At 42.9% G+C, this 288,358-nt stretch overlaps 14 protein-coding genes, 1 long non-coding RNA gene, 1 other non-coding gene and 1 pseudogene across 25 annotated transcripts; 5 read left to right on the top strand and 12 right to left on the bottom strand.

The window, feature by feature from the left end:
• Positions 1 to 15,647: 15,647 nt before the first annotated feature.
• LOC106580764 (delta-like protein C) lies at positions 15,648 to 24,842 on the bottom strand. 2 transcript variants are annotated; one of them, XM_014162151.3, is made up of 10 exons: positions 24,530 to 24,842; positions 24,194 to 24,433; positions 23,561 to 23,621; positions 23,073 to 23,330; positions 22,184 to 22,545; positions 21,796 to 22,012; positions 20,581 to 20,625; positions 17,472 to 18,174; positions 17,055 to 17,175; positions 15,648 to 16,943 (listed from the first exon to the last, which is right to left on the bottom strand). In XM_014162151.3, exons 1-10 carry the CDS (start codon positions 24,578 to 24,580, stop codon positions 16,938 to 16,940), a joined length of 2,064 nt encoding a protein of 687 aa, XP_014017626.2. In that variant the 5' UTR covers positions 24,581 to 24,842; the 3' UTR covers positions 15,648 to 16,937. The 2 variants fall into 2 exon arrangements, with proteins under 2 accessions (XP_014017626.2, XP_045559540.2); XM_045703584.2 differs by lacking the exon at positions 20,581 to 20,625.
• Positions 24,843 to 32,777: 7,935 nt separating this feature from the next.
• Positions 32,778 to 60,680, bottom strand: LOC106580763 (mitochondrial import inner membrane translocase subunit TIM50). The gene is made up of 11 exons (XM_014162148.3): positions 60,401 to 60,680; positions 59,076 to 59,235; positions 58,366 to 58,397; positions 49,762 to 49,783; positions 42,490 to 42,548; positions 41,485 to 41,604; positions 40,408 to 40,512; positions 39,200 to 39,298; positions 33,483 to 33,639; positions 33,294 to 33,400; positions 32,778 to 33,058 (listed from the first exon to the last, which is right to left on the bottom strand). Exons 1-11 carry the CDS (start codon positions 60,638 to 60,640, stop codon positions 32,960 to 32,962), a joined length of 1,200 nt encoding a protein of 399 aa, XP_014017623.2. The 5' UTR covers positions 60,641 to 60,680; the 3' UTR covers positions 32,778 to 32,959.
• A 681-nt stretch (positions 60,681 to 61,361) lies between these two features.
• LOC106580762 (ras-related protein Rab-1A) lies at positions 61,362 to 63,539 on the bottom strand. The gene is made up of 6 exons (XM_014162147.3): positions 63,379 to 63,539; positions 63,005 to 63,077; positions 62,699 to 62,794; positions 62,491 to 62,586; positions 62,249 to 62,380; positions 61,362 to 62,068 (listed from the first exon to the last, which is right to left on the bottom strand). Exons 1-6 carry the CDS (start codon positions 63,390 to 63,392, stop codon positions 61,844 to 61,846), a joined length of 636 nt encoding a protein of 211 aa, XP_014017622.1. The 5' UTR covers positions 63,393 to 63,539; the 3' UTR covers positions 61,362 to 61,843.
• A 139-nt stretch (positions 63,540 to 63,678) lies between these two features.
• On the bottom strand, positions 63,679 to 67,508 carry LOC106580761 (uncharacterized). Its single transcript, XM_014162146.3, has 5 exons — positions 67,375 to 67,508; positions 66,117 to 66,348; positions 65,439 to 65,903; positions 65,248 to 65,301; positions 63,679 to 65,131 (listed from the first exon to the last, which is right to left on the bottom strand). Exons 2-5 carry the CDS (start codon positions 66,253 to 66,255, stop codon positions 64,653 to 64,655), a joined length of 1,137 nt encoding a protein of 378 aa, XP_014017621.1. The 5' UTR covers positions 66,256 to 66,348; positions 67,375 to 67,508; the 3' UTR covers positions 63,679 to 64,652.
• On the top strand, positions 66,956 to 70,639 carry LOC123729269 (uncharacterized). Its single transcript, XR_006760964.2, has 2 exons — positions 66,956 to 67,044; positions 67,413 to 70,639. It is a non-coding gene; the product is annotated as an uncharacterized LOC123729269 (long non-coding RNA).
• On the bottom strand, positions 67,874 to 67,946 carry trnar-ucg (transfer RNA arginine (anticodon UCG)). The gene has a single exon. It is a non-coding gene; the product is annotated as a tRNA-Arg (tRNA).
• Positions 70,640 to 74,862: 4,223 nt separating the features above from the next.
• Positions 74,863 to 84,719, bottom strand: LOC106580895 (synaptosomal-associated protein 25). The gene is made up of 8 exons (XM_014162427.3): positions 84,516 to 84,719; positions 79,853 to 80,036; positions 79,333 to 79,374; positions 79,047 to 79,095; positions 78,069 to 78,180; positions 77,621 to 77,758; positions 76,568 to 76,712; positions 74,863 to 76,472 (listed from the first exon to the last, which is right to left on the bottom strand). The coding sequence occupies exons 2-8, from the start codon at positions 79,934 to 79,936 to the stop codon at positions 76,407 to 76,409; spliced, it is 636 nt and encodes a 211-aa protein (XP_014017902.1). The 5' UTR covers positions 79,937 to 80,036; positions 84,516 to 84,719; the 3' UTR covers positions 74,863 to 76,406.
• A 340-nt stretch (positions 84,720 to 85,059) lies between these two features.
• LOC106580760 (calpain small subunit 1) lies at positions 85,060 to 90,370 on the bottom strand. 2 transcript variants are annotated; one of them, XM_045703581.2, is made up of 11 exons: positions 90,214 to 90,370; positions 89,779 to 89,863; positions 89,536 to 89,572; positions 89,238 to 89,330; positions 88,044 to 88,101; positions 87,827 to 87,891; positions 87,652 to 87,720; positions 87,300 to 87,378; positions 85,828 to 85,944; positions 85,662 to 85,720; positions 85,060 to 85,517 (listed from the first exon to the last, which is right to left on the bottom strand). In XM_045703581.2, exons 2-11 carry the CDS (start codon positions 89,823 to 89,825, stop codon positions 85,491 to 85,493), a joined length of 651 nt encoding a protein of 216 aa, XP_045559537.1. In that variant the 5' UTR covers positions 89,826 to 89,863; positions 90,214 to 90,370; the 3' UTR covers positions 85,060 to 85,490. The 2 variants fall into 2 exon arrangements, with proteins under 2 accessions (XP_045559537.1, XP_045559538.1); XM_045703582.2 differs by lacking the exon at positions 90,214 to 90,370 and adding an exon at positions 90,045 to 90,172.
• Positions 90,371 to 104,417: 14,047 nt separating this feature from the next.
• Positions 104,418 to 109,860, bottom strand: LOC106580759 (calpain small subunit 1-like). The gene is given in 11 exon segments (NM_001314315.1): positions 104,418 to 104,779; positions 104,924 to 104,982; positions 105,090 to 105,206; positions 105,384 to 105,462; positions 106,166 to 106,234; positions 106,341 to 106,405; positions 106,558 to 106,615; positions 108,014 to 108,106; positions 109,243 to 109,279; positions 109,417 to 109,488; positions 109,802 to 109,860. Coding segments are annotated over 10 exon segments (651 nt in total). The 5' UTR covers positions 109,464 to 109,488; positions 109,802 to 109,860; the 3' UTR covers positions 104,418 to 104,752.
• Positions 109,861 to 111,230: 1,370 nt separating this feature from the next.
• LOC100195029 (transmembrane protein 87B) lies at positions 111,231 to 124,747 on the top strand. The gene is given in 19 exon segments (XM_082966496.1): positions 111,231 to 111,646; positions 111,880 to 111,999; positions 112,528 to 112,570; positions 116,916 to 116,972; positions 117,137 to 117,166; positions 118,320 to 118,382; positions 118,568 to 118,747; positions 119,110 to 119,209; positions 119,343 to 119,412; positions 119,414 to 119,458; positions 119,704 to 119,777; positions 121,288 to 121,394; positions 121,537 to 121,595; positions 122,034 to 122,125; positions 122,538 to 122,608; positions 122,879 to 122,951; positions 123,066 to 123,118; positions 123,387 to 123,452; positions 123,858 to 124,747. Coding segments are annotated over 11 exon segments (834 nt in total). The 5' UTR covers positions 111,231 to 111,646; positions 111,880 to 111,999; positions 112,528 to 112,570; positions 116,916 to 116,972; positions 117,137 to 117,166; positions 118,320 to 118,366; the 3' UTR covers positions 122,899 to 122,951; positions 123,066 to 123,118; positions 123,387 to 123,452; positions 123,858 to 124,747.
• Positions 124,748 to 125,560: 813 nt separating this feature from the next.
• On the bottom strand, positions 125,561 to 137,339 carry LOC106580758 (uncharacterized). Its single transcript, XM_014162140.3, has 3 exons — positions 136,882 to 137,339; positions 127,140 to 128,979; positions 125,561 to 126,088 (listed from the first exon to the last, which is right to left on the bottom strand). The coding sequence occupies exons 2-3, from the start codon at positions 128,785 to 128,787 to the stop codon at positions 126,066 to 126,068; spliced, it is 1,671 nt and encodes a 556-aa protein (XP_014017615.2). The 5' UTR covers positions 128,788 to 128,979; positions 136,882 to 137,339; the 3' UTR covers positions 125,561 to 126,065.
• Positions 137,340 to 143,183: 5,844 nt separating this feature from the next.
• Positions 143,184 to 159,641, bottom strand: LOC106580757 (uncharacterized). Of its 3 annotated transcripts, none has more exons than XM_014162137.3 (12): positions 159,355 to 159,641; positions 150,351 to 150,661; positions 149,964 to 150,114; positions 149,642 to 149,824; positions 149,350 to 149,487; positions 148,913 to 149,107; positions 148,412 to 148,631; positions 148,121 to 148,221; positions 147,221 to 147,487; positions 145,708 to 145,854; positions 145,377 to 145,435; positions 143,184 to 144,903 (listed from the first exon to the last, which is right to left on the bottom strand). In XM_014162137.3, the coding sequence occupies exons 2-12, from the start codon at positions 150,626 to 150,628 to the stop codon at positions 144,669 to 144,671; spliced, it is 1,974 nt and encodes a 657-aa protein (XP_014017612.1). In that variant the 5' UTR covers positions 150,629 to 150,661; positions 159,355 to 159,641; the 3' UTR covers positions 143,184 to 144,668. The 3 variants fall into 3 exon arrangements, with proteins under 3 accessions (XP_014017612.1, XP_014017613.1, XP_014017614.1); XM_014162138.3 differs by having other exon boundaries at positions 150,351 to 150,697; positions 159,355 to 159,636; XM_014162139.3 differs by having other exon boundaries at positions 150,351 to 150,684; positions 159,355 to 159,636.
• A 6,760-nt stretch (positions 159,642 to 166,401) lies between these two features.
• LOC106580752 (CAP-Gly domain-containing linker protein 3) lies at positions 166,402 to 193,956 on the bottom strand. 3 transcript variants are annotated; one of them, XM_014162127.3, is made up of 16 exons: positions 193,614 to 193,956; positions 189,718 to 189,908; positions 187,084 to 187,236; positions 186,026 to 186,165; positions 182,375 to 182,468; positions 182,063 to 182,224; positions 181,459 to 181,577; positions 172,261 to 172,497; positions 171,934 to 171,993; positions 171,058 to 171,193; positions 170,696 to 170,845; positions 170,357 to 170,491; positions 170,125 to 170,248; positions 169,820 to 169,887; positions 169,624 to 169,696; positions 166,402 to 169,490 (listed from the first exon to the last, which is right to left on the bottom strand). In XM_014162127.3, exons 3-16 carry the CDS (start codon positions 187,214 to 187,216, stop codon positions 169,436 to 169,438), a joined length of 1,686 nt encoding a protein of 561 aa, XP_014017602.2. In that variant the 5' UTR covers positions 187,217 to 187,236; positions 189,718 to 189,908; positions 193,614 to 193,956; the 3' UTR covers positions 166,402 to 169,435. The 3 variants fall into 3 exon arrangements, with proteins under 3 accessions (XP_014017602.2, XP_082822620.1, XP_082822619.1); XM_082966494.1 differs by lacking the exon at positions 171,934 to 171,993; XM_082966493.1 differs by lacking the exon at positions 193,614 to 193,956 and having other exon boundaries at positions 189,718 to 190,057.
• A 152-nt stretch (positions 193,957 to 194,108) lies between these two features.
• On the top strand, positions 194,109 to 221,209 carry LOC145850480 (cytochrome P450 2M1). Its single transcript, XM_082966495.1, has 9 exons — positions 194,109 to 194,476; positions 213,200 to 213,362; positions 213,514 to 213,663; positions 218,621 to 218,781; positions 218,937 to 219,113; positions 219,373 to 219,514; positions 219,720 to 219,904; positions 220,055 to 220,196; positions 220,599 to 221,209. Exons 1-9 carry the CDS (start codon positions 194,288 to 194,290, stop codon positions 220,787 to 220,789), a joined length of 1,500 nt encoding a protein of 499 aa, XP_082822621.1. The 5' UTR covers positions 194,109 to 194,287; the 3' UTR covers positions 220,790 to 221,209.
• A 20,162-nt stretch (positions 221,210 to 241,371) lies between these two features.
• On the top strand, positions 241,372 to 252,414 carry LOC106580887 (cytochrome P450 2M1-like; annotated as a pseudogene). Its single transcript, XR_014381879.1, has 5 exons — positions 241,372 to 241,531; positions 241,679 to 245,395; positions 245,560 to 245,756; positions 246,016 to 246,157; positions 246,536 to 252,414. The product of XR_014381879.1 is annotated as a cytochrome P450 2M1-like (transcript).
• A 529-nt stretch (positions 252,415 to 252,943) lies between these two features.
• LOC106580755 (cytochrome P450 2M1) lies at positions 252,944 to 258,390 on the top strand. 2 transcript variants are annotated; one of them, XM_014162134.3, is made up of 9 exons: positions 252,944 to 253,278; positions 253,973 to 254,135; positions 254,281 to 254,430; positions 255,192 to 255,352; positions 256,611 to 256,787; positions 256,981 to 257,116; positions 257,456 to 257,643; positions 257,742 to 257,883; positions 258,118 to 258,390. In XM_014162134.3, exons 1-9 carry the CDS (start codon positions 253,087 to 253,089, stop codon positions 258,315 to 258,317), a joined length of 1,509 nt encoding a protein of 502 aa, XP_014017609.1. In that variant the 5' UTR covers positions 252,944 to 253,086; the 3' UTR covers positions 258,318 to 258,390. The 2 variants fall into 2 exon arrangements, with proteins under 2 accessions (XP_014017609.1, XP_014017608.1); XM_014162133.3 differs by having other exon boundaries at positions 256,978 to 257,116.
• A 64-nt stretch (positions 258,391 to 258,454) lies between these two features.
• On the bottom strand, positions 258,455 to 287,671 carry LOC106580753 (glucagon receptor). 2 transcript variants are annotated; one of them, XM_014162129.3, is made up of 14 exons: positions 287,429 to 287,671; positions 273,169 to 273,339; positions 272,593 to 272,689; positions 272,063 to 272,170; positions 267,342 to 267,463; positions 266,028 to 266,134; positions 265,447 to 265,600; positions 265,147 to 265,306; positions 264,979 to 265,039; positions 264,816 to 264,885; positions 263,697 to 263,785; positions 262,678 to 262,816; positions 262,436 to 262,477; positions 258,455 to 261,964 (listed from the first exon to the last, which is right to left on the bottom strand). In XM_014162129.3, exons 2-14 carry the CDS (start codon positions 273,220 to 273,222, stop codon positions 261,608 to 261,610), a joined length of 1,560 nt encoding a protein of 519 aa, XP_014017604.1. In that variant the 5' UTR covers positions 273,223 to 273,339; positions 287,429 to 287,671; the 3' UTR covers positions 258,455 to 261,607. The 2 variants fall into 2 exon arrangements, with proteins under 2 accessions (XP_014017604.1, XP_014017607.1); XM_014162132.3 differs by lacking the exon at positions 287,429 to 287,671 and having other exon boundaries at positions 272,063 to 272,399; positions 273,169 to 273,211.
• Between the last annotated feature and the right edge of the window lie 687 nt (positions 287,672 to 288,358).

Below are 288,358 nucleotides of genomic sequence, written 5' to 3'. Positions count from 1 at the left end.
TATTTTAGCCCTTGGCAACGCAGACGCTCGTTGGCGGGCGTGAGCAGTGTGGGTGCAATAATCTAAATGTATTTTGCAACACGAGCGGTGTAGTCAGCCTGTAAGATCACCATGCGCAATGCCAAGCGTAGGCTGGAGTGGTGTAAAGCTCCCCGCCAATGGATTCTGGAGCAGTGAAAACGTGTTCTCTGGAGTGATGAATCACGCTTCAAAATCTGGCAGTCCGATGGACAAATCCGGGTTTGGCGGTTGTCAGGAGAACGCTACCTGACCCAATGCATAGTGCCAACTGTAAAGTTTGGTGGAGGAGGAAGAATGGTCTAGGGCTGTTTTTTTATAGTTTGGGCTTGGCCCCTTAGATCCAGCGAAGGAAAATCTTAAAGCTACAGCATACAATGACATTCTAGACGATTCTGTGCTTCCGACTTTGTGGCAACAGCTTGGGGAACGCCCTTTTCCTGTTTCAACATGACATTGCCCCCATGCACAAAGCGAGGTCCATACAGAAATGGTTTGTTGAGATCAGTGTGGAAGAACTTGAATAGCCTGCACAGAGTCCTGACCTCAATCCCATTGAACACATTTGGGATGAATTGGAAAGCCGACTGCGAGCCAGGCCTAATCGCCCAACATCAGTGCACGACCTCAATAATGCTCGTGGCTGAATGGAAGCAAGTCCCCGTGGCAATGTTCCAACATCTAGGGGAAAGCCTTCCCAGAAGAGTGGAGGCTGTTGTAACAGCAAAGGGGGGGACCAACTCCATATTAATGCTCCTGATTTTGTTATGAGATGTTTGACGAGCAGGTGTCCACATACTTTTGGTCATGTTGTGAATTCTATGTATTGGTTGCGTTTTGATTTCTGTTTGGATCCCAGGAAGAGTAGTCGCTGCCTCTGCAGCAGCTAATTGGGGATGCTAATAAATGTTACTACTAAAAATCACATTTGAATGTATGTTTTGGGGGATTTTGTTTTAGTCGCACTGGTTCTCCCAAAATAAAACTCCAGGTCGCATAGCAAAATATTTTGCATATGCCGCTAAACTGGTCGCACGGCAGAGCCCTGGTCATGTGTCTCACATTTAGAAGATGTGTCATGGCTTAACTTAATAAGGAACATCGAAACCTAGCCCTATCTGTTGAAACACCATGGGCCAGTTCCCCAAACACAGACTAAGATTAATCCAGGAATAAAATGAGGATTCTCCAGTGAAAGGAAGGCCAGAAAAATCGCTAAAGACTCCAACCACCCAAGCCATAGACTGTTCTCTCTACTTCTGCACGGCAAGCGATACAGGTTAATAAAGTCTGACCCCAACAGGCTTCTGAACAGCTTCTATCCCCATGCCATAAGACTGCTAAATAACTAATAACTAGCTAACAAAATGGCTATATGGACTATCTGAGTTGACCTTTGTATTTATTCTTATTGTCTCTATGCACAGGGCTCTACACACTATGCACAATAATACCCCAACACACACACAAACACATAGTATGCACATACATTTATAGTGACTCTACACACATCCACATAGAAACATTATATACGCTGCTGCTACTCTATTTATCATATCCTGATGCCTAGTCACCTTACCCCTATACATATCTACCTCCATCACTCCAGTATCCATGCACATTGTAAATATGGTACTGGAACTGACCCTTTATAATAAACTCAGCAAAAAAAGAAACGTCCTCTCACTGTCAACTGTGTTTATTTTCAGCAAACTTAACATGTGTAAATATTTGTATGAACATAACAAGATTCAACAACTGAGACATAAACTGAACAAGTTCCACAGACAGGATGAACAGAAATTGAATAATGTGTCCCTGAACAAAGGGGGGGTCAAAATCAAAAGTAACAGTCAGTATCTGGTGTGGCAACCAGCTGCATTAAGTACTGTGGCGCATCTCCTCCTCATGGACTGCACCAGATTTGCCAGTTCTTGCTGTGAGATGTTACCCCACTCTTCCTCCAAGGCACCTGCAAGTTCCCGGACATTTCTGGGGGGAATGGCCGTAGCCCACACCCTCCGATCCAACAGGTCCCAGACATGCTCAATGGGATTGAGATCCGGGCTCTTCGCTGACCATGACAGCTGACATTCCTGTCTTGCAGGAAATCATGCACAGAACGAGCAGTATGGCTGGTGGCATTGTCATGCTGGAGAGTCATGGCAGGATGAGCCTGCAGGAAGGGTACCACATGAGGGAGGAGGATGTCTTCCCTGTAACGCACAGCGTTGAGATTGCCTGCAATGACAACTAGCTCAGTCCGATGATGCTGCGACACACTGCCCCAGACCATGATGGACCCTCCACCTCGATCCCGCTCCAGAGTACAGGCCTCGGTGTAACGCTCATTCCTTCGACGATAAACGCGAATCCGACCATCACCCCTGGTGAGACAAAACCGCGACTCGTCAGTGAAGAGCACTTTTTGCCAGTACTGTCTGGTCCAGCGACGGTGGGTTTTGTGCCCATAGGTGACATTGTTGCCGGTGATGTCTGGTGAGGACCTGCCTTACAACAGACCTACAAGCCCTCAGTCCAGCCTCTCTCAGCCTATTGCGGACAGTCTGAGCACTGATGGAGGGATTGTGCGTTCCTGGTGTAACTCTGGCAGTTGTTGTTCAGATGTTCCGATTCTGTGCAGGTGTTGTTACACGTGGTCTGCCACTGCGAGGACGATCAGCTATCCGTCCTGTCTCCCTGTAGTGCTGTCTTAGGTGTCTCACAGTACAGACATTGCAATTTATTGCCCTGGCCACATCTGCAGTCCTCATGCCATAAACAGTCTTTAACCTGTTATGACTAGGGGGCAGTATTTTCACGGCCGGATAAAAAAACGTACCCAATTTAATCTGATTATTACTCCTGCCCAGAAACTAGAATATGCATATAATTATTAGCTTTGGATAGAAAACACTCCAAAGTTTATAAAACTGTTTGAATGGTGTCTGTGAGTATAACAGAACTCATTTGGCAGGCCAAAACCTGAGAAGATTCTGAACAGGAAGTACCCTGTCTGACCATTTCTTGGCCTTCTTGATTATCTCTATCCAATACAGGGGATCTCTGCTGTTCCGTGACACTTCCTACGGCTCCCATGGGCTCTCAGAAGGCGGCAAAAAGCTGAATGATATCGAGGCAGCCCCTGGTTGAAAAACATTAGCGCGTTTGGATAGTTGCCAGTCACAGTACTATGAAACTCAGGCTCGTGCACGAGGGGATCCCATGCTTTTATTTTCTCTCTCTTTTGTACGTAAACACGCTTTCCCGGTTGGAATATTATCGCTTTTTTACGAGAAAAATGGCATAAAAATTGATTTTAAACAGCGGTTGACATGCTTCGAAGTACGGTAATGGAATATTTAGAATTTTTTTGTCACGAAATGCGTCGGGCGCGTGACCCTTATTTACACTTCGGATAATGTCTTGAACGCAAGAACAAAACGCCGCTATATGGATATAACTATGGATTATTTTGAACCAAACCAACATTTGTTATTGAAGTAGCAGTACTGGGAGTGCATTCTGACGAAGAACACCAAAGGTAATCAAACTTTTCTAATAGTAAATCGGAGTTTGGTCAGGGCTAAACTTGGTGGGTGTCTAAATAGCTAGCCGTGATGGCTGGGCTATCTACTCAGAATATTGCAAAATGTGCTTTCACCGAAAAGCTATTTTAAAATCGGACACCTCGATTGCACAAAGGAGTTCTGTATCTATAATTCTTAAAATAATTGTTATGTTTTTTGTGAACGTTTATCGTGAGTAATTTAGTAAATTCACCGGAGGTTTGCGGGGGGTATGCTAGTTCTGAACGTCACATGCTAATGTAAAAAGCTGGTTTTTGATATAAATATGAACTTTATTGAACAAAACATGCATGTATTGTATAACATAATGTCATAGGTGTGTCATCTGATGAAGATCATCAAAGGTTAGTGCTGCATTTAGCTGTGGTTTTGTTTTTTGTGACATTATATGCTAGCTTGAAAAATGGGTGTCTGATTATTTCTGGCTGGGTACTCTGCTGACATAATCTAATGTTTTGCTTTCGCTGTAAAGCCTTTTTGAAATCGGACAGTGTGGTTAGATAAAGGAGAGTCTTGTCTTTAAAATGCTGTAAAATAGTCATATGTTTGAAAAATGGAAGTTTTTGTATTTTTGAGGAATTTGTAATTCGCGCCACGCCTATCATTGGATATTGGAGCAGGTGTTCCGCTAGCGGAACGTCTAGATGTAAGAGGTTAAACCCTTTACAATGAAGATCTCTGAAGTTCTCGTGTGTTTTTGTTCTACCTTGATATTTTTAGTTTTACATTGTTATTGATTATTGCATTGTTGGGGTTAGAGCTTGCAGGAAAGGCATTTCACTGTAATTGTGCATGTGACATTAAAACTTGAAACTTAAAACGTGATCATGATTTTTAGTCCATGATTTGGCTTAGTCTGTGTCCGGGAAACTGTCCCTAAAACTTTTAGGGAGAGATACCTGTTAACTGTATGCTGCAAACATGTCTTAGTGTAGAAGGTGAGATGAGAGTCCCTGAGCACCTCAGAACCATCCCATATAATGGTGTCAGTCTGGAACGGAGCATATCATGTCAATGCATGATGGAAATCTCATTTGGAGCTGAGAAGGTAAGTGTGTATACAACATGGAGGTCTTGATTCATGTCTTTTAGCCTTCCTGTTCCGCTTCCCTTTCTCTGTCACACAGGACTGTAGCCAGACGGGGTGTAGCCAAAATAGGTGGCGAGAGGAAGAGGAGTCAGGCAAGTAATGATGTAGTGATGGCAGGTGTCTTTCATCTGTGTGTGTTCTTCACTCTCCCTCTCTCCTTGTTCCTCCTCCCCTCTCAATGCACGGTCCCATGTTTCTCGTTTCCTTCTCTCTCCCTCCTGTTCTGCCTCTGCTCTCTACCAACCAAAATGTCAAATGTTCTGATATCATCCACTCAAACAAGACATTGCACAAAACATTGTATTTCGAAAAACATGTTCAAGCTGGCGAGATAGGATACTATTACTTTGTGGTAAAATGTGTATACTCTATAACAAGTACTGTATATTACAGTGTATGCTCTATTACAATGTAACCGTCTGGATATGAGGGTGCGATGACGATCCAGAGTGCTGAACTCCTGGCCCTTGTCATAGTATGCACAACCGTTTTACGGCATGTTGCAAAGCAGTATGTAAGGCAGTACGGGAGTTATCTTCGGGTATTCTTGTGAGACGTTCGTACGTTAAAACAACATACCTAGAAAGTTACTCCTCTGACTAGACATTCACTTTATATTACGTGGTGTCAGTAGCGGGAGAGAGGCTCCCGTCCTACAAAAAAAAGTGGACAATGGCAAAGTTTGACACACAAAACTTTAGCTTTGAGAAACTGACTGAATTGACGGATTGGAAACAACCGCGACCAAATTGGGTCAGGAAGATGGCGATGTTGCAAGTCAGTCCCCATGGGCAGCGAGGCGGTTCACCTTTGCATCAGAGGATGAACAAGTGGACTTTGATATTGTCATGTACAAATATAATTATAATTTTTTCCCCCCCAAACGGAATGTTGTTCACGTACGTGCCTGTTTTTTATTAAAGTGCAGCACCTGGGGAAAGGCAGAGGCATTTGTCCGAGGCCTTGACGAGCTTGCAGAGCATTTTGACTTTGGTGCAAATAGAGATGAGCATATACGGGGACCGAATTGTCGTTTGCATACTGGATAAAGGGATGTCTCTCAAACTGCAGTTGAGTCTCTCACGTTAGCAACTAACATTCAGACAGTCCGTCAGTCAGAGGAAGCTAGCTTCCAAGTAGGCCAAACAGGGAGAAGCTGCGTACGCTGTGCAGGAGATTGCACGGGGGCACAAGAAGAATGCAAAATGGCGCACAAAACGCAATGAGAACAGAGATTCAAGGGACACGGAGCGTGAAGAAGGAAAATGCAACCGTTGTGGATAAATGCTACATTTAAAAAAAAGAACTGGAAAGATGTCCAGCTTTCAAGTCGACATGCAACAAATGTCAGAGAACAGGACATTAGGGGAAAAATGTGTCACACAAAAACAGTTAGGGAAGGTACAGAAAATGTTGACCAGACGTCATATTTCTTGGGATCCGTTACCAATGCTGATCAGAGTGATGACCAATGGACAGTGCTATTTCTCATTGGCGCAACACCAGTGAAATTCAAAATGGACACTGGAGCAGACGCTAGTGTAATGTGTGAAGAGACATTTGATAGCCTCATTCCAGAGAGAACATTACAGCCGTCTACCATTACTCTGTGCCGTCCTTGGGGCCAGTGGAATTGTTCACAGCAATTTAAAGCGAGCACCACATACAAAGTAAAGCACCACTTCTTCCCAGTATATGTCGTTTAGGGACAGAGTGTGAACAACTTACTCAGCCGGTCAACTCCTGCTGAGATGGGCCTGGTGAAACGCATCGAAAAGGTTCATGAAGCATTTGGGGTGCAGGGCTTGCTTAACACAGAACTAGTGAAAATACAACTGAAAGAGAACACAGCCATATGCAGAGCACACAGCGAGTAGAATCCCAATACCACTGATGCAGAAGGTGAAAGAGGATGGAGGAGAATGACATTGTGGAGAAGGTGATGCAGCCAAAAGATTGGTGTGCACCCATGGTGCCTGTCCTGAAGAAAAATAGGAAAGTGTGTATGTGTGGGTTTGAAAAAGTTTAATGAAGCGGTGAAAAGAGAACGATTAATCCTACCCACCTTGGAAGAGATACTTGCAAAGCTGAGCAGAGCCAAAGTATTCTTGTCATTGGATGCGGCAGGTAAGTTCTGGCAAATACCCTACATGGTGACAGCAGAAAGTTGACAACCTTCATTACACTTTTTGGCAGGTACTGTTTCCACCGCCTGCCATTTGGGATCTCGAGTGCTCCCGAAATCTCCAAGAGGAAAATGATGGCGACATTGCAAGGCCTAGAGGGAGTCGCCATTTTTATGGATGACATTTTGGTATATGCAAATACCATGGAGGAGCACGACGAGGGACTAAAGAGTGTCCTGCAGAAGATAGTCAACCGGACTAAAGTTGAACAGAGAAAGTGTGTCCTCAGGCATACACAGCTACGCTTCCTGAGACACCTCATCGACCCATCAGGAGTCAGCCTAATCCAGAGGAAGTGGAGGCCATCTATCCCCACCAGAGAACATGCAGGAGCTGAAGAGAGTTCTTGGGATGGTTAAATACCTAGGGAAGTATATTCCCAACCTTTCCACACTGGGCCAACCACTACAAGAGCTCATGAAGTCAAAGACGGCGTGGACATGGGATCACACACAGCAGGCGGCGTTCCAGTGCCTCTGAGAGCTTCTGATGACTTCCCCAGTCCTGACGTCCTACGACAGCAACAGAACCACCACAGTCTCCGCAGACGCAAGCAGCTATGGGCTTGGCGGGTACTACTACAGCTCCATGGAGAAGAAAGGAAGTCAATGGCGTACTGTTCTAGGTGGCTCACAGAGGCAGAAACCAGATATGTTCAGATCGAAAAGTAGTGTCTGGTGAGTGTTTGGGCCTGTGAGAAGTTCGAGAAATACCTGTACGGCCTGGGGGACTTGAAGTTAGTGACAGACCACAAGACCTTGGTCCCACTAATGAACAGCAAAGTCTTGGATAATGTGGCTTTATGGTGCCAGAGACTACTCACGCGGCTTATGACGTTCAAACCCACAGTGGAGTACGCACCAGGAAAAACCTTGGTCGTGGGGGACACTGTCAAGGAGTCCATTGACACGCGGAGAAAAGGAGACAGAGACACACACACACACACACACACACACACGTGGAGTGTAACATCGCAGCCGTCATCAACAACATACCTGCTACACAGACAGAAATGGAGAGCATCAGAGTTGCCCCCGCAGCAGATGATCAGTCACATCATGTCAGGTTGTCCTGAACACGTGGATAAAACCCCAGTCACAGTAGAGTTTTTTTTCCAGTGAAAAGGGAAGTGTCAGAGTACAATGTTAAAGTCACAAAGGGGAACCGCCACAGGAGGCTGCTCATAATAATTGTCGGAGCGGAGCAAATGGAATGGCATCAAACAAAATGGAAACCATGTGTTTGATGTATTTGATAGCATTTCACAAATTCCGCTCCAGCTATTACCATCACCCCGTTCTGCCCAGTGAAGGTGCCACCAACCTCTTGTGGGAACTAGTAGTACCACAGACACAGAGGCCAAACATTTTTGATAGAATACACAATGAACATAAAGGTTTGACCAGTGGTGGAAAAAGTACCCAACACTCATACTTGAGTAAAAGTAAAGATACCTTAATAGGAAATGACTCAAGTAAAAGTGAAAGTCATCCAGTAAAATACTACTTGAGAAAGTTTTAAATAATTTTGTTTTCAATATACTTAAGTATCAAAAGTAAATGTAATTTCTAAAATATACTTAAGTATCAAAAGTAAAAATCATTTCTAATTCCTTATTTATGCTTTTTTTTAATTTACAGATAGCCAGGGGCACACTCCAACACTCAGACATCATTTACAAATGAAGCATTTAGCGAGTCCGCCAGATCAGAGGCATTGGGGATGACATGGGATGTTCTCTTGATAAGTGCGTAAATTGGGCCATTTACCTGTTCTGCTAAGCATTCAAAATATAACGAGTACTTTTGGGTGTCCGGGAAAATGCATGGCGTAAAAAGTACATTATTTTCTTTAGGAATGTAGTGAAGTAAAAGTTGTCAAGCATATAAGTAGTAAAGTACAGATACCCCCAAAAACGACTTAATTAAAATACTTTAAAGAGCTACTTAAGTACTTTACACCACTGGGTCTGACTAAATGCAGAGAGTGGGCCAACGCCTCTGGATGGTGGCCGGGGATCTCATCAGTGGTAAAAAAAAGGTCCTGTCATGTCAGCCTTGTTGTGAGCTTAGAAAGGTACAGCAAAATGAGCCACTAATCTCTATGCCACTCCCCAACAGGCCATGGAAAGGAATTGCTCGGGATCTATGTGAGTATGACAAACAAAACTATCTGATCATGTCAGACTACAACTCAAGGTTAATTGAGATAACACATACAGTGAGGGAAAAAAGTATTTGATCCCCTGCTGATTTTGTACATTTGCCCTGCTGACAAAGAAATGATCAGTCTATCATTTTAATGGTAGGTTTATTTGAACAGTGAGAGACAGAATAACAACAACAAAATTCCAGAAAAACACATGTCAAAAATGTTATAAATTGATTTGTATTTTAATGAGGAAAATAAGTATTTGACCCCCTCGCAATCAGAAAGATTTCTGCCTCCCACGTGTCTTTTATACAGGTAACACACTCTTAAAGGGAGTGCTCCTAACCACAGCTTGTTACCTATAAAAAAGACACCTGTCCACAGAAGCAATCAATCAATCAGATTCCAAACTCTCCACCATGGCCAAGACCAAAGAGCTCTCCAAGGATGTCAGGGACAAGATTCTAGACCTACACAAGGCTGGAATGGGCTACAAGACGACGCCAAGCAGCTTGGTGAGAAGGTGACAACATTTGGTGCGATTATTTGCAAATGGAAGAAACACAAAAGAACTGTCAATGTCCCTCGGCCTGGGGCTCCATGCAAGATCTCACCTCGTGGGGTTGCAATGATCATGAGAACGGTGAGGAATCAGCCCAGAACTACACGGGAGGATCTTGGCAATGATCTCAAGGCAGCTGGGACCATAGTCACCAAGAAAACAATTGGTAACACACTACGCCGTGAAGGACTGAAATCCTGCAGCGCCCGCAAGGTCCCCCTGTTCAAGAAAGCACATATACATGCCCGTCTGAAGTTTGCCAATGAATATCTGAATGATTCAGAGGACAACTGGTGAAAGTGTTGTGGTCAGATGAGACCAAAATGGAGCTCTTTGGCATCAACTCAACTCGCCGTGTTTAGAGGAGGAGGAATGCTCCAAGAACACCATCTCCACCGTCAAACATGGAGGTGGAAACATTATGCTTTGGGGGTGTTTTTCTGCTAAGGGGACAGGACAACTTCACCGCATCAAAGGGACGATGGACGGGGCCATGTACCGTCAAATCTTGGGTGAGAACATCCTTCCCTCAGCCAGGGCATTGAAAATGGGTCATGGATGGGTATTCCAGCATGACAATGACCCAAAACACACGGCCAAGGCAACAAAGGAGTGGCTCAAGAAGAAGCACATTAAGGTCCTGGAGTGGCCTAGCCAGTCTCCAGACCTTAATCCCATAGAAAATCTGTGGAGGGAGCTGAAGGTTCGAGTTGCCAAACGTCAGCCTCGAAACCTTAATGACTTGGAGAAGATCTGCAAAGAGGAGTGGGACAAAATCCCTCTTGAGATGTGTGCAAACCTGGTGGCCAACTACAAGGAACGTCTGACCTCTGTGATTGCCAACAAGGGTTTTGCCACCAAGTACTAAGTCATGTTTTGCAGAGGGGTCAAATACTTATTTCCCACATTAAAATGCAAATCATTTTATAACATTTTTGACATGCATTTTTTCAGGATTTTTTGTTGTTGTTATTCTGTCTCTTACTATTCAAATAAACCTACCACTAAAATTATAGGCTGATCATTTCTTTGTAAGTGGGCAAACGTACAAAATCAGCAGGGGATCAAATACTTTTTTCCCCCACTGTACCTACAACCACAAGCACACAGGCCACCATGAAGCTGAAACGAACCTTCACAAGGTATGACATTGCAGATGAGTCATTACGGACAATTGGCCCAAATTCTCGAGTTCCGAGTTCCAAGAAATGGCAAAGCAGCTTGATTTTAAGCACATTACTTCCAGCCCGCACAACCCTCAGGGTAACGGCCGTGCAGAAAGGGCAGTGCAGACCATGAAGAGAATTCTAAAGACCTGCTGGTTGCTCTCCTGTGCTACAGGTCAATCCCATGCACAACAACAGAACGACACTCGCAACCTCAGAGAGAAACCTGCAACCTAAGAGGCCCAACAAAAAAAACACATCAAGCTGAAGGATGCGTCAGAAAAGAGGAAACAAGCCTTCTACTACAACTAACATCCCAAGGCGAAACCTTTACAGTTGCTACTGCCGGGAGAAACCGTGGTAAAAAGAAAATGTACATGTGAAAACTTGCATTACGTTATTGGTCTTTTTGTCCCCAATAACCTCTACAGTAGCATTGTTTCTGAAAGATCGCTATTGTGAAGTACGGTTGTTTTCGTTATGGTCACACTCATTTGTAGAAAGTGTTCAAAGGAAATGTGTTCAAGTTAAAATAGGAGATGTCATAGTATGCACGACAGTGTCACGGCATGCTGTAAAGCAGTATGGGAGTTATCTTCGGGTATTCTTGTGAGACATTAAACAACATACCTAGAAAGGTATTCCTCTGACTGGACAATCATTTTATATTGCAGCCCTGACCACTCCACGCCTTAGCCTGCTGAGCTAAAGGCCACTCCACACCACGGCAGTAATACAACAGGAACCAATGAGGATGGGGTGTAACTCCCTCTTCCTCCTCCTTTGACGTGGAAGAGGATACAGGGAAAAGACAACAGTGGCAACAATAGAGTTCCTGCCCTGGTGCCTGGTGTCACTCAAAGACAGGAGCACAGAGAGATGGCTGGAGTTTTCACCAATGTTTAGCTGACTCACCCCCCGCTATTGACCAAGTGGAAAGGGGAAGTCGAAAATAAACTCACTCATTCATGAGTTTTATTTATCATTTGTATTGAACCGAGACCTCCCTGAATACCATTTCCCCAACCAGATTTCGACCGCCTTCTGAGGAAATGACTAGCGAGCGGTCTTTCTTTCGAAACCAAGCTATTATGTTGCGAGTGACTAACCCTTTGAAATAAAATTGAACAAAGACGGCTAAAGACCACAGAGTGAAAGTGAAAGAGCTTTTAGTATGTTGATAAGAATCACTGATTAACTTAGTACCTGCATGGACAACTTCTGAATTTTATTTATGTCCCAAGCTGAACAGTAGGGAATCACACGCAATGGGCTCTGTTTTCTGAGGGGATGGCTTTTGACAAGTAGCACCACAATCAGTTGGCACAGGGCGCAATCAGCCACAGGAAACTAGGGAAGGCCACTTTTGAGGGGCGCAGGCATGCCCCATCTCTGCAGCCTCTGCTCGGCGGCGTAAACAGGACGCAGAGTTACTCTGTGACTCTAGCTAAGCGTCTCAGCCACTCCCAGACCTGTGTATATAACCACATCCTGTTTTGACCCAGAACTCTGGCCAATCCAGAGCAGCCATCTTCCGACGGCCACCACTCATTCAAACCCTCGCCTGCCCCTGGAATGGAAGAGCAACAAACATTCAAACTGGACAGTTTTATCTCAATCTCTTAATTCAAAGACTCAATCATGGATACTCTTACTGACAGTTGTGGCTGCTTTGCGTGATGTATTGTTGTCTCTACCTTCTTGCTCTTTGTGCTGTTGTCTGTGGCCAAAAATGTTTGTACCATGTTATGTGCTGCTGCCATGTTGTATTGCTACCATGTTGTTGTCATGTTGTGTTGCTACCATGATGTGTTGTCATGTGTTGCTGCCATGCTATGTTGTTGTCTTAGGTCTGTCTTTATGTAGTGTTGTGTTGTCTCTCTTGTCATGTGTGTTTTGTCCTATATTTTTAATCCCAGCCCCCGCAGGAGGCCTTTTGCCTTTTGGTAGGCCGTCATTGGAAATAGGAATTTGTTCTTAACTGACTTGCCTAGTTAAATAAAAGGTTAAATAAAATAAAAAATAAAATAAATGGGAAAGAGTAGGTTGGTCCTCCTCGCTCTACAGATGACACCAGGTGACATGAGAAATGTCCAAAGTTCCATCTTTTGCGCAATTGTGTTTTCAAAGAGTACATAGTGTGTTGCATAGTGGCGGGAAGTTTTTTTAGATAAAGCCAGGTGAACAGCAGGTAGGCCTGAGGTCTGAAGTCTCTCCACTCCCCTGCTGTCTTCTAACAAGGTCTGAACACGTGGCACTTGGAACTGATTAACTATAACGATGGTTCGGTTGCCCTTGTTTGATATGCGGGAAAACAAACACTCAGTTGGACAGGGAACAAGAGGAGGGTAACTCAAAGCCACTTGACAGTTAGCTCTGTGCACGCTCACAGCCTAACTGCTCTGTGCATGCCCCCTTTCACTATAAACAAAAGTCATATACAGTACTATGACATCTTGGCAGTGGTTTCATCTTTACACAAGCAGTTTAGTGGCATGACAGACTCCCTATCTTTTTGATACACAGTCAGCTTGCTTCTGTTTTGGTTCCATGTGCAGAGTGCGATGAAAGGAGCCACAGGGCCCTCTGCAATGCCCCTTCTCTCACAACACACACTTACAGTTCCTATTGTGGCCGACACCATGTAAAGCTTGCTCATCTTAACCCCCCCTCTTTTAGCACCAATGGACAAGAGGATTTGTTAAGATTTTACTCAGTCTGGACAGCTGAATCAGTTACATCAGCTCTGTCAGGAGGAATGGGCCAAAATTCACCCAACTTACTGTGGGAAGCTTGTGGAAGGCTACCTGAAATATTTGACCCAAGTTAAACAATTTAAAGGCAATGCTACCAAATACTAATTGAGTATATGTAAACTTCTGACCCACTGGGAATGTGAGGAAAATAATTAAAGCTGAAATAATTCATTCTCTCTACTATTATTCTGACACTTCACATTCTTAAAACAAAGTGGTGATCCTAACTGACCTAAGACAGGGAATTTTTACTAGGATTAAATGTCAGGAATTGTGAAAACCTGAGTTTAAATATACTTGGCTAAGGTGTATGAAAACTACCGACTTCAACTGTAGACGGGGAAAAAACATATTTAATCAATTTTAGAATAAGGCTGTAACGTAAAAATGTTTAGAAAAAGTCAAGGGGTCTGAATACTTTCCGAAGGCTATGCTTAATCAAAATAGTTCATGCAAAAAGGGGTTAATGCAGATAGTGAAATAGTTATCCAATAGCTACCTGGATTAACTATTTAGCAGTCTTTTGACTTGAAGGTAGAAGCTGTTCAGGGTTCTGTTGTTTCCAGACTTGGTGCATCGGTACTGCTTGCCATGCATTAGCAAAGAGAACAGTCTATGACTTGGGTGGCTGGAATCTCTGCAATTTTTAGGGCCTTCCTCTGACTCTGCCTGGTATAAAGGTTCTGGATGGCAGGGAGCTCGGCCCCAGTGATGTAATGGGCAGTACGCACTACCCTCTGTAGCCCCTTGCGGTCGGATGCAAAGCAGATGTCATACCAAGCGGTGATGCAGCCAGTCAAGATGCTCTCAATGGTGCAGCTTTAGATCCTTTTGAGGATCTAAGGGCCCATGCCGAATCTTTTCAGCCTCCTGAGGGGGAAGAGGCGTTGTCGTGTCTTTTTCACAACTGTGTTGGGGTGTGTGGACCATGATAATTCCTTAGTGATGGGGACACCGAAGGATCTTGAAGCTCTTGACCTGCTCCAATACAGCCCTGTTGATGGGAATGAAGCGTGCTCGGCCCTTCGTTTCCTGTAGCCCACGATCTGCTCTTTTGTCTTGTTGAGGGAGAGGGTGTTCTGGAACACTGCTAGGTCTCTGACCTCTCATCGTCAGTGATCAGGCCTACCACCATCTCGTCGTCTGCAAATTTAATGATGGGGTTGGAGTTGTGCATGGCCAAGCAGTCTTGAGTGAACAGGGAGTACAGGAGGGGACTAAGCACGCACCCCTGAGCGGTCCCCGTGTTGATGGTCAGCGTAGCAAATGTGTTGTTGCCTACCCTCAACTCATAGGGGTGGCCTGTCAGGAAATCCAGGATACAGTTGCAGAGGGAGGTGTTTAATTCAAGGGTCTTTAGCTAATCAAACTTTAAATGCACTTGAAAGTCTCATTTGATTTAGTCCCTCCCAGCTCTCAGCATAAGTGCTCCCCTCCCCCCATTATACAGTTTAGGGGGAGGGGGTCTTTGAGAGGCAGGTTATTCTCAACGGATCTTCCTCCAACTCTGGAACACTCAATTTCAGCTTCTCATGATGCTTATTGCTTGAGTAAAGTACAGAAAATAAAACCGATTTCAGAATTGATGTTAGAAATTTGATCCCATGAGCGGTCAGCAGATGTGTGCACACGACGCTAGGAGCAGTGGTGCAGAGGATGCTGACTTGTTAACATACGCTTCTACCTTTAATCTATTTTGCACAATACAGGGTCTCATCCAAAAGGGGGGGGAGTGATAGATAATTAGCATATGTATACAGGCATCAGGGAGATGGATTAGAGCTGGTCTTTAGAGCCAGATAATGTATGCTGTGGGAACTATGCCAAAGGCTTTAGAGAAATCGCTCCTGTAAGATCTCTCTCCCTTTTCTAGATGGCACATTAATCCCTGGATGATGCATCTCCAAACAGCACCGCAGCCGCCTCCTAGGCAACAATCTGCTAGCTAGTGCCATCCACGTGATTCCCTTTCTATGGGAGGCCAACATCCTTGCTATCTAGGCGGGTTCAGCGGGCCCAGCAACAAAAGTAAATGGGCCCCATCGACTTGAGCCTCATGTCCCATCGACTTACCATAAACATCAAGCTAGCAGCCCAAAGCCCTCAACCCCCAGTGGAAGACAACACATGAATGTTTTTTCTGATTTATTATTAAAAAATATATTTTTTAGATTTTGTGACAATAAGCACATAACATAGACATATATACAATTCTCTTCATAAATACAAATGATGTACAAACAAATTAAATACAAATAATATTTCATGGTTATGTACACATTGCATTGTTAAATTAAAGAGGACAATAATACAAATATTAAAAAATATAACTATTTGGTTTCAAATGAAAAAGAACAACCCCTCTTTGGAGTCCTTCATTCTGCAAAAAAGATCCAGCACTGTCGGTTAAAACGATATGATATTTTGTCATCGGGGAAGCAGTCTTTATGCACAATACACTTCATTCAGGTCAAGGGAATGTCATAAAGCACTGGGTGTTTGACAACATGGAAATTGTATATTGAAAGGCATTGAGAAAATAAAACTGTTCAATTTACATGTACTACGACTTTCAACCAGTTCAAATAAGACTTTCTAGCGTGTTTGTAAAAAAAGAGAGTATCAAACAAAAAACGCCAGTGTGTAAGATCAGTACCATTTTTCCTTAAGTCAAAGCATTATTTAAAGATCAGGCACTTGATAAGATTGAGTTCCCTAAGTATATATGTAATGCTCTGAAAGATTGGGCACATTGGTGATTCATTTCCAAACGGAAAGGGAGTCCAGTTTAGGGACCAGAAGGCCTAGATATGACACCCGGCCACTCCAGACTCCAATATCTATAGCCAACTGTCCATCTAAGCTTTCAGTAAACATTCATCTTCAGTTCTTTGACAGCTAGAACATTGTTTCCCGCTTTGACAGAAAAAAAAATGAAGAGGCCACGGAAATGTCCTTGCTGTTACTTTCGATTCTCAAGTGGATTGTAGTGGCATCTTATTCATGGATTGTAAAAAGGTCCCTCTAGATTATTTGAGATGTCGTTTTCTTTTCGATAAGGCATCAGGAGAGTAAAAAGTCCTGCTTCTCTGTAATTGGTGAATCCTTGGCCCTCTTCCGAGGAAAGTTTTATTTTTGTTCATTTTTAATGGAAAGCAAATTATATTTAAAAATGTAGTGCAAATGATGCCGGAACATACATTCTACTCTCCAGCCCCCACTTTTCACGTATTGTATCCAAACATTGTCAATGTTGTGAAAAAGTTCATTTTTAATGAGCAGCATGAATAAATATTAAATAATACATGTTGATTTAATATATCCTCTTCAATTCTTTTGAATTGTCTTTGAAAGACTGTAAACATGTTCAGGCAAAGCCCTTGTTGGTCAAGGTACTCCTGGTGTCAGAATACTGTTGTTAAACCTAAGGTGGGAAAATGATGGAGAGAGTTACCAATCAAATCTTAGTGATTTGACAATAACTTCCTTCATAAACTCTTAATGATAACCAGTTTGAATGGGTGGAGCTGCTTACCTCAGTAGCAAAGACACACTGTTCAGCTTGCTGTTCAGTCTGGATGATGAAGACTGGGTGGTACAAGCCTTCTTTAGGGAAGCTCATTGGTGGAACCATTATGCTGCCTTCTGATTTTTTCCTGTTGAAAGAGATAGAGGGAGGGAACATAGGTCATGTTTGGTTCCACAGGCGCAATGGAATCATACAACAGAAACTGTGATCTCCAATACAAAGTTGAGGGTTAAAGAAAATCTGATAAAGCCTGAGCACTGCATAGTGAGAGATCAAGTTGTAACATGCCTTCTAGTAGAAAGCCCTGGTGCTAGGGTCCACTAGGAAATACAAGCATTCCATCCAACTCGAGGGCACTGGTGATCACACACACACACTGCTTCATTGGCACAATACCATTTGAGTTTGGCGAGGCATACCTACCGGTCAAATTTGTTCTTCGCATGACAGTCTTCCTCCTTGGCCATGTTGTAGTCAACCATCTTCTGCTTGTAAGCCGCCTTGTCTCCATGTTTGTCTGCGGGGGCCGAGGTCAGCGCTTTATCCTTATTGGACACCTTGTAATGGCCGCCAGGAATGAGGAAGGCTTCCTTCTCTCGGAGGCTGGACGGGGGGTTGGGACCACCTATGGGCTGGTTGTTGAAAGTCTCCAGGTCGTTACGAACAGAAGACGCCGTGGCCTTCCGCCCTTGCCTCATCTGGCTTAGGACCACGATGACAGCACACACCACCAGGGTGAGGGTGACCAGGCCCAGGGCGAAGGAGACAACCAAGGCTGCAGGCAAACCATCTGCCTTGGGCTTGGCAGTGGGTTTGAGGCTGAACTCGCAACGGGATCCCATGAAGCCGGCCGGGCACTGGCACACGGGTCCGGTGAAGTGGGTGTAGCAGGTGCCTCCATTCTGGCAGGGGAAGACGGAGCATGCATCGGCACGGATGCTGCAGTCCTTGCTGGTGAAGCCCAGGGTGCAGGTGCAGGTAAAGTCGTTGATGCCATCCACGCAGGTACCGGCGTTGCGGCATGGGTTGTGGGCACAGTCATCGTTGTTGATCTTGCAGCGCGGCCCAGTGAAGCCAGGACGACAACGGCACATCAGACTGTGGCCCAGATCCAGGCACTGGCCACCTGTTAGAAAGATGGACAGACGAGGGGTTCAAATCACTGCACACTCAACATGTTTATCAAAACTTGAAGTGCAGGTATGAGTGTCAAAGCTTCTTGTGGAAGGCAAACATACAATAACAGTCAAAAGTTTAGACACACTTACTCATTCAAGGATTTCTTTATTTTTACTATATTGTAGAATAATAGTGAAGACATCAAAACTACAAAATAACACATATGGAATCAAGTAGTAACCAAAAAAAAGTGTTAAACTAATCAAAATATATTTTAGATTCTTGAAAGTAGCCACCCTTTGCCTTGACAGCTTTGCACACTCTTGGCATTCTCTCAACCAGCTTCATGAGGTAGTCACCTGGAATGCATTTCAATTAACAGGTGTGCCTTCATTTGTGGAATTTATTTCCTTCTTAATGCGTTTGAGCCAATCAGTTGTGCTGAAACAAGGTATGGGTAGTATACAGAAGATATCCCTATTTGGTTAAAGACCAAGTCCATATTATGGCAAGAACAGCTCAAATACAAAGAACAGTCCATCATTACTTTAAGACATTAAGGTCAGTCAATCTGGAACATTTCAAGAACTTAGAAAGTTTCTTCAAGTGCAATCGCAAAAGCCATCATGGAGGAGGAGGAGGTATGATGATGCTTCGCTGGTGACACTGATTTATTTAGAATTCAAGGCACACTTAACCAGCATGGCTACCACAGAATTCTGCAGTGATACGCCATCCCATCTGGTTTGCACTTAGTGGGACTATTATTTGTTATCAACAGGACAATGACCCAACACACCTCCAGGCTGTGTAAGGGCTATTTTACCAAGAAGTAGAGTGATGAGTGCTGCAACAGATTACCTGGCCTCCACAAATCACCCGACCTCAACCCAATTGAGATGGTTTGGTATGAGTTGGACCGCAGAGTGAAGGAAAAGCAGCCAACAAGTGCTCAGCATATGTGGGAACTCCTTCAAGACTGTTGGAAAAGCATTCCAGGTGAAGCTGGTTGAGAGAATGCCAAGAGTGTGCAAAGCTGTCATCAAGGCAAAGGGTAACTATTTGAATAATCTCAAATATATTTTGATTTGTTTAAACACTTTTTTGGTGACTAATTCCATATGTCATTTCATAGTTTTAATGTCTTCACTATTATTCAACAATGTAGAAAATTGTAAAAATAAATAAAAATCCTAGAATGAGTAGCTGTGTCCAAACTTTTGACTGGAATAGAACTGTGAATATTTGTTTCCCATACCAACAGGAATTTAGCCGATTACAGATAAGCTTGTGCTCATTCGCACATTAAGTACAGCTACAGTGTAGCTAATGAGGACCCAGGGGGGGGACATAATACCCCACAACATTCTAAGACTAGTTTTTCTCCACCTCATAATGACAGCTTTATCTCACCCCTTATATCAGTCTGAGCCAATCGTCTTTTGTACCATGACTGTCCTGCATTTTTTATATTTTAGGCGTGGACCGGATGCATGTCAAAACAAAACTGAGTTTATGGGCAAAGAGGAAAACATCATTGTTTTTTGTAAAGGTTCACTGCCAAAGAATGTGTCTGCAACACGGTCGGTAGAGTTTTGTTGTTAGACGGACAGATGAGAGTTTGTGAGCGGCTCCATCACAGTGCCGATTTTAGCATGTAAATCTTGGTTGAGGAAAAAATAAAAATAAAAACTTGTGGGATGCATGCCAGCAAAGCCAACACAACACTAAACAATACATTAATTGCACTATAACAGTGACAAACGGTTTTCACAAACTGTTAGAGCCTACATAAATCTGTCCCCAACACCTTACCACTGCTACATCTGGCTATCAGCGGAGCCTTGTCCGGCAGCAAAACAATTCATTCAGCCTAATTTACTGCCTTTTAAAAAACATAGCTGATAGGTCAGACTTGCTTAAACAAAATGGGGTTTCTACTGACAACTGAGATCTACAAACTATGGCATAAGGGGTCCACGAGCGATTTAGAGGCAATCTTATCGATTAAGACATTAACTGACCCAGCAAGGATGGACGTAGTCAATATAACTATTTGTTCAGTACTTTTGAAATGTACAGCGACAGAATTCAGAACATGGGCAATTCTTACAGTGTTCTCCCTGTACACCAAGTCAGAACCGTAGGATAAATAAAGGGGGCATAATAAACAGAATGAAAGCTCTTACAATATTCGATGATTACGTTTCTCAAAAACAGGTTATAGGCTAGATGTGCACCACCAAGTCAGAACAGTTGGTGAAATTAAGCTGAATATAGACCAAATTATTAGGGTGAGGCACGTGGGATACTGACATCTTACTACACAACATACTCTAAATATTACTTTCTTAGCTACAGTATACATATCACATAATTTATGCAGCAGCATACAAGACATTTTTTGACTCACCTTGTTGTGCTGTGCTCTCTTGAACAGGAAGATGGCGCGGCGGTCCTTTGTGGGCAAATTTTGTAATCAAAGTCTGGCATTCTCTGAATTTATGGTGCTTTCAAGACAACTGGGAACTCGGGGGGGTGGGGGGGGGGGGGTTGAATCATGATGATGTCAGTGATCCAAATTTACAATTCCGAGTTGGATGAAAGTTAAAAACTGATTTTCCCAGTCGTAGCTTCCTCCCCCCTCCCCCCGAGTTCGCAGTTGTCTTGAACTCACTAAAGTCAGATTTTGCCGTTCTGAGTTAACAGTTATTTTGAGCGTGGCAGAAATCATGCTTCATTGACAGCATGGCCAATGTTGAATGTTTATCATTTTAAACTACAAAAAGAGACCCTTAATCTTAGACTTGGGACCACACAGCCACTCCACTAAATAGCAGGCTAATGATTGCTTTGCAATGCTTGCGGTTAGCCACTGACTCCTTCCAAACCACTCATTGTTGAAGGTGCGATTTCCAACTTGTTGTGTAATATTTATGTCCAATGGTCAATTCTCTTAATTATTTATCTTCATATGACAAGGACTAAAAAGGATTTGCCAGTAGATTGTCAACTTCATTCATGATGCTGAGTGCTAGCTAAAATTTTGAAAGTATGATGTTGACATGATCAGTCCAATCAAAGCTACTGTAGATATGTGATTTGAGGTCATTTTATATTTGGAAAATTACCATGAGCCTTCTTGGATGGTCACTTCTAATATAACTCTATAACAGCACCCAAGGGGCTTGAATTTTCTAGCTCACTCAGAGTTGGCGGTGACATAGTGTCCCAAATGAGTGACAGAAAACTGAGCCAATCACGGCGCAACGCTCCGTATTTTCTGCTGGCTTGCCCCACCACAGAAAGCACTGAGCTAGGCTGAAACACCAGCATTATGTAGCTGCCTTATTCAAGAAAACAAAAAAAGAGACCATGTTTGAAATGCGGCTTTATTAACGCTATGATATATATATTTCTTACATTGTTTGCAAACTGGTATGTGACACGTATTAATGCCAAAATAACATGCAAAATAGGAAAGCTATTTTTTTTGCTAAAAATGTGGGGCTCAAAAGAGCACCACCTGCCCTGAATGACGGGTCGCCAGTGCTCCATCATAACAATCAGAAGTCCTGGTAGGTTTCCCTCACCCAGTCAGTGGTTGTGCTGTTGGGGGAATTCTTACCGTTAGCACAGGGGCCATTGCTGCAGCGGTCAATCTTCTTCTCGCAGTTGGAGCCCATGTAGCCGGCAGGACAGCGGCAGGAGTAACCACCGGTCACCTGCTGCATGCAGGTGCCACCGTTGAAGCAGGGCCCATCGGCACAGGTCATCGCACTGATCTCACAGTTCTTCCCGTAGAAGCCTTGGGGGCAGGTGCAGGTGTAGTCATTCTCAAGATCCTGGAAATATAAATAAAATTATATATATATATATATATATATATATATATATATATATATATATATATTTTTTTTTTTTTAGCGTTTCATAGAGGACAATTAAAGACTGACTGAGGAGTAGCTTTTAATCCTGAGAGATAAATTGAATGCAGCAGTTATGGCAGAACTTACATCGCAGCTGCCTCCATTCTTGCAGGGGTTGCTGTCACACTCGTTGGTTTCGATCTCACAATTGTTGCCACTGAAGCCCGGCCTGCAGGTACAGGTGTAGCTGCCCTGGCCTGTGTTGGTGCAGGGAGCATCGTTCGTGCAGGGCTTGTGGTTGGTGCAGTAGTTGAGGTCCTGGTTACAGAACAGTCCTCCCCAGCCCTCTTTACAGTCGCACTGCCACGGCTGGCCGCAGGTGCCATGCAAGCAGCCAGGATAGCGGACGCACTCGTCACAGAGGGGTCCCTGCCACCCGAGGCGGCACTTGCACTCGCCTGGGGCCTCACAATAACCGTGCTTCTCATTGCAGCCAGACGAGCAGATGGCTTTAGAGATAGAGAGAAAATTAGAATGAGTGTGCCCCTTTCGGATCACAAAACAATCCCCCTTCACTGGGCTCAGACACATCAAGTATTTGTTAAGTACTAAACTACGCAGCTGGTACACACACAAAAGGAACACATGCCATATTTTTTCATGCAAGGGAGCGCACATTAATTCCGACGCGTGTCCCTAAACCATAAACTCAGCTTCATTGTTGGCCCGAACAAAAGACACAGACAAACTCTATATTTGAGTTTATTCGACAGAAGCTTTTTTTTCTCTCACCAGAAGATGTCGTTGAAATGTCGGAATTAACTATTTCAAGAATTGAAATTACACGCGCTGTGCACATCCAGCACAAATCAGTGGCGCAAAACAGTCATTTCTGAGATGAAAAATACAAGCATTTTATGGCTATATATATATATATATACACACGTATATTAATCTGAATAACAGCCGGTAAAAAAAATACAATAAGAATTGCCCTCATCATTTAAAAAACGTTGTAGTCCTTCTGTACACTTACATTCTGAGCAATATTCTCCTTTCCAACCCGACAGGCACATTCTGGCGCCCGCGGCATCACAAGTGTAGTGTCCGAATGGGTCGTCACGGGGACGGCAGTAGTCTGAGCAGCTGTCACCGTGGTAGTGTTCATCGCAGACAACGTGGTAAGAATAACGAAGTTCACTTTGCTCTTCAAAATGCACATCCTGTGACCAATCCTCGCCAATGTCTAGTCTTCTACGGGTGGCCAAGCGGCTGATCAAGTTATTCTGGTTTTCTATTAAAGAGAGAGAGACACTAAGCAGATTAAAAATAAAATGCATTCCTAAAATCCAATCTTGTGAGGTAATAGCTTTAAAAATATATATCTAATTAAATGTTACCGCATTTTTATAAATATGTAAAACGTGTTTTATAACTCAAACGCTTGTGCTGGGAATCACTATTAGAGGAATATTAAAGTCACTTTCCACGGCCTCGAGGGAGTGGGCACTGAAGGCTACCTACCTGTGGACTGGCCGTCCGAGGACTCTGCGTTCCAGGCTTCAACAATAAGCGAGAATGTACCCTTCAATCCACACAGGAAAAATATATACTTTGTCAAAAAGCTGTAAGAGGCGAGATTATATAAAGTGAAAACTCTTCATGAAAAGCTTCATGACATTACCCAATCTATGAAATGTACCACCTGGCATTAACCATTAAAGGCCCAGAGCAGTGATTTCCTGTGTTTTAAATATATTTCCATACCATGTTGGAATAATACAGTGAAATTATGAAAATTACGATAATGCCCTTTTAGGGTAAGAGGTAAAGACTGCCTGAAATATCAGCCTGTTTTGGTGAGATTGAGTTTTGGCCTGCCTGGTGACATCACCAGGTGGTCAATTAGTTAATAGACAAATAAGAGAGTGTTCCCTACTCCCAGTCAGTCCTAGCACAATTATCACTTGCGAAATTGCTCTTTATACTAAGAAGCTAGTTTTATTTCTTTTTGACAATTTATTTGAAAACAATCACAGTAAGGTACTTAATTGTTACCAGGAAATAGTTTGATAGTGAGAAAAACGGCTGCATTGGACCTTTAATTTCCCATCAGCTCTATGGTATATTGAGTATGTGTACTAGTAGGCTACTCACCGGCCACTTGAAATGGAAAGGCACTCTGATGGGTGCGCTACTGGAGATGGCGCTCTGGTCAGCACTGAAGATTTCGGTCAGTCCCATGCCATATGTGCAGGGGGGCTCAGAAGAGATGACATCTTGGGAATGTTTAAGACAGACTCGGAAGAATATCTGGCAGTCCCTAGACCGTTTGCAGACATTTCGGGTACTACTGAAGGAGTGTACTTTCAACTCAAACACACCGGACGACTCGACCTACAAGAAAGATTAAGTACATATTAGTGGGTAAAAAGCGCAATTGCACAGGTTACCAACACGTAACATAACTATGAATACTGCATGTGTACTCACCAGTTGCGTTGATATCAACGCCAAAAAACACGTGAATAACAAATGAGCCATTGCGGGAAGTGTTTCTTCTTCTGCTATGAAAGTATAGCAGACAGCGCCAGATATCCAATAGAGGAAAAATGTCTTGTATCCCAAAACATGAAGAAAAAAAAAATCACGTGCGAAATAGAGCGCACTTCTTGTGAGATGTTTGGTATTCAGACAATACTTAATAGAAATTGAGCTCACAACGAAAATAAAATCATTTTGCTCCGCGGAGCAGTTGCACTCTGGACTTCTTTCTACCTTTAGTTGCGTGTAGGAGCGTGTGCCAGGGATTTTATACCTCCTTCCAGTATCAGAGTGGGGAGGGTGCGGGCGCGCAGGAGGGGGAGTGTGTCAAAGGCTGTGCAGACTTGGCTGCAATTTGGGGACTGTTTACGATGTGCTTTGTCACCAAATTGGATAGGGTAATATAACGCACTGCAAACCCATTTAAATGTAAGGCTCTATGGATGCTTGAACCACAAAGCTGAATGAAAATGTGAAGAAATAGGCTATAGGCCTATCCCCGGTGAAAGAACTGCGCACCTTGATTGCGAAGACAGCGAACCTAAACTCGTGTGATTGAAAAAAAAAAAACAGACCGTTTGATCAGACATTGATTTCAATATGTAGTAAATTTAAAGGACTGGATACATGCAATGTTGAATACACTTTACCGATGGGGAAATGTCGCGTGTCCTCATGCCGACAAACTTTGGAGGGAGATATTTTATTGTGCAATCGAAAGATTCGGAGGTGTAGCACTGGAGGGGGGGTCATGACTACAGCTGGCTATGCAACCCACCTTCTCCTTCCATAGGCTGGCTACACTACGTCTTCGATGCATAATAATCAGGTAATGAGCACCCAATGTCAGAAGGACAAAGTTAATCATTTCCATAGGTAGGCACTTTCACTGTGTAAATAGCAATGTTTTTGACTGGACATATGAGGTAGCCTATCCTACACAACAGCACAGCTAATGAAAGGACCCATGCAAATCAGCCATATCATGCTGCTCGGGTCCAGGCAGAGTAAGTAGCTTACAATCATGAAAGGTGGACCAATCCATTCCACTTTTGTTTAATTACAATGTACATTCGGATACATTCGGATACAATTAGGCCTACGCGCATGCATGCAGGCGATGAGCATGATATCAACTAATATGAATGAACCCTGTCCCTCATTAGGTCAGTACAGGTGCAGCAAAGCTGGGACCGACAGAAGCTGTTTTTCAGTCTATCTCAAGGCCATCAGACAGTTACATAGTCAACAATAGCCGGCCCCTGCGCAGTACCCCGTCCTGAAATGTAGTCAGTGTCACTAGACGGCTATCCCCCGGTTACTCGACCTTGCACCTTAGAGGCTACTACCCTATGTACATAGACATGGAACACTGGTCCCTTTAAATAATGTTTACATACTGTTTTTCCCACTTCATATGTATATACTGTATTCTAGTCAAGGCCTATCATATTGAACTATTGCTGTGCTTACGCTATTCCTGTATATGTACTACATATTCTATCCATATACTGTCCATACACCCCCCACATATATACACATACAGTGCATTCGGAAATATTCAGACCCCTTGACTTATCCCCCCCAAAATTACATTACAGCCCTATTCTAAAATAGATTTTTAAAATTGCTCCCTCAATCTACACACAACACCCCATAGTGGAAGTTGCTCCCATTCTTATCTGCAGATTGTTGTCTTGCTGGAAGATTCTCCCATCTCCAGAGGAACTCTGGAGCTCTGTTAGAGTGACCATCGGATTCTTGGTCACCTCCCTGACCAAGGCTCTTCTCCCCCGATTGCTCAGTTTGGCTAGGCGGCCAGCTCTAGGAAGAGTCTTGGTGGTTCTAAACTTCTTCCATTTAAGAATGATGGAGGCTACTGTTTTCCCGGTGACCTTCAATGCTGCAGAAATGTTTTGGTACCCTTCCCCAGATCTGTGACGACACAATCCTGTCTCGGAGCTCTACGGAGAATTCCTTCAACCTCATGGCTTGGTTTTTGTTCTGACATGCACTGTCAACTGTGGGACCTCATATAGACAGGTTTGTGTCTTTCCAAATCATTTCCAATCAATTGAATGTACCACAGGTGGACTCCAATCGAGTTGTAGAAACATCAAGGATGATCAATGGAAACAGGATGCATCTAAGCTCAATTTCAATTCTCATAGCAAAGGGTCTGAAAATAAGGTATTTCTGTTTTAATTTATGTGCCACATTTTCTAAAAAAAAGTTTTTGCTTTGTTATTATGGGCTATTGTGTGTAGATTGATGAGGGATAAAATGTACTCAATCAATTTTAGAATAAGGCTGTAACTTAAATGTGGAAAAAGTCAAAGGGTCTGAATACTTTCCTAATGCACTGTACATATATATTGCATGTGTATGCGACCAATAAAATGTGGTTTGCTTTCAACTCCACATAGCAGGTAGGCCTATAGAATCTGTGTTATACCGTTTTTGGTAGGTATATTCTTTTAAACTATGAAAGTCAGTTAAGAACAAATTATTGTTTTCAATGACGTCCTAGGAACACTGCCTTGTGCAGGGGCAGAACGAGAGATTTTTACCTTTTACAACTCGGGGATTCGATCTTGCAACGCTGTAGTCCAACGCTCTAACCACTAGGCTACCCCCCGCCCCTATATGTTTATGTATCTGTAATGGTGCCGATGGCCCTGGAGTGGCTTCCAGTCAAGTGGAGTGTGTCCGCCGTATGCTCTCTGTGATAACATGAACAGTTCCCCAGTAGGTCGTTCTATCCAAACCTCTGAATGCAGGCTAATGCAATGGAATAACTAAATAAATCAGACGAGGGGAGTGTAGTTTAATAACATTAGCGTAGAACATTTCCTTATTCATGCAGTATTACAATGATCATTTAAATGCGCAAATAAAAACGTAAAGGAAGAACAACAACCATAAATTCCATACAACAGCGACATTATCTGTAGCCCACAATCTAATGTTTTAATGGGGCGCGTGTGTCAGTAGACTGGGTGTGCTTGCTGTTGCGGTGATCTACAGGGACAGTGGGCAGATTTGCAAACTGTTGCTCATCTATTGTAATTCTAATGAGGGCAGCGCGTGCCTCCGCTGGCCCTGACTACCCCTGGCACGCTTCGGCTGAAGTGCGTCACAAAAAAAACAGGGTACAGATGAACCGCTACCATTATTTTGTTGGATAATTATCCGGACCGGGTGCTTTCGCGGTTTGAGTTCCAACTCGGGACAAAAGACTGGATAAATAAATATGAACTGTTCTCTGTAACCAATAAAAGTTGCCATCATGCGTATCCACAACCGGACGGAACGCATCCTTTGTATGGGATTGATTTAACCAAAACAACAACGCAAGTTGTGTGGTTTTAATACGACAGCATGTTGTGGTATGACACTTTTGATAGGATATGAATGGCAACAATTACCTTTTTAATTAGGTCCACGGTACTAAGCCTTCTATCCAATACCACATTGAAGTCAGTGAAAGCAGATAATTGCCTGAAACAATGACAAAATATGTAACATCCTATGAACATTTTGTTTTGCGTATTTAAAGTCGGAAACATTTCTAAACATTCTTGACTCTCATTGATTTTGTTGCAGAGCATGCGGTGTGTGTGCGTGGAAGCATGGTATTATGTCGTGCTTGATTTGGGCCGGAGCTGTCCGGAACGCCGTAAAGGCACTTCTAATTTTAGGAGTTATTGAGTACTGGCTCTTCTATAAAAACAAAGTAGCCTATCGGTGACCTAGATTCACACACAGAGGCAAAAAGAGGTTGATCAAATCGGAATGAAGGCGGGATCTTCATTGAATAGCAATGGAGGGGGTGGACATTCATATCCTGATTCAGCTTTGTTCAAGTTTATTTGCCGCTAGTCTTTGAATCTGTGACTGACTGACTATAGGCTGTTCGACATATTGAAAATGTGTCAGTCTGAACGGCATGATGCGCTGTTCCAAGTTGTCAAATTATTTTACTTATTCATTTTACCTTTATTTAACTAGGTAAGTCAGTTAAGAACAAACTCTTATTTACAATGATGGCCTAGGAACAGTGGGTTAACTGCCTTGTTCAGGTGCAGAACGACAGGCTACCTGCCCTCAAATGAGGGTTTGTAAGGTCATGAATAGTCATGGAAATAAGTTTCATAATTGTTGTTAGTAATTCATGAAATTCATAATTGATTGGTCATATTTCAATTAAAAACCGACATAATCCGCCATTATCAAAATGACCCTTCAAAATCAAATAAAACCTTATTCAGTGCATGTCTGTGATGCTACGTGTGCGAGTGGGCGGTTGCCCGAAGAGAGATAGCACATTTCAGCAGCAGGTATAAAATAATGACGGCCAGACGAACTAGATCACCAATTCAAAACATAACTGCTACAAGTTCTCGCTAGTTAACGATAGCTAATTAAACATTGCTTTCGTTGTGGCCTTTCCACCGGCACTGTAGAGCCTAAATACATCTGCATCGTTGGAAAGCTGGGAATCCCCATATTAAAACAGTAGCTATGTAACTGCGACAACGTTAAACGTATTCTAATAGCCTAATTGACAAATAACTTGCTGTGCATAGATCTTCCACGAAACATGAGTATTTGAGCCTTAAACATGTCAAGTGAGACCTTCCTCTGAAGTAGCCTACCTTACCCATTTTATCCGAGTTATTGAATGATTTTATAAAGACAAAAGTATTTGGTTGTAATGTTGAAAATGCCAAGCCTGCACATCCAGAAGCTCTGCAGATGGAGGGTTGGCCACATGTGACTATAACAGTGCATTTCTATGTGGGGGGCTAAGTGCCTTGATCAAGGGCACAACGGCAGGTGGTAGGTCTACATGGGATCAGAGACAGCAGCTTTCCAGTGTCAATAATGCTTACTTTTTCCATGTACGCTATAATAAGTCATGGAAATTTGTTTAAAAAGCCATGGAGAAGTCCTGGAAAATGTGTATAAATCGTTAACAAAAGAATAAATCAGGAGGTCTCTATAGCGTAACGTAATTTGTGAATTTCGGTGAACAAAATGGACCGACTTAGAAAAGGATAGACCCTGCACTTCTTCCATCCCAAGTCAAGCACTAGTATTATGCAAATTAACATCAGAGACAATTGTTAGGCCTTAGGGAAAAGAATGCTAAAACAAGTCGATGACACGATCGAATACGTGCAAAATTGTAATATGCCTGTGTTTGCAGAGGCAGATATTCGACAGGACATGACACAGCAGGCGTTTAACAAGTATTTAGCATGCGTAATGTCCATGGAAATAGCTCGTCAGAATTGTGATATGTTTTTAAATGAAAAATATTTGGTCGATTTGCATCTAAAAGGTCGTGCCATTTCTTCAACCCTTACGCAACAGCTTTGGGCAAATGTTCTAGGACTTGCCACTGAAATCTCCACACGTGCCCAATGTCCAAATGGTGTAGGAATCATCGCTTTTGCCGTGGTGTGGCGTGTGTCTCACCAGTGGTGCTTAAACTGGGAGGAGAAAGAGAGGGAACAACCAGGAGGAGCGGAAAGACGCACTGCTAGAACATTTGGAGAGGTGTTACTCGGTGGCAGAAGGCATAGGGCGCCTATAAATGTGAATTTGCTCATTCTGTAGAGGTGTCAAGTGCAACACCATGAGTCTGAGACAGGGTGATGCCCAGGCTTTCTGTCGCGTGCATGTTCATTTATAGCAGTTTAAGGTGACATAATGTCGGTTGAGTTAGGTCGCACCTTTCCACGAGCAGATTGTGCTTGGTTCAAATGAAATGGCACATTGCAGGCCACATGGGTAGGCCTACTCATTTCTGACCCCAACTTGTCCTAGCCTACTCAAACTATGCTGGTAATGAAAATTACCTCATTAAAGCAGACAGAAAAAAAAGAACCTAACTCTGGTCCAGATCTCTGTAAATTACCTGGACCAGTGCATCATTGTCACTTCAAATAAAATAGTATTTGTCACGTGCTCCGTAAACAGAAACATATGCCACTATAGTCACTTGAGTAGTAGTACAACTTTAACTATAACCAATAGGAAAAGGTCATTCAATTAAAAAATATGACAATCGATTTTCGCTTTCTTCCAACCCAGTAGGCCTACTGCTGATAATTGCACTAATTATTAAGATATGCAGATCAAATCAATAATTCGTTAAAATAAACTAAATAACCATGGTATTAAAAGAAAGATTAACTCACACTCATTTCCCCAAGAAAGCCTGTGGCCATTTGTATTTTGGCACGTGTACATCTGGCTAGGTAAACCAAAAAGCCTCGACACCCCACAACTTGCATGCATTTGTGAATTGAGCCATCACATGCTCCCTTCACACCTTACTCTCAAACAGTGGAATTATCTAGTTGTATTCCAATTGGCGTTACACAAAGTCACGCGTTTCTGTAAAGAAAGTCTATTCAAAGTAATTATTGCGACCGCTGAGGGATTTCCTCTCGATGAATTTGCAATTAATGGCCCACTCCATGTGCAATACTATTTTACAATAATAGACTAAAGATGCATTGATAATACAATACACTTGGTCAAATGAACCCATTTTCTCCTAGTTTGTGCAAAATCAAAAACAGGGACTTCAGGCTTAGTGACTTCACAAATTATGTCCAATCCCTAAAACAAATATAATTGTTAAAGCAAGGATTTAAAATATAATCATTATCTAATTGAGAATTAAAGGATTTTAGACACCTTAAAACTTAACAAATATCCCTCCGGGGGTGAGGCATTGATCTACCCTAATCTGGTATTGCTAATATTTGTGCTGGAGATAAACTACAAATTCCCTAGTGCCAAATACTGAAGAGGCTCAGTGTTTGTCAGGTATTAAATCGTCACAATACTTCATTACAATCTTATTTGTCATTTACTAAAGTCCTACTTGATGCTCTGGCACATGGCCATTGACTACCTCCAGCCCATTGTCTAAACCAAAACTGTAAATAGGAGTTGGTGGAGGCACACAGTCAGGCCTATGGCTGTAAAACAGTTATGTTGTGGAGGAGTATCCTACCAATTTACCAGAGCCATATAGCTGTATTGAAATGTGCTGCAAACATTTCCATGATGACCTCTTCCACAAAAAAAAGTCAGATTGGAAATGTCTTCTACCAGTTGTTAATGTATTAAATCTCAGATTTAGATTATATCTGCCAATGTAACAGGCTGCTAACAGTTGAGCTTCCTCCACTGTCCAACTGCCCCAAACAGTGATCCTCTGGTTCGAAACACACGTGACGTCCCTCCTTGATAACATGTAAACCGATTGCGCCATACAAAAAGTTAGCTCTTGGATGGCTGACAACATTTCACCAATCTTTTATTTCAGCTCATGAAACCAACACTTTACATGTTGCATTTATAGTTTTGTTCAGTGTAGATGCCTGGGTATTTAGAGATTCAACATGTTGCCATGAAAACACCTGATTGATGCTAGTTCACATTACATGTTTGGTTGTGCCAAATCACACAAGATGCTAGATTTAAGAGTTTTTTATTTTATTTATTTGGGACTTTGTGAATGGTTCACAAACTGAATCTCACAGAACATTCAACAAGCACATGTTAAGACATCAGGATCCACTTTTCACTTGGTATGCGTGCCACCAGCCCAATTTCACATGGCTTGGCTTGATTTGCTGAAAATGTCTCTCCCACTCATTCCTACAGCGCAAGCTCCAGCCTCTGTTGCACACAGTCTCGTTGGCGTCAACAGCACCGGTCCAAGCAAGGACTTCTTGATGGTGGAGATAAGCTTAGAGTCTCAGAGTGCAACAGGTTTAATAATATTCATATCCTAAACCCTGACCAGCTTAGTCTTAGATATACATTAAAAAAAAACAAGGAAACTGTTTCACAAAGCTGATCAAACTTCATTCCGGAGCACCAGATCCCAGTGCATGGAGTTGCAGATAAGAGCACTGTTCTCTGGTCAGTTCCCCGTATGACCGGCCGGTGGGCAGTAGACGAACTAATGTGGACTGAAACGGTTTAATCAATAATGTCTGTAACCACACAGCACCATTTTGTATAAGTCAGTGCCAACAGAGGACCAACGGAAGCAGATGGGGGGGGGCATCCGCCGCCTACATCCGAGATCCAGGAAGTGACTTTGCTGATGACAGAGGTACCAGAATCTTCTTTTGGACCCTTGCTTCTTTCCAGCTCGCCCCCCCCCCAATACATGCTTGTGACAGTCAAAAGTTCAGCTGATTGGATGGTTTCTCCTTGTCTCCTCCCCCACGCGTCGAGAGACGCCCGCCACCCACCCCGCCAAGTGACTGCAGCCCGCCATCCTTTTGGCCAGACACTGTGGAGGGGTGGGCTGCGATTGGTGGGTGCGAAAGAGAGGGCCACTCACTGTTGTTTGGAGCGCCAGAACCGTCCGGCGATGGAGCCCAAGGAGATGCCCTGCTTCTTCGGCTGGGCCAGCTCAGCCAACCTCTGCTCCTCCTCCTGTCCCCCCCACACACACACACACCAGTATCTACAGTTACATCAATATCTAATGAACTATAGCTCTAAAGCTCTCACAAAACAGATGGATAAAGGGCATCAAGCGTGAAAATGTTGTTCCTACAGAAAATGTAATGTTTCTTGAGAATGGGGACACTTCTCTTGGTTGGTAATGTTAGTGTATTTGTTAGTTGACATCCATTGCTCCTGAACATTGGGTTTGTTTGGACTGTACCTGTGCTAGCTGTGCTTGTCTGCGTTTGAAGGCCTCTATGGGGTCATCTTCCAGTGCGTAGTTCTCCAGCACAGAACGCACGTCATCCACTCCACTGAGCGCAATGGCTGCCGGAGAAAAACATGAGTGAATAGCGTGTCTGGGAAGGAACAGGCTTGTCGACACTCACGCCATTGCACACACACTTACTCTTGAGGAAATGAGCTAGGTCGTAGAGTGTTCGGTCTTCTGAGTTGCCGTCCCACTTTGTCAGAGCCATACCGTTGAAAGGCTGCAGGCTGAAGGCTTCCCTCTTACAGTCCACCACTATCACCTTGGAGGTATCCCGGTTCAGACACGACACGTCCTAAAGGGGAGGGTGGAAAAGAGTTGAGTTACAAGACTCTCTGAAGAGGAATTCATCTAAAGAAAGTTGAGTTAAATTAAATCTATCCCTTTCATTGTTTAAAAGGTACTTGTGACAAATCCAAGAAATACACAAAATGCCTTACAATCATCTTAGATCATCAATAAATGTAATGTTTGCATATATATATATACACACACACACACACACACACACGTAGAGGGGAGAACACACACTTTCCCCTGGCCTGCCCTGTGTATTGCGTCTCAGTGGTGGGCCTGGGGAGCAGATGGAGGGACTCCGAGTTCTCCTTATCACTGTCATCTGGACAAATGCCTCAAATGAAATACAGAAATCTAATTTACAGAAGTGTTCACACCCCTTTGCTACGATACTCCAAATTGAGCAACAACAACAAAAATGCTAATGTTTGTACATGATTTAGAATGAAACACACCGGTCTATATAAAGTCCCACAGTTGACAGTGCATGTCAGAGCAGAAACTATACCATGAAGTCCAAGGAAATGTCTGTAGATCTCAGAGAGAGAATTGTGATGAGGCATACATCTGGGGAAGGGTATAAAACAAGTTCTAGAGTGTCGACAGTTTCCAAGAGCACAGTGGTCTCCATCATTGGGAAATAAAAAAAATGGATCTACCCAGACCTCTGCCTAGAGCTGGCCGTCTGACCAAACTGAGCAACCGGGCAAGAAGGACCTTCGTCAGGGAGGTGACCAAGAACCCAATGACTACTCTGACAGAACTAGAGTCCATTGGCTAAGATGTGAGAACCTGTCAGATGGACAAGTCTCTTCACCAATCTGGGAGAGTGACTAGACGGAAGTCACCCTTGAGAAAAAAGGCACACAACACATCTGGAGTTTGCAAAAAGGAATGTGAAAGAAAAGATCATAAGGCAAAAGACTATGGTCTGATGAGACAAAAATGCACAGCTCATCACCCAACTAACACCATCCCTACTGTGAAGCATGGTGGTGGCAGCATCCTGCTATGGGGATTCTTTTCAGCAGCAGGTACTGGGAGACTGGTAAGGATAGCGGAAACAATGAACAGCGACAAATACAGGCAAATTCTTGATGAGGACCTGGTTCAGAGTGCAACCTTAGACAGGGGTGAAGATTTGTTCCAACAGGACAATGACTCCAGGCACACAGCCAAAGTAACGCTGGAATGGCTTTAAAACGAGAACGTGGGAGTCCTCAAGTGGCCCAGACTTGAATCCCATTGAAAATCTGTGGAAAGAATTGAAGATTGATGTTCACAGCCATTCCCCATCTACCTTAAAACCTGTTAGGGCTAGGGGGCAGTATTGACACGGCTGGATAAAAAACATACCCGATTTAATCTGGTTACCACTCCTACCCAGTAACTAGAATATGCATATACTTATTACATATGGATAGAAAACACCCTAAATTTTCTAAAACTGTTTGAATGGTGTCTGTGTATAACAGAACTCAAATGGCAGGTCAAAACCTGAGAGATTCCTTTACAGGAAGTGGCCTGTCTGACCATTTCTTGAACTTCTTTTCCATCTCTATCATTTACTAAGGATCTCTGCTCTAACGTGACACTTCCCACGTCGTCCATAGGCGCTCAGAGCCCGGGAAAAAAAACAGAATGTCGTCATCCCAGCCCCAGGCTGAAACACATTATCGCCTTTCTCAAGTGGCCGATCAAGGGACATTGGGCTTATGCGCGTGACCCCGACCGCCCCCGCCTTTGGGATTTTTTCCTCTGTTTGCCGAAAAGGAGACTCCCTGTCGGAATATTATCGCTTTTCTACGAGAAAAATGTCGTAAAAATTGATTTTAAACAGCGGTTGACATGCTTCGAAGTACGGTAATGGAATATTTAGAATTTTATTGTCACGAATTGCGCCATGCGCGCGACACTTCTTTACTATTTCGGATAGTGTCTGGAACGCACGAACAAAACGCCGCTATTCGGATATAACGATGGATTATTTTGGACCAAACCAACATTTGTTATTGAAGTAGCAGTCCTGGGTGTGCATTCTGACGAAGACAACAAAAGGTAATCAAACTTTTATAATAGTAAATATGATTATGGTGAGTGCTAAACTTGCCGGGTGTCTAAATAGCGAGCCCGTGATGCCTGGGCTATGTACTTAGAATATTGCAAAATGTGCTTTCACCAAAAAGCTATTTTAAAATCGGACATATCGAGTGCATAGAGGAGGTCTGTATCTATAATTCTTAAAATAATTGTTATGCTTTTTGTGAACGTTTATCGTGAGTAATTTAGTAAAATGTTAGCGAATTCCCCGGAAGTTTGCGGGGGGTATGCTAGTTCTGAACGTCACATGCTAATGTAAAAAGCTGGTTTTTGATATAAATATGAACTTGATTGAACAAAACATGCATGTATTGTATAACATAATGTCCTAGGGTTGTCATCTGATGAAGATCAAAGGTGAGTGCTGCATTTAGCTGTCTTCTGGGTTTTGGTGACATATGCTGGCTTGAAAAATGGGTGTCTGATTATTTCTGGCTTGGTACTCTGCTGACATAATCTAATGTTTTGCTTTCGTTGTAAAGCCTTTTTGAAATCGGACAGTGTGGTTAGATTAACGAGAGTCTTGTCTTTAAATGGCTGTAAAATAGTCATATGTTTGAGAAATTGAAGTAATAGGATTTTTAAGGTTTTGAAAATCGCGCCACAGGCTGGCAGTGGCTGTTACGTAGGCGTCCCACCTAGCAAGCGTCCCACCTAGCCCATAGAGGTTAACAGAGCTTGAGAAAATCCCCAAATCCAGATGTACAAAGCTGATAGACATACCCAAGACGACTGAAAGCTGTGATCACTGTCGATAAGTGCTTCTTCAAATTATTGACTCAGGGTTGTGAATATTTGGTAACACTTAAAACCTAAAATGTCATAACATGTTATGACACGGTCATAGCCATGTCATAATTAAGCAATAAGGCTAGAGGGGGTGTGGTATATGGTCAATATACCACAGCTAAGAGCTGTTCTTATGCACGACGCAACGTGCCTGGATACAGCCCTTAGCTGTGGTATATTGGCCATATACCACCAACCCCCAAGGTGCCTTATTGCTATTATAAACTGTTTACCAACGTAATTAAAGCAGTACAAATAAAATGTGTCATACACGTGGTATACGGTCTGATATACCACGGCTGTCAGCCAATCAGCATTCTGGGCTCAAACCCCCCAGTTTATAATAGGTCATAATAGCTGACATAACACGGTCATCACACATATTTAGACCTGTTGTGACATATTGCATTATTTTATAGCTGGAAACTTATGTAGGTGTTATAAATCAGCCATTAATTAACTGATGTCAGACATGCACCTACCCAAATGCTCTGTTGCTGATGACTGGGAAGAATGCCGGAGCAGATTTCAGGAGCAGGACAAGACACCATCTTTTTGACTAATAAGGGCATGTACGTGATAGGCCTATCTGGCTTAAATGATTATGATGGCGATGATGCTTCTTCACAGTGTCAGTGTATTTACTAAGTTATTTAAAATGTCATTACTACAACAAAAGGATTTAACAAATGAAAGGAAACTTCGTGCCAGGCGTCACTAATGAATACTTATGTAAATTAGATATCTGTATTCCATTTTCAATAAATATCTAAAAACATGTTTTCACTTTGTCATTATGGGGTATTGTGGTGTAGAACTCATTTTGAATTCAGGCTGTAAAACAACATTTGGAATAAGGGGTATGAACACTTTGTAAAGGCACTGTAGGGCTCTGGTTTCACAGGCAGCAGTGCTCCTAAAAAAGCAACAGGCTGTGAGCCGGAGTAGGAATGTGTCCAACCCACACACACCCTCTCATAGGGTTACACACAAGTTTGGTGAGCAGGTAAACAAACAGTGTACTAGTATGACTACTTAAATCTGACACTCCCATGGAGAATGAAACAACTTCAACTGAAAAGAAACAAAAATAAAACTGATCTCTGAAACGCAAATTTGGTGGGGCAGTCGAGCACTCAACAGTCTTGTTCAACTCCATCCAGTCGGTCCACCTGTGGCAGAAGGTCGTGCACTCCACTAACTGCCCTATGTCTCTGGGGGGGGGGGGGGGGGGGTCTAAGCTAGGCCACATCTCACCCCTCAAAAGTTGGACTTGTCATCAACATCAATGGCTGATTCTACCACAGCCTGGTTCTAATCACAGTTAATTAGACGGACCAGACGATAACGTGTCGTCGTCAGACAGGCCCGCTGATTTTATTGACACCTCGCATCTGTGGCTCCACATTGTTTAAAAACTTTTTTGGGGGAAAGAACACCATCGAAATTCACCATTGGACAGACGCCTGAGGTCTCTGTGGACTCGGCTCTCTATTCAGACCTCTCTCTCTCTCTGCCTCCTGGTTGCTTTTCAGAGGGCCAGATGGAAGGCGAGGGAGACAGAGGGGAGGGGGGGTGAAGAGAGAGAGACAGAGATGGGCAGAAAGTCACCAACGGTAGGGGAGGAGGACAGGAGACACGTGAATTCAGGCGAGTACACAGAAGGAGAGGAAGATCCTGTATGTAACGTTAGACTGATCACCAAATAAACACATTCAAGTTCTGTATAGCAGGGGGTAGCAGGTTACCCTTATCAACTATTCATGTTTCCCGATGAATATGAGTTTTCGTAGTGAGTGATTAACATGGAAAGAACTGACCTCCATGAACAATACACGGCCATGCATCTTCACAGAGAAGGTATACCTATACACCGCTATGTAGGGACCAGAACCACACATTTACTACTAGGCCAATTTAGTTTCCCATGCATTACAAAAGCACCCCATTGAAACATGGTGATGTAGGCTAGGCATGTTAATTACAGTCAGCTCTGATACAGCTCGTAATACACAGCCATTTAAGATGCCAGGCGACATGATTAAAGCAACAGTAGCCACCTTATACAGTATTACCTTAGAGGTTCTCTCGGGTGACAAGTTAGTTTAGCAAAGTTAACACTATTGTACTTCAGCCATGCATGGAGACGGACTCCGGCTGTTGGAGAGAGGGGGGCATAAGGTTAATGAGGCCCAGAAAGGGGGGGGGAGGAGAACCCCCCCCCTATTGTCAGGGGCAGAGGATGAAAGAAAGAGAGATGTAGTTGGAGCATAGGAAAATCAATGCGGAGCAGAAGGCGGCTATGGAGCGGAGACATGGGTGGGGGGGGGTTTGGGGTACGGCACAGTGGAGAGGGGTGCACCGGGGGGTTCTGGGCTAGGGGGCTTGGCCCAGGAGGAGCGGGGTTGAAAAAGAGCACACTAATATCTCAGAGTCTTAAACTCAACTCATGTCTTAGAAAACAACAGAGACAGAGAGAGCATACACACAGGTATATCCAAAATAAAGCAAACCAAATACAACATTAACAAACAGGGCATTTGTCTGAACAATTTGATGGCTTTTATACACCAACATGGGTGTAATACTGTGTTATTGGAGGCTTACGCAGTGTACATAAAACAACAGTACACACACGGTGGCGGAAGGTCAGCCTGACGACTTGTTACCTTGACGTGATGTCCTTCCATGTAACGCGTGGCGTCCCTGAAGAGGCGGTACATGACAAAGCCCTGGGGGTCGATGCTGTCAATCAGAGGGTACGCCGTCTGGTGAGAGAGAACCCGCATTACATCACAACGTTACACAGCATTGACATGCTAGATGCATATATGCATGACGGCCATCGGTTACATGGCTAGAGTTGGGCTGAGGATAGGGACAGACCTAGGATTGTGTCGTCAGGTTCTAGTTCCCTGGCTGCTGCTCATAATAAAAAAAATTAAAAAAAAACGCATTTCAAATCTAAAGTAACAGCTTCTCAGAATTACATGGCTTAGTCAGCACTACCGCAGTGGGCAGGTGTAATGTGAAGCCCAGGAAACCTTGATGGGTCAATGATCCATACTGCGTAGGGAAATCTGCAGCTAGCGGAGGTACAGACGAGGCTTCAGTTTGACTTGGCACAGTCACTGCTGCAGGTCACCACAACACTAAGGCTGACCTTCACCCAGAGAAAACAAAACAGTCCCTAAACAAGGAGCCAATTAGACCCTGAGCGGAGCATGGCTCATTTGCATATAAATGTTGGCATAAATAAAAGGGGTATTTGCAGCCCAAAAGGCATACCGTTCTGAGCCCGCCTGTTGGCCAAGACGTAGGTAATTAGGACAAACAGGGGTGAGGCATATTGGTACCAAAACAGTCAAACGCAACAACACTCGGGATGTTGTTTGAGATCAAGAATCATCAACAGTGCTAGTTTGGAGTGACAAAACAAAAATGTGTTTCGGGGGTGGGTCATTGTCCATTAGAACAAAAAGGTCTACAGGGGAATCAAGGAGGTGACAGGAGCAGAATGCGCTCACAAATGAGCTAAGCCACACCAGGCGGTAAGAGCAGCCCTGATTGGCTGTGGCAGAGGCAGGTGACTGTTAAGTAAGTGAGGCAGGCAGGTCTGTGCCTTAACCTATCCAAAATGCTTCAAGTGGCATGTGACTTATTTCAGCAGTTAATGTGTTATGTTGCAACACGAAGAGAATTGCAATGTTGATTGCCACAAGAGGGACAAAAAGATGGGTGTGGATTTATGGGAAATTCTATTCGTAAACATAGGACGGCAAAGTTGTACTTGAAACCATCACGGTACAATAATGGCGTGACAAGATCTTGTAAGTCATTGGCCCACGCCAGAACAGCATTCAGCCATGTCACTCACCATGCCTGTTTCAGCAGTGAAGATCACTATCTCGTAGAGAGGGGCTAGCTGCTGGAACAGGTAGTCGATGCCTGGCCTCTTCTTGAAGCGCCAGCCTGTAGCCAGCTGTGGGGAGGACCGGAGAACAAACCAGTTTACCTCACATGCTTAAAGACATACTAACTACTCCCAACAGCAATGGGATAGATTATGGATAGAACACTCACTGAACGCTATCCACAAAAAGTCAGTGAATAATCAATTTCAAATCATCAGTTATTTATGTTATAGAATGTTATATTTAGGGTAACATTTGTATTTTTTTCCGACAGCCACTATCCAATCCACATAAATGCACACAACCAGTGAATGATTCATTAGTCTGTCAGGTTATAAAGTGGTATATTTACAGGCATACATTTAGCTTTTTCGACAGCCTAAACGGAGCAGTTTATGGCAGATGAAGCCTTTGGACGACCTCCTGGGTGCAGGCCTGTGTTACCACAAAAAGTCACTTGTCTTTTCGTCAGAAATCAAAGGCTCTGCGTGCAGGGCCACGAAGTGGCTGTCTGCTGAGGGCAGGTGTCGGGTTACGGCCGCGCCCCACCTGTCTGGCACTCGTAGGCGGAGCGGGCATGGAGACCACTCAGGTAAGGGGGAGTAGGGAGGTTCTCAGGTAGAGGGCCAGGTGGAAGGTGGTGTTAGAGTAAGGGCTGGGACAGGCTCTGAGGGGGCCAGGTGAAAGCCACAGGTAATGAGTGAGAGGAAGGGGGGTCTTTACAGATAGTGGAGGATGACAGGTGGTGGGCCCCCAGCGACCCACAGGCCAGATGGCCACCCGCCACACACAGAGGATCGGGGGGGGGGGGGGGGGGGGGGGGGGCTTGAGGTAAAAGCTTAAGTAAACAAATAAAAACAAGTCTACTTATGAATTATCAATGTACCTTCCAACCCCAGCCATGGAACTATCAAATGTTTTTTCCTTGTTGCGTTCAAGGCTGTACTGAGAGAAGGCATCCAGGTCACCCAGCCAGGGCCTGGTGCCAGGAGGTAAGGTGGTGGGTGAGGTGTGTTGGGGAGGAAAGGGGTGGTACGTACCGACCACTCGGGGTGCAGGAGGACGTCTGTGAGCTCTAGGACCAGGGTGTAGGGAGGCTGGTAGTAGGGCTCCCTCAGGGGGTCAGGAAGCAGCTTGGGGCTCGTGGGCTCAATGATCATCTGGGGGGCACAGACATGACATCATACAACTATACAATAACAATGCTGCGGTGGGAAGAGCAAGTGAAACATCAGAACTATGTGGGTCAATTGACATCAGCCAAGCTTCATTTAAAAAAAAGTATGCAATTTGTATTTTGTGGTGAACGAGGCCTATCCCTTTAACACTTCAGATCATTCTTAAGATGTTTTTCCTCTCCCGGCTCGCCGTAGTAAAATTGGAGGAGATTGTATTTGGCTGCTTATGTGGGAATGCAGGAGCATTAGAGCTTCCTTAGTTTGTTTGCTGGCCTCATCACCGCAAACCCCATAAAGCCATAATCCTGTAAGAACCAGCTGCAAGAGGGAAATGGGACGCATGGAAGAGAGAACTGATATGTTCAGGAGACCCGAGGCCAGGGAGGACGAGAGGGGGAGGTGTGTTGTCGAGATGCAGGGAGGAAAGGGTGCGCGCATGTGCATACACACACACACGGAGACAGGGGGCTGTTCACGCTCCATTGAAGAGATCAAAGACCTACGAGGGAGATGGATTTGTGTGTATGTGTGTGTGTGGGGGGGGTCTAACGGAACAGCAGCTGCAGGCTAATGCAGAGGCGCCTTCCTGCTCGAAGCGGTGTGGCTGCACCTGCCTCTGCTTCAGTAAAGACAGACAGATAAGAGGCCTAACATGGCTCCCAGTGTCACCAAGTATAAATATCCCAAACCAGAGGTTATCCCAGGAGTTTAGTGGACAACGACCTATTCTACCTCCCTGAACCAAACACCCCAGGCCTCGGAGGAAAAGGCTGACTAGAGTGGAACAATCCATTGATCAGGCTACATTGAACAGTGGGAGTGTCAGAAACCGTTTCTTCTGTTTTGCGTTTATTTATCGTCACCCACCTGTCTGTAGTCTTGGAAATACTTGAACGTCCTTCTCAACTGCTGGATAACCGGGGCGTCTGTAAGAGAGAAAACGAGAGGAAATGTTAGCTATAAACATTGTGGAGTGCGCATCATTTCTCAACACACCATACTCAATACGGAACACTTAGCCCAAGGTCCATGTACACTATTATTTTGACTATTTTCTACATTGTAGAATAATAGTGAAGACATCTAAACTATGAAATAACATATGGAATCATGTAGTAACCCAAAACGTGTTAAAAACAAAATCAAAAGATATTTTATTTTTTAGATTCTTCAAAGCAGGCACCCATTGCCTTGACGACAGCTTGGCATTTCTCAACCAGCTTCATGAGGTATGCTTTTCCAACAGTCTTGAAGGAGTTCCCACATATGCTGAGCACTTGTGGCTGCTTTTCCTTCACTCTGCGGTCCAACTCATCCCAAGCCATCTCAATTGGGTTGAGGTCAGGTGATTGTGGAGGCCAGGTCATCTGATGCAGCGCTCCATCACTCTCCTTCTTGGTAAAATAGCCCTTACACAGCCTGGAGGTGTGTTGGGTCATTGTCCTGATAGGATGGCGTATTGGTGCAGAATGCTGTGGTAGCCATGCTGGTTAAGTGTACCTTGAATTCTAAATAAATCACTGACAGTGTCACAAGCAAAGCACCCCACACCATCTCCTCCATGCTTCACGGTGGGAACCACACAAGGAGATTATCCATTCACCTAATCTGCATCTCACAAAGACACAGCGGTTCAAACCAAAAATCTCAAATTTAGACTCATCAGACCAAAAGGACAGATTTCCACCAGTCTAATGTCCATTGCATGTGTTTCTTGGCCCAAGCAGGTCTCTTCTTATTGGGGCCCTTTAGTAGTGTTTTTTTTGCAGCAATTCAACCACGAAGGCCTGATTCATAGTTTCCTCTGAACAGTTGATGTTGAGATGTGTCTGTTACTTGAACAATGTAAAGCATTTACTTGGGCTGCAATTTCTGAGGCTGGTTACTCTAATGAACTTATCTGCTGCAGCAGAGCTAACCCTGGGTCTTCCTATCCTGTGGCAGATGTTTCATCATCGCACTTGGTCGTTGCGACTGCACTTGAAGAAACTTTCAAAGTTCTTGAAATTTCCCTTATTGACTGACCTTCATGTCTTAAAGTAATGGACTGTAATTTCTCTTGGTTATTTGAGCTGCTCTTGCCATAATATGGACTTGGTCTTTTACCAAATAAGGCTATCTTATGTATACCACTCCTACCTTGTAACAACACAACTGATTGGCTCAAACGCATTAAGAAAATTCCACAAATTAACTTAAGGCGGCACACCTGTTAATTGAAATGCATTCCAGGTGACTACCTCATGAAGCTGGTTGAGAGAATGCCAAGAGTGTGCAAAGCTGTCAAGGCAAAGAGTGGCTACTTTGAAAAATCTCAAATATATTTTGACTTGTTTAACACTTTTTGGGTTACTACATGATTCTGTGTTATTTCATAGTTTTGATGTCTTCACTATTATTTCTACAATGTAGAATATAGTAAAAAAAAAAAAAAAAAAAAAATGGAATCAGTAGGCGTGTCCAAACTCTTGACTGGTACTGTATGAGTATTAACCATGTTTTGAGGCCATGTAGTGTTTGACATTTTCTGATATGCCACAGCTGTCAGGTACATGGATTTACCTGACAGCTGTTTCTCTCTCTTGGCAGAAGAGAAATGCTGTTGACAGGGATGTAAACAAATTTGTGCACAACGTTTGAGAGAAATAAGATTTGAGCGTATGGAACATTTCTGGGATCTTTTAATATCAGCTCTTGAAACATGGAACCGACACTTTACATGTTGTGTTTTTATTTTTGTTCTGTGTATGTAGCAACTGCTGATTGCCCATTGCGTCCATATATATATATTGACCATAGGAGTTATTGAGCATCTCAAGCCAACTCTGGTGGTGGTAGAATGTACACAGCCGCGGTCCTAACAAATGACGCAATGGGCAATCAGCAGTTGCTACATACACAGAACAAAAATAAAAACACAACATGTAAAGTGTCGGTTCCATGTTTCAAGAGCTGATATTAAAAGATCCCAGAAATGTTCCATACGCTCAAATCTTATTTCTCTCAAACATGGTGCACAAATTTGTTTACATCCCTGTCAACAGCATTTCTCTTCTGCCAAGAGAGAGAAACAGCTGTCAGGTAAATCCATGTACCTGACAGCTGTGGCATATCAGAAAATGTCAAACACTACATGGCCTCAAAACATGGTTAATACTCATTTGAATAGCATGAATGGTTAGTCCTTGCATCCATAGCTGAATTTGAGTGTTTACATTTCTCCAGCCCCATCCCTTAGCAGTCTCCCTGGTTTGTTAAAAAGCTTTATTGTTTCTATGGCTGATTACCGCTTTAAGACCGCAGCATCGGGGACTGCAGCATTGGTCCCAACAAATAACATCTCAGTAAATTCATGGCAAATGCTACCACTCAGCTAAACCATGCAGCCAGGTGACTCTGGTATGTGAAGTCATTTGGGACCGAGGGGGAGTGAGAGAGACGGAGTAGGTCTCTATGGGCCTATAGTGTCCGGCCTGCTTGCAGCCACAGTGTGTTTAACCAGGCAGGCCCCTCTGGGTCCCCCAGCCCAGTAACAGCAGGCCTGGGAGTGGGTGACCTGGTTAAACACCCCCCTAACCCGTCTGCATATGCCTGTTTTATCTGGCCTGGGAGGTACATACTCTTCCAGAGAGCGTGGGACTGTGACCGACCACGTTGACAAACCTCTCCCATGGGAGCGCAGAGCCAAGCCAGGCTGGGGATCGTTATACCCCCCCGCAGAGGGACGGGGGTTGCAGAGGCATGTGTATGCATGCGAGTATGTGTGCGCAAATGTGGAATATGGGTAAGGGGGATAGTAGTGGAGGGATGAGATTGAAAGGAGGATGACAGGAAAAGGATGGTGAGGAGATTAATATTTGTCAGCCAGGCCACAGTGAGTCCTCCAATAATGAGTGAGGTGGGGAAGCTACCTCAATTTCTGGCCATATAGTCAGGGACATAGGCATTCCATTTCCTCCATTGGCTGTCATTATGACTGATCAAATTCTGTCTCATCAAAAGCAGAACCCCCATTATAGCAAAAACAAAGCAGTCTGTTCCCACAGTTGGGACCGACTGACAGGAAGGCCAGAAAAGTAGGCTTTAACAAGCAGCAGCACTCTGGTCAGGCAGCCTCGTCCTAAACTTGTTTGCCAGTGTAATAGAGGCAGGCCATAGTGGCCAGTGGAAAGGCTATGTTGCTCTCGGGAGAGATGTCAATTTAAACAGGGGAGAAGTAGGGAGGGAACAAGGGAGGAAGATTGATGGTCGGGCCTCCGGACACAACAAAGGCCTCCTTTAATCCTCGACCGGGGTGGCATATGCTCCGCTAGTTTGCTTAAGGCCATTATTACTCAATTGCCTTTCTTCTCCCCATTTTCTTTTTTTGGGCAGGGGGGGGGGGCTCTTGCTTTTCTTTTCTCTTTTGGCCCGCACTGTCAATCACTTCTTTCTTGGGCCATGACAAACGGTCGTCCGGCCTCGCTCTTTGCAGTGGGGGTAAGGGGGAGGGCAGGGGCCCCTTCTGTTAGAATACCCGGCTTAGGGACACAGGCTGTTGGTTGGGCCAGTAGGTACAGGAGGCAGGCTGGGTTGGTTAGTTAGGAGCCCTGGTGGTCTTTATCCTCCTAGGGGCTTTACGTCTCTGTCAGAGCGAGCAAACACGGAGGTCGTACAGAACGGCCCCTCAACTCACAGCCAAACACGCTCTGAGGATCATAGCTGTGGGATACTAACTGGGACACAGAGGGTGAATCCATCTGATAAAACGGACCGGAAGAGATGAGGTCTTCCAAGTCATGAAATAACTCTGAAAAGTCAGTGATTTAAGCCTAACAATAGTGCTTGAAGATTAAAGCAATACATTTTTTCCCCTCCCCCTAAACATCCGGTGTGGGTACCGATTGATTGCATACTGCATCCAGACTGTTTCTTAGAGCCACAGTACACATTAGGAGAAAGCAACACCTTCCAACCTCGGTGAGTATTTTGAAAGCAGTCCTGCATGTCACACACCAGTGTGGCCTCAACAGGGTGCTTTTTGGGGAGCTCAGTCACAGCCTCTAACGCTCCTCCTCAGCATAATGCCGGTGCTCTGAATACCATCACTTGGCATGGCGACACGGGTCTCGCAAGCACGCCTGTTTGCAGGCCAGACCTCAACGCCCCGGGTCCTCCCATCCAGTGGAGGCATCCAGGCTGCCCCCCCCCAATCCCCTTCACTTGCCTTCTACAACTTGGGTTGGAGGGGCGCATGGGCAGTGGGCTGGAATGGTCCCGCTACACTCCTCCGGGGGCGGCTCCTCAGGCCTTCATTAGGGGTATTGAACGCTGTGGGTGCATTTGGGCTGGCCAATAACAGCAGCCGTAGCAGCACTCTGGGCACTAAGGTAATAAAGAGACGCAGCAACGTTCCCAGATAGAGACAGACGTAGTGGACTTTGGGGAGCGTGACAGCGTGAGGAATTAATTATTTGTATAACATTGTTACGCGTTTAAAGAGGAGACTTCCCCATGTTCTGTCGGATAGAACATTTTTAGAAAGTGCCGCAGCTGTCCCCGGCATTAGCATAGTTTTGAAGCAGGGAGGGAGGCACCTCGCGACTCAGTCCCCCTGCTCTGCCCTCCTGTCATTTCAATAGCATAGCCAGTCCTAGGAGAACACTATACAGTCCCTCATATCCACACTGACCAAAAGTGCACTCAGAGGAGGGGGGGGGGACAATTAAAATACCAACGAAACAGACATCTAGGACTATTAATCTATTGGGGAAACCAATGGGTTGTAACTAGAGGTCGACCGATTAATCGGAATGGCCGATTAATTAGGGCCGATTTCAAGTTTTCATAACAATCGGAAATCGCTATTTTTGGACGCCGACTTGGCCGTTTTTTTTTTTTTTAGACCTTTATTTAACTAGGCAAGTCAGTTAAGAACACATTCTTATTTTCAATGACGGCCTAGGAACGGTGGGTTAACTGCCTTGTTCAGGGGCAGAACGACAGATTTTTACCTTGTCAGCTCAGGGATTCAATCTTGCAACCTTACGGTTAACTAGTCCAGCGCTCTAACCACCTGCTTTACATTGCACTCCACGAGGTTACGCGAATGCAGTAAGAAGCTAAGGTAAGTTGCTAGCTAGCATAACAATTATGATTAAAAAAAAAACAATCATAATCACTAGTTAAACTAGTAATATCAACCATGTGTAGTCATCTAGCCTGTCCCGCGTTGCATATAATCGCTTAGGTACACGTTGCTCCAACCATAAACATCAATGCCTTTCTTAAAATCAATACACAAGTATATATTTTTAAACCTGCATATTTAGCTAAAAGAAATCCAGGTTAGTAGGCAATATTAACCAGGTGAAATTGTGTCATTTTGCATTCATTGCACGCAGTCAGGGTATATGCAACAGTTTGGGCCGCCTGGCTCGTTGCGAACTAATTTGCCAGAATTTTACGTAATTATGACATAACACTGAAGGTTGTGCAATGTAACAGGAATAACGTTTTGTTTTCGAGATGATAGTTTCCGGATTCCACCATATTAATGACCTAAGGCTTGTATTTGTGTGTTATTATATTATAATTAAGTCTATGATTTGATAGAGCAGTCTGACTGAGCGATGGTAGGCAGCAGCAGGCTCGTAAGCATTCATTCAAAATAGCACTTTAGTGCGTTTTGCCAGCAGCTCTTCGCAATGCTTCATGCATTGCGCTGTTTATGACTTCAAGCCTGTCAACTCCCGAGATTAGGCTGGTGTAACCCATGTGAAATGGCTAGCTAGTTAGCGGGGTGCGCGCTAATAGCGTTTCAAACGTCACTCGCTCTGAGACTTGGAGTAGTTGTTTCCCTTGCTCTGCATGGGTAACGCTGCGTCGAGGGTGGCTGTTGTCGATGTGTTCCTGGTTCGAGCCCAGGTAGGAGCGAGGAGAGGGACGGAAGCTATACTGTTACAGTGGCAATACTAAAGTGCCTATAAGAACATCCAATAGTCAAAGGTATATGAAATACAAAATTGTATAGAGAGAAATGGTCCTATAATAACTACAACCTAAAACATCTTACCTGGGAATATTGAAGACTCATGTTAAAAGGAACCACCAGCTTTCATATGTTCTGAGCAAGGAACTTAAACGTTAGCTTTTTTACATGGCACATACTGCACTTTTACTTTCTTCTCCAACACTTTGTTTTCGCATTATTTAAACCAAATTGAACATGTTCATTATTTATTTGAGGCTAAATAGATGTTATTGATGTATTATATTAAGTTAAAATAAGTGTTCATTCAGTTTTGTATTTGTCATTATTACAAATAAAAAAATAAAAAAATAAAATAAACAATCGGCCAACTAATCGGTATCGGCTTTTTTGGGTCCTCCAATAAATCGGTATCGGCGTTAAAAATCTGAAATCGGTCGACCTCTAGTTGTAACACTTAAAAATGTAAAAATGGAAAGAAACAATGTAATTTCCACTTTCCAGTGTGTCAGTCTTATCATGAGGCCCTTTCCACCAGGTTGTCAGCCTGTTGGGGGGGGGGGGTAACATGGTGGTAGTCACACACAAAGGGGGATGGTTGGCATTGCCTGTGTGTTGGGTGTGGGACCCCTGCAAGGCATGGCATTTCTCACTGGGTTGATCGATCATACAACCCCCTTCCTGCCCACAATCCAAGGCTGACAGCAGAACATGCAAGTTGGGGGGGGGGGGGCTCATCTGAACCACTGTCAATGAATGGGTGGAGGGTGTTGTGAACATGGTATGGATAAGAATGGGGATTAGATTGGTGGAGGTCAAGCAAACACAGCCCACAAGCTCGCTCATTTTGTATTGACAAATCTAAGGGAACTGTAAACAGGGTTAAGACTTCAAGTTAACCACCAACAGCTGTCTGAACCTTGTTATTCCATGTTTATGTAGCCTTTACCTTTACTTCAGCTATAAAACACAACTGATGTAATGTGAGATCCTTTTACAGCCCAGGAGCAGATGTTGGGGAACGCAGGTGTGCCAAAAGCCTCAGACACCAAAATAAAAACACTGATCTCAAAGCTAACTCAACTTTGAGAAAAGAAAACCTCTTCAAAACACCTTGTGGATTAGACTGAATACCACAGGTAGCGTCAGTCATTGGGGAAACAACTCACCATTGTCAAACTGATCTGGAATCTGAAAGAGAAGACAGGAGGAAAGTGAGAAACGGTCCACTTCTCTCACACACACACACACACTTGCGTGATTGCCAGGTCAGTGTCAATCAGATGGTACTGTTGACAGAAAAACTCGACATGAATTACAATATATGGCAAATGCACAAGGTAAATAACATAACATTTTGTGGTTGTGTTGATGTTCAAATGTCAGTGTCAGCCAATTCAGCGGGGTCCAAACAGCCACAACACCTCAAATACTAGTGAATATTCCTTTATTGAAGTTGATAGCCATCCAGGCTAGTTAGCATTTAAATCTCTACTATGCATCTAAACCAGCAAAAATGGTCAGGGGGTCAGAAAATAATACATTTGTACACTGCAAGCCCAAAAAGAGAGATTTGTATTTGTAAATAACAATCATTTCATACCTTGATTACATTGAGACACGATCACCTCTTTTTTTTGTGGGGATACTTGGGAACAGTTTTCCTAAAATAAACTAGTTTTTAGTTGAATTCCTGCTGATTTGACAGACCCCAAATCACTGGTGGACCGGTTTTGGCCCAGGGGCAGACCCCTGATCTAAACTGAACAGAAAATCTGTACCAATGCTTCACAAAGTCTTCTTAACAGTTCTTAGGCAGGGACTAAGGTACCAAAATAAAAAATAAATAAAAGAGACAGCCATTTTCTCATTGAGAGCACAGACACCAAGACCGTCCAAACCACTCACGCTCTACTCTCCGCCTGGACAGACCAGCATCTGTGTGTAGCGTGAAATAATATCCAGTATATTGAACCGGGGTACTGCTGCATGTCTCTGTGCAGTCATGCCTATGTGTAGCCCTCCCCCTGGCCCCTCCCTCATGGTGACACTTTCAGCAGCGCTCCACTCAAGCCCACCAATTACCAGACAAATTAAATCTCCCAGCTGATGAATATTCAGCTGCATCTGCCACCTGGGGGTCTGCCTGCCTGCCCGGCGAGCGAGAACCAGCCGGGGGCCACCACATGCTGCACGCTGGGGCCACCACATGGGAACAGAGGTTGCGGGCTGGAGCTGTTTTATCCCCCTTCTCAACACCCCTTCCTCCCTAACAAGGCTGCTCTGAGGGGGTTGCAGTAGTTGAAGACACAACTACACCCCCTGCTGCCTGTGCCTGGTTATAAGGAGTTTCCCTTACATAAGACATCATTTGATCACTGACACGATTTAGATAAGCAGTTATCTATAGTGACTTATTCCCCAATTATATTCGATTCATTTTATAATGTCCCAGGTAAACCTGTATATTAGGGCCAAGGTACGGCGATGGGCCAATGGGGAAAAAAGGTAAACACAGCCATGATGACTCAGCCTAGTGTGCCCTCTTGTGGCTGTGTAAGGAGAATGAGATTGGGAAAACATCCTTTTCACTTGCCCTAAAGAGGTCAACACAGTCTACGCAAACGGTGTCGACAGAGGTCCATTTGTGTTGCATTCCAAAAATTCAGCTGCACAAAATGTACGTAGAACTATGTAGAGAGCCATGCAAACGAACCTCTGTTGGCTCTGTTTGTGTAGAGCCCAAGAGATTCTTTGCTGGCAGCCAACCTTGGAATTTAAAGCCCTCAGACGAGACATCTCAGTCAGAGATAAGCTTAGGAAAGACAGGCAAATGACTGAGTCGTATCAACTCCTATGTCGGTGATGTCTAGTAGATAGTGTCCAGCATCTCCACCTTCCTTTCCAAAACCAATAGTGTAACATACGCTAAAGCTAGTCAGGGTTGGAGTCAGTTCAGGACATAATTTGTTTATGAATTTCAACTAATCAATGAATCTCATTGCCATGCTTTGTCCCGATTTTATAATTAGCCTAATTAAATGGAACTAACCATGAATATTATGCACTCTCAAAAAGCTACCAGTTGAAGTCAGAAGTATACATAAACTGAGTTTAAATGTATTTGGCTAAGGTGTTTCACAATTCCTGACATTCAATCCCAGTAAAAATTCCCTGTTTTAGGTCAGTTAGGATCACCACTTTATTTTAAGAATGTGAGATGTCAGAATAATTGTAGAGAGAATTATTTATTTCAGCTTTTATTTCTTTCATCACATTCCCAATGGGTCAGAAGTTTACATACACTCAATTAGTATTTGGTAGCATTGCCTTTAAATTGTTTAATTTGGGTCAAACGTGTCGGGTAGCCTTCCACAGTAAGTTCGGTGATTTTTGGCCCATTCCTCCTGACAGAGCTGGTGTAACTGAGTCAGTTTGTAGGCCTCCTTGCTTGCACACACTTTTTCAGTTCTGCCCACAAACTTTCTATAGGATTGAGGTCAGGGCTTTGTGATGGCCACTCCAATACCTTGACTTTGTTGTCCTTAAGCCATTTTGCAACAACTTTGGAAGTATGCTTGGGGTCATTGTCCATTTGGAAGACCCATTTCGACCAAGCTTTATCTTCCTGACTGATGTCTTGAGATGTTGCTTCAATATATCCACATAATTTCCCTCCTCATGATGCCATCTATTTTTTGACATGCTGCAGGAGGGACTGGTGCAAAGCACCTCCACAACATGATGCTGCCACCCCCATGCTTCACGGTTGGAATGGTGTTCTTCAGCTTGCAAGCCTCCCGCTTTTTCCTCCAAACATAACGATGGTCATTATGTTTCATCAGACCAGAGGACATTTCTCCAAAAAGGACGATCTTTGTCCCCATGTGCAGTTGCAAACCGTAGTCTGGCTTTTTTAAATGGCGGTTTGGACCAGTGGTTTCTTGCTTGCTGAGCGGCCTTTCAGGCTATGTCGATTAAGGACTCGTTTTACTGTGGATATAGATCCTTTTGTACCGGTTTCCTCCAGCATCTTCACAAGGTCCTTTGCTGTTGTTCTGGGATTGATTTGCACTTTTCGCACCAAAGTACATTCATCTCTAGGAGAGAGAACGGGTCTCCTTCCTGAGTGGTACGACGGCTGCGTGGTCCCATGGTGTTTATACTTGGGTACTATTGTTTGTACAGATGAACACGGTACCTTCAGGCGTTTGGAAATTGGATGAACCAGACTTGGAGGTCTACGATTTTTTTCTCCTGAGGCCTTAGCGGATTTCTTTTGATTTTCTCATGATGTCAAGCAACGAGGCACTGAGTTTGAAGGTAGGCCTTGAAATACATCCACAGATACACCTCCAAATGACTCAAAGCTTCTAAAGCCATGACATTTTCTGGAATTTTCCAAGCTGTTTAAAAACGCAGTCAACTTAGTGTACGTAAACTTTTGACCCACTGGAATTGTGATACAGGGAATTAAGTGAAATAATCTGTCTAAACAATTGCTGGAAAATGTACTTGTGTCATGCACAAAGTAGATGTCCTAACCGACTTGCCAAAACTACAGCTTGTTCACAAGGAATTTGTAGAGTGGTTGGAAAACATGTTTTAATGACTCCAACCTAAGTATGTAAACTTCCAACTTCAACTGTAAATATGGAACTATAAAAACAAGCAGAATGTTGCTAGAACATAAATATTCCTTGCCTCTGCTCTGACTAGAGCATGTCTGGCCCATTAAAGCATCTCTCAAGAACCACTTCTAGCACAGAGCAGTGATTTAACTCAGAAAATACTTTTGTTTGCCAAATTAGACTTTCAGAGGAGGTTGACATTGTACGAGGTGTGCGAGTGCTCATTTAGGGGCAATTCACACCTCATTACAACACTGGGCCAGAGGCCCGGGAGACCAGGGGCAGGCCATGTTCCCGAAACAGCAACAGGATGGCCATGGGAACTCAAACATCAGGAAGTGGCCACTTATTACTCAGATATGAAAATAGTTCAAATCAAATGTTATTGGTCACATGCGCCGAATACAACAGGTGAAGACCTTACAAGCCCTTAAGCAACAATGCAGTTCAAGAAAAACTACTAGAGTGTACAATATGGATATATGAGAGCATCGATCCTCACAGCAACAAACTGGTAAGGAGCATTATACGAGATGGTGCTTGAGCTAGTGAAAGGAATGAGAATTGGTTGTCACCAATGTTCCCTCTAAGCTGCTTGCAGCTCCCCAGGACTGCCTGCGCAGAGAAGCACGAGATTGAACTTCACTCATTGTCATATATGGATCTGTGCCATTCTCTTTGTTTACAGCATGAGCGGTCGTGAGTAGATGCGCTTGTTTTGACATCAAAGCGAAAGCTGCATTTTGTCAAGTGCGCACATTTGTTCATATTGTTTGCTAGTTAGTGAGTTAATAGCCAAGTTATAGATAATTGGTAGTCAGCAATGGGGAAGTGATAGCTTCCTACAAGAGCGCAAAACCTGTGCATTTCTAGAGATCTTTGAAAAGGGAGTCAGGTAAAGAGATTGTATTTTGAGACAGGCTTGAATAAGGTAGCATCATTTCTGGGATTCTCTAATAAATGGTATAGGAATAATAATGCATTTTATTTTGTTGTGGTTTCGTGAATCAAACAACAACATGAAGGACAAGTGGATAAACGGGTTAATGTTAAGCCCTGCATGTTTTCCCCCCCCCAAAAGTCTCATGGAATATAGGCCTACATTGAACACCACTCATTTGCAGCTACTGTAGGCTGAATGACAGAACAGCCATTTCCATGTTAAAAAGTTATTGAATGCATTTTCCCCATAGTTTTCTTTTTTAATGGTAGGCCACTCCGGTAGTCCTACATTATGATCAAATAGGGGTGGCAGGTAGCCTAGTGGTTAGAGCGTTGGGCCAGTAACCGAAAGGTTGCTGGATAGAATCCCCAACCTGACAAGGTAAAAATCTGTCGTTCTGCCCCTGAACAAGGCAGTTAAACCCACTGTTCCCCGGTAGGCCGTCATTGCACACAGAATTTTCACAACATTCAAGTTTGCACTCAGCAGACCTGAAAATTGCTCAATGCAGGAAAAAAATGCATCCGTTTTGGAAATTCAGCAGAACCCCTAGAGCAGGGGTCACCAACCTTTCGAGTCAAGATCACTTTTGTAGTCAAAAAGCAAGCAGAGATCTATCACTCAGAATTTGTTTTAACTTAAAAAGAACATTAACCTACTAAAAACAGTTATTTAGGAATGGAGGTTTGTGCAGTAGGCGTAATATATTATTCACAGCATATTGGCTATATGCCTGGCCTACCAATATTGTTCTTCTCAGACCACATATTTCAAAACTCGAGCTTTGATAACAAAATAGATCAGTTGCGAGGCACTTGCGAGGCACAGCTGAGCATACATTGAAAAGTTGTTTTTTCATTTTACAGGACTGATGGTACCTGCATCTGATGATCAAGGTGCTTTCAAGACAACTGGGAACTCTGGAGAAAGACAAAAAAACGAGGTCAAATCATGATGTCAGTGACGTTCAGTCACAGTCCCTGCTCTCTTCTTCCATCTTTGAGACTGACCAGATGGAGGGGACAGTCGTCCACCTGATGGCCAAACTCCGAGTCGCACTGCATCTTCCTCATGCACAAATTAATGTTGTTCCTATGACCTGAGAAAGTGAAATATTCCTCGATATTAAAATAGACACGACGAGCTGCTAATAATAAAAACGCAGGGCTATCGATACACTTGGCTACTCACTCATTGTATCTGCAGAAGCAAATGGAAGTTGGGAGAAGCGCTTTTAAGCTTTGTAATAGTGTTTAACAAAAACAGTGTTGATACTTAAGACATTAACTCACTCTTTGCTGTTTTTGACAGTCTCTCTCTGGTCATGGTTTTAAAAGTTATGAAATCTCACTTAGCCAAGTATGCTGTGGCCGAGGAAGCTGTAGGAACGGTGATTTGAGCTATCCGATTTGTTGGTTCAAAATGGGAACACTTTGCCTACAGGGCTTCTGAATCAAGTGCACCTACCGCCAACAGCGCAATAGGAATAATACATTTTAAAAAATTAGCACAAGCCTTTCTCGTGAGCTTTTCTACAGAAATGTTTGGCGATCGACTAGGAATGCCTTGATGATCGACCAGTCGATCGCAATCAACCAGTTGGTGACCACTGCCCTAGAGCGACAAAATTCTCTCATATTACAAGATAATACTTTTAATCGATTGCAAAACAGGGGAAAATGGGAGCCAAACAGAACCCAATCCAAAGGCTACTTGACATATGATAAGGCTGTAGAATTACTGTTGTCACTCAGTACAAAATTGAGTGCCTCCTTATTTTATCCCCCCAGAGACTCAGTGTAGATGACTAGTCATGCTTTCACTAGCATGTTCAGCCTTAGAACCTTGAGGCAACTGCATTAATGCAAAGCCAAAAATATGCTGTCCAAGATTAACCTTGAAATGTTACTGCATTAATCTACCCTTGCACTCTTCCATCAGACAGGTGTACAAGACATTAGGCTCCTCTGCTTCCAGAGAAAGCCATAGAGATGAGAACGGGACCCAGCTCCTTTTCTGTGACACACAAAGACATCCAACACAGCTCCTCCAGTCTGAGGGGGACAAGGGTGGGATCCAGGACCCAGAAGCCTGGCACACTTCACTCACAGCAGCCTGACAAGTGTGCCCACAAGAGCCCTTTGACGTGGGTGATAGGTGAGAAAAGCGTACTCTTAAGTGCCCACCTACCCAAAGTTCCAAAGCCAGAGCTCTAACCCCTGGAAGTGGGACACAATTCACAGCAGCCTAACACGTGTGCCTTTTGAAGTGGGAACAAGCTTAAACTGTAAAGTGAACAACAGGGCATGAGAGGTGAAATAAGTGTGCTCTTTGAAGTGCCCCAAACCTTTTACCACTGACACAGGCCACAATCTCCTGAGAAGTGTACCCTTTGGTGGCTTGGTCTCACTTAAGGCAGGACATGATGGGCAACACGTCATGAGGAAGTGTGCCAGAGGTGTAGAACCGCAGACCAGGATTTCATCAGACCAAACATTTGTGCCAAACAGGACCAAATCGACCACTTAACCTAAGACTTGGTTTTAGAGCTACTGATGTCCCTCAGTACAAGAATGAACACCTAATTTCATCCCCACAGAAACTCATAAGTGTAGATGACTAGTCGTGTTTTCAGTAGCATGTTCAGCCTTAAAACCTCTGGCTACTGATGAATGCAAAGCCCAAATATGCTGCTGTACAAGACAGCCCTTGGATGTAACTGCATTAATCTACTTTAGTACTCTTCCATTGGACATGTGGGCCAGGCGTTCACGTTAGGCTCTTCTGGTTCCGGAGAGGAATCAAGAGATGACAACAGGATCCAACTCCTTCTCTCACTGACACAAAGGGTTCTAATTGACACAGCTCCTCCAGTCTAAGGGGACAAGTGTTGGATCCAGCACCAAGAGGTCTGGTACACTCCACTCACAGCCTGACAAGTGTGCCCTTTGAAGTAAGAGAAGTGTGCTCTTTCAAGTGCCCACCTTCCCAATCCCACACCTCGAACCCGTGGCAGAAGGCGACACATCACATAAGGCCCACATCCCTCAAATCACAGCAACCTGAGAAATGTGCCCTTTGAAGTGGCCACAGGTTAACTATAAAACACCAAATGAGGGTCTTTGGTGATGAAGTGAGCCCTAAGAAATGTCAAAGTTCAAACCCACAGCTCTAATCCCTGGCACATATCACAGTTACCTGAGACATGTGCCCTGTGGAGGACGTTGCCCACCATCCTGTTCTCATTCCACACATCCTGCCCAAGCTAATGCCTCTGAAAAAAAAATGAACATTAGTGATTACAAGAGTCATCTCCGCCAACTACAGCATGTTCATCTTGAGGCATGCTCCTTCAGTGGCTTTTGATTTATATTTTATCCTCTGATTGTGTGTACCTTACAGTAAAATGGTGATAAATTGCTGTTAGCACAAGGAACCTTAATATTAGGCAAGTAGCTGGTCACCTCATGTACTATGATAAGGTTTTCATTCAAAAAGTGTTGAGTAAATGGACATCAATTCAGTCAGGGATCGAGAATTCAAATCATAAAAGCAGAGCCTTGGAAAGGTGTTGCAGACTTTAGGCTCCTCTGGTTCCAGAGAGGAAGCAATAGAGGATGAGAACAGGATCCTTGGACTTCTCTCACAGTGACACCCAAAGACCTCAAATTAAAAACACAGCTCCTCCAGTCTGCAGGGACAAGTATGGGATCCGGGCACTAAGAGGCCCGGCACACTCCACTCACAGAAGCCTGACAAGTGTGCTTTTCAAAATGCCCACCTTCCTAACCCCACACCTTTAACACACTATTTACAGTAGACTGACAACAGTGCCCTTTGAAGTGGACAACAGGACCACACCTGAAAGGTGAAAGAAGTGTGCTCTTTGAAGTAGCCACCTTCCCAGACTCACACCGCTAGTCCCTGATGGTTTCCCACAAGGCACATACACACCGCAAGCGCTAGCTTGAACCAATTGACGAGCTACATGGGATCTACCTGAGAAGTGTGATAAGTCTGTCATTTTACGTCACCACCTTCCATTATGCACACTTTAAAACCCACTGGCACAAGCCAGTGTTTGCTTGAAGTTTGACAGAACTTCGTCTGGAAATCTTTTACCTCTGCTTTTCAACAATTGGTCCTATAAGGCAATAAACCATATGTTCTGCATCTAAAACATGTTAATGAAAACATACCGTGTTTCCTTGTTCATCCACTGAATTGCTACCTGTAGATAGGGAGGAAAAACACATTACTCATGATAGTATTATAGATCTATGTGTTTGAAACATGAGTATTTATTGCATTGCATGCATCAGATGCCATGTGTCACAAATCAAATTACTTCTGAAAAGCATATGGCACCACACAATGTGTCATGCGTTTCAGAAAAGAGACAGACATCGTGAAACATTCAACCATTGCTTTTGACAAGTATGGTCATGTCTTCTACAATTCCCCCATCCATTACTGTCAGCCCTGTTAGGCTGACAGTAATGACAGAAAGTACAATAACACTGGAATATGCCAAGGAATTTAAATCTTTGATTCATAAACAGCTATTGAACAGTAACTTGATCAGAAAAGTCAGACATGCTTTAAAAAAAAAAAATTTAAAACACATGAGAAAGACGAGTGCAAAGAAAATGCTGATCAAAATTCTACACCATTTAGATGAGATGAAAGGCGAGTAATATACAAAATGCCCATTCACCTAAAGCTCAAAACAAGTTATCAGGAATGCCCTCCTAAAAGGAAATATTCCACAAAGCAAGGAGAGGGTGTCCCAAATCACTCCACTATCTTCAGTATGACCTTCACTAGTGCTGCTGGTTACGGGTCAGCCCTTGACATGCTGCTGCTCTGACAGAGTGGAGGGGACCAAAGAGGGAAAAGGCGGACTCACCGAATACGTACACCATGCCGACGGCACCCCCTATCCCCATCAGGCCTGCTAAACGCATCACCATCTTCTTGGCATAGGCTGTGTTCTCCTTCTGTTTCTTGTCCTCTCCCTGGTCCTGCTTCTGCTCCGAGTCCCCATCCCCCTCTGGAGGGGGCTGTCCCTGTCAGTGCAAACAACCAGGTCAGATTCCTTTATATTTCCTAACACAAGCCAGCTAGACATTATATCGGGAATAGATAGCTACAATACAGAATAGCTTGGAAAATAAGGAACTTTTCTAATTTAAAGGGAAATGAGATTATGAATCAAACTAACTCAGTGACGTAAGACATTGGTCATAGGTTCGAAAGATTTAGAGATTCAATTTAAAGCAAAATAACCTGCACTGTTATTAAACTGTGACAATAAGATTAATCAGTGTGCGTGCAGGAAATGCATTGGGGGCGTGCGTGCAGGAAATGCATTGGGGGCGTGGAGGGTATACCTGACCTTCAAAAATCAAATCAAAAAGTCAAAAAACCTTGGCAGATACCATATATCTAATGTAATGTTAGACTTGTACAGAAGCCTTGATGTGAGAAAAATAAATAGATGGTGGCTGAACATGGGAGTATAACCGCATAGCTAGCTGGATATCTAGGTAAAGCTAGTTAGCTAACGTTACTTGGCTAGGTGATGAATCCACTTGGTAGCTAGCTGGCTAATATCATGCTATAAGGCTAGCTTATCTCCTGGAATATGCCTGGATGTGTGACATGTGAAAGTAAGCTGGTGATTAGCTAACGTTAACTAACTAGCTAGGTAACACTAACTCACTGGCAATTGAAAACAAAGATATGTAGCTAGCTAACTAGCTAGCTAATTATTACAGCTAGTAGCAAAGGCAATGTTGGTAGGCTAGCTAGCTGACTGGATACAGCCAGTTGGATGACAGGGTCCGTGTTATCTGGGATCCTTGGGACGTCACTACCTCATTGAAGGTGAAATGTAAATGGTTTCGCTAAGTGTTAGGGTATGGGTTAAGGTTAGGTTTTAGGCTCAAGGATCCCGAATTGGAATGACATGGATGGCAGGATAGCCTAGCTCAACATGTTAAATCGGCGAATGTATTGGTTCAGCAAATAATGGGGTGTAAATGGAAAATAATTATTGTGAGAGACCCGGAGGTTCAACAAACTGCAAATGACAACTCATGAAAACTAAACCAGCTAATTGATAAAGTGTCTCTTTGGCTTTTCTGTAGCATTGCTTGTTAAAATTATGTATATCTAGCTAACGTTACCGAACCAAGCATGGAGGAATGTCAGCTAGCTAGCTTGACTCACCTGACTCTTCTGTTGCTGCTGAAGCCTCTCTTGCAAGATTGCTTGAGCGAGTCCACCTGTAGCACTGCCATCTCCTGTTGGCGGCTTCTCCGTGGAAAGTGCCCGAATCAAGTCCACCCCCGTGGAGTTGGAACCCCCTCTCCCTCCGTTCCTGAGCCTGAGGAGGCCCCTGCTCGCCCGGACACACATGGGGAACATCGACGTTGCCGACATCTTGAATGGGACAGAGCCGGTGAACATAGCGCGAGTGAAAAGGACAAACGCGCCTGATTGGCTTATGTTACTCTGAGCGACAGCCATAAAGTGCAATAAAACTCGTTAAAGGTCATGTGGAACAAAATAGGGCGGTATTTACAGCCTTTTCTCCAATCGAAACAAAGATTTCGTTGACCTTCGAATACAACCCAAAATGTCCATCATTACTGATGGCAGTGCCCAAAGTCTGTTAAAAATACATCCCTGCCCTGTAGGCTTTTACAGAACGCTAGTTTATATACTGTAATACAACAGTGTATTTTATATGCCTGTACCACTCTTATTCCCTTCGACCAGTGTAAGTTATAAGACATGGCTTAGTTTGCACTGATTTGTCTTTCAAATGTTAAACTTTTAGGCCCCTGTTATAAATTGTGTTTTCGTAGAGCAACGATCATTGCCATAGTTCCTTATTTTCAAGTTGCTTCTATTTTGCTTTTCTATATCTAATATTCATGACCACTAGAGGGCAGCCATAACAACACAGTTGCATCTGCTTCAGGTTATGTGTGTTGCACCCACAGATATAGAACGCTTCTATTTCTATGGTTGCACCGACGGACCAGGGATGATTTGCAACTGTTGTACCTGTGCACCACTCTATTTGTGGACATTATTTTAAGGGATCAGTTGATCAAATTGTTCCTATACATCAACAAGTTTCAACTAACAGTGCATTATGCATAAAAACAATGAAGAAAACAAATTAAGCCACAAATATATAATTTATTGTCTTCATTAAACAACAAATGTTAATCAAAAAGTGTTTAACACAAGAAAAAATTACATGTTGACCAACCGTGGTAACCAAAACAATCAGTTCTTCACAAATGTTACAGATAAAATGACACCCTAAATTCACCTTGCAAGTTCAAAGCATCAAGCAAACATTCACCTACCCCACATGGGTAAATCAACTGTTGTTTTTGTCACATGTTCGATACCCAGGCCATTCAAAGGTAGCACGGTTGCTATCTGTGTTCAGCTATTACATTAGAATGGTACCCAGACTAATTCAAAGGGTGCCTTTCAGCGGGCCACATTCTATGCACTGTTGGAACAGGCTACCGCATAACTATTGCATAGCTGTTCTCACAAGGATCAATTACCATCTCTGAACAAAACAAAAGGAAATTAAGATAGTGTCCAAACTCATTGATTCTCTTATTCTGTATTTTGTGTATGGCTTTAGCAACAAGAATTCCCCTCCTCGGCGGCAGCCTCATCTTTCCCCCCGGGCCAAAGGGGTGCACTGTTTATCTTGTTGCCCACTTTAGCAGCCTCACTCTGAACACCATCACTTCCAACACGCTTCTGTATTTCAGAGGCCATGGTTAAAAATGATTTCTCTACATTATCAGCATTCTTCGCACTGGTCTCCAGGAATGGAATCTTTAGGGATGAAGCAAATTCCTGAAGCATTCGTACCAAGAAAAAGAGAGCGCAGAATTTTGACATTTATCACAACACACTGGAACAAAAGCACAATACCGTGTGATTAGCATGTCTATGATTGACAGTAATTTGTAGTTAATGAGGAATCTATTCTGCATTGGTGACACAAGCATTTTATGAATGAGAACAGACACTTACTTGACCAGTGGCAGAGTCCACTACCTTTTTAGAGACCAAGTCACACTTGTTTCCCACAAGCAACTTGGAGACATTTTCACACGCATAGCGGTCAATCTCCTCCAACCACTGCTTCACGTTGTTAAAGGACTCCTGGCAAAATGGTTGAAATCTTGTACATATAGTTTTATCTCTAACTCTGGTACATTGCGATGCAATAGATGGTCAATCTAGCGACAAAGTGTTCAAATACATTGTATTACCTGATCAGTGACATCATACACAATGATGATCCCATGTGCTCCTCTGTAGTAGCTGGATGTGATGGTCCGGAACCTCTCTTGTCCGGCTGTGTCCCACTAGGAGAGATAGATCAAACAGTTTGAATTTACAAACAATCCTTACCACATCCCCATCACCAAAATGTACAACTGGGGCTATGGAGAGTTTGTCTTGTAAATATGTACTTACAATTTGTAGTTTGACAGTCTTCTGTTCCATTTCAATGGTTCTGATCTTAAAGTCGACCCCGATTGTGCTGATGTAGCTCTCTGTGTAGGTGTCATCCTGAGTAGAGACCACCGAGCAGTTGTATTATTTACAATGGGAGAATGGGCTGAATAAACCTTCAAACAGTGGTTAATTACTGGGTTGGATGACATTTTGCAGTGTCCTTTCCACAAAGGAAATGGCCTTCGCTTTCTGTTTACACTAGACTCATTGCTATATGGAACAACACCAAAGATTGTGTGTATTCTATTTTAACACAATGCCTACCGCAAACCGCAAGAGCAGGCAAGACTTGCCGACACCAGAGTCTCCTATAAGAAGCAGCTTGAATAGGTAGTCACTGAGGAAGACATTACATTATTATTTAGGATTAAAAAAAATAAACACACCATTGATAAACCTAACATGCACTATGGTTATTGCATACAAAGCAACAAAAGAAAAACCATTGGCCTAAAACTGGGAAAATGTGTCCCAAGTTCAGAGCATTTTATTCTCCCACAAACGTAAAGGGGCCTTTAACTGTAGCTACAATGTTATCCAAGACAATAGCCTACCTAAACATGACACCACATCCTGCTTCGACAACCGTACAAATAATGCTAAAATACCATTGTCAGTCACAACTCATAACTACTTACTATTCAGGATTCATGGCCAGATATCTGGATCCAGAGGGCAGAACGTAAAAGAAAAGGAATACAACTGTGAACAGAACGTGTGTTATCTTTGGCTTTTCACAGATGCATTGTGTTTCCGTCCTTCAGAGGGCAAACAGCACCAGCACCTTGTATGATGAGCCGGGAGTCCTATCATTTATTAAAGCCTAAGATCATGTTTCAATGTGGTCAGTACCTGAGTCTTAAAGCTGTAGCCTGGTTAAGCTTCAGAAATGACTGCTAACAGATACCATACATTCATGTGCCACCTCCAGGAACAAATAAGTTAAAAACAGGTTGTTTTATTCTCAAGATTTGGTTGAAGGAGTCACACATTACATGTTACAGTACAGTAGTCGAGTATGTTTTAAAAATCATTCAGTCTGGAAAAACCAAAAGTTAATTGAAGTTCAGTGAAAAAGGTTACTTTTTCATAAAAACACATTTCTTCAGCATTGACAAAATATAACTCAAAACTTTTCTAAAAAGTTTGACACTCATAATTTAAACTCAATACAAAATGAAAATACATTAAATTGAAGTGCAAATGCTACAAATATGGCCAGTTTCTATTTAGTCGTCTTGTAGTAGTAGTGGGATTTATTGCCCGTTTGAAAACCAAACCACCTAACTTTTGGATTGTAATGACAGAGGTTGGCAGATCAAAACTCACTCATACTTTCCACATGTACGTGCTGCTTTTTTTATTAGTCATCTAATTAATTTGACCCAAATTAATCTATAAATGTGGCTGGTTATGCTTGGAATGTGTGTGGATGACCGGTCATTGCATACTTGTTAGAGGAAGCCTGCAAATGAGGCTATGTAAAACAAAATAGGAGCAGATCAACGGTTCGCGTACACTCGAAAAGCGTTTTTAGAGTATTGCACAAGTTTTTCTCTGACAAACATACTTGCAATGTCCAGTCTTGTTTCATTCAGTAAAAAAAAAAAAAAAAAAAAAAAAATAAAAAAGATTGACCATAATTCTGGAACCATGACACGTGGATGCATTGCTCTTTATCATCAAAAGTAACAATAAACCAGTCACTGGTTAGAAAGCTCATCTCCAGTATATAAAGATATTCATAATTTTATTTGGGCTTCCTGCTATTCAGTACTCTCTATACTAGTGGCAGCATACTCATTCTCAAGGTGAATCAGCAAATAGTATTAATGACATGATCTCAGTCCACGGGCAAGCACTTCACAGGTAGGGTCCGTGTGTGTGTTGTGTTCTGTAGGTGAACTGGGAGTTAAGGCGGTGGGTGGCCGTTGACCTTGTCCCGCAGGAGAGCCAGGGCATTGGTGGAGAAGTCTCGCAGGACGCTAACAGTCTCTCGCTGCATCTGCAGGGAATCGCGTACAAACTCCTGCTGCGACTCCACCAGCTGCTGCACGGACTGGGCCAGGGCCCCCAGAGACCCCGACACGGCCCCTAGCAGGGCAGTAGTGGCCTGCTGCTCCTTGAGACTGAGGGAGGCACTGTGGGCTAGCTGCTTCCGGATTGCCCCCTGCCCCATGACTGACCCTGTAGAGGTGGAAGAGGAGAGAGGAGCAGGGAGAAAGGAAGAGGAGGGAGCTGGGTGGGAGGACGAGGAGGTAGCCATGGAGGAAGACACAGCGGTGGAAGAGGCAGCGAATCTGGAGTAGGTGCGACGAGGCTCAGCAGGGGGGCGGAAGGAGCCCATGTGCCGCGGCTCCTCTTCTAGGTCCTCAAATCCCAGACTGTCGTCTATGGGCAATACACAAACACGATGTGAATACACACACAATTCATAGATGCACAAGTACACGGAAACCTAGGTGCAACAACTTTTACCAACAACAAAGTGAGAGAGAAAGAGTTACCTTCATCGACTGGTTTCATGAATGAAAAATCATGAGACGACAGAGAAGGATCCCCTAAAAGGACAATAAAAAAATTGGAGAAAGAAGATAATAATAATCAATACAACATGTGAATAGAGTGTGTTGAATGCATGAGTGTTGGGGAGAAAGAGCTCATGAGAAACATTGTTCTGAATACAGGAAAGACTCACGGCCAAATGGCATCTGAGAGAACATGCCAATATCTTTATCCGGAGTTGAGAAAGGAGACATAGACGAGCCCATCACGTGAGGGCTGGTGACAGGCATAGCCATGTGATGAAGACCAGCCATACCATTAGAGGTGCCAGAGGAGCGAGTCGACATCTCTGACATGTCACCAAAGTCATTCTCCTCAGGTTCATCATTCATACTGCCCATGGTGGCCTTGTTCGGAGGGGACATGGATAGTATCTCGTGCACCATTTTCTCCACCGGCGACAGGTTCTGGGAGATACGGACACCGTTAGGCCCTCGCATGGCCACCATCCTACGCTTGGCATCACACTTTAGGTCCGCCCACTTCTTGACGATCTCCATGACCTCCCGTTGGCACTCGCTAATTTTGTTGATGCGAATCGCGATGTCCGCCCATGTTCGCTTCCTCAGGTCTGACGAGGCGCCTTGGTTGAACTTGCCTGTGGTGGGTGACAAAGGCAGATAACAGCACACCAAGGAATAAAAGGCATGCAGAGAACAAGAGAAACAAATGCAAAGCAAACATATGTCTATTTTGAGTGCTTCATGCTGATCATGACCAAAGGCTTCACACATTACCATGCATAAACTTCGTAAATGTATCAAATTCATGTCATTTGTGCCCACAGTACAGACTGAGTGGAGGTACTTACTTACGAGGATGTGCCTGTTTCTTTTGACTTCAGTCAGCAGCAGATGGACTTCATCGAAGGTGAAGCGTGACTTCCTTTTCTTCATGGGCAAGTTGCCCCCAAGTTCCTCTATTTCGCTATAGGTGAATTTAAAATTCATGTTGCACTCCTAACAGCCCTTGGCCTGTCCTGTTTACACACCCAAGAGATAACCACCTATACCTGAGAGGGCACCACCCCTGGCACTGCCAGCCTGCAGGAGAGAACAAAATGTAAAACACACCACTGATAGGAATCCCTGTGTAAAACAAATATATTATTGTTATAAGAGACTATGTAGCTCAGTTCGTAGAGCATGGTGCTTGCAACGCCAGGGTAGTGGGTTTGATTACCGGGAAAATGCCTGCGTACAAATGTATGCACACGTCTAAGTTGCTATGGATAAAAGCGTCTGCTAAATGGCATATATTATTTATAATTATGCATATATTATAGAATAAAGAAAAGAGTGCATTGAATTTATAAAATGTTTGGGTAAGATTTTGTTCTGTGGGAAAATAATATGCCGTAATCAATGGGTAGACCAGGGATCCATCCATCCCTAAGTGTGCCTAAAACATGACTTCTGTAATGCATCAACTTCTTTATTAAAAAATTGTAGGCTAGGCATACATTCCAGTAGTCAGGACACCATTACTATTGCCAATAATACCTGACAATTGACATAATAGTTAGTTGTAAAAAATAAAACTCTGCATGGGAATTAAATGTGGGTACGTCTTTAAATTAACCATTCGTATAATTAGCAGCTTCAATCTTACACTCTCTTGCTAGGCCAATGAGCATTATGCTTCCTGGTTCTTTGTTGAGCCCCCCTTGTGTACTCTACGCTGAATGTAGCCAACTACACTATTTTGCGGTACTTCGAAGGCCAGTGTTTTCAACCACGGTAAACGCACATCCTGCCATGCAACGAAGGGGACAAAATACCAATTTGAAAACGAACAGAGTTCTTTACAAATTTGTTGTGGATAAATTGATAAGCCAATAGCGAGCTTTTCCTACGCATTCTGCCTAGCTAGCTACCATTTTGAAGGAACGTTAGCTAATGTCGGTCGCTAGCGAGCTAACGCTAGCTAGCTAACGTAGGTCGTCCGCGTTTTTTGCAGATTGTTTATAGATATAGAAACTTTAACTAGCTTAGTAATTAATCACATTGACAAAAGAGTTAGCAACAACAAATGTGAAGTTGTGATTCATTGGATATAGCAGGAATTACCAATAGAGTGACGAATGTTTTTTTTTCTCCTCTTGCAGTGCAGCTTCATAAACTTCGCACAGACGACGAGAAGAACGCTGAGTTGCGCAGACTCTGATCGCGCATTTTCCATGACCTACAGGCGGCCACGAGCGCAACATTACGAAATCTTACCAGAATAGGAATTTGGTATGATGCCAGGAATGGCCACATTACAGTTCAACGTGCATCAATCACTGCTACTATTGTTACATAATAACGTACAGTCATTGATTTAACGAGTACACACCCTGTGGTGACATTCCTCAACCAAATCATGTTGCTACTAAAACATATGACGGCCTTAAATACTAGGCTACCGAATTGTAAGAATATAGCTTACACGAGCAGAAATCGGTCGCTAATCAATCTAAAACAAAGTAGGCTCAATGTCAATAATCCTACCTTTTCTTGGCTACAAGAGACATGCCACGTTACTTTTGTAGTGACATTGACAACATATATAAATAAGTAAGTTAAACGACCACGAAGGGACTCGAACCCTCAATCTTCTGATTCGAAGTCAGACGCCTTATCCATTAGGCCACGCGGTCTACGAAAAAGACCACAATCACTTGCAATTTAAGGCTAGCTATGGAGCAGAACCTACCAATATTAGCATAAAGAATCATGCATATTTTAAATGTGACATTAATTTAATAATTTATATACAGAATTACAATATCTGTCCATATGTATCTTGTATACAAAATTATATTAATTATTCAGTTTGAAGTTTGCAAATTAACACCACAACATCAGAGGGATATAATAAGGGGAGGATGTGGGTCTAGCCTACTAGATGTTATGACAATTAGGAAATTGTGTAATGGAAACCAAGTTTGACAACAGCTATATTGAAATGCTAGTATAGTCTTAACGAAAACTCAAACATGTCAATTGCTAGATACATTTAGATGTAAGTCCAGTTCACAATATCAACACAACCTACATGGGAGAATGCAGTCTGCCATTATTAAGCAACTGTTGAGTTAAATAAATAAAAACTGAAAACTGAGCTATAAAGTGCATAAAAAAAAAACTATTGTCATCATTGACAGATAAACTTCATTAAAGTGTTAAAAGCAAAGCAGACAGAGAATGTTGATTTCTTCCCAATTTCTTAAATCTGCCTGGTGACCACAAATATGTAAACATTTCATGGTATGGTCTACACCTGTTGTATTCAGCGCATGTGAAGATAACATTTGATTTGATTTCAACAAGCATAGGAACCCAATTACACTGATGCTTCCTGCTGCATCGAAAGGGGACTATGGAGCCAGATTCCTGCCAAAAGGTTGAATGTACACTACCATTCGAAAGTTTGGGGTCACTTAGAAATGTCCTTGTTTTTGAAAGAAAAGCACATTTTTTGTCCATTTAAAATAACATCAAATTGATCAGAAATACAGTGTAGACATTGTTAATGTTGTAAATGACTATTGTAGCTGGAAACGGCTGATTTGAAAATATTTTTTGGTTTGTTGAATATCTACATAGGTGTACAGAGACCCATTATCAGCAACCATCACTCCTGTGTTCCAAAGGCACGTTGTGATAGCTAATCCAAGTTTATCATCTTAAAAGGCTAATTGATCATTAGAAAACTATTTTGCAATTATGTTAGCACAGCTGAAAACTGTTGTTCTGATTAAAGAAGCAATAAAACTGTCTGCCTTTAGACTAGTTGATTATCTGGAGCATCAGTATTTGTGGGTTGGATTACAGGCTCAAAATGTCCAGAAACAAAGACTTTCTTCTGAAACTCGTCAGTCTATTCTTGTTCTGTAGATTGCTTAGGGCTATCAAGATAAAGGTAAACTGTGTAGGCAAGGAGATTGAATCTAAAACAAGTGTACTTATCTTGGTGTGTCTCTAGATCAATCCCTTTCTGGAGACCCGATTGCTGCCAAAATTCTTTCTAAAATGGCAAACAAATGTATATTTTTTATATCGTAACACTAGATATTTTAACATCAAAGTGAAGAAAATGCTTGTCTCAACCTTGATTCCATGTCATTTTGATTATGTTTACTTTGCTTGGTATAGTGTGCTATCAAAAAAGCTGAAAAGGAGAATGCAGGTCATGCAAAATAATGTTATCAGGTATATGCTGAATGTCCCCCCAGGACCACATAGGGGTTTCTGGAGTTCCGGGAGGTGGGCTCGTTGCCTTTGGAGTCCAGAGTGGACCAACTTAAACTTAATCATATGTTTGACATCTTAAATGATCGTGCCCCAGGTTATATGAAAAACCACATTGATATGGTCTATAACCAACACAGTTACAATACTAGAGCTAATGTTATGTCTTGTAAAATCAGTACTGCGTAAGAGTAAACAGTACTGCGAGGAGCAAATTTTTCTATCCAGGCATTTGTCTATGGAATAGCTTCCCCCTGGAGATCAAGCAAAGAAAAAGTAGAAATTGCTTTAAAAAGCAGGCAAAGGTTTTAATTTGTTCAAGGTTGTCTTAAGTAAAAGAAACCACTCCACTTCCCCTTGTGACCCCTACTGCTGGTCAGGTGTATGGATTTGAAGGATCGGTATGATGTGCAATGGATAAATTGTTTTAATGCAAAATAAATATGGTTGATTTTTAAGGTAAGGGGAAAAGTGCAGTGAATAGGGCCATTTTTTAGGATGTCAAAATAAATGAATGTATTTATGGTTGTTTGTAATTTTGTCTTGCCTTTTAATCATTATATGTGCTATTGTTTTTACCATCGAGGACCACTTTGGAAACAAGTGTTTTAATTCATACTTTCAAGTGATATCCTTTGTGTCCACATCGTACATTTTGTTGTATATGTCTGTTACCCAAAGTAAATTAAATTCAATACCAGTAGATGACGTAGAATAGGCTTGGGCTTCCAGGAAATGACTTGTGTGAGAATGATAGACACAGAAGAGCCTTGTCTAGAATAACCACCTGAGCTGCAAAATAGAAAGTAAATGTGATTTAGGCCTATTCCGCTATCTAAATATGCCATGTTGTGTGTTATTTAATGGCCATATAATTGCATAATTTATTTTTATAGCTGTGTCGGGCTATTGTGGTGGTCATGTAACCTAATGAATCAAACTTTTTCCAGTATTTGGGAGCACTGACTGTAGGTCTTATATTAGGCTGTTGTATTAGTGAATTCACTCTGTATTTAGGCTTGTTATAGCCATTTGCATTGCACAACCCCATCACGCAGAGGCTATATCCATATCAATAAATGAGAAAACGAAATATTGATTAAGTCTTGGCTATAACCTGTCCTGATTGAAATAGCCAAGGGGTCCCAAATGGTCAAGACTATCTAAAGCCTATTCTTATTGACAGATCTGTTTTCCCTATCAGCCACTGCACGTGCTCCTTCAACTATTTTAAAATGTATTTAGAGGCCTGCGAGCTAGGGTTTCTTTTTATTAAGGGGAGCCCTATACTAAAAACAGTTATAAAATGCAAGTTTTTATTTTAATTGAATTTAATCTTTATTTAACTAGGCAAGTCAGTTAAGAACAAATTCTTATTTACAATGACGGCCTACCAAAAGGCCTCCTGCAGAGGCGGGGCTGAGATAAACAATTTTTTATTAAATAAACATTTTGGACAAAACACACATCATGACAAGAGAGACACAGCAACACTACATAAAGAGACCTACAGTAAGACAACATAGCATGGCAGCTACACATGACAACACAGCATAGTAGCAATACAACATGACAACAACATGGTAGCAACACAACATGGCAGCAGCACAAAACATGGTAGCAGCACAAAACATGGTATTAACACTATTGGACAAAAACAACAGCACAAAGGGCAAGAAGGTAGACAACAATACATCACGCGAAGCAGCCACGACTGTCAGTAAGAGTGTCCATGATTGAGTCTTTGAATGAAGAGATTGAGATAAAACTGTCCAGTTTGAATGATTTTTGCAGCTCGTTCCGGTCACTAGCTGCAGCGAACTGAAAATAGGAGCGACCCAGGGATGTGTGTGCTTTGGAGACCTTTACCAGAATGTGACTGGCAGAACGGGTGTTGTATGTGGAGGATGAGGGCTGCAGTAGGTATCTCAGATAGGGGGGAGTGAGGCCTGAGAGGGTTTTATAAATAAGCATCAACCAGTGGGTCTTGCGACAAGTATACAGAGATGACCAGTTTACAGAGGAGTATAGAGTGCAGTGATGTGTCCTATAAGGAGCATTGGTGGCAAATCTGACGGCCTATTGATAAAGAACATTTAGCCTGCTAGAGAGCACCCTATCTATTAATGACATCTCCATAATCTAGCATGGGTAGGATGGTCATCTGAATCAGAGTTAGTTTGGTAACCAAGTCTAGATTTAACCTTAGCCTGCAGCTTTGATATGTGCTGAGAGAATGACACTGTACAGTCTAGCCATACTCCCAAGTACTTGTATGAGGTGACTACATCAAGCTCTAAACCCTTAGAGGTAGTAACCACACTTGTGGGGAGAGGGGCATTCTTCTTTCTGAATCACATTACCTTTGTTCAGAACAAGGTTAAGGGTAGAGAACGCTTGTTGGACACTGAGATAGCTTTGTTGTAGAGCATTTAACCCAAAATCCGGGGGGCAGCAAAGTATAAGACTGTATCATCTGCATATAAATGGATGAGAGAGCTTCCTACTGCCTAAGCAATGTTGTTGATGTAAATTGAGAAGAGCGTGGGGACTAGGATCAAGCCTTGGGGTACTCCCTTGGTGACAGGCAGTGGCTGAGACAACAGATGTTCTGATTTTATACACTGCACTCTTTGAGAGAGGTTGTTAGAAAACCAGGCCAAAGACCCCTCAGAGACACCAATACTCCTTAGCCGGCCCACAAGAATGTAATGGTCTACCGTATCAAAAGCTTTTTGCCAAGTCAATAAAAAAAGCAGCACACCATTGCTTAGAATCAAGGGCAATGGTGACATAATTTAGGACCTTTAAGGTTGCAGTGACACATCCATAGCCTGAGTGGAAACCAGATTGCATACCTGAGAGAATACTATAAACATCAAGAAAGCCAATCAGTTGATTATTGACAAGTTTTTCCAACACTTGATAAACAGGGCCAAATAGAAATTGGCCTATAACAGTTAGGATCAGCTTGATCTCCCCCTTTAAAATTATTCTGCAAGGCACCAGTACCCAAAATTATAGCCTAAATTGCAATGCCTACAAGTTGAAGGCCTATTTTTTTATTTGGATTGGCCTAAATTAAACATATAATTATTATAGTGACAGGCTAAAGAACATTGGATAATTTTGAATACACATGGATTTCAATAAACAAATGGATAAGACTGTTCTATTCTCTTTGATTTAGTTCCTATTGCAGCTCAGACAAATGACTGACTGAACTGAAAGAAGGATGAATTAAATGTTCAAATATGTTGGAATGACGAGTTGCACCTATCATGCATGCTCTGCACTATTTAGCTAGTAGACAAAAAGGCCTACATTAGAGTATAATGACAATGGTTGCATGCCTCTAGAAGGGCATCTTCTGAGGCTGAGGGGTGCTTTACCGAAGGCGCATGGTGCTGTAGTGCTGCATGGAGATCACAATCTCTTCAACTGGGCAGCAGTGTCGCGATGGAGGGAATAGCTTAAAACTGAGACTACCTAAGACCACTGCAACAGAGTTATTGTAAAGTGTGGGAATAAGCTTATGCCAGACTTAGCCTACATTTAACTTCTCACTTGTTCATTTCAAAGTCCATATGTTCATGACCCGATTCAAATAAATCATGTTATTCCACAGAATATACTTTGGCAAGATATTGAGTGATTAAATATTCTATAAAAACATTTTTTGAGTGGAAAAGACTCCAGTGGTCATACATAACTCATAGATTCACCAAACATCTAATATTAATCTATGTTTCCTTATTCCTGGTAGATACCAGTGGTGGAAAAAGTACCCAATTGTCATCCTTGAGTAAAAGTAAAGATACCTGAATAGAAAATGACTCAAGTAAAAGTGAGTCACCCAGTACAATACAACTTGAGTAAAAGTCTAAAAGTATTTGGTTTGAAATACACTTAAGTGTCAAAAGTAAATGTAATTGCAAAAATGTACTTATGTATCAAAAGTAAAATAATACATAATTTCACATTCCTTATATTAAGCAAACCATATGGCACAATTGTTCGTGTTTTTTAAATTTACGGATAGCCAGGGGCACACTCCAACACTCAGACATCATTCAAAAACAGAGCATTTGTGTTTAGTGAGTCCGCCAGATCAGAAGCAGTAGAGGTGACCAGGGATGTTCTCTTGATAAGTGTAACGAGTACTTTTGGCTGTCAGGGAAAATGTATGGAGTAAAAAGTACATAATTTTCTTTAGGAATGTAGTGAAGTAAAAGTTCTCAAAAATATAAATAATAAAGTGAAGTACAGATACCACCCAAAACTACTTAAGTAGTACCTTAAAGTATTTTTACTTAAGTACTTTACACCACTGGTATATATTACTGATTATGATTGCAGACAGAGCCCAGAGAATGGAATGGTGCATTATTGAATTAGTCATATTTTGATAAGTTGAATGCATGGGGATGTCCACGTCACCCAGAGATATGTCCATGCTGTTGAGATGCACCTAGTGAGCTGAAACTTCACTGTTGTAGGCATATTTCAGCTAGTGCTATCTAGACTTGCACTGGCAAACACATCCATTACATTAGCTACCTAAATGTGAAGTAAATTAAACTGAGGAGTAATAGAAAATGGAGACTTAAATTGAAAACGTGCAGGATACCCCTTTCCGGTTTCCCTGACTTCTGTTTTTTTTTATACTGTGTTGTGCTTGTTCGGGTAACACTCCTCACAGGACGTTTGCTGTACGTTTTTTTGTTGGTGAGATGAAACTGCCAAAACTCTGAAAGGTATTATTGTATGTCAGAATTGCAACACAAGATTTGTTCAAGCCTAAAATGTTAGCCCGTAATCGTAACATGTTAACATTTGTTTCACGCATGGCTTTTCTAACAATTTACATATGGATTTTTCTTACGATTGTAACGATACGTGCAGTACCAGTCAAAAGTTTAGACACACCTACTCATATTTGTACTATTTTATACATTGTAGAATAATAGTGAAGAAATCAAAACTATGAAATAACACATGGAATCATGTAGTAACCAAAAAAGTGTTAAACAAATCAAAATATATTTTGGATTCTTCAAAGTAGCCATCCTTTGCCTTGATGACAGCTTTGCACACTCTTGGCATTCTGTCAACCAAGTTCATGAGGTAGTCACCTGGAATGCATTTCAATGAATAAGTGTGCCTTGCTAAAAGTCAATTTGTGGAATTTCTTTCCTTAATGCGTTTGAGGCAATCAGTTGTGTTGTGACAAGGTAGGGGTGGTATACAGAAGAAAACCCTATTTGGTAAAAGACCAAGTCCATATTATGGCAAGGATGGCTCAAATAAGCAAAGAGAAACAACAGTCCATCATTGCTTTAATTAAGACATGAAAGTCAGTCAATACAGAACATTTCAAGAACTTTGAAAGTTTCTTCAAGTGCGGTTGCAAAAAACATCAAGCGCTATGACGAAACTGGCTCTCATGAGGACCGCCACAGGAAAGGAAGACCCAGAATTACCTCTGCTGCAGAGAATAAGTTCATTAGAGTCACCAGCCTCAGAAATTGCAGCCCAAATAAATGCTTCACAGAGTTCAAGTAACAGACACATATCAACATATCAACTGTTCAGAGGAGACTGTGAATCAGGCCTTCATGGTCAAATTGCTGCAAAGAAACCACTACTAAAGCCACTACACCAATAAGAAGAAGAGACTTGCTTGGGCCAAGAAACACGAGCAATGGACATTAGACTGGTGGAAATCTGTTCTTTGGTCTGATGAGTCCAAATGTGAGATTTTTGGTTCCAACCGCAGTGTCTTTGTGAGACGCGGAGTAGGTGAGCGGATGATCTCTACATGTGTGGTTCCCACCATGAAGCATGGAGGAGGAGGTGTGATGGTGCTTTGCTGGTGACACTGTAGGTGATTTATTTAGAATTCTAGGCACAGTTAACCAGCATGGCTACCACAGCATTCTGCAGTTATACGCCATCCCATCTGGTTTGCGCTTCGTGGGACTATCATTTGTTTTTCAACAGGACAATGACCCAACACACCTCCAGGCTGTGTAAGGGCTATTTGACCAAGAAGGAGAGTGATGGAGTGCTACATCACATGATCTGGCCTCCACAATCACCTGACCTCAACCCAATTGAGATGGTTTGGGATGAGTTGGACCGACTGAAGGAAAAGCAGCCAACAAGTGCTCAGCATATGTGGGAACTCCTTCAAGACTGTTGGAAAAGCATTTTCCTCATGAAACTGGTTAAGAGAATGCCAAGAGTGTGCAAAGCTGTCATCACGGCAAAGGGTGGCTACTTTGAAGAATATCTGGTTACTACATGATTCCAATAGTATTGATGTCTTCACTATTATTCTACAATGTAGAAAATAGTAAAAATAAAGAAAAGCCCTTGAATGAGTAGGTGTGTCCAAACTTTTCACTGGTACTGTACGTTCAATCTTATGGCAGGTATCTGGCTCCATAGAGGATGGGCATTGAAAGAGGACCAGAGGGAGGATGGTGAAAGAGCGAAGGGGATGTGTATCTAGTTTCTAGAAAATAATCTAGCCAACAGATGGCAGTAGTGTGGTACAGGCTGGGTATCTGGGTACCACTCTCTGTAGCGTTCCACTTGTACTCTTTTTTTGTCATGTGGCATATGACATGGAGTACAAAGAGTGGAATGTAATAGCTGAACAGAGACTGGTAAACAGGCTAGGGTTAATGTATAGCCAGGTATGAATAATGATGTGTACCCTGCTGCTCAGGCTTTAGGATAAGGCATACACGATCATTTGGCAGATTTTCTATGTGGGTGAACGGTCACTGAACGCATATTGGCACAGAACGACAGGGAGTTGATTAGATCACACAGCAAGAAATGGACAATCTTCCTCTTTATCTCTTCATTAGATTGTTAGCTTTCTGATTGGCAGCATCGATGCGGGATACATTGAGAATGGCCTGTAGAAACAACACATTAGATTAATGTTCAATACAGAATTGGTCATCTATTGTTATTGAATAAATAGCTGTATGGCAGGTACTATAGGACTGACCTTGCCCTGAATGCGGTCAATCTGGACATTCTGCGTGTCGATCTCATTGCCCATGTCCAGTGCCATGCTCTTCAGGTTGCCTATAATGCTGCCTACATGTCCCAGATTCTCCTCCATCTCATCTTCACGTGCATCATTTGTCACCCTGACAGAAAGACAAGAGAGAAATACAGATAAAGAGAAAACACACCGACAGAATGTAGAATTTGCAGATGTCAGTTTGTACATTTAACAAAAGTTTCAGTACATCATTGTTTTTGGAAGGCGTGTTCTCTCTGCATGCAGGGAGGGGCATAGGTTTGTATAAATGTCCTCTGTTTGGCCAGGTGCTCCTACCACACATGACAGGTGACTGGTTCTATATGTCAATGTGTTATAGACAAGAGTAAATATCCCCGGCTGCCACACACAGCCTCTGTTAGGTACACAGTCCTTGGAGCTATAAATGAGCAAGTATTTGCAATGGCCAAATTCATCAGAAAATACTTGTAAACCAAAAAATATGTGCAGGCTGCATCAGAGAGTTCAAGGTCTTTTTCTGGATCAAAAAAAGGCTTAGGTGGTTGTTGTGTCGGAAAGGATCTTTGTGTTTTAATGCCAATTTCTAGCAATTTTACACATTTTTCCATCGACCTGAGAGAAATGTTGCAGTTTCAAAGATAATTTCCTGCAATTCTATACATTCTGCTATGAAGCTGATTGAACATTTAGCAGTTTTAAAGCTAATTTGTGTGTTCTTATGCTCAAACATTACAATGAAATCTAAACTCCTGAATTCATCATTTTTGTCTATTAAAAGTAATTAATAAAAAATTTGTTTTGATTTAGATTTTTTTTTACACTGTTTGGAATTAGTGGCCCAATACTTTTCTATGGAGAAATTGTTTTAATTATTAGCCCATATCCATAATAGTGTGATATAGGCCTACTGTATGTGTGTACAACAATAATAAGCTATCGTTCTCTTAGAAATAGTGAGGGCATGTGCACGTCTTTGAGTATTGGGATTTGTTGCCTTGCTATTGGGGTTGTCATGCCATTGACCATTATTACTTGCTTATGTAGCCTCCACTCATGATCATCTGCTCTCTCTCATCCACCACGCGTGAGGACGGCTGGCCGGACACCACCCCATCCTGGTTGTTCCCCCACACCTTCTTATAGGCCCCACTCTCCTCAAAGTCCTTCAGCCTATGCAGAGGCACAGACAGGACAGAGCACATCACACAGCCATACACACAAATTTTCATATCACAGTACATTGTGTTAACTCAAGAGTACACCAAAGGGTCACCTGCATGAAATAAACAAAACTCCTGATCTAAGCCCTGACATGTTGAAGAAGGAAGTAAGAGACAAGCCAAGCAAGAAGGAGTCTTATGCGCAGCAACTGGCAAACAAACTGTAAAGACCGGCACACAGACATGCACATTAATACTTGAGGAAGGAACCATGTTTTCCCCATCTGCTCCTGACGCTCATGTCCCCTCCCACCACCTACTTATCACAGGAACACAGACCGCAGCATTTGCCCAGGTCTGTGAGGTTCTTCTCAGCCTCCTTCATATCCGAGTTGATCTGGTCCAGGCCCTCCTCAATCCGCTCCAGTTGCTCTGGACAACGTAAAACGTGAGGGAAGGGTAGGAATGGGAGAGGTGGAGGAAAGTGGGGAGAATGAGGGAGAACGTAATATAACACAAAACTGTTCTATCACCAAAGCCCCCAACTGACAAAGGAAAGCCAGCGGTCAAGCATAATGCAATTGCGCAAATATGGTATGTGCAAACCCCAAAACTGAGAACAGGACACAAATGATTTAATAATGATACACACAAGTCCATAAAATGCCTGGTATTGTGTGAGTAGAAGAAATATAAATGTTTTGGGACATGACCATCATTTTCTTGTAGTTAACTTTGCTGCAGACTTCTAGTCACCCAATCTCATAATGGAACAAAACAAAAACAGACACAAAATGAATCATGGACTGGAGCAGAGGCCGGATGGATAGACAGACAGACTGTCTGGTTGCCGGTTGGCCTGACGGGCACTCAGGTGACACACAGATGACAGGTGTCCTCAGAGCAGGGCAGACCTACTTGATGCGGGGCCAGATGCACAGGCCACAACACTTGGCCATGTCAGTGAGGTTTTTCTCAGCCTCTTTCATATCCTTGTTGATTTGATCCATCCCCTCATCGATGCGGTCCAGTTGCTCTGCCCATATGGGGCAGGTGGGGAGCATGAGTAGGGTGGATAGGAGAGACACAGGAGGGAAAACACACATACAGTACATACACACAAAAGCAGACACACACATAGCCTACACACATCTAGTATACTGACAAAAACACGAGCACCCACTCATGTATATACATACAAGAACAAGGACCCTCTAAGGTTTCTGTTGTAAGATTGACATTGATGTGTCCACATCTTCCAATGGGAGAAAATGATTATATAACGTCCATTTCATTACCTCCTTGTTCGTCCAGCATGACCAGGGCCCGGATTCCTGAATCTTTGCTCTGTTGAGATCACAAATGGCATTAGATTAGATTCACCATAATGTTGCTTTAATGTTCATGATTTTTGCATTGAATAAAATGAAGAATCTTCAGTTGAAGGACTGAATGAAGTTCATTATCAGTAGGCTGCCAAAAGAAATCAACTAGAGATACTGTGATTATAATGACGATGATGTGTCATTATTAGGGCTTGGTCAACAGAGGCAGAGTGAGTGACAGGTGCAGAGTCTCCCATACCTCCTCTACTAGCTGCATCATACGACGGGTACTCTCCAGGGACTGGATGAGGAAGGTCAGAGAGACAGGACACAATTAGAGGATTTAGTTACCTTAGATACAGTACTAGAAACATAAACAGACTCATTTCAGTGGTCTGTGTGCCAAGAATGTGTTTGTACAGAATGCTGGGGCCTTTCTCCAGGGAATTTCCTGATGCTGAAGTAATTGGACTGGGAATTGGCTGTGATGTGCAGTAAGTAACCTTTACCCAAGGGGAAAACCCTCTGGGAGAGCGGCTTAGGGTGATGTCACTGTGTAATCTCTCAATATTGCAACTCTGAAAATAATGCCCGGGTATGGCAGGTAACCTTTTCTATAGCTCCTGGCATGATTTACCTTTTATCGTGGGGGCCAATGGTCAACAGCCAACGGCTATGGGGAAATTGTGTATTGATCTTAAAAAGTGCAACTGAACCTTCTGTTGTTGATATTTCAAAGTTAAAGAAGTTAGTGCTCTTGAGATGATATGTGACATTACCTCATCTGTCACCTGGTTGGCCCTCCTTTGCAGCTCCTCTTGCTCTGTCCTCACAGGCATGTCGGCAGCCATCTTGCCTGACATCTGCAGAAGCCGCGGAAGGACAGCACAGTCTGTCTGGTTTGCTCAGGAGCCTCTTTCCCAAGAAGCAAGGCTAGTGCATCAGGTGGCTTTGACACCAGTCCTGGTAAAGACAATGAAAACAGTGCAACAGTGCAGAGCTCTTTATGGGCAGTTTTTGTACAGAGTACAGTAATTAGAATATCTAGGCAATATCACCCAGAAAATGTCCCCTCTAATTACCCATTGCACTTTGAGTGAGCTTGAGGACATGGAACAATACTATTAAGGATACATGGGATCAGTCATGATTTCAACATGATCTGGTGGTTGAACTCTGTGGCTACACAGCCTTTCTCTCAGGCGCCATTGCAGCCCCATAGTTCTGAAAACCTGAATATTTGCAATTGGCATGTCAGTTTGATTACTGAATTTTATACCCTGCTTGTTTTATCCTCACCCCTCTCCATCCCCACTCGACTCTGTGCCTCTACTGCCTATCCTTTCAGATCATATTCCATTCATTGCTTAACATAATTAGTGCCCATTTCACAAAACCTCTCTTGTTCCTCAGACTCTTACACCTACAGTACATGCATCTCACCTACACTCCTTCCATTCTGTTGTGAGGGAGTCGAGGTGACAGTGCACCATGCAGCAGCATCCTTATAATTACCATTAATCACCACCTGCCTCACCCAGGCAACACGCTGAGAGACAAGAGGAGAGGGAGAGAAAGAAATGGAGAGAGAAAAAGAGGGAGAGGTGGAGGAGGGAGGAAGACAGAAGGAAAGAAAAGAGACAACCAGAACTAACAACAGTATGTTTTGTCTGGGAATGAAGGGCTGCAAAGATTGTGACACGTACTGTATATATGATGACGGTTAGAAGTTGTTGTGTAAGGATGGGTGCACCTCAGCCACGCTCAAGGTTCTAAACGATATCATAACCGCCATCGATAAAAGACAATACTGTGCAGCCGTCTTCATCGACCTGGCCAAGGCTTTCGACTCTGTCAATCACCGCATTCTTATCGGCAGACTCAAAAGCCTTGGTTTCTCAAATGACTGCCTCGCCTGGTTCACCAACTACTTCTCAGATAGATTTCAGTGTGTCAAATCGGAGGGCCTGTTGTCCGGACCTCTGGCAGTCTCTATGGGGGTGCCACAGGGTTCAATTCTCGGGCCGACTCTTTTCTCTGTATACATCAATGATGTGGCTCTTGCTGCTGGTGATTCTCTGATACACCTCTACGCAGACAACACCATTCTGTATACTTCTGGTCCTTCTTTGGACACTGTGTTATCAAACCTCCAGACGAGCTTCAATGCCGTACAACACTCCTTCCGTGGCCTCCAACTGCTCTTAAATACAAGTAAAACTAAATGCATGCTCTTCAACCGATCGCTGACTGCACCCGCCCGCCTTTCTAGCATCACTACTCTGGACGGCTCTGACTTAGAATATGTGGACACCAACAAATACCTAGGTGTCTGGTTAGACTAAACTCTCCTTCCAGACTCACATTAAGAATCTCCAATCCAAAATTAAATCTAGAATCGGCTTCCTATTTCGCAACAAAGCATCCTTCACTCATGCTGCCAAACATACCCTCGTAAAACGGACTATCCTACCAATCCTTGACTTCGGCGATGTCATTTACAAAATAGCCTCCAACACTCTACTCAGCAAATTGGATGTAGTCTATCACAGTGCCATCTGTTTTGTCACCAAAGCCCCATATACTACCCACCACTGCAACCTGTATGCTCTCGTTGGCTGGCCCTCGCTTCAAATTCGTTGCCAAACCCACTGGCTCCAGGTCATCTATAAGTCTTTGCTGGGTAAAGCCCCGCCTTATCTCAGCTCACTGGTCACCATAGCAGCACCCACCCATAGCACGCGCTCCAGCAGGTATATTTCACTGGTTATTCCCCAAAGCCAACTCCTCCTTTGGCCGCCTTTCCTTCCAGTTCTCTGCTGCCAATGACTGGAACAAATTGCACAAATCACTGAAGCCGGAGTCTTATATCTCCCTCACTAACTTTAAGCATCAGCTGTCAGAGCAGTTTACCGATTATTGCACCTGTACACAGCCCATCTGTAAATAGCCCACCCAACTACCTCATCCCCATATTGTTACTTTTTTTTTGCTCCTTTGCACCCCAGTATCTCTACTTGCACATTCATCTTCTGCACATCTATCACTCCAGTGTTTAATTGTAAAATTGTAATTATTTCGCCACTATGGCCTATTTATTGCCTTACCTCCCTAATCTTACTACATTTGCACACACTGTATATAGATGTTTCTATTGTGTTATTGACTGTTCGTTTGTTTATCCCATGTGTAACTGTGTTGTTTGTGTCACACTGCTTTGCTTTATCTTGGCCAGGTCGTCGTTGTAAATGAAAACTTGTTCTCAACTGAACTACCTGGTTAACCTCTACGGGCTAGGTGGGACGTCACCGTCCCACTCTATTCAACAGCCAGTGGAACCGCGTGGCGCGAAATACAAAACCTCAAAAATGCAATAATTTCAATTGTTCAAACATATGACTATTTTACACCATTTGAAAGATAAGACTCTCGTTAATCTAACCACATTGTCCGATTTGGTCTCGTGAACGTGCATCTCCAATCTCTTTGTCACCAGGCAGTCCACTGACAAACTGTGCTACTATACTCTGCCCAGAGACAGGAGACACCTCAATCAGATTTCTGAGAGCCAATGGAAGCCTTAGAAAGTGCAACATAACCCCACGGATACTGTAGTTTTGATAGAGAACCAAAAGAAGAACTTCAAATTCGCAGACAGGCCACTTCCTGCTTGCAATTTTCTCAGGTTTTTGCCTGCCATATGAGTTCTGTTATACTCACAGACACCATTTAAACAGTTTTAGAAACTTCAGAGTGTTTTTTATCCAAATCTACTAATAATATGCAAATATTTGACTCTGGGCCCGAGTATTAGGCCGTTTACTCTGGGCACGCTTTTCATCCGAAATCAAAAATACTGCCCCCTATACCTTGACAGGTTAAATAAAGATGACATTTAAAAAACTATAAATAAATAAAAGGATGCCCACATGAAAAATTGGTTTTCTGTGGAGTCACACCTGGAATGAGACTTTGAGAACTTTGAACCAGAGCTGTTTTATCCCAGTGCAGATTTCCTGTCTCCTGCTCTTGATTCAATGAGCACTGTATCTGCTGTACCAGATAGACAGATCAGAATAAGACAGACAATACATCTCAACCAAAAGCTTCCTGTTGCACTCCCACTGACCCACCTACGCATCACATCGTTGATGGTCATGACAGCCATTTTGACAACTCATGAGGGAGACATATAACAGGGTTGCCTATCTTTCAGACGCAGAACTTACTCTATTAAAAAAAGCTGTGAAGTATTGTGTGCGACACGTGCCTGATTTCGTATGCTTAAATAGAAGAACAGAACAAATATAAAAGAAAGTCACAGTCCCAATCAACACAGTTATAGGACAAGCAGAGGTAGTTGGTTAGGGTGTTCTCATAACACGTTTGAGGAATGAATAAAACAGAAGCATTGAAATGAGACAAGCATGCTGATTCATATCTTAGCCATGGGGAAAATTGGCACCTTTTTGGTGCGTTTTTTGATGCCTTTTAAAAGGCTGATTAAGTGGTGTTTTAGGGTGTATTATTATCTTCCATGAGTCCGCAGTTGCTTGATGAAGTGCAAGCTGTCATGCCACCCACCAACCCCCCTGTAACCTACACTAAAGGAGACCCCTGGCCATGCTCTATAAATTGACTGACCACTATGGATGAATAGCCTATGTACATTACATAACCAATGCCTAACCTATCTGAAGGGACATATTTGAATATTTGATTTTCCTCAAATTCAACAGATGACAAACTTGTAAAAGTATCATACAGTATCTGATTCTGAACACAACGTGTGTGTTTGTTTGACAACATGTGTGTTTGCCAACACGCTCAGAGCTATATATTTGTCTAATGTTAACCTGCTGTAAATGTCAACCTGCATTGCCCCTGAAAAGGGCAGAGATGAGTGTCCACAGCTTGACATGTTTTCTGACATCATGGATCATGGCTACCCACTGAAGAGGACTGCCACCACAGTAATTACCACTGATGAGTAAATACCATTAATTCTACACCCCTATTAGAATACTAATCTACCCCCTACACTAAAACACTAATAAGACAATATGATGTTATAAAAACATGTTTTCAAGAAGAGCATTGATAACCTCATCAAGGACTGGGCTGCTACAAGAAATGGGAGGATTCAGCACATTGTGTTTCATGAGACCTATTATTGCAATGTTTACATAGTATCAAGTAACATGCACGTTTGTTTACATCAAGACTAGATACTTATATTTTTGATTTTGTATATAACTTTCAGAAACGTATCAAACAGTGGATTTAGCCAGTCTTTGTTGTAACTCTTTTAGGCCGTAAATAAATAGATAAACAGTGTTGATGTGATGGGTAAAGCTTAGCCTCCACATAGCCTATATTATAATATAAAATGCACTTACGTCTATAAAGTGATAAACACAGTTAAATCGCTTCTAAACTTACCTTTAACTTACTGTATATGAGTGGTCGTGTTTGCCTCGACTTTGCCCAACAATCCACTGGAACATCCGTCACCTGTTTGTTCATTGATCTACCCGGTCCCTCAGCATCATCTCGAAGGTTTTTGTTCCATCCTTCCAGAACCGCTCTGCCCCCAGGTAAGTCCGATGACACGCCCGGATTACCACCCGCTCACCCAATTGGTGGCTGACTTCGATCTTACGCCCTGACGAGTGGTCTCTCATTTTATTGGCTCTAGTCCATCCTCCGAGATCACGCCCCCTTGAACAGCCGCTCTCTCGTTGCTCTGGAAACGGCCCGTGTACCTGTGCACGTCATCAGCCGCTGTTCTGTGTGCTTCTCCTTTTGCCATGCAGTGTGTAAATAAAGTGAATAGGCAGCAAAGATTCGGCTATTAGTCGGCAGAGGTGGAAGTTAAGAGTGATGAATAACTGAATAACAGTCTACTTTATTATTGACTTGGTTTGTAAAAGTCAGTCAAAAAAACGACAATAAAACAAAAATATTAAAGTTATCTACAAACACATGAGAGAACATTTCTTTAATGAGCAAAAGCAGAACATTTAGAAATTGTAATAAATGAGATAGCTGCAAGTACTAGCTAATATTGCCCCTTTATTGAGCACTAGAATTTATATATTACATTACATAGCAGTATGGAATGTTTGACCAAGTGTGTTGCTGGAAAAAAGGAAAACAGAAAACTTAAAAATATTTTGAAAATAGAAAGGTAATTGAGTTTGGCCTTTTTCGACAGAAAGCGGATTTGTGCTTTCCTGGTGTTGCTGCAATGCTGCCATCTAGTGATGAATTGACTGAACATTCATGACTAAATGACGTATGAACGTCTGTAAACAATAATAACAATGGTAATATGAAATAAAAATCTTAAATAAGAGAGAGAGAGAGCTAAATGAAGAGATTAATGTAGAATTTTTGTAGGCTTTCCTTGATGTTTTATGAGTACATGGTCAACTGAAGCCACTGCGGAGAAAGCAGAACACAATAAGAGGTGTGGTTATTGAGGTCTAATTTCAGTTCCTATATCCAGTCATTAATCTTTAAAAAAGTCCCTAACCCTAAACACAACATTTAAATTCAAAGAGCAAATAGTGAAAACTAATTTACCTCCTGGATGTTGACTTTGATGATTCCATCATCGTCTTTGTCCAGAGTCTTGAAAGCTCCTGAAAATGCACAAAACACTATTACTGAAGGGTAATGAAAAGGAAATAGTCTGAAATCAAGAACATAATCGGACTGAGCAGGGGATCATTGAGGATCAGTCACTTACGACACATGGCGTCCAGTCTGACCAGGCACCCAATGTAGTTGTCAAAGTCCATGTTGCCCTGTTCATCACTGTACCTGCGGACCATCAACTGGAAGAGCTGGTCGTTGAGAGGGAAGCCTGCACACGGACAGAACAGGAGAGAGACACCAATGAGACCAAACACATATATGCAGGAACAAGCTGGCTTTCATCAGTTCATCAGTCATGACTGTTTGTTGTCACTGTTACAAGGGCCTTATGATGACAAAGATACGCTGTGTACTACTCCCTTCACAGAACAGCGTAAACTGGCTCTAACCAGAATATAAAGAGAAGTGGGAGGCCCCGGTGCACAACTGAGCAAGAGGACAAGTACCTTAGAGTGTCTAGTTTGAGAAACAGACGCCTCAGAAGTTCTCAACTGGCAGCTTCATTAAATAGTACCCGCAAAACACCAGTCTCAACGTCAACAGTGAAGAGGCGACTCCGGGATGCTGGCCTTCTCGGCAGAGTTGCAAAGAAAAAGCCATATCTTAGACTGGCCAATAAAATAAAAGATTAAGATGGGCAAAAGAACACAGACACTGAACAGAGGAACTCTGCCTAGAAGGCCAGCATCCCGGACTCGCCTCTTCACTGTTGACGTTGAAACTGGTGTTTTGCGGGTACTATTTAATGAAGCAGCCAGTTGAGAACTTCTGAGGCGTCTGTTTCTCAAACTAGACACTCTAAGGTACTTGTCCTCTTGCTCAGTTGTGCACCGGGGCCTCCCACTTCTCTTTATATTCTGGTAAGAGCCAGTTTGCGCTGTTCTGTGAAGGGAGTAGTACACAGCGTTGTACGAGATCTTCAGTTTCTTGGCAATTTCTCGCATGGAATAGCCTTCATGTATCAGAACAAGAATAGACTGACGAGTTTCAGAAGAAAGTGCTTTGTTTCTGGCCATTTTGAGCCTGTAATCCAACCCACAAATGCTGATGCTCCAGATCCTCAACTAGTCTAAAGAAGGCCAGTTTTATTGCTTCTTTAATCAGAACAAGAGTTTTCAGCTGTGCTAACATAATTGCAAGAGGGTTTTCTAATGATCAATTAGCCTTTTAAAATGACAAACTTGGATTAGCTAACACAACGTGCCATTGGAACACAGGAGTAATGGTTGCTGATAAAGGGCCTCTGTACACCTATGTAGATATTTCATTAGAAATCAGCTGTTTCCAGCTACAATAGTCATTTACAACATGAACAATGTCTACACTGTATTTCTAATCAATTTGATGTTTTTTAATGAACCAAAAGATTGCTTTTCTTTCAAAAACAAGGAAATTTGTAAGTGACTCGAAACTTTTGAACGGTAATGTATATGCAGGAACAAGCTAGCTTTCATCAGTTATCATGGCTGTCTGTTGTCACTGTTATGACACTGTTATAAAGGCCTTATGATGACAAAGAAATATGCATTCCCATGTTTCGGATCTCATGATCTCTGAGCTCACCTGCAGCTTTGAAGGCAGCGGGAAGCTCTTGTGAGGAGATGAGCCCTGAGCGGTCTGCGTCATTTGATATGTAGATGCACTGAATCAGAACGGAAATAAGGTTACACAAGAGGTCAAAGTTCACAGCACCTTTTATTAAGAGTGTATTAACATAACATTTATAAAACAACATTCTTACATTAATGGAGTAAGAGGACAGTTGGAAGTTGTACGGGGTGTTATATGAATTTCTTGCAAATACATGTAAATCATTTCTAACTCAAGGCAAACGTTTCACGGAAATGTCCATCATTTCACACAATTGTTCATACAGTGCCGATTGTCAAAAATGTGACAAGAGGACTGAACTCACCTGCCATTTCTTGATGTTGTTCCATAAAAACTTGAACTCATGGAAACCTAGCTTTCCTGTGCTGTCGCTCTGTGTGCTCAGGGTTAAGGTAAAACTTAATATCAACTACTCTGATAGTATAGAATAGTATAGTATAGTCCTCCATCCTAATACAGACACTGATGTGGAAGGATACATCCATGACAGCCACCATGCTCCTACATGACTCGATGCTAAAGCCATCAGTCTTCAGGTCACTACCTGAAATGAACACAGACAGACCACTCCTTCACTACAACACAGAAAACCATTCCATGGAACCAGTCTTGCGCTTAGACTCCATTATGTGTGCAAGAAGTGTACAAAGACAAATATAGACATAAGCATAGTGTTTGTGTAAGAATAGGACTCACGTTTTCCAATGATCCTGTTGAGGATGTTCATCAGTTCAGTGGGGCTCACCTCCATGTCCTATAATACACAGATAGATACACAAGTAAATCCTCATACGCTGTAAATGCCTACATGTATCTGGGTCACAACTCAGCTCACAAAAGGATAAGGACACTGAGACTACTTTAATGAACAGATGTTTTAGGAGTACAATCATGGACCAAATACATAGTTCTCTCTGTATTTGTGCGTGACATATTATAACCAAAATTATGGTAACAACTTCACAACTTTAAGCAGGTACATTTGCAACAGGTATATCTTTAGGATTCATTCCATATGCATATTGTGTTCCCTCCACTTATGAGTAAGGCCTTAATAAGGCTGTCCAGTCATCAGTTTAAAGTCAACCACTGCCAGACGAGTGCCCAGAAAAACATGTAATACATGTATCCACTCCCAGCAACAGTATATGACTCACACAGCCTCCACCCCCACCCACACAAAACTAACCAGCCAGGAGTCAGACAATGGTAGGTATAGAGAGAGAGGAGGAACCAGTCTCTCTTCTTGCTGTCTGTGGAATAAACCAGGGGTTTGGGTTGTCAACAACCACACCCTGAGCTTCTTACTCCACCACTGCCTGATCCAATAGCAGTCATATGAGCCTACAGTAGCTGTTGAGAAGGGAAACATCTGTGGAGCCCTGGGCTACTACACATGGCCAGAACCAAAGGGGGCGGAATCAATGATTTAAACCAACAGAAAGTCTTTACTATACTCTACTAAAAGGCTTCTATCGGTTGGCAGCAGCGAATGACAGACAGCACATTAGAAGCGTCATTTCCAACATCTTTGGGTGGCTGGATGAACCACATTCTGAGGTCTGGCTCCAGATGAAGCAGGGTGAATGAGTGGAGGGAGGGGTTTAGAATCCAAACTAGGCTTAACTTGGATACAAGAGGCGACAACAGGGCTTCACTTATTGTACCAGTGTAAAATCAGCCCAAAAATGAAATAACATCCATGCCATGGATAGTTGGCTGCACCAACTTCAAAAGACAATACACCACAAACAATACTGTAACTTAATTAACACTGGTCGTTGGTTTGCTCTCTATTACAATAAACCACTAACGGTTGGGTAATGGAGGTGAATAGGATAAGATATGAGAGTAGTAGGAGTGCATAAGTTGAAAACAATAAGTACTTACATCCCCAGCGAGTTGCTGGAACACCTTGCGGAACTGTGTCTCCTCGTCATTCTCCTTCGGATTAGCGTAGGCCAGAGGTCTGCGTGGTGGGGGCTAGGACACAAACACAGACCAGGTTCTGTTAACACTAACACTTACAGCCCTCTTCACTGCAGTCTGGCATGCAGGCCAACACACAGCAACAGTTGTGGCTCATTTGCTCAAAAGAGTAGAGTTTACTTCTAAAACTTTCCAATCCACAGTATTCATAAGACTAGTGTTCTGAGATGTTATAAAGGTTGTTAAAGGGTTAACTCACAGGCTCTGAGGGCACAAATTGACCGGGGTCAACATTGCTGTTGGAGAAAACCAGAAGGACCATTGTCTATTACTATATAATAACTACTGAGTGTGCAACATCATGAATGAATTAAGTCAGTAACCTGACAGGGTGTGTGTGTGTGTGTGTGTGTGTGTGTGTGTGTGTGTGTGTGTGTGTGTGTGTGTGTGTGTGTGTGTGTGTGTGTGTGTGTGTGTGTCTGTCAAAAGGAGCCGGGCCTACCTCACAACATCTAGGATGCCACCAATTAGTTTTTTGGCCAGAAACATCTTGAAGAGGAACTACAGGTGAAAATCTACAAAATAAGCTTAGAGATAAAAAAGAGAATAAGAGTTTGATCATTCAACATCTGATGAAAATCTATTTGTCCACCTTAAACAAAAAGGCGACAACAGAGAGAAAGCAAGATATATACTTTTTGTCCACCTGTAATAAAATATATATACATTGTGTCCACCTGTAATAAAATATATATACAATTTGTCCACCTGTAATAAATGTGTTATTGGTGGGGCTCCCTCAGAAAACTGCAACCTCGCCTGTATTGGTAAGCAGCACAAATAGTAACCTCTGCAGCAGATTTTAAAAGATTTTAAGTGACGAAGAAGGCAAAACAAACGTGAAACAGTCAGATAAACTTGTTAAGGAAATACTTACAGCGACCAATGCGTTGCTGAAGTCGACAAAGACTGATGTGCTGACACTCCTACTAGGTACAAAAACCAGCTTTACAAGTTAGTTTTCAACGCATCAGAGATGTTCGTGTTCTACCTCGGTGATCAGCGCTTCACACCCCTGCCTAGGGAGCACCAAGACAGGTTGTCAATGACTCTGGGTCCTATAATCTCTAGTGCTATGATCAGAAGGACTGATATTTCCCTAATAATTATATTACGGATGATGAGACTTTTTAAAAACCTTTTAATTACACATTTACTACACTTTTATTATGAATGATTCACATTGATTTAACGTAATGAGGGTACATCGACCTTATGGTGTAATGTTAATGTTGAGCAGTGACGTGAGGGGCAAGGAGGTCACGGGGTGAAGGCGGAAGTCTACAGGAATGTTTTAGCAAGCTTGTGTTCAATAAAGCCTTTTTATAACTTAATGTTAAACAGTATAAACGCACAGTAGTCCGTGTCTTCATAAAGTAACCTACACGACAGGCCTAATGTTCAGTGATTTACTGATCCTGTTTAACAAAAAAAAATTATGCCATTTCATGCCCTAATAAATATTAGTTAGAATGGCATTTTTTCATTTGGAATATAGACCTATTTGCCTAACCTACAAAGTGCATGGAATGTTGATGTCTGAAACTGATGAAAACGTTCGAAAAAGAAGAAGCTACACTGCGTGAATTTGTACAATAAGAACGTTCATTGTCGTTCGCCAGTTAAAATATTTTCTACCGTTTGGTGTCCACGGAAGACCGCCGAGATGGTGACGTCAGGCCAAGGACGCAACCAGGAGGGTAGTCTCTAGTTACCACATCCACAAAGTAATAATTATGGCTAAACCCCGCCTATTACTACAATTTATCTTAATCTGATTTGAAACCTAACCTTAGCCTTAACCACACTGCTAACATTATGCCTAACCCTAATCTTACATTAAGACAAAACATACATTTTTATTTTCATACATTTTTATAATATAGCTAATTTTGACTTTGTGTCTGTGGTAACTAGTGACAACCAAGCAGGAGCGCTTGGTACAAGTGGCGAGCGCCATGAAAACAGGGTTATTGACGGGGAACTTGACAGAAGTGTTATTTGTATACATTTTTATTCACTTTACACGCCCGTGTAAAGTGTCCGGGCCGGGTAAATGCAGTGTCAGGGCTGGGTAAATGGATTTTAAGCTGGGACCGAGAGACTGAAAAACAGCTTCTATCTACATTTTACATTTGACATTTTAGTCATTTAGCAGACGCTCTTATCCAGAGCGACTTACAGTAGTGAATACATACATTTCATACCATTTCATGCAGTTTTTTTTGTATCTCAAGGCCATCAGACTGTTAAATAGCCATCACTAGCATATAGAGGCTGCTGCCTATATACATAGACTTGAAATCACTGGCCACTTTAACAAATGGGACACTAGTCACTTGAATAATGTTTACATATTTTGCATTACTCATCTCCTAAGTACAGTATATACTGTATTCTATACTATTCTACTGTGTCTTAGTCTATGCCGCTCTGACATTACTCGTCCATATATTGTATATTCTTAATTCCATTCCTTTACAGAGATTTGTGTGTATTGGGCATATGTTGTGAAATTGTTAGATATTACTTGTTAGATATTACTGCACTGTCAGAGCTAGAAACACAAGCATTTCACTACACCCGCAATAAGATCTGCTAAACACGTGTATGTGACCAATTGTCACGCCCTGACCAGGTGAACTCGGGTATTTTGGTGGGGTGTTGTCTCTTTGTTTTAGAGCAGTTAACGTATCGGCATTTTTTTGATTTTGTGTATGTGTTTAGTTCAGTGTAAAGAATAAACATGTGTTCGCTCCCAGCTGCGTTTTGGTCCGCTTCCTCAACACCCGACGACGAACGTTACAGAACACCCCACCAAACCAGGACCAAGCAGCGGGAGGATAAGTAGCGCGAGAGATGGGCTCGCGAGGGGAAGGAGTTCTGGACCTGGGAGGAGATCATGTCGGGGAAAGGACCCTGGCGAAAGGATTCCCAGGTCGAGGAGGTAATGCCAGCCGGTGGACAGAGTCGCAGGCGGCGGTCGAGGAGGCCCGGAAGACACCCCCAAGAATTTTCTTGGGGGGGGCTAATGGGGTGGTCCGGAAGGGCAGAGGAAGAGCCCAGACCACTGCTCTCATGGGGGATGACGGCGGAGGAGGAGACGGAGATGAGGCGGTTGATTGAGGACCTGCTGAGGGAAGATCTGGAGGAGGAGCCATGGGATGCGGAGTTGCGCGCTGTGTCGCCAGTGCGCCCGCACAGCCTGGTGCGTCCGGTGGACATGCCCAGCACATGCCGTGCTAGGATGGGCATCCAGCCAGGACGAGTGGCTAAACCGGCTCCAAGCTTCAGTTCACCAGTGTGTGTTCACAGTCCTGTCTGGCCCGTTCCTGTTCCCCGCACCAAGCCCGCGGTGCGTGTCCACAGCCCTGTCCGGCCCGTTCCTGTTCCCCGCACCAACCCCACGGTGCGTGTCCACAGCCCTGTCCGGCCCGTTCCTGCTCCCCGCACCAAGCCATGGGAAGCGGAGTTGCGCGCTGTGTCGCCAGTGTGCCCGCACAGCCCGGTGCGTCCGGTGGACATGCCCAGCACATGCCGTGCTAGGATGGGCATCCAGCCAGGACGAGTGGCTAAACCGGCTCCACGCTTCAGTTCACCAGTGCGTGTTCACAGTCCTGTCTGGCCCGTTCCTGTTCCCCGCACCAAGCCCGCGGTGCGTGTCCACAGTCCTGTCCGGCCCGTCCCTGCTCCCCGCACCAAGCCCACGGTGCGTGTCCACAGTCCTGTCCGGCCCGTCCCTGCTCCCTGCACCAAGCCCACGGTGCATGTCCACAGTACTGTCCGGCCCGTTCCTGTTCCCCGCACCAAGCCCGCGGTGCGTGTCCACAGTCTTGTCCGGCCCGTCCCTGCTCCCCGCACCAAGCCCACGGTGCGTGTCCACAGTCCTGTCCGGCCCGTCCCTTCTCCCCGCACCAAGTCAGTGGTGCGTGTCCCCAGTCCGGCCCGGCCCGTTCCTGCTCCCCGCACCAAGCCAGTGGTGCGTGTTCCCAGTCCGGCCCGGCCCGTCCCTGCTCCCCGCACCAGGTCAGTGGTGCGTGTCCCCAGTCCTGTCCGGCCCGTTCCTGTTCCCCGCACCAAGCCCACGGTGCATGTCCACAGTACTGTCCGGCCCGTTCCTGTTCCCCGCACCAAGCCCACAGTGCGTGTCCACAGTCCTGTCCGGCCCGTCCCTGCTCCCCGCACCAAGCCCACGGTGCGTGTCCACAGTCCTGTCCGGCCCGTCCCTGCTCCCCGCACCAAGTCAGTGGTGCGTGTCCCCAGTCCGGCCCGGCCCGTTCCTGCTCCCCGCACCAAGCCAGTGGTGCGTGTTCCCAGTCCGGCCCGGCCCGTCCCTGCTCCCCGCACCAAGCCAGTGGTGCGTGTTCCCAGTCCGGCCCGGCCCGTTCCTGCTCCCCGCACCAAGCCAGTGGTGCGTGTTCCCAGTCCGGCCCGGCCCGTTCCTGCTGCCCGCACCAAGCCAGTGGTGCGTGTTCCCAGTCCGGCACGGCCCGTGTCCTGCCCAATCCTGTTCCGGTCGATGGCTCCGCTCCGGAGCCTGAGCATGCCGCTCCACAGTGGTCCAGTCCGGGCCAGAGGGGTAGGGCTAAGGTGGAGGCGGGGGAAAGAACACGCCCGGGGCCAGAGCCTCCACCGAGGGTGAGGCGCCCACCCGGGTCCCCCCCCAATAGACTTAAGTTTGGTGCGCCGGGAGTACGCACCGTTGGGGGGGGGGGGGTGTACTGTCACGCCCTGACCAGGTGAACTCGGGTATTTTGGTGGGGTGTTGTCTCTTTGTTTTAGAGCAGTTAACGTATCAGCATTTTTTTGATTTTGTGATTGTGTTTAGTTCAGTGTAAAGAATAAACATGTGTTCGCTCCCAGCTGCGTTTTGGTCCGCTTCCTCATCACCCGACGACGAACGTTACACCAATAACATTTTATTTGATTTGATTTAAATGTCAACAGTGTAGTTGCCTTGTCTTCTTGTGCGCAGCACCATGTCCTACCAAAACATAATCGGTAGACACTTGGAGCTTGTTTAGAACATTCTCTATTTAGCCAGATTAATCTATTTCAATAGTTGATATACAGTCGCAATCTACAGAAGGAGGCCTTGAGACAACACTTGCCTTGCTTTAGTTTTACTTTCTGGGAAGGTTGCACTGTAAATCCTGCTACAATGTAACAACAACAATGTAACATTGAAACAGCTTCCACTATATTATAAACAATGTAACACTGTATCATTCTGTCTTCATTAGACCTGCCAAAGTATCCTTATTCTTATACCCTATCAGGGTTAGGAAATGGAGTTGTGTTTCAAGACTACTCACTACAAATAATCTGATCCATTCATTCATAGACTACCCGCCCTCACCCTCGCGTCTAGCTACATTCCTTACTAGCTATTCAGCTATTTTGTTCAGATCATTTGAAACAGGTTTTTTTAACCAGAATATTTTAATCCACCAAAATGTTATCCAAATCTGGCGTAGTACTAACACCTTTGACATTTTGTCACCGCTTGTGTTACAGGAAACTTTGAAGAAGCAGAGCTTTTTCCTCTTCACCAAGACAATGATTAACAATAATGTCATTCAGCTGAAATGCAATTACTATCTTGAAGAAATTACAAGATTATGTTAATAATACTGTTATTTAATCAAATGGTTGTTTTATGCAACAATATAGGGTTCTTAGAACTCTATTGTGTCTGTGTGAACTGAGAGGAGCTTCTGAGATTGAACTCTAGCAACTGATTTATGATCGTCTTGTTGTCTCTCGGAGCCCGCATTCCATAGAATGAGTTAGTGTTTGTGTCCCGGGAGGTAGCAGGGTGGAGATGGCTCTGGTATGGATAATGATGAGAGGAACTTTGTTTTGGGGGCCAGACCCTGGTTTCTACACAATGAGAACAGTCTTAACAGCAGATACTGTCTGCTGTGAATTATTAGTATATTTCATACAAATCCTAACCTTGTGACCCATTCCATACATCTGTTGTTTGTCATGAACATTCAGGAGGATGTACTTTGCTATAAAATACTGTGGCTCAAATCCGCTCGTTGGGCTCTCAACAAATCACCTATTGGTGGGTCATTGACAAGCTCCATTACTGCAGTAATTAAATAATAAAGTTTGATTGTTTTGAAGAAATCTAAAAGTCTCTCCTTTTGATTAGAATAATTCCACGACAGCAGGCTATAACCTCTCTTATGTTTCTGCAAGTTAGGATAAAACTCAGTTATTTACTGAACCTTGTAGAATATCATATAGCAAGAACATGATTGCCCCTTCCTACGACTAGAATTGTAGGATGGTATACTGTCAATGCAGGATATTTATATGATTGTCACGGATCCCCCGGTACTGCTGCTCATTCCGTTCACTAGCTCCGGAGGTCTACGTCACCGGCCTTCTAGGCGTCACTGAACTGGACTCAATACCACCAACCCCGGACTGTCTTGTCTCATTATGCACACCTAGTTCCGATTCCCCCTCATTAGTAAGTTATATATGTGCCCTCTGGTTCCCCATTGTCCTTGTCGGTTATTGTTACCATGTCCGTTGGTCCTGTGAGTACCTGTGCTGTTGCTTCCATGCTACGTGTATTTGTGCACTTGTTTTATGGGTCTTGTCCCGTGTATTATTTAGAAGTTTACACCTCGCTCTCTTGTTTGGGTGTAGAAAATAAAAAAAACTATTACGTATTCCTGCGCCTGTCTCCAATCATTAGACAACGTGGCAATGATATAATTTACTGTATACAATAAGCTACTTTATTATGTATATAGTAAGAGCATGGGGAGGAAGTTAATGGGGGAGGAAGTAGTAGCCTCTAGCCCTGACTCTGGCCCTCAGACAGGAACAGATCTGGAGAGAGCTCTATGACTAAGTTGTTTTCATAAGATGTCTGCTGTTTCAGGGTTGACGGAACACTGTGAACCTCCGGTAAAACTCAACATCTCCTCGTACCTAAGGAGCTCCCGCTGCTTTGATGAGGTATTCGGTCTCGACGTAAGTTCCTCTCTCTCATTTAGAAACTAACTGCACTCTGATTGGGCTCATTCAGGCTGTTGTATTCCATAAACTCTCCAGCTTTTCCTTTGTTCAGCTTGTTCCTTGTTCTCAATTTAACAACAGGAAATGCAAGATTTAGGGTCTCAATAAGGATTCATGTTTTATGACTGTATAGACAGTGTGGTTTGTGCAAATACTTATTAACTTAATCAAACCTGTTTGATTTGCAGCCTCTGAAGGCAGGGAGCTACTTCAGAACGACAGCTGTGAAACAGGAAGGAGGCAGTGGGTTCTATGTGTTTTATCAGTACCCTGCCATTTGAGTGCACACAGCCCATGATCCTCAGTGAGGTCCAATATGTGGCAATGGAGGGTCTGATAAGAAAGCATAGTGGCACTTTATTTTACGGTACCTCAGAAATATCCCTGCATTTACATGGTAAAATGATATTTACACAGTAATGATAGACTCTACAGCTACGCCATGTAATGCAATATTCAGAGATACACGTCTGGTTCTGTGAGATTAATAACATATGAATGACCTTTCTTTTTAAATAAGAGAACTTTGATAATAGCTAACTTCCTATTAAATGGCAAGTAGAACTAGTGGGATCAGTACAGTGAAATAAAGTGCGGGGAAAAGCATACTGCAAACAGCACAACGGTGAAACAAATACCACAACCTCATATGTTCCACCTCACTCTTTCATGTTGTGTTCCTGAGTTTCTTTGTTCACAAAAGTGCGACCTAATGGCCTGGTACTCAGGGCTCTATTGTTCCTCCATCAGGTCTTAATGGCCTGGTACTCAGGGCTCTATTGTCCCTCCATCAGGTCCTAATGGTCTGGTACTCAGGGCTCTATTGTCCCTCCAGCAGGTCTTAATGGCCTGGTACTCAGGGCTCTATTGACCCTCCATCAGGTCCTAATGGCATGGTACTCAGGGCTCTATTGTCCCTCCATCAGGTCCTAATGGCCTGGTACTCAGGGCTCAAATATCACTCTGACATCAATGCAAATGCATGGAAAATCACATCAAACACTTATCATCAAAACAGTAAGACCATTCTACTATTAAAACTCACCTCACTAAGATGATACATTTGAAGAAAGAAGTTCAACAGCAGGTTGAGACAGGCTTTGAAACCACATCCATGTTTTGCACTAACACGATGAAGCGGACAGCGCATTCTAAGGTGATGATTCATTCAAAACACTCATTTGCGTATTAGAGCTTATGCATATGCCTAGGCTTATGAGCCCAAGCCCCCCCCCCCCCAAAAAATGGAATAACAATTATTATTGTCGTTATACAATACATAGCCTAACGCATATTACGCATGGCAGAAAAACGTTAACGTTATTTTCTAATTGAACTTTTATTTAACTAGGCAAGACAGTTAAGAACATATTCTTATTTACAATGACGGCCTACCAAAAGGCAAAAGGACTCCTGTGGGGATAGGGGCTGGGATTAAAAATAAATTAAATAGAAATATAGGACAATACACACATCACGACAAGGGACACAACATTACATAAAGAGAGACCTAAGATGACAACATAGCATGGCAGCAACACATGACAACACAGCATGGTAGCAACACAACATGACAACAACATGGTAGCAACACAACATGGTAGAAGCACAACATGGTACAGGCACAAACCAGGGTACAAACATTGTTGGGCACAGACAACAGCACAAAGGGCAAGAAGGTAGAGACAACAATACATCATGCAAAGCAGCCACAACTGTCAGTAAGAGTGTTCATGATTGAGTCTTTGAATGAAGAGATTGAGATTAAACTATCCAGTTTGAGTGTTTGTTGCAGCTCGTTCCAGTCGCTAGCTGCAGCGAACTGAAAGGGGAAAGGAAAGGGGGATGCCTAGTCAGTTGTACAACTGAATGCCTTCAACTGAAATGTGTCTTCCACATTAAGACATGCGACCCAGGAATGTGTGTGCTTTGGGGACCTTTAACAGAATGTGTCTGGCAGAACGGGTGTTGTATGTGGAGGATGAGGGCTGCAGTAGATATCTCAGATGGGGGGAGTGAGGCCTAAGACGGTTTTATAAATAAGGCCTGAAGGTCACTGACGTCATCATGATTCGACCTTGTTATTTTCCAAGTTCCCAGTTGTCTTGATAGCACCATAAATCCAGTGAATGTCAGACTTTGATGACAAAATTTGCCCACAAAGGACCGCCGCACCACCTTCCTGTTCAAGTGAGCACAGCACAACAAGGTGAATTATGTAATATGCCAGGGAGATATGTATACTGTAGCTAAGAAAGTACTACTAAGTGTATATTGTGTAGTAAGTTGTTAGTAGCCTATGTGCCTCACCCTAATAATTTGGTCTATTTTCCCCTCTTAATTTCGCCTACTGTTCCTAATTGGTGGTGCACATGTAGCCGATAACCTGTTTTTGAGAAATGTAATCATTGAATATTGTAAGAGCTTGTCACGTCCTGACCAGAAGAGGGAGTAGTTGTTTAGTATTTTTGGTCAGGACGTAGCAGAAGTACTGTGTTGTGTGTTTTTCTGGTATTTCTGTTTCTATGTTGGTCTGTGTGGCTCCCGATCAGGGCCAGCTGGTTATCGTTGTTCCTGATTGGGAGTCATATATTAGGAGTGTGTTTGTCACCTGGTTTTTGTGGGTTGTTTTATTTCGCACTGCTACGTATAGTTATAGCCTGTGAAACTGTCTCCTGTCGTTCTAGTTTATTGTTTTTCCGTGTGCATCAAACTTAATAAAATGATGTGGAACACGCAACCCGCAGCGTATTGGTCTGACAGTGATTTCTCCTTATCGTCAGACGACGAAGCTTGTGACAGAACAACCCACCAAACCAAGACCAAGCAGCGGAGAAAGGAGCGGCAGGTTGAGGATATGGACTATCGTGAGAGATGGAGTTGGGAACAAATTCTGGCCGGAGAGGGCCCGTGGAGGAAGGCTGGTGAGGACTGGGAACGCTACCGGGGTACACGACTGGCGAGGAAGCCGGAGAAGCGCCCCCAATATTTTTTTGGGGGGAGGCACACGGGTAGTTTGGCTAGGCCAAGGAAGAGCCATAAGCCAGCTACCCGTGAGTATGTGGAGGAGCGTATGGAGTGGAGGGCGCCGTGTTTTGCTAAGGTGCGCACAATCTCGCCCATACGCACGCACAGGCCGGTGCGCGCTATTCCAGCCCCTCGCAGATGCCGTGCTAGAGTGGGCATCCAGCCTGGTAGGAGGATGCTTGCTCAGCGCGTCTGGTCGCCGGTACGCTTCTTCGGACCAGGCTACCCTACGCCCGCTCTACGCACAGTAACCATCAAGACCCTGCACAGCCCAGTTCGCCCTGTACCAGCACCCCGCTTGTGCAGGGCTGCTAGTTCCATCCAGCCAGGACGGGTTGTGCAGGAGGTGCGGTCAAGGCCACCTGTGCGCCTCCATGGCCCAGTCTTTCCGGTTCCCGCCTCTCGTGCTGACCCGGAAGTGAGTACCTCCAGTCTGGCACGACCAGTACCAGCACCACGGATCAAGCTTCCCATGGGTCAGCCTAGTCCTAGTCAGCCTGTTCCCGCTCCTCGCACTAGCCATGGGGTGCGTGGTTTAAAACTGGCAGTTCCAGTACCAGCACCACGCATTAGGCTTATAGTGCATAATAGTAGTTCCTCTCGGCCGGTTCCTGCTTCCCGCACTAGCCCTAGGGTGCGTGTCTTCAGCCTGGTACCTCCTCTACCAGCCCCACGCATCCGGCACCAGTGTGCAGTCCAGAGTATCCGGCACCAGTGTGCAGTCCAGAGTATCCGGCAACAGTGTCCAGTCCGGAACCGGGGGAGTCTGTCTGCGACCCGGAGCCGGGGGAGTCTGCCTGCGACCCGGAGCCGGGGGAGTCTGCCTGCGACCCGGAGCCGGGGGAGTCTGCCTGCGACCCGGAGCCGGGGGAGTCTGCCTGCGACCCGGAACCGGGGGAGTCTGCCTGCGATCCGGAACCGAGGGAGTCTGTCAGCGATCCGGAACTGAATAAGTGCTTGATTAACTGTGAACTAAATGAGTCTACCTACAGCATTAAACGGAATGAGTCTGCCTACGATCCGGAACTGAATGAGTCTGCCTACGACCTGGAACTGAGCAAGTCTGCCTACGACCTGGAACTGAGCAAGTCTGCCTACAGTCTGGAGGGCAGTAGGCCCGAACCAGAGCCACCTCCAGGATAGGTGGGTTGGGGAGGGGTGGTGTAGCACAAGTGCCATCGTTGATGGCAGCCACCCTTCTTTTTTAGGTTCATGCGGGGTATGCACCTTTGGGGGGGGGGGGGAGGGGGGGGGGGGGTACTGTCACGTCCTGACCAGTAGAGGGAGTAGTTGTTTAGTATTTTTGGTCGTCAGAACGTGGCAGAAGTACTGTGTTCTGTGTGTTTTTCTGGTATTTCTGTTTCTATGTTGGTCTGTGTGGCTCCCGATCAGGGACAGCTGGTTATCATTGTTCCTGATTGGGAGTCATATTAGGAGTGTTTTTGTCACCTGGTTTTTGTGGGTTTTATTTCGCACTGCTACGTATAGTTATAGCCTGTGAAACTGTCTCCTGTCGTTCTAGTTTGTTTTTCAGTGCGCATCAAAATTAATAAAATGTGGAACACGCAACCCGCTGCGTATTGGTCTAACAGTGATTTCTCCTTATCGTCAGACGACGAAGCTTGTGACAGAGCTTTCATTGTCTTTTTATTATGCCTCCTTTATTCATCCTATGATTCTGACCTGGTGTACAGGGAGAACTGTAAGAATGGCCCATGTTCTGAATTCTGTTGCTGTACATTTCAAAAGTTCTGAACAAATAGTTATGACTACGTTCGTCCTAGCTTGCTCATTGTCTTAATCGAAATTACGGATTGCCTCTTATCCGCTTGTCGTCCCCTTGTGCCATGGTTTCTACTGACAATTGAGATGTACAAACTGTTTTTTTTAAGCAAGTTAGCCATATCAGCTCAGTTTTTTAAAAAGGCAGTAAACGAGGCAAAATGAACTGTTTTGTTGCCAGGCAAGGCTCCGCTTATAGCCAGGTGTAGCAGTAGTAAGGTGTTGGGACTGCTGTTGGGACTCTGCTGTTAGGACAGCTATGTATCCCCCTAACAGTTTGTGGACACCGTCTGTCACCGTTATAGTGAAATGAATGTATTGTTTAGTGATGTGTTGTGTGGTGTGGTGGCTTTGCCAGCATTTTTTGGTTTGCCCCACCAAGATTGACATGCTAAAATCGCCACTGCCTGTAACGAACACCAAAGGAGATCACATCAATCCACCTCATCCGCCGATGTCGCACTTCCACTCAATGGAAGGGAACACGATGGTGGTCTCTGTTTTGCTCTACAACCCCCGCAAGTATCACAGGACTTGTCTGAACGTGACCCATACAAACGGAGGAAAGGAGGTTCTGTAATTTTGTGCCCAAAGAAAGAAGTGGTTACATTTGTGAAACAATATATACTGCTCAAAAAAATAAAGGGAACACTTAAACAACACAATGTAACTCCAAGTCAATCACACTTCTGTGAAATCAAACTGTCCACTTAGGAAGCAACACTGATTGACAATAAATTTCACATGCTGTTGTGCAAATGGAATAGACAATAGGTGGAAATTATAGGCAATAAGCAAGACACCCCCAATAAAGGAGTGGTTCTGCAGGTGGAGACCACAGTCCACTTCTCAGTTCCTATGCTTCCTGGCTGATGTTTTGGTCACTTTTGAATGCTGGCGGTGCTTTCACTCTAGTGGTAGCATGAGACGGAGTCTACAACCCACACAAGTGGCTCAGGTAGTGCAGCTCATCCAGGATGGCACATCAATGCGAGCTGTGGCAAGAATGTCTGCTGTGTCTGTCAGCGTAGTGTCCAGAGCATGGAGGCGCTACCAGGAGACAGGCAAGTACATCAGGAGAGGTAGAGGAGGCAGTAGGAGGGCAACAACCCAGCAGCAGGACCGCTACCTCCGCCTTTGTGCAAGGAGGAGCAGGAGGAGCACTGCAAAATGACCTCCAGCAGGCCACAAATGTGCATGTGTCTGCTCAAACGGTCAGAAACAGACTCCATGAGGGTGGTATGAGGGCCCGACGTCCACAGGTGAGGGTTGTGCTTTCAGCCCAACACCGTGCAGAACGTTTGGCATTTGCCAGAGAACACCAAGATTGGCAAATTCGCCACTGGCGCCCTGTGCTCTTCACAGATGAAAGCAGGTTCACACTGAGCACGTGACAGACGTGACAGAGTCTGGAGACGCCGTGGAGAACGTTCTGCTGCCTGCAACATCCTCCAGCATGACCGGTTTGGCGGTGGGTCAGTCATGGTGTGGGGTGGAATTTCTTTGGGGGGCCGCACAGCCCTCCATGTGCTTGCCAGAGGTAGCCTGACTGCCATTAGGTACCGAGATGAGATCCTCAGACCCCTTGTGAGACCATATGCTGGTACGGTTGGCCCTGGGTTCCTCCTAATGCAAGACCTCATGTGGCTGGAGTGTGTCAGCAGTTCCTGCAAGAGGAAGGCATTGATGCTATGGACTGGCCCGCCCGTTCCCCAGACCTGAATCCAATTGAGCACATCTGGGACATCATGTCTCGCTCCATCCACCAACGCCACGTTGCACCACAGACTGTCTAGGAGTTGACGGATGCTTTAGTCCAGGTCTGGGAGGAGATCCCTCAGGAGACCATCCGCCACCTCATCAGGAGCATGCCCAGGCGTTGTAGGGATGTCATACAGGCACGTGGAGGCCACACACACTACTGAGCCTCATTTTGACTTGTTTTAAGGACATTACATCAAAGTTGGATCAGCCTGTAGTGTGGTCTTCCACTTTAATTTTGAGTGTGACTCCAAATCCAGACCTCCATGGGTTGATAAATTGGATTTCCATTGATTATTTGTGTGATTTTGTTGTCAGCACATTCAACTATGTAAAGAAAAAAGTATTTAATAAGATTTTTTCTTTCATTCAGATCTAGGATGTGTTGTTGAAGTGTTCCCTTTATTTTTTTGAGCAGTGTATATATCCTGAGCTTTTTTACATCTCCTAGATATAGGACAGACACTTCAAAACCTTGTTTCTTATGATCTATTTTTTGACTGTCCTTTTTTACATTTATGAAAGTGTTATTTAATGCGTTTCTATGGGCTTTAGTAGTAAAGGCCAAACATTTATATTTAAAAAAAAAAAAGAATAACTTTCTTGAAATGTTTTTTTTTTTTTTTTAATATACCTAAAGGGGTACTAAAATTCTAAACCAAATGGCTAAATGATGCATGGTATGAGCATCTTACAACAATTCCATGTCAGCTTACTTATTTATTAACGTTTCGACCCTTAGGTCTTCATCGGGCATACATAGACCTAAGGGTCGAAACGTTGTCAATAAGTATAATCTGGGAGCAGGAGCAGCATTGTGCAGCGTTTTCCTTTCTGTTTTCTATGAGTTTACCTACAACTCCAGCACCTGCGGAAAGTACCTGGATGTGCTTATGTTCTTCAGCTTTTGTACAAAGCTTACTTATTTAGCCATACTTTAACTATTTTAGGCTATAAATAAATAGATAAACAGTGTCAAAGCAAATAAATAAATAAGATAAACAGTGTTGATGTGATGGGTAAAGCTTAGCCTCCACATAGCCTATATTATAATATAAAAGCACCTGCGTCTATAAAGTGATACACAGTTAAATCGCCTCTAAACTTACCTTTAACTTACTGTATATGAGTGGTCGTGTTTGCCTCGACTTTGCCCAACAATCCACTGGAACATCCGTCACCCGTTTGTTCATTGATCTACCCGGTCCCTCAGCATCATCTCGAAGGTTTTTGTTCCATCCTTCCAGAACCGCTCTGCCCCCAGGTAAATCCGATGACACGCCCGGATTACCACCCGCTCACCCAATTGGTGGCTGACTTCGACCTTACGAGTGGTCTCTCATTTTATTGGCTCTAGTCCATCCTCCGAGATCACGCCCCCTTGAACAGCCGCTCTCTCGTGAACATTTATTTAATGAGCAAAAGCAGAACATAGAAATTGTAATAAATGAGATAGCTGCAAGTATTAGGTAATATTGCCCCCTTTATTGAGCACTAGAATGTATATATTACATTACATAGCAGTATGGAATGTTTGACCAAAAGTGTTGCCAGAAAAAAGGATAACAAAAAACTTTACAATATTTGGACTATAGAAAGGTAGTAAAGTAAATGTGTGCTTTCCTGGTGTTGCTGCAATGCTGCCATCTAGTGATAAATTGAATGAACATTCATGACGAAGATGTATGAACGTCTGTAAAACAATAATAACAATGGTCATATAAAATAAAAATCTTAAATGGAGAGACAGAGAGAGAGAGAGAGAGATTAATGTAGGCTTTTTGTAGGCTTTCCTTGATGTTTTATGAGTACATGGTCAACTGAAGCCACTGCGGAGAAAGCAGAACACAATAAGAGGTGTGGTTATTGAGGTCTAATTTCAGTTCCTATATCCAGTCATTAATCTTTAAAAAAGTCCCTAACCCTAAACACAACATTTAAATTCAAAGAGAAAATAGTGAAAACTAATTTACCTCCTGGATGTTGACTTTGATAGTTCCATTATTATCTTTGTCCAGAGTCTTGAAAGCTCCTGAAAATGCACAAAACACTATTACTGAAGGGTAATGAAAAGGAAATAGTCTGAAATCAAGAACATAATCGAACTGAGCAGGGGATCATTGAGGATCAGTCACTTACGACACATGGCGTCCAGTCTGACCAGGCACCCAATGAAGTTGTCAAAGTCCATGTTGCCCTGTTCATCACTGTACCTGCGGACCATCAACTGGAAGAGCTGGTCGTTGAGAGGGAAGCCTGCACACGGACATAACAGGAGAGAGACACCAATGAGACCAAACACATATATGCAGGAACAAGCTGGCTTTCATCAGTTCATCAGTCATGACTGTTTGTTGTCACTGTTACAAGGGCCTTATGATGACAAAGAAATATGCATTTCCATGTTTCGGTTCTCATGATCTCTGAGCTCACCTGCAGCTTTGAAGGCAGCGGGAAGCTCTTGTGAGGAGATGAGCCCTGAGCGGTCCGCGTCATTTGATATGTAGATGCACTGAATCATAGCGGAAATGAAGTTACACCGAGAGGTCAAAGTTAATCAAACTTTATTTGTCATGTGCGCCGACTACAACCTTACCATGAAATGCTTACTTACAAGCCCTTAACCAACAGTGCAGTTCAAGAAGAGTTAAGAAAAAAAAAAAAAAAAAAATTATAATAAATATATATATATATATATATATATATATATATATATATATATATATATATATATATATATATATATATATATATATATATATATATATATATATATATATATATATATAAAAATAAAATGTAACACGAGGCTATATAGAGGGGGTACCGGTACCAAGTCAGTGTGCGGGTGGTTCAGGTTAGTCAAGGTAATTTGTACATGTAGGTACGGGTGAAGTGACTACGCATAGATAATAAACAGCGAGTAACAGTAGTGTACAAAACAAATGGAAGGGGGGGGGGGGTCAATGTAATAGTCCGGTGGCCATAGCGCCTTTTATTAAGAGGGTATTATCATGACATTTATAAAACAACATTCTTACATTAATGGAGTAAGAGGACAGTTGGAAGTTGTACGGGGTGTTATATGAATTTCTTGCAAATACATGTAAATCATTTCTAACTCAAGGCAAACGTTTCACGGAAATGTCCATCATTTCACACAATTGTTCATACTGTGCCGATTGTCAAAAATGTAACAAGAGGACTGAACTCACCTGCCATTTCTTGATGTTGTTCCATAAAAACTTGAACTCATGGAAACCTAGCTTTCCTGTGCTGTCGCTCTGTGTGCTCCGGGTTAAGGTAAAACTTAATATCAACTACTCTGATAGTATAGAATAGTATAGTATAGTCCTCCATCCTAATACAGACAGTGATGTGGAAGGATACATCCATGACAGCCACCATGCTCCTACATGACTCGATGCTAAAGCCATCAGTCTTCAGGTCACTACCTGAAATGAACACAGACAGACCACTCCTTCACTACAACACAGAAAACCATTCCATGGAACCAGTCTTGCGCTTAGACTCCATTATGTGTGCAAGAAGTGTACAAAGACAAATATAGACATAAGCATGGTGTTTGTGTAAGAATAGGACTCACGTTTTCCAATGATCCTGTTGAGGATGTTCATCAGTTCAGTGGGGCTCACCTCCATGTCCTATAATACACAGATAGATACACAAGTAAATCCTCATACGCTGTAAATGCCTACATGTATCTGGGTCACAACTCAGCTCACAAAAGGATAAGGACACTGAGACTACTTTAATGAACAGATGTTTTAGGAGTACAATCATGGACCAAATACATAGTTCTCTCTGTATTTGAGCGTGACATATTAGAACCAAAATTATGGTAACAACTTCAAAACTTTAAGCAGGTACATTTGCAACAGGTATATCTTTAGGATTCATGCCATATGCATATTGTGTTCCCTCCCCTTATGAGTAAGGCCTCAATGAGGTCGGGCTAGTCATCAGTTTAAAGTCGATCGTTGCCAGCTGAGCCTACCAGTAGAACATGTATCCACCCCTATCCATGACTCACACAATCTACAACCCCACCCCCACAAACCCAACCAGGAAAGAGAGCAGCCCTGTCAGACAACGGTAGGAAGCACAGAGGAGGAACCAGTCCCTCTTCTTGTCAGTGGAATAAACCAGGGTTGGGTGTCAGCAAATCACATCCCCAGTCTCTTAATCCACCACTGCCTGATCCAACAGCAGTGAATCATTGTGAGCAACCAGGCACCCAATGAAGTTGTCAAAGTCCATGATGCAGTGTTTGTCACAGGAAGGACATGTCTGTGGAGCCCTGGGTTTAGTTACCATAACCAATGGGGCGGGAATCAATGATTTAAGCCAACCAGAGCTCTTTACTGTACTCTTCCAAAAGGCTTCTATTAGTTGGCAGCAGTGCATGACGGACAGCACATTTGAAGCCTCAAATTCACCATGTCTGGGTAGATGGTTGAACCAGATTCTGAAGACTGGCTCCAGATGAAGCAGGGTGAATGAGTGGAGGGGTTTGGAATGCAAACTAGGCTTAACTTGGATATAAGAGGCGACAACAGGGCTTCACTTATTGTACCAGTGTAAAATCAGCCCAAAAATGAAATAACATCCATGCCATGGATAGTTGGCTGCACCAACTTCAAAAGACAATACACCACAAACAATACTGTAACTTAATTAACACTGGTCGTTGGTCTGCACTAAATTACAATAAACCACTAACAGTGGGTTAATGTAAATAATTTTAACAACTGTGTGTTGTCCTTGTGGAAACCCACATAATGAAACAGCCTCTTTAAAACATTCAACAACAGGCCTGATTATACAATGACACACTTATGGAAACTGAATTTGATGGCCGAAAGCCTAAGACGAACGTCTCTCAATGACTCATAGCTAGAATCAAGAGGCACTCTTGACTTCACTTATCTGGGCTCTTTACTTCTCTGAATAGGATAGGAAAGGACAGTAGGTTTGGAGGTGAATATGATAAGATATGATAGTAGTTGAAGTCCATAAGTTGAAAAACAATAAGTACTTACATCCCCAGCGAGTTGCTGGAACACCTTGCGGAACTGTCTCTCCTCGTCGTTCTCATTCTGCTCCGCGTAGGCCAGAGGTCTGCGTGGTGGGGGCTAGGACACAAACACAGACCAGGTTCTATTAACACTAACACTCACAGCCCTCTTCACTGCAGTCTGGCATGCTGGCCAACACACAGCAACAGTTGTGGCTCATTTGCTCAAAAGAGTAGAGTTTACTTCTAAAACTTTCCAGTTGGCAGTGAGTGCACTATCATAAGACAACCTCCTTGGGTTGTGCCATGGCGGAGATCTTTGTGGGCTATACTCTGCCTTGTCTCAGGATGGTAAGTTGGTGGTTGAAGTTATCCCTCTAGTGGTGTGGGGGCTGTGCTTTGGCAAAGTGGGTGGGGTTATATCCTGCCTGTTTGGCCCTGTCCGGGGGTATCGTCAGATGGGGCCACAGTATCTCCCAACCCCTCCTGTCTCAGCCTCCAGTATTTATGCTGCAGTAGTTTATGTGTCGGGGGGCTAGGGTCAGTCTGTTATATCTGGAGTATTTCTCCTGTCTTATCCGGTGTCCTGTGTGAATTTAAGTATGCTCTCTAGCTTTCTCTCTTTCTCTCTCTCAGAGGACCTAAGCCCTAGGACTATGCCTCAGGACTTCCTGGCCTGATGACTCCTTGCTGTCCCCAGTCCACCTGGCCGTGCTGCTGCTCCAGTTTCAACTGTTCTGCCTGCGGCTATGGAACCCTGACCTGTTCACCGGACATGCTACCTGTCCCAGTCCTGCTGTTTTCAACTCTCTAGAGACAGCAGGAGCAGTAGAGATACTCTGAATGATCAGCTATGAAAAGCCAACTGACATTTACTCCTGAGGTGCTGACCTGTTCCACCCTCTACAACCACTGTGATTATTATTATTTGACCCTGCTGGTCATCTATGAACATCTTGTCCATGTTCTGTTATAATCTCCACCCGGCACAGCCAGAAGACGACTTGCCACCCCTCATAGCCTGGTTCCTCTCTAGGTTTCTTCCTAGGTTCTGGCCTTTCTAGGGAGTTTTTCCTAGCCACCATGCTTCTACACCTGCATTGCTTGCTGTTTGGGGTTTTAGGCTGGGTTTCTGTACAGCACTTTGTGACATCAGCTGATATAAGAAGGGCTTTATAAATACATTTGATTGATTGATTGATTGATTGATTGATGATGTTCTGAAGGAAAATTGGTGCTAAAGGGTTTACTCACAGGATCTGATGGCACAAATTGACCAGGGTCGATGTTGCTGTTGGAGAAAACAAGAAGGACCTATTACTATTTAATAAATGTAATACATGTCATGAATTAAGTCAGTATACTGACAGTGTGTTTGTTTGTGTGTGTGTGTGTATGTGTGTGTGTGTCAAAAGGAGCCGGGCCTACCTCACAACATCCAGGATTCCACCAATGAGTCTTTTGGCCAGAAACATCTTGATGAGAGACAGAGGTGAAAATCTACAAAAGGAGTCAAGAGAGAAAAAATGGTAAGAGTTCGATCATCAAACATCTGATCGATTAAACAAAAAGGCGACAACATAGAGAGAAAACAAGCCAGAATACAGTATGTCCGGCTGTAATAAATGTGTTAATGGTGTTGGGGCTCCCTCTGAAAACTTTTCTCCCTGGCCTGTATTGGTAAGTAGCACAAACAGTATAACCTCTGCAGCAGATGTCAAAAGTGACGAAGAAGACAAAACAAATCAACGTCAAACAGTCTGACAGACTTGTGAAGGCAATCTATTTCCCTTAAATTGATAATAATACTTACAGGGACCAAATGCGTTGCTGAAGTCGGCAGATACTGACGTGACGGCACTCCTTTTTGGTACAAACCCAATACCGCAAGGAGTTATTTTTCAATGCATCAGAGCTCCACACCCCTGCCCAATAGGGAAGTGCGCACCATAGGGAGAGACAGGTCGGAATGACTCTGGGTCCTATAACCCGTAAATTTATGTCAAGAATAACTGGCATTACCCTATTGATGATATTACGGACGATTAGACTAATTCAAAGGACACTTTTACAACACTTGTATTACGTTTGAGTCACATAGATTTAAAATAATGATCAATTGAGGGTACAATGCCTAATGTTCAGTGCATTAACTTATGCTATTTTACAAAACAATGGCATAAGATTTCATGTCCAAATAAATGTTTTTTAGAATGGCATCTTTCCTTTCGAACTATAGACCTATTTGCATAACCTACAACTTGCATGCGATGTAGATGTCTGAAACGAGGGGAAACATTTGAAAAAGAAGAAGCTATGCTGTGTGAACTTGTCCAATAAGAAAGTACAATCTCCTTCCGAAGTTGAAAACGTTTTCTCCGGTTTGGTGTCCACGGAAGACCGCCTACATTGTGATGTCAGACAAAGGACCCAGGCAGGATGCAGGAGCGCTCGAGAAGATGTCGCTGTAGATTCGTCCTGGTACAAATGGCGAGCGCCATGAAAACAGTGTTATTTACAACGCATAAGACAAGACAACGTACACTGTTCACGTTTAAGGTCCATTTACCCGGCTCTGACACTGCATTTAACGGGCGTGTAAAGTGAATACAAATTAATAAAAATAGCACTTTTATTATGCTATCAAAGCATCATAGGTAGCCTAGATAGGCTATGATATTTTGTTAAGAACATTGTTTAGTTCAGCCAGATTCATCTATTTCAACAGTTGATATACTGTCGCAATCTACAGAAGGAGGCATTGAGACAATACTTGCCTTCGTTTTACGCATCGTGCACCATTCTGGCGACAATGTAACATTGTAACCGCTTCCACTGTATTATACGCAATGTAACACTATCATTCTCCCTTGATTAGGCCGGCCAAATTAACTCTATCAGTGTTAGTCAATATGTGTTTGTTTCACGATTGGTCAATACAAGTAATAAATAGTAAGTGATCCGATCCATTCATTCATAGACTTCCTGCCCCTGGGCAAATATTGAATCTTGGCTCACCATCATACGTTCCAACTATTCAGCTATTTTGTTCAGATCATTTAAAACCCAACAGGTTTTTAATTTGAATATTGACTATCTAAATGTTGTCAAAATCTATTGCCGTACTCATTTGTTTAAAAAAAATTCACAGCTTGTGTTACAGGAAACTTTGAAAAAGCAGAGCTTTTTCCTCTTCACCGAGACAATGTTTAACAATAATGTCATTCAGCTGAAATGTAAGTAGGCTATAACTTCGCTTATGTTACTGAAAGTTAGGATAAAACTCAGTTGTTTACTGAACCTTGTAGAATATCATATAGCAAGAACATGATTGCCCCTTCCTATGACTAGAATTGTAGGATGGTATACTGTCAATGCCGGATATTTGTATAATCGCATTACTGTATACAATAAGCTACTTTATTGTGTCTACAGTAAGAGCATGGGGAGGAAGTTGATGGGGGAGGAAGTAGTAGCCTCTAGCCCTGACTCTGGCCCTCAGACAGGAACAGATCTGGAGAGAGCTCTATGACTAAGTTGTTTTCATAAGATGTCTGCTGTTTCAGGGTTGACAGAACACTGTGAACCTCCGGTAAAACTCAACTTCTCCTCGTACCTAAGGAGCTCCCGCTGCTTCAACGAGGTATTCGGTCTCGACGTAAGTTCCTCTCTCTCATTTAGAAACTAACTGCACTCTGAATGGGCTCATTCAGGCTGTTGTATTCCATAAACTCTCCAGCTTTTCCTTTTTTCAGCTTGTTCCTTGTTCTCAATTTAACAACAGGAAATGCAAGATTTAGGGTCTCGATAAGGATTCATGTTTTATGACTGTATAGACAGTGTGGTTTGTGCAAATACTTATTAACTTTATCATACCTGTTTGATTTGCAGCCTCTGAAGGCAGGGAGCGACTTCAGAACGACAGCTGTGAAGCAGGGAGGAGGCAGTGGGTTCTATGTGTTTTATCAGTACCCTGCCATTGAGTGCAAACAGCACATGACTCACAGTGAGGTACAGTATATGGCAATGGGGGGTCTTATAAGAAAGCATGATGGCACTTTATTTTACGGTACCTCAGAAATATCCCTGCCTTTACATGATCAAATATTAATTACACAGTAATGTTGCGTGCCAGACTCTACAGCTACGCCATATAATGCAATATTCAGAGATACACGTCTGGTTTTGTGAGAGTAGCTAACTTCCTATTAAATGGCAAGTAGAACTAGTGGGATCAGTACAGTGAAATAAAGTGCGGGAAAAAGCATACTGCAAACAGCACAACGGTGAAACAAATACCACAACCTCATATGTTCCACCTCGCTCTTTCATGTTGTGTTCCTGAGTTTGTTTGTTCACAAAAGTGGGACCTAAATATAGCAGCTCGTAAATGATCATTAGGAAGTGCTTGGAATTCCGAATAAGTGTTTTCGTACAGTGCAGCTCATGGCGAGGCTATGTTATGGAGTAGTTCATGGCGTATCATTGTCTAATGGTTGCTACTCTGCTCTGTTTTCTGTAACATTTCTTTCTCAACAGATTTGAGGAGCCGACTAGGCTTACTGAGCAAGTTCAAGAACAGGTGAGTGGCCTAAAGCAGACAGGTTTTACAAATCCTTCTATATACATACACCTTTTATTTTAGATGAGATACACATGATCTGTTTTGTTTGAAAAGTTCACAATAGAGCTTGCAGTTGCATATAGTAGCTAGGGTTGCACATTTTGGGGAATATTCAGAGGTGGAAACTTTCCGTGGGAATTAACGGGAATATACAGTTGAAGTCGGAAGTTTACATACACTTAGGTTGGAGTCATTAACACTCTATACATTTCTTGTTAACAAACTATAGTTTTGGCAAGTCAGTTAGGACATCTACTTTGTGCATGACACAAGTCATTTTTCCAACAATTGTTAACAGACAGATTATTTCACTTATAATTCACCGTATCACAATTCCAGTGGGTCAGAAGTTTACATACACTAAGTTGACTGTGCCTTTAAACAGCTTGGAAATTTCCAGAAAATGATGTCATGGCTTTAGAAGCTTCTGATAGGCTAATTGACATCATTTGTCAATTGGAGGTGTACCTGTGGATGTATTTCAAGGCCTACCTTCAAACTCAGTGCCTCGTTGCTTGATATCATGGGAAAATCAAAAGAAATCAGCCAAGACCTCTGAAAAAAATTTGTAGACCTCCACAAGTCTGGATCATCCTTGGGAGCAATTTCCAAACGTTCATCTGTACAAACAATAGTATGCAAGTATAAACACCATGGGACCACGCAGCCGTCATACTGCTCAAGAAGGAGACGCATTCTGTCTCCTAGATATGAATGTACTTTGGTGTGAAAAGTGCAAATCCATCCCAGAACAACAGCAAAGGACCTTGTGAAGATGCTGGATGAAACAGGTACAAAAGTATCTATATCCACAGTAAAACGAGTCCTATATCTACATAACCTGAAAGGCCACTCAGCAAGGAAGAAGCCACTGTTCCAAAACCACCATAAAAAAGCCAGACTACGGTTTGCAACTGCACATGGGGACAAAGATCGTACTTTTTGGAGAAATGTCCTCTGGTCTGATGAAACAAAATTAGAACTGTTTGGCCATAATGACCATTGTCATGTTTGGAGGAAAAAGGGGGATGCTTGCAAGCCGAAGAACACTATCCCAACCGTGAAGCACGGCGGTGGCAGCATCATGTTGTGGGGGTGCTTTGCTGCAGGAGGGACTGGTGCACTTCACAAAATAGATAGCATCATGAGGGAGGGAAATTATGTGGATATATTGAAGCAACATCTCAAGACATCTCAAGACATCAGTCAGGAAGTCAAAATGTAAAAAAAAAAGTTAAAGCTTGGTCGCAAATGGGTCTTCCAAATGGACAATGACCCCCAAGCATACTTCCAAAGTTGTGGCTTAAGGACAACAAAGTCAAGGTATTGGAGTGGCCATCACAAAGCCCTGACTTCAACCCTATATTAAATGTGTGGGTAGAACTGAAAAAGCGTGTGTGAGCAAGGAGGTCTACAAACCTGACTCAGTTACACCAGCTCTGTCAGGAGGAATGGGCCAAAATTCACCCAACTTATTGTGGGAAGCTTGTGGAAGGCTACCCGAAACGTTTGACCCAAGTTAAACAATTTAAAGGCAATGCTACCAAATACTAATTGAGTGTATGTAAACTTCTGAACCACTGGGAATGTGATGAAAGAAATAAAAGCTGAAATAAATAATTATCTCTACTATTATTCTGACATTTCACATTCTTAAAATAAAGTGGTCATCCTATCTGACCTAAAACAGGAATTTTTTACTAGGATTAAATGTCAGGAATTGTGAAAAACTGAGTTTAAATGTATTTGGCTAAGGTGTATGTAAACTTCTGACTTCAACTGTATGCAAATTAATATTAATACCATTTAAATGTAGATATTTTTTGCATTGGACATATTTACCGTATCATATGGAGTCAGAAACATAAACCTTTTACCTTATCATAAGTAGACATAATTGCAAAAGATTAAATCCTTCCAATAGAAAAAATAAATACAAATTTAGTTAGGAATTTAACTTTTATTAAATTAGTTGACTCTTCACATCGGAGGATTTCACTGAATAACAAAATAAAGGGAATATTGAATGATCCCCAATGATCCATCGCATCTCCCAAAAACATTTTCAACATACATCTGTAAACTAAAGCTTTGGTTTTTTTCCTCTCAGGCTTCCATGTCTTCTCCCTGGACCTCCTCAATGTCTACCTCTTGAACATCAGACTCTGAGGCCTCATCTTCACTGTCACTTTCCAACCTTGTTGAGGATGGCTTGTTGTCAGGCTCAAAAAGCCTCAAATTGTTGGCCATCCGGGCAAATTTTTCAAACCTTGTATTGGTCAGCCTGTTGCCTGCTTTGGAGTGTGTGTTCCCAAACAAGGACCAGTTGTGCTCTGAGGCAGCTGATTTTGGTGGGATTTGGAGGATGATGGAGGCAACATGGGAAAGAGCCTCTGATCCACAAAGTCCCTTCCACCAGGTGGCAGATGAGATATGTTGGCACGACTGTTTCAGGCTGCTTACCACTCTCTCCAAAAATACATCATCCAGGAGAATCCTCTTGATGGGGCTGTCCATATCGGCAGACTGTGATATGGGCATTTCTTGGAGAGACTCCTTCCCCTCCAGGAGAATGTCAAACATGATGACAACACCACCCCAACGGGTGTTGCTGGGCAGCTTCAATGTGGTGCTCTTTTTCTTCTCACTTTGCTTTGTGAAGTAGATTGCTGCTATAACTTGATGACCTTTCACATACCTAACCATTTCCTTGGCTCTCTTGTAGAGTATATCCATTGTTTTCAGTGCCATGATGTCCTTGAGGAGCAGATTCAATGCATGAGCAGCACAGCCAATGGGTGTGATGTGAGGGTAGGACTCCTCCACTTTAGACCAAGCAGACTTCATATTCGCAGCATTGCCTGTCACCAGTGCAAATACCTTCTGTAGTCCAAGGTCATTGATGACTGCCTTTAGCTCATCTGCAATGTAGAAACTGGTGTGTCTGTTGTCCCTTGTGTCTGTGCTCCTGTAAAATACTGGTTGAGGGGTGGAGATGATGTAGTTAATTATTCCTTGCACACGAACATTCGACCGGCCATCAGAGATGATTGCAATACAGTCTGATTTCTCTATGATTTGCTTGACATTTACTTGAACTCTGTTGAACTCTGCATCTAGCAAATAAGTAGATAAAGCATGTCTGGTTGGAGGGGTGTATGCTGGGCGAAGAACATTCAGAAATCTCTTCCAATACACATTGCCTGTGAGCATCAGAGGTGAACCAGTTGCATACACAGCTCGAGCAAGACATTCATCAGCATTTCTCTGACTACGTTCCTCCATTGAGTCAAAAAAACTTCTGATTCCAGGAGGACCATGAGCTGTTGCTATCGATAAGGTGTCTGATTCATTATTTCCACCTCGAATAGAAGTAGAGGGACTTTTGTCAGAGGTTGCTTGTTGTGAGCGCTGAGGGAACTTTATGCACTTGGCCAGATGATTCTGCATCTTTGTTGCATTCTTCACATATGATTTGGCACAGTATTTGCAAATGTACACAGCTTTTCCTTCTACATTAGCTGCAGTGAAATGTCTCCACACATCAGATAGTGCCCGTGGCATTTTCCTGTAAAGATTAGAAATAAATGAGTAAAAAAAAACAAATACAATTCCATGTACAGATAAATAGTTAAGCAGTTAGATTAAACAACTCCTTTGTAAGATAAATGTTTTAAAATGAAACATGTATGGAAACAGGTGAATTAACACTCCTCAGTTAGCAGGCTCAAGTAAGCTAAAACCCACGTGTTAGCAAAAACTAACTAGCAGAAATTGTAAACAAGTTAGAAATTATTGAAACACTTTGCAGTAGGCTACTCTTTACTAGTTAACAAAAAATAATGTATGTCATATAAAATATATTTACCCCACCCAGTATTGTAATCAAAACTTACCAGAAAGCATGTAGTCCTTGGCTCAGACAGTGTAGTCGTGTGGGCTCAATAGCATCTCATTAGTGTGCAAGATCTTGAGAATCAGATGTACATGTGATGGAAGAGTGCACTGTGCATGCAGAGGATTGCAATTTCATTGAATTGGGGATAGTTCAAACAAAATATGCCACAAGACCTAGAATTGCCTTATGTGTATCCCACAAAAAAAGGTTCAATGTTATAATCTAACTTTTTTGATGAACTTAAGCAAAATACCCCAAATTCCTGAGCTTGACTTCCCATGGAAAATTTTCTGAAAAATGTTGTACATTTAACGGAAAGTTTCCAACCCTTTGCAACTCTAATAGTAACACAGTAATTCACCTAAGTGTCATTGGAATGACTGTCTCTCTATCACCCTGTTTTAGCCTGTCACAGTCAAGGACAAAGGGATGAGGAAAAGGAGCGCTGAGGATCCAAAGGAGGTAAATCAACAACTCAAACACCCTCTGATATCATAATCTGTATGCTGAGTGTATGTAAATGTAGATGTATGTGAATAAGGCGATTGGGTCCTGTGATTCCCAGCCTAGCAACACGCCTGCATATCAGGGAAATCAGCTTAATCATTATATTTTCTCTCTTTTAGGTGGTTGCTGTCAAAGCAGAGGCAGCCCTGGTGAGTGTTTCCTTGTCCCCTAAGAATCATGCCAGAATGAAGATACAGTTGAAGTCAGAAGTTTGCATACACCTTAGCCAAATACATTTAAACTCAGTTTTTCACAATTCCTGACATTTAATCCAAGTAAAAATTCCCTGTTTTAGGTCAGTTAGGATCACCACTTTATTTTAAGAATGTGAAATGTCCGAATAATAGTAGAGAGAATTGTTTATTTAAGCTTTTATTTCTTTCATCACATTCCCAGTGGGTCAGAAGTTTACATACACTCAATTAGTATTTGGTAGCATTGCCTTTAAATTGTTTAACTTGGGTCAAACGTTTCGGGTAGCCTTCCACAAGCTTCCCACAATAAGTTGGGTGAATTTTGGCCCATTCCTCCTGACAGAGCTGGTGTAACTGAGTCAGGTTTGTAGACCTCCTTGCTCACACACACTTTTTTCAGTTCTGCCCACAATTTGTTTATAGGATTGAGGTCAGGGCTTTGTGATGGCCACTCCAATACCTTGACTTTGTTGTCCTTAAGCCATTTTGCAACAACTTTGGAAGTATGCTTGGGGTCATTGTCCATTTGGAAGACCCATTTGCAACCAAGCTTTAACTTCCTGACTGATGTCTTGATATGTTGCTTCAATATATATCCACATAATTTCCCTCCCTCATGATTCCATCTATTTTGTGAAGTGCACCACACCCTCCTGCAGCAAAGCACCCCCACAACATGATGCTGCCACCCTCGTGCTTCACGGTTGGGATGGTGTTCTTCAGCTTGCAAGCTTCCCCCTTTTTTCTCCAAACATAACAATGGTCATTATGGCCAAACAGTTCTAATTTTGTTTCATCAGACCAGAGGACATTTCTCCAAAAAGTACGATCTTTGTCCCCATATGCAGTTGCAGATCGTAGTCTGGCTTTTTTATGGTGGTTTTGGAGCAGTGGCTTCTTCCTTGCTGAGCGGTTTTTCAGGTTTTGTAGATATAGGACTCGTTTTACTGTGGATATAGATACTTTTGTACCTGTTTCATGCAGCATCTTCACAAGGTCCTTTGCTGGGATGGATTTGCACTTTTTGCACCAAAGTACATTGTCCAATACATTAAAACTACATTAACTAATAGGCTAATATTATTGTTATGTCCTTCACCCCCTGCAGTGGAAGTCAGTATGAACGGGAACCCATGACTACATCTCAGTTTCAGAATGGCCTCTTATGATCGTAAGTCAATTCTGCCATGATAAGTTGTCTACATGGAGAACACTCTACACTACAGCTTCATTACATGTGGTATAATAAACACAAATAGCTTCTAAGGTGTGGTCCTGTAGGACATACTCTCTATCTTATCAGACAATACAGACTCTCTAGTTCCTTGCCAGCTCACCTAACTGTCCCTTTTGCAGTTCTGGTGATGTGTGACCTCTATGTGTTGCTGGGCCTGCTGTGGCTGGGGCTGTCAGCCTGCTACTGGAGAGAGCTGCTCAGGATCCAGTTCTGGATCGGCGGGGTCATCTTCCTGGGCATGCTGGAGAAGGCCGTGTACTACGCCGAGTTCCAGAGCATCCGCTATGACGGCCTCTACGGTCAGGAGGGGGAGAGACAAGAACCTTACAGAAAAGCCACTTGATTTCACATATGAAATTTCACATGTGAAAAAATTTGATTTTGGAACGCTTCACATGTGATCACTTGAAATTCACGTGATCACTTGAGAAACACGTTTTTGTCTGTAATTGGTCTTTTAAGGGAATCAACATGGGGCTTAAGTGGTCATTTTTGGTGGACACCCCTAAACACAATTTTTTTGCCAATTTTGTTTTTCTACCTAAATCTTCCTGGTGGGCAAGGCTGGAATTGGGTAAGAGATAGTTGATCCTAGTGTGGTGCTAAATGTGCTGTTGTACTCCATTAATAAGCTTTATTTGTGTGCTGCGTCCTCCAACAGTCCAGGGGGCAGTAGTGTTTGCAGAGATCCTTTCAGCAGTGAAGAGGACCCTGGCCCGTGTGCTCGTCATCATCGCTAGTCATGGTTATGGAATTGTCAAGTGAGTCGGTCCCTTCATAAGAGGTCACATTGTTAAGACAGCGGAGAGTGTTAAACTCTATTTCCAATTCTGTCTCTCTCTCTCTCTCTGTATCTCGCTCTCTCTCTCTGTGCCTGCCTGTCTCTCTCCCTAGGCCAAGGCTCGGTGCATTGTTACACAAGGTGGTTGGGGTGGGACTGCTCATTTCATTTTTACCTTTATTTTTATCTTATATTCTCCGTTGTCGAGGGAATCCTGAGGGTCAATTCGGTAAGTCTGGTCTCTCTGTCCTCTCCCTTCTGATCAATATACTACCTCGGTATTCCCCAAAATATATTGTCCACCTAACTAGACTATTAAAACATGTTGATATGTTTTTGATATGGAACTAAACCAAACAATGCCATGATGCTCTTTGTTGAATATCTTCATCTTTGGTCAAAGGATGCCAGGAAACTTGTGTGTAGTAGTAGTACTGTCATTCCACTGTCAGTGTTTTCCTGTCTTTCTCACAGGGTCAAGGGGGCAGTAGCAGACTACTGTGTGACATTGTTCTGGCGCTCACTGACTCGTGCGTTGTGTGGTGGATATCCTTTTGGAGTGGTCAGACATCAGGCCATCAGTCTGCCTGTCTGCCAGTCAGCGTGTTAGTCTAGTAGTCACTGTATGCATCAGTCTGCCTGTCTGCCAGTCAGCGTGTTAGTCTAGTAGTCACTGTATGCATCAGTCTGCCTGTCTGCCAGTCAGCGTGTTAGTCTAGTAGTCACTGTATGCATCAGTCTGCCTGTCTGCCAGTCAGCGTGTTAGTCTAGTAGTCACTGTATGCATCAGTCTGCCTGTCTACCAGTCAGCGTGTTAGTCTAGTAGTCACTGTATGCATCAGTCTGCCTGTCTGCCAGTCAGCGTGTTAGTCTAGTAGTCACTGTATGCAGTTAGTCTGTCAGTATTAAGGCCTCTTTTTTTTACAGACTCTTTTTTTTCTCCCTCTGGGCATGTTTGTCTTGAGCTGTGTTTCCAAAGCTTACTCAGATCTCCTCATCCCTTTTACCTGTGTCTCTCATAGCTTCTCCAACAAGTTTGATTCCAACCCTCTTTGAGTGGCAGTTTGGTTCTACACGGGTCCTTTTGGTGTGTATCTATCTGCACGGCTGCCTGAAGAGTATGTGATAGTGTTCCCTCCCTCCCTCTGTCACTCCCTCCCTTTCTGCTGCCCCTCTGTGTGTGTCCGTTCCCCTCTGTCCCTTTCAGGCTGAAGATGATCTGGTGCTGCTGGCTGCCATTCCTTTGGCTGTGCTCGACTCTACCCTCTGCTGGTGGATATCCTGTACTGTACCTCCATTCACATCTCTCTTTCTCTCCTTCTCGCACTCCCCCTCCGACTTCCTCTTCCAACGCTCTCACTTCCTGAAATCCCTGTGTGCGGCAGTGCCTTGGTGGTAGTTGGTGTTAGCACTTCTCCCTCTTTTTCTGCCTGCCTTCGCCTTTTTCTCAGAGAAGGGAATAACTCAGAAGGGAATATTTCCAGAAAATATGCTCTGCCTCACAAAAACGAATTTAGACATAGTCACATGGATTAATTAAATGTTTAATTACAGGGCCACTTATAGCAAGGCTATCAATAACTTCATTTAGAAGAGCTCGGAGGCACTGTTGACAAATGCATTATTTTATTCTCACGGAGGGCCACATTTTTTTTCTCCTGCAGTTTGACAGGACAGTATTTTAGTGGATTCAGTTAGTTAACCAATTAGCCAGAAAACCAGTTAGTATAGTGATGACTAAGACCATACCAGGTTTTCCAGCCGTGCTTAACCTGGCCATGGAGGGCAGAGGGGAGCTCAACTCCTCCTGAGTGTTGAGAAAATGGCTGAAAACCCTCAGACACTTACACCCTGATTAGCTTGGGTTTACGTTCAGGTATATCAGCTTAGTTGACAAGGTAGGCAAACTCTTCAGTGTTGGTTATGTTGAAAGTCAATGGAAGAAGACTGGTATTATTGGGTTAACTGTTTCTGTTAAGAATTGTATTTCAAAGGTGGGCTGTTTGTTAGCCGGGTGTGTCCTGGGGTTATGTTGGAGTCCTTTACAGCCAATCACATCTTTATCAGCCTGGCCCAGACCATGAAGCTCCTTCGCCTCCGAAGAAACGTGGTCAAGCTCTCCCTGTATCGCCACTTTACCAACACCCTCATATTCGCCGTTATTGGTGAGGAGCTGTCTGCGGCTGTACTACTGCAACCACTTAACAGAGACATTTCATACATAGTGTACTATACACCTTGGTGGGCCCATGATTACAAGCATTCACTAATCTAATATATTTGGCCTGTCACTGTTCTACTCTGCAGCCTCAGTCATTTTCATTATCTGGATGATAAAGACCTTCAAGGTTTCAAAGTGCCAGTCGGTGAGTAGTGTTTATTTACTACGTTACGTAACTTTTTAAGCCACGGGTGTCCAAACACATGCGTGTGGTTTGAGTAAAAATAATAATGATCGAACTCAATATACTTTAAATTGTCTAAAACCAAATCGAAACTGTAGACATGATAATGGACCTACAGTCATAGTTTCTTGACTGTTTCCAGCGTGCTAACAAATCACCAAAATGAAAGCTAGACAGTCAGGGAGCATCGAAAATAATATTTTCTTGCCAATTTTGACGGCGAGGAAATATAACCAATTTTCAGTGCGCACACACACACACACACACACACACACACACACACACACACATAGTTGACCTCTAGTGAACTGGTATTTGTCATTAGATATATTATCTTTCACATTATTTTCCTCTCCCGTCTCTCTCTTATTCACTCTCTCTTTGTATCTCTGGAGGGAGCTGTGGATAGACGATGCGTTCTGGCGGTTCCCCTTCTCCACCATCCTTCTGGTCATCATGTTTCTGTGGAGGCCGTCTGCCAACAACCAGAGGTAAGAGGTCACGGCTAAACAGTTCAACACAAGGCCAATACCCTCTCAAACAAAGTCATGTTTAGAGATTGGGCTACTGGCTAGGATCCTTCAGTATGTCAACAGAGACATCTGTGGCAAAGTTAGGGATCAATTCAGGACATAAAATTGCACTTGTATGGAGAAATCCCATGTCCAAGTCAACTCAAATTGAATTGAGATGGAGCTGAGCCCAAGTGGGCCACGTTCATTAGCCAAATGTTGTCGACCGTTGCCGATAGGAATCCCATGAATAGAGCCGGCGTGATCCCTTAGTCTGTATGTCAGAGAAGATTGTTTGTTCTACATAGAAATATGCTATCTGAGCGTTCCACAACGTTGTGTCATGTTGAACGTGCCCCTGATCTGTGATGTCATGTCCTGTTCCCCTTAGATACGCCTTCAGCCCCCTAGTGGACGAGGAGAGTAACGAGGCCAAGGAACAGCTGATGAATGATACATTTGGTAAGAGTCACAGCTGTTTTGGTATTTCAGTCATAAGAACACAAGTTGATACTGCATATGGTTAATTGGAGGAAGAAATACAGTATCATACCCTGTCTTGATAGGTAGCTAGACCTCTTTGGCCTAGTTGTGACACGTCCATAGTGTATTGATAGTCTATGGGGTGAATGTACCTTGGTTCTCTCTCCAAGCAGCCATTTTTGATAGAACGCAATTGACTCAGCCAACATACACTAATCAAATCTGTGATTCTGATCCTGTCCTATTTAGTGTACTTCCAGAGGGCGTGAAGATGAGGGGTCTGAAGTCCGAGACAAATAGAACAGCCAAGCCGAACAAAGTGGTAAGGGCCTTCTCCATAGCACTGCGATACCACCCATACTAAGAATATAGGCTATAAACTACACTTTCTGGCTCAGGGAAGTTGTCTTGGTGATAGGAAATGTTTTTTTCCCAGGATGAGGATCAGAAATGGGTCGAAGAGAATATCCCATCTTCAATGGCAGATGTGTAAGTGCAAACAAATTGAAGTTGTAGAAACATTAGGAACATTAACCATGATTGACAGTGATAATATAATCACTTTTACTAGAAATGTATTACAGGGTGGTTATTACATAGTAAGAACATTGAAACTCTCAACTTATTTAAATCAGTTTACACTCTGTGATGACGTGTGAAAAAGGCACAGAAAGGATAGTTGATTTTTCTGATGACAAGGCAACTGTAGTCCAGTTCAGTTGTGAATCAGTCTAACATGTTTTCCTTTCTGTCTCAGTGCGCTGCCCCCTCTACTGGACTCTGACGAGTTAACACGAGGTGTTATTCCTGGTGTGAACAGCAGGTGGTGCCAGCTCCATGCTTATTAAAGAGCAGTAGCTAGTCAGGTTTACATCAGCCTGTTTATCTCCCTTTTTCTTGCTGGCTTGAACAATGAGAGAGTGCAGAAGGGTGGTGTGGTGGTGTATGTTTTTCAGTTTTTTAACCCCACATCAAATAAAGCCATTAGGATTGTCAATGCAAGGGATGTCTTTAAGAAATATATTTGTATTACTTTCACATTTTTAGCAAAGATAAAGTGTAATACTTCAAAATGTGAATATACTTGTATGGTCAGTAGATCAGATCGCATGTATCTTTTCTATTAAAGCTTTTGTAAAGATCGATTGACTTCAATGTTCATCTTTGTTTTTCAGTCCACCATGTCCCTTTGGAAAGTCATCCCAACTATGCTTTTATTTCCCCACAGGAGACCATGACAACCAATTTTGAGACGTCTAAAATGGAATCGACTGAGGGAGACGATGTGCACTGCAGACAGAGACAGTGCTTTGGACAACCCTATGTCTGTATATGAAGGTTATTATCCCTTCCTTATGAGCTTTGTAAGCAGCGGTTGTAAATACGATGGGATGAACTATGATGTAACGAGCTGACTACTTTTATTTTTGAATGTCTGCTTATTTATATTTTTGTGGATATCTGGTTTATTTTTTTTTTAGATTCTTTACTACAAATGGTATCTTGCCTTTCACTGTTTATATAGCTAAAGTGCAAAATGTGATTAAATGTGTTTGTTTTTTTGTCCAGTATGCAGTCTTGCACTTGGCCCGGCACAATCATACACACTCCCCTACAACTCTCCCCACACACAGACTCGTTCTTTTTCTTTTGATCTCTGACTGTCCCTCTCTCACTGTCTCTCACTCACTGTTACAAACACACTGCACTACGGTCCCTGGTTCACCCTTTTCTTTCATTTTTCTACAAAAGTGGCCATTAGTGACATTTCACTGATCTGTGTATCATACAGTAGTAGCCTTTTAAAGAGTGACTGTTTATCTAAACGGGTGAAATGCTCCAGACATTATAGTCAACACACAGTGACCTGCCTGAGGGCAGAGCACCATCACTGCAGGACTGCGTGGGCCAGAATTGATTTATTGTGTCTGTTCCCACTGATAACCACCAACTATCTGGTCAACACATCCAACAATGAGACCCCTGGGGGGGGTTTCTTACAGCTTCCACTTAGTATTTCCAACAATGTGTTATATTGCCAAAAAAAAGACCTTTAAGTCATATTGTGAGCTTTTGTTTGTTAAAAAAAATGAACTGCTAACACGCATACGAAAACAATATCACCTTTATTTGTCCTAATTGATTGATTTGTCGTTTGGCAGAACAGGAATGTAATGATCATGTCATGAACACCTTTAGATGAATGAAGTCCACATTCCTGGGATGGCTGTGGCTTGTGGGTAACATCCCATTTCAGTGATGCTGCCCTGTATTTGTCTGTCACAGCAGGTTATCACTTCATGCCCATTTTGTGTCTTTTTTTAGCTAGCCTATAACTTTACATAACATGCATCTATTATGTTGGGTTAATATCTGTTATAATATGCTCTTACTGTCTGTCATCTCTATAATAACTTAATCCCAGAGGTTTAGTTTTAAACAGACAACAGTATTGTGGTGATTTCATGTATAGTGCTGTATCAAGCGTATTTACCAGAATGGTTACGGACATGTCCCTCAACTGCCAAGGCATTGACACTGACTATAGTAGACATGTTTATCTGAAACATGATGTAATTTACTTTGAATGAGCTCACCACTTGACGCAATTCATTGTGAAATTGAAGTACTCCAGCTAATGCATACTGCACAAATCTGCCATTATGTAAAAGGATGTAGGATTATCAAAATAGAGATTAATGACCAATAGCATTTCCATAATGCCTTCCTACATACAGTACGTCAACATTTTCTGCATAAATAGCCTCCACAATTATGTTTTTTTTTAGTTGTTTCGATTTGAATCTTTATTGTTCTAGTTTTTGACAATTTCCTAGCGAACACGTGACATCATTGATCAACAAAACATATCAACGGCAGATCAATCTGCGTTACAGTGAGAAGATGTGTTTAGAAAAAAACCATTTTGACTTCATATTGTATGGTGGTTTATTCATGTACACAACAGTCTAAAAACATTAACACAGAAAGAGATTAGAACACATTACTTAAGGAATCCACATGGGGGGGGGGCAGTCTTTAGGGCAATCATTTCAAATGTGCACTTTGAAATATCTATTGACAAAACTACAAACAACATGGCAATTGATATAAAACTAAGTATTTTTGATCCTGGAATGAGAGATCATAGAGATTAACATTTGACAAGGATGGAATGTCTTCCCTTCTGTTGACAATATAAAATCTCACTAGTAGAGGACAAGCAAAACATTTACATTGATCATGGAATGGTAAGCAAGAACTGCGCTGATTGATGACTGAATTATTGCTTTTGAGTATTTTTTCATCTAAATGGATTGCATCGCTCTCACCATGATGAATCGTGGCGTAAACATGTGATTACTCCGTTTGGGGGGGGGGGTGAAAGCTCCTTGCTGAACGAATCCCATGCAGATCTAATCCTCTTTGTGTGTCGTCACACGTTTCCCGCCTTTTTTTCTGGTGAATGATAACAGAAAAAATGAAATATATTAAAATATATATTTAAAAATCTGAACATTCATAGAAAACATTTGAATTAGTAGCAGACATGGTGCTGACTGATAGTCTTAGATCTTTGTGAAGTGTTAGTATTACTCAAGACTATTGGACAGATTCACAGCATTCGACTTACTCCTTAGGGTGAATCCCAATATTGTAGACATGGCCCCTGACTGAAAACTGTGAATCAAACATGCAGGAAAAACTACTTTCATCGATAAACTGGTACCCCAGGGAGAAAGGCGCTTAATCTTGTTCCTAGACAGCCCAAGTGACACTTTGATTTAACTACTAATCCTTTGATTGACTAAACATTATTGATGTTCTTTGACCCGTTTTCCCTACAATAATGAAGTGGCCCTGTTATACACAGTGACCTTACTATTGTGTGCTGTGACATGGATACCTGTGAGTAACCGTTTGGTTCAGTGGTTCTTTCCCTGACTATTCACATGTTTCATGTTACCTACTGCAGCGTTGAGTGTCCTTAAAGGGATTTCAAAGTGTTGCATCAAAGTAGGTGAATGGATTTCAGTATCACATAATTACACTACGCTTCCACTTAAAGCTTCACCCAGCACCATATTTGTAAACGCTCAATGACGAAAACTGATGGCAATATCACATCACCTTTTCTTGAACAGTTAGAAAATGAGAAGAACTTTCTGGACAATGGTCAAAAGTGTTCCCACTATTGGCATAATGAGAACACTTTTGACCATTGTCCAGAAAGTTCTTCTCATTTTCTAACTGTTCAGTGGCCGCTGACATAATTGTCTGTACGATGGATGCAGCAGCCTCATAGATCATCCTCTTCCGCGTTTCCTCTTGGTAACGTGGCTCAGCGTTGGCCTCCCCTGACTCAGAATGGGACCCTCCATTTTGAGGAGGCCCCCCCTAGCCTCTAACTCAAAGCTAGTCCCTAGTTCTAATTTGGCCTGTGTCATCATGTTAGCTCCATTTTGCTGGAGGTCATCATCACCACAGTCTATTTCTACGGCAAACTCACCGATTTGGGCAACTGCATTTCCTGTGCCGAGGTTCAGTATCTTCGCGTCCTTCGTGGAGTTGGTGTTTTCTTGTTTGGCCTCGTCTGTTGGTCCGTCTTTCTTCGGGGTCGTTTCATGATTGTGTACGGCGTCTTCTTCGGGCGTGCCGTTCGAGCACCCATTCTCACCGTTGATTTTCACCTCTGCCACGGGCTCTGCTGGTGCTGCGGGCTTGGCTGAGTTGGCCTTCTCTGGCTCGGGACCAGACAGTGTGCTCGTTGCGGGCTCCTTTGCCTCTCCGTCGGCGGCTGTGTGCTCATTGACCACCTGAACCACTCCTTTGTCGTTGCTCTCGCCCTGGGCAGCGTCTGCTTCTCCCTGCTGGCTGTCAGACGTGCCAGCCGCGCCCTCTGTGTTCTTCGCCTCCCCATCTTCTGCCTCCTCACCCTCTTTCGGAGCTCCGTCTCCCTGGTCCACGCTGGTGCTTTTCCCCTTTCTCATTATGAAGTTTTTCAGCGAAACGGCGCGGTTGAAGTGCGTTCGCTTGGTCTTGGCCGACTTGGTCTGCTCTTTGCCTGCCTCTTCCGTCTGCTCGGCCAGTTCAGATGCGGCAGCACCTTCCTCCTCCCCGCTGGCAGCCACCATGTCAGCTGACCGCTTGGACTTGGGGATCACGCGTTTCTTGAAGGAGGTCCAGATCTCATCTGCGTGTTGGTTCATTGATTTGTGTGGGGCGGCGGTGGCTCCTTTTTCCTCCTCTCCGTCTGTGTTGGTCTTCTCCTGTGTTTCGCCGTCTACCTGTGCCTTGGCTTCGTCTGTTTCAGGCGCAGCCGCTTCATCGTTCTCTGTGGCGTTTTCCTCCCCTTCCGCCGTATCGCCCTTAGCGGCTTTGCTGATGCCTACGACTGACGGGTCTCTCTTCAGCCCCTGGAATGTCCATGACCTTTTCAGTTTCCACCGTTTCTGGCCACTGGATTCTGAAGCCTTGGAGTCCAGTGTACTTGTGTCACCAGGTGTGCCCCCAGATGCACCCTCGCTACCTTCAGCCTCCTTAGACTCTTCTGTGCTCTTCTTGTGACTCTTCTGGGCCATAAGCTTCTTAAAGGAATGCCAGCGTTTCATGTGTTTGGTCGCTGCACTGGAGGCAGGCTTCTCTGACTCTTCTGCTGCCGGGGCATCTTCCAGTGTGTCCGCTGTGGCATTGAGGGCCTCAGGGTCCTCTAACCTGTCCAAGGATTTGGATCGGACCTTCACCTGGTTCTCCGGCGCTTTCTCAATGGCCTGGTCCTCTGCCGCTGCCTCTGTGCCATTGGCTGCCGGCTCTTCTGCTTGGTCAGAGGCCTTTTTCTGCTCTGTGTTGCCTTCTCCATTAGCCTCCACAGCCTCAGTGCTCTGCTCCTTCTTCTTCTTCCCTCCCATGACTTTTCCCAGTCCACTCTTATTCAGGAAGGAAGAGAAAATATTCTCAGAGGCCTGTTTAGCTTTGCCATCGGCCGGCTGCTCTGTGCTCTCTGTGGTCTCCCCGGCAGGTTGTACCTCTTCGGGTGGAGACGTGACAGCCTCTGTGACAGTCTCTGAGTTTGTGGGCTCCACCTCTGTTTTGGTCTCGGTGGTGGTGGTGGTGCCCTCTTCCTGTACAGGTGCTGCACAGGCATCTGTCGCCGCCATATCCGCAAAAAAGGTGTCTGTCGTTTATATCCCCTCTTTTTCTTCAGTAGTTCAGGTTAGTTCCTTTTGTGCTTGAATGGACTGAGTTCATTGATCACGAGCTGACACGTATGGCAGTATTCCCATCCAACTTCCCTTTGGAGAGGAGGGCCTCTGCATCATATTCCGTGGTGAGAATGGGGGGCCACGAACCTGGTGGAAATGAAATGAGAAAGGATTCAATGTATAAATCAACAACAGACAGTCCATTACTTAGTCATGGGTACTCCAGACCGAGCAGATGCAATACACACTGCATCTCTACAACAGCAAGGCTCTGCTCAAAAGGATTTAAAGCCAATGTATCCAAGCACAAACCAACATAATGTTTCGTGACAAATTCTACGCGAGAGGTGATGGGTATTTTGAAGAATGGGGAAATGACATGTATGGCCCAGAGCAGTCAGAGGGTAATAAACACAGGGCATAACATGCTCCAGATAATCTCATGTTGCCACAAGGGTTTGACTCCCGTCACCTAGATGCTAGAGAGCATTGCTGTTTAGAAAAGTGGATCAGTGGTTTTGTTTAGTATTCAGCACCATTTGAAGGGTTTACGTCTGGGCTTTAGTATCCAGGAAAAACAAGCTGACATCCTAGATTGTAAGCTTAAACAATAACATGCAATGACAGCAAGAGGCGAGTGAAAATCTAAAATCTTCAGCAAATCTCCATAATGGCAAATGACAAAGAAAAAGGTGTAGCTAATTTTAAAATGTCTTTAAAACATAAAATGTCTGCTTCCAAAGCAAAAGCCACCCTGATCATTCTTATCTGGGAAAATGTTCATAATTGCATCATAACATCATTAAAGGTTATAGGCAAAAACAAAAACTAACAAATGCCCTATTTGCTCTGGCCATGATTTTCTATAGACTCGACCCCCCTTATTATAGACATCTCTTCACCCAGACAACCCCTTTATCTCCTATCGTGTTGTGGAGCACTTCCCTTGTTTTCCAGTCTGCAATGGGTTATTTTGTAACGTAGCAATGTCATCCATGGTTAAGCTATCTTTATTGATTAATACCGATTTCACGTTCTCTCCAAATCATCCATCTGAGAATTTGAAATAATACATTTTCTCTCCAATCTAAAACACCAGAGATGCACCTTATGATGTAGGCTAGTCATACTTTGGCATATTCGATTATTCAAACGGTCCCTGTGACTGCATGTGACGTAAAATGATGACAGCAACATACATTGTAATATCATTTTCTTGTATTTCGATTAAGGAGCACGATACCAATAACACATTTGAATCTGATTTCCCAGTTTGGTTACTACTGCGTGCAAATGTGCGTCCCTGGAGGGTGTGGAGACCACGCTTGCATGTCCTGCCACAAGTACAATCGCGCGCTTTAGCCTTTTTGTCCCGTTTTCATCGGAGTACTCTATTCCCCCTTTGTTATGTTAAACCAGCAGTGAGAGCGAGGGGGTTTAAGATGCCCCTGCGATTGAGTTTAGCTGTGAGCTCCAATCATGCGCTGCAGAAATAGAACATAATTTTAATGAGGGAGAGAGCGGGAGAAATGGGGGGGGGGGGGCGGGTTCACCGGTGTGTCGTGAACAACAGTGTGAGCAACAATAGGGGCCTCGGCAATTTGCATTCAAAATAAAAGTGCCCCATTGAAACTAATGCAAATAGATAACAAAATAGTGGAATCATGCCACAATTGGACTAGATTTTTGTGGGGGAATGTTGTTATATAAATATTAGTTTAACACCACCCCCACAAAAAATATATCTTGAAATTGCACTGCATAGCCTACTTATCAATGGTGTAAAGTACTTAGGTTAAAAAAAAAGTTGAAGTACTACTTAGCGGCATAATTTAACTTTTTGGTGCGACCCGACCAAATTCACATGGAAATGTGAGTAATAGATCTATCATTCTACTTTAAGGCAAGTCTAAGAAGCGGTAGATTTGTTCTGTGTGTGCTATTTCTATGCTTCCCGTTTTCAAGTTTTGTTTTTGCATATTTTACTTTCGGTTTTGTACACCAGCTTCAAATGGCTCAAACAAAAATGTTTTTTGTTATGGAAAAAATATTTCACAGATGGTACAATGACCCTCTACACTATATATACTTGCTCAAACAAAAATAGCTTTGGTTATGGAAAAAATATTTCACAGATGGTACAATGACTCTCTACATTTTGTCACGTAAACTCAAATTACGGGAACTGTTAAGAGTTTTAGCAACCAGGAAATGGCAGAGCGATTTCTTTATAGTGAAACTTTAAGTAGGGAAAGAGGGATACCTAGTCAGTTGTACAACTAAATGCATTCAACTGAAATGTGTCTTCCGCATTTAACCCAACCCCTCTGAATCAGAGGTGCAGGGGCTTCCTTAAATCAACATCCACGGAGCTTGGAGAACAGTGGGTTAACTGCCCTGTTCAGGAGCAGAACAGAACGTTTTTTTTTTTATCTTAGCTCAGGGATTCGATCCAGCAACTTTTCAGTTACTGGCCCAACACTCCTACCCTCCAGGCCACCTGCCGCCCCATGTAGGTTTTGGGGTATTTGTACTTTACTATTTACTAGGGATGCACGGATATTACATTTTTGGCCGATACCGATATCCGATATAGTTTTTTTGGCAAGGAAAATAGTGACGCCCATAGCAAGTAGCTCACAGATGTGCATTTTAACTAGAGATCGACCGATTAATCAGGGCCGATTTCAAGTTTTCATAACAATCGGTAATCGGCATTTTGGACACCGATTATGGCGATTACATTGCACTCCACGAGGAGAGCCTGCGTGGCAGGCTGACTACCTTTTACACGAGTGCAGCAAGAGCCAAGCTAAGTTGCTAGCTAGCATTAAACTTATCTTATAAAAAACAATCAATCTTAACATAATCACTAGTTAACTACACATGGTTGATGATATTACTAGTTTATCTAGCTTCTCCTGCGTTGCATATAATCGATGCGGTACCTGTTAATTTATCATTGAATCACAGCCTACTTCGCCAAACGGGTGATGATTTAACAAGCGCATTCGCGAAAAAAGCACTGTCGTTGCACCAATGTACCTAACCATAAACATCAATGCCTTTCTTTAAAATCAATACACAAGTATATATTTTTAAACCTGCATATTTAGTTAATATTGCCTGCTAACATGATTTTCTTTTAATGAGGGAAATTGTGTCACTTCTCTTGCGTTCCGTGCAAGCAGTCAGGGTATATGCAGCAGTTTGGGCTGCCAGGCTCGTTGCAAACTGTGTGAAGACCATTTCTTCCTAACAAAGACCGTAATTAATTTGCCGGAATTGTACATAATTATGACATAACATTTCAGGTTGTGCAATGTAACAGCAATATTTAGACTTAGGGATGCCACCCGTTAGATAAAATACAGAACGGCTCCGTATTTCACTGAAAGAATAAAAGTTTTGTTTTCGAAATGATAGCTTCCGGATTTTTACCATATTAATGACCTAAGGCTCGGATTTCTGGGTGTTAAATTATAATTAAGTCTATGATTTGATATATTCAAACAGCACTTTCCTGCATTTACCAGCAGCTCTTCGCTGTACTTCAAGCATTGCACTGTTTATGACTTCAAGCCTATAAACTCCCGAGATTAGGCTGGCAATACTATAGTGCCTATAAGAACATCCAATTGTCAAAGGTATATGAAATACAAATGGTATAGAGAGAAATAGTCCTATAATTCCTATAATAACTACAACCTAAAACTTCTTACCTGGGAACATTGAAGACTCATGTTAAAAGGAACCACCAGCTTTCATATGTTCTCATGTTCTGAGCAAGGAACTTAAATGTTAGCTTTTTTACATGGCAAATATTGTACTTTTACTTTCTTCTCCAACACTTTGTTTTTGCATTATTTAAACCAAATTGAATACGTTTCATTATTTATTTGAGACTAAATAGATTTTATTGATGTATTAAGTTAAAATAAAAGTGTTCATTCAGTATTGTTGTAGTTGTCATTATTACACACATATATATATATATACACACACACATATATATAAAAATAAATAAATATATATCGGCCGATTAATCGGTTCCGGCTTTTTTTGGTCCTCCAATAATCGGTATCGGCGCTGAAAAATCATAATCGTCGAACTCTAATTTCAACAATACTGTGTAACTCCGGTAGGGCAACATCTGAAAAATAGCACCTACTTGGTAGTGTGTACTGGGGCTCGAGGTGCTCGACCAGTCAGCGAAAGCCAACATCATCCACGACAGAGAACAGTTGATTGTCAAGGGCAATGAAAATCCATCATCTTGACATTAATGGATTTTGCCTTTGAGTTGTCTCGCTGAATTTTCATACTCTTTCAAATGATTGCTTGACTGGAAGTTGTTTAGTTGTTGGAAGTGTGCACTTAGTATTTTTCTGCTTTTGTTCTGTGTAGCTCTGTATTTTTCGTGGCATCATTACGTCATCTACCTACGTTATATAGGTATGCACGTCAGCTTTGACATTAGTTTAACACCGATGTGCAAAACCAGACAATCGGCCAATGTCGATGTTGGCATTTTTAGCTTATATTGGCCCGATTCCGATATGCTCACCGGTATATCGTGCATCTCTACTATTTACTCCACTATATTCCTAAAGAAAACATGTACTTTGTACTCCCATGTATTTTCCCTGACACCAAATACTGTGTTTGTAAATTATGTCTGAGTGTTGGAGTGTGCCCTTGTATGTCCGTAAATAAAATAAAAAACAAGCCATTTGTACCGGTTGGTTTGCTTAATATACTGAACAAAAATATAAACGTACATGTAAAGTGTTGTTCCATGAGCTGAAATATAAGATAGAATACATTTTCAATATGCACAAAAAGATCATCTCTCTCACATTTTGGGAACAAATTTGCTTACATCCCTGTTAGTGAGCATTTCTCCTTTGCCAAGATAATCTATCCACCTGACAGGTGTGACATATCAATAAGCTGATTAAACAGCATGATCATTACACAACTGCAGCTTGTGCTGGGGGACAGTAAAAGGCCACTCGAAAATGTGCAGTTTTGTCACAACACAATGCCACAAGTTGAGGGAGCGTGCAATTGGCGTGCTGACTGCAGTAATGTCCTCAAGAGCTGTTGCCAGATAATGTAATGCATTCCTCTACCAATGTTGTTTTTGAGAATTTGGCAGTTCGTCCAACCGGCCTCACAACCGCAGACCAAGTGTAACCATGCCAGCCCAGGACCTCCACATCCGGCTTCTTCATCTGCTGGATCGTCTGAGATCAGCTACCCGGACAGCTGATGAAAGTGTGGGTTTACACAACCGAAGAATTTCTGCACGATCTGTCAGAAACCGTCTCAGGGAAGCTCAACGGGCCGACTTCAATGGGCAAATGCTCACCTTTGGAGGAGTGTGCTCTTCACGGATGAATCCCATTTTCAACTGTACTGGGCAGATGGAAGACATGTGGACGAGCGGTTTGCTGATGTCAACATTTTGAACAGTGACCCATGGTGGCGGTGGGGTTATGATATGTGCATGCATAAGCTAAGGACAACGAATACAATTGCATTTTATCGGTGGCAATTTGAATGGACAGAGATGCCGTGACGAGATCCTGAGGCTCATTGTCATGCCATTCATCCGCCTCATCACCTCATGTTTCAGCATGATAATGCACGGCCCTGTGTCGCAAAAATCTGTACACAATTCCTGGAAGCTGAAAATGTCCTACTTCCTCCACGGCCTGCATACTCACCAGACATGTCACCCATTGAGCATGTTTGGGATGCTCTGGATCAACGTGTACAACAGCGTGTTCCAGTTCCCGCCAATATCCAGCAACTTTGCACAGCCAAATGTGTCACGCTGCATGAAGCAAATGGGGGTCACACAATTTTTATCCACATCCCCTACCTTTTTTAAGGCATCGTCCAACAGATGCATATCTGTATTCCCAGTCATGTGAAATCCTTACGATAAGGCCTAATGAATTTATTTAATTGACTGACTTGCATAAACAATGCAAAAAAGCTAAAAGTAACCCAAGCATAAACAATGCAAAAAAGCTACATGTAACCCAAGGTTACTCATTAAGTACAAAACAAGCAACCCTGCTCCTAAATCCATGGCACACCAGCTCCGTAACTCAGTAAATTGTTGCATGTTGCGTTTATATTTTTGTTCAGGATATAAGGAATTTTTCCACCACTGATACTTATATATGCACTCCACTCCACTGTACAAACTATGGATTCTACATCCATGAAATTGGGGATCAACCTACCTAGTGACACACACAGAACACAATTCTGTAGAGTTTACACAAATATTAGCGTCTTAGCTCTTATTGCAGGACTTTGACTGGGGAAAATCACCTCCCCAGTTAGTCTTATCATGCGTATTGAAACTCATATTGCACTCTACAGCCTAACCCAGCGTTTCCCAAACTCGGTAACCCAAAGGGTGTACCTCTTGGTTTTGGCCCTAACACTAGACAGCCGATTCAAATGATCAAAGCTTCGTGATTAGTTGAATCAGCTGTGTAGTGCTAGGGAAAAAACCAAAACGTGCACCCATTGGGATCCTGAGGACCGAGTTTGGGAAACCCTAGCCTAACCTATGGATTGTGCACCCATAAAATGTATCAGCCTACTCAGTGACACCCACAGAACAAAAATCTGTAGAGTTTAAACACATATTAGCGTCTTAGTTTATTATGCGCAATACAAGCCAAGTTGGGAGTTTATTTTCCCACAGTCAAAGTCCCACAATAAGAGCTAAGATGATATTTGTGTAAAATCTACAGAATTATGTTCTGTGGGTGTCACTGGGTATGCTGATACCCCATTTCATGGGTGCACAATCCATAGATTAATCTGTACAATGCATATTAGTATGTATGTAGTCCAATTGTGGCAGGATTCCACTATTTGTGTACGTTTCAAGTAGGGGACTTTTATTTTGAAAGCAAACCGCCGATTCCACTGTTGTTGCTCACGCTAATGTTTTTCACGACACACTGGTGAAAAAGCCAATGCATATGCTTGAGACAGCAGGTGCCCGTGCTTTTCAAACGCTCATTTGCATTGCTAATGTAACAAAGCCACAAGCCCCGTTTTGTGTAGGCTAGCCTAAAATAAACGTCTACCGATTTTTTTTTAACTTATGTTTTCCTCTCGAAATGTTTGGGCTATAGCCTATGGTAAGGGAATTCAAGCCGTTGATTTAACCACAACAGACATGATTTCCAAGTTGTAGCCAAGTCGCATTCCGAACAATAGATGGGCTGGCCTATTGAGAAAGCTGTCCCGCGTTATAACGCGTAAATGCATCATCAATGGTAAAAGTCATGTCGAGGAAAAAAATGCTTTGTAGCCATCTTTTCGATGAATGAGTCAATATTACATTCATATAATCCTGGAAGCAACACATGCGTGATTAGTAATTTGAAATCTTCACTGATAAAAACAACAGCGCCACATTCCCAACAAATGCAGCGCTCGTCCATTGTGAAGCTCATAGACTAGACATTCTCGAAACCTCTACACATTCTCTTAATGTTTTCCCTCTCGTGAGAGATCACATTTGTAAAATGGAATTGAGGTCCTACTTGGCCCGGTTTAAATTAACACTTGAATGCCTTTAAATGATAACGTGTGAGGAGGCAGTCTGGCGAATGGGAGTGGAAGTTGATTTAATGAGGAGCCTCAGGTACCAAAGTACGTTTTGGAGCGCACAATTGTCCTCCCAAACAAGTGGCTATCGAACCAAAGCAATGCCAGAAAAATACAAACATTTAATTTATGTAGGCTATCCAGAGTTGAGATGCACCGAGCGCGCACGTATCACCCATCAACAGCCTGTTTATAGTCCCTCAGCTTGTTTTTTGTTGGAGGATCTCAACGTTGTGCTGCCCATGCAATAGCTTCATCATCAATAGCCATATTGTATGACTATAAAGGTTAATTAAACGGTAAATGGAAATCACATAAGTCAATCATCATATGCATTTAATAGATTATTTAACAAACAGGCTACAAGAAAAAGAAAAAAAACGAATAATCTCTGCAAACCTTGTTTCGTGCGGCTAAATCCGTTTCTGTGTGCGGGAGAAAGGTAATAAACTGCTCCAGACGGGAAAAGACAAAAACTAAATCCCTGCTCGCATCCTCACGCCTTGAAGCAGCCAACCCAGTGTGGAGAATTGCGCGGGGACGTGAGGGTCGCGTTGGTATTAACAGACGCGCAGCTGCGGCTCCGCAAATACAGACCATCTATCTCACCCGTTGCCCTTAGCAACCATGGAGATCACCCACCCCACCCCCACTACTAAGCGGGTTAATTTTAGTAATTTAACCTTTATTTAACTAGGCAAGAGGGTTAGAGTACGGGTCGGAATTGTTTCCCTCAGTAATTTGCCCAGTTAGAGCGAAGAACCACTTGCATTTGATACGCGTAAAATTGTGCGATTTAAAGCGCAAAATCGCGTAATCTTGGGACAGGTTATCCCCCCATGTGCTCCCATTCCCATAATGTTGGTGTGCAGCGAACCGTTGCTTTGTATCGTGGTCTTGAACTCATGTGACTTGGGAACAATGGCCCTTCAAGCACATGAAGAACAATTGACACCTAGAGTGGATGGACTGTCCATTGAAATGTCAATTTATTTAATCAATCACAATGTCCACCACCAATGAAATACACAGAGGAAAAGCCCTTTTATTACATATTTGTTCTTCTTCTGGAAACCATCTCTTGATTCCACACTATGTATCAGCCTTCGCCTCACCAATCAGCATTGTTCAGCCATGTTGGAGAGCCAAGTGGCCATTTGCTTGCCATACAGTGAGACTGCAAAACAGAAGACAAATTAAGGTGTATGGAGAGAAATAGCCAATCACAAAAATTCCATCAGTGGGCCTGGGGCGCCAGAGCAGAGGGAGGATGCAGTGGAACATTGTGCCGTGTGCTCAGGCAGTCTATATGGATGCCATCATATTTGTCTGTGCCTATCTGTTTTAATATTGGACAACATTTGTCCCCTGGATAGAGTAAATTGTGCGCTGCACTGGAAAAGCATTGCTGCGTGATTCATATTTTATAAGACAGTACATCTGCGAGGACTTGGTCTCTTTCGTTCCCTGAGCCTTCATTTCCTTGTGGAGGATGCCAGCGTGTCTATCTGTGCAGGCTAGGCTACACTGCTGGCTTTGAGTCAGCAAGGCATCCATTTTATGGTTAAGGGCACAGGAGGGCATGGTGCAGCCGAGCCAGCCCAGTGTCATGCATGGCTCCATGTGAAATCCTCTCCTTATATAGGATGTTGCACGGTGCATCAATGGGTTTAAGAAAGGTGCAGACATTAGCCGAAGCGGGAATTCAGAATGTCACCAAAGTTTGGCTCAATAAATAATTTGGTGGGCATGGCTTGGTAGGGTGGAGGATGTTACAGTAGGTGGGGTTTCTAGCATCTATGCTTCCTCAACAACAACAACAACACAGTGGGCTCTCCCCAGTAACCCTCAGTTAGCTGTTCTTTTGGGGGTGGTCATTTATCTCCAGAGTGGGGTGTTTGTCTTTTGTGTGGGATCACCTGCTAGAACTGCTGGCTCTCCTATGCCTCTGACCAGCTTAGGCAGGTTGGAGCCAACGTGCCTGAAATATTTCATCATTCCTTCCCCTCCATCACTGGCTGATCCAATCAGAGAATACATTATTTTCAGCCGCTATCCGAGTGAGCAAATCCCAATGTCATTTGGATGTCGCAGACAGGCAGAGGGAAAGCTGTCTGTGCCTGGAGAGGCTCTCGCCGCCTCTGGTGACGTGTGTGTAGGGTAATGACATATTTGCCATTCAAGGGCTTGATCATAAATAACACACATTCAGATGCACCACTACATTTCAGTCATTTAGCAGACACACTTATCCAGAGTGATTTACAGGAGTAATTAGGGTTAAGTGCCTCACTCAAGGGCACACCGACAGATTCTTCACCTAGCTAGCTCAGGGATTCGAACCATCAACCTTTCGGTTACTAGCCCAAAGCTCTTAACCGCTAGGCTACCTGTCACCATAACAGTCAGTACAAATTAAGTTCCAACCTACAAGGGATGGGAGCTTTGAACAGTGTCAAAGTAATGGCTTTAGTTTTTGGCATTCTGTATTGGATGTCTGTCTGCTCTCAGACCCAGACATCCCACAGCCAGCAGACAGCAGAGTCCCTACAGGGACTGAAACATAAAAACAAATGTCCTCCAAGCGGAGGGATTTCAGTGTGAACACATTTAAGTGAAGCCTCACTAACGCCTGGCGACAGCGTGTGCATGTGTGTCAGGCTCACACTACCTGTCAACTCCATTTCCCGCTCTCTCGTCCAGGGCGACAAGGTCTTATTTTAAGAAGCCGTTTCTGCAGCCTGATGACCAGCATGCGCTCTGACACCCAGCCGTAAACACACTGGCTCGGAGGCGCTGGCAGCCAATCGAATTGTATCTGCAGCCCCTTCATTTACTGCAAATAGATTTACAATAGGCAGACATCACTGTCTATAAATGTATGGTGTTAGAAGGATTAAGCCTTCCATTTAATCAATGTGGACTGCAGAAACAATGACGAAGAATAGGAAGACTGTGGAGGAGGAGTCAGGGTTAAAAGGAGGGGGGGGGGGGGGGGGGTACTTTTCAATGCCTGTGCTTCGATGCATGCCTCGGCCAGCCCCCAAATATTTCTCACAAGACATCCATTCAGACGAATTAAAACATAGTGGAGGCGATAGGGAGGGGGAATTTATCTGGGCTAACAGTCATTGTCAACTGAAGTAGCCTAGGCACTGGAATTAAAGAGTGCTCAAAATCGTATCCGTCTTAGGAGAGAGCAAGGCAGTGCAAAGATATGTTTTTTTCATCTGGCCCGATTTGAGACATCCATTAGCATTTAGACAGAAAATGTTTGGGTTTTGATGTGCGCAGTCCTCCACTCTCTTTTTGGGTCCATTTAGGTAATGGCACTTTCCACGGTACATTAATCTGTGTAATTAGGTTTGAGCCACACTCTCCTCTGAAACAGATCGTGACGGGCCAGGGTACCTCTCTTTTTTGTTGTTGCAGTTTCTGCCCTGGAGGAAAATAGGTGGAATGCATTATTCTTTTTTTTATTATCTGATTTCAGTGCTCATCGAGAGCAGGGAGGAACCAATGGAGTACATGACTGTTTGACAGTGTTGACTCTGATGGACCCGCTGATGTACTGTGATTCACTGCTGAGGCAAATATGGAACACGCCTCTGGTTAGCTATCCAAATGAGGGAGGTGGTTTGCTTCCTGTGCGTTGTCAGACCATCCCAATCAACCTTCCCATAACCAAACAAACCAATGATTGGTTAAACCATAGACTATCATCCCATACCTAAACCAACTGCCACTTCAGAGTTCATCCGCACCAAAATGGATGCCATGACTGTCTTCACACGTCCATCCACCACCACCTGTAGGTGTCTTATGGGCACATCTCCCCTCATCTGTGTTCACAATGCATTTAGATACTTCATCTGGATGTCCAGGGAACGGTCCACACACACACAGAACAGAAAGCTGACCTTTCTAGATGTGCCGACTGGTTAATGTGTCGCTCACAGCGGAGGCCACGTCGACGCCACTGCTCATGCATGGGAGACTTTGGCGTTGCAGCTGTCATAGCCAGCCAATACTACAACAATCCTGTCCTGAAGTGATGCCTTCCCAGGGATTTCTCTATAATCTCTTTATGTGTGCACAACCTGTCAATCATGGCTGTTGTTGTGCCAGCCTCCCGCTGGGGGTTGGACGGGAGGGGTGTGATGTGGGGCCCTGGCCAATGGTGATCCATTCTGTCGATTAGCTGCATGCTATCTCATTATCATCTCACAGTGCTAGGCTGAGGGCAGAGACACGATGGGGACCGACCATGGATTTAGCCATTGTGACATAGGGTAGGGGACCTGTCTCAGAATATCTATGGAACACCAGAGCTACACAACTGTGAAACACCATTCTGTTAGTCAATCCCTCTGCCAACCCTAGTGGATATGAAAAACCTCTTTCCACAGGTGGGGAACATGTAAACCCTGTGCCCTAAATCTCAGGAGGTGAACATGTGTATATTCCTCGAACACTTGACATTTTCATTAGCTTAGTTGTAACCAGTAGTGTAAAGTACTACTAAAGTAGTTTTTTGGGGTATCTATACTTTCCTATTTATATTTTTGACAACTTTTACTTCACTACATTCCTAAAGAAAATGTACTTTTTACTCCATACATTTTCCCTGACACCCAAAAGTACTCGTTACATTTTGAATGCTTTGCAGGACAGAAAATGTTCAAATTCGCACACTTACCAAGAGAACATCCCAGGTCATCCTACTGCCTCCGATCTGATGGACTCACTAAACACAAATGCTTTGTTTGTAAAATTGTCTGAGTGTTGGAGTGTGAACCTGGCTATCCATAAATAAATAAAAAATAAAATTGTGCCATCTGGTTTGCTTAATATAAAAAGGAATTTTAAATTTGTACTTTTACTTTTGATACTTAAGTATATTTAAAACCACATACTTTTAGACTTACTCAAGTAGTATTTTACTGGATGACTTTCACTTTTGAGTCATTTTCTATTAAGGCATCTTTACTTTTACTCAAGTATGACAATTGAGTACATTTTTCCCACCACTGGGTGTAGTGCAGAAAGCAGGATGAAGGAGTTACTCTCACTAAGTATCCTGACAACTAGCCAAGTGAGCCAGCATGACACCTGCGTCGGCAGGACAACACTCACTCCCCTCCATATATCTTTTTACATTTAGACGTACTCTGACAAATACGCAAATATGTGATATGAGAAAGTTATGATACTTTTATAGCTGACAATTAAAATCAGACATAAAATTCAAGGCAAAGGATGGAGTAAAGTAAAGGATTACAACTCAGGAAGCCCAAGGGCTTTTGCAGTTTGGTTTGTGTTGTGATTAAATTAACTTGTTTTTCTTATTTACAGCGCTAACAATGCCTCCTTGTTAGAGCTCTGTTGGAATTTGGGCCAGCTCATTCAAGAGAGCAGTAAGAGATCAGCTTCACAATAACATACATTTTCATGCTTCTCTTAAGTTGAGGTAAGATACTGTATAACTTGTGATTTATAGTGGGAACACTTCAGGCAAGGCCCCTATTGAGCACAGAGACTTGTAGTACTGTCTATCTATGCACTTTCTTTCTGCAAGGTCAGTTGCTCCTTCTGGAGTACAAACTTCAATAGTTCGCCTGATCATAGCAGTCCTTCTCAGGAGCCGTCTCAAAACTCAGTTGGCGATGTAACTAACGTGAGTCAGGCTGGCTCATACTAATAAATATTTTTTTTTTTTATAGGCTCCGGGGCTGTGAAATATACTGCTGGTGCTTTAGCAGGAATATAACAAAACAGAGAACCATATCCACACAGAAAAAAAAATAAGTTCCTTTCATCTCAGCTTTTACTAGATTGGCCTAAAAACATTGGCCAGTAGTGTACAGTTAGAGAAGGATTCAGGGATAAATCCAGGGGAATAAAGCAGACATTCTTCACACTGGCTTTTACAGTATGCACACTTGCTGTGCAAGCGGTATATCACAGTGTCAGTGCCTCTGATAAGTACATCAGAAGTCAGCTGGAAAGGTCTGTTTACTCAGAATGTCTTGGGGGACAAGTGTCATTTACTCAGCCGCCTGAGCAGACACCCGTTTCTCCACTGGGCAACGCTTGTCCTTCAAGGGAAAATAGTAGCATTTATTTGTTCCGTTTTTACAGTCATTTGGCCGGTGGCACCAGATACCCGGCAGTATATCTCGGTCCAGAGTCCAATCTAGCGTGCCGTGCTCTTCCGTCTTTACACAGGTCCTAAATTATATTGTTAACAGTTGTGCCAAACACACACAAACCAGCATTTTGCTCTCTATATCGACTCCCCCTCTACGGGTCATTGGGAAAACAACCAAAAAGCATAGATTGAAAACGTCGCAATTTGCCTCATTAGCATGGGTGAACTGAGTGGCCCTGTTAGTCTTGACTATGTCTCCTCAGCCACACAATCCTGATTCCCTGACCCTATGCATCAGAATTCACTTTCACTGGCTAGCCATGGAAAGGTCATCTGCAAATTCTTCCGACATTCACTTATTTGCGTACTAATTGAATTTATAACATTCTTGGGTGCATTTTTTGCATGCACCAGTACAAAACCCCCCTTTCAGTTCACCCACTAGCCCAGATACTTGCAGGCCGTCGCACTATGGCGAAATCAGAATCAGACATACCATTCCACACACACACACACATCCCATAGTAGAAGAAATAGAGATCTATACCCCTCTGTTTGTTCTCACACTGTTCTTTAATTTCATGACGCATGTACAGATCTTGAACTCCACATATAAAAAAACAAAACAGGAATCCTTTACTGTATAAAGGGGAAGTTTAAAAATCATCCATGAAATGCAAGAAGCTGAGGAATCTGATTTGTTACACTTCGCTACATTTCCACGCTGATACACACTGGACAGACAACAATCAAAACTCCGTGCAAACACTCCCCCACAAACAAACACAAGCATAAGGCAGACATATTCCAACATTTTCAGATGAGGCGCATGTACCTCACATAATATTATGGAGTTTTTATCCATTCACTTCTTAAGACTGACATTGCATTTGTGACATATGGATGAGATCCAGGATTGCATCCACTATGTCAAAATATAAGCATTGACCATAAACTATTACATAATACATACAGTATGTTTAGAGGCTTACACTGTCTTCATTGGCCTCAGATGCGTCGGCTTTTGCCTGATTGTTTTCCAGCTGGACCCCGTGGCATCGCAGCAGATGTAAAATACATTCATTGAGTATATAGTAACGACCCACACACATGCAAACAAGGTCACACACACACACACACACACATGCACTGCAGCAGCACAAAAAGGAGTGCTAATTTATCCTAAGTGCATTAGCCAGGTCACCTATCCCATTGACCTACAAATGGGTTATCTCTGCAAGTCGCCCTAGTAAATCCAAACTCGGGCATTCAGTATCATTCATTAGCAGAAACCCCATGTGAAATCGAGAGCTTGGGACTAACGATTATCTGCAAAAAGATGATTCTGAGATAATTGGCTTCAAAGTTCCGAACCCTCAATGGTTTGAAAGGTGTCAGCAATGTTTGTCTTGTATTCTTTTGAATTTGAACAAGATTGAGGTGTTTAGAGTACTATATAGGTAGAGAACATTGAACAGAACAAGGCTTGGTCAATAACTCAATTTGGACAAAAATGCAGATAGAACCAATAGTCCCAAGCTCTTGCAATATAGGGTGCAGAATAAATCGAAAGCTCTCTCTAGCTGTGACATAATAAATATTGATTTACAGATCATTTCCAATGCCCAAAAGAGAATTGCTCAAAGTATTTGCCGTCATTAAGTCTTCCATATAGATTATAATCACCACATAAATAAGTTACAAATCCATCATGACAAACCAATCAACAAAAGTGCTACCCTGGCATAGTAAGACATTATGAATGCCATTAGAGATCGTTATAAAATGAGGCCTATTAAGTCATGATTTACTTCTGCCAGCAGGCTGGTGGAGGGATTCAGATAATAAATACCAAGGCCACATTTTTATTGAGCCTAATAGTTCTTAATTTCTCTTCTCTCATATGGCCTCCTTGTTAATGCCTTACTCATGGTTTTGAAGTGGAAAGGCATTCTGGGACTGTCCCCCCTGAATAAGGTGTGTTCCGGGCTCACCATAGGTTTGACGTGACCACCTTCTGGGACACTTTTGTCCCTCAGGTTGGCGGGGGCCCGTTGACGTAGCTCAGGGCCAGTTGGAAGGTGCGGGCCAGGGAGTTGGCGCGGTGGCACTCTGGGTCCATGAGGAGCGTTGTGGGCCAGACCAGCAGGGCTAGGAACACAGCCAGCAGGACGACTAGGAACACTGGGCTCCTCAGAGTCTTTAGTGCCCACACGGCCCCCAGGGGCCACGAGCTGCACTGGGTTTGTCTGTCAGGGCACTCATTTGGCCTAGAGGAGGAGCGGGGAAATGGATAGAAGGAGCGTGATAGAATTACAAAGTCTCAGCATCGTTGAAGTCAGGGGTTGTTATTGACCTTGGGGACTGGGAGTGTGTGCCGTTTTTAATGTCAATAAATCACATGGAGGAGTGAGATTTGCTATCACCTTCTAATTGGTATTGAGTGGAATATCAAAATGTCACGACGGGTACTTGCAGTGTTGTAGTTATGAAAGTTAAGCCTATTTGAGTGCATCTACGTATAATAAGTAAAAACTATGATAGTACAGTAATAAGTTGAACCAAAGCATTGAATATTAAAACATATAGGCTGCGTTTACACAGGCAGAACAATTCTGATCTTTTGCACAATTATTGGCAAAAGATCCGATTGGTCAAAATACAAATAATTGGGCAAAAGATCAGAATTGGTCTTCCTGTTTAAAGGCAGCCAAAGTTTCCACGCGAATAAGACTTTACTCACAGTTGCTCACTATGGACCACCTCCCATGAGGCATTGCAGTGCAGCTCTTCCTCTGGAGACTGGCAGAGAAACAGAGGAATCAACAGAGAGAGGGATTGTGTGTACACACAACCCGACAGGGGATGCATTCATTTTGGCCTCTGCTCTGTAGGCCTATACAACTTTTTACAAGGCAGCTGGCAAAGGTTTTTACTTTTTGTGTGATCTGCATGCATACAACCTGCCATCTTCAGTACATTGTTGTATGTTTTGAAGACAACAGATGAATAGACTTGATCTTACAAGCTGCCATTAACAGTTATGGCAATGATAAATAATGTGATACTGTTACCTGTGGGTTTGATTGAAGTCTACAAGTCATCATATTAGACTGGAGGTCACATGACTGTGAGGTGCAGGGGGCCAAGCACAGCTCCTGGGGGTGTCTCTGAACAGCGATGTCCCTGAGACTGTGGCTTCCCTCAGAGCAACCAGCACACTGACATACATACACAGAGCAGTTTAGGTTACAGCACAGGCTAGACTCATTCTACATGCAGTGTTTCTATGCAACAAAGGCCAATTGTAAATTAAGAAAGACGTAGAGATGTGGTCCAATGAGGTTTCCGCGCACCCCCCCCCCCCCCCCCCCCCCTTCTCATGGGACCAAACCATCAGCCCCTCGTCTGCCCCTCTATCCACTCACTGGGTTCTGACGACCGCTCTTGGCCTATGGTGTGTCTTGTCTTTATTCGCTCGTCTGCAATTCCGACATAAAAAACCCAGTTAACGCTAGAGCGTTCCGCCGTCCCTGTAAAGCTGCCAATTAAGCCACGAGCGCAAAGAAATTACAAGAGCCCCTTTGAATTGGAAATGGTTCCTCTGCAAGGTTTGAGGCTTTGCAGTGAAAATCAGGCTTTCCATCAGCACAGCGATTCACTTTCTTATGGACGTGTCCCCCTCTGGCGAACAGAATGCTTTAGTCAGGCTGGGCTTCAGACAGCTTAATTACAAAGAAAAAAAAGCACCCTCCCAAAAAAACAGAAGGGAAATGTTCCTGGGCCGTTTCTGTTCTGGTGACACTTAAAAATTGGCCTCTGCTACACCGATACATTCATAAATCTCAATTTTATTGTTTGGTTTACGAGCGAGACGAGGTATAAGATACACTCTTTGTAGGCGATGTGACACACCCAAAATAGTGGGCAATGAATTTAAAGCTGCATGTAATGACAAAACACTGAGTGTTGTCGATTTACATGATTCTATGGATATTCACTTTTTTTAATGATGCCACTGAATTCTCCATGCATTTTTGCAAATATTGAAAAGCAAAGTCGATTCCTAGAGCTATTCACAGTAAAAAAAAGAAAAAAAAAAAAGTGAGCCTTTTCCACAAAGCAGGTCTGCATAGAACCAAACACCTTTGTGTGTATGTCTCACTATACGTGACCCTCTCTGGACCAATGCTACTAAAGAGGAAAATAAGCAAAATCTAATCAGTGTGGAAGGTCAGGAGTCTTGTGGAGGCTCCAGGGCACATCTCTCAGCCGTTCCAGAAAGCTACACACACACACACACGTGAAGATCCTCATGTGATGCAGTACGCTGCTCAATGAAGGCTACTGTTGCTAGCAACTCATTCCTCCAACTTTACTCGTTTCAGACTGCAGCGGCTATCATTTTTTGGGGTGTGGGCAAAGTCGAATGTCCTCAAAGGATCAGAGGGTTTCTGTCTAAGCCATTATTTCCACCAATTAACTGAGACGACAATAAATTCTAATTTGGAGGAGATATTATGGGTCAAAGGGGACACTAGATCAGTCTTAAAAAGGCAGAGGAGTTTTACTGGGTTTAAGGCATACCTTCCCAGTACTGTCGGTCTGGACAGCTTTGGAGCAGGCTCTGCGCTGTTGGACCGAGGGGATCATAGAGGGGACGGTGTGTCCGTGCGTCTGTCCCAGCCAAGCGCTGATGCGAGCAGGGTCAAAGGTCACAGGCTCCTGGGAGGGTCCGTTGGGCGTGGAGGTCGTCCAGCGGCCAGAGAGTAGAGGTATGTCATCTGTGACACTCTGGGTTGTGGGAGGTGACAACACCTCTGGACCTGCATACACAAACCTCCTCTCCAGACTCTGGAAACACCAGCCACAAGTGAGGATAGATTGTGTCATTTTACCTGGAATGAACTAACACATTTCATTGAGGTTTTCTGCTTTAATATGCAAAATCCTCAGAGGCTTTGATGTCTTTATATTGCTGGCTTAATCAGATGCTAAAAAAATAAAAATAAAATAAAAAAATCAGTCCTACACTAATGTATCTTCCACTATTAATTCCAATGGGTTTTGGTTTGAGTTCAACACAATCAGTATTATATTAGTCACACCAGCAAAACAAAACTTCTCCCTACTGACACCGATGATAACGGAAGTATTGGCTTTAGGGTTAACTAGAAACAGAGCACTAAGATTGCTTTTTCTCACACACACACACACTCTCTCCACCTCTCTCACACACAATAACTCCTTGTTAATGAAATTGAAGAACAACATTGTGCCTCATCATAATTTCAATAGATCATTTGTTTCACCCTGACAAGCGGATGCACATACTTCAGCATACACCAAATTCCTTTGCCGGTTGAACACAAGTTTACATTCCTGATAATATTGCAAAAACATGTTGACCTGCGTGTGGCTCTGAGCCTAAGGGAACAGTGGCCGAGCGAAGCGCCAGAATACAGATCAGGAGGAGGAGCTACTCACCATGTCCTCTGCTGCGCTGTTATTTAGATCAGACTTAGAGCCTATGGAGCTGAGGTAACTCCGCCTCTTCACACCATCTCTGGCCAATGGCTTCTCTCGATCTGTTTGAATGACACAAGCACACTTCAAATCTGGTGCCAAGCCTCACCGACGCACATCGAAAACAACGACAGCGTTAATCATTTAAAATGTTCTCATGGTATCCCAATGTTGAGGATAGAACACGTGGATTATTCTATAAGCGTCATAAACTTTTCATTTTAATCCATAGTCAATTATTTCATTGCCTACCTGTGTGGGCGCTGAAATATGACAAGTCAGCGTCGTATTGGGAGACGGGGCCCCCGATGTCGACGGAGGGGTCCCACTCCAGCACCATGTGGTCCAGGTTGGGGGGGTTCCGCTGGTCTGGGGCGCTGCTCTTCTCAAACACACCATCCTGCTCCAACAGGATCTCAGAGGGACAGCCAGAGTCAGAGGCTTGAGTCAGTACCCAGTCATCCTCATACACCTGATATAGGGCGGAGGGAGCAAAGGAGGAGGTATAAGTGGAAGGTAATAACTATAAGGACGCTATAAAAACACACTAATGGTAGAGTTGTTCTCAGTGTTTGGCCTGGAACAGCTGATCAGAGCCAAGAGAGAAAATGACATACTTCACAACCCAAAATCACCTCGCTTTTCTTCACTAGCTTCCTTTAACCCATATAGGCCTTTCAGAACAGCGGACAGAAGCTTAGAAGAGCAGGGTCTTAGAGTGGCAGTTACAGATACAGGTTAAGCAGAGCATACCAGTCTCATGCTGAGCAGGCGTGTGTGCAGACGGCCCACTCCCTCAAATACTTGGGCACAGTAGAGCAGCAGCTCCTGCAGCCCCGCCTCGATGTCTTGGGCGTCCTCTGGCTCGCTCCTCTGGATTAGCGCCTCACCCCGTACCAGGAGACAGTTCAGATGGCCCGCATTCTCCCCCACTGCCTCCTGGAAGCTCTGAGGCCATACACACACACACACAGCCCAGTCAAATCAGAGAGGAGACATTTACCAGGGGAAAGGCCTGGTACTGGCATCAGGTAGCAGCAAGTCAGGGACAGTTAATGGGAAATACAGATCAATTACCAGGTAAAGCAGACGCAAAATTACGTTAGGCACAAGTGAGGACCGCTGATTGCGTGGTCAGATGACTTGGCTGGTCAGTCCTGTCCAGTACAGCCCTAGGCCATGTCCTTTACCTGCAGCTCCCGCATCTTGTCACAGGTGTCCCTTCCAGAGAAGTGTTCCACCTCGGTCAGCCTAAGGTCCATGTCAGCAAGCCACACAGCCATTTCCTCCCTCTGGCCCTCAAACTCCTCCCGTTGGGAGACACAGTGCTAGGGGAGGGGCAGGAGGAGACAGGGTAGGAAAGAGAGCATGTGAAGCGAGAGTGGGGGGGAAATTGGATGTAGCGCAAAAAATAAATGTCTAAGGCAGTGTATATAGGGGACATCTGTGTGATGGAGAAAGGGGGTATCTTGCACCTCTTACCTTGAGTCTGCGGCAGACACTCTCAATGGTTCCATGTAGGCGGTCCCAGCGCTGACCACAGTCCTTGGCCATGCCCAGCAGGCGTGACCGCATTGCCCCATCAAAGAGCCTGGTCAGGGACCTGTTCCTAAGGGTCAGACTGTCCAGCTGCACCAGCCGAGCCCCAGCCTGGGTCCTCAGGCTCTGGGAGGGGAGAACACAACAACTGGGGGTTTAGATAGACTTGTCTTTGTCTGTTGTTCTATTATACAGGTGAACAAAACAGTGCTGTGATAACACCACCAACATGGGGCTTTAGATGGCCTGATCTGTTCTCTTTTACCTCAAATTTCTTGAGCTCCTCCTTGGCAGTGACAAAGAGCACATGGGCAGATCTCGGGGAGTCGGCAGATTTCTCAGCCAATCGGAGCCAGTCGCCGAGAGAGGAGTACTCCTTCATGAACTCATGCCATAGCACCCATTTTCTTTCCAACCTTTGCGAGATAAAACAAAGGCCAGACTGGTAAACAGAAAAGCACATCGATTAGGGTAGTATGGTTCACTTCTAGGAGAGACTGCAGAATCGCCCTGTTGATCAATATAATCAACTGTCCACGTTAATTAGGTCTTAATCCTTCAAATCAGCAAATACACTTGAGAAAACCCCATAGGGGTCAGAAGAGAAAACAAATGTGTTGAGGAGTTGAGAAAGGGGATTTTTCACACTCACTGGACACATCCATCCAGAGACAGGCTTCCATCTTGGATCAAGCAGCTTCCCAGTGGCAGACAGTCTTGGGGCTCCTCACTGATATGTAGTAGAGGCAGGAAGTGGGACTCAGAAAGTAGGGGCTCAGTGTGCTCTAGGATCAGGTCCAATCCCAAGGGGCTGTTCACAGACTGGGTAGTGACTCGACGTTCATCCTCTTCCGACATTATGTCACTTCCTGTGCTGCAGGGACAATGGTGTCCATGACTACTGGCTAGGAGTGGCACCTCCACAGGCATCTTGGGCTCCACCTGTCACCTGGGCAGCTCCACCTGTTTGGGGTGCGAAAGTGTCGCTGCATTACAACACTCCGAAATGAGGTGACAATTACAACATACACTCTATGCAATTCATTTGAAAGCATTTCTCACAGTAACGTGTAACAATGTCTATAGTATGTTATCAGATGGAACCTACATGCTTTCAATGCACTCCGTAAAAAGGTGCGATCTTTGAATGAAACTATAAATCAAGGGTGGGATGTCTTGGAGTACACTCAGTGTTGGGTGAGCACCCGAGTTAACCCATCAGGGTTATTCATATAAGTAATTACAAACAGAGTTCTGAATGACTGCCCAAGAATTGAGAGAGACAGCGCAGATGGCGCGTAGCTGAATGCCTCTCCCAAAGTGAGGCAACTACCCGAATGGCCAAGAGGTAATTTTCTGGGCCATCTAATCGTTTAGTAGTAGCAATCCCTCTTATGAATTATGACTCAGCAGTTCCACACTTCAGACCATTCTAAAAAGGGGTTAGGAGCTGAAAACAGAGGACGTTTTCACATTAGACTGTTGGATAGGAAATGAAAACAGTAAAGAGTAGTTTTTTGGTCCCATCGATGTTGACATTAAGCATTTCTGCCTGCCTTTAGAAAATCATACAACAAAAGCTGAGGGTGTGTAATTAAACCAGTCTGAAACATGCACTTGTCTGGTCAGTGCATAGGAGACGTTGTACCCACCGTGACTATTAAAACCTACCCTAACCAGAAACTGTGGATAGAAGTCGGCATTCACGCAAAACTGAAAGCGCAAACCACCGCATTTAACCATGGAAAGGTGACGGAATATGGCAGAATACAAACAGTGTAGTTATTCCCTCTGCAAGGCAATCAAACAAGTGAAATGTCAGCAGAAAAAGTGGTCACAATTCAACGGCTCAGACACGAGACGCATGTGGCAGGGTCTACAAACAATCACAGACTACAAAAAATAAAAAAAACAGCTACGTCATGGACACCGACGTCTTGCTTCCAGACAAACTAAACACCTTCTTTGCCCGCTTTGAGGATAATACAGTGCCACCGACGCGGCCCGCTACCAAGGACTGTGGTCTCTCCTCTGTGGCCGACGTGAGTAAGACATTTAAGCGTGTTAACCCTCGCAAGGCTGCCGGCGCAGACCTGCTGGCGTGTTGACGGACATACTTCAAGATGGCCACCACTGTTCCGCAACCCAAAAAGTCAAAAGGCAACTGAACTAAAGGACTATCGCCCCGTAGCACTCACTCCTGTCATCATGAAGTGTTGAGAGTCTAGTTAAGGATCTTACCTGACCCCCGCTTCAATTTGCTTACCGCCCCAATAGATCCACAGACGATGCAATCGCCATCGCACTGCACACTCCCCTACCCCATCTGGACAAGAGGAATACCTATGTAAGAATGCTGTTCATTGACTATAGCTCAGAATTCAACACCATAGTACCCTCCAAGCTCATCATTAAGCTAGAGGCCCTGGGTCTCAACCCCGCTCTGTGCAATTGGGTCCTGGACTTCCTGACAGGCCACCCCCAGGTGGTGAATGTAGGAAACAACACATCCACTTAACACTGCGGCCCCACAAGGGTGCGTGCTCCGCCCGTTCCTGTACTCCTTGTTCACCCATGACTGCGTGGCCATGCACGCCTCCAACTCAATCATCAACAGTAGTAGGCCGGATTACCAACAACGAGACAGCCTACAGGGGAGGTGGTGAGGGCACTCGGAGTATAGTGTCAGCAAACCAACCTCTCACTCAATGACAAAGGAGATGATCGTGGACTTCATGAAACAGCAGAGGGAGCACCCCCTGATCCACATCGATGGGACAGCAGTTGAGAAGGTGGAAAGTTAAGTTCCTCGGCGTACACATCACGGACAAACTGAAATGGTCCACCCACACAGACAATGTGGTGAAGAAGGCACAACAGCGCCTCTTCAACCTCAGGAGGCTGAAGGAATGTGGCTTGTCACCTAAAACCCTCAAACTTTTACAGATGCACAATTGAGAGCATCCTGTCGGGCTGCGTCACCGCCTGGTACGGGAACTGCACCGCCCACAACCGCAAGGCTCTCCAGTGGTTGGTGCGGTCTACACAACACATCACCGGGGGAAAACTACCTGCCTTCCAGGACACCTACAGCACTCTATGTCACAGGAAGGCCCAAAAAAAAATCAAAGACAATCACCCGAGCCCCTGCCTGTTCACCCCGCTACCATCCAGAAGTTGAGTAATTCACTTTAATAATGTTTACATATCTTGCATTACTCATCTCATATGTATATACTGCATTTTATATCATCTTGCCGATCCTTTACTTAGATGTGTGTGTATTAGGTAGCTGCTGTGGAACTGTTAGATATCGCTGCACTGTCGGAACTAGAAGCACAAGCATTTCGCTTCACTCGCAATAACATCTGCATGTGACCAATAACATTTGATTTGATTCATTTAGGCCGGTCTGTTTAATCCTGGTTGTAGGCAAGGGCTGTTTAATCCTGGTTGTTTGTCATCTCTACAGTACAGTAAAGTATAATAGTTTGTTTCCTTCTTTCTCTCGCTTTTATTCAATGATTGACGGCACACTGGGCAGCAGCCTGTCAGATAACGTTTCAGAGTGGGCACAGGTTTCTGAGGCTGTCAGACATTTGATCGTGAATTATAAACAGAAAAGATTAGTCTTTTTGCCAATGTTTATCTAAATACCATTTAGAGCAAAGTCAGGGTCGTGACCCCTAGTAGCATGGGGGAACTTACTTCAGTGGGGTTGCCAAAAAAAAAAAATACAAAAAAAAAAATAACTTACGAGTACAAATGATTGTATGGGACAACAAATGTTTGAGAAAGATAATTGTATTTATTGGTTTCTTTTCATTTTGATGTAATGAATTGATGGTTATTTGTTGATGTAAAATTGTAAATTTGTTATTGAATTTTGGGTGGAGTCGCAAATAGTTATTGGGGTCCCTGCGAAAAAAAAAAAAAAAAAAAAAAAGGGGTCCCTGCAAAAACCACTGATTTAAAAATCGATTTTTTGCATTCATTAGCTGCTGAGGATACTTTTTGATGCAGTCTTCTCATTTCATTCATAACTAATTTCCATGCTTCAGGGCGGAAGGCATGTCGCTATGTGAAAGGAATGACAGCTCCTTCCAGGGGAATTAGAACAGTGTGGAGGATGTTTCCAACACACATCACTTGCAATCCCACTTGTGAGAGTCCATCGACCCAACTGTCTATACTTAGTATTCCTTTCATATCCTCTTTAGACAGTGCAGAGATTTCACTATCAAGTTTGAACTCTTGGCAAACTTCTTACGTGGTTCTCAGTTGGTTCATTTGTGTGGCACAAAGCCGTGAGAAACTCTCCATTTGAGCCAACCTCTCAGACAATGACATGCCCACAACTAATTACTAAACGGAAGTCCATAGGTCACAGAGACTGCCAGGAAAAACTTTATGTAGGGCAGATGTGAGACTAGACTGTCGGTGGAGTCTGAACTACTATCATGTGTGATACAGTTATGGACTACATCAATAAAAATGGAAGGGGATGATTTTATGACCCAAAAGTAAATATTGCTTATCTTACATGGTTACCACTGCGTTATGCCAACCCAATCTGCTCACATTACTAGTGGTGTCAATCAAAATGTCCCTTAAACAACTTGATTGAGATGCCCTGGAGACTTAATACTTCACAAGTTAACACAGGAGTGTTCTTTTCCATGGCAGTTTATTTTTTATTTTTATGCAGTTAAATAGAAATCCAGATCGTGGAAGTAGCCTGTAGGCTCTTTAAGAATTCCCAGCCTTGGAGGCCGATAAACCACTTCTTCACACTTGTGTCCGGAAGAGTTACGAGGGCACCACTGTGACCCTGGTATAACAAAATGCCAAATAGATTTCCCCTGGTCCCTTACCTGCTGAATACGCCATGGAAGGTTGGCTACTCTGGTACCGGGGGCTTATTGTTAATCATCGGCAAGTCAACGGACCTCTCCGGACTAATGTCACACTTGATAATCCAGCACAGCAGACTGCTGCCGCCCCGACCGTCCGGAGATTGCCCTTAGACTAATCATCCAGGGTGAGACAGGGAATAACACTACCAATCAGACAGATTTATCAATGGTCATCTTCTCCTCTTCATATTCAGATAGAAGAGAACGCAGGGCTTTCAAAATGGCTGCCAGCCATTGGTTAAATATGAACACCATGAAACATTTTTTCTTTTTACTCATGAGAGAGCAGCGTCAGTCACTCGCATCTCAACATTCATAAGCGTGTGTGGCTGACTGCTCCATCGAAAGAGGGCACGGAGTCACTGGATTGGGCCTCGAGGCGATGGGAGTTGAAAATCGAAAGCAGTTTTATTACCTTTGCACCTGTTAGAGGAGCTCAGTCCATTCTGGAGTATAATGGAACACGCAGGTGTCACAGCTTCTAAAGGGCACTCGTAATTTCTGCAGGCTGGGAGGGAGAGAGAGGGCTGGGCGGCAACGAGGCTCCAGATCTATGGTGAGAGGTTAATCAATTCTCCAGTTTTGAGTGGTGTGTGTGTGTGTGTGTGGGGGTTAGGGTTGCAGTATATGATGGAAGCTGACAGCCAGTAGTTGAGTAACATGTAATTCCACAGGGACTCGGGTCAGAAGCTCAGGTTTCTGCACATACATGCCTGTATCATATACACCATCCATAAAAAAAGTGTCATGGTTAGGTTTCAGTCTCCCTCTAGACAGCACAAAGGGCAGGGGGCTTCCCTGGCTGCAGGTGATGATACAGTCCCAATAGGCTACTTCTCAATGACAGTACATTTACTCTGTTAAAACCTTCCTCTTTACAGTACGGCAAAGGCCATCCGTGTATATAGTACAGTCCTAAGACACTGGATGTCATGTCACCATTTCTGCACAGATTAGAGTAACTACCTGCCCATGAATAGGGATATGACAAGTAAACTAATGTCAGCTTACGCCCACAATGTGCATGAGTCATATTACTGTCAGGGTAGGGGTGGAGGGGCAAAACAGGTGCATATTGGTAGTTTCCCATAACAATACCTGCATTTGAATAAGTGAGAGAGCTGAATGAACCCAAACAGTGAAACTGTTGTCTGCTACGGAAGAAGAAAAACTATACCTCTTCGGCTCAGACAAAAGGTGAGCTGCTGACGTCATCAGCCAACGATTGCCCAGACGAGCCCTGCTGCGTGAGACAAAAATAATGACAGCGTCAACACAGCCATTAAAGCGTGATTGGCCGCTGACATTTCCATGATGGATGCTTCGTCAGCTGACACCGGTAGCATCATGGACCACCTGAAGGACAGGCTGGGAGCGAGAAGCAGGAAAATGACCAGGGGAAAGAGGATTGTTAACCTGCAGAGTCAGTCTGCCATTCAGTCCTTGACAGAATGTATCAACTGTCATCTGCCTTAACATTGACTCAACCTCCAGGTCACGTACTGCTGGCTACATGTTCCTAGTGGGACAGTGTTCGGGGACAATAATTAATTGGCAATTGCATCCCTTTAGCCGTCTGATTTGCGGTGGACACAAAGTTTATAAGCAGCTGGGACAGGTCGTTCTTTGTCCGGGTGTGTGAAGGCAGCTCCTCTCCTCCTCTTCTGATGGTGAAAAAAAAACCAGCTATTGGTATGCAGGTCCAATGCCTGGAGCAGAGGCTCAAGGCTGAACAGACCGAGGCACCACACCACTGCATGAATCACATTTATCTGCCTGGATACTATTAGATGGGCTCTACAGCACCACCAGTGACCACATAGTTAGTCTTGCTCAACAAAACTCAACTTTGACTTCAGCACTTTTTAGTCCATGCCAACTAGTTCAGTACTTCAACAACTCTGAGGGCGAATGCAGTTCAGTCGAAAGGACTAGGCGCAGTAGGCAAAATTAAACAAATAGCAAGTACAGAGCCATTGGAAACATGTCATTTTTCACAAATAGTATGTTAACTATGCATGTCGCCATAGCTGAAATAATGACATCTTAACAAAACACCTTGATCTATTCTCATCCCAACAGTTAGCATGCCTATCGACACGTTTACAGTGCCCGTCTCTTTTGCAGCATGTCCGACCACTCCCTTCTGTGCCATACCGCGGGGGCGGAGTGAGGGGCCGCAGCCATGGGGGACATCCGGTGGGACAGCCGGTGAGGAGCAGAGAAAAATGGAGCATAGCGTCACGTCTTCAACTGCTCCCAACCCATCCCCCTCAAACTCGCTCCCCTCACCCCAATGGCCCAGAGACTGCGGCCATTGTCTCGGGAGCACAAAAGACTCAAAGTGAACAAATGTGCCTTTCTGCTGTCCGGATGGAGTGCAGAAGACAGGCCTGGGACACCTGATCTATCCCTCCATCTGCACAGAGATAGAGGCAGCCAGGGAGAGAAACTCACCGTCAGTCACCCCCAAACTGATCCAAGATCAGAACACTTAACACAGTCAGTTGTGGGAGAGGAAAGGAGCAGGTCCAGAGGAGAGATCTGGTGACCCTCGATGGAAACTTTTTCACCCTCCAACTAAGTCTCTGCATTAATTGAGTGAGAACGAGAAAGAAATGGCAGAGACAAAATGGAGGGCGAAGCAGAATAAGAGAAAGGAGAGAAACACAGATTGATAGACAGAGGGACAGATAGGAGAAAGGGTGATGGAGTGAGTGAGTTGTGTACTGTAGTACCGAGACTGTAGTATTCAGCCCTCAGTGACTGAAAGACAAATATTCGTTTGTAACACTACTGCACTGTAATAAAAAAAGTGGTTAAACATCAAATACAGTACAAATCAATCGCTATGAGGAGAGAGAGAGAGAAAAACCCCAGCCATGTCCAAATGCAGAGCACATTCCTCCGTTAGTGACCGCACCTCTCCTTAGGGTGACCATCATGCAGCCACACACACACACACACACACACACACACACACACACAATGCCGTATATAGGATATGGGAATGGAACTCAGTTCTTAGAGGGTTGGAGCACTCAATTAGACTCGGTGGTTCGCAATGTTCCTTGTGTCCTACAATTCCTTTATTAGACATTATCAGGGGAAATGAACATAATTAAAATGTGTAAATAACTAAAAGAGCAAGCTAATGAATGCAACGGAAATTGACTGGAATGAAAGCCAAAAAAAAAATAACCTTTCTGGAAACAATTTAGAGGCCTGCGATGGACGTCTGCAAGAGGGGCATAGATGGACAGATAGAGAGACTTAATCAAAATGGATGTCTGGACGGAAACAAAAATAAATCACAATACTTTAGAATCCCTGTTATACAATACATTTTTGGTTATAGGAGAGCAGCAGGTAAATGAATCCACCCTGAATCCAGTTCAGAAATCTTTTATCTGTTTATTTTCCCTCTCAGCTCCATGTAGGGAGCTTGGAGAGATACTGCCAGATGCTATTCTTGAGAAGCTGAGCCCCTGAAGAGGGGACATTTTGTGACTATGATTAAGAGATCTGTAACCGTCAATGATGAGCGGGTATCATATCAATACCGAAATAAAAAAGGCCTGAAATTCTCCTTCCGATTAATGTCCTTACACCCTTTATCTCTAGGTCAGGGATAGTAAATCAAATAGCTATCTAAGATATCCTGATAGACGTCAGCTCACAAACTCATGAGTTGGGTTTCACAGACAGCCCGTTGTCAGCTTTCTGGTCCAGGTCCTGGCACTTGTCTGAGGGATGTTGCTGACCGATTCAGTAGTTAATTAGCCGACACCAATTTCTTCAGGTCAAGCACTGCTCAAAAGGAGCAGAATCATTTTATCTAATTGCTGGTCACTGATGAAAAAAAAGGACTGTCAAAGGGCTGTGAGGATACACTGTCATTCCCATTAGGCCTATACAAACTTGCTTTATTCACTGGCATTGCAAGGTTTAGACATCGGCCCGCAAAAGCGATGTGCAATTTGTTGTGTAAAAGTACTCTACCTTTTTTTATTTCACCTTTATTTAACCAGGGAGGCCAGCTGAGAAAGAGTTCTCATTTACAACGACCTGGCCAAGATAAAGCAAATCAGTGCGACAAACAGAGTCACACATGGAATAAACAAAAGAACAGTCAATAACAGAATAGAAAAAAAATCTACATACAGTGTGTGGAAATGAGGTAAGATTAGGGAGGTAAGGCAATAAATAGACCATAGTGGCAAAGTAATTACAATTTAGCAATTAAACACTGGAGTGATAGATGTGCAGACCTTGTGAAAAGAGCACAGTTTTCAGTGAAACTTAGATGGCTGAGGAGTATTTGATTCCACTGGGAGTTGTAGGTCCAGCAGTAAGGCTATTGATGCCACATCCTCATAAAGTAATAACCTCAAGGCATGACAGGGAATTCACTTGTACAAATGAGTCATGGATACTGTAGTTTCATAGTACAGCAGCCAGACAGTAACGGTCCCTTTACGTGGAAAGGACACTTTAGGCCTACAAGTTAGTACTACCTGAGGTAAACACCATTCCTGCCTGCTCTTGGAACTTGAAATAACATTGACGAAATTCGAATGTTGTTAATGACCCACTTTTTGTCGTCTCTGGCCAAACAAAACGTGACTGAAATAACATGTTATAATTGTACATTTTAATAGGCCTACTCGAACGTTTAAACTATGTCGACGTCAAAAATCACCAATAGCATTGAGACAGTGAAACAAACAGGCAACTTACGATTCTACTTCGTCTGGACACACAGGTAAGATTCATTCAGCTGGGAGGTCTTGACACTTGGAAGCCCCATTTCGCTTGATGCCTGAATATGACAAACACCTATTCGAAATGCGGAGGGACGTTTGTGCACGCTTAAAAAAAACAATCATAGGATGTCATTTGTGAAGTTGATCTACTTTCTCGTGTAAATGTAAGCACTACCGAAAGAGCACGCCGGCGTTATGAATATAGCAGGTAACTTGACCTGTCACAGGTAGTTTGAAACCACACCCCTCAAACGCGACTCACCTGCATTACACTTCCGCCTACCTGAATGCATCACGTACTGACAATTCCCAACCAAAAATAGGATCTATCAAAAAATATTGCCTTATCCATTCTTTCATAACTGAACAAATACAGTGGACAATTCAATTGAAGTTTCTCTTATCGATTTTTTTTAAACTCAAAAGGTTATTTCAAGACTGTGATTAAAAAAATATATATCTAAGACAGATGTCTGGATCATTTTAAATAAATGCAAACGTTTACATGTATTATACAGGCTATGTGCACAGCTCTTCTACCCCTTATATGCAATTATTCAAATGAAGGCATATTGTAGGCCAGTTACATAAGGATGGTATAAAAAGAGGTTGAAATGGCTTGTATAAGATTTTTATTCTAAGCTGCAGTCATCTATACTCATATGAGTATAACTTAACTGACTTGCCGAGTTAAATAAAAGTTAAATAAAAAAATGAGTATATTATAATTTTCACCCCAGTTGTCTTGAACACAGAGAATATCTTGGTAAATCTATTTGGCTCAGGGCTCCAGAAATAATGGAGTGACTAGTATAAAGACGTGACTCATAAACCCCATGATTTAGAGTAGATCCTGTGGTTTTAGGAGACAGTGAAATAAGATGGGATCTATACAGATTCAGGGTGCATTGTAATTGTATTTGTGTCATTAGAGAAGGCACAGCAGATTAACTCACACTGTACTAATAGGCAGCCCCTCCCCCCTTCCCAAGGACACCCTTTGTTGTTGATTACAGTGAAACAAAGGAGGGGCATCAGCGAGGCAAACATTCACCTCACTGTAGTCACATACACAGGCTACAGAGCCTCAGTGTGGGGCAAGAACACAGCATGCCAGAGAGAGAGAGATTGTAATGTCTTTATTCTTTTGAAACTTTTGCGAGTGTAATGTTTACTGTTCATTTTTATTGTTTATTTCACTTTTGTATATTATCTACCTCACTTGCTTTGGCAATGTTAACATGTTTCCAATGCCAATGAAGCCCCTTGAATTGAATTGAATTGAATTGAGAGAGAGACAGATTCAGGCTTTTACATTGATGGCTTCACTCTCAGCTCATGTCTTAGAGGGCTCAGTCAGACGGTTTTCGTTGGTGCTTCAGCAGAAACAGGGGGAGTGAGTGAGAGAGATAGAGATTATATACTTACCGCGTTCCCACTCTCCAACCGAAGCTAACGTCAAATCTCTTTTTAACAAGGGGAGAGGGGAGATGGGGGAGGGGCAAGGCATGCGAGATAACTCACTGAGCACGTCTGAATGGATTACCCAGTCTGCTAATTATGACAAAAAACACTGTAAATATACATCAGAGTGGTTTTACTCTCCATACTCTCTCTCTGTTTTAATTATGCTATGGAGTGGGAAGGGAAGGGGGCTTACCATTGGTCTTTCCGGAGAAACAAAAGAGAAGAGTCACTGGTAAGGAGGCCACAGGTTTCCATTCAACAAGGTGCAGGGAGGAAGTTCATCATCAGAGCTCCACAGAGAGAATGAGATGGCATCTCAGTAGTCAATACAGAAGATGATTACAGCCCTAACTGGACGGTGTGAGTTAACTCTTTTTTTCTACCTGATTTGAGACACAAGGAAGAAACCTAGTTTGAATGGTCTTCTGTGGCCAACTTAATTCATTCCATTGAGATATGTAATGTACAGTTAGTATCATGAAGTGGACACTGCATTGCCTCACATGGCAAACAATATATAGGTTGTGACCAGACAGTCGTTTAGCGAGGCATGCCGAGTGCAGAGGTCTGACAGGGTTCACAGCAGCATCAGCAGGAAGGCGACTCAAACAGCGGATCCCTTCCATTTATGGAGAGCCCTTCCAGGAGACATAGCCTTTAATAAAAGCCACATCTAATGGACAAAATGTCCATCCCTGGTCTGGCCTGTTAACCTAGAATGAAATGGTGCCCCTATTCTGTTGATGTTTATGCTGATTGGTCCCTCCAATGTAATTCACAGCCTTCTCTTTGTGACTGACTTGTCTAGTGCCTTTTTAGACTTAGCACATCTATAGGTGTTCTCTAATGCATGGAATGTTATGTAATGGCTGTGGAGGGTATTATAATTTTGGGGCATGTGTATTGCCTACTAGTGCCCATAGCCTGAACTACACTAGACAGACAGTAGGTAGGCACATTGAATCTTTGATAAGCAGAATCATTATGTAAGTGGGCTGGCAAATTGAGCTACTTTCAATGCATACTCGATGCGATACTCAAATAATATTCACATTCCTTGTATGGTGACGAATTGAAGATAAATTATGGTTAAGTCATCGGCATTGATTTGTAGAGCTAAAACATGAGAAAAATACTATCATTTCGAGCCATTACATATCTATTACAAGAGTGAGACACAATTTACAGTATGTAAGCTATTCTTCAGGCATTAAGATTGTTTTCAAGATGCCAGTTTAACAAGTCACATTATCTCGATAACCCCAAGAGGATATCATTTCCACAAATTAAACCCAGTAATAAACACAGAGAAAAAATATATCTTTAACATGAACTCTCCCTCCCTATTTTAGAGTTTCTTACTCCCATTGGAAAAAGCTGCAGTTGTCAGCTCAGGTCTTCATCTCAGACAAGAGTAAATATTTTAGCGTTACACTTAGCGGGAGCAAGGCAAGTAGAAGCCTTGGTTAGCCTCCTAGCTGATTGAATCTTAGAGGAGTCAATGATTTAAAAAAAAACATGTCAATGCTGTGCTTTGTCAGGGAGGAATGCTTATGACTGATTGATTGAGGACATAATATCTCATCGGGGAAAAAAGACTCCCTGTATTTTGATTATTCAGTTTAACGAGATTGGCCCTGATGGTAACATATTGTACAATATGCACATTTTATTTCTGTATTTCACGTAGGTTGACTTCATGAGAATTAGTTCATTTCTGGGTTAAAGCCCAAAACTCTAGAATAGTCAACTCTCAAGCTGAGTGATGACGTGAGTCTTGTTAAGTGAATGCTTGTCCAAATCATTCACAGCAGGCAGAGGAAGTCAGGTGAAGTAAATTGACATTGAAGGGTAATATTTGGTCAGAGGTTGTACCTTGAAACTAGGGTACTCGGTAGTAATAATGAATCCTTGTAGCAAAGGCCTGACATGTGTTCTCCTGTCTGATTGTGATGCCCGGTTTCACATGCAAGGATGTCATATGCTTTTCTTTGGCAGCATGTACAATGTTACATACTGCAATGGTCAAGACAATGTAACCACATAAATTACTACGTTAACCATAGAATCCCATTCATTAAACATTAAACTGCCACTGGGAGACAGATCACTCCATTCAAAATGTTGTTTTTTATACATACGCTTCCATTTAGAGTTCATTGTTACATATAGTTTAATATCAAAGAGCCAGCTATGGTCTGGTTTCTTATCTCCCTCATTGATGACCATATGAGTTTCTTTACATTGGGGGATCACAGAGAGTACGATGATTGATCTGTACACTTGTCCCTTTTGAGTCTTGTCAGTACTGTCAGCATTTGCAAGTCTAACATGCCTGAGATGACACCTCTTTTATCTAAAACATGGATTTACATATAACCTACACAGATCATATGCCATCTAAATATCATATGGATACTTGTGTCATAACTGAGTTCTAACAGACACATCTTTCTTTGAACATAAACAACCCTTTGGTCAAAGGTCTGAATGGTCATACATAATGTATTCCGTACGATACAGTATGATTTTAAAACAAATTTCCCAAATATGATTGATATTCCTATATAGTATCCCCTCATGATTCAGGATGCACTGCCTCCTACGTACAAAAAAAAACGGTTCGTATGTTAGTCTGTTGGACAGATATGAATAGCGTACATAAAAAACGAATAGAAACGTTAACCTATACTCGGTTATTTACGTTGGGATTTACAAAGCATCTCTGATTGGCTCCGGTAATTGACTGGAATGGAGTAGGCTAGGCGCATTACTCTTGATCCGTTCAGTGCATAAACAGTGACATGTGCCGTCTCACACCACCGATCAAAAGAAGGTTTCAAACACGACAATTTGGGGATTAAATATTTCACAAACGTTGTTCGTGGATAGGATACGGGTGCTAGTATCGGGTAGTTGATTATTTCCTTGTCTCGTTGTGAAGTGTTTTCGCTTTGCTCAATTGATTGTGCTCGTGCCCTACTTACGCTTCTAATCATCAAAGTAAACAAACACATTTTTAGTCTTTAGGAAAGGGCACCACCAGCTGGTTACAAAGATAATTGCGGCATATTTCAGACAAAGGTCTTACATAACTGGGTTATGAATAACTATGCCTACAAAAGGCTACTGTGAATGCTCACAAAATAATTTTGACGTTGAAAATGGAAGTCTGGGTAGCCCACATATACGAAAGATCATAAGACTCACTCATGCGACTGTCTTTTCTAGGCTACAGGTGTAGGATCTTAATTTGAGCCAGTTTGCTACCGCATGAAAATAATAACGGTACTACAGGAAATTTGAATTATTATGTGCACTATAATCACTAGCGGTTCTGGGGGGGAGGGGGGGGGGGGTGGTTGTGCCCCTGTGACAACAATTTTGGACCCCTTGTGGCCCCCCTAAATGTAGAGTATGAAATAATTTTTACATAACTCATTTTTGCTATCCATCTTGTTATTAGACAGTGGCAACGTGGAACATGGTCTTTTGCCTGCTAATGCCTGCAATGCAGTGAAGAAAACGATATGACAACAATAACGTCTAATGTAACTGGCCCCTCTAACAGTACAACTGGCCCCAGCTTGGCCCCCCCAGTTGAAATGGTCTAGAACCGCCACTGACTATAATTAGACATTTTTGTAGGGGTTGATGCAATTTTCGTATGGGAAAATCAAGTATGACATTTCAAAGTGGAAATGAGAAACTTCAGAAGCCTTTTAAACCTCAAATACACCTGCAAAAGGGTGATCAAATGAAGATCCTACACCTGTATTTATATTCCAGAGCGCGTAAAACCTGTCAATGCGCAAAACAAACAGTAGGCCTTTCTTTCCCTGAAGTCTCTGTAGTATGTAGTGACACCTAAATGCACTGTACTTAACCTAGCCTATTATTTAATTTGATAGCACATCTGACATTATAGTCTGACACCATTTTAACATAAATGATTGACATGTTAATCCACTTTTAAATAATAAACAAAACGTTAAAAAAAAAACGTATAAACCCAGATGCATCATAAGGCACCATAAAGTTAGTATCATCCGTTTCGACCATACTATCTAATCAGTCAATAGACAAATTCCAAGCAATCACGTGTATTCCTTTGATTCAAGGGCATCAAAGTCATTATCCTTTGAACCAAAGATGTATATATTATTTTATGATGAACCAGGACAGTTTGAGATGGACATCTTCAAAAAAGGTGAATCCATGACGCGCCATTAGGCATTTCCTTTAGTACAAAGGAATGTAAATTGCATAATGAGGGGTTACATTTTACAGCTACTCTTATTTTTGAAGTGTCAACGGAGGAGTATATAATCTGGGGTTCATCATAAGAGTGCACATTTCAAGGACGGTTTCCTTGGTTGGAGAGGTGAGACAAAAAGTAGCCCTGAGCACCAACCTATTTTTTAGGGACTTTTAACTCTGAGCATGGATGTATCGATCGCATTTTAGCCACTGAAGAAGGACCTTCTTATCCAACGGAATCTTTATAACATTTTGGATGTTTGTCTGGCATCTTTCTGCACGGACACTCAAAAGGACATAATGGAAACTGGAAATACGGTATGCCGAGGGATCTGACAACCGCCCACATGCTGCAGGTTCCGACCATATCACACACGTTTGATTATAGTAGCAGTTACCTTAGCTATGGATCATTTAATTGTCATCATGCAGATATAAACCTGTATCTTAGTGCAACTCTAAACAGAGTTTTCAACGATGGAAGAGGTGAGATCGTGTTACATTTGATTATTTCACAACATAGACTGTCGAGGCCACAAAGTATTTAACTGTAGTGCTACATTGTTACAAAGTATTAGGCCTATTTCTCAGACCTAGCGTTTTTTCTCTCGCTCTTTGCTTGCTTTCGACTACTTAATCATGTTTTAAAAAAAAACGTTTTATCTCAGGGTCTCAGCCTCTGTGCACTTACTTGCACCAAGGTGTTCATGGACAGCCAGACCAAACAACTGGAACAGCTGTTCGAACAAACGGATTATCCTGGCGTGGAGGGACGGGCCTAACTAGCCAGGAACACGGGCCTCGCGGATGAAACCGTTAGGGCAAGAGGAGGATACGTTTGCTCTTAACTTTGAAGTTGCATAGAAAGTGGTTGTGAAACTGTGTAAGTTACACGTTATTTTCTGCACTTCTCTAGGTATGGTTAAAAAACCGTCGTGCGCGCCGAGAGGCAGAAGCGCGGCACCAAGGCCAAATCCCCAATTTGACTACGACGAAAAGAGATTTGCAAACAGTCTATAACAACCGCAGCTTCCAGGGAAACAGCATCTCATGATTCTTCAGATAACAAGCACATTTGCTTTCTTTACACTAATTTATGTTCACTTTAGTTCATAGGCCATTAGTCCTACTCACCATGCGCAAATATCCCCAGATAGCAATTCATTGGTGGACATTTAATGTAAAAACTAAATTCAATTGTTAGACCTGCAATAAATGCACATTTGAGCAATTACAATAAATGTCTGAGTGATTTATCTCTAGTTGCTTGAACAAAAGCAAGCAACAGAAAATGTAGAAAACAACATCAACTTTTATTAGATTCATAGTCAGAGTTGTAATTATAAGCATTTTCATGCTGAGATACACCGTTGGAAAAAGAAACTTTCAGAAAATAAAGAGCATGCAATTAATATTATTCCTGACACTATAATAAATCCAACATTACAGCCCCCTTTACCTGTTTTGGGACACAGACACCAACACACTATAAAACGGTAAATAAAAGTACACTTAGTGGAATTATCAAAATATATTTTTAACAAACTGCTATGACACGTCTATGAAGAAAATGAACCATTGTTGAGATCAAGTTTTAGAATAACATCATGTTTAAAAAAATAAAATAATGACAGTACACCACTTAATAAGATTATATCAATGTTCATAATGTTGAATAAACAAAACATTTGAAGAGTGGAGGACTCATCAATGTAGATTCTTCTCATGTTGTTAGTTGAAGAGATGATTAAAAAAAGTGACAAATTAGTGACATCTACTGGCGTATTGTGGTACTTATTATGCTACCAGAGCGTAAAGGTCAGGCAATAACTACACCATTTTGGTCACTTTACTTGAGCATTAAATCTGCCAGTCAACCAACTACTCAACTCGACCATGTAGTAAATATGAACAATGTTGCTATACTTATTTCTAATGACATTTTTCCAACATAAGTAGTAAAGACATGGTGATGTATTCTTACTCATTATCAAGCACTTCAGTATGAGGCGAGGATGATTTTCTTATCTACCAAACAATGCTGTCAATAGTAAAGAAACTCAGTCCTTCTTGACACAATATCATTTTAGCATACTTGGCTAACAGTGGATTTTAACAAAGTGAGCTGTCCTGACAAAGTTTGCAACACTTTGTGTTGACATAGTCATGAATAAAAAAGGAGAAAAGTTCCAATTGCCACAGGTTCTTAAGTATCCCATTACATGACTTTGAAGTGTAATGAATGAGTTTCTCTCAAACTGGATATACTAATATCCCTTGTTCAGATCAAATGAAGCTGACTCCCTCATAGCATCCTTGTTGTTCTGTGGCTCTCTTACAGACCTAGTCATAACCTTACACTAGCAATATCAAAACAACCACACATTGTTGCGTTCAGTTCCACATTGGATAAGTGGCAATTTCGGAATACGACACGGTGCAAGAGTATTTAGACACTTCCTGATAATGAGTATTTTTTGCTGTTTCACGGTGCTGTTAATACAGGATGTCCACAACGGTGTTCAAAGAGTGCAGGAGGAAGTTCAGGTGTTTTTTTCTCCTCCTCGTGATGTGCTTACATAGTGTTGAGTAGACAAAGACATTATCCATATCCACATAGCTAAGTACACAGGTTAAATATTTCTGTTTTTATGCACACTCATAGGTTTTGACATTAAGCGCACACAAGTTTAGACTGTCAGATTTTTATCTAATGCTCACTCACAACCTTACCAAAGTCTAACGTTGAGAGAGAAGGAGATAGAGGCATGAGAGGATAGCCAACAGGGGTGTAAACTGTGGTAGCACTGAGCTAGCAGGTGTTCCGTCTGCAGATTTAGCCTGAGATAAACACTATTGCTGCAACAACAAACCTAGAGATGGGGAGGAGGGCACTGGTTTATCAAGAAACGTACAAGTATATTGTGGTACCCTTGTAGATTTCCTATTTCTATAAACAAAACTTAACTGTGGGAAAATAAAGCTTTTTGCTAACATTACATTTAAGTTAAAGTTAAGCAATAGTTAAGTTATTGGTACTTCATGCTACACAATAAAGACAACAGCTTTAACAATATTAATCTTGGTGGTTTTCCCTTACATTACCTGCCATTACATTTTGGGGTTAGCAGCTATTTTGGTTAGCATAACTTGGATTTGAGACCAACTGGTTCAAAGTGCAATAAACACCTAAGACCAAGTTATGAAAGTCTTATTTGACCCAGTTATGGACAAATAGCGCTGTCTATATTACCACGATTTAAACCATTGCTAGAAAATTGCCTTTCAAGGGTACAGAAGATATCTGTGCAGATAAAGTTCTCCTTCTGCAATTAAGTTGGGACATTATGATCAACATATATGTACGTGCTAGCGTTACCTTACCTAAAACAGGTAACTAGTATTTAACAGGGCTCTGTCAACAAATTTAGTAGGCTACCAGAGACCAGGAACCTTGTTTTTGTATCACGTGTGAGCATATTACATTTTACACAAGCCCATTAACAAGCAAATCAATATTATATACATCATTCATATTTTGGAAAATGCTCAGAGTGCAAGTGGAGAAATAGCGGATGTAGGAATCCTGAATAATATTTAACCCTGTTTTCTTTTGAACATATGACATCAGAAGAACATGACCATATGTTCATGTCACATCTTTTCACAATAAAATGCATGTTTATGTGAACATTTATTTGTAACACCATTTGACTCACACATCCACATTTTGGATGAATCCCTTGAGCGCAACATGGCCATCTACAGTCTGTTCACACTGACAGACCATGTATTACTTTGAGGATAAATGAGGCCCTTGCTCTCCTCTGAAATACGGGAAATTAGGATGAAGCAGCAGCAAAACAATAAAGTACAGCATCATGTACTTAGTCATGTGAAAGGTTCCCTAGTAGAAGCTCCATGGTATACGAAGTTGGCTGACTGGTCAAAGGGTTTTGGCAACTTCTGACGAGGGGTGGGTAACGACAAGCAATCAACACCAAAATAGAGTAACTTACAAAAACAAAATGATTATATCTATTAGATAATTGCTTTTGTAGGGTTTGTATCCTAGATTTCGAGTTACAATTATTTAGTCTCATTTTTAGTGTTACAAACGGAATGCAGGATGTTAGTTAACATACAAGGCACTAAGTTTTGCTATAGGACTGACTGAGATCATGGAGAGTGGAGGGGGGGGTGGTGGTTCACTACTGTAATTCTGACAGCAACAGCCAGAGAAAAGCACAAATGAAAGATGGACATTAAGAGGAGGAGAGCAGTAGATCTTTTGAGGAGGAGGAAGAGGAGGAGGAAGGAGAGTATGGTTAGGACTGCATCTCAGCACGCAGCATCCAGGGGAACCAGCAGCAGAACAGCAATCTGAGGAAGAGGATGAGCAGGAGGAAGAGGAGAGGGATTCACATCAGTGGACACATTCATCAACAGGAGCTTATTTCTAATCTGCTATTTGTTGACTCAGAGACAACAGAGGCAGGAAAAGAGGAGACTGTACCTTGATATTGAATTCTCAGAAGTGATGTCCTTGGGTGACCTCACCGCGTTGAATTTACGCTTTGGCTGGTTCACTAGAATAAACAAAGAACATCTTTGGAAAGAATGCAGACATGGGAGTAGAAGGTACATCGTGACATGGGGTGGCGTGGCACGTTGGCTAACATGGCCGGATGGATTTGACCTTAGATACTTACTAGACACCTGGTGGACTTTCTTCACCATCGTGCCATCGCCGCTCTGACCGTCCTTTGGTCCGCAGATTCTGAGAGATCATTAACAGCATTAGTTAGTATTGTTCCAGACGGTTAGTCTGTTCAGAATGAACGTTTACAAGTCACAACAGAGCATGTTGTATATTGTCTAGCTCTCCGTCTGAGAATGACTGATAAACATGGTTACACAAGGTAACTGTAAAATGCTTTCTTATCAATAAAGTTGTTACGTTATTTTCTTTTTGGGTCCTTTTTTGAACCAGGTGTTAAAGTAGGTGTTATGTTACCTCTGTACGCGAGATGGGGGTGCAAAGACGCCGTACTTGGGCATGCAGTTGAAGTAGCGGACACCAAAAACAGACCCGTCATGCTTTCCTGTGGGCTGCTCCAGCTCCACACCAAACCAGTAACCTGGACACACACACCATCAATCATTAAACTTGACTAAACATTTCTAATCATTTGTCAAACATTTCTAAAAAATATTGTCGCAGTGGCATGATTTCACAACAGACCTACCTGGGGCAAAGTCTGTCTTTCCGTAATAGCGTATGATTCCCTGCTTCACACCAGCAACCAGCACCTGGTCTCCAAGTTCAACCTTTACCCCATCTGGGTCCAGACTGGCCACGGACATAGACTTCTTCCTCAGAGCTGACGGAGAAAATCAATCAAATATTCGTTCACATAATATATAATAATGTGTTATAATGTCTATGAGTCGTGTGTTATTTATGTGTTGTGCTCCTATCAGAATGAATGCAATGGCCCTTGGTGGGAAGACTCTTGTACCTTTCAATTCAATTCAAGGGCTTTATATTGGCATGGGAAACATATGTTAACATTGTCAAAGCAAACCTTTCTCTCTCTCCATTATTTCCTTCTTTTCTTTCTTGTTCTTTCCTGTGACGCGGGAGAAGTCCATGCGGGGTGTCTTGGGTGTGGAGGTGACAGAGGAGGGGGCCTTCTCAACAGCTTTAGCGATTTTTGACACTGGAGCAAAGATACCTTCAGGACAATAGAAGGGATTAGAGAAAACACTGAAAAAAGCTGCAAGCTCCAATCAGGTTAACCACAACTGTTTTTCTGAAAACTACCTGCACACAAAAGTTATGAAATCAAGTCTTCTCTTTGCTCTTTTCTCAAGGGGAATCTTGACACACTTCAACAATAGATTAAATAAAAAATCCCAAAATGGGAGTGAAATAACAGGTGGTTACCCAGTTTGGGGGGGCAGATGAAGTAACGCACCCCTCCCACACTTCCATCGTTCTTGCCCTCTGGCTCGTCCAGCTCCACCCCCACCCACTGGCCACTGGCGAACTCCGTGGTCCCACAGAAGCGCAGGGTGCCCGTCTGTGGAGGAGAGACGGTGTGAAGGCCAGGATTCAACATCAGCTCTGAAATTTACCTCTGTTGTTTATATTGGATTTTTACTAGCAAATTGAATTAACCTTGTTGCTCTCCACAGGGGCCCATTGGAAGAAAAAAAACACGTGATTTGTATTCTTGAAGGTGAAACCAGGCAAGATTAAATAGTTAACAACACTTCTCCACAGCACTCAGAGACTTCTCTAGACCAGGGCAGCATACTGATCTGCTGTTTTTCTGTCATACTTGACTACTGACATACTAGGCTATGGTTAGTAGAGTAGTCTACACATCTCAACACAATAACATGTTTTAAGTGGTTATGTTGTGGTCAGTAGGACATACACTATATATACAAAAGTGTGTGGACACCTCTTCAGGTTGTTATAGCAGCAAAGGGGGGACCCTCCCAATATTAATGCCCATGATTTTGAAATGAGATGTTCAGCGAGCAGGTGTCCACATACGTTTGGTCATGTAGTGTATGTTTGAACACAGTGAGAGGTGCAATACAGCTGCACATTATAGACAGAAAAAAATACACATAGTCCACACATTGGTTTCCAATGCATTTGAACTGCATAGTAAATGCCAAATGAACGCATCAAGTGAGACTACGTCATTTAGTGCAGTCAGTAATGCAGTCAGTCATGGAAATACACCCGAAAACACAATTAAATGTGTTCAGTTACGCAAGTAGACACACAGGTCGAAGGGCTACCCACCTGCTTCAGGTGATGCAGAGCTGAGATGTCAATTTCATCACTGCTCGATTTTTTGGGGAGCTATACGTGTTAACACAAGTTGGAATAAATGTTTGCTAGAATTCACATGTTCTCTTCTCACACAGTACAACAAGCAGCAGGGCTCCACCATATAGGATTAATGCCTCACACTGGCCACTTAAAAAAAAAAGTTTAGGATAATTGAAAGCCATTTAAATGGTCTCATGCACATAAACGTCCTCACAAAATTCTGCAGTTCACTGTTTCAAATCTTTGAGGCTCCCATTTCTCACCCTTTGCTTCCCAATCCCGACAAAACACACACACCTTCATATCGTCCAGCACCACACGGTCGCCCAGTTTCAGGCCAATGGAGGTGAGCATGAGGTTGCCAGGGATGTTGTCGTAGTTGAGCAGAGTGGCACGGGGCAGGTTGCAGCTGAGTGGCACAGAGTCCAGCAGCAGCTGCTTCAGCTCCTTGGCCACCATGGCCGCCTCCGCTTTGTCCAGAGTCATGTCCATGGGGTCAGGGACCACCTCAGCTGGCCCCTGGCCTTTATCATTCTGTCAGAGAGAGAGACAGAGGAGCATGGAGAGAGAGAGGGAGAGAGAGAGATGGAGAGAGATAAAGAGACATGAGGAATAAATTGGCATATTTTTACTGTTTTGTGTAGAAGTCATCCCCACATAAAACAGACAGAATCTGTTTTTATCTGAACAGTGTTTTTAAAGAGCGACTGCCCCTAAAAAGCAACTTCCCATTTTGAAAATGGCCTATGTGGCTTCGATATGAGCCATAAAGCTTTATTCTAGTGTCAAAATTGACTGCAAAGTGTAAATAGGATAATTTGTCTCGTCCAAAACTGAGATTTGCGAGATGATAGGAAAATATTGTATGTCACGGAATGAAGGTAACTGTAACAGTTTTCCTTGGATTGGGGTTACTTCAATCCTGCCCACATGCCTACAGCTGGCAGCACCCAAGTAATCGTCAATTTGGTTGAACAGCTGCACGAGACCTGATCATAATGTCCATGGTCAATTTGGTTTGACATTCGATAGCTCTATGGGGCTAGTTAGGGACCATCAGTAAATTACACAATGTGCACGGAACAATATTTGAAAATGCCAATAACTCCAAATCTCTATGTCTTAACCAACTATAAATTGTAGAAATTCATATACAAATATTGAAATAATTTAATGAGACAACTAAAATATGTGCAACATGAAAATATTGTTCCATTTACATTGTGTAATTTATTGGTGGTCCCTAACTAGCCCCAGCGCTATCTAATGTCAAACCAATTTTGCCACGGTCGCACACCAGCTGGCTGAAACTAAGTGGTGAAAGAAGTTGGCTAGCAATAGCTTTCCTAGGTGACTTCAAGACACAAGACCTGGTTAGACTGTTTCATGTTATCTAGAAGGGTGAGTGGCTGTAACTGTGTACTGCTTCGTGAGAGTGAATGTACACATATTACCCCCCCCCCCCCCCCCCCAAGACAACTCTGGTTTGGCTTCAGTCATTTCTTAATATCCAAGCTGAAAAACAAGGCCAAATCTGTAAGTTCAGCCTCCCTTTAAGTTATCATGAAATCATATCAAAGAGGACATGAAACCTCAATATGTGCACCCATTTTATTAGGTACACCCATCTAGTACCGGGTTGGGCCCCCCTTTACCTCCAAAACAACCTGAATTATTCTGAACATTCTACAAGATGTCGGAAACGTTCCATAGGGATGTCGGTACATGCTGACGCTATGGCATCACACAGTTGCTGCAGATTGGACGGCAGTACATTCGTGCTGCGAACAGCGCATTCCATCTCATCCCTAAGATGTTCTATTGGGTTCAGGTCTGGGGACGGCGCAGGCCACTCAAGTAAACTGAATTCGCTGTCATTTTCTAGGTGATGTTTTTCCACTCCTCAATTGTCCAGTGTTGGTGATCACGTGCCCACTGGAGCTGCTTCTTGTTTTTAGCTGATGGAGTGGAAAACGGTGTGCTCGTCTGCTGCAATAGCCCATCCATGACAAGGATCTACGAGTTGTGCATTCGGAGATGCTGCTCTGCACACCACTGTTGTACTGCAGCGTTATTTCTCAGTTTGTTGCCCGCAAGTTACACTCTTAGAAAAAAAGGTGCTATCTCGAACCGTAAAGGGTTATTCGGCTGTCCTCATAGGAGAACCCTTTGAACAACCCTTTTTGGTTGCAGGTAGAACCCATTGTGTTTCTACAGAGGGTTCAACATGGAACCCAAAAGGATTCTACCTGGAACCAGGGCCTGATTACCAACAATGACGAGACAGACTACAGGGAGGAGGTGAGGGCCCTGGGAGAGTGGTGCCAGGAAAATAACCTCTCCCTCAACAAAACAAAGGAGCTGATCGTGGACTTCAGGAAACAGCAGAGGGAGCAAGCCCCTATCCACATCTACTGACGATCTGAAATGGTCCATCCACACAGACAGTGTGGTGAGGAAGGCACAACAGCGCCTCTTCAACCTCAGGAGGCTGAAGAAATTTGGCTTGGCCCCTAAAACCCTCACAAACTTTTACAGATGCACAATTGAGAGCATCCTGTCGGACTGTATCACCGCCTGGTATGACAACTGCACCCCCCTCAACCGCAGGGCTCTCCAGAGCGTGGTGCGGTCTGCACAACGCATCACTGGGGGCAAACTACCAGGACACCTACAGCACCTGATGTCACAGGAAGGCCAAAAAGTTAATCAAGGACATCAACCACACGAGCCCCCCCACTATCATCCAGAAGGCGAGGTCAGTACATTTTCATCAAAGCTGGGACCGAGAGACTGAAAAACAGCATCTATCTCAAGGCCACCCGGGTATGCAACCCTGCACCTTAGAGGCTGCTGCCCTATATACATAGACTTGGAATCACTGGCCACTTTAAATGGTACACTAGTCACTTTAATAATGTTTACATACTGCTTTACTCATCTCATATGTATATACTGTATTCTATTCTACTGTATTTTAGTCAATGCCACTCCGACATTCCTCTATCAAATATTTATATATTTCTTAATTCCAATCTTTTACTTTTAGATTCGTGTGTATTGTTGTGAATTGTTAGATATTACTGCACTGTTGGAGCTAGGAACACAAGCATTTCACTACACCCGCAGTAACATCTGCTAAAAATGTGTATGTGTTACGTCCGTTGTTGGAATGAGACCAAGGTGCAGCGTGGTGGGTGTACATTTTCTTTTAACAATTACACCGGGAAAAACAACAAAATACGAAAACGAACATAAAGCTACATGCAGTGCAGAAAGCAACTACACACAAATAAGATCCCACAATCACAGGTGGGAAAAAGGGCTGCCTAAGTATGATCCCCAATCAGAAACAACGATAAACAGCTGCCTCTGATTGGGAACCATACTAGGCCAACAAAGAAATAGAAACATAGATATGCCCAACCAAGTCACACCCTGACCTAACAAAATAGAGAATAAAAAAGGCTCTCCAAGGTCAGGGTGTGACAGTACCCCCCCCAAAGGTGCAGACTCCGGCCGCAAACCTGAACCTATAGGGGAGGGTCCGGGTGGGCATCTCCTCTCGGTGGAGGCTCCGGTGAGGGACGCAGACCCCGCTCCGCTTGAGGCTCCCCCCACTTCCGTGGAACCGGACCGTGGACTGTCGCCGGAGGCTCTGGACTGGGAACCCCCGCTGAAGGCTCTGGACTGCCGGCCGTCGCTGGCGGCTCTGGACTGCCGACCGTCGCTGGATGCTCTGGACTGCCGACCGTCGCTGGAGGCTCTGGACTGCCGACCGTCGCTGGAGGCTCTGGACTGCCGACCGTCGCTGGAGGCTCCGGGCCATGGATCGTCACTGGATGCTTCGTGCCATAGATCATCACTGGAGGCTTCGGGCCATGGATCATCACTGGAGGCTTCGGGCCATGGACCATCACTGGAGGCTTCGGGCCATGGACCATCACTGGAGGCTTCGTGCCATGAATCATCACTGCAGGCTTCGTGCCATGGATCATCACTGGAGGCTTGGTGCGTGGAGCCGGCACAGGGCGTACCAGGCTGGGGAGACGCACTGGAGACTGGGTGCGTGGAGCAGGCACAGGACATACTGGGCCGTGGAGGCGCACTGGAGGTCTGGAGCGTAGAGCTGGCACAACCCGTCCTGGCTGGATGTTCACTTTAGCCCGGCAAGTGCGGGGCGCTTGCACAGGACGCACTGGGCTGTGAAGGCGTACTGGCGACACAGTGCGTAGAGCCGGCGCAGGATATCCTGGACCGAGGGGGCGTACTGGAAGTCTGGAACGTAGAGCTGGCACAACCCGTCCTGGCTGGATGCTCACTTTAGCCCAGCAAATGCGGGGCGCTGGCACAGGACGCACTGGGCTGTGAAGGCGCATTGGCGACACAGTGCATAGAGCCGGCGCAGGATATCCTTGACCGAGGAGGCGTACTGGAGACCAGGAGCGCTGAGCCGGCACAACCCGTCCTGGCTGGATGCTCACTTTCCCACGGCAAGTGTGAGGAGCTGGCAAAGAACGCACCGGGCTGTGGATGCGCACTGGAGACACATTGCGTATCACCGCAAAGCATGGTATCTGAACCGTGACCAACTCCTCATCGTAATTACAGGGAGTTGGTTCTTGTTCCCACCTTTGCTCCACTCGCCACCCCATGTGCCCCCCCCCAATTATTTTTGGAGGCTGCCTCTTGGGCTTCTGTCGTCTCCTTGATTCCTGTTTTCCTCGCCGTTCCTCTCTCGCTGCCTCCGTCTGCTCCCATGGACGGCGATCCATTCCGGCCTGGATCTCTTCCCACGTCCAGGGTCCCTTACCGTCCAGGATATCCTCCCATGTCCAGGATGTCGGGCTCCTCCTGGCCACCCTGCTTGGTCACTTGGTGGTGGGATCTTCTGTTACATCTGTTGTTGGAATGAGACCAAGGTGCAGAGTGGTAGGCGTACATTTTCTTTTATTTAACAATGACACCGGGGAAAACAACAAAATACGAAAATGAACGTAAAGCTACATGCAGTGCAGAAAGCAACTACACACAAACAAGATCCCACAATCAGAGGTGGGAAAAAGGGCTGCCTAAGTAAGATCCCAAATCAGAGACAACAATAAACAGCTGCCTCTGATTGGGAACCATACTAGGCCAACAAAGAAATAGAAACATACAGTGAGGGAAAAAATATTTGATCCCCTGCTGATTTTGTATGTTTGCCCACTGACAAAGAAATGATCAGTCTATAATTTTAATGGTAGGTTTACTTGAACAGTGGGAGACAGAATAACAACCAAAAAATCTAGAAAAACACATGTCAAAAATGTTATAAAATGATTTGCATTTTAATGAGGGAAATAAGTATTTGACCCCTCTGCAAAACATGACTTAGTACTTGGTGGCAAAACCCTTGTTGGCAATCACAGAGTCTTGTAGTTGGCCACCAGGTTTGCACACATCTCAGGAGGGATTTTGTCCCACTCCTTTTTGCAGATCTTCTCCAAGTCATTAAGGTTTTGAGGCTGACGTTTGGCAACTCAAACCTTCAGCTCCCTCCACAGATTTTCTATGGGATTAAGGTCTGGAGACTGGCTAGGCCACTCCAGGACCTTAATGTGCTTCTTCTTGAGCCACTCCTTTGTTGCCTTGGCCGTGTGTTTTGGGTCATTGTCATGCTGGAATACCCATCCACGACCCATTTTCAATGCCCTGGCTGAGGGAAGGAGGTTCTCTCCCAAGATTTGACGGTACATGGCCCTGTCCATTGTCCCTTTGATGCGGTGAAGTTGTCCTGTCCCCTTAACAGAAAAACACCCCCAAAGCATAATGTTTCCACCTCCATGTTTGACGGTGGGGATGGTGTTCTTGGGGTCATAGGCAGCATTCCTCCTCCTCCAAACACGGCGAGTTGAGTTGATGCCAAAGAGCTCCATTTTGGTCTCATCTGACCACAACACTTCACCCAGTAGTCCTCTGAATCACTCAGATGTTCATTGGCAAACTTCAGACGGGGATGTATATGTGCTTTCTTGAGCAGGGGGACCTTGCGGGCGCTGCAGGATTTCAGTCCATCACGGCGTAGTGTGTTACCAATTGTTTTCTTGGTGACTATGGTCCCAGCTGCCTTGAGATCATTGACAAGATCCTCCCGTGTAGTTCTGGGCTGATTCCTCACCGTTCTCATGATCATTGCAACTCCACGAGGTGAGATCTTGCATGGAGCCCCAGGCCAAGGGAGATTGACAGTTCTTTGTGTTTCTTCCATTTGCGAATAATCGCACCAATTGTTGTCACCTTCTCACCAAGCTGCTTGGCGATGGTCTTGTAGCCCATTCCAGCCTTGTGTAGGTCTACAATCTTGTCCCTGACATCCTTGGAGAGCTCTTTGATCTTGGCCATGGTGGAGAGTTTGGAATCTGATTGATTGATTGCTTCTGTGGACAGGTGTCTTTTATACAGGTAACAAACTGAGATTAGGAGCACTCCTTTAAGAGTGTGCTCCTAATCTCAGCTCGTTACCTGTATAAAAGACACCTGGGAGCCAGAAATCTTTCTGATTGAGAGGGGGTCAAATACTTATTTCCCTCATCAAAATGCAAATCAATTTATAATATTTTTGACATGCGTTTTTCTGGATTTTTTTGTTGTTATTCTGTCTCACACTGTTCAAATAAACCTACCATTAAAATTATAGACTGATCATTTCTTTGTCAGTGGGAAAACGTACAAAATCAGCAGGGGATCAAATACTTTTTTCCCTCACTGTAGATATGCCCACCCAAGTCACACCCTGACCTAACAAAATAGAGAATAAAAAAGGCTCTCTAAGGTCAGGGCGTGACAGTATGTACCAATATCATTTCATTTGTTTTGATCGGTGAGGTGTTTTCGCCCACAGGACTGTGGCTGACTGGATGTTTTTTGATTGACGCACCGTTGTTGGTAAACCCTAGACACTGTTGTGTGTGAAAAGCCCACGTGGGCGGCCGTTTCTCAGATACCTGATCCTGGTACTGACGATCATACCATGCTCAAAGTAATGCTTTTGTCACTCATTTTGCCCATTCTAACATTCAATCGAACAGTAACTGAATGCCCCCATACCTTTCTACCTGCTTTATATAGCAGGCCACAAGACTCACTGTCTGTAGGAGCCATCAATTTTTGTCAACAGGTTGGTGTACCTAATAAGCTGTCCGGTGAGTGTGTATGCCATATTCAATTTACATTTACATTTTTTTTTTTCAGCACTTACAGTTGAAGTCGGAAGTTTAAAACTCGTTTTTCAACCACTCCACAAATTTCTTGTTAACAAACCATAGTTTTGGCAAGTTGGTTAGGACATCTACTTTGTGCATGACATAAGTAATTTTTCCAACAATTGTTTACAGACAGGTTATTTCACTTATAACTCCCTGTATCACAATTCCAGTGGGTCAAAAGTTTACATACACTGTTACGTACCCCAGTTTGTGTGTTGTGTTATTTTGGTTTGGTATGTCCTGTGTTGGTTTTTGCTGAGAGACAGGTTTTTGTACTTTGTAGCCGCTGCTTTTAAGGTATGTCCCTCCATAGGAGGCAGTGTTTTTGATTATTGAAATTGTTTACCTACGTTTGTATTCTGTTTTTGTTCCCAGGGGGGAAGGCACCTAGGGAGTGCTTAGGCAAGAGGCCTGCTGGCATACATAACCCGTAGTATTTACTGTCTATACACACACTAGGTAAGACCTGGGCGGACCACCCCCTGTATTTTGGTTAGCGCACCAGGTGGTGCTAAGTTAGATAATTAGTGGGTAGGCAGATAAGGTAGGAGAGGGGGCTTTGACATTTACTTTCTTTGCTTTGGTTCCGTTCAGCCCCAAAATTACCGTGTGACGGAATAAATTCACAGTAAACGGTACATTTTCTGCCTTTGTCATCCATACTCGCGCCTACAGTCCCATACCTCTTTCGCTCCACGGGGAGTTGAGTTGTAGCAGGGTGTTGCGTTCCCTCTTCCTAGAGGCGTATGTAACAACACTAAGTTGACTGTGCCTTTAAACAGCTTGGAAAATTCCAGAAAATGATGTCATGGCTTTAGAAGCTTCTGATTGACTAATTGACATAATTTGAGTCAATTGGAGGTGTACCTGTGGATGTATTTCAAGGCCTACCTTCAAACTCAGTGCCTCTTTGCATGACATCATGGGAAAATCAAAAGAAATCAGCCAAGACCTCAGAAAAAAATGTGTAGACCTCCACAAGTCTGGTTCATCCTTGGGAGCAATTTCCAAACGCCTGAAGGTACTACGTTCATCTGAACAAACAATAGCACGCAAGTATAAACACCATGGGACCACGCAGCCGTCATACCGCTCAGGAAGCAGACGTGTTCTGTCTCCTAGAGATGAACGTACTTTGGTGCAAAAAGTGCAAATCAATCCCAGAACAACAGCAAAGGACATTGTGAAGATGCTGGAGGAAACAGTACAAAAGTATCTATATCCACAGTAAAATGAGTCCTATATCGACATAACCTGAAAGGCCGCTCAGCAAGGAAGAAGCCACTGCTCCAAAACCGCCATAATAAGCCAGACTTCGGTTTGCAACTGCACATGGGGACAAAGATCGTACTTTTTGGAGAAATGTCCTCTGGTCTGATGAAACAAAAATAGAACTGTTTGGCCATAATGACCATCGTTATGTTTGGAGGAAAAAGGGGGAGGCTTGCAAGCCGAAGAACACCATCCCAACCGTGAAGCACGGGGGTGGCAGCATCATGTTGTGGGGGTTCTTTGCTGCAGGAGGGACTGGTGCACTTCACAAAATAGATAGCATCATGAGGGAGAAAAATTATGTGGATACTGTATATTGAAGCAACATCTCAAGACATCAATCAGGAAGTTAAAGCTTGGCCGCAAAGGGGTCTTCTAAATGTACAATGACCCCAAGCAGACTTCCAATGTTGTGGCAAAATGGTTTAAGGACAACAAAGTCAAAGTATTGGAGTGGCCATCACAAAGCCCTGACCTCAATCCTATAGAAAATGTGTGGGCAGAACTGAAAAAGCATGTGCAAGCAAGGAGGCCTACAAACCTAACTCAGTTACACCTGCTTTGTCAGGAGGAATGGGCCAAAATTCACCCAACTTATTGTGGGAAGCTTGTGGAAGGCAACCTAAACGTTTGACCCAAGTTTAAACAATTTAAAGGCAATGCTACCAAATACTAATTGAGTGTATGTAAACTTCTGACCCACTGGGAATGTGATGAAAGAAATAAAAGTTGAAATAAATCATTCTCTCTACTATTATTCTGACATTTCACATTCTTAAAATAAAGTGGTTATCCTAACTGACCTAAGACGGAGAATTTCTGCTAGGATTAAATGTCAGGAATTGTGAAAAACTGAGTTTAATTGTATTTGTCTAAGGTGTATGTAAACTCCCGAATTCAACTGTATGTCTGTAGTGAGTTACCATGAGAAAGAAACATACTAAACAGAGGTCTAGACAGTCAATAGTGCTCTTACCCTGACAGTGGGGTTGGCTCCATGCTCTAGCAGACACTGGACGGATCCCAGACACAGGTTGGAGGCAGCTATGTGCAGGGCTGTGCCATGGTGGAAGTCACTGCAGGTGGAATTCAGTACTACAGAGACAATAGAACCAGGTTCAGATCAAATCAATGTGAATTTGATTCCAAAGACAGCTATTATCTTCGTTTTATTCTGGAAGCGTAACCAATTTCTTCTCTTAGAAGTTTCTGAAAGCGTTACCAATTTCTTCTCCTAGGGGTCTCTGAAAACATTACCAACTTATTGTCTTAGGAGTCTCGTGTGGTGTTTGAGCCACATGGTCCGTAGACAGGAGAATAACAATGAGACGAAACTGCCCCAATCAATGGTCAGAGTGTGGAGGAGCATGAGAAATCAATGTAGGAGTTAATGAAATGACCTTGGGTCAAGGCTGGTATGGGCTTGATGGAGTGTTAGTTCTGATAGGAAGTCTAGGGCGGGGAGGGACATAGAGGAACACAGACATACAGGAACATACAGGAGCATGCCAGAACTGACAAGACTGACTATGTTGTTAGTTGGCTAGGTAGACTACATGGGTTTTGTTGATACTACTCACCTCTAGGTTTGGAGGCCTTGAGGAGAATGCGAATCAGCTCTGGCACGTCGAAGTATGCAGCATAGTGCACAGCGTTCATGTTGGTCCAGCGGCTGCGGAGACTGACATCTGCCCCCAGGGAAATTAGCTGATTGGACAGCCTGAGGGCAGCGGCAGGGTCACCTGGATGGGGTCACAAGAGGGACAAAATTGGTAGGAAATTACAGTAAATCTGCATTGAATCTTAGGCTAAAAACACTTTATTTTATGAAAGCTTTATTGAGAATTCAGACACTTGAAATGAACAATCAGTTCAGGGTTTGAGAGTCTCACCAACTCCATGGGCCCCGGCTTTGCAACTGTAGTGGAGCAAGGTCATATCTGTCAGTCCATCACGGTCATTGACATGGCAACCACGCTTCAAGATCTGTAAAAGGAGACAACAACTGTTCAGTGAACTAAGAGTGAGAGAGTGAGAGAGAGAGAGAGAGAGAGAGAGAGAGGAGAGATGCTAGGGGAAAGGCAGAGAGAGCAGTAGTATCATATGCCTTTTGAAACACTATGAAACACTGAACACACCACACATACAGACCACACCACCCCAGGGCCATAGCCTCATCTCTCTGAGAGATGCTTCCTGTGCTTATCGTAGCCACATTAGCAGGATGAGCCATTCACACCCAATTCGCACAGACGACACATGTTTGTGAAGTCTAATGATGGGGAGTCATGAGATCCTGCTGAGTCATGAATTAAGCACTACGTTAATTTTCACTGCATTGCAACTTCATCAGAGGCTATCATTGCTGAGTAGCATACATCAACATGAGGAACTGGCATCCATTTTGGATAGGGAAAACATTTGAAGGACACAAATATTGAAATGATGGCAGTCGTTACCGGAAGTGACATTAATTTACTATGCTGTTTCAGCTGAATATCTAAGCTTGTACTTGGTACATTGAAAATAGTACAAATAGGAGTTAATAGCAAACTATTCATAGCAGCCTTTACAATGTCGAATAACCTCCATCAATGTCTTGCTGAGTGGAATGTAAAGCCATATTCCCAATGGTGTAGATTGAAGAAGCAGTGAAACTCCAGTTAATTAGCTCTTTCCTCTGGTGCCAGCAGACAGCAGTGACGGGTGCCGAGTGACAAGTGAAAAAGGACCCATCCTGATTCCTGAACTAGACTAGCAACTATCTCGGGACAGTTCATTATCCACCAGTGTCAATCAAGAGAGACGAAATGAGCACACTCTCCTCAAGCCCTGACATTATGCCTTTTCATACATGTAGTCCAACTGAATGAACATGCTATTATCAGACAGGTCCTCTGCTGAGGCTTAACGATCACACCACCATGCACACTTTCATGATTCAACATGGATTCTACATGGATTCTATAAGATGAATCCCCTTAGCTGCAGTGCTAACACGAGGCTAGCACTGTTGAAAAGGAATTTGGGGTTAGTAGTAACTGATATTGGTGGAAATCCTTGCTGTTCAAGTAGTTTGTAAAGAAGTGGTGGCCAATCTGTACTTGCCAAAGCCATACACATCTGATTCAACTTCATTTAGGACTTTGTTAGGTTGAATCAGGTGCGTTAAAACTTTGCTTGGAGCAAAAGCCTTTTGTAGATAAGTCAATGCATCTCTGTTAATAAAAATACCCTAAAATTTGCCAGAGGGCTGAGGTTGTTTACTGACAGTGCAGCGGAGTGGTTCTTTGCCCATATCTGACAGCCTGGTCTGATTTAGAGTCTGTCTTAGTGCAGAGCATGTATGGGTAATGGAAAGGACCTATTATCTCAGCCATCAATCACAGCCATATTGGCGTCCCGGGGGACACCCAGGAACTGAGGCTGACTTTACGATCAATCCTAACACTAAAACTCCATCAATAAGAGGAAACCGAGTTAACTAAGAGTGTGTATTTGTATGTGTGTATACGTGTGTGTGTGTGTGTGTGTGTGTGTGTACATGTGTTTTTATGGGGCATATCTTCCCTCTCTCCAAGACAGTAGGGCGGGATTAGGAAATTAGTCTGAAACTTGAAGTATGCATACTTTATGTTGATTCACATCCCACCCGCATCACTCTTCCTCTTCAGGGTTATGAGAGTTCCCGCTCCCACGGTCACATTACCACTACTCACACTGCAGTAATGGTTGGTCCTGAGCTAAATATGTGCACTTTCATCTGAGCAACAGCAAAATAAAGGGAATCAACTCAAAACACAAACTACACCTTATATGACAACATGCTTAGTAAGGTGTTTTTTTTTAAAACACACTAGTAGAGCCTCAACTTTGCTAAGGTAACCCAAGGGGTTGTAAGTCATGCCTCCAACTGAACCCAAAGCCACCAAGCCTCCCGTTCCATGTTCTCTTCAACTAATGACTGCTTGGTGTATTTCGTTTCCTTTGTGTATTGTATTTTGGTTGGCGACCTGTATCTTTGGCGCACTATGCAGTAATATACTGTATCTGTCTGTTATATACAGTAGAAATAAAGAAAAAAAGTATATGGTTCCAAGCACTGAGCCTTGTGGGATGCCAAATTCATCTTTGGAACATTCAGAAGATTTGACATCAATACTGATACGTTTAGGCCAGGGATGGGCAACTTGTGTCCCGCCACTTTTGTAGGCTCGTGGATCAATTTCCACAAAAGAAACTCAGTCAGGATCTCATCTTGTTGTTGAGAGTTAGAATATTAGAATAAACAAGGTGCACATTTGGTTGTGCATCAGCAGTCTTTCTCCTGAGATATCAGTTGGACAGTCACTCAATTATCCCATGTCAGCTAACTTTTTTTAGATTGGTAAATTTGTCTAGCCAGCTATGTAAACTTGTAGTAATCATAGCCGAATTACCGACTGTAGGGCCCCCACTGATTTTCTTAGTCACTCTTACTCATATCATACTAAAAACTGCAAACATTTCTCTCTACCCTATGGCACAATGTGTAGAATTGCAGGAAATTTGCTGTAAAACTGAACATTTTTCTCTCTGCCCCATGGCAAAATGACTAGAATGGCATGAAATTAGTTATAAAATTGCAAAATATTCTATCCGCCCCATGGCAAAATGTGTAGAATTGCAGCAAACTTGCTTTACAACGGCAATATTTTCTCTACGCCCCATGGTAAAATGTATAGAATTGCAAGAAATGTACTTTAAAACTGAAAATGTTCCTTTCTGCTGACAAGAGAAGCAAAATGTTTTGCTCGGGAGTTAGGCCTCCCCAACCAAATTTTGCTTAAGGCCCCAAAAAGGCTAGGGCCGGCTCTGACGGCATGTGTGGGTATGAACGTGGGTACGCACACCCGTGAGCCACTGCGCCCCACATGATGTGTCACGGGTGTCATATGGATCTGACCAAAACGCAGCGGGAGTGTGTATACTCATCTTCTTTTTATTAGGCGGAAAGAAGGAAAAACAAAACACACGTATACAAAAAACAACGACGATAAACAGTCCTGTAAGGCTTACAGCTATACAAGGAACAACTACCCACAAAATCCCACAGAAAAACACCCCTCTTAAATAGGACCTTCAATTAGAAGCAACTAGGAGCAGCTGCTTCCAATTGAAGGTCAACCCAACAAACACCACATAGAAATAGACATAATAGAACTAACATAGAAATAGACTAACAAGAACATAACCCAACAAACCCTGAAACACTCTAAACAAACACCCCTCTTAAACAGAACATAGGCCAACAAACCCCGAAACACTCTAAACAAACACACCCCTGCCACGTCCTGACCAAACTACAATAACAAATAAACCCTTATACTGGTCAGAACGTGACATGATGAGTTCAGATTTTTTGTTGCCCCCACCCAATCAAAGTTGCCCATCCCTATTCTAGGCCTACAGCTTTCTACATATATCTGTATGTTTCTGGCAGTGTTGTGTGAGCTGTAGTCAGGCCTGTAGTCTGCTGAAAGTCCTTACTGGCAGTAACTCACCTCGTTTCCGATGAGGTCGATCTTGTGCTGGACCTGTGGGACCCACTGACGGATGATGGCGAAAAGCTCTGGGATGGTGGTGCGCGGATCCAGCAGGATCTCCAGACACGCAGGATCATTTGGGTCAAAGAATGTGAAGACTGGAATGGTAAGGAAAATGCCAACAAGAGAATTACCCTCCTCATGAAATCAGTATGAAATGTGCCTCTTGCTATTTTTCGTTCTTGTCCAGACAGCATATTGACTCATTCTGAATGTGTGACATTAAATATCATACATATTTTTATTTTGTAAAAATGTAATTTGTATTTCGGATTGTATTTTTCAGTAGGCCTCTTAGTGCGCTCTATTTAATTACTTATGGAGTTCTCTCTGTTGTACATTCAATCTTTCTGTCCTGTCTGAAAGCACTGTTTCTAAAAGCAGCATGATGTAGATTGAAACCCTATCAAAGTGGAAACGTTGCACTGAAATAACACAATCATTCTTACTTAGTTTTTATAACACACCGTCATAATAGATGCATTGAAGCTTGTGGGCAAACAGAAATGAAAAGCTTTACATCACGCTAGCCTGCAGAAAACACTTACATTCATTGGCATAGAGTGGAATAAGTCCGGTAGTATCATACTGTTTGCATATAACAGCCCCAAAGCCAAGATCCATCTACTAAAATAATCAATAACATGCTATAAAAGTCCTTGTTCACTTATTTATGATAATATACATTTGATTAAATATTTTCATTATGTTTCTATGAATCTGCAGCGGCTGTTTTGACCAGGCAGTGGTCTGTGCTTGGTGAAAGGCTCTTTGTGGATCGAGGCTACAGCAGGACACGTCCCAGAGCCCAAAATCCACTGTTCGATATAAAGCAGTGTTGAGTAGGGAGCATTAACAAAGGGCCTTGGCCTGTATTCACAAAACGTCCCAAAGTGCTGATCTAGGATCAGGTCACCCCTGTCCATATAATCGTGTTCATTATGATCTAAAAAGCACTCCTACTATGAGACACTTCCTGTGAATGCGGGCCCTGGAGCCTGAGGCCTAGGACCCACCATAGTCTTTGGGGAGGGGGGCCTGTGCAGATGGGTGGACCATGGGCCTCTTCCGGGGCTCGTGAACTGGGCTCTGGTACTCAGAGGCAGGCTGGGCCTCCTCCTCCACCTCGGCAGTCTGCTCTTTAGTCATTCTGCTAGATGTTGCCAGGCCTGGAAAAGATGATGGATGACAAACATTCCTTGAGTGGCACTACAAAACAAACAGCTCTACCGCAGGTTTCTCTGAACAGTTGTCATACGTCTGTGACTCAGCCAAGAGTCACCTGAAGTAGTTGCTAATAAGAGTCTTGTTCCCATGACAGTCTATCTACTCGGGCAAGTCTATACCTTGCAGATGCCCCTCCCAGAGCAGACAGGCTCTATGTTTGGCTCAAGGGCCTGTGAGAGATGGTCACTAGTGACTCACTGATAACTGCACTTACTGACAAGAGATGAGGAGACTCACGGAGCAGGCAGACTAACAGGCAGGCTAATTTATTGTTCCAACTCAGTGCACGCTAATGCTAAGTCTTAATGTCCATCATTGAACTGGACATAGCTAATGGGCTGAGCTATATTTTCCAAATAGTATATGCAGCAGCATATCTCCCACATCCGTCCTGACTATGAGAAATCAGGGATGCGTGTACTGTACAGTACGTGTTGGACATTGCAGCACTCATTTCTGAAGTGCTGCTGAACAAACCGTAAAACATCTATGTAAAAGCCCTATAGTATCAGTATGCCAACGCTAATGCAATTTTATATACAATACAATGGACTCTTTGGCCTATAACATTAATACGGCCTGACTGGATTTCCAACCTAAAATAAATGTTCACACTCTCATCTAGGTTCAGAAAATACATTATGTGCATGTGTTATAAACACCCCTTTAGAACAGAACCAAGAACCACTAGAAATTATTTATCCCAACATTGAAATGGGAACAAAGTCTATGATAGCGTAAATTATTCACTGGGCCTTTTTAGTCAGGTCCAAAGGTTTCTTCCTCCAAAGTCTGACTGCACAGTGAGCACACCACATGTTAAATGATTACGCTGCCAAGTAATCTAATAACAGACTACATTGTGCATCCATGCCTCTGCTAATCCTTTTGGATTTTGAAAGAAGTACAGAGAGAGAGAAGAAAGAGAGAGGGCTCATCACACAATCAGTAAAAGCCTTATCCTATTGCGCAGCTCTGCTACTGTATCAGTCTACCAACTCATTGTCCCAAGCACTATGGGGTCAAACAGTGAAGCAAAACAGAGGCCATACAGTGGTCTGTGCTGTATTCATTAAGCTTAGGGAAACTACATTAACAGAGACCGATTCTGCTGTTATACAGACATGTACTCAAAGCCAAATGAACAACCCGCACTCAGGCAGATTCCATCCTCCTGATACTCTACGAGTTGCCTGTTTCCTTCATTTGCATCATATTGAGGGGGATTCCTAGTCGTGTTTGGATATGGATACATAAGATGGATACGTAGCCAAGATATATCATAGCCTGGATGATCTGGGAGCAACTGTCCCTGTGCAGTTTGTCACCTTACCTACAAGCTCCTACATGTCTTTTATTTCTTCCTTTAATTATATACTTTCTTTACTACTTCCCATGATTTGCTGCTGAATCATTAGCCACTGCAGAATGGGTGATAAAACACATTGCCTGATATCCCAAAAGAATTATGTTGAAACAAAGGGTATCCATGATATAGCGTCCGATGCCTGGCAGATAACTATACCTGTGCAGTGCAATACCTGTCACCTATTATGACTATACTGCTAACAGAGTCCAGTAAAGACAGCCATCATCATCTCCTCTGAGTCGCCCTGCTCCTCCTAGTTCCTACCCCTGATCTGACAGTAGTGTGTTTCATGAATGAAGTCTCAGTCACAGACAGCATTTTCCCTGGTATAAATGTGATGTATAATTAGCATGAGCACATTATTTGTTTAATTAAATGAGTACTGAATACAACGAAGTCTTACGCAACAGTGCTCATATGAGTCAACAAGATGTATACATTTTGGAGGCAAATACATTCAGATAGCAAAATAAGAGAAAAAAATGGTGCAACAAACTTGACAGATTTTGATATCCTACTCATACCCTATTGTAATGGAATGAATAGCATTTGATCATTTGGCTGGGTCACACTAATGACAAAATGAGCAATGAGCAATAATGCAAATGTGCATATCACATCGCCCTACAACGTGCTTGATAACAGAGCTTTTGACAAGCCTATATGAGAAAATGTGTCAATTCGTGACTTGTGCGTAGCAGAGGGCGTGTACTCAGCCAACGAGAAAAAAAACGGCGCGTTGGCAAACAATGAGAAAGACGCTGGAGGAGGAATATACACATGGCATGTGCAACTATTAATTTGATCTAATAACAATAAGAAAACACATGATATCTGCGCTGACGTCTTATGTTTGCGCTTATATTATAAAATGGGCGCAAAAAAACAACTGCCCGTGAGATTTCATGGAACAGTGTTTCAGAGCATCTCCTTTCTAGGCTCCGTATCAAGACAAACACACATGCTGTGAAAAACACAGGAAGCAAATAAATCTAATCAAACGAAATATATCCAATAATTTGAATCTTATATGCATGAATGATATTCATCTTACCTCAAAACAAGCCTTGTCGATTATCTCAAGCTTTTCCTCGCGGTTCAGCTAGATGAGAACTGCAATGGTGCTGAAGATGCTGCTATACTGCTGCGAAGGTCTTTCTCTGTGCCTGCGTCACGGGCGTGAGCGCCCAAGGACCACAACGTTGGCTACCATTGTGCGTGTCCTTCCTCGGCACACGAATTCGCCTAGGTACCACAGTCAGAAAATTGGCTATATCTTAATAATTCATGAAAAAAACTGCTTTTTGATGTTAATTTAAGTTTAGGGTTATATATAAGGTTACACAGTGTGGTTAAATAAATAAAAAACTTTCTTTTTTTTTTTTTTTAAATATGCGGGGTTCATGACTTTGTGGCTGTGGTAACTAGTGACGATCATCTTCAATATGCCAAACGAAGCCATCATTGGAAACACCCCCTACTCACATAAAATGAGTCGGCCTATATAGACAAACATAAACTTATGAAAAGTAAATCAACACGAAATAGCCTGTCTGCACCTTGTTATATAACTCTACAGCCCACATTTAATCTGATAATAATTCTAGACATAGTTTTTTGGTCCCATATTATTTCACGGGATAGTTCATTCAATGGCTATATGTTTATAAATAGTAATGGTTTAATAATCGTAAATTAAATAAACGACTAAGCCCATTACAATAGACACAAAGTTTGTCTGCAAAATATGAGGTAAATCCATCTTTACTCGAGTGGAGGACAATGATAGACTACACTTTGGTATGTGAGGACTATGATAGACTACACTTTGGTATGTGAGGACAATGATAGCCTACACTTTGATATGTGAAGATGCTGTTCATCGACTACAGCTTGGCCTTCAATACCATAGTGCCCTCTAAGCTCATCACAAAGCTCACTGTCACATGAGCTCCCTCTCCGGCCTCTAGGTCACCAGGCAGCTCGTTATGGCGCACACCTGTCACCATCGTTACGCACACCTGTGCGTCATCAGACTCACCTGGACTCCACCACCTCCCTGATTACCTTCCCTATATATGTCACTCCCTTTGGTTCCTTCCCCAGGTGTTATTGTTTCTGTTCCAGCGTTAAGCCTGTGTGTTGTTCGTGTTTCTTGTTTTGTTTTATTTTGCGTTTATTTATTAAAAACACTCACTCCCTGAACTCGCTTCCTGACTCTCAGCGCACATCATTACACTCACGATCCTGGGACTGAACTCCTCCCTATGCAACTGGGTCCTGGACTTCCTGATGGGCCGCCCCCAGGTGGTGAAGGTAGGCAACACTACCTCCTCCACACTGATCCTCAACACGGGGCCCCATAAGGGTGCGTCCTCAGTCTCCTCCTGTACTCCCTGTATACCCCAGACTGTGTGGCCTCACACAGTTCCAACTCCATCATTAAGTTCGCTGATGACACGACAGTAGTAAGCCTGATTACCAACAACGACGCGACGGCCTACAGAGAGGAGGTAGGCACTCTGGCGGTGCTGTGCCAGGTAAACAACGTCTCCCTCAACGTCAGAAAAACAAAGGAGATAATTGTGGACTTCAGGAGGAACCAGGTTGGGCACGTCCCCACCCTAATCAACGGGGCCGCCATGGAGACAGTCAAAAAATGTCATGTTCCTCGGTGTACACATATCCGATGAGCTGAAATGGTCAAACCACACAAACACCGTGGTGAAGAAGGCACGGCAGCGACTCTTCAATCTCAGGAGGCTAAAGAAATTTGACCAGTCCCCGAAGGCTCAGTGTTCTACAGGAGCACCATCGAGAGCATACTGTCGGGCTGCATCACAGCCGGGTACGGCAACTCCACTGCCTCTGACCGCAAGGCTCTACAGAAGGTGGTACGCTCAGCCGAACACACCATTGGGTGCTAACTGCCTGCCCTCCAGGACACCTACAACACCAGGTGTAGCAAGAAGGCCAAGAAGATCATCAAGGACCTCAGCCACCCGAGCCATGGCCTGTTCTCCCTGCTTCAATCACTCAGATGCGGGCAGTATACGAGTATTAAGGCAAAAACTGTCAGATTGGCCTCTACCCCCAGACTATTAGGCTGCTGAAAAGCCACTAGGCAGCGACCTACAACCTTACAGTGAAATGCTTACTTACAGGCTCTAACCAATAGTGTGAAGAAAAAAAAAGTTTGTGTGTGTGTGTGTGTGTGTGTGTGTGTGTGTGTGTGTGTGTGTGTGTGTGTGTTGGTAAGTAAAGAAATAAAACAACAGTAAAAAGACATTTGCAAATAAGAGTAGCAAAGCTATATACAGACACCGGTTAGTCAGGCTTATTGAGGTAGTATGTACATGTAGGTATGATTAAAGTGACTATGCATATATGATGAACAGAGAGTAGCAGTAGCGTAAAAAGAGGGGTTGGCGGGTGGTGGGACACAATGCAAATAGTTCGGGTAACCATTTGGTTACCTGTTCAGAAGTCTTATGGCTTGGGGGTAAAAACTGTTGAGAAGCCTTTTTGTCCTAGACTTGGCACTCCGGTACCGCTTGCCATGCGGTAGTAGAAAGAACAGTCTATGACTGGGGTGGCTGGGGTCTTTGACAATTTTCAGGGCCTTCCTCTGACACCACCTGGTGTAGAGGTCCTGGATGGCAGGCAGCTTTGCCCCAGTGATGTACTGGGCCGTATGCACTACCCTCTGAAGTGCCTTGCGGTCGGAGGCTGAGCAATTGCCGTACCAGGCAGTGATGCAACCGGTCAGGATGCTCTCGATGTTGCAGCTGTAGAACCTTTTGAGGATCTCAGGACCCATGCCAAATCTTTTCAGTCTCCTGAGGGGGAAAAGGTGTTGTCGTGGCCTCTTCGCGACTGTCTTGTTGTGTTTGGACCATGATAGTTCGTTGGTGATGTGGACACCAAGGACCTTGAAACTCTCGACCTGCTCCACTACAGCCCCGTCGATGTTAATGGGGGCCTGTTTGATCCGCCTTTTCCTGTAGTCCACAATCATCTACTTTGTCTTGATCACGTTGTAGGACCAGATAGCGGTAAAGTAGTAGTGGAATAGGATAGGGTTAATGTAGTAGTGGAATAGGGTGTTGGGTTTGATTGAGTGTAGGGTTAGATGGAAGATACTTTATAGTTTTTTTTCTCCCCTTTCCCCTTTTTCCATTTTGTGGCTCAAAGTATAATGGGTTAATACACTAGTCTAGTTGGTGTTGGGACTGCAACATACACTGAGTGTACAAAACATTAGGAATGCCTTCCTAATATTGAGTTGCACCCCCAGTTTCATTTTGTCAGGGCATGGACTCCACAGGGATGCTCGCCCATGTTGACTCCAATGCTTCCCACAGTTGTGTCAAATTGGCGGGATGTATTTTGGGTGGTGGACCACTCTTCATATACACGGAAACTGTTGAGCAAAAAAAACAAAAAAACTAAAACCAAACCGCATTGCAGTTCTTGACACACTCAATCTGGTGTGCCTTGTACCTACTATCATACCGTTCAAAGGCACTTAAATATTTTGTCTTGCCCATTCACCCGCTCAATGGCACACATGCACAATCCATGTCTCAAGTCTCAAAAGTTGTTATTTAACCTGTCTCCTCCCCTTCATCTACACTGATTGAAGTGGATTTAACAGGTGACCTCAATAAGGGATCATAGATTTCACCTGGTCAGTCTATGTAATGGAAACATTTTGTACACTCTGTGTATTTGGATGCCAACTGTCATAAAACCTAATCCAAGAAGAACATTGAGCCGTTAAATGTACTACCAGTGAAATAATATGGGACTTAAAACAATGTCTATAATGAATATTTTTTGATAGACTAGAAGTTTGGTAATGTTTAGGCTGTTACAAATGATATAAGTGGCTGCACGAGGCATTCTGTCAAATGTGAGAAAAACGATTTAGTTGTACTTGTTGCTTACGCGCGTTTCTGCCATCGCTATAATGTTCCCACCTAATCTACATTTACATTTTAGTAATTTAGAAGATCTCGTCCTTTAATCATTGAGGACATGTATTTCCATTAAGGGCGTTCGTATATCTGTCCCGCGTTACCCTCTGTTGTGGGAGTTAAATCGGGTGAAAAGTGATGGCAAAGGTGATGTAGTTCAGCACGTGGAGTAATGAGTAGGTTTCTGTGTTTTCACATGCGAAAGTGATTAATTTTGATAAACGCTTTGTCTTCCCAATTGAAATTACTTCGAATGTTCTAACATGTATTTTTTTCTGGAGAAGAGACGATGCACCAAGCTGCCTTGTTGGCAACATGACCGAGCGGCGCATATAACTATTTGATTTGAGATAGGTACTCCTCCCTCCCCGTTTTCGCTCGATGACGTCCGGGCCATTGACAGGTTCAAACCGGTCCATCTTAATATAACGCCACAACATTAGCGCTGTCACTCGGCTTTCTTGTCGATATAATGGATCATCTCTGATGAAACTCACAATTGTGCACACTATTGTTCAACTTCTATCCACTTTTTGCAGTAGAAGGCTCTGACCCGGTACAGAACTTGGAGGGGCAAACAAAGCTTTCTGATATCAGATTTTCTGTTAACTCCGTAGGCGATCATTGTCCTCGACTCTACTGAAGATGGATGTACTTCATATTTTGCAGACGAACTTTGTGTCTATTGTAATCGGCGTTGTCGTTATTATTTTACTGTGGATGAATCGAGGCAAACAAAGCAACTCACGTTTGCCTCCTGGTCCTGCACAGATTCCTCTGCTCGGTAATTTGTTAGGAATGGATGTGAAAGCGCCATACAAGCTCTACATGGAGGTCAGTCAAATACTTGAGCTAGATCAGTGTGCAAGGTTATGTCAAAGATATAGAATAAGGGTGTAAAATGGGATATACATTTAATTACTTTTCCACAGAACACAAATTCATTATTTGCATTCATACAAGCTAAATGTAGGCTAGATTATTCTTGTTTTACATTATTTTCTGTGTTGGTTATTGTAGCAACAAAGCAGTTCAGTATTTTCATGTGACTGCTTTGTTACAGCCTACTGTACATTTTTATTGAATTGCCCTTGTTTCAATATTCATCGAAAGTATACTACATGCATATATTTGACAACTGAAAAAGTGTGTGTGTATATATATATATATATATATATATATATATATATATATATATATATATATACACTGCTCAAAAAAATAAAGGGAACACTTAAACAACACATCCTTGATCTGAATGAAAGAAATAATCTTATTAAATACTTTTTTCTTTACATAGTTGAATGTGTTGACAACAAAATCACACAAAAATAATCAATGGAAATCCAATTTATCAACCCATGGAGGTCTGGATTTGGAGTCACACTCAAAATTAAAGTGGAAAACCACACTACAGGCTGATCCAACTTTGATGTAATGTCCTTAAAACAAGTCAAAATGAGGCTCAGTGGTGTGTGTGGCTTCCACGTGCCTGTATGACCTCCCTACAACCCCTGGGTATGCTCCTGATGAGGTGGCGGATGGTCTCCTGAGGGATCTCCTCCCAGACCTGGACTTAAGCATCCGCCAAGTCCTGGACAGTCTGTGGTGCAACATGGCGTTGGTGGATGGAGCGAGATGATGTCCCAGATGTGCCCAATTGGATTCAGGTCTGGGGAACGGGCGGGCCAGTCCATAGCATCAATGCCTTCCTCTTGCAGGAACTGCTGACACACTCCAGCCACATGAGGTCTAGCATTGTCTTGCATTAGGAGGAACCCAGGGCCTTCCGCACCAGCATATGGTCTCACAAGGGGTCTGAGGATCTCATCTCGGTACGTAATGGCAGTCAGGCTACCTCTGGCGAGCACATGGAGGGCTGTGCGGCCCCCCAAAGAAATGCCACCCCACACCATGACTGACCCACCGCCAAACCGGTCATGCTGGAGGATGTTGCAGGCAGCAGAACGTTCTCCACGGCGTCTCCAGACTCTGTCATGTCTGTCATGTGCTCAGTGTGAACCTGCTTTCATCTGTGAAGAGCACAGGGCGCCAGTGGCAAATTTGCCAATCTTGGTGTTCTCTGGCAAATGCCAAACGTCCTGCACGGTGTTGGGCTGTAAGCACAACCCCCACCTGTGGACGTCGGGCCCTCATACCACCCTCATGGAGTCTGTTTCTGACCGTTTGAGCAGACACATGCACATTTGTGGCCTGCTGGAGGTCATTTTGCAGGGCTCTGGCAGTGCTTCTCCTGCTCCTCCTTGCACAAAGGCGGAGGTAGCGGTCCTGCTGCTGGGTTGTTGCCCTCCTACGGCCTCCTCCACATCTCCTGATGTACTGGCCTGTCTCCTGGTAGCGCCTCCATGCTCTGGACACTACGCTGACAGACACAGCAAACCTTCTTGCCACAGCTCGCATTGATGTGCCATCCTGGATGAGCTGCACTACCTGAGCCACTTGTGTGGGTTGTAGACTCCGTCTCATGCTACCACTAGAGTGAAAGCACCGCCAGCATTCAAAAGTGACCAAAACATCAGCCAGGAAGCATAGGAACTGAGAAGTGGTCTGTGGTCCCCACCTGCAGAACCACTCCTTTATTGGGGGTGTCTTGCTAATTGCCTATAATTTCCACCTGTTGTCTATTCCATTTGCACAACAGCATGTGAAATTGATTGTCAATCAGTGTTGCTTCCTAAGTGGACAGTTTGATTTCACAGAAGTGTGATTGACTTGGAGATACATTGTGTTGTTTAAGTGTTCCCTTTATTTTTTTGAGCAGTATGTGTATATATATATATCGATTCCATAAATTAATGTTAAATTTCTTTCCTTCTTATTAACGTGTTTGAGCCAATCAGTTGTGTTGTGACAAGGACATTTTCCGTATTGACTGACCTTCATGTCTTAAAGTAATGATGGACTGTCGCTTCTATTTGCTTATTTGAGTTGATCTTGCCATAATATGGACTAGGTCTTTTACCAAATAGGGCTATATTCTGTATACCACCAATACCTTGTCACAATACAACTGATTGGCTCAAACAAATTAAGAAGGAAAGAAATCCTACAAATTAACTTTTAAGAAGGCACATCTGTTAATTGAAATGTATTCCAGGTGACTATCTCGTGAAGCTGGTCTAGAGAATGCCAAGAGTGTGCACAGCTGTCATCAAGGCAAATGGTGGCTACTTTGAAAAATCTCAAATATATTTTGATTTAACACTTTTTTGGTTACTACATGATTCCATATGAGTTATTTCATCGCTTTGATGTCTTCACTATTATTCTACAATGTAGAAAATAATATAAATAAAGAAAAACCCTTGAATGAGTAGGTGTCAACTTTTGACTGGTACTGTATTTGCTTGTTTGTGCATGTGTTGGTTTGCATGCTCAAACCCACAGCCTTTGTGCATTTATTACTACTACTGTAAAATGCAGTGATGAAAATGAAGTACATAGTAACAATTAATGTCACACCTTGCCAAATTTGGACTTTTTGTATAATGTGAGGTCATGATACTGTAGGCGACACAGACGAACTGGGCTGTGCATGCGCACTGGCGACACAGTGCGTAGAGCTGGCACAGGATATCCTGAACCGAAGAGACGCATCGGAGACCAGGAACACTGAGCTGGCACAATCCTTCCTGTCTGAATGCTCAGTTTAGCCCGGCAAATGCGGGGCGCAGGCACAGAGCGCACCGGGCTATGAATGCGCACCGGAGGCTTCGTGCCATGGATCATCACTGGAGGCTTCGGACCATGGATCATTACTGGAGGCTTCTTACGTGGAGCCGGAACAGGTCTCACCGGAAAGGGGAGATGCACTGGAGACTGGGTGCGCAGAGCAGGCACAGGGTATACTGGGCCGTGAAGGCGCACTGGAGGTCTGGAGCTTAGGGCTGGCACAACCCGTCCTGGCTGGATGCTTGCTTTAGTCCGGCAAGTGCGGGGCGCGGGCACAGGACGAACTGGGCTGTGCAGGCACACTGGCGACACAGCGCGTAGAGCTGGCGCAGGATATCCTGGACCGAAGAGACGCACCGGAGACCAGGAACGCTGAGCTGGCACAATCCTTCCTGGCTGAATGCCCAGTTTAGCTCGGCAAATGCGGGGCGCAGGCGCGGGGCGTAGGCACAGAGCGCACCGGGCTATGAATGCGCACCGGAGATACGGTGAGCATAACACGGTGCATAACACGGTGCCTGACTGTTCATACGCTCCCCACGGTAAGTACGGGGAGTTGGCTCAGATCTCCACCCTGACTCTGCCAATCTCCCCGTGTGCCCCCCCCCCCCATCGTTGCCGTGACTCCCTCGCTGCCTCCACCTGCTTCCCCGGCAGGCTGTTGTATCTATCCAATACCTGCTCCCAAGTCCAGTCTATCCTTTCCTCCAACACCTCCAGAGACCAGGATGCCATCTCCTCCCGGGCAAGCTGCTTGATCCAGTCCTCCTGACCATGCTGCTTGGTCCTTTGGTGGTGAGATCTTCTGTGACATTCGTCATTAACGGTAGACCAAGGCGCAGCGTGAGTTGGGTTCATATTTATTTATAAATGAGAACCAGCAAAAACAATACAACGAACGAAAAGCTAGGCGTGCAAACACATGCAACACAAAGACAAGATCCCACAACTGACTGTGGGAAAAAGGGCTGCCTAAGTATGATTCCCAATCAGAGACAACGAATGACCGGCCAGGCAGAGACAGCAAGGGCGGTTCGTTGCTCCAGAGCCTTTCCATTCACCTTCACACTCTTGGGCCAGACTACACTCAATCATAGGACCCACTGAAGAGATGAGTCTTCAGTAAAGACTTAAAGGTTGAGACAGAGTCTGCGTCTCTCACATGGGTAGGCAGACCATTCCATAAAAATGGAGCTCTATAGCAGAAAGCCCTGCCTCCAGCTGTTTGCTTAGAAATTCTAGGGACAATTAGGAGGCCTGCGTCTTGTGACGGTAGCGTACGTGTAGGTATGTACGGCAGGATCAAATCGGAAAGATAAGCAAATAATTTCTATCTCTGAGGCCTCCAATGCCCAGATGTCAAACAGAGTAGACACAGACACGTACAGTGGCGTGTATTCATGGGTGCCAGGCTTCCCAAAAATGTTGACACATTTATTTTGTTTTAAATCTTTCATCTCTGTGTTTCATAATTTCCCTTCAATTCGCAAGAGGCTGAACGCATCTCACAGTAGAAAGCATCTGTCACGGCCTGACCAGTAAAAGGGGTTATTTGTCATTGTAGTTTGGTCAGGGCGTGGCAGGGGGTGTTTGTTTTGTGTGTTTTGGTGTTTTTGGTTTAGGTTCTATGTTTTCTATTTCTATGTTTAAATCTAGTTTTATATTTCTATGTTGGTTTTTGGTAGGACCTCCAATTAGAGGCAGCTGGTTGTCGTTGTCTCTAATTGGAGGCCATATTTAGTTGAGGTTTGTTTCACTTGTGTTTTGTGGGTGGTTATTTTCTGTATAGCCTGGGAGCCTTATTGAACTGTTTTCGTCGTTTGTTTATTTTGTTTAAGTGTTTCCTTTAAATAAATTAAGAAGATGAGCACTTTACCCGCTGCGCCTTGGTCTAATCCTTACGACATCTATAACAGCATCTGAGCGAGCGAAACAGCGCCCCTCTGTCTCTCTAGTTGTAGGCCATCTGTCTGATGCTGTCTGGTCCAAACCAGTATGACATTCTTCCAAACTCACTTTACGGAATTCAAAATGATGATGCTTGTCTTTCATAATTCAGATATACAGTACCAGTTAAAAGTTTGGACACACCTACTCATTCCAGCGGTTTTCTTTCTTTTTACTATTTTCTACATTGATGAATAATAGAAGACATCAAAACTATGAAATAACACATGGAATCATGTAGTAAACAAAAAAAGTGTAAAACAAATCAAAGTATGTTTTATATGAGATTCTTCAAAGAAGCCACACTTTGCCTTGATGACAGCTTTGCACAATATTGGCAGTCTCTCAACCAGCTTCATGAGGTTGTCACCTGGAATGTATTTCAGTTAACAGGCGTGCCTTGTTTAAAGTTAATTTGTGGAATTTCTTTCCTTCTTAATTAATGTGTTTGAGCCTATCAGTTGTGTTGTTGTCATGACTTCTCCCGAAGTCGGTCCCTCTCCTTGTTCGGGCAGCGTTCGGCGGTCGACATCACCGGTCTTCTAGCCAACGCCGCTCCACCTTTCATTTTCCATTTGTTTTGTCTTGTTTTCCTGCACATCTGGTTTACATCTCCTCATAATTACTATGTGTATTTAGCCCTCTGTTCCCTCCATGCCTGTGTGGGGTGTTGTTTGTTGTCAGGTTGGTACGTTTCGGGCTGGTTTGCGCCGGGTGTTGTTTTTCACCCGTGCTTTGTGGCAGCCGGTTCTTTGTACTTTGTTATTGTACTTTGTGCTGCCGCCCTTGTTCGTTGGGCATTTATTTGCATTCTGTGTATTTTACTGCGCTTCAGTAAAGTGCTTTGTCCACTCATCTCTGTTCTCCTGCGCCTGACTTCCATGCACCAGCTACACTCACCATTGACAGTTGTGACAAGGTAGGGGTGGTATACAGAATATAGCCCTATTTGTTAAAAATACATATTGTGGCAAGAGCAGCTCAAATAAGCAAGATAAATGACAGTTCATCATTACTGTAAGACATGAAGGTCAGTCAATCCGAAAAAAGTTGAAAGTTTCTTCAAGTGCAGTGGCAAAAACCATCAAGCGCTATGATGAAACTGTCTCTCATGAGGACCGCCACTGGAAAGGAAGACCCAGAGTTACCTATGCTGCAGAGGATAAGTTAATTAGAGTTGATGAGTCCAAATTTGAGATTTTTGTCAAGTGCAGGCGTCTGTTTGCTCCTCATTACACACCATGGACCAACAAATATTCTTTACATCAACATAGGAATCACTACAACTTTTTCTGTGACCTCGTATACACTATATTAAGCCCAGCCTTTGCAACTTTGATTTTCCTAGATATGGCTACGATTTTGTTTTCACTACATCCGATGGATCTAGATACTGCTTTCGAGCCTATTTCTGCAGCGTTAGTAATGATTTGATCAATACATGTTGATGATTTAATTCCTGTGCTGTTTGTAACTACCCTGGTAGGTTGACTGATAACCTGAACCAGTGCGCAGCTTGATGAAAGCCAGTCAATATTTAAATCACCCAGAAAATATACCTCTGTTCATTTCACATACATTATCAAGCATTTCACAAATGTTATCCAGATACTGACTGTTAGCACTTGGTGGTCTATAGCAGCTTCCCACAAGAATGGGCTTTAGGTGAGGCAGATGAACCTGTAGCCATATTACTTCAACAGTATTTAACATGAGATCCTCTCTAATCTTTACAGGAATGTGGTTCTGAATATAATCAGCAACACCTCCACCACTCACATTTCTGTCTTTTCTGTAAATGTTAAAACCTTGTATTGCTACCACTGTAGCATCAAAGATATTATCCAAGTGAGTTTCAGAGATAGTCAAAATATGAATGTCATCTGTTACTAGCAAGTTATTCATTTTATTATTATTAACTTTGTTTCTTAAGCTACATATGTTAACGTGGACTATTCTGAGCTCTTTTCTGGATGCTTGCTTGTTTTCATTGCTTTACTGGGAAGTTTAGCAGAAGTAGATATACTCATGTTATTTATATTAGTACAGGGTGAGCTGCACACAGTGGACTTCCTACTAGGGCACACCGCCTCAGTGCCAAAAGCATACATCTGGTCAATAGGCACATGATTGCTGTATACAATAGCTGTAGGATCACCAGAGGCATTCATGGCAATTAGAGCGACATAAATTAGGTTACTTACATTGTGTCTACCAACGTCCCTGGTATAATGTACATTTGCTAAAGCATTATGACGACTCAGCGACACAATGGTAGGGATTAACTGAGCTGGGCTTGGGTCATTGATAAGTCGTTCTCTCAACGCAACCTTATAATGCTGTGAACGGATCCATGAACCCAAATGCTTTGGGTGGATACCATCCTCTTTTTAAAACGTGTTTTGTTTCCGAAAGGTATCGAAATTGTCAACAAAGGTTACACCCATTGAGCTGCAATAATCACGTAGCCAGTTGTGAAGAGCGAGAATCCTGCTAAAGCGCTCAATGTTATGGTTCAGAGAGGGAACAGGGCCCGATATGATGGGTCTTTTTATTAGTGCCAAGCAGAGAGTCAATCAGCTCTTTAAGATCCAGTTTCAATTTGTAGTAACCTGGTATATTTATGTTTACCAATAGATGGCAGTATTGAATCAATATGGGGGTTTGCTTCCCGCTCTCCGTAGCTATTTTCTATGTCTGCCTATATAACTGTGATTAAGAAAGCTTCAGGTAGTTTAAGCCAGGTGCATTAGAGGATGCAATTCTAAGTTACACTTAAATACTAAACCGTACTTACGTCTCCTGAGTCATCAATCTTAAATCTCCAAGGATACTACATATTTGGCGATGAGGATAACTATAGAGAACGGCGTTGTGTTTGGCGTGCGACGCTGGATGTGAGACTCACGTGAACGGTGGAAGATTATGAAGGCTTGATCCAGGTAGGACAAATTATTGACTGTGAGGGGAGAAAGAATCGGAAAAGATGGCTTTGGCAAAAATAGGCTCGCTACCACCATTTAATCCTAAAAATCAGGAATGGGAGGAGTACTGTGAAATAATGGAACATTTCTTTGCTACTAATGAAATAACTGATGCCGCTATACAGAAATCCATACTCATAAAGGTTATCGGTGCACAGACGTACAGTTTAATGAGAAACCTGTTGAGCCCAGATAAACCAGGAGAAAAGTCATTCATAGATTTAGTCGAGCTATTAAAAAATCACTTCAAACCCAGCGAGAGAGTACAAAGATTCAAGTTTGATTAGCTCATGAGAAAACCTACCGAATCAGAGGGGGAATATGTGCCTGAGTTGAGAGAACTAGCACTGGACTGGAACTATGGGAATACATTATCGCAAATGCTACGCGATCGGCTGGTGTGTGGGATTAATGATGACAGGATACAAATACGATTGTTATCAGAGCCTAATCTCACATTTGAGAATGCATTTAAACTGGCCCAGGCCATGGAATCCGCAAATAGAAATGCACTGGATTTGCAGACAAGGGGCGCAACTGCGTGCTATACAGTAAAAGAGAGCAGCTCTGAGCGCGTTGAATTTCAAAGAACGGAAAGCCGTGGGGCAGCAGCCAATAGACTGTTAACGTTGCAAAAGCAAACACGCAGCGTTTGACTGTAAATTCAAACATGAAATGTGTTATGCATGTGGGATAATAATCTCATTGCGAGGGCGTGCCGCAATAAAAAAAAAAAGCCACGGGCTGCAGGAAAGAGAACGGACAGAAACCGAATACCTCCAGACGCTCTAGCTACCGCAGACGCAGAGCAAGCATTCTCAATGTACAGTGTACAGGGGGCGAATATGAAGAAGGTGAAGCCTTTCATTGTGTAAATGGGAATACATGGATTTAAGGTACCGTTTGAACTAGACACAGGATGTAGTGTCACACTGATGAACAGTTCCCAATTCTATATGAAGTGGAAAAATGTTGAAGTGCCTAAACTGAGAGACACCCCCATTAAACTCAAAACGTACACAGGAGAGAAGATCACTGTGATTGGAGTTGCTGATGTTCAAGTGGAATATCAAGGACAAAAGAGAAGTCTGCCTCTCTTAGTAGTGGAAGGTACTGGCCCCAGCTTACTAGGGAGAGGGTGGTTGAAGGAAATAAAATTGAACTGGGATGAAATCAAACATGTCACCACAGAGACATTGACACTACAGCAGGTGCTTTCAAAGCATGAGTGTGTTTTCAAAGAAGAGCTAGGGACATTAAAAGGGGTCCAAGCTACCATTCATGTTGCTGCTGATGCTACTCCCAGATTCTGTAGGCCAAGATCAGTTCCATATGTCATGAAGCCTAAAGTGGATGTGGAAATTGAGACTCTTAGCAGAGGATAACTTGACAGGTATAATTATTTCTGAGTGGGCAGCACCAGTTGTTCCTATACTAAAACCAGATGGTATAATCAGACTATGCGGTGACTATAAGCTGACTATAAATAGTTTCCTCTCTGGAGCAGTACCCATACCCAAAGTGGAGGATTTGCTTTCAACGTTAACCGGAGGGCAACAGTTCACAACTGGCCATAAGTCACGCATATCAGCAAGTGCTAATGGGTAAAGCTTCACAGAAGTACCTGACCATAAACACCCACAGAGGGATGTTTACCTATAAATGCTTACCTTTCGGGGTGTCTTCTGCACCAACTATCTTCTAAAGCACATCGGAGGGAATTCTGCAGGGCATACCCAAGGTAGCGGTTTACCTCGACGACATTCTTGTCACGGGAGTCACGAAGGAGGAGCATCTCAGAAACTTAGGTGAAGTTTTGAGGAGGATGGAGGACGCCAGTCTCCGGCTGAAGAGGAGCAAGTGTACACTGTTAGCTGATGAAGTGCAGTACCTGGGTCACAAGGTGGATGCCAAGGGGTTACACACTGTCAAAGCTAAAGTGAGGGCTGTTGTGGAAGCTCCAGCTCCGACAAACGTTACAGAGCTGAAAGCCTATCTAGGCTTACTGAATTATTATAATCGCTTCCTCCCGAACCTCTCTACCCTCTTAGCTCCTCTGCATCAACTGTTAAGGACATGGCCTGGAAATGGTCAGAAAGACAGGAAGAAGCTTTTGCAAAGTCAAAGGTGTTACTGAAATCAGCTGAAGTGCTAGTGCACTACTCAGCAGACAGAGATCTCATCTTATCATGTGATGCCTCATCGTATGGTGTGGGGGCGGTGCTATCACACCGGATGGAGAATGGTGCAGAGAAACCTATTGGGTTCATGTCAAGAACATTGTCGCCAGCGGAGAAAAAGTAATCCCAGCTGGACAAGGAAGGACTGGCTGTCATATTCGGAATACAGAGATTCCACAAATACTTATACGGGAGAACATTCACTATTGTGACCGACCATAAGCCTCTGATCTCTCTGTTCCATGAACAAAAGCCAGTACCACAAATGGTCTCTCCAAGAGTTCAACATTGGGCTGTGTGGGTCAGGGCTTACGTGTACAGAATAATTTACAAACCAGGTAGATACCATGGGAATGCTGATGCTCTGAGTAGGCTGCCCCTTCCAGAAATCATCATTCAGGAAGAAGAAAATGACCAGGTTTTGATGATCGATGTGTTGGATGATGCACCGGTGAACACAGCACAAATCAGGCAATGGACTTCAAAGGACAGAGCCTCAGATCATGCCTTACTACACTCGCTGCTTGGCATTGAGTGTTGGAGATGGATGTGTTCTGTGGGGTTCTAGAGTAGTTATCCCACCACAAGGGCGGGTTCTGCTACTGAAGTTGTTGCTTCAGTCGCATCCAGGTATGTCGAGAATGAAAGGCCTAGCGAGGTCATACGTCTGGTGGCCAAAAATGGACCACGATGTGGAAAATGAGGTCAGCCGGTGTGCAGGATGTCAGAGTAACAGGAAGTCACCACCCACCGTGCCATTACATCCATGGGAATGGCCAGAAAAGCCATGGACACGACTACATGTGGACTACGCTGGACCTTTCCTAGGAAATATGTTCCTTGTGCTGATTGATTCTCATTCAAAGTGGATGGATGTTTACCCCATGAACACATCAACATCATACGCTACGATTGAGAAGTTGAGACAAAGCTTCAGTGTTATGGGATTTCCTCACATGTTGCTTAGCGACAATGCTACTTGTTTTACAAGCACTGAATTCACAAGTTTCATGAAACAAAATGGAATTCCGCATGTAAAGTCGGACCCTTTTCACCCATCTTCAAACGGATTAGCAGAGCGTGCGGTTCAGACCTTGAAGGAGGGGATGAGGAAGATGCAAGGGCCCAGCATTGAAACAAAGGTGTCAAGATTCTTGTTTAGCTACAGGATTACTCCCCAAGCTACAACTGGGTTGTCACCTGCAGAAATGTTGATGTCAAGGAGGTTAAGGTCAACCTTGGATCTCATCAGACCAGACCTGAAAATACAACAAAAGCAATGAAATTAAACATGTAATCATGACAACTGAGCTAAACTCAGTTTCTCACCTGGAGATGATGTCTATACAATAAACTATGGGTTTGGTCCTAAATGGATTCCAGCTACCATTGAGGATGGCTCAGGACCAGTATCTTATACTGTGATCATCGGAAGTGGACAAAGACTAAGGAGACACGTGGATCAGATCCGAGCTCGAATTCCAGTTCCATCCGGAGATCTGGATCAATTCTTAAATGAACAGGACAGGACATTGGAACGTTCCCCAGAGTTGCAGTTGAACAAACCACCTGAGATCAACAATGCTCAACTTCCTGAGACCACCGGTCCGGGATGACCTCCTCCTGTGAAATCTCCACAAAAGGACTTTGTTTCACCATTATGGGGTGAAGATCTGGTGGCACCAGCTACACCACCTCTGAAACGCTCTATTAGAGAGAGACGTCCACCAGACTATTTTCTAAAGTTAATTTAGAAAATAGCATAGCTCAGAAAGGAATTAAGTTGGGTTATTAGCTTTAAAGGGGGGGGGGATGTAGTAACCTGGTATATTTGTTTACCAATAGATGGCAGTATTGACTCAAGATGGGGGTTTGCTTCCCGCTATCCGTAGCTATTTCCTATGTCTGCCTATATAACTGTGATTAAGAAAGCTTCAGGTAGTTTAAGCCAGGTGCATTAGAGCATGTAATTCTAAGTTACACTTAAATACTAAACCGTACTTACGTTTCATGAGTCATCAATCTTAGAAGTCTCTAAGGATACTACACAATTCTTCAGAGCTGCCCTTCATAATTTTATTTAAAACCCACATGGACTACGATAGAATCCATTTCCATCTCCTGAAGTAGTACATTCGGTAGCAGCTTAGTAATGTAATTTACTTGAGCTCCAGGATAGGACATTGTTTTTGCACCAGGAACATGTACCAAAATCACAGCTGGCGAGAAGGATGAGGAAATGAAGAAGCAGACACAGGTACCCCCAGCGACGAAGGCGCAGGAAGATCAGGCTCCAGGGTGGTGAAACTATTCGTTGTTTGTATCTGTTCTGGGCCTTTGGTTGGGAGTGTAGACTACTTTGCGGGAGGCGGCTTTCACGGCTCATGACATGCGACCATCGTTGATTGTCATGCTCCTCTGTGCTCCTTCGACTCCGCTATCAGATGGGGGAGGAGAGGCAGGAGATCGCTCCGTGGTGAACAAACTCCGGCGAGTCTGATAATGACAAACAACAAGGCGGAGATGCATCAAACAAGTGCAAACGCCTTCCATCCCCGGCGTAGAACAGGTGAACATTCCACTGTGCGTTTTCCCCAGTTTCTTACATAGGCTGGTGTGGGAGAATTTTCCAGTCATCTGGTGATTCTCCGTAACTATACTGTTCTCTTTGAAGTAGAAAGAATAATCCATAAGTTTAAATTTTAGACATGTGTAAGCAGAATGGCTGAAGCCCATGTGAGTGTACAAAGGTGTATCAAAATCGAATTGACCATTGGACATGTAAAAAACAGAACGAAAGCAGAATCTGTGTAAATTAGGCAAGGTAAACCATCGAGATGTGTCTGGTCTGGGCCATGTCTGATCTTGTGAAGGCTACTGGACACGCACATGGGTTTATCATGCATAGACATCGGTCTGAACTTGTGAAGACCTTTGGACAGCAACGTTAGCTAATGAGTATGCATGTCACGCCACCAATAGAATCTATGCACCCAATGTCTGAGCCAATAAGAGAATGGAAACTAAGTAAGACCACAAGATTCGTAAAGTGTGGTGATGACTTTATGTAAGACTGTATAAAAACCAAGCACTAAGAATGAAGATTCAGTTGTTTCATGGAACTGTTCAGCTTCTGTTACTTTTGTAATAAAGTCTAATTGAATTTACAAGCTCCGGTATCTGAAGTATTTGATTGAACATTTTCCACAACACTGGCGACCTGTGTGATAAAGGAAGCTACCTCAAATCAAATTACATTTTTATTTGTCACATGCGCCGAATACAACAGGTGTAGAACCTTACAGTGAAATGCTTACAAGCCATTAACCTCTCTGGGCCAGTGGGACGTTAGCGTCCCACCCTAGTCAACAGCCAGTGGAATCGCGTGGCGCGAAATACATACCTCAAAAATGCTATAACTTCAATTTCTCAAATGTATGACTATTTTACACCATTTGAAAGATGAGACTCTCGTTAATCCAACCACGTTGTCCAATTTCAAAAAGGCTTTACAGCGAAAGCAAAACATTAGATTATGTCAGGAGAGTACCCTGCCAAAAATAATCACACAGCCATTTTCAAAGCAAGCATATATGTCACAAAAACCAAAACCACAGCTAAATGCAGCACTAACCTTTGATCTTCATCAGATGACACTCCTAGGACATTATGTTATACAATACATGCATGTTTTGTTCAATCAAGTTCATATTTATATCAAAAAACAGCTTTTTACATTAGCAGGTGAATTTACTAAATTACTCGTTGACAAAATACATAAGAATTATTTTAAGAATTATAGATACAGAACTCCTTTATGCAAACGCTATGTCAGATTTTAAAATAGCTTTTCGGCGAAAGCACATTTTGCAATATTCTGAGTACATAGCTCGGCCATCACAGGCTAGCTAATTGGACACCCACCAAGTTAGGGGCAACCTAAACTCAGAATTACTATTAGAAAAATTGGATTACCTTTGCTGTTCTTTGTCAGAATGCACTCCCAGGACTTCTACTTCAACAACAAATGTTGTTTTTGTTCCAAATAATTCATAGTTATATCCAAATACCTCCGTTTTGTTCGTGCGTTCAGGTCACTATCCGAAGGGTAGAGCGCATTTCGTGACAAAAAATTTGCAAATATTCCGTTACCGTACTTAGAAGCATGTCAAACACTGTTTAAAAGAAATAGCATAAAAATGTTTCTCGTAAAATAGCGATAATATTCCAACCGGAAAATGTTGTATTCCTTCAAAGACTGAAAGAAAAATTTTGAAAGTCTCGTCAATGCGCATCTGTCTCACTGTCCCCAGGCAGGCCACTTAAAAACTCTGCTGCTGTACTTTGCCCAGAGACGGGAGACACGTCATTCCGCTTTCTGAACGCTTTAGAGAGCCAATGGAAGCTTTAGAAAGTGTCACATAACAGCACAGATGCTGTAATGTCGATAGAGATGCAACAGAAGGACAACAAATTGTCAGACAGGGCACTTCCTGCATGGAATCTTCTCAGGTTTTGGCCTGCCATATGAGTTCTGTTATACTCACAGACACCATTCAAACAGTTTTAGAAACTTTAGAGTGTTTTCTATCCAAATCTACTAATTATATGCATATTCTAGTTTCTGGGCAAGAGTAGTAACCAGTTTAAATCGGGTACGTTTTTTAATCTGGCCGTGAAAATACTGCCCCCTAGCCCCAACAGGTTTAACCAACAATGCAGTTTTAAGAAAATACCCCCCCCCCCCCCCCCCAAAAAAAAATACCCCCCAAAAAAGCAAGATAATAATAACAAATAAATAAAGGGCAGCAGTAAATAACAATAGCGGGGCTATATACAGGGGGTACCGGTACAGACTCAATGTGCAGGGGCACCGGTGTTGAGGTAATATGTACATGTAGGCAGAGTTATTAAAGTGACTATGCATAGATAATAACAGAGTAGCAGCAGCGTATAAGAGGGGGGGTGGGGGTGGGGGGCAATGCAAATAGTCTGGGTAGCCATTTTATTAGCTGTTCAGGAGTCTTATGGCCTGAGGGTAGAAGCTGTTTAGAAGCCTCTTGGACCTAGTCTTGGCGCTCCGGAACCGCTTGCCGTGCAGTAGCTGAGAGAAAAGTCAATGACTAGGGTGGCTGGAGTCTCACAATTTTTAGGGCCTTCCTCTGACACCACCTGGTATAGAGGTCCTGGATGGCAGGAAGCTTGGCCCCGGTGATGTACTGAGCCGTACGCACTACCCTCTAGTGAGTCACTGGTGCTTCCTGCTTTATTTTTAGCTTGTAAGCAGGAATCAGGAGGATAGAATTATGGTCAGATTTGCCAAATGGAGGTTGAGGGAGAGCTTTGTACACATCTCTGTGTGTGGAGTAAAGGTGGTCTAGAACTTTTTCCCCTCTGGTTGCACATTTAACATGCTGATAGAAATGAGGTAAAACTTATTTAAGTTTCCCTGCATTAAAGTCCCCGGTCACTAGGAGTGCCGCCTCCCGGATGAGCGTTTTCCTGTTGGCTTATGGCGGTATACAGCTCATTGAGTTCGGTTATAGTGCCAGCATCGGTCTGTGGCGGTATGTAGACAGCTACGAAAAATACAGATGAAAACTCTCTAGGTAGATAGTATGGTCAACAGATTTTCATGAGATACTCTAGCTCAGGCGAGCAAAACCTCGAGGCTTCCTTAGATATCGTGCACCAGCTGTTGTTTACATATATGCATAGGCCCCCGCCCCTTGTCTTACCGGAGGCTGCTGTTCTATCTTGCCAATAGTGTATAACCTGCCAGCTGTATGTTCTTAATGTCATCGTTCAACCACGACTAGGTGAAACATTAGTTTTTAATGTCCCGTCGGTATGATATACGTGCTTTCAGTTCATCCCATTTATTTTCCAGCGATTGAACGTTAGCTAGCAGGATGGAAGGCAAAGGCAGATTAGCCACTCGTCGCCTGATCTTCACAAGGCACCCTGATCTTTTTCTGCAAAGTCACCGTTTCCTTCTCCAGCGAATGACGGGGATCTGGGCCTGGTCGGGTGTCTGTAGTATATCCCTCCCGTCCGACTCATTGAAGAAAAACTCTTTGTCTAATCAGAGGTGAGTAATCGCAGTGCTGATGTCCAGAGGCTCTTTTCGGTCGTGAGAGACGGTAGCAGCAACATTGTGTACAAAACAAGTTACGAACAATGCGAAAAAACTAACAAAATAGCATGGTTGGTTAAAAGCCAAAATGCTCAAGCATATAATCCTCTTCAAACAAGCAATTGTGATCCAGTTTGTTTAGAAACAAAGCGTAGTAGTTTCAGCTCCTACAGCGCTGGAACCGTTAATTTACTTCTCCAGACAAAGAGGGCTCCATTGTAAAACTTGTATTGGACTAACTTCGTTAGCTTTATGGCTAGCAGCTTAGCTAGGTTAGTGGCTCTGTCAAGCAGACTTCAACCTGTCGGTTCAGACGGATTCCGGGACAAGAAACAGCGGTCCTAACTGTTAAAAGCTAACCACATCGATGGCATTGGCGTTTCTCTATAAGTAGGGTGAGTCAACATATTTTTCTACTTGCACGAAGGCCAGAAATCAGAACCATGGACAGCCACGTCATATTTGGCTTATGTTGATTGGACTAAATTGTTTTTGGTATCTTTTAGTTGTTACTGTATTAGACTAAGCAGAGGTGATTTGATGATGCTAAAATGTTGAAATGGTGCTGGAATAGCTACTGTTTTCTTTGCGATTTGTTGTAACACGGTCGTTCTAAATCAGTAGTTGTTTAGTGGTCCGAAAATGTTGGGCCTTCCCTGTAGCTCAGTTGGTAGAGCATGGTGTTTGCAACACCAGGGTTGTGGGTTCGATTCCCACGGGGGGCCAGCACAGAAAAAATTAATAAAAAATGTATGAAATGTATGCATTCACTACTGTAAGTCGCTCTGGATAAGAGCGTCTGCTAAATGACTAAAATGTAAATGTAAAAATGGGAACATGAACTTGCTTGACCATGCTGTAGGTCATGTATTTGTCTGTTACTGTACATGGTGATAAAACAAAGGTGTTTTACAAAAGGCTGTGAAGTATTTGTAGTTCATCGTATCAGTAATTTTTGTTCATCATATCAGAGCTGTAGCACCGCCCACTGGTGAAGTGGAGCAGAGCATGCTGGGTGATCTCCAGCTCAGAGAAGATCAGCTTGAGAGAAGTCAAGTGTGAGAAAGGTCCAGTCATCCTTATTTTCCTACCAGTTAGCTTTTATTGTGTTAGCCAAGTCCTTGTTGATATGTAAGTACATATTTCATATCTTTCAGGTGTTTATGTCTGAAGATGCACTCTGCGACGATAATGTTGTATTTATGGTTATGCTAATTAGTAGTTTCTATCACGAGCTACTATAGCTATTGTGCGCTGGCTAGCTCTGTTTTGGTTATCATCATTTCGGACATTTAACCCTGTATTTGTATAGGGTAATGCCCCCAGTGCGTTGTTTATATGCCCTGTAATTGTACACGTGTATAGGACATCATTATATGGGTATTAGATCCTATTTCACTGTTTAGAGGTATTCAAGTTCATTGCGCAATTGTGGCCCTGTACTGAAGATGATGGTGGTATGCTTTGTAGTACAGGTGTGGCGGCTCCCCTATAATCTCAAATAAATTCAGTCAGATTCAAGTTTCCTTGTGTTGTATGGTCCTGTATAGCATTAAGTCATCATAGTCATGTTAAACCATGCATATTGTTTATAAGAGATGTGATTTAGAGATTGTATTCTGTCATTTACTATTGTATCTTTATTTATCTCTTTACTTGCAGACCACGCACGCACACACACACACACACACACACACACACACACACACACACACACACACACACACACACACACACACACACACACACTTTGGTTGAAGCAAGTTGCCAGACCACTAAGTGCCTTATTCCATCCATACTACATACACTGTGCTGTTCTGTGCCTGTGCATCTTAACCGTTATTAAACCACCTCAACTGGAATCCTACCTGTCTGTCATCTGTGTATTTACCAGTGTAATGTAGTGAACATTAAACCATAATTCAGTCCGTGTATTGGCACTGTGGGATTCCAGTTCCATGTTTTACTGTAGCCAGACAGTGGGAGTGATATGCCATGTGAACTGTGTAATACCAGCATACTTCTGAGTAAAGTTAAACTAAAGTATACAAATGCCCTGACCTCAGTTCTTATAAACATAAGCAATCTAAATAACTGTGGATGTTGCACACAGGAGCGAACACATAAAGTAAACCTAACCTAAAGAATATACTGTCCACCAAGTCCTCACTTACAGGTGTGGTTGAATGGTCTTCTTATTGGCTCGGCCTTTAGGCCTATATATCACAAGGCATATGAATTCAAAGGTTATAGAGCAAACAATTCAATTATCACAACACATAGGTTGTAATATGGCTTGGGGGGGGGCTCGACTTCCTCAGTGATTTTTACCCACACACTACTACTGTTGGGAACATAAAATGACATGCTATAAATACACTTATTTTGACACATTTTCGATATCTAAGTGAATATAATGGACTCTATCAATTTGCCACTGCATTTCTTGCTCTCTTGGGTCTCTCCACCACTTATCCAAAGGAATAGCAAGGCCACAATCATTTCACTTTCATGTCATACATCCCAGGACTGTCAGCAGTGCTCCATATAAACCTGGGATCTGAGACATCACTGTACTGGTTCCCTAACTATAATCCTGTGGTTCTTCTCTCCTCAGCTCAGTAAGAAGTATGGCTCAGTGTTTACTGTATGGCTGGGCTCCAAACCTGTAGTGGTGATCTCTGGCTATCAGGCTATCAAGGATGCTTTCGTCACACAAGGAGAAGAGTTCAGCGGCAGAGCCAACTACCCCATGATCATGACAGTCTCTAAAGGATATGGTGGGTGATTTTAAAAAAATAAATGGGAGTGGGTGGGTGGGTGGGTGGGTGTCATTGACCTTGCCACAGTCAGTGTGTGTGGAAATTACATTACATTAGGTTTATGTTATGCTATTCTAATTCTTCCTCTTTGTGCTTCTGCTTACTGTAGGGGTGTTGGTGAGCAGTGGGAAGAGATCAAAAGATCTTCGCAGGTTCTCACTGATGACCCTGAAAACCTTAGGGATGGGGCGCAGGAGCATCGAAGAACGTGTCCAAGAAGAGGCGAAGATGCTGGTGAAAGCCTTCAGTGAATATGGAGGTAGGATGTTTTTCTTAGTATTTTTCTTGCCTTTGGAATATATTTTAGAATGACTTTATGGGCAATATTACTCAGGTTGTTGGAATGTGAGAAACTGAAGATACATGGTTTATTGCAGAATATAGTAACAGTAAAACCCATGGGGTGTACAGGGTTTTTATAGTATAGACATGTCATTTACCTGTAAACATGTACCTTTTTAGTGCTGAGGGATTACTGATGTTTGAGGTTGTTTAGATAATTTCGGTTTCAGTTATTTTTTTAAAACATGAAGTGCAGTATGCATTATGTGGGTTGAATGTTGTTATAACACAGAATGAAACAATTAATACAAGTGACTGGCCGTTACTCATTTATTAACCATAATTTCTTCACTTTACTTTACTTTCCTTAGATTCAGCCACTTGCGAATTTATCTCATCGGATAAAGCATTCGAGCGAAACAGCGCCCCTCTGTCTCGTGGAAACTATTCAGACCCCTTGACTTTTTCCACATTTTGTTACGTTACAGCCCTATTTTAAAATTGATTAAATACTTTTTTCCCCATATCAGTTTACATGCAATACCCCATAATGACAAAGCGAAAACAGGTTTTTGGAAAATGTTGCAAATTTATTAAATAAAAAACAGATACCTTATTTACATAAGTATTCAGACCCTTTGCTATGAAACCCAAAATTTACCTCTGGTGCATCCTGTTTCCATAGATCATCCTTGATGTTTCTACAACTTGATTGGAGTCCACCTGATGTAAATTCAATTGATTGGACATGATTTGGAAAGGCGCACACACCTGTCTATATAAGGTCCCACAGTTGACAGTGCATGTCAGAGCAAAAATCAAGCCATGAGGTCGAAGGAATTGTCCGTAGAGCTCTGAGACAGGATTGTGTGGAGGCACAGATCTGGGGAAGGGAACCAAATAATTTCTGCAGCATTGAAGTTCACCAAGAACACAGTGGCCTCCATAATTTTTTAATTGAAGAAGTTTGGAACCACCAAGATTCTTCCAAGAAGGCCAGCATCCGAGTCGCCTCTTCACTGTTGATGTTGAGACTGGTGTTTTGCTTGTACTATTTAATGAAGCTGCGCGTTTTAGACTTGAGGCATCCGTTTCTCATACTAGACACTAATATACTTGTCCTTTTGCTCAGTTGTGCACCGGGGCCTCCCACTCTTCTTTCTATTCTGGTTAGGGCCAGTTTGCGCTGTTCTTTGAAGGGAGTAGTACACAGCGTTGTACGAGATCTTCAGTTTCTTGGCAATTTCTCGCATGGAATAGCCTAAATTTCTCAGAACAAGTATAGACTGACGAGTTTCAGAAGAAAGTTCTTTGTTTCTGGCCATTTTGAGCCTGTAATCAAACCCACAAATGCTGATGCTCCAGATACTCAACTATTCTAAAGAAGGCCAGTTTTATTGCTTCTTTAATCAGAACAACAGTTTTCATCTGTGCTAACATAATTGCAAAAGGGTTTTCTAATGATCAATTGGCTTTTTAAAATGATATGTTGTTAGCTAATCCAAGTTTGTCATTGGAACACAGGAGTGATGGTTGCTGATAATGGGCCTCTGTATGCCTATGTAGATATTCCATAAAAAATCTGCCGTTTCCAGCTACAATAGTCATTTATAACTTAACAATGTATTCACTGTATTTCTGAACAATTTTATGTTATTTTAATGGGCAAAATGTGATTTTCTTTCAAAAACAAGGACATTTAAGTGACCTCACACTACTGTTCAAATGTTTGTAAATTATATATTTCCGTTTTTGTATTTTTTTTATAAATTTGCTAAAACTTCTAAACCTCTTTTTGCTTTGTCATTATGGGGTATTGTGTGTCGATGGATTAGGGGGAAAAAAACAATTGAATCAATTTTAGAATAAGGCTGTAACATAATGTGGAAAAAGTCAAGGGGTCTGAAAGGTTTCCGAAGGCACTATATCCCATGTAGAGGTCGACCGACTATGATTTTTCAACGCCGATACCGATTATTGGAGGACCAAAAGAGCCGATACCGATTAATCTGCCGATTTTATGATTTTCATGATATGTGTGTATATATGGTTTAGAGAGAAATAGTCGACGCGTCGTAATAACTTGCGGCTGAACTTGAAAGGGGTTCCTTCGTTATTTTATGTGGAATATATATCTCTCTCACTCACTCACACACACACTCACACATTCACTCACACACACACACACTCACACACTCACTCACACACTCACTCACACACTCACACACACACACAGCTCTGAAGTGACAACGATACTGAAGAGTCTGCTTAGGAGACAAATACTCTCAATAGTTTGAATAATAAAAATAGTTTAAGTTACCTGTGATGAATGCTGAAAACAAAAACGAATTTCCATATGCAGGAAATCCTATTTTAATAATGGGCATGGTAAGAATTGACTACCAAAGTGCGAGTCACAATTCCCATGACACCTAGCAAAATCTGAAAAGCGGTTCCTTCATTTATTCCATAGGATATTTTTAGATTAACTTAAAATAAGGTCTGTGTTTGGTTTAGGCTTACACCACCTTGCCAATTTTATAACTGTGTAGATATCCATAGGATATAACTCTGATCAATATAAGCGAAGATCATTTTTTTGTAGAGTGGATTTATGAAAATATGTTGACTAACGTTACCTAGTGAGATTTACACTGGTATCAAAACGCCGAGGCGGTTTAAGCACAAAACACAGACCTTATTTGAAGTAGATCAAGACATTCTCTATGGAAGACATGAACGGTAAAATAACGAAGGAACCCCTTTCAAGTTCAGCCGCAAGTTATTACAGGAATTATGACGCGTCGACTATTTCTCTCTAAACCATATATCTTTGACTATTACGAGCCTGCTGCTGCCTACCACCGCTCAGTCAGACTGCTCTATCAAATAACAAATCATAGACTTAACTATAATATAATAAACCTTAGGTCATTAATATGGTCAAATCCGGAAACTGTCATCTCGAAAACATTATTCTTTCAGTGACATACGGAACCGTTCCGTATTTTATCTAACGGGTGGCATCCATAAGTCTAAATATTCCTGTTACATCGCACAACCTACAATGTTATTTCATAGTTCCGTAAAATTTTTGCAAATTAGTTCGCAACGAGCCAGATTCTGTATACCCTGATTCTGCGTGCAACGAACGCAAGAGAACTGACACAATTTCACCTGGGTAATATTGCCTGCTAACCTGGATTTCTTTTAGCTAAATATGCAGGTTTAAAAATATATACTTCTGTGTATTGATTTTAAGAAAGGCATTGATGTTTATGGTTAGGTACAGTCGTGCAACGATTGTGCTTTTTTTCGCAAATGCGCTTTTGTTAAATCATCCCCGTTTTGGCGAAGTCGGCTGTCTTTGTTAGGAAGAAATAGTCTTCACAGTTCGCAACGAGCCAGGCGGCCCAAACTGCTGCATATACCCTGACTCTGTTTGCAAGAGAAGTGACCCATTTTCCCTAGTTAAAAGAAATTCATGTTAGCAGGCAATATTAACTAAATATGCAGGTTTAAAAATATATACTTGTGTATTGATTTTAAGAAAGACATTGATGTTTATGGTTAGGTACACGTCGGAGCAAAGACAGTCCTTTTTCGCGAGTGCGCACCACATCGATTATATGCAAAGCAGGACAGGCTAGATAAACTAGTAATATCATCAACCATGTGTAGTTAACTAGTGTTTATGATTGATTGATAGTTTTTTTATAAGATAAGTTTAATGCTAGCTAGCAACTTACCTTGGCAACGTAAAGCAGGTGGTTAGAGCGTTGGGCTAGTTAACGTAAGGTTGCCTCCACCACGATGGCATTATCAGCAGCACCTGTCCTTTTTACAAAATAAATGTACGATTTTAATTTTAACACAAAATGTACATTTCTTTTCTCTCTCCTGCTCGGAAAGTGCCTCATTGCTGCAGCTTAATTTCAATAAGTGACTTTTGCAATAATATTGCGGGAACTCTACGGGTGGAATGGTCCATTATTATGAACCTGTCTGTGGGTGATTAATAACGCTTGTTTCTACTATTATGAGAAATTTGGATTATATGTATGGAAATACATTTTTGGTGTACTATGAATTATTATTATTCAGCTGTATGATTCATTTACTTTTTCAAAGCCTTTTTTTCCACCCCAACAATGTGGCCTCATTAACCTGGGCACAGAGGCCAGGCAAAACCCCTCTCCCTCCCAATTTCCCTTGCAACTTTGAAGCTTCCTGCAGATTTTGCTGCTTCTGAACCAACCTGATGATGCAAGACAGAATGAGAGCGACGAGCTGATCAGTCCCCAACAGCAGGTTGGGGGGGCCTCGAGTGGCGCATGGGGGGGGGGGGCCTCGAGCGGCGCATGGGGGGGGGGGCCTCGAGCGGCGCATGGGGGGGGGGGGCCTCGAGCGGCGCATGGGGGGGGGGCCTCGAGCGGCGCATGGGGGGGGGGCCTCGAGCGGCGCATGGGGGGGGCCTCAAGCGTTGAAATTATTTAATTACAACAACCAAAAATATTATGCCCAGCTCACGAGTGAGGCCCCTTGATGTGAGCCTAATGGTAAGTCCACCATTGGTTAAACCTCGGCACTACAAAACCAGACAGAGCACTTTGCCAGGACCTGCCTCTCCCTCCAGGACCCTAGGGGTAACGGTTGTTTTGTAATCAGTGTAACTGAGATGCATTATTCTGTAATCGGTGTAACTGTATACATTATTCTCAGTATTATCTTCAGCAAGCTTTTCACACTAAACATGTAATTGAAAAGATACCATTTTATGTTAAAGTACATGGAAAATCGAGTGCTTAATTCAAACGTAGTTGTTGCTTCTCACAGCTATTTCTAAAAGTTTCACCATCACAATATTATATATGGATAACCAATCAGGTATTTTAAAAGTATCTGTGTGTTCTTGCCTTCCTTCTCTAATCTAGATTCAGTTGTCAATCCCAAAGAATTGCTTTGCAATTGTGTTGGCAATGTGATCTGCTCCATAGTCTTTGGGCACAGGTTTGAAAATGACGACCCAATGTTTCAGCTCATCCAAAAGGCTGTTGATGCCTACTTCAATGTCCTCAGCAGCCCTATTGGAGCGGTACAGTAACTTTTCAGCTCATCTCTTTTCATAGAATCTTCCATTGCTCTCAACGCCCTGCTAAATTGAAGCTCTATCACAGTAATTGCACAAAATGACCTTGGGCTGACCAAGCCATTGTTTTCACTAACAAAAACCCCTCCCATTTCTTTCAGATGTACAACATGTTCCCTAGAATCATTTGGTGCTTTCCAGACAAACACCATGAGATGTTTGCTGTTGTAAACAAGGCCATAGCTTACATACAAGAGCAAGCAGAAATCCGTCTTAAAACCCTTGACACCTCTGAACCTCAGGACTTCATCGAGGCCTTCCTGGTTAAAATGCTGGAGGTAGAAAACACGGCATGATCCTCACATTGGAGGTTGAACCTCTTACACATTATGAAAATATGGAATGTGGCTGGAATTAAGATACTATCCATGTCCACTTATGCTAGTTTGGCTATCAAGAGTGAATTGACAAGTGAGAGGCCCATCTCTGGTTTTCCAACGTATTTAGTGGCAATAAGTATGTGGAGATGGCAACAACTAGCCATCAGATGTCGCTGTTTACTTGCATCACTGATGGTGACTTAATCTCTTCTCTTAGGAGAAAGATGATCCCAACACTGAGTTCAACAATGATAATATGGTGATGACTGCATGGAGCCTGTTTGCTGCTGGAACAGAAACCACATCATCCACCCTAAGACAATCATTTCTGATGATGATAAAGTACCCTCACATTCAAGGTACCCTGCTACCCAAGTCTTTATCGATTGCGTCCAAGTCTCCTAGACCTATTAGATAACACTGTAATCCAAAAAAAGAATATTTCTGGACTATGAATTGTTTGAAATGTCTTATTACGATGTCGTGACATGTAATAACTCCAACAACAATCCGTACATAGTATCAGTGCAACGTAATGTAAAGTGTGACTTAAATCTTCCTAAGCGAGTGTTCAGAAGGAGATAGACGAGGTGATTGGCTCAAGAGTGCCCACGGTTGACGACAGAGTTAAAATGCCCTATACGGATGCTGTCATTCACGAAGTCCAGAGATACATGGACCTCAGTCCCACCTCTGTACCCCACAAAGTGATCAGAGATACAGAGTTCTACAACTACCACATTCCAGAGGTGACCACAATTATGTAACTGTACCAATACTGAATGTTACATTTCACTGTATCTTGTTTGACGTGGTGGAACTGTGGTTTAAAAAATATGATTTAGATTTTACTGCAGTTTTCATAGCAAGTGAAGGGTGTTATTTTGTCATTCTTTCAGGGTACCATGGTCCTGCCTCTGCTGTCCTCTGTGCTTGCTGATCCCAAATTGTTTAAAAACCCAGATGAGTTTGACCCAGAGAACTTCCTGGATGAAAATGGAGTCTTTAAGAAAAATGATGGATTCTTTGCTTTTGGAGTGGGTAAGATCATGCTCCAACTAGTTTGTGGATTATGTGAGTTAAAAACAAGAAACCTAGAGGCCTGGCGTGGTCTTGCGGTCTAAGCCGCTGACTCTCTGGAGCTCATGTACTTTGTTCCGCTGCCAGCATGGGTTTGAATCTGACCCACTGCTTTTCAGCATGCTCTCCTAATAACTTGTATCTGTATCCTGTATCTCTCTATCCTATTCACATTTTTTTTTTTCAAATATATGATAGGATTGGGCCTTTCCTAGCCTGTTGGAGCTAGCCTGATCCACCAGCCTAGGATTTCCCCACTCATTAAAAAAACTTAACAAGAAACCTGAGAACCTCTGGTCAACTTCAATTCAGTTATAGGATCAGCTGACTGACAATGACCTCTCTCCTTCTCTTTTCCCTCAGGGAAGCGGGCGTGTCTGGGAGAGGCTCTGGCCAGAGTGGAGCTCTTTCTCTTCTTTACCTCTCTCCTGCAGCGCTTCACTTTCACCGGCACCAAACCTCCAGAAGAGATCAACATCGAGCCAGCGTGCTCCAGCTTTGGCCGCATGCCGCGTTCCTATGATTGCTACATCAAACTCAGGACTGAGGAGTGACCACTTTACTGTGGAGAGGTCACAGGCTCAGCTTCACAGGCAGCTGCTTGTCATTATACAGTAGCCATAGCCTTACATTTACCACCTTTTTTCTTGTAGACAACTATAGATGGGTTAATGAGTTGTATGTATCTTGCTATTATCCTCAGGTAGGATCTCTAAGGTATGGGTTGATATTTCAAGGCTCATTTCTGTCCACATTCATGTATGTAAGCAATTGAAATTGGTCTTGTTGTGTAGGTTGCTGTATTGTTAGGACTGTACATCTATACTGGCAAAGCACTTAGGGGTACTGTACACTACGTACACTGTGAGGGTCACTATGTTATTCTGCCTTTGTATTCAACATGACTGATCTATTGTAACACAACATTTGGTTTTAACTTTTGCTTCAACTAATAAATAGTACTGCACACTTCAGCCAGATTCAAACAATATCTTGTGTGTCCAGACCTGTCATTAAAAAGCGAGCTTTGTGTTCGGATTACCTGCTCACATATAACTGTCGTTTTGCTAAGTGTAGACACATAAGTATAGCCATATCCATGTACACATATATCTGTTTCACAGAAGCAGAACGCTGAACTCAAGTCTGACCACTATGATGACACACCAAATGCGTTTGATAGATCATTTTTGCATTGCCTCTTAAGGGGAAAGTAACTGAAAGTAATCAGATTATGTTACTGAGTTTGGGTATTCTAATTTTGGACAGTTACCTAGTAAATAACAGATTACATTTAGAAAGTAAGCTACCCAACCCTGATTGTTGATCATGTAGAGACAATGGAATAAAACAGCCTTATTTGGGTTTATGAGGGGATGAGAAAGTTGTACTAAGTTCATGAAGCAGTTATATTCTTCAAGAATCAATGGGTTTGTCTCATCTCATCGGCTCAGTAAGAAATATGGCTCAGTGTTTACTAGGCAGAGATGGAAAACTCTTCGCAGCTTATCTTTGATGTCCCTGAAAAACCTCTGAATAGGATGCAGGAGCCTCGAGGAGAGGGTCCAAGAGTAAGGTTTGTGTGTGTGTGTTTATGCTTGTGTAACCGATGTGAAATGGCTAGTTAGTTAGCGGTGGTGCGCGCTAATAGCGTTTCAATCAGTGACGTCACTCGCTCTGAGACTTGAAGTAGGGTTTCCCCTTGCGTTGCAAGGGCCGCGGCTTTTGTGGCGCGATGGGTAACGATGCTTCGTGGGGTGTCAGTTGTTGATGTGTGCAAGGGTCCCTGGTTCGAGCCCGGGTTGGGGCGAAGAGAGGGACGGAACCTACACTGTTACACTTGTTTCCAAAGCGTGGCTTGATTGCGTCGGAAGCTTGCGTGCCAAAATGACAAAAGAACGTGTGTTACCATTAAGTCATAATGCCCGAGAACCCGGTGTTTGGAGGATATATTGACATGGGTGTTGCAAACTGTGCCAATATATCCTCAACACCGGCTATCACTTTTATATAACGGGTTACCAACATATTTCATAGTTTTTGACATAGTTTCATTAAAATTATTTTGATGAATTTGTTCATGCTATTTAATCCTTCCAGAAGATATAGTCCCGACACAAATCTAGGGTTGCAACCCATGCCGGCTGGTCGTTCGTTCTATCGGTTCGGTTGCTAGAGACTCAAACCAGTCGTTCAGTCTTTTTGTTCTGTATCTATGGACGCAACCCAGTCGTTCGTTCTAAATGTTCCATTGCCATACTGGCTGGCAAAGTTATTATCCCTTGCTTGCTAGCTAGCCAACTACGGCTAATTTACAGTCACGTCAAAAAGTGCAGCCAGAATAACAGCAAAGTCTTTTCATTTGCATAAACTGTTTTCCAGTGACATTTATTTGGATACATCCATAACAATGAGCTAATGAGGCGTGATTTCGCCTGGCTTAGAAAATGTCCTCACTCTTCAGGGCACTTGTTCAGAGGAGCTAGCCAACAACACAGCTAACACAATCCCTTCAAACTGAAGCAGTAAAGACTGCAAACTAGCTGCACTTCGTTTCATTTGACCTTTTTTCAATTTACATTTTCTTTGTATCTATCCATAAAAATTATGCCAGCTGATTCATTATTTCGACTGGCTGAGAAACGCTGGCTGCCTGTCTGTCTCGTCCCGACTTCTGACACGTTCATTATTATGGGACAGCTGAAGATCGAATTTGAATATTGAAACAATGTGGCAAATGTCGGAGAGACAGGCAGCAAGGTTTATTCAAATCGCGGCTGTTCAAAACTAAATGTTAGTCTCAAAGAAATGTGAGATAATGTCAAGATGCTTTTTATAGTGGAAATCAAGTTTATAAATTGCTTGGCTGGGCTGATGAGACAGTGGATTGCGCAGTCAGATGGAACAGAGTGAATTGGCATTTTAACGTCATAGATTTAGCCGTTGGTAACTTGTGGAATAGACACTCAGGATTACACCCACCTGTTGTAATATAACAACCACCATTTCCTCCTTCCCATGTTTCCTCTTCTAGCCTTACAACATTTTCCCCAGAATCGTAGAAGTGCTTTCGAAGGAAAAGACCATGAGCTGTTTAAGGCCATAGACAAGGACAAAGCTTACATACGAGAGGAAGCAGATCGTCACCTTAAAAACCTGGATACCTCTAATCCCCAGAACTACTTCGAAATCTTCCTGGTTAAAACACTAGAGGGAAAACAGTGATACATTCCTGGAATTGGATGTTGGACCTCTCTACACATTATCAAAATACAATCTAGCCACCAGAGGGCACTGTTTTCCTTTATGTGATCAATGATCACTTCTGACCTATTCTTTCTGCCAACCTTTCTCACAAATCTCCTATTGACATCATTGTATGAGTTAGCAAATATTATATATTATGTTACGGTTACATAAGACAGAAGGTTACTTCAGGCTGTTCAGATGGGTTAAATGGAAACTGACATTTTGACATTGACTGTAGGTCTATAACCTCTCACATGCTGTGGCCTTAATATTAACTCCAGCAGAATAAGCATTTCTTGCAGTCTAACGATACACCAAATGTAGGCAAAATGTTGACTCGGTAACAGGAGTGGAGAAACATGATTTCTTTCTTTCTTTCAGCATCTTGAGAGAATGCGAATGCTCAGTTAGATACCGTCTGTAGCGGTTGCTAATGGGTTATTAGCCATTTTGGGAGGGTGAACAAACAGCTGACCCACGCACCACTATACCACACTCTGAAACAAGATGTCACAGTTTAACTCAGTCACAGGCCGATCCTTCCAGGTAGATACCTCTAAATTCAACCTGGTCTCAGAGCATTTTGTATTATTTTGTACGTAAATCCGAAATACTCCATTTAGTATGATATGTTACGTTTCGTATGTATTCATTTGTGGATGTCCACTATCCATTTCGTATGATATGTTAAGGATTACAATTCGTACGATACATTACTAATTTGCAACACGTATGACATGTTACGAATTCCAATTTGTTGTGGTTAACGCTAGCTAGCTGAACATCGTAGACTGCCTGGATCAGGAACTTGATGTGATGGGCCTCTGCCTTCCACAGCCCGGATTATGTGACCTTACGCTCCACCGCTTGCTCTCATCTTCTCCAGGCTCCTTGTTGCCGCATTCCGACCATCCTGCTGGCTCAATCCTCCTCTACTGCTGCTCGCACTTCCTCCTGCACCAGCTTCCGCCTGCCTTGTTGTAGCGTGGTGTTGTAATGCTACCAAGGCCAGATCTTCCGGTAATCACCGTGCTCACCAGCACGCTGTGCCGTACCTGTGACTCAGCGCCCTCCACTTCCTTCCTGTCTTCACCTCTATACTGGCCTGGGAGAATAATGAAATCTAATAAAACAAAATATATCCAATATGCATGAATGATAGTAATCTTAACTGAAAACAAGCCTTGTTGATTATCTCAAGCTTTTCCTCGCCATGGATATTTTTCGGTCTAGCTAGATAAGAACAGCAATGATGGTGCTAAGGATGCTGCTACTTCTGCCAAGGTCTTTCTCTGTGTCACGCGCATGGACAACGATGTAGGCTACAAGGTTTCACTCAAAACAACCAACCAAGCTTGATAATGCAATTCATTTTATAGAGTAAAGGAAGTGCGACAGTATCATCAAGCATCTTATTTATGTTGGCAAAAGAGAGTAGGCCTACTTTGGTGATGTTGTTGAATGTTTTATTTTATTTGAATTGTTGTTATTTCAAACATGATATCACTTGGCCTATTACAACATCGCCATCTCATATGCAGGCATTTTCATGTGTTTATAATAAACCATTACTACAACATAAACCATTATTATAACAATTTATAATAAACCATTACTACAACATAAACCATTGTTATAACAATTTATAATAAACCATTACTACAACATAAACCATTATTATAACAATTTATAATAAACCATTACTACAACATAAACCATTATTATAACAATTTATAATAAACCATTACTACAACATAAACCATTATTATAACAATTTATAATAAACCATTACTACAACATAAACCATTATTATAACAATTTATAATAAACCATTACTACAACATTAACCATTATTATAACAATTTATAATAAACCATTACTACAACATAAACCATTATTATAACAATTTATAATAAACCATTACTACAACATAAACCATTATTATAACAATTTATAATAAACCATTATTACAACATTAACCATTATTATAACAATTTATAATAAACCATTACTACAACATAAACCATTATTATAACAATTTATAATAAACCCAGCATGTAAAAGATCCAAACGATACAGAATTCTAAAAGTATAGGTATTAGGAAACCACAGCTGTATTCAAATACCCATACTAACATACTGTAAACTACATACTTAATGACTATATACTACATACTATATACTATTAGTTCATTTTTGTATACTGTAAACAAACAGTATCCTTCCAGTTGAGCATACTAGCTCCTCGCCTGTCTACCGGAAGTTGATGCTGTTGCTATGCAACCTCTTGCTAGCTAGTTAGCATAACAAATTACTAGATAGACATTTTCCGACTTCGGGTGTGTTCTTAAATTCAATCTAGAGTGCCAGAGTGCGCTCGTAAATTTTTGAGCGTTGTCAGATTGTCCGTTTGTAAATTCAGAGCGTTTCGCTTTCGGAGCGCACACTGGACGCTCGGGCCAAGGAGTAGGGTTGATTTGAGCGTTCTGACCTTACAGCGGCAGTCAAGCACTCACGCTAACATTGGCTAACTTGCTAGCTACTTCCAGAAACAATTGAGACCACTCTGACCATTTTACTCGCCCTAACAGAGCTGGTTAAAAACAAATGATAGTCCCACTAAGCCCAAACCAGATAGGATGGCGTATCGCTCCAGAATGCTGTGATAGCCATGCTGGTTAAGTGTGCCTTGAATTCTAAATAAATCACAGACAGTGTCACCAGTAAAGCACCCCCACACCATAACACCTCCTCCTCCATGCTTTAAGGTGGGAAATACACATGCGGAGATCATCCGTTCACCCACACCGCGTCTCATAAAAACACAGCGGTTGGAACCAAAAATCTCCCATTTAGACTCCAGACCAAAGGACAAATTTGCACCGGTCTAATGTCCATTGCTCGTGTTTCTTGGCCCAAGCAGGTCTCTTCTTATTACTGGTGCCCTTTAGTTGTGGTTTGTTTGTAGCAATTCAACCATGAAGGCCTGATACACACAGTCTCCTCTGAACAATTGATGTTGAGTGTCCGTTGATGTGTCCGTTACTTGAACTCTGTGAAGCATTTATTTGAGCTGTAATTTCTGAGGCTGGTAACTCTAATGAACTTATCCTCTGCAGCAGAGGTAACTCTGGGTCTTCCATTCCTGTGGCGGTCTTCATGAGAGCCAGTTTCATCATAGTGCTTGATGTTTTTTTTCGACTGCACTTTAACTTCTCTAGGGTAGGGGGCAGTATTTTGACGTCCGGATGAAAAGTGTGCCAGTAGTAAACTGCCTGCTACCCAGACCCAGAATGTAGCATATGCATATTATCCAAATTAGTAGATTTGGATAGAAAACACTCTGAAGTTTCTAAAACTGTTTCAATGATGTCTGTGAGTATAACAGAACTCATATGGCAGGCAAAAACCTGAGAAAAATCCAACCAGGAAGTGGGAAATCTGAGGCTTGTAGTTTTTTCAAGTGATTGCCTATCTAACACACAGTGACTTAGGGTTCATTTTGCACTTCCTAAGGCTTCCACTAGATGTCAACACTCTTTACAAAGTTGTTTGAGGCTTCTATGGTGAACAGAGAGCGAACAAAGGAAGTTGGAAGTTGTTGACTCAGGAAAGGACATGAGTTCATTGGCACGCTTTCATGTGAGAGGTTGCTGTGTTCCATTACATTTTTCAAGACATTGGAATCGTCCGGTTGGAATATTATTGAAGTTTTATGTTAAAAAGGCCCTAAAGATTGATGCAATACATCGTTTGACATGTTTCTACGAACGTAAATAGAACTTTTCTTGACTTTTCATTGTGAAATTTTCGGTGAGCTTCCTACATTTGGAGTAGCTTACTGAAAGCGCTAACAACAAGGAGGTATTTGGACATAAATTATGGACTTTATCAAACAAAACAACATGTATTGTGGACCTGGGATTCCTGGGAGTGCATTCTGATGAAGATCATCAAAGGTAAGTGAATATTTATAATGATATTTATCATTTTAGATGACTCCAAAATGGCGGGTATCTGTATTGCCTGCTGTTGTTTTCTGAGCGCCGTACTCAGATTATTGCAAAGTGTCCTTTCCCCATGAAGCTTTTTTGAAACCTGTCACCGCGGTTGCATTAAGGAGATGGTTATCTATAATTCTTTGAATAACAGTTTAATATTTTATCAACGTTTATGATGAGTATTTCTATAAATTGATGTGCTCATTAACCGGAAGTTTTTGAAGGAAAAACATTTCTGAACATTACGGGCCAATGTAAAATGGTGTTTTTGGATATAAATATGAACTTTATCGAGCAAATATTGTATTTATTGTAAATATTGCAAATATATTGCAAATATTGTATGTATTGTGTAACATGAAGTCCTATGAGTGCCATCTGATGAAGATCATCAAAGGTTAGTGCTTAATTTTAGCTGTATTTCTGGTTTTTGTGACGCCTCTCCTTGGTTGGAAAATGTCTGTGTGGCTTTTATTTTTTAGGCGCTGTCCTAACATAATCGAATGTTTTGCTTTCGCCGTAAAGCCTTTTTGAAATCAGACAATGTGGTTGGAATAACGAGAGTCTTATCTATAAAATGGTGTATAATACTTGAATGTGTGAGAAATTTGAATTATGAGATTTTTGTCGTTTTTAATTTTACGCCCTGCTATTTCACTGCCTGTTGAATAGTGTGTCCCGCAGGTGGGACGGTCACGTCCCACATACCCAAGAGAGGTTATTAAGAAACGTTCAAAGTTCTTGAAATGTTCTATATTGACTGATCTTAATGTCTTAAAGCAATGATGGACTGTCATTTCTCTTGCTTATATGAGTTGCTCTTGCCATAATATGGACTAGGTCTTTTACCAAATAGGGCTATCTTCTGTATACCACCCCCACCTTTTCACAACACAACTGATTGGCTCAAATGCTTTAATTTGTGGCATTTCTTTCCTTCTTAACTTTTAACAAGGCACACCTGTTAATTGAAATGCTTTCCAGGTGACTACCTCATGAAGTTGGTTGAGAGAATGCCAAGATTGTGCAAAGCTGTCATCAAGGCAAAGGGTGGCTTCTTTGAAGAATCTCAAACATAAAATATATTTTGATTTGTTTAACACTTTTTTGGTTACTACATGATTCCATAGGTGTTATTTCATAGTTTTGTTGTCTTCTATTATTCTACAATGTAGAAAATAGTAAAAAGAAAGAGAACCGCTGGAATGAGTAGGTGTGTCCAAACTTTTAACTGGTACTGTATATCTGAATTATGAAAGACAAGCATCATCATTTTGAATTCCGTAAAGTGAGTTTGGAACAATGTCATACTCGTTTGGACCAGACAGCATCAGACAGATGGCCTACAACTAGAGAGACAGAAGGGCACTGTTTCACTCGCTCAGATGCTTTCTCCTGTGAGATGCGTTCAACCTCTTCCGAATTGAAGGGAAATTATGAAACACAGAGACAAAAGATTTAAAACAAAATAAATGTGTAGACATTTTTGGGAAGTCTGGCATCCCTTGGCATCCATGAATACACGCCACTGGACGTGTCTGTGTCTACTCTGTTTGAGGCCTCAGAGATAGAAATTATTTGCTTAGAAGGCACAGTCTGTACCTGATGGTTAACTAGTAAATAATTACCAAGTTTATGGCAACCACAAATCTGTTCAACCAAAAGTTAATCGACAGTATCATGACCTCACATTATACAAAAAGTCCAAATTTGGCAAGGTGTGACGTTAATTGTTACTATGTACTTAATTTTCATCACTGCATTTTACAGTAGTAGTAGTAAATGCACAAAGGCTGTGGGTTTGAGCATGCAAACCAACACATGCACAAACAAGCAAATACAGTACCAGTCAAAAGCTGAGACCTACTCATTCAAGGGTTTTTCTTTATTTTTATTATTTTCTACATTGTAGAATAGTAGTGAAGACATCAAAACGATGAAATAACACATATGGAATCATGTAGTAACCAAAAAAGTGTTAAATGAAAATATATTTGAGATTTTTCAAAGTAGCCACCATTTGCCTTGATAACAGCTGTGCACACTCTTGGCATTTTCTAGACCAGCTTCATGAGATAGTCACCTGGAATACATTTCAATTAACAGATGTGCCTTCTTAAAAGTTAATTTGTAGGATTTCTTTCCTTCTTAATTTGTTTGAGCCAATCAGTTGTATTGTGACAAGGTATTGGTGGTATACAGAAGATAGCCCTATTTGGTAAAAGACCTAGTCCATATTATGGCAAGATGAGCTCAAATAAGCAAAGAGAAGCGACAGTCCATAATTACTTTAAGACATGAAGGTCAGTCAATATGGAAAATGTCCTTGTCACAACACAAATGATTGGCTCAAACGCATTAAGAAGGATAGAAATTCCACAAATTAATTACACACACACACACTTTTTCAGTTCTCAAATACATGCATGTAGTATACTTTGGATGAATATTGAGAGAGGGGCAATTCAATAAAAACGTACAGTAGGCTGGGAACTAAGCAGTCAAATGAAAATACTGAACTGCTTTGTTGCTACAATAACCAACACAGAAAAGAATGTAAAACAAGAATAATCTAGCCTACATTTAGCTTGTATGAATGGAAATAATGCATTTTTGTTCTGTGGAAAAGTAATTAAATGTATATCCCATTCTACACCCTTATTCTATATCTTTGACATAACCTTGCACACTGATCTAGCTCAAGTATTTGACTGACCTCCATGTAGAGCTTGTTTGGCGCTTTCACATCCATTCATAAGTTACCGAGCAGAGGAATCGGTGCAGGACCAGGAGGCAAACGTGAGTTGCTTTGTTTGCCTCGATTCATCCACAGTAAAATAATAACGACAAAGCCGATTACAATAGACACAAAGTTCGTCTGCAAAATGTGAAGTACATCCATCTTCAGTAGAGTCGAGGAAAATGATCGCCTACGGAGTTAACAGAAAATCTGATATCAGAAAGCTTTATTTGCCCCTCCAAGTTCTGTACCGGGTAAGAGCCTTCTACTGCAAAAAGTGGATAGAAGTTGAACAATAGTGTGCACAATTGTGAGTTTCATCAGAGATGATCCATTATATCGACAAGAAAGCCGAGTGACAGCGCTAATGTTGGGGGCGTTATATTAAGATGGACCGGTTTGAACCTGACAATGGCCCGCACGTCATCGAGCGAAAGCGGGAGGAGCACCTATCTCAAATCAAATAGTTATATGCGCCGCTCGGTCATGTCGCCAACAAGGCAGCTTGGTGCATCGTCTCTTCTCCAGAAAAAAATACATGTTAGAACATTCGAACTCATTTCGATTGGGAAGACAAAGCGTTTATCAAAATTAATCACTTTCGCATGTGAAAACACAGAAGCCTACTCATTACTCCACGTTCTGAACTACATCACCTTTGCCGTCACTTTTCACCCGATTAAACTCCCACAACAGAGGGTAATGCGGGCCAGATATACGAACGCCCTTAATGGAAATACATGTCCTCAATGATTAAAGGAAGAAGAGATCTTCTAAATTACTAAAATGTAAATGTAGATTAGGTGGGAACATTATAGCGATGGCAGATACGCGCGTAAGCAACAAGTAGAACTAAATTGTTATTCTCATATTTGACAGAATGCCTCGTGCATCCCCTTCTATCATTTGTAACAGCCTAAACATTACCAAACTTCTAGTCTATCAAAAAATATTCATTATAGACATTGTTTTAAGTCCCATATTATTTCACTGGTAGTACATTTAACGGCTCAATGTTCTTCTTGGATTAGGTTTTATGACAGTTTGCATCCAAATACACAGAGTGTACAAAATGTTTCCATTACATAGACTGACCAGGTGAAATCTATGATCCCTTATTGAGGTCACCTGTTAAATCCACTTCAATCAGTGTAGATGAAGGGGAGGAGACAGGTTAAATAACAACTTTTGAGACTTGAGACATGGATTGTGCATGTGTGCCATTGAGCGGGTGAATGGGCAAGACAAAATATTTAAGTGCCTTTGAACGGTATGATAGTAGGTACAAGGCACACCAGATTGAGTGTGTCAAGAACTGAAATGCGGTTTGGTTTTTCACGCTCAACAGTTTCCGTGTATATGAAGAGTGGTCCACCACCCAAAATATATCTAGCCAATTTGACACAAGCATTGGAGTCAACATGGGCCAGCATCCCTGTGGAGTCCATGCCCTGACAAAATGAAACTGTTCTGAGGGCAAAGGGGGTGCAACTCAATATTAGGAAGGCATTCCTAATGTTTTGTACACTCAGTCTAGTTGGTGTCGGTAATGCAACATACACTATCTAGAGAATCCACTGGGATTCTCGGCCTCTAACCCTATTACAGGGGCTGAGTCACTGGCTTACAGGTGCTCTTCCATGCCGTCCCTAGGAGGGGTGCGTCACTTGAGTGGGTTGAGTCACTGACGTGGTCTTCCTGCCTGGGTTGGCGCCCCCCTTCGGTTGTGCCGTGGCGGAGATCTTTGTGGGTTATAATCGGCCTTGTCTCAGGATGGTAAATTGGTGGTTGAAGATATCCCTCTAGTGGTGTGGGTACTGTGCTTTGGCAAAGTGGGTGGGGTTATATCCTGCCTGTTTGGCCCTGTCTGGGGGTCTCATCGGATGGGGCAACAGTGTCTCCTGACCCCTCCTGTCTCAGCCTCCAGTATTTATGCTGCAGTAGTTTATGTGTCGGGGGGCTAGGGTCAGTCTGTTATATCTGGAGTATTTCTCCTGTCTTTTCCGGTGTCCTATGTGAATTTAAGTATGCTCTCGCTAATTCTTTCTTTCACTCTCTCGGAGGACCTGAGCCCTAGGACCATGCCTAAGGACTGCCTGGCATGATGACTCCTTGTTGTCCCCAGTCCACCTGGCCGTGCTGCTGCTCCAGTTTCAACTGTTCTGCCTGCGGCTATGGAACCCTGACCTGTTCACTGTGATTACTATTATTTGACCATGCTGGTCATTTATGAACATTTGAACATCTTGGTCATGTTCTGTTATAATCTCCACCCGGCACAGCCAGAAGAGGACTGGCCACCCCTCACAGGCTGGTTCCTCTCTAGGTTTCTTCCTAGGTTTTGGCCTTTCTTGGGAGTTTTCCCTAGCCACCATGCTTCTACACCTGCATTGATTGCTGTTTGGGGTTTTAGGCTGGGTTTCTGTACAGCACTTTGATATATCAGCTGATGTAAGAAGGGCTATATAAATACATTTGATTTGATTTGACTAGGGTATTAACCCATTATACTTTGAGCAACAAAATGGAAAAAGGGGAAAGGGGGAAAAAATACGATAAAATGTCTTCCATCTAACCCTACACTCAATCAAACCCACCACCCTATTCCACTACTACTTTAACCCTATCCTATTCCACTACTACTTTACCCCTATCTGGTCCTACAACGTGATCAAGACAAAGGAGATGATTGTGGACTACAGGATAAGGCGGACCGAACAGGCCCCCATTAACATCGATGGGGCTGTAGTGGAGCAGGTCGAGAGTGTCCACATCACTAATGAACTATAATGGTCCAAACCAAGACAGTCGTGAAGAGGCCATGACAACACCTTTTCCCCCTCAGGAGACTGAAAAGATTTGGCATGGGTCCTTAGATCCTCAAAAAGTTCTACAGCTGCACCATCGAGAGCATAATTTTATTTACGGATACTCAGACATAATTTACAAACAAAAAATTTGTGTTTAGTGAGTCCACCAGATCAGAGACAGTAGGGATGACCAGGGATGTTCTCTTGATACGTGTGTGAATTGGACCATTTTCCTGTCAAAATGTAACAAGTACTTTTGGGTGTCAGGGAAAATGTATGGGGTAAAAGGTACATCATTTTCTTTAGGAATGTAGGGAAGTAAATGTTGTCAAAAATATAAATAGTAAAGTAAAGTACAGATACCCCCCCAAAAATCTTAAGTAGTAGTTTAAATAATGTTTACTTCAGTACTTTACACCTCTGCCCCACGGTGAAGGTTCACTGCCTTCCCAATCAAAAGCCCTGTATTAACACAGAGGTTTGCGCTAAACTAAAGGACAGAGCTACCGCACACAGGGCTATCACAGACAACCCTAAGGCTACAGCTGAGGACAGGAACAAGTAAAAGAAGTCCCGCTATGATCTCTGCAGAGTCACCAAACTAGCAAAAGGAGAATATAGGAATAAGGTGGAATCATATTACAGAGGCTCTGACACCCTACAGTGCATTATGGATTACAAAGGAAGACCCAGCCGTGATCTGCCCAATGATGCCTCTCTACCAGATGAACTCAATGCATTTTATGCACGCTTTGACAATAACAACATCGTGTCGAGTGTGAGGGCCGCCACAGACCCAGAAGATTCTCGCTCTCCGAGGTCGATGTCAGTAATGTCTTTAAATCAGGTCAACACCCTCAAGGCCCAATGGTATTCCCAGGTGCATTCTAAGAGAATGCGCAGAACAGCTGGCAGACATATTCACGGTAATTTTCAACCTCTCCTTGTCACAGTCTGTTAACCCCACATTTTAAGATTCCTGTTCCTAAGAACTCTAAGGCTTCATGCCACAGTGACTACCGCCCTATAGCACATGAAGTGCTTTGAGAGGCTGGTTATGGCACACATCATCTCCATCATCCCAGACACTATAGACCCACTTTGGCATACCGCCCCAACAGATCCATAGGCGACGCAATCTCAATTAGACTCCACACTGCCCTGACCCACATAGATAAGAGGAATACAGCTCAGCGTTCAACACCATTGTCCCCTCCAAGCTAAGGACACTGGGACTGAAAACCTCCCTCTGCAACTGGATCCGGGACTTCCTGAAGAGTCGACCCCAGATGGTGAGGATAGGAAACATCATCTCCCCCACACTGACCCTCAACACGGGGTCCCCACAGGGGTGTGTGCTTCGTCCCCTCCTGTACTCCCTGTTGATCCACAACTGCGTGGCCATGCACAACTCCAACACCATCATCAAGTTTGCTGATGACAAGACGGTGGTAAGCCTGATCACCGGCGACGATGAGAGGAGGAGGTCGGTGACCTGGCAATGTGGTGCTGGAACAACAACCTCTCCCTCACCGTCAGTAAGACCAAGGAGTTGATCATGGACTACAGGAAATGGTGGGGGGTGAGCACGCCCACCTTCCACATCGACAGGGCTGCAGTGGAGCGGGTCGAGAGCTACAAGTTCCTTGGTGTTCAAGTCACTAAAGACTTAAAATGGTCCACACACATGCACAGTCATGAAGAAGGAGGTTGAAAAGGTTTGGCATGGGCCCTCAAATCCTCAAAAAGTTCTACAGCTGTACCATAGAGAGCATCTTGACTGGCTGCATCCCCTGCTTGGTATGGCAATAGCACCGCTCTCAATCGTATGGCGCTACAGAGGGTGGTGTGGACAGACCAGTACATCACTTGGGCCGAGCTCCCTGCCTTCCAGGACCTCTATATCACGGGGTGTGAAAGGAAGGCTGGAAAATCCTTAAAGACTCCAACCACCCAAGCATAAGACTGTTCTCTCTGCTTACGCATGGCAAGCGGTACTGGTGCATAAAGTCTGATATCAACAGGCTCCTGAATAGCTTCGTGCCATAAGACTGCTAAATAGCTAACAAAATGGCTACAAGGACAAATATCACCCTTTGTATTTTATTCTTATTTTTTGCACTGTCTCTATGCACATTCACAGAGCCCTACACACTTACACTTCAACACACACAAACTCTCACTCCATAATTTGCACACACACATACATTGATACTGACTATACACACACCCACTCATTGTATACGTTGCTGCTACTCTGTTTATCATATATCCTGATGCCTCGTCATGTAACCCATATACATATCTACACGACCGGTCAAAGGTTTTAGAACATCTACTCATTCAATATCAATGGATACTGGATCGATGGAGGTACACTATCAGTCAAAAGTTTTAGACCAGCAAAAGGGTTTTCTTAATTTAATTTTTTTTCTACATTGTAGAGTAATAGTGAAGACATCAAAACTATGAAATAACACATATGAAATAATGTAGTAACCAAAAAAGTGTTAAACAAATCAATTGATATTTTATATTTGAGATTCTTCAAATTGCCACCCTTTACCTTGGTGACAGCTATGCACACCTTTGGCATTCTCTCAACCAGCTTCACCTGGAATGCTTTTCCAACACCTCCAGGCTGTGTAAGGGCTAAACATCTCTAAATAACTTATCCTCTGCAGCAGAGGTAATTCTGTGTCTTCCTTTCCAGTGGCGGTCCTCATGAGAGCCAGTTTCATCATAGCGCTTGATGGATTTGGGACTGCACTTGAAGCAACTTTCAAAGTTTTTGGGATTGACTGACCTTCATGTCTTAAAGTAATGATGGACTGTCATTTCTCTTGCTTATTGGAGCTGCTCTTTCCATATAATATGGACTTGGTCTTTTACCAAATAGGGCTATCTTCTGTATATCACCACTACCTCATCACAACACTACTGATTTGCTCAAATGCATTTAGAAGGAAAGAAATTCCACGAATTAACTTTAAACCAGACACACTTGTTAACTGAAATGCATTCCAGGTGACAACCTCATGAAGCTGGTTGAGAGAATGCCAATATTGTGCAAAGCTGTCATCAAGGCAAAGTGTGGCTTCTTTGAAGAATCTGATTTATAATATATTTTGATTTGTTTAACACTTTTTTGGTTACTAGATGATTCCATAGGTGTTATTTCATAGTTTTGTTGTCTTCTATTATTCTACAATGTAGAAAATAGTAAAAAGAAAGAGAACCCCTGGAATGAGTAGGTGTGTCCAAACTTTTAACTGGTACTGTATATCTGAATTATGAAAGACAAGCATCATCATTTTGAATTCCGTAAAGTGAGTTTGGAACAATGTCATACTCGTTTGGACCAGACACCATCAGACAGATGGCCTACAACTAGAGAGACAGAAGGGCGCAGTTTCACTCGCTCAGATGCTTTCTCCTGTGAGATACTTTCAGCCTCTTGCGAATTGAAGGGAAATTATGAAACACAGAGATGAAAGATTTAAAACAAAATAAATGTGTCAACATTTTTGGGAAGCCTGGCATCCCTTGGCATCCATGAATACACGCCACTGGACGTGTGTGTGTCTACTCTGTTTGAGGCCTCAGAGATAGAAATTATTTGCTTAGAAGGCACAGTCTGTACCTGATGGTTAACTAGTAAATAATTACCAAGTTTATGGCAACCACAAATCTGTTCAACCAAAAGTTAATCGACAGTATCATGACCTCACATTATACAAAAAGTCCAAATTTGGCAAGGTGTGACGTTAATTGTTGTACTTCATTTTCATCACTGCATTTTACAGTAGTAGTAGTAAATGCACAAAGGCTGTGGGTTTGAGCATGCAAACCAACACATGCACAAACAAGCAAATACAGTACCAGTCAAAAGTTGACACCTACTCATTCAAGGGTTTTTCTTTATTTTTATTATTTTCTACATTGTAGAATAATAGTGAAGACATCAAAACGATGAAATAACACATATGGAATCATGTAGTAACCAAAAAAGTGTTAAATGAAAATATATTTCAGATTTTTCAAAGTAGCCACCATTTGCCTTGATGACAGCTGTGCACACTATTGGCGTTCTCTAGACCAGCTTCAGGAGATAGTCAACTGGAATGCTTCTTAAAAGTTAATTTGTAGGATTTCTTTCCTTCTTAATTTGTTTGAGCCAATCAGTTGTATTGTGACAAGGTATTGGTGGTATACAGAAGATAGCCCTATTTGGTAAAAGACCTAGTCCATATTATGGCAAGATCAGCTCAAATAAGCAAAGAGAAGCGACAGTCCATCATTACTTTAAGACATGAAGGTCAGTCAATATGGAAAATGTCCTTGTCACAACACAAATGATTGGCTCAAACGCATTAAGAAGGAAAGAAATTCCCCAAATTAATTTATGGAATCTATCTATCTATCTATCTATCTATCTATCTATCTATCTATCTATCTATCTATCAAATACATGCATGTAGTATACTTTGGATGAATATTGAGAGAAGGGCAATTCAATAAAAACGTACAGTAGGCTGGGAACTAAGCAGTCACATGAAAATACTGAACTGCTTTGTTGCAACAATAACCAACACAGAAAATAATTTAAAACAAGAATAATCTAGCCTACATTTAGCTTGTATGAACGCAAATAATGCTTTTTTGTTCTGTGGAAAAGTAATTAAATGTATATCCCATTCTACACCCTTATTCTATATCTTTGACATAACCTTGCACACTGATCTAGGTCTATGTTATTTCATAGTTTTGTTGTTTCATCCCATTTATTTTCCAGCAATTGAACGTTAGCTAGCGGGACGGAAGGCAAAGGCAGATTAGCCACTCGTGGCCTGATCTTCACAAGGCACCCTGATCTTCTTCTGCAAAGTCACCGTTTCCTTCTCCAGCGAATGACGGGGATCTGGGCCTGGTCGGGTGTCTGTAGTATATCCCTCCCGTCCGACTCATTGAAGAAAAACTCTTTGTCTAATCAGAGGTGAGTAATCGCAGTGCTGATGTCCAGAGGCTCTTTTCGGTCGTGAGAGACGGTAGCAGCAACATTTTGTACAAAACAAGTTACAAACAACGCGAAAAAACAAACAAAATAGCATGGTTGGTTAAAAGCCGATAAGACTGCAGCCATCTCCTCTGGCGCCATCATAAAATGCTGAAGCATATAATCCTCTTCAAACAAGCAATTGTGATCCAGTTTGTTTAGAAACAAAGCGTAGTAGTTTCAGCTCCTACAGCGCTGGAACCGTTAATTTACTTCTCCAGACAAAGAGGGCTCCATTGTAAAACTTGTCTTGGACTAACTTCGTTAGCTTGATGGTGTTACGGATACAGGTATCCTGTGTGTGAGTATCCTGTATGTGTGTTTTTTGTCTCTCCTTCTCCCCTCACAGGTGACAATCATCACTCCCTTTTCCCTCAACCTATCACAGTCCCTTTCCCTTGGTTTAAAAACCCAGTCAGTTGTTTTCTCCCCAGATCAATCTTTGTGTCCAATCTCTCTCTGTCCAATCTCTCTCTCTCTCTCTCTCTCTCTCTCTTTCTCTCTCTCTCTCTCTCTCTCTCTCTCTCTCTCTCTCTCTCTCTACATCTCCATAGCTCTCTCTCTCTACATCTCCCTAGCTCTCTCTCTCTCTCTCTCTCTCTCTACATCTCCCTAGCTCTCTCTCTCTCTCTACATCTCCCTAGCTCTCTCTCTCTCTCTCTCTCTACATCTCCCTAGCTCTCTCTCTACATCTCCATAGCTCTCTCTCTACATCTCCCTAGCTCTCTCTCTAGCTCTCTCTAGCTCTACATCTCTACATCTCCCTAGCTCTCTCTAGCTCTACATCTCCCTAGCTCTACATCTCTGTGTTGATCTCTTTTGTTTTGAAACATCATGTCACATTTGTCCGGTAATCCTGTGAGTGTTGTTTGTTTGTTTGGTGGGAAAAGGGGGTAGATTTCAGTTGTTTTTGGTTCTCACTGTTCTTTATCACTATTATAATTTGCATGATTTATGTTACGGTCTCGTTGCCATCCCCCCTAGACTGCAGGGCCAAAGGGATTCGTAACAGATGGCTAGCAGCTTAGCTAGGTTAGTGGCTCTGTCAAGCAGACTTCAACCTGTCGGTTCAGACGGATTCCGGGACAAGAAACAGCGGTCCTAACTGTTAAAAGCTAACCACATCGATGGCATTGGCGTTTCTCTATAGGTAGGGTGAGTCAACATATTTTTCTACTTGCACGAAGGCCAGAAATCAGAACCATGGACAGCCACGTCATATTTGGCTTATGTTGATTGGACTAAATTGTTTTTGGTATCTTTTAGTTGTTACTGTATTAGACTAAGCAGAGGTGATTTGATGATGCTAAAATGTTGAAATGGTGCTGGAATAGCTACTGTTTTCTTTGCGATTTGTTGTAACACGGTCGTTCTAAATCAGTAGTTGTTTAGTGGTCCGAAAATGTTGGGAACATGAACTTGCTTGACCATGCTGTAGGTCATGTATTTGTCTGTTACTGTACATGCAATATGCTTTGTGGACTTCACTGGAGAGAGGTTGCTCTCCGGTTTTGTGATAAAACAAAGGTGTTTTACAAAAGGCTGTGAAGTATTTGTAGTTCATCGTATCAGTAATGTTACTTCATCGAATCAGAAATGTTAGTTCATCAAATCAGAGCTGTAGCACCGCCCACTGGTGAAGAGGAGCAGAGCATGCTGGGTGATCTCCAGCTCAGAGAAGATCAGCTTGAGAGAAGTCAAGTGTGAGAAAGGTCCAGTCATCCTTATTTTCCTACCAGTTAGCTTTTATTGTGTTAGCTAAGTCCTTGTTGATATGTAAGTACATATTTCATATCTTTCAGGTGTTTATGTCTGAAGATGCACTCTGCGACGATAATGTTGTATTTATGGTTATGCTATTTAGTAGTTTATCACTAGCTATTGTGCGCTGGCTAGCTCTGTTTTGGTTATCATCATTTCGGACATTTAACCCTGTATTTGTATAGGGTAATGCCCCCAGTGCGTTGTTTATATGCCCTGTAATTGTACACGTGTATAGTACATCATTATATGGGTATTAGATCCTATTTCACTGTTTAGAGGTATTCAAGTTCATTGCGCAATTGTGGCCCTGTACTGAAGATGATGGTGGTATGCTTTGTAGTACAGGTGTGGCGGCTCCCCTATGATCTCAAATAAGTACAGTCAGATTCAAGTTTCCTTGTGTTGTATGGTCCTGTATAGCATTAAGTCATCATAGTCATGTTAAACCATGCATATTGTTTATAAGAGATGTGATTTAGAGATTGTATTCTGTCATTTACTATTGTATCTTTATTTATCTCTTTACTTGCAGACCACACACACACACACACACACACACACACACACACACACACACACACACACACACACACACACACACACACACACACACACACACACACACACACACACACACAAACTTTGGTTGAAGCAAGTTGCCAGACCACTAAGTGCCTTATCCCATCCATACTACATACACTGTGCTGTTCTGTGCCTGTGCATCTTAACCGTTATTAAACCACCTCAACTGGAATCCTACCTGTCTGTCATCTGTGTATTTACCAGTGTAATGTAGTGAACATTAAACCATAATTCAGTCCGTGTATTGGCACTGTGGGATTCCAGTTCCATGTTTTACTGTAGCCAGACAGTGGGAGTGATATGCCATGTGAACTGTGTAATACCAGCATACTTCTGAGTAAAGTTAAACTAAAGTATACAAATGCCCTGACCTCAGTTCTTATAAACATAAGCAATCTAAATAACTGTGGATGTTACAACCAGCACACAGGAGCGAACACATAAAGTAAACATAACCTAAAGAATATACAGTCCACCAAGTCCTCACTTACAGGTGTGGTTGAATGGTCTTCTTATTGGCTCGGCCTTTAGGCCTGTGTATCACAAGGCATATGAATTGAAAGGTTATGGAGCAAACAATTCAATTATCACAACACATAGGTTGTAATATGGCTTGGGGGGGGCTCGACTTCCTCAGTGATTTTACCCACACACTACTACTGTTGGGAACATAAAATGACATGCTATAAATACACTTATTTTGACACATTTTCGATATCTAAGTGAATATAATGGACTCTATCAATTTGCCACTGCATTTCTTGCTCTCTTGGGTCTCTCCACCACTTATCCAAAGGAATAGCAAGGCCACAATCATTTCACTTCCATGTCATACATCCCAGGACTGTCAGCAAGCTCCATATAAACCTGGGATCTGAGACATCACTGTACTGGTTCCCTAACTATAATCCTGTGGTTCTTCTCTCCTCAGCTCAGTAAGAAGTATGGCTCAGTGTTTACTGTATGGCTGGGCTCCAAACCTGTAGTGGTGATCTCTGGCTATCAGGCTATCAAGGATGCTTTCGTCACACAAGGAGAAGAGTTCAGCGGCAGAGCCAACTACCCCGTGATCATGACAGTCTCTAAAGGATATGGTGGGTGATTTAAAAAAAATAAATGGGAGTGGGTGGGTGGGTGGGTGTCATTGACCTTGCCACAGTCAGTCTGTGTGGAAATTACATTACATTAGGTTTATGTTATGCTATTCTAATTCTTCCTCTTTGTGCTTCTGCTTACTGTAGGGGTGTTGGTGAGCAGTGGGAAGAGATCAAAAGATCTTCGCAGGTTCTCGCTGATGACCCTGAAAACCTTAGGGATGGGGCGCAGGAGCATCGAAGAACGTGTCCAAGAAGAGGCGAAGATGCTGGTGAAAGCCTTCAGTGAATATGGAGGTAGGATGTTTTTCTTAGTATTCTTCTTGCCTTTGAAATATATTTTATGACTTTATGGGCAATATTACTCAGGTTGTTGGAATGTGAGAAACTGAAGATACATGGTTTATTGCAGAATATAGTAACAGTAAAACCCATGGGGTGTACAGGGTTTTTATAGTATAGACATGTCATTTACCTGTAAACATGTACCTTTTTAGTGCTGAGGGATTACTGATGTTTGAGGTTGTTTAGATAATTTCGGTTTCAGTTATTTTTTTAAAACATGAAGTGCAGTATGCATTATGTGGGTTGAATGTTGTTATAACACAGAATGAAACAATTAATACAAGTGACTGGCCGTTACTCATTTATTAACCATAATTTCTTCACTTTACTTTACCTGCCTGTCACGTCCTGACCAGTGTAAGGGTTAATTGTTATTGTAGTTTGGTCAGGACGTGGCAGAGGGTATTTGTTTTATGTGGTTTGGGGTGGTGGTTGTTGTAGAAGAGCATTTGATTTATGTATTCCGGGGTTTTTGGGCACTGTGTCATATTCATGTACTTCTATGTTTTGTCTAGTGAATCTGTTTCTATGTTTAGTTAATTGGGGTTGGGACTCTCAATTGAAGGCAGGTGTTGTCTCTTTGCCTTTGATTGAGAGTCCTATATATTAGGGTGTGTTTGGGTTTGTATTTTGTGGGAGATTGTTTCTTGTTTAGCGTGTGTGAGCCTAACGAGACTGTTGTGTTGATCGTGAGTATTCGTTGTTTATTATTTTGGTGTTCTCTTGAGTTAAATAAACGTAAAGATGAGCATCCACATTCCTGCTGCATTTTGGTCCTCCTTTCCCGACGACAACCATGACATTTCCTTAGTTTCAGCCACTTGTGAATTTATCTCATTGGAGAAAGCATTCGAGCGAAACAGCGCCCCTCTGTCTCGCGGAAACTATTCAGACCCCTAGACTTTTTCCACATTGTGTTACGTTACAGCCCTATTCTACAATTGATTACATACTTTTTTCCCTCATCAGTCTACACGCAATACCCCATAATGACAAAGCGAAAACAGTTTTTTGGAAAATGTTGCAAATGTATAAAAATAAAAAACAGATACCTTATTTACATAAGTATTCAGACTCTTTGCTATGAAACCCAAAATTGAGCTCTGGTGCATCCTGTTTCCATTGATCATCCTTGATGTTTCTACAACTTGATTGGAGTCCACCTGTGGTAAATTCAATTGATTGGACATGATTTGGAAAGGCACACACCTGTCTAAATAAGGTCCCACAGTTGACAGTGCATGTCAGAGCAAAAACCAAGCCACGAGGTTGAAGGAATTGTCCGTAGAGCTCCGAGACAGGATTGTGTCGAGGCACAGATCTGGGGAAGGATACCAAATAATTTCTGCAGCATTGAAGTTTACCATGAACACAGTGGCCTCCATAATTTTTTTAATTCAATAAGTTTGTAACCACCAAGATTTTTCCAAGAAGGCCAGCATCCGAGTCCCCTCTTCACTGTTGACGTTGAGACTGATGTTTTGCGGGTACTATGTAATGAAGCTGCCCGTTTTGGACTTGTGATGCGTCTGTTTCTCATACTAGACACTCTAATGTTCTTGTCCTCTTGCTCAGTTGTGCACCGGGGCCTCCCACTCCTCATTCTATTCTGGTTAGAGCCAGTTTGCGCTGTTCTGTGAAGGGAGTAGTACACAGCGTTGTACGAGATCTTTAGAATAGTTGAGTATCTGGAGCATCAGCATTTGTGGGTTCGTTTACAGGCTCAAAATGGCCAGAAACAAAGTACTTTCTTCTGAGAATTTTAGGCTATTCCATGAGAGAAATTGCCAAGAAACTGAAGAAGGCCAGTTATATTGCTTCTTTAATCAGAAAAACTGTTTTCAGCTGTGCTAACATAATTGCAAAAGGGTTTTCTAATGATCAATTAGCCTTTTAAAATGATATGTTGTGTTAGCTAATCCAAGTTTGTCATTGGAACACAGGAGTGATGGTTGCTGATAATGGGCCTCTGTACGCCTACGTAAATATTCCTTAAAAAATCTGACGTTTCCAGCTACAATAGTCATTTACAACATTAACAATGTCTACACTATTTCTGAACAATTTTATGTTATTTTAATGGACAAAAACGTGCTTTTCTTTAAAAAACAAGGACATTTAAGTGACCTCACACTACCGTTCAAATGTTTATGTAAATGATATATTTCTGTTTTTTTATTTTTATAAATTTGCAAAAATTTCTAAACCTGTTTTTGTGTCGCTGGATGAGGTGAAAAAAACTATTGAATCAATTTTAGAATAAGGCTGTAACATAATGTGGAAAAAGCCAAGGGGTCTGAAAGGTTTCCGAAGGCACTATATCCCATGTAGAGAGTATGACATGCCATACTATTTTTGTCCAGACAGCATCAGATACATGGGCTACACATACATGTCCTCTGCCTCCACCACGATGGCATTATCAGCAGCACCTGTCCTTTTTACAAAATGAATATAAGATTTAATTTTAACAAGAAATTACATTTCGTTTCTCTGCCCTGCTCGGAAAGTGCCTCATTGCTGCAGCTTAATTTCAATAAGTTACTTTTGCAATAATATTGCGGGAACTCTAAGGGTGGAATGGTCCATTATTATGAACCTGTCCGTGGGTGATTAATAACACTTGCTTCTACTATTATGACAAACTTGGATTATATTGATATGAAATATATGTATGGAATTAAGTTATTGGTGTACAATGAATTATTATTCAGCTGTAAGGATTGGTTTACTTTTTTCAAAGCCTTTTCTCCCCCAACAATGTGGCCTCATTAACCTGGGCACAGAGGCCAGGCAAAACCCCTCTCCCTCCCAATTTCCCTTGCAACTTTGAAGCTTCCTGCAGATTTTGCTGCTTCTGAACCAACCTGATGATGCAAGACAGAATGAGAGCGACGAGCTGATCAGTCCCCAACAGCAGGTTGGGGGGGCCTCGAGCGGCGCATGGGGGGGGCCTCGAGCGGCGCATGGGGGGCCTCAAGCGTTGAATTGATTTAATTACAACAACCAAAAATATTATGCCCAGCTCACGAGTGAGGCCCCTTGATGTGAGCCTAATGGTAAGTCCACCATTGGTTAAACCTCGGCACTACAAAACCAGACAGAGCACTTTGCCAGGACCTGCCTCTCCCTCCAGGACCCTAGGGGTAACGTTTGTTTTGTAGTCGGTGTAAGAGATACATTATTCTCAGTATATTATCTTCAGGAAAGTTTTCATGCTAAACATGTCATTGGAAAGGTACCATTTTACGTTAAAATACATGAATCTAGTGCTTAATTCAAACGTAGTTGTTGCTTCTCACAGCTATTTCTAAAAGTTTCACCATCACAATATTATATATGGATAACCAATCAGGTATTTTAAAAGTATCTGTGTGTTCTTGCCTTTGCAATTGTGTTGGCAATGTGATCTGCTCCATAGTCTTTGGGCACAGGTTTGAAAATGACGACCCAATATTTCAGCTCATCCAAAAGGCTGTTGATGCCTACTTCAATGTCCTCAGCAGCCCTATTGGAGCGGTACAGTAACTTTTCAGCTCATCTCTTTTCATAGAATCTTCCATTGCTCTCAACACCCTGCTAAATTGAAGCTCTATCACAGTAATTGCACAAAATGGCCTTGGGCTGACCAAGCCATTGTTTTTAATAACAAAACCCCTCCCCTTCCTTCCATTTTCTTTCAGATGTACAACATGGTGAAAGCCTTCAGTGAATATGAAGGTAGATTGTTTGGTGCTTTCCAGGCAAACACCATGACATGTTTGCTACCGCAAACAAGGCCAAAGATTACACACAAGCGCAAGCAGAAATCTGTCTTAAAACCCTTGACACCTCTGAACCTCAGGACTTCATCGAGGCCTTCCTGGTTAAAATGCTGGAGGTAGAAAACATGGCATGATCCTCACATTGGAGGTTGAACCTCTTACACATTATGAAAATATGGAATGTGGCTGGAATTAAGATACTATCCATGTCCACTTATGCTAGTTTGGCTATCAAGAGTGAATTGACAAGTGATAGGCCCATCTCTGGTTTTCCAACGTATTTAGTGGCAATAAGTATGTGGAGATGGCAACAACTAGCCATCAGATGTCGCTGTTTACTTGCATCACTGATGGTGACTTATTCTCTTCTCTTAGGAGAAAGATGATCCCAACACTGAGTTCAACAATGATAATATGGTGATGGCTGCATGGAACATTTTTGCTGCTGAAACAGAAACCACAACATCAACCCTCAAACACACATTTTTGATGATGATAAAGTACCCTCACATTCAAGGTACTCTGCGATCCAGCTCTTTATCGATTGCATCCAAGTCTCCTAGACCTATTAAATAACATTGTAATCCCAAAAAGAATATTCCTGGACTATAAATAGTTTGACATTTGTTATTACGATGTAGTTACATGTAATAACTCCAACAACCATCCGTACATAGTATCAGTGCAGTATAATGTAAAGTGTGACCTCTGTCCCCCACAAAGTTCCACAACTACCACAGTCCAGAGGTGACCACAATTATGTAACTGTACCAACACTGAATGTTACATTTCACCATATTTTGTTTGACGTGGTGGAACTGTTGTTAAAATTATTTTACTGATCAACATGCAGTTTTCATAGCAAGTGAAGGATGTTATTTTGTAATTCATTCAGGGTACCATGGTCCTGCCTCTGCTGTCCTCTGTGCTTGTTGATCCCAAACTGTTTAAAAACCCAGATGAGTTTGACTCAGAAATTCCTGAATGAAAATGGATGCTTCAAGAAAAATGGATTCTTTGCTTTTGGAGTGGGTAAGATCATGCTGCAAGTAGTTTGTGGATTAAGTGAGTTCCTGTATCTCTCTATCCTATCCACAAAAAAACATTAAAATATATGAGAGGATTGTGACTGCCCTTATCATGACACAAGGCCAGACCCAGATGCAGTCACAGGAGGCAGATGGTTGGAGTCTTACAATATTTAATAATCCAATAGGGTAAGGCAAGGGAATGGTCATGGACAGGCAAAAGGTCAAAACCAGTTCAGAGTTCAAAAGGTACCGAAGGGCAGGCAGAATCAAGGTCAGGGCAGGCGGGATGATCAGGCAGGCAGGAAAATAGTCCACAGTCAGGCAGGGGTCAAAACCGGGAAGACTAGCAAAAGGAGAACAGGAAAAACACGCTGGTTGACTTGACAAACATACAAGACGAACTGGCACAGAGAGACAGGAAACACAGGGATAAATACACTGCGGAAAATAAGCGACACCTGGAGGGTGGAGACAATCACAAGGACAGGTGAAACAGATCAGGGCGTGACAGCCCTAGCCTGGTAGAGCTAGCCTGATCCACCAGCCTAGGATTTCCCCACTCTTTAAAAAAACTTAACAATAAACCCGAGAACCTATGGTCAACTTCAATTCAGTTGTAGGCTCAGCTGACTGACAATGACCTCTCTCCTTTCTCTTGTCTCTCAGGGAAGCGGGCGTGTCCTGGAGAGGCTTTGACCAGAGTTGTCACGACTCCCGCCGAAGTCGACCCCTCTACTTGTTCGGGCGGCGTTCGGCGGTCGACGTCACCGGCTTACTAGTTGCCACCGATCGATGTTTCACTGTTCGTTTGGTTTTGTCTTTATTGTGTACACCTGTTTTGATTTTCCGTAATTATGTTCATTATTTAAACCTCTGCATTTCCTGTTTGTCTTGTCGGTGATTGTTTGTCTGTTTTGTGTAGTTGGAGGTGTTTCTCCAAACCATGTATTTTTTTGATGAGAAGATTGATAATTTTAGTAAACACGTTTGTTTACCTTTATCCGTGTGTCCTGCGCCTGACTCATCCACTTCTCTAAGAAAACCATTACAGAATCACCGACCACGCAATGGAGTCAGCAGGAGCAGCCAGTTCTCCTATTCATATAGAGGAGCGCGTTCAGCAGCAGGCGAATATGATACAGAATCTTATGACTGCCATGGATTGCGTGCTGCTGACCATGGAGAGAGTGGAGAGGAAAAGATGTCCCGTCGACCCAGCCACACCACTGCCCGGCACACCTCTGGATCCTATCCAACCGCCGTCTGGATCCGGTGGGATTCGGCTCTCGCTCCCGGGAGCGTATGACGGAGCAGCTGCCGGGTGTCAGGGGTTCCTACTCCAGCTGGAGCTCTACCTGGCGCTGTCCAGCCGCCGCCCTCGGGACGCGAGAGAGTGAGCGCCCTCATCTCCTGTTTGACTGGTAAAGCCCTAGAGTGGGCCAACGTCATCTGGGAGGTGGAAGACCCGACTCGGGATAACTACGAGGACTTCTCCCGCCGCTTTCGGGCAGTATTTGATCATCCACCAGAAGGAAAAGCGGCGGGAGAGCGCTTGTTCCATTTAAAGCAGGAGATGAGGAGCGCTCGGGAGTTTGCACTGGATTTTAGAACTCTGGCGGCTGGTTCAGGATGGAATGAGCGGGCCCTGATCGATCACTACAGGTGTGGTTTGCGAGAGGACGTTCGTAGGGAGCTAGCCTGTAGGGACACCACCCTCCACCTGGACCAGCTGGTGGACTTATCTATCCAGCTGGATAACCTGCTGGCCTCCTGCGGACGTCCGGATCGGGGTCCGTTGGTTCCATCCTCCAGTCCCTTACACCCAACACCGATGGAGTTGGGCGGGGCTGGTACTAGGGAGACCGGAGGGGAAACCGTTCCATGCACCAGAGGTGACCGCAGAGGACAGACTGCTGGTCGGTGCTGGGGAGGTTTTCCAGGTAGTCGAGGCGGTAGGCGGAACACTGGTGGTTCATCTCAGGTGAGTAGGCACATGACTCACCCAGACCCCCCTGTTGCTCACATGTGGTTATCTATAAGATTTCCGGGTTTTTCTCCGCATTCCCAGCATAAGGCGCTAGTAGATTCAGGCGCAGCTGGGAACTTTATAGATCGGTCTTTGGCCAATAGATTAGGGATTCCTATTGTTCCCGTTGATGTTCCCTTCCCTATACATGCCCTAGATAGTCGTCCTTTGGGGTCTGGGCTGATTAGGGAGGTCACAGTTCCCATTGCTATGGTGACGCAGGAGAGTCATGAAGAGAGTATTAGTCTCTTTCTGATTGACGCTCCTGCGTTTCCCGTTGTGTTGGGGCTTCCCTGGTTGGCTTTTCATGATCCTATTATTTCGTGGCAACAGAGGGTTCTCAAGGGATGGTCCTGTCAGTGTTCAGGGAGGTGTTTAGGTGTTTCCTTAGGTGCCACTACGGTGGAAAGTCCAAACCAGGTTTCCACCATGCACATTCCTCCCGAATATGCCGATTTGGCAATCGCCTTCTGTAAAAGGAAGGCGACTCAATTACCACCCCATCGACCAGGGGATTGTGCGATAAATCTCCTGGAGGGTGCTGCACTTCCCAGGAGTCACGTGTATCCTCTGTCACAGGAGGAGACGGCGGCTATGGAAACATATGTCGCTGAATCTCTGGGACAGGGATACATTCGGCCCTCCATTTCACCTGTCTCCTCGAGCTTCTTTTTTGCGAAGAAGAAGGATGGAGGTTTACGCCCGTGCATTGACTATCGAGGTTTGAACCAGATTACTGTGAAATACAGTTACCCGCTACCTCTGATCGCCAGTATGACAGAGACATTGCTCGGGGCGCGCTTCTTCACAAAATTGGACCTCAGGAGCGCGTACAACCTGGTGCGTATCAGGGAAGGGGATGAGTGGAAGACGGCATTTAGCACTACATCTGGGCACTATGAGTACCTCGTCATGCAGTATGGATTAATGAATGCTCCATCCGTCTTCCAATCATTTGTGGATGAGATCTTCAGGGACCTGCACGGGCGGGGTGTAGTGGTGTCCGGGGGTATCATCGGATGGGGCCACAGTGTCTTCTGATCCCTCCTGTCTCAGCCTCCAGTATTTATGCTGCAGTAGTTTGTGTCGGGGGCCTAGGGTCAGTCTGTTACATCTGGAGTATTTCTCTTGTCTTATCCGGTGTCCTGTGTGAATTTAAATATGCTCTCTCTAATTCTCTCTTTCTCTCTGAGGACCTGAGCCCTAGGACCATGCCTCAGGACTACCTGGTATGATGACTCCTTGCTGTCCCCAGTCCACCTGGCCGTGCTGCTGCTCTAGTTTCAACTGTTCTGCCTGCGGCTATGGAACCCTGACCTGTTCACCGGACGTGCTTGTTGCACCCTTGACAACTACTATGATTATTATTATTTGACCATGCTGGTCATTTATGAACATTTTAACATCTTGACCATGTTCTGTTATAATATCCACCCTGCACAGCCAGAAGAGGACTGGCCACCCCTCATAGCCTGGTTCCTCTCTAGGTTTCTTCCTAGGTTTTTGGCCTTTCTAGGGAGTTTTTCCTAGGGAGTTTTTCCTAGCCACCGTGCTTCTTTCACATGCATTGCTTGCTGTTTGGGGGTTTAGGCTGGGTTTCTGTACAGCACTTTGAGAATATCAGCTGATGTACGAAGGGCTATATAAAAATAAATTTGATTTGATTTGATTTGACAACCTGAAATGGTCCATCCATACAGACAATGTGATCAAGTAGGTGCAAACTCAGGAGGCTGAAGAAATTTGGCTTTGCCCCTGAGACCCTCACAAACTTCTACAGATGCCCTATGGAGAGCAACCTGTCAGGCTGTATCACTGCCTGGTGTGGCAACTGCACCATCCGCAACCACCGGGCTCTCCAGAGATTGGTGAGGTCACCAGGGGCACACTGCCTGCCCTCCAGGACATCTACAGCACCTGGTGTCACAGGAAGGCCAAGAAGATCCTCAAGGACCTCAGCCACCCGAGCCACGGCCTGTTCACCCCGCTACAATCTAGAAGGAGGAGACAGTACAGGTGCATCAAAGCTTGCACAGAGAGCCTGAAAAACAGCTTCTATCTCTAGGCCATCAGACTGTTAAATAGTCACCACAAGCTGGCCTCCGCCTAGTACCCTGCCCTGAACTTAGTCACTGTTACTAGCCTGCCTCCGCCCAGTACCCTGCCCTGAACTTAGTCACTGTTACTAGCCAGCCTCCACCCAGTACCCTGCCCTGAACTTAGTCAATGTTACAAGTCGGCTACCACCCAATACTTTACTCTGCACCTTAGAGACTGCTGCCCTATATACAGTTGAAGTCGGAAGTTTACATAGACTTAGGCTGGAGTCATTCAAACTCATTTTTCAACCACTCCACACATTTCTTGTTAACAAACTATAGTTTTGGCAAGTCGGTTAGGACATCTACTTTGTGCATGACAAGTAATTTCTTCAACAATTGTTTACAGACAGATTATTTCACTTATAATTCACTGTATCACAATTCCAGGGTGTCAGAAGTTTACATACACTGAGTTGACTGTGCCTTTAAACAGCTTGGAAAATTCCAGAAAAGGATGTCATGGCGTTAGAAGCTTCTGATTGACATAATTTGAGTCAATTGGAGGTGTACCTGTGGATGTATTTCAAGGCCTACCTTCAAACTCAGTGCCTCTTTGCTTGACATCATGGGAAAATCAAAAGAAATCAGCCAAGATCTCAGAAAAAGATGGTAGACCTCCCCAAGTCTGGTTCATCCCTGGGAGCAATTTCCAAATGCCTGAAGGTACCACGTTCATCTGTACAAACAATAGTACGCAAGTATAAACACCATGGGACCACGCAGCCGTCATACTGCTCAGGAAGGAGACGCGTTCTGTCTCCTAGAGATGAACGTACTTTGGTGCGAAAAGTGCAAATCAATCCCAAAACAAGAGCAAAGGACCGTGTGAAGATGCTGGAGGAAACAGGTACAAAAGTATCTATATCCACAGTAAAACGAGTCCTATGTCGACATAACCTGAAAGGCCGCTCAGCAAGGAAGAAGCCACTGCTCCAGAAACGCCATAAAAAAGCCAGACTACGGTTTGCAACTGCACATGGGGACAAAGATTGTACTTTATGGAGAAATGTCCTCTCGTCTGATGAAACAAAAATAGAACTGTTTGGCCATAATGACCATCTTTATGTTTGGAGGAAAAAGGGGGAGGCTTGCAAGCCAAAGAACACCATTCCAACCATGAAGCACGGGGGTGGCAGCATCATGTTGTGGGGGTGTTTTGCTGCAGGAGGGACTGGTGCACTTCACAAAATAGATGGCATCATGAGGTAGGAAAATTATGTGGATTTATTGAAGCAACATCTCAAGACATCAGTCAGGAAGTTAAAGCTTGGTCGCAAATGGGTCTGCCAAATAAACAATGACCCCAAGGTTACTTCAAAAGTTGTGGCAAAAAAAGTCAACAAAAGTCAAGGTGTTGGAGTGGCCATCACAAAGCCCTGACCTCAATCCTATAGACAATTTGTGGGCAGAACTGAAAAAGCGTGTGTGAGCAAGGAGGCCTACAAACCTGAGTCAGTTACACCAGCTCTGTCCGGAGGAATGGGCCAAAATTTACATTTCAGTAATTGTGAAAACTGAGTTTAAATGTATTTAGCTAAGGTGTATGTAAATTGCCGACTTCAACTATACATAGTTATTTAACACTGGTGACTTTAATAATGTTTACATACTGTTTTACCCACTTCATATGTATATACTGTAGTCTAGGCAAGGCTCATCCTTATAGAACAGGTGCTGTTCACACCTTTTCACACCTTTTCTATTCATATACTGTCCATAATGTCTATACACACCATCATAAACAAATATATTTATATTCTGGAGTCTGACATTGCTCGTTCTGATATTTCTTAATTAAATTTTTTGGCTTTGTGTGTATTGTTTTGTATTGTTAGGTATTACTGCACTGGTGGAGCTATAAACATAAGCATTTCGTTGCACCTGCGATAATATCTGCAAAATATGTGTACACAACCAATACATTATTAATTTGAACCCGTCTATTGTGCGGTTATTTTCTTAACTGATTTTTGTCTGCATAACATTTTTACAAATCAGTTTTACAAGTTGTCTGTTAAAATAGGCTACATACAGTGCAGGAGGGCGTACTCTACATACCCCAAGGGTGTTGTGAGGAGCCCTTACAAGAGTCCCTATTTTTTTATGACAGTCGTCAGACAAGTCTTTCTTGTTTATTAGTCAGTCTTTAAATGATAGGTCCTGTTTACCCTCCAACCACAGCTGACCTGTAGCATCTTGCACACACTTTCTCTCTCTGCCTACAGTACATAGCTAAGAGTAACTGCCACACTGCTCTGACACATCTTAGTCCTTAAGTGACTTTAACATGGATTTACTACATGTACTGCAGACTAACATTTTGTCCATAATAATGGCTATAGTGGTTATTATTTTACTTTGGAAGTACATGGGGAAACAGAGCAGCTATGGACGTTTGCCTCCGGGTCCTTCACCAATTCCTCTGCTTGGTAACTTGTTACAAATGGATCTGAAACGACCGGACATGTCCTACATGGAGGTCAGTTAAAAGCTACAATCTGTTTGATTTTCTCAAAGTCATAGATGTAGCTACAGATGCAAGTACTGCAGTCATAGATCAATATTATATTTTTAATAATTTGAAGCTACAGTATACATTGTTTGCAGTGTTGAGGATTAACTAATTACATGTACTGTAATCAGTTACATGTAATCTGATTACAAAACTAACTAATCACTTACATACCACCAAAAATATTGTAATCAGATTACAGATACTTTTGAAAAACGAGATGATTACTTATTGGATTATTCAGAAAGGATGTTTGCAATAAAAATATATAATTTTTTGTCAATGACATTCAATTCTGCATTTAAAAAAGGCACAAGTTGAAGTTTGTTCCACCTGAGCTAGTCTGATCACGAGTCAGAGACCACTATGATGACACACCAAATGAGTTTGATGGATCATGTGTGTCTTTTTCTATTGCCTCTTGAGGGGAAAGTAATGTTACTGAGTTTGGATATTTCAAAAGTTACATCACTGATTCTTATTTTGGACAGGTAACTAGCAACAGTAACAGATTATATTTACAAAGTAATCTACTCAGCCCTGATCGTTTGTTTAAAGACAATGGGATAAGATGAGGGGATAAGACAGTTGTACTAAGTTCATGAAGGAGTTATAAGTTATATTTTTCAAGAATCAATGGGTTCCTCTCATCTCTCATCAGTTCAGTAAGAAGTATGGCTCAGTGTTTACTGTATGGCTGGGCTCCAAACCTGTAGTGGTGATCTCTGGCTATCAGGCTATCAAGGACGCTTTCGTCACACAAGGAGAAGATTTCAATGGAAGAGCCAACTCTGCCATTACCCTGAAACTCATTAACGAACACGGTGAGTAAAATGATTGGAAGAGGGATGTTGTAAGATACATGTGTCATAGTGTCGTAATCTGTGTGGAAATTGACTTTGCTTAGAAAAGGGAAGTACTGTGCATTGTTCATCCTATCTCTCTGTCCTGTTGTACTCATCAATCTAGGGGTGGGATTGAGTAATGGGCAGAGATGGAAAACTCTTCGCAGTTTCTCCTTGATGTCCCTGAAAAACCTTGGAAAAGGATGCAGGAGCCTCGAGGAGAGGGTCCAAGTGGAAGCTAAGAGTCTAGTGAAAGCCTTCAGTGAATATGGAGGTATGTTGTTTTTGTCGGTGACATCTGTACGTGTGTGTGCGTGCATGAGTGCATCACAGGAGGCTGTTGAGGGGAGGACGGTACATAATAATGTCTGGAAAAGAGCAAATGGAATGGCATCAAACACATAGAAACCATGTGTTTGATGTATTTGAATCCATACCCAATTTGTAAGTCGCTCTGGATAAGAGCGTCTGCTAAATGACTTAAATGTAAATGTAAATACCCCTTATTCCGCTCCAGCCATTACCACAAGCCCGTCCTCCACAGTTGAGGGTCCACCAACCTGCCTCCACGAGTGGCACAGCAGTCTAAGGCTGCAGTGCTTGAAGCGTCACTACAGACCCGGTTCGATCCCAGGCTGTGTCGCAACCGGCCGTGACCAGGAGACCCATGAGGCGGTGCAAAATTGGCCCAGCGTCATCCGGTTTAGGGGAGGGTTTGGCCGGCCGGGATATCCTTGTCCCATCGCGCTCTAGCAACTCCTTGTGGCGGGTCGGGCGCAGTGCACGCTGACTTCGGTCAAGAAGCAGTACGGCTGGGCAGGGTCGTGTTTCGGAGGACGCATGGCTCTCGACCTTCGCCTCTCCCGATTCCGTATGGGAGTTGCAGCGATGGGACAAGTCTGTAACTACCAAGTGGATATCATGAAATTGGGGCGAAAAAGGGCGAAAAAGTTTAAAAAATATATATAATTTGCCACCAACCTCCTGTGGTGTGCAAGCATGCGTGTTTATGCTTGTCTGCTGTCTCTATTCCAGATTCCACTGTCAACCCCAAAGAACTCCTGTTCCATTCTATCATCAACCTATTCTGGTCCATAGTCTTTGGGCGCAGGTTTGAATACAACGACCCAGAGTTTCAGATCCTCTACAAGCCTGTCTATACATACTTCGACATGCTAAAAAGCAAAGTGGCAATGGTATGGTAGCACATACAGCGCCTTCAGAAAGTATTCACACTTCTTGACTTGACTGATTCCACATTTTGATGTGTTACAGCCTGAATTTAAAATGGATTTACATTTAAAAAAATTGTCACTGGCCAACACAACATATCCCATAAGGTCAAAGTGGAATTATGCTTTTGTAAATGTATACAAATGAATAACAAATTCAAAGCTGAAATGTCTTGAGTCAATAAGTATTCAACACTTTTGTTATGGTAAGGAGAAATACGTTCAGACTTGCTTAACAAGTCACATAATAAGATGCATGGACTCAGATTCAACCACAAAGACCAGGGAGGTTTTCCAATGTCTTGAAAAGAAGGGCCCCTATTGATAGATAGGGGGGGGGGGGGGGGGGGGGGGGGGAGAAGCAGACTTTGAATATCCCTTTGAGTATGGAGAAGTTATTAACTACACTTTGGATGGTGTATCAATACACCCAGTCACTACAAAGATACAGGTGTCCTTCCTAACTCAGTCGCCAGAAAGGAAGGAAACCGCTCGGTGATTTCACTTTTTTTTTATGATTGGTTGTATTGATACACAATCTAAAGCCGAATTAATAACTTTACCATGCTCAAAGAGATATTCAGCGTCTGTAAAAAAAAAAAAATCATTTGTATATACCAATTGGTGCCTTTCTTTGCGAGGCATTGGAAAAGCCAATGTGGTTGAATCTTTGCTCAACAAAACATTACTCAAGTGAAGGTACTTACAGATAGTTGTATGTGTGGGGTACAGAGATGGTGTAGTCATTCAATAAATCATGTTAACCCCTATTATTGTCCATGCAACTTCTATGACTTGTTAGGTAAATGGACTCCTGAACCTAATAAGGCTTGCCACAACAAAGGGGGGAATACTTATATAACCAAGACATTTGATTTCTTTATTTTTTATTAATTTGTAAAAATGTATAGAATGTTATTTTCACTGACATTATTTGGTATTTTGTGTAGATCAGTGACAAAGAAATCATAATAATATACATTTCAAACCCAGTTTGTAATGCAACAAAATGTGAAAAAAATCCAAGGGGGATAAATACTTATGATATGCACTGTATGCCTGTTATTTATTTATACCAGCTCTTCCAAAGCATGACTTGATTGTGTCTTATAAGCTTGCCTGCCGAAATGGATAATGATAACAAAAGTATGTGGGTCACTATTTGAATATAACAACAACCCCTTCTTTCCTTCCCATGTTTCTAATGTTGCGTCTCTTCTAGCTGTACAACATTTCCCCCAGAATCGTTGAGTGCTTTCCAGGAAAACACCATGAGCTGTTTAAGGCCATAGACAAGGCCAAAGCTTACATACGAGAGGAAGCAGATCGTCGCCTTAAAAACCTGGACGCCTCTAACCCCCAGGACTACTTCGATGTCTTCCTGGTTAAAATGCTGGAGGTAAAACAGTGATTGATTCCTGGAATTTGATGTTGAACATCTTACAAAGTATCAAAATATTGTAATATCACCAACTAGCCACCTAAATATATGATCAATGTTTACGTGGGTCTGAATATTTGTGCAAACATCTTACTTTTTCACAAATCTATCAGTGTAAGATTTAGAGGTATCTTCCAACTTTCCTTAGAAGGGTCAGCCCGAGACTGAGTTCAACTATGACAACTTGTTTCCGTGTGTGTGGGATCTGTTTGCTGCTGGCACGGAGACCCAGTCCTCCACCCTATCACATGCCTGTCTGATGATGATCAAGTACCCTGACATCCAAGGTATCCTCTCTTCTCTATCACTGTTATTGAAATTACACACATTTATTGAAAATAGAAAATAGTACTGCAACCCGACTTAATGGGCCGGTTTCCAGGACACAGATTAAGCCCATTCCTGGACTAAAAAGCACTATAATGAATGGAGATTCCCTATTGAACATGTTTTCATGCTTAATCTGGGTCTAGTAAACCAGCCAAATAAGAGCTGCAACAGAGAGTTTACATTACACACCATGTAAGCAGCACATACATGCTGGCATTTCTTCATTCCCAATAGACTATAAACACTGTATATTAACCCAAATGCTATGAAGGCCTATGACTGTCTTTCTTCCTCAGAGAAAGTTCAGAAGGAGATAGACGAGGTGATTGGCTCAAACAGAGTCCCCACAGTTGACGACAGACATAAGATGCCCTACACGGACGCTGTAATCCACGAAATCCAGAGAAGTATGAGTCTTGCTCCTATTGCTTTCCCTCACCAAATGACCCGAGACACAACGTTCCACAACTACCACATCCCAAAGGTGACCACCATTTCCGCGAACTTATCCTAAATGTTTATTATTTTTACTTGTTAAACTGTCAACTGTTTTATGTAAGTACTCTTTTGTCATTCTTCCAGGGAACCACAGTGTTTCCACTGTTGTCCTCTGTGCTGTTTGACCCCAAACTGTTCAAGAACCCAGATGAGTTTGACCCAGAGAACTTCCTGGATGAAAATGGAGTCTTTAAGGAAAACAACGGATTTCTTGTTTTTGGACTGGGTAAAATGATGTTACAATTGACTAATAAAATAATATGAGAATGTGAAAACAATAACCCCTCCGTAGTAGCTCTCAGAGAAAAAGACTCAAGATCATCACACAATATACATACACATTGCTAGCATCTTGTTTGCTAGGTTTTGCATATCAAACAAGGCCAATGTGTATGTTTCAGTCTCAGGATTGTAGGTTGACTGCTGAAGGTAACTTCTCTCCTCTCTCATTGTCCATCAGGGAAGCGGTACTGCCTGGGAGATGGAATGGGGATTCCCAGGACGGTGCTCTTCCTGTTCTTTACTTCCCTTCTTCAGCGCTTCACCTTCAGGGGCACCAAACCTCCAGAGGAAATTGACGCCAGTGTTGTATCCTACTTTCATGGTCGCCTGGCGCGCCCCTACACCTGCTATGTCAAACTCAGGACACCAAATATTTAATTGATCAAACAGCATTTAATCTTGATGAAATTCAATGTGATTTCTTTTCTGAATAAGGAACCTCAACAGCAAAGTTGTCATGTCATTATTCATGTCCATTTTTTTGTTAGATACAAAAAAACAATAGACAGATACTGTCAGATTAAGAATAATTTAATTTAAATAACAAACATGTAAATAACAAGTGAGTAAAAATAGTGTCCATTCATGTCACATAGTCATATATGTGAGATTTAGTGCTGCTCTTTGTACTGTAATCTCCCTGTGATGATAACCTACTCACACAGAGTTAAATATCATTTGAGTGTCAGTGCGCCAAGTTTACCTGTTGACAGGTATATAGAACACGTGGAGTCACGTCAGAAGGTCATGTCCGTTTATGTAACACGTTCCACCTCTGCCAGAATGGACCCAATGTATTATGGGTCCAGGGTGACAGTACAGTCCTAACCCACTGCATGGTTCGAACATAGGCATCCACTGAATCTACCTCCCTTTGACCTCGGTTTACTGGGTCCACTCTCTAGATCCAGGTCACGGCACCACTGTAACACATACTAGCAATGCTAACTAACTATATGCTACATCTGGTCATTTTTTTTATTGAAAGGTCAATGTCTGACATAAGCAGTTTTACAAACAACACAGTATTTTGTAATGTTTGCCAAAGAAATTCCAAAGGCTACGCGTGTTGTTGCCAAAGGTACATTATACTAGAAGATATTTGTGAAGTGCAATACTCACTTTGTGAATGCTATTTCAGTTGTGAGGATCAGCCAAGCCACTTTGGAAATTAAAACACACACACACACACACACACACACACACACACACACACACACACACACACACACACACACACACACACACACACACACACACACACACACACACACACACACACACACACACACACACACACACACACACACACACACACACACACACACACAATTAGAGTAATGATCTATGCCACCAGAGGCATTGAGGCCCCTCTGACAAGCATCAGTAATGACCCTAGTAGGAATACTCCTGGTGAAAAAATGTCTGTTCATTTGTATGACATGCTACATTTTGATAACACTGAGAGATGGATGGTGGACATGCTTGGGTAACGGGTTAGCCCCATTTGGAGTGAATGGGAAGACAGAAAAACAAAGCTACCTCATTACTCCATTGGTATGTGTGAAGATGGGGCCTCTGTGTATGTGGGTTAGAGGAGCTATTTCAAAAGGTAAGTTGGAAATTGCCTGGTTTAATAGCCTACATTTATACAGAACCCCTGTTCAACCGGTGGATAGCCATTAGGTGCAATGTGACCCTCAAGAAGAGACTAATTACAAACAGTAAAATGAGTTGAGGGCTCTGGACGCTCAGACAGTTCCATATACACAGAGTAGTCAAGCTATATCTGGAGAAGTTAGGGTTGTGCTGTACTAGTTTTAGATTGAAACCAGTCTTTAAATAGGAGTGGGGGATTGTTAGCTGGGTTAAAATGAAGCACCTTTAGCTAAACTCATATTGGTTAATTGGTATTTCAAATCTTCACCGAGGGTGAGATCAGTGCAAAATATTTTGTTTCTCACAGATTCCAGCATGGAGAACTGAGTTATTGGCAACCTTACATAGATGTATGTAACGTACCATACGTCTTCACAGAGGATGAACAGAATGGATCCTAGCTTTGCAAACGTGACGTCAGACATGTAGACCTACAGCATACCATCAACACGCATACAACAGAATACTAAATGTGTATTTTGAGGCTGTGGTCTATCGTGTAGAGGTCCTATTGCACCATAGTGGTTAAGCTACATGGCAGCAGGGGTGCTGCGACCTTAATCCCCAGAAGCAGAGGAGAGATTCCCTCTTGGCATGTTACGACCTGTGCTCAGCGGGATGTAAAACCTTCAGCTGGGGGGTTAAGTGGTTGTGGTTAGTCTGGAAAAGCTACAAGAAAAAAACGATTTGTGGTGAGGAACAGGCTACCATAACGCACCACGAGAGTGATCATTTTCATCCCAGACTCTACAAACCTGATAAATGGAGAATATTACAGAAGGTGCCGCAGACTACACCAAGGCCGCTGAGGGGAGGACGGATCATAATAATGTCTGGAACGGAGCAAATGGAATGGCATGGAAACCATGCGTTTGATATATTTGATACCATTCCGCCTATTCCACTCCAACCATTACCATGAGCCTGTCCTCCCCAATTAAGGTGCCACCAACCTCCTGTGGCGTATAGATACAGTGCTTAAAAGACCTCTGGATTACGGTCACCTTCCATTCTGTGATAGTTTTCACTATGTTAATAGGACATTACAAATCATTCAACCCCTTTAGACAGCGCAGTAAAGAAACTCCCCTTCCCCCACTGACATCCATTTGAAGGACACACCTCTTGCTAGTTATCTTCTATATAGTGCATGTGATCGAACCCTCCTTAGATGTCTCTGATTACATGCCTGTCTTTCTCACCCTCGAGTCATTTTGCAGGAGTCATGCCTCACACACAGCCGCCACCATGATAGTGATGTGCCTTCCTTGAGGTCTACGATATTGATATTGCGTAAGAGCGCGGTTCCTTTGCTCACTGTATTCAGCTACGACTATAAGGTTGCGATAAACGTATGGCTAGAGATCAAGGGGCATGAGAGGTGTTCAACGGTTGGGTGAGAGGAATTCAAAACACAGCGTTGCCTAGGGATACCATAGTGTGTGTGTGTATTGGCTTGCTCACCTCTTGCCATCTGTACATCCCTCACAGAGACTTTTTCCAATACCAACATATAAAACACACTATTGTTATAATATCCATTGCACATGACAAGACGGTCCACGGTTGGCACGTAACTTTTCCATTTTGTCCACAAGTAGAGTGAGAGGTAGAAAACAAAGAGGCAAACCCCCCAAACAGTCAAATCTGAGCAGATAAAGGTCGGACGGTGTTCATTTCCTAATTTAAGTAGCTTTCCTCAACATCTGGGTCGATTGAGGCGATATTGCACTTGGGACGGGTCATCTTATCTGCCACTGGAAGCCTATAGGAGTCACAACACAGCCTGATTGGCCAGTGCAGAAAAGGCATTCTGGCAATCATCCAAAGAGTCCCGGATCATGTTCACACAATTATTAAGACATGGGTTCGACGAAACACCAAGTAGGCCACATAGATCTGGAAGTACACAACTGAAGCAGGTGATTGTCTGGTTCGGATTCCTTCCACTAGAAATTACAAAGGTAGCCAGCTAGTCGTTAGCCCTCATTAGCCCCCAACAGGGCCACTCAGCAGTAGCTCTCAGAGTATTTGATGGCTCCTTCTCCTCCCCCGTTGCCCAGCGGAGCTCCATCAAGGCCGTTCAGCACCTGCTTGCGGGCGGAAATGTAGCAGTAGGCCTTGCCCTTCTTGGCCCCTGGGTGGTGGTGTGGGCGCGGGCGGGCATGCGGCCCCGAGGCGGAGGCATCCGAGGAGAGGTTGTGGGTATCCTCCTGTGGACAGTCAGGCTGACAGGGCGGGTCGTGGTGGCACTGCCCGCCGGCGGTGCCCCCCTGTGGCGTGTTGCTGCCGGTGTTGCGAAGGTCGTCCAGGACGGTCATGCCCAGCTTCCATTGCTGCCATTTCTTCTTTATCTCTGACTGCACCTGGGACAGATGGACAGAGGGAGAGATGTACAGAAAGGGATGAAGGAGGGAAAGTAATGAGTTTTTCCCGACCTTTTGATCTGGTCAGATCAAAAGACAAATTATATCAAATTTGATCATTATTCTCTTTACTCACTACTCCGTAGGCTACCTCAACCAAACTAGCCCATATCTCAACAGGAGATACATCGGACCCTTCATGTCACAGTGGCCTATACACTTCTTGACTCTACACATGGCTGGACCCCTCACTGACATCCCATTTCCCCATTGACGTAGGTAGTGAGCTTCTCTGTGTGTGCTAACCCACAGTGACAGGGTGACATACCCAGCAGGTCACAGAAAGCGCTGGCTTCTCATAGGAACTAACAGAGACGAATGTGCCATCACCTCAGGTGTTTGCTACTGATGTTCAAGTGCACTTCTTTTGCCCTGGGCTTTGTCGAGAGCACACTTCACTTCGTTACTCACCTCTTTATTGACGAAGCAGTACAGGATGGCAACCAGGAGACCCTGCGGGACGAGAGAGAGACAGGTATCAGAAGAAGAGCGATCTCTCCATTTTCCCCTATCTAACAAACACCTAACAGAAGCAAAACAGAGAGAAATAACATGCAGTAACAAGAAAGAATGCCTGCACGCACAGGACACATTCATGCTCCTGCGCACGCACGCACACACACACGCATAACCTTTGTACCTCATCATATTACCTGGAAAGAATTGAATAAAAGTTCAAAGAAGAGGTTGATATTTCGGAGGATGCCCTCTGTCTGTTCCTCTGACATCACGGCAAAGACAACCTCATGGATGCCCAGGAGAGGGATGAGGGTCAGAGTGGACTTAGCCAACCTGCACACACAGAGCATCCTTTACAGAGCCAAGCAAGGGCAACTATTAGAGAGGTCTGTTTGGTCCTATTTGGTGAATCTCTTTCATCAATGACATCAATGGATGGTTCACGTTTCACACAAACACATAAAAGCCAAACAAGGAAAGCCACAACTTCCACACCTGGACACCTGGATGAAAAGTAACGGCTTCAAACAAAGCATCTTGGGAAATCAAAAAAAGCCTCCTCTTCCCATGACTCTTTAGTGGGTCAGAATCTGTGTATCAGCTGCATTTGTGCTTAGATTACAATCAGACTCATGTTGTCCAGTGTGCCTTGAGGCCAGGCTTAGTCCATAGGATTAGGTATGGGACTGGTCTCCTGGATGTGGCTGGTTTCCTAAAAAAAAGTCTATGCCGTCTCAAAGGACCACGGCTCACAATCAAAGGATGGGAAGGCCCCTTTGAATACCACAGAAACATCAAAGGATTCCACAGCTCCCTTTACTCTGCATGCCATAAAGGGTTAGTAGAAGTGCAAGTCAATTTAGTGATGGATTATTGAGGTAATGGATGTCAACTGAGTTTGAAGCAAATGTCTTTAGTGTGGATAGTGTTAGGTCATCACAATGTCTTCTGACTCGCACAAAGGCAGAGTCCTTGTGTGTTCACGCCAGACGATAGTTGACAACATCGTACAGCAATGTTCCGTGAATGGAAGGGCGTTTAACAAGGTATGACAGAGACAAAGGTACGTGACAAGAAACACATAGACGTGTGTAAGCAATGAGCTGACTAAATCAGTTTCATAAGCTACAAGACGGTGTTTGTTTTGTGTTTTTATTCTGGTTTGCTTTTATGTAATTCATGGATTAGAAGGTGCTGTTTGTTTCTTTCTTACCTGAATTTATAATCTGTGTACCTCATTTGGCGTGCCTTTAATTTGGAGACAAGGATCTGTATGATCCGAATAAATATGAAAAAGTTGACCTGGAATAAAAGAAATGAACATCAAACCACCCAATATTAGCTTTATTGACGCCAAAAAGAAAGTGTAACAATCTGACATCTAAAAAGGATATATATCCAAATAGCTCTGTTCTGTGGCATTTCAGTATTATATGAGAAAGGGAAACAAGGATAACTGCTACTGTTGAAGTAGGGTGAATATGTGAGAATTCCACAATAACGTGAAAAGCTAAAGTTTGAGTTCCAAAGTCAGACTGCAGCATGTTAGGGGTATTAACTGCAAAGTTCAGGTGACAGAGTGCAACTGCATGCCATAATACGTATAAATTACTCCTTTTATTTATTTAACCTTTATTTTGACAGGGAGTCATGCTGAGACCAAGGCCTCTTTTACAGATGAGCCGTGTAATTACAAAAATATACACATCAATACAATATGAAAGGTGAAACAGAAATACAAAACACAGTCTTTGTCTAACATTATTAATTATGTCAAACCATGTTAGGCATTTTGTCCTGAGGGGAAATGCGAGAGTTGTGGGACAAATGACAAGTCCTATGTGAATCCTCATCTCTTCTGGTTGCTTCTGATGGAAAATACCATAGAAAAAAGTATATTCTCTTCCTCTCAGAGTTTCACTGACAGATGCCAATTGAACACAATTAAGATAAGGTGGATTCATGCTTTAAGAACTTGTTAAGCATAAATATTAAAGGTCTAGGTCCTTATTTCTAAGTGTTACTAAGAAAAGAAAAGAAACCAGGTGACATTCATTTTATGTCTTCTGGGTTTATGAGGCATCCATTAATTTTAATGTACAGTGCATTCCGGAAACCAAAACATGCCCACTCAGCTTTCACGTTTGCATAATTTCCCCAGGTTTGTCACAGTCTGCTAACTTCAAAGAGACAAAACAACAGGGGAAGCAGGGGGGAGGGGTGGGGGGTGGAGGAGAGGAGCGGAGCGGGGCGTTGACGAATGACTCACCCATAGGCCCCCATTGCTTTAGGGCGCACAGCACAGTCAACACACACATCAACACACACTCACCAGAATGGCCAGGAGGATGGGTGTGCGGATGATCCACCAGTACGCCATGTTCTCGTTGATCTCCCAGCACCTGGGAGGAGGTGATTCACAATCTCTTAGTTGTAATTTTCTTTTTAGTAACAGATGAGGAGGAAATAAGACTGAATGGAAACGAGTGACTCACCGTGTGTTTTCGTACAGGTACCGCACTATAATCCAGGGGACCACAAATAACACTGGGGTTCCTACACACAGTGCCATAAATCCATACATTACGGTCAGGAAACAGCATTTATATAATTTATCGTGTGTGTGTGTCCATCTCTATGTGTGAGTTTGTGCATGTATCTACCCCAGCCGATGAAGAGGTATCCACAGAAGTAGCTGTTCTCAGAGAAGACCATGAGCACCAGCAGGTTGTGAAGGTACAGGCCCTCCACCAGCAGCCAGTAGTAGTTAGCCCCCACACAGTACTGCATGAGCACCTGGGCCACACGGCAGCCAGAGAGAGCCTGGGGGCAAAGGTCAGGGGTAGAGGTCAAGGATGGCTGTCTAAAGTACGAGTGATGAATTGAGTCTGTAAACTGTTTGTTTGTGTGTGTGTGTGTGTTTCTGTAACCTGCATTAGTGTGTATAGCCTTTAGTTCCCAACCTGATCACTGAGGACATTGGACACGTCTCTGTTGTCTCTGAACTCAGGGGTGTCCCTGGTGAGAACAGCATCTCTGGTGAGGATGGATATGGCTCGCAGGATGAAGGAGGCAAACAGATTGGTGTGGATATAGTTCCTGGTGCACCTTAGTTTCCTAGGGTACAACACTTGACAATGAGATTACTGTATGACAAAATTCTTTGCAGCATCATGTATATGTCATATACAGATACAGGATCTTAATTTGATCAGTCTTTACTTACTGAGAATGTTCCTGGACAGCAGGAAATGCAAACTTGTAGTGTATCCAAGGTTCTGAAGTTTGTAATTTACGCTTTAAAATGTCAGAATTTGCAGTAACAAAAATATCCATTAATTATAATCCACAAAATAATTCAAATTTCCTGTTGCTGCAGGATTATTTTCCTACTACTGTATGATTTACATTTGCCTAATTCACATCAGAGGACTAGAAGTGAAGCCATTGCCTAAGTCCAAACAAACAGTCCCATAGAGTCAAATCCTGACATATAAAGATGAACTGTATGCTGTTTATGACTGTGGTCAGAGCCAGTACTTACCTGAAGATGAGCAGTATGATGAGGGCCAGGGAAAGGCTGGCCAGGGACAGAGAGTAGCCCACAGTGTACATCACCCGGAAGTAGGCCAAGATCACCATCTGGTTCTCCTGTGGACACACAAAGACCTGCACTCAAATCCCAAGTAGATGAGGGAACAACATTACCCTGTTTTCACCTATAACTCTGACTCTCTTATGGATGTGCTGTACTGAACGAATGCCCTGTCCTTTTAGTAGAGTGCAAACAGAGACACAGATACAGACGAAGCAGATGCACTGACCGCAAGAAGTCTTCTTGTTCTTGTTGCCTATTATGCCTTGGAAAATGCTCATGAATGCTTTAATGACGCTCAGTACACTAATAAGCTCCTGTTAAAAATATGTGACACTCCATTATTGTATACTCTAGGCTTATGAATCTCACAGATTAGAACATGTGAGTGTAACTGGTGTCAAACAATGGTGAAGTGGAGCGTAAACGGACATTTACCCACCTATCATGAAAAAAACGCATTGGAAATATAGGGAGTGTTATTTTATTCACTGCGAATGGCCGTGAACAGTGATCAACGTTTACCCACCTATTTTTCTTATCATCAGAAAGTCTGGCTGCAGACTGGAGTACATTTCAGTTGTGGAGTCAATGATGCAAAACAGCGTTGCATCATCGGTTGCCAGCAACAACATAACCCCTAGGTGATGGCTTTCTCCCTCTTCATAAAGAGAGGACTGTGTGTCTTTCAGTGCTCACCCCTCTCACTCTGTAGCCCTGGCAGATCTATAACCCTGTATGTAATACCGACTAAGTAATGAGATCTTTTATATTTACGTAGTAAACGGGCCATTCATTACTGAGCTCGTAATGGAGTGCAGCACTAGATGTGAAATTAAGAGAAAGTAAGGAGGACGCGAGTTGAGCATGCTGATAGGGATGAGTGGAAGTCAACATTAGGGCACAGCAACGGCTGCTGCTAGCCCACCTCAGCAGTCATAAGCAATCAGAGCACTCTGGCATTATCGTAAAAGAATGGCCATTCTGGTAATTGCATTTCTATGTCCCCTACAGGTGGTATCCCATTGGAGTACCTACTCTATTAATCCTTGCTTTTTGAATGGCTATTAATTAGTTTACCTCTCAAAGCATCTGTCAGTACTTGGAGGGTCTCATAAGACTACTGGTGTAGTTTTCTAAAAGTCACATTCAGTAATTAAAAGCATTAACCCTTTGAAAGTCTACTGTCCTACTCTTAGCAATGCATGTTATTATGTGCTGAGAGGAGGGTCTACTTCAGGAATGGTGCATGATGGGTATTACCTGTGCCACCTGCTGGTTATTGTCTGCGTTGCACTGGGAGTGGTCCCTCCAGGTGCTACTGGTGTTGTTAATGGCCCATTGGCCATCAGGCCCACACTCCCGCAACACATATCCATTACGAACTGCACAGACACGGGGAGGGAGAGATAAAGGAAGAAGGCAAACAGATGAGACAAATTCAATTCTGCACATATACATTAAAACCAGCAGATAGTGATAGCGCTGACGTCACCCACGTATTCCCGATGGCGCATGAAGCCGGAACTATTTGAATTTTAAGTACGCCATATCGCTGAATGGGCCTGAATGGCACCACAAAATTGTTAAGGATCATGGTGAAAGTGGCACCATTATGGACATCCAGTACGGGGTTGCTCAGTTAAAAAAGAACAAATCTCCAGGTTGTGATGGATTAACCTCTGAATTTTACAAAACCTTCTTTGAAGAAATAGCACCTTTTTTACTTGAAACCTTTAAGGAGGCTATAAAGAAGGGAGAACTACCTGCCTCTCTGAAGCAAGGGGTTATTACTCTTATACCTAAACCACACAAGGATCTCCTAAGTATTGATAATTGGCGTCCAATCACACTCCTAAATAACGACTACAAAATTATAGCCTTAATCTTTGCAAAAAGGTTAAAGTCTTGCTTAAATGATCTGATTGATGAATGTCAATCAGGGTTTATGAAAGGGCGCCATATATCTAATAATCTGAGGCTGATATTAGACTTGGTTGAGTATCGTGATCTATTAGATGACTTCCCTGTTATCCTATTTCTGGATTTTCAGAAAGCATTTGATACAGTAAGTCACAATTTTATCTTTGATTGTCTTAAGCATTTGAAATTTGGTCGTTTCTTTGTTGATGCTATTAGAACTCTGTATAATGGTGGCAATAGCTGTATCAAACTCTGTCATGGAACATCCTCAAGATTTAACATTTACAAAGGAATACGACAAGGTTGTCCAATTTCACCTTTTTTATTTTTGTTAGTTTCTCAAATGTTATGCTCATTAGTTCATAAAAGTCCATTTGAAGGCATTACATTCCAGTCCAGAGAGATCAAGATATCCCAACTGGCGGATGACACCTCACTTTTTTTTAAAAATGTATCTCAAGCTAGATTAGCATTGGATATCGTGAAGCAGTTCTCCAAAATCTCAGGCTTGACTTTAAATCTTTCCAAATGTGAGTTGTTTGTTGTGAAAGGAGCTGTCAACCCAGCAGATTGTAACATCTCTGAAAAAGATACTGTAACCTACCTCGGTGTAAAGATCACCAAAAATCTTAAGGCTATGAATGATCTTAATTTGAACCCTGTAACTGAATCTGTCAAAAAAAAATTATCCTCATGGTTAGGGAGGGATTTAAGTCTTCAAGGAAGGGTGCTTTTATCCAAAGCTGAGGGGCTATCTCGTGCATCCTATCTTTTTTCATCTATTGACATTCCCAAATCCACTTGCTGTACCTTAGATAGGCTTTTGTACAACTTCATATGGAAAAACAAGCCACATAAGATAAAAAGAGATGTTATCACCAACAGGGTTTGTGATGGCGGTCTAAATGTCTTAGATTTCACTCTCTTCAATCAGATATCAAAGGTCAACTGGATTAAAAGGTACATAAAAAATCCTCATAGCTTCTGGAATATTATACCTAATTTTGTTTTTCAGAAGTTCGGCGGGCTTAATTTTTTACTACAATGTCCATATATTGTGGGTAAAATTCCTGTGAAACTGGCGGTTTTTCACAAGCAGGCTTTAATGTGCTGGGCTTTGTTGTATAAACACAACTTTTCACCTCATAAATGTTTTATTTGGAACAATGGGTCAATATTACATAGAAATAAGATGTTATTTAACCATAAATGGTTCTCGAAAAACATTGTTCTTGTCAGCCAATTGGTTAATAACAGTGGGAATCTATTTACACAGAGAGAATTTATGGAAATATACAACTTTGAGGTTTCAAGCAAGGAATATGACACTGTTATTAAAGCTATACCTAGTGGGATAAAAACTTTACTTCAGAATAATGCATATTTTGGAATATCTCCGATTGTAAGCGATATTCAGGTGAATGGCATTGGTCTACTAGATACGAAATTCAACAATCGTTTAATAAGGGATATTTTCTACAGGAAGTCTATTCCCTCTGCGATATTTTGTTGGGCTTCATCGTTTGATGTAAACTGGCGCCGTGCTTGGCTCACTCCACACAGATTTATGGTGACCAATAAAGTAAAGGAGATCTCCTTTAAGATAATCCATAGATGCTATCCGTGTAATAGCTTGATTTCTAAATATATATTTGACGTTACCAGTGAATGCAGTTTTTGTGAACTAGAAACTATATCTTAGCCGCAAATTGCATACAACCATTGATATTACTAAGTTTGACATATTATTTTACTACACTGATTCCACAATTGAACGTGAGTATGTCATAAATCTCTTTATTTTATTAGGAAAATCTTTTATCCATAAATCAAAATTTATGAAGAAAAAGCCCCTTTTCTTAATTTTTTTATCTGATTTGGAACAGTACGTAGAATCTTTAAAACGTATACAAAACAATATGTCAAAAAAATGTATTCGATATATGTCTGTATTTGATTTGATATAATAGTTTTTTTTGTTTTTCTCTAATTTCTTTGGATTCCCTCTGGCTGTTATGTTATGTTATGTTTATGTTTTGCATGTTAATGTTATTTACAGCAAGTTAAATAAAGATTTGTGCAAACTTAAAAAAATAAATAAAAAATTTAAAAATTTAAATTAAAAAAAAAAATGGTGAAAGTGGCAATAACTAGCAAAGGATCATGGTTAATGTAGTCGTTTTCATCCTAACTGAGCGTTGACCGGGAGCCTCCGAATAGCCTGCCGGCCCGTGATTGGTCTGTGTCAGCACATGGTCCTGTGTGACGACAAATGTAGTCGTCAGAATGGAACACTATTTCATTTAATATCTCCATTTGTAGTGGACTTTAAAATAATTCACAGTGGGGATCGAACTTGATCATAATAAACAAATTTTAGAGGCCAAAATAGTTTAACATTTTTGCTGGGGCCGTTCTGGCGATCGTAATTTACATAGGCTTTTTAGGACAGACCAGGGGCCTCATTTATAAACCGTGTGTATGTACAAAATATAGCACAAAATGTGCGTGCGTCAGTTTTCACCCAAAAGTAGACATTTATTAAAAAAAATACTTGACATGAGAATGTGTTCACTTTCCCGCAAACTTTAGACCATGCAAAAGCACATCTGCTAGTAGGTTGAGATATTGTATGGCATGCTGGCAAGTAAGTGTTTTGTGAAAATGGGGGCTGATGATGAAAAGCTTATTCATAAAAAAACTAAAACCAGGAAAACATATTAACAAGAATGCAACATTTTCCATTAGTGAGAAGAGCGAAAATCTATGTTAGATTTGTTTTGTCAAAAACAATTTGACATAGGAATCTTATAATTAGACAAAGAAATATCTTTCCTATTTTCATAACCATTGCAGAATATATTCCTCACTTTTCTGTCCGTGATGGGTTCATATTCCCAAAGGAGCCATACAACAACTACCATGTGCATCTCTCGTTTAATTGGACCTTGTAGCCATGTATATAGGCTATATGTATTTCAAGATTTGCAATAGCATTGGCAGCGCAGTTTATAATACAGAATTTAGGCTACAGTCAAATTGAACAGCCGATCGTTTACATTGAAGTAGACCTACAGTATGAATCAAGTTTCACATTTTAATTGTCACTTGAACAAGTACAGTGAAATGCCTTTCTTGCATGCTCTTTCCCAACAATACAGTAATGAATATCAGTAGTACTATAATAAATAAAAAAGCCAAATAGAACAAAAATACACGAGAAATAGAACTGTAAGTACTGTAATTAAAACATTTTAGTAACCCTACAATGTTTCAGAATGCCGGGCAGTCCATCGTATTTAGGTTGGGGGAAAAGTCGATATAAAACATTGTTGAATCCAAACGTTCTGCTGACAGGTCCATGACAATTTGCCATTGTTTTCACGTTCAGAAACGGACACAGTCCTGTTCCAGATACAGCATAAATAACTGCTAAAGATTAAAACATTTTGCCAACATAGTAAATAGGCTGGTAGTTTATGTAAAATATTTGACAGGGTAGGTTACAGTATTGCTGTGCGATAGGAGCGCGACATCAGAGTCTATACCAAGGCAGGACAACCAAAACCCCAATAATCTATTGATAAACTATTAAACAACAACATGTCTCTTGTATGCCATGGTGTAATTCCAATAGTTCCAAATTATACAACAAATAAAGGGCGTTATTGTCACCATAAAATGTGAAGCGTTTTCCAGGCAAATTGTTTATGCTCGTTCACGCATCCACAGCTTTACAACAGGGCTGATTTATAATGGGAAACATGCGTTTGTATGGCGTGCGTCAAGTTTATAAATCTCTATATTTTTGTACGTGCGCAGACTTCCAGAAATGGTGCGCGGTTGTAAATAAGGCCCCAGGGCTTTTGCCCCCTCTTGGTTTCGTCGCAGTAGCTGACTAGCAGAGCTTGTGATTTCACGCACCAGACCAGACACTGGGGGCCTGATTCTGCACGGCTTTACATAGAAACGGTGTTAGCATTAACCTCCTAGCTGGAAGTTGGATGAAACAGAATCCCATTTCTTCTACCAAACCATAAAGCACAATGCCACACCAGTACCTTGGTTGTACCAGGGGAGGTACCACGGGCAGGGCACTTTAACGGTGGTGTTGGGGATGCCCTCCGGCCAGCAGGCGTACATGTCAAACATGCGGCCGCAGAATAAGCCTGGGGGTAGAAGTAAGTATATAAGCAGTAAGCAGACCCTGAATCCCTAAGATTTTGTCTTAAACTAAGCAGGATAGAGACTGTTTGGTGTTTGGATGAAGACCAACTGGGAAAACAGTAGTAATGATGAGGATACTGCCCTGCAATGGATCCAGTCCTTTGGGTCAGACATTAAGTCGAAGTCTGACTCATGGTGCTTATTCTAAGAATTGGGTAGATTCTGTGGACTCTGAAATATATATTTGTTTGAGGGAAAGGAGAGGGGTGATGAAGCTCCTGGTGTTTTTTATAATTGTGAAGCCAAAGGCATATTTCCACTGTCTACACAATAACGTTTTAGATGTTATTCTATTCTATTAATAAACACACAATCGGGTATGCCTGATTAGGACATAGGACAGGTGTATGTCTTTGAGTCTTACCTGGGGGTGTGGGGTCCGTGCTCATTCTCAGCAGGCACTCGCTCCTGTATATGTTCCATTCCTCCACTGTGTGCTTCACCGACTTCGTTGACACAAGCTGCCGGTCACAAATCACAGGATGGAGGGTCAGGGGTCAACCCCAGTGGGTTCTTCTGGGTAAGCCCCACAATACCTAACTACAGTGGGCCTGACTGGGTATAAAACACAAATTCCTTGGCTTACTGTAGTGGTGTAACTTAAGTTCTCCATAAAAGCTGACACATCCACTAAACCAGCTGCATCGATTGAGGATGCAAAGCACATTACACTGGCACTGCTTCTCAGACCAGCTTCCCAGCACTCTGATTGTGTTCTATATGGCACACTGAGACCATTATGACCTGCAGTGATTCAGAACAGCGAGTCATCTTCACATGACTTACATTTCGTAACAGCTCCTAAGGATAATCCAACAAACTAACGACGGCAGCGTCTAATGTACCTGACACACTTCTATGGATGGATTGAAGTTGGAAAGTAATGTTAAGTACAATCACTACTGCCGTAATGAGCAGAAACAAAGTTAAAAGTGCCTACCACAGTTCTGCACAGGACAAACAGGATGAGGAGGAGGATGGCAGGGGTCTTCATCACTTAGAGGAGTGCCAGGGCGGAGGGCCACTCATCATCTCAGGGCTACTGGGTGTTGTTCACCCAGGGGGGCCAGAACCAGGCCATGCCTCACGCCTCCACCCCATAGCCAACACCCTGCAAAACAACACAAACAATCAGTTAGAACCACTGTATACAGTACAGAGCAATCACACAATATGGGTTTGGGTTACAATTCTTATCACCTATTACGCTGAAACAAGCTTGTGGTCCACAATGGGCATAGGATTTAGCATTTGATTTGTGGAAAGGAAGTCAAAACGTTGGCCAATTAGACCATGTAGCTGATTAGAGCACTAGAGGTTTCAGCCCACTATTTCCCAATGACACTGTGACAACAAAACACCCATTTTGTTGCTACTGTAGTGTACGCTAATTACTGGCTTTCTCTGTGAGCATGACACTAATGGGGACACTTCGTTACTTGGGACTGGATTGGAGACAATGGCATGCGTTATTAGACAAATGGCAGCACAATTTGAGCATCGATGTCATGTCCACACCCACGTCTCCCAAAGACTTCTCAATGAAATCTAACCAGAGTGCTATCTGACAATCTGATGGAAGAGCCAATCGTTGTAATGTTGTAAACATCTACATAAAGAAGCCCAGAGACATGTACTGTATTTAGAGAGGACATTGAGGTTTCTGCATTATGATGCATTTGCATAACACTACAACATTTTATGGCAGCCGTGTTTGCACCCCATTAACGTTACATGGGGAATATTTAAACAAGTAAGGGATAATTAACACGGGGCTACTGAAGTAGCTAGCAGGTTTACTAGATATCTACAGTAGGTGCCTTGGTAACCATACATACAGACTTGCTAGTTTAGCTAACCAAACCATCAGTCCTAGCTTGCTATTATACACTGTATACCGTGCGTTATAGGGAAATAATCCACACTCTGGAATGCCCTTCAAGCTAATCAGAAACGAGTATTCAACAATGCCATGGTATAATGCTATATAACTGAATATCTAAAATTCAAACAATATTCAAAAAGTTGGCCTAACTCTCTAAATATAGCTCTGAAGAAGCTGCATGCCTGTATCCAGAGACAAAGTGTTCTGTTAAATCATGTATGACCGGGTTGCAGTCAATTATTAATAGTTTTGTGTGGGGGGTGTTGTGCTAAACAGTGTAAAAAAAAAAAAACAGTTACAAAAAATACAAACACTGAACATAACATATTGTTCCCATTGTCCCTGCTATGTTACTTAAAGAGCTGGAACACATTGGTCTATACAGCAACTCCCTCAATGTACATACTGTACTGTGATAACATCATTGTTTGTGCTTTTAGTGCCATGCTTCATGCACGCAGAGGATCCAATTAAAGTGCTGTAATCAAATCAACTAATCGAATACATTTTTACAAGGAGTCCTTTATGACGGGTCATTTTTTCTGCACAAGGAATTTGGAAATTGTATGCATGACATCACTCACATTGACAAGATGTATTTTTCTCTGAATTCAATTTTTCTTGTGCTAATGCTCTCATGATTTGAAAAACGTTCCAAGCCTACAAAAATAACCCCAAATGTGTACATTTATCGAACATGACATGTCTAAATTTAAGGCCAGAAAAGAGTTGAGGGGGAGTTGCACTGTATCCTGCTTTCATTCTCAATAGCTTGTTTTTCTTTTCAGGGGACAATTCCCAGGAGGTGTCTCTATTTTTTCCTCTGTACAAAAGAAAATCCAGTAAGTCTGCAGTCAAACACTGTAGCATACACACAACATCAAGAGTAGCTACTCAAAACACAGATTGTGATCCAAAGTACACTGTCGGGACTTTATTCCTTCGCAAACTATGAGCAGCCATTTCAAAACACCCTGAAAAGCTTTGACTTCACTTCAGAAGAACGCTCAGAAAATAACAATTAAGGTCCAAAGCTGGAGATGCCATTGGATAGCCATTGGATTAACTTGTTTAGTAACTCCTGAACAAGCACACTAACTGTGAGGGTTTTCTTGACCCATGAAGGTATTAGACTAAAACCAAGAACCGACATATAACACTGATAGGTCATTATTATTACCATTGTCATGTCATCATGATAAACACATCTTCGTTTAAGTCAACATGTCAGCCAAGCTACTGAACCCTAATCCGACCCTTACAGGTACTATGGCCGCACATAACAAAAAAGGAAGTTCCACATTATCCAACAGACAATATTTTACATCGTAACATACAGTGGCGACCCGGCAGAGCCCCAAATGTTTTGCTAAATAAATAAATAAAGAATCTCTCTATTTTTGGAGGGGGGCAGCTCCAAAATGCAGGTGTTTCATCCTAGCTCAGTGCTTTCTGTGATGGTGGGGCAGGCCAGCAGAAAATAGGAGCATTGCACCGTGATTGGCTCAGTGTTCTGTCACTCATGGGGGCACTACGTTACCCACCTTTAGTACAGGTAGACATCAAGAATGTGAGCCCTTTGGGTCCTGACATAGACAGATTAGAAGTGCCCTTCCAAGAAGGCTCAAGGTCATTGGCCACAGATAAAATGACGTCAAATCACGTTATATCTACAGCAGCTTTGATTGGACTGATCATATCAACATATTACTTTCAAAATCTTAGCTAGCCGTCATCATCATGAATCAAGTAGACAATCTACTGGCAAATCCTTTTAAATCCTTGTCATATGAAGAGAAATAATGAAGATAAATTATAGATAAAATGTATCGGTGTTCATCGGCCATTGGATATAAACATTACACAACAAGTTGGAAATCGCAAATTCAACAATGAGTTGTTTGGAAGGAATCGGTGGCAGTGGCTAACCGCAAGCATTGCAACTGGGAAGTCGGGAATAAACCCGCTCAGACTGGGAAAATAAGTTTTGAACGGTCATCCAACTCGGAATTGTAAATCTTTCTCTTTCTTTGATGACAAAATGTACCCATGAAGGACCGCTGTGCCACCTTCCTGTTCAAGTGAGCACATCACAACAAGGTGAGTCCAAAAATGTATTATACTGTATGCTGCTGCATAAATTATGTAATATGCCAGGGAGATATGTATATTGTAGCTAAGAAAGTAATATTAAGTGTATGTTGTGTAGTAAGCTGTTAGTAGCCCATGTGCCTCACCCTAATAATTTGGTCTATTTTCACCTCTTCATTTCGCCTAACGTTACTGTTCTGACTCGGCGGTGCCCATGTAGCCTATAACTTGTTTTTGAGAAATGTCATCATATAATGTTGTAAGAGCTTTCATTGTCTGCTTAAATGCCCCCTTTATTTATCCTACGGTTCTCACTTGGTGTACAGAGAAAATACTGTAAAAGCAGGCCATGTTCTGCATTCTGTTGCTGTACATTTCAAAAGTGCTGAACACATAGTTATATTGACTATGTCCGTCTTTGCTCGCTCATTAATGTCTTAATCGAACTTACGGAATGTCTTTTACCCTTTGTTCCCTTATGCCATAGTTTGTACATCTCAAATGTCAGTATAAACCACATTTGTTTAAGCAAGTCAGTCATATCAGCTATGTTTTAAAAAAAAGGCAGTAAATGAGGCTGAATGAATTGTTTCCCTGCCAGACAAGGCTCCGCCGATTACCAGGTGAAGTGGTGGTAAGGATTCACTCCATGGTGCTGAAAAGAAAGCTCTACTGTTGGGACAGCTTTATGTAGGTGGTAACAGTTTGTGGGAACCGCTTGTCGCTGTTATAGTGCAATTAATGTATTGTTTAGTGTTGTGTTGTGGCTTTGCTGGCAAGCATCTAAAACTTTTATTTAGAGTTTGCCCCACCAAGATTTAGATGATAAAATCGCCACTGGTAACATATGAGGAAATTATCGCACATCTGCTGGGTGACAGCCTGCTCGTTATGTGGTGGGGGATATTTGCACATTAATGAATCCTAATTAAAACCCAACTCGTTCGTGAGGCCTCGGGCCTCGGGCAATTCCAGTGTACCACGGTGAATAAAACATGACTTTTCATGAGAGTTTACATTCTGCCAGAATATTCAGGATTTAATTATCTCATTATTGGAATTGGGCTCACAAAACATCCAGGGGATTCTACCGTTGAAGCTGCTGAGGTTTTAGGCAAACAATTACAGCATTATCATCTCAAAAAGAGATATTTTCTGTAGGGTCTCAGTGGAATGTACAGCTACAGTATGCACATAGACTGTAGCTATACAAAGAGCTAGCCTTCACATGTATACTCTGCAAAGAAAGTGAAAAGATCATTGAAATGCAGGCATGAGATGGGAGTGATGATAACCTGCCTCAATGCCAGTCATACCTGGCAGGAAACCACTCAAACTCGAACCCATCTGACGCTAGAGTGTAGACGGGTAAGAGGCAGCATCATGAGACAAGCTGGGCTGCCATAACAGGTTTGGACAACGTTTGTGAGAGGGAGGAAGACAGAGAGAAGGGAGAAAGACAACATAGCACGGATGACTTACTCTATGTCAGGAAAGGAATTACTTCTCAAAAACCAAGCTACGGTACAGACACTCATGGTAACATGTCATTTTCAAAAAGTGATAGAATCTAGAGTATTTTATATCATTAGTGGCATGTTTATCATGCCTCTTTTCATGAGGTTTTATAGGGTTGCAATGTTTTGACATATCTGTGTAGGTTTAATCCATCCCTGTGCTGTGTCGGCAGTGACAAGTCTGGCCTATTGAAGGAACACATATACGCTTCCATCCACCAGATGAAGTGATGAGTGAAATGTCCTCCGTTTAAGGTTCCTTCAAACATTGGCTCAGGTTTTCCCCGAGGACACGCTTTGAAGGAGACAACTGATCCTATTCCTGTGTCTTTGGCAAACCTCTGTCCCCCTGCTTTAGCCAGGTGTAATGATAAAAGGCTTAGACTACAACGCAACAAAAATGATCTGCAAAGGCTGTTGTGAAACATCTGGCTGACCTTTAAAGAGATCCAAAGCTCTGACTGACAGTTCACTGCAAAGAGTGAATCATGCACTCAGTGATTTGGAATATTACATCAGAATGGAGCAATTTTCAGGGATAGTTGTTACAAATGTTATTTTTAAACCCAAATGACACCTTCTTGACATATTTGAGGGAAAACACACTGGGCGTCTATGACTAGATCCATTAGAGGAAAATTCAAAAAAGAACATCGCTTTGGGGCAGAATGACGCTTCGCCTGGAATCAAATAGACACAAATATATGCAGGTGAAGAGATGTTGAAGAAAGCCGCAAAATGGGACTGTCAAGTGGAGTAATATTCAGCAATGACAGCCTGGAGAATTGGCACTATAGTGTCTATAGTGCACAGATCTAGACGGTTATTCATTTATTGTATTTCAGGTCTACTTACCATGACAATGACCTCATGTATCAATGCCAGCCTGGAGAATTGGCTGATATAGTGTCTATAGTGCACAGATCTAGACGGTTATTTATTTCTTATATTTCAGGTCTACTTACCATGGCAATGACCTCATGTATCAATGCCAGCCTGGTGATATAGAGTAGAGTCACAGTCTTTTGAGAATAAAAACAAGGGAAACCCAAGGTATAAGGATGTCTGGTCAGTTGTGAGCTGTGATATCTAAACTGCGCCACAGTTTTTCAGGTAGTTTTTTTCCTATTTCCCGAAGTTTCTACAATACAGTTAATCTTGTGTCCATGGAAGCTGGCATCTTTCACCGACAGTAATAGGAAGCACATGAGCCAGGGGTTGGTTGCGTATAACTTTCAGACTGTCTCTTACCAGCGCTGTCACTGTTTTTCTGTCCTCAAAGGCAGACATGCTTTTAAAAACAGGGTGGATGGCGTGTGGCCCTCTCCATCATGGTCAAACGGGAAACGGTTTGGGCAGGAGGTGTAAGAGGATCAGAGCTAGGCTACTGGGTCTCCTTAACACCAGGGCTATTTCAGGCCAGTCCAGTGGCCCTTGTGGCCCCTCCAACTCATTGTCTGTGGCTAAGGTAATAACACTAACCGAGGTCTGGAAGCACGGCAGCTTCAAACGGGGGAAAGATTCGAACTGGAGATTTGAGCTTGTGTGCATAACTAGGGGAAAGACGGGTGGGACCTGATCCGATCGGTTTCAGACAGACAGAGGCCATCTAGCTACGGCAAGCTGGTGCAAGCCAGCACAACCCACTGCTCCCTTTACACTGCTGTAGACACAGGAAGTGGGGAACAATTAAACCTTCTCTATGCATTAGCACTTTGACATGTAGCCAGCATATTTCAAAAATGAAATGTGTGGTGCATGGATGATGGAATCTACAGCGATAAAACGGATTAATGCCTTTTCAAATTCAGATTCAGTACGATAGCCTGCAAGGGAAGAGGAGAGGAATTGTTGTTGAATTCCTGCTGCTGTAGTATCTCTGTGGCAGATCAGAGCTCTGATGAGCAGTGGAAGGTTACAAGAAGCTGTGGACCCGTTGGCCCCTCTCCCTGTGTGACATCCATTTTTCAATCATCTTGTTGTGTAGAAGAGGGGAGGGAGGGATGGGGGGGGGGTCCACATAGTAACCACTGAATGATTTTTACTTCAGAGAGCGAGAGAGAGCTGTCATTTCCACATGGCACTGTTTACACACAGATACCGGTATACTGTATGGCAAAGTACACAGAAATGGGCAAAGACATGCATGCAGATATGCACAGGCACACCAGCCAGCTCACGCACGCACCCACCCACCCACACAATAAAGATAAAACACAATGTCTGACATCTCATCTCTCTTGGGCCAGGTGTTTTGGGGCACTTTTGAAGCAGTGTGCTTTTACCGGTTTTTCCAGCATTGTCCACTAGTGTTGCAGCAGGTAGGAAATCCTAGGAAACATTCAGTAACGGTTAAGGTGTTGGCATGATAGTTACTGGACCTGGGTCCGAGTCCCGGTCGGGGCTACCCCTGGAATTTGCTCCAATATAGTTCCATGGTTGGTTTCATTGACTCTCCACTTTAACTGCCCCAAATTGACCTATTTTTTAAGCGACATCTTCTGAGTCCATTGGAGAGGATCAGCTTGAGCAAATTGAGAAGTAGAATCACTGATCCACAAATAGTATTCCCTGCCAAATAATAGGTTACGTGCGATTAAGATTCGCAGAGCTACGCCTCCCCAGGCTTAGGCAATCCCCCCACCGAACACGCACGCATGCACAATCAGACATTGATTAACTGATTGTGTCAATTACAGAACATTTCCTAGGATTTCTTACCTGCAGCAACACTAGTGGACAATGCTGGAAATACCGGTAAAAGCACAGTGCCTCGGGCCTCCCGAGTGGTGCAGCGGTCTAAGGCATTGCATTGTAGTGCTAGAGGTGTCACCACAGACCCGGGTTCGATCCCAGGCTGTGTTGCAGCCGGCTGCGACTGGGAGAACAATGAGGCGGCACAGAATTTACCCAGCGCCGTGAGGGTTTGGCAGGCCGGGATGTCCTTGTCCCATTGCGCTCTAGCAACTCCTGTGGCGGGCCAGGCGCATGCATACTGACACGGTCGCCAAGTGTACGGTGTTTCCTCTGACACATTGGTGCTTCTGGGTTAAGCGAGCAGTGTGTCAAGAAGCAGTGCAGTTTGCAGGGTTGTGTTTCGGAGGATGCATGGCTCTCGACCATCGCCTCTCCTGAGTCCGTACGGGAGTTGCAGTGATGGGACAAGACTGTAATTACCAATTGGATATCACAAAATTGGTGTGCAAAAGAGGTAAATAAACATGTTGGCCCTAATTATGAGATGTCAAATATTGTGTTTTCTCATTATTGTGTGTATGCATACATAATAGATTGAGGCTACTTTATACTATTTTCCTGATAAATCATGAGACAACCCAATGCCAAAGAGGAAAGGGTGATTCAATTACAATTTCAACCACACAGGAGGAGCATTGATGGCAAGACACCAGAGGTTGTAGGTCTACAGAGAACCGGACTATGATGCACAGATTCCTCTCTGTCTGCTTTTATAAAACATATCTCCACACAAAGTTCACCAGGGCTGATAACATTCCAAGAGAATGTATACAAAGAATTGGAGAGGACGGGTTTATGGTAAGTACTGGAGCGGAATTAGTGGGACGGTATCAAATACATCAAAAACATGGTTTCCATGCGTTTGTTGCCATTCCATTTTCTCCATTCCAGACATTATTATGAGCCGTCCTCCCCTCAGCAGCCTACACTGGTATGGATGAAAGAGAACTTCCTCCAGATGAACAGTAGCAAGACTGAGGTTATGCTTATCGGGACACCCAAGCAGGTCGCCAGTGCTGGAAACATCTGCCCTACAATCAATGGCTAGGCCATCCACCTGTCCTCTGTCATCTCCAACTTAGAAGTCAAGTTTGATCCTTCTCTGTCTCTGCTGACATAAAACAAATAGGTAAAACATCATTTTTCCATCTTAAAAATATTGCCTGGGTTATACCATCACTCTTCCAGCCATATGCAGAGACACTCTTCACAACTTCATCTTCGCTCGGATCGACTACGGCAATGTGCGGTTTGGGGGCCTCCAAGCCAAATCACTACAGAGGCTCCAACTAATCCAGATGAGTACTGCCACGGTCCTGACCAGGACCAAGAAGTCAGACCACATCACCCCGATCCTAGCCCAACTGCACCGGCTACCGGTCAACTACAGGATCGACTATAAAATCCTCATGCTTGCATTTAAAGCCTTGATGGATTGAGCCCCATCTATATCAGCGACCTCATCTCAATCAGCGAACCACCTCGTACTCTTCACTCCAGCCACTTTCAAGTCCCCAAGACACGTCTCCGAACTATTGGGGACCAAGACTTCTGCTCCCTTGCCCCTTTTAAAAACAGGCCTTAAAACCCACTTCTACAGACCATTTTTTATAGTCCCAATCTAAAATCTATTTAGCACTAGCACACTATCTCTATTTTACTTGCCTTGATTGTAAATGTTGTTTTTATTGTATACGATTGTAAAAAAAAAGAACTTTCTAATTAAAAGCGCTATGCAAATTACATTTATTATTATTATTATGCACGCACACACACACACACACACATACTTGCTTGTCACCACCCCCACCAGGTGTCTCCCATCTCCCCTCATTATCCCCCGTGTATTTATACCTGTGTTCTCTGTTTGTCTGTTGCCAGTTCGTTTTGTTCATAGAACCTACCAGCATTTTCCCCCTTGCTCCTGTCTTGTCTAAGTTCCTGTTTTCTAGTTTTTCCCGGCTTTAACCCCTTCTGCCTGTCCTGACCCTGAGCCTGCCTGCTTGTCGTCCTGCACCTTTGCCCCATTACTCTGTATTACCGGCCTCTGCCTGACCTGAGCCTGCGCCTGCCTGCCGTCCTGTACCTTTGCCCCTGTTGTTGTAATAAACATTGTTATTTCGACACAATCTGCATCTGGGTCTTACCTTGAAATGTGACAATAATGATAAAACAAACAATAGCAATGTCTGACATCTCATAACAGATAGGTTACATTAGGATCCTTCCCTGATAAATCATGAGGCAACCACATTGCCAAATAAAATAGGAAGGCATCATTAAATTCCCATGTTTATTTTTCTCTGTCCTGAAGGCTTGATGATAGGCAGATGTTTCCTCATAAGTGGGCCTTAGTCCTTTTAATTAGTACTCAAACACATGACATGGCAGCCATGACTTGGCAAGACAGTTAATTAATCATTCAGCAGACATTCCCTGGGAGTACCTTAGGCTGTAGAAACCATAGATAAGTAAATTCAAAGGTGAAATATGGAGGACTGAGTAAACATGATAAGAAATGTTTCCCTATAAATGCAATAGCCTGCCTACTGTCAACAGAACAAACAGGACTTCCCCTACTCTGTCGAGACCAAAGACTCATATCAAAGAAGAATCTAACATGAACAATTGGTGCGGCAAGAAAAGAGGTAATAAGAGAGAAAGTACATTCATGAGAACTCTATAGCTTCTAAACACAAGCTTGGACTTCTGGAGCTTTGTGTGTTGCTTCACATCCCAATATCGTACTTAATAGGGTAAAGAGATTCAGATCTCATACTTGCACTAATACCTCAGATTCCCTCTCTACACGACGCAGATAAGAAAAGCTCTATGCGCTGTTTGCCTTCAGCCCGGCTGCAGCAGGGCTATGCCTTGGCACATCCTCAATAGAGGAGGATTAGAAACAAACCAAACCCCTCAGGCCATTTAGAAGTCTAGCTAAGTTAGAGGGTGAAGGAAAAGAGGGGAGAACTGTTTGTGGGGTTCCCATGTACTGTAGAAGTGCCAACAGAAAGACCTGCAACAATAGCATTCCAGTTAAGGTATTCCCTTCAAATCGAGACGCGAATGTTCCATAGTGAATAACAGGAGTGGGTGTTTAAAGCGAGCTTTTCAGTTTTTGTTGTTGTCTGTTGTCTTATTGTTTTTGTTGATGTCTATGCCGGGTGTTGCCTCATAAGATGTTCATAGATGCTTTTACGTATGCTTATCTGACTGAAAGTTGGTGTTACTGGCCTTTATCCTGCCACGATCAACTTTCTGTACAACTTAGGGACTCCATAGACTTCAGCTAATTCACGCTGACCTCATTGACCAAATTGGATTTATTGGACCTGAGTGCTTGATCAGATCATGGGTATGACTGAATGAAAGGTTATACTGCATGCGTAATTTAAATTAGGAAAGTAATCAACTAACCACCCACAACATGCTTGTGTTGTTTACTTGTATTTCCAAGATGGCAAACAAGATAAAAAGGAAATCTCCCTTTGAGACTTTTCCCCGTCTTGATGTCGGTACATAAACACTATTCATTACGGAAAATCACAAACAAATCATTAAAAACATGTTTGGAAGATCCTTGATAATATTCAAGGACAGATACATTTTATAATCTTAAAAAGTAGGAAACCTTGAACAAGCATTGACATTCTCCCTAGATTCTACGTGTACATATTTTAATACAATCTATTAAATGTGTCACGGCTGTCGTAGGAAGGAGAAGAGGACCAAAGTGCAGCGTGTGTGTCATTCCACATTTTATTTATACTGTGAAACTATGCAATACATAAATATACTGAATGGAAGAAAAAAAAAACGTGACGCAGCGAAGAACACATACACAACTCAAAATGAATCACCCACAAAACCCAGGTGGAAAAACCCCTACTTAAGTATGATCTCCAATTAGAGACAACGAGGACCAGCTGCCTCTAATTGGAGATCATCCCAAACAAAACCCCAACATAGAAATACAAAACTAGAACCTAAACATAGAAATAGAAAACATAGGGAAAAAAACTGTCACGCCCTGACCTACTCTACCATAGAAAATAGCATCTTTCTATGGTCAGGACGTAACAAAATGAAATTAGAAATATTGTAATTTTGGCTCACTGTTAGCACAAATAGGTCAGGACTCAGGACACAATAAGGCAGTGGAAGAATGAAAATCTATTTCATCCAGGTGCCATAGGGCAATGCCACACACACACATACACACACTTTACTTTGTACTTCAGATAACACTATTTTATTTGCTCAAGACATCCATTTTGTATCCGTCTACACTAATTCCGGGGGATTCTCTTTAAAGAAGTTGCAAGCCACTGATGTTTATTTACTTTTATTTTATTTATTTTTTACCACTTTTTCTCCCCAATTTCATGATATCCAATTGTTAGTTACAGTCTTGTCCCATCGCTGCAACTCCCGTGCGGACTCGTGAGAGGCAAAGGTCGAGAGCCATGCATCCTCCGAAAAACACGACCCCGCCAAGCTGCACTACTTCTTGACACACTGCTCGCTTAACCCAAAAGCCAGCCACACCAATGTGTCATCGGGAAACATCTTACAGCTGGCGACCAAAGTCAGCCTGCATGCGCCCGGCCGCCACAAGGAGTCGCTAGAGCGTGATGGGACAAGGACATCCCAGTCGGCCAAACCCTCCCCTAACCCGGACGACGCTGGGCCTGTTGTGCGCCGCCTCATGATCGAATCCGGATCGGTAGTGACGCCTCTAGCACTCGGGAGGCCCCAAGCCACTGATGTTTGCCAAGCCAACCAAAGCATTACAGTAATGTACTCATGGACTCCTTGTAAAGTATAGGAGCTGTGGCATATCCCAGCAACCAGATGCCCCTGCTGGTATGAAATTCCTTTGCTCTAAACCGTGAACCCCTTGGCACCACATTCATGGAGCGCCTGATGTCACAACCCCGTCATTCTGAGTAGTGTCAGGTGGGTGGGCCAGTACATTGACAGACACACGACACAACTGTTTGTGCCTCTAACAGAGGAGCACACAGAGCCATTAGGTGCCAGCCCAATTAACACTGACACCCCCGACAGAAAGAGCTCTCATTTTACATAACAGGACTGTTACTACAACTGGTGTCCGTGATCCTCTGAATGACAGAGAGAGTGTGTTTGAGAGAGACAGGTATGGAGAGTCAATATATGTGCATGTGATTTGCTCAGTTGATGTGTGTCTGTGTAGCCTGTGGTGATCTCTGTGAATATGAACACATCAAGATGTCCAAGTACCGTAAAAATTTGTGTATATGCACTGCACGTAACAACCTTCTGACAGCACCTGCTACCAAAGAAGAAGCAATGAGCCATGCTGAACTGTTACCCAATGCTTTCTTCTCACATGTTCAAAAAGTAAAAGTACTATCATCTTGCTTGCATGCTTTACCAGTAAGAGGCAATGGTAGTGGGGTGATTGTGTTTGGGGATGATGTTAAGGAAACAGCACTGGTCTAAAAAACATTATGAACAGTACTGTATGTTACAGCATGACAATGGAAGCCAAGGTTTGTGTTGCATATTCCCCCTACCACTAACAGGAGGGTGGAGAGCGGAGGGTGAAGGAAAACACATGTAACAGCCCATCAAAACTGTCATTCAGCCAAATCTGTGATTGCCTATCAGCAGTGTACTGTACGGACACTTTACTCCGAACTAACATCTCTAAACATAAATCATAGTGATCATAACAACTAATCTAATCAAAATGATGCAAGTCAGTGACCAGTTGTCCTTTGTCAGTAATTCATCATTGCCTCTTGAAGAAGAATTCACCTGTAGATATGAACTTCTTGCAGCTACTTGCTATAACAACTTGGATAACCAGTTTCGAACACATCACATAACTAAATCTGTAATTTTTTGACCAGGTCATGTGTTCAATAACCGCTGAACTCACCTCAAACCTCAACAAAAGAGCAATAATGTTTTATACGCGTTCTCGTAAAACGCCCCGGAGGTTTCCGTTCTTTGTTGGTTCAAAGATCTTCTCCACATTCAAAGCTTATTCACCACGCCACACAAATAATTGTACAGTCTATGACAGCAAATAGGTGAAACCACACCCGGGCCTCAAACCAAAGACATTTCAGCTTTTTGTCCAACCAATACATTTAAAACGGTTTTAAAAAATGACACCAGACTAGCGCCTTCCAATCATTCTGCACTTGAGCTGTCAATAGCAAAGTCATGGGTAGAGAGCGCAAGCTGTGCGCAAGGCACAGAGATGAAGCCTACCCGCAGCCGGCATGCGCAACCATGATTTGTTATTTCCAACGTATCAACTTTCGACCACTTATCATAATCTTGATGTGACAACAAGCCTACTGGCGTTTGAAAACTTGTCATTTTGAAAATGAAACAAAAATGTAACCATCCCATATCAGATAAATAGGCCTAACGGAAAGGAAAACGAAAAATCATAATAAGAAAACGAATAACATGTAGCAATATAAAATATTAAGTGTAACATATACAATACAAAGTATACTCTAATAATATACATATCGCTAGGCCTACTACTACTACTAATAAGAATAATATAGCCTAGAATTTATAATACATTTTCACTGTGATAATGATCAATGTATTTTGTAATTAGGTCGAAAATCAATTCCTCCAGGCGCAAGTCTGCTTTCTGATCATGTTAAATAGCATTGCATAAGCCTGGACGCCTGAATTCCCCGAATTGTAATCATGTTACAAATAATTGGGAAAATGATGCACAATTATTAGCAAGTGGCTTATGTGCCTCACACTGAGCTAAACCACTTAAAAATAACAATATTTTTTCGATAACTCGTGCTCAAAAAGTATCTCACGCATTTCTTTATCAATGCAGACTACAAAGTTGCCAATGCAATAGAGACCATTAATAAATACTATCACTGGGATTAATAATGAAAGCAGAATCTTACCGTTCGGGGAATCATTTCTTTTCAGTGAAGGTTAATTGTCTAGATCCCGTGCGCAAGTGAAATGGCCTTTAAACGCCAAATACAGAGCGTATTTCAAAATTACAGGTTTGTAGAGGAATCCATAAAGTTTGTAGGACAGAGGCGCCTCCACCCAGTAGCACTGAGATACATGTGAAGCTTAAAATCACTCTGCAGGGAATTGAACCAAATTAGCATCCGGCTCGCCCACTGTCTGTCGACTGCACTGTGAGCTCGGAAACACGGGCGAAACACTAAACACTTGGAAAATGATGTCTGTCGCTGACGCTGATGCTTTTTCCCGGTCCCCGCCACTGTTTCGGTAAAAGATTAAGCGATTTGCCTGGAGAAATTTAAACACACTCAAATGCATAGACCGAGCTATGGATGCAAGGACTGACCATCCATTATATCAAAATTATAGTTTTAACCATGTTTTGAGGCTATACAGTGTTTGTTGACATATACTTTGTTTACAAACATTGAACAAACAAGCTTATAGTTTGGCTTCTGATGGGTTACATCAGTTGAACTAAACTCGTGGGGCATTTATAATTTATACTCTTCAAGAAACAATTATAAAACCATTAGTGGATGTAGTAACTGCAGATTGCCCCTTTAAAGGTACAGCGATGGGTCTAAAGTATTCATTTTCAAAGCAAAACAATTTGGAAACGACCAAAGATTTATGTGAAGTATTTTTTTAATTCAAAGTTTATCAGAGAATGACCCTGGAGAAAAGATATTCAGAGGTCAAAAGAGAAGAATACTGAACTATTTACTGCCTGACTAAACCAACAATAGTTCAGTGATTATTAACTGTGTAAAATGTGCGTGCCAGAATCACACTGTTTGTTTAGCAACCTATTGTTTCGATGTTTGTTCATGTTCTCATGCACACTTGACCACACA

This window comes from Salmo salar, chromosome 20 (genome assembly GCF_965601325.2).
Source record: "Salmo salar chromosome 20, fSalSal1, whole genome shotgun sequence".
Classification (NCBI taxonomy): Eukaryota; Metazoa; Chordata; class Actinopteri; order Salmoniformes; family Salmonidae; genus Salmo; species Salmo salar.
Note: the sequence above shows the minus strand (reverse complement) of the source record. Positions and strands in the feature narration are given on the sequence as shown.

Excerpts from the sequence above, each read along its gene's own strand:
- LOC106580764 (XM_014162151.3), bottom strand. The coding sequence starts at position 24,580 with ATGGCTCATTTGTTATTCACGTGTTTTTTGGCGTTGATATCAACGCAA. Across the intron at positions 23,622-24,193 it reads CTTTCCATTTCAAGTGGCCG|GGTACATTCTCGCTTATTGT; the intron begins GTGAGTAGCCTA and ends TGTGGATTGAAG. Across the intron at positions 17,176-17,471 it reads GCGAAGAACAAATTTGACCG|GAAAAAATCAGAAGGCAGCA; the intron begins GTAGGTATGCCT and ends CTCTTTCAACAG.
- LOC106580763 (XM_014162148.3), bottom strand. The coding sequence starts at position 60,640 with ATGTTCACCGGCTCTGTCCCATTCAAGATGTCGGCAACGTCGATGTTC. Across the intron at positions 42,549-49,761 it reads TCCAGATCAGTTTGACAATG|ACGCCCCGGTTATCCAGCAG; the intron begins GTGAGTTGTTTC and ends TCTCTCTTACAG. Across the intron at positions 33,401-33,482 it reads CCTAGCTCATTTCCTCAAGA|CCATTGCGCTCAGTGGAGTG; the intron begins GTAAGTGTGTGT and ends TTTCTCCGGCAG.
- LOC106580762 (XM_014162147.3), bottom strand. Across the intron at positions 62,795-63,004 it reads GCCTGCTCTTGCGGTTTGCG|GATGACACCTACACAGAGAG; the intron begins GTAGGCATTGTG and ends GTCTCTACTCAG. Across the intron at positions 62,069-62,248 it reads TGGACTCTGCCACTGGTCAA|GAATTTGCTTCATCCCTAAA; the intron begins GTAAGTGTCTGT and ends CGAATGCTTCAG.
- LOC106580761 (XM_014162146.3), bottom strand. The coding sequence starts at position 66,255 with ATGAATTTTAAATTCACCTATAGCGAAATAGAGGAACTTGGGGGCAAC. Across the intron at positions 65,904-66,116 it reads AAACAGGCACATCCTCGTAA|GCAAGTTCAACCAAGGCGCC; the intron begins GTAAGTACCTCC and ends CACCCACCACAG. Across the intron at positions 65,302-65,438 it reads CTCTCAGATGCCATTTGGCC|GGGATCCTTCTCTGTCGTCT; the intron begins GTGAGTCTTTCC and ends TTGTCCTTTTAG.
- LOC106580895 (XM_014162427.3), bottom strand. The coding sequence starts at position 79,936 with ATGTCAGGCAAGATGGCTGCCGACATGCCTGTGAGGACAGAGCAAGAG. Across the intron at positions 78,181-79,046 it reads CATGCTGGACGAACAAGGAG|AGCAACTGGAGCGGATTGAG; the intron begins GTAATGAAATGG and ends TACGTTGTCCAG. Across the intron at positions 77,759-78,068 it reads GGTCTGTGTTCCTGTGATAA|GCTGAAGGACTTTGAGGAGA; the intron begins GTAGGTGGTGGG and ends GCCTCTGCATAG.
- LOC106580760 (XM_045703581.2), bottom strand. The coding sequence starts at position 89,825 with ATGTTTCTGGCCAAAAAACTAATTGGTGGCATCCTAGATGTTGTGAG. Across the intron at positions 89,331-89,535 it reads AATTTGTGCCCTCAGAGCCT|CCCCCACCACGCAGACCTCT; the intron begins GTGAGTTAACCC and ends TTTGTGTCCTAG. Across the intron at positions 87,892-88,043 it reads CAACAGGATCATTGGAAAAC|GTAGTGACCTGAAGACTGAT; the intron begins GTGAGTCCTATT and ends TGTTCATTTCAG.
- LOC106580758 (XM_014162140.3), bottom strand. The coding sequence starts at position 128,787 with ATGGCGGCGACAGATGCCTGTGCAGCACCTGTACAGGAAGAGGGCACC. Across the intron at positions 126,089-127,139 it reads AAATGCAGTTGCCCAAATCG|AAAAAAAGGCGGGAAACGTG; the intron begins GTGAGTTTGCCG and ends ATCATTCACCAG.
- LOC106580757 (XM_014162137.3), bottom strand. The coding sequence starts at position 150,628 with ATGCCTGTGGAGGTGCCACTCCTAGCCAGTAGTCATGGACACCATTGT. Across the intron at positions 149,108-149,349 it reads ACAAGATGCGGGAGCTGCAG|AGCTTCCAGGAGGCAGTGGG; the intron begins GTAAAGGACATG and ends GTATGGCCTCAG. Across the intron at positions 144,904-145,376 it reads GTGGTCCATAGTGAGCAACT|GCCAAATGAGTGCCCTGACA; the intron begins GTGAGTAAAGTC and ends CTCCTCCTCTAG.
- LOC106580752 (XM_014162127.3), bottom strand. The coding sequence starts at position 187,216 with ATGACTAAAGAGCAGACTGCCGAGGTGGAGGAGGAGGCCCAGCCTGCC. Across the intron at positions 181,578-182,062 it reads CAAGGCCTCCAAACCTAGAG|TACTGAATTCCACCTGCAGT; the intron begins GTGAGTAGTATC and ends TTGTCTCTGTAG. Across the intron at positions 170,846-171,057 it reads CATCTGCCCCCCCAAACTGG|GTATCTTTGCTCCAGTGTCA; the intron begins GTAACCACCTGT and ends ATTGTCCTGAAG.
- LOC145850480 (XM_082966495.1), top strand. The coding sequence starts at position 194,288 with ATGGATGTACTTCATATTTTGCAGACGAACTTTGTGTCTATTGTAATC. Across the intron at positions 219,114-219,372 it reads TCCTGGTTAAAATGCTGGAG|GAGAAAGATGATCCCAACAC; the intron begins GTAGAAAACACG and ends CTCTTCTCTTAG. Across the intron at positions 220,197-220,598 it reads ATTCTTTGCTTTTGGAGTGG|GGAAGCGGGCGTGTCTGGGA; the intron begins GTAAGATCATGC and ends CTTTTCCCTCAG.
- LOC106580755 (XM_014162133.3), top strand. The coding sequence starts at position 253,087 with ATGGATTTACTACATGTACTGCAGACTAACATTTTGTCCATAATAATG. Across the intron at positions 257,117-257,455 it reads CAAGTACCCTGACATCCAAG|AGAAAGTTCAGAAGGAGATA; the intron begins GTATCCTCTCTT and ends TTTCTTCCTCAG. Across the intron at positions 257,884-258,117 it reads ATTTCTTGTTTTTGGACTGG|GGAAGCGGTACTGCCTGGGA; the intron begins GTAAAATGATGT and ends ATTGTCCATCAG.
- LOC106580753 (XM_014162129.3), bottom strand. The coding sequence starts at position 273,222 with ATGAAGACCCCTGCCATCCTCCTCCTCATCCTGTTTGTCCTGTGCAGA. Across the intron at positions 265,040-265,146 it reads ATACCTCTTCATCGGCTGGG|GAACCCCAGTGTTATTTGTG; the intron begins GTAGATACATGC and ends CACTGTGTGTAG. Across the intron at positions 262,478-262,677 it reads TTTTATTCAATTCTTTCCAG|GGTCTCCTGGTTGCCATCCT; the intron begins GTAATATGATGA and ends CTCGTCCCGCAG.